The sequence below is a fragment of the Taudactylus pleione genome, unplaced genomic scaffold, assembly GCF_031769625.1.
Source record: "Taudactylus pleione unplaced genomic scaffold, aTauple2 ptg000447l, whole genome shotgun sequence".
Taxonomy (NCBI): Eukaryota; Metazoa; Chordata; class Amphibia; order Anura; family Myobatrachidae; genus Taudactylus; species Taudactylus pleione.
Genome location: NW_028284849.1, coordinates 7,865,491 through 8,142,111, shown reverse-complemented (window position 1 = coordinate 8,142,111; position 276,621 = coordinate 7,865,491). Strand labels below are relative to the sequence as shown.

Genomic DNA, 276,621 nt, shown 5'->3' with positions numbered 1-276,621 from the left:
GCCAGGGAAGAGTGGTCAGAAAATGGGGAGGGGGGGTAGGAAATGGTACTTTTCTGTTCTTATGCATGTTATCATTAACATGTTCCCTAGGCTAGCGGCATCTTGCCCCCTCTGTGCTCCCTGTAATCCCCTTCTGCACAGACCTACATCTAGTATATATAATACACCTCACGCCATGACACAATTGCTTAACTTTTAAAGCCCCCTAGTATTTGAAAATGATCTTTGTTTTCTTCTTCAGGGTCCATAGGCTCCACAGGGAGACCTTGGGGTGTAGGTGGTGGATCAGGAATCCAGGCACAACGCAGTCAAAGCTTTTCAGCTCCCAGGATGCACTGGTTCACTCTCCCTATAACCCGCCCCCGAGCTAAAGGCGCCTCAGTTTCGGTCACCATTACATGGGGTGCTGCTTAGGCAGCCCTAAAGCTTTTTATTTTGATTTCTTTGGTGTACATTTTATCTACTTAGAGTGCGCAGCAGCAGACTGTCCATAGGACGTCTGCGCTGCCGCTTCGGCGCCGCAACGCCAGTTCAGGCTGGGGATCTCGGCGGGCATCTCGTCCCTGCTAGCCGGCCCCGTGGAAGGACCCAGACTGCAGCTGGACGTTTAGGGGACAGGTAAGGCCGGTCATCGCTTGCCGTGACCCGAACTTTGGCAGTCATACCTCCAGTCTCAGGGGACAGACCAGAGGTGCTGAGTGTGGACGCAGGCTCCAGCCACCACGATCCACTAGACCACCAGGGACCAATGGTGCGGGAACCAGCGTCCTGGGGATTAAACAATCGGCAATGGGAGGTTAGCTTCCCCATTAAAGCAGCTCCTACCCTCAGCTCAGGGCGCCTTCCTCTGAGGTCTCATGTCTCTGAGCTGTTCTCCGACCACGCCCCCTCTTGAGGTCTTCGGGAGCCATTTTCTTTCAGTGGCACCGTCTGGGCTCTTTCAGGGTAACGCAAGGTCCGGTCCCCCTACATACCTCTCCCCGGAGTTAGTGTCTGGTAGGCTATAGCGCTACATATGCTGAGTCTGTGTAGTTGATTGTAGTGCCAATTTGCAGTTTTATTTCTGCATTGTATGTGACATGCTAGCTGTGTTTGTGTCTTTTTTTTCTACTGTTGGTATATATCTCTACCTTTTCTCTGATTCTGCCCTAATACAAGTGTAGTTAGGGTAGTTCCTATACCTCATCTCTAACCCATTCAGGTTATGCCACACAGTAGTACCCCTTATACAGATTATGCCACGCAATAGTAGTGCCCCTTATACATTATGCCACACAGTAATGCCCCTTACACTACACAGTAATGGCCCTTACACATTATACCATACAGTAATACCCTTTACAGATTATGCCACATATAACACATTATTGCACACAATTGTAGTGCCTCTTACACATTATGCACTGACCAGCAACTCACCTTTCCATCCCACCAGAAGCCTCTCCTCGCGACTGGCGTTGCTGTCTCTCCATGACTGCCTGCCATTCTGCCAGCTGTAATGTTTGTTAGTGATGCAGGGAGTAGTGGAGGGGGGGTAGTGGTACAGGGAGGAGGGGTGGGATTTGTTAATGGTGCTGGGAGTAGTGGAGGAGGAGGGGGGGTTGTAAGTGGTGCTGGGAGTAGTGGAGGCGGGGGTTGTGAGCGGGGCCGGCCCTAGCCCAAATTTTTTGGTAAGCAAGTATTTTTTTGGCGCCCCCCATATGCAGTGCCCCCGGTAGTGGTCCCCCCAGTGCAGTGCCCCTTGTGCCCCCAGTAGTAAGCCCCTTATATAGTGCCCCAGTAGTACTCCCCCCCCCCCCCATATGCAGCGCCCCCTTGTAGTGATACCCCCCTATGCAGTGCCCATTATATAGTGCCCATAGTAATAGTCCCCGCTCTTGTAGTGCCCCCGTTGTATTCCCCCCCTTGTAGTGCCCCCAGTAGTATTTTCCCCCCCTTGTAGTGCCCCCAGTAGTATTTTCCCCCCCTTGTAGTGCCCCCAGTAGTATTCCCCCCCTTGTAGTGCCCCCAGTAGTATTTTCCCCCCCTTGTTGTGCCCCCAGTAGTATTCCCACCCCTTGTAGTGCCCCCAGTAGTATTCCCACCCCTTGTAGTGCCCCCAGTAGTATTCCCCCCTTGTAGTGCCCCCAGTAGTATTCCCCCTCTTGTAGTGCCCCCAGTAGTATTCCCCCTCTTGTAGTGCCCCCAGTAGTATTCCCCCCTTGTAGTGCTCCCAGTAGTATTCCCCCCTTGTAGTGCCCCCAGTAGTAATCCGCCCCCCCCCGCAGTAGAGACATAATTAAAATAAAAAAAACCTTTACCTTACGCCCGCTCAGGGTCCCACCGCCGAGATCAGCTCCTCCGTCCGCCACTTTGCATTATGGGAGTGACGCGTCATGGGACTCCCATTACCCACTGCGGGAGCTGGAAGATGTCCGGCTCTGGCAGTGGGAGCAGCAGCCGATGAGTCTGTCAGACTCTCATCAGCTGCTAAAGCAAACACACAGCTGCCGGCTCCGGCGGCTGTGTTTTTGTGCTGTTTAGCGCTGACCGAACTCCGTCCGCTCAGCGCTACACACGCGGTGCAGCTGTGTCATAGAGACACAGTCTGCCCACGGCCCGCATGGTACGCAGCTGAGGCGCACTTCATTATGTGGCGCCTTATGCAGCTGCGTACCATGCGTAACGGGAGAACCGGCCCTGGTTGTAAGTTGTGCTGGGAGTAGTGGAGTAGGGGGGGAGGGGGTTAATGGTGCTGGGAGTAGTTGGGGGGGGGAGGGGGTTGTTAATGGTGCTGGGAGTAGTTGGGGGGGTTGTTAATGGTGCTGGGAGTAGTTGGGGGGGGAGGGGGTTGTTAATGGTGCTGGGAGTAGTTGGGGGGGGAGGGGGTTGTTAATGGTGCTGGGAGTAGTTGGGGGGGGGGGAGGGGGTTGTTAATGGTGCTGGGAGTAGTTGGGGGGGGGGAGGGGGTTGTTAATGGTGCTGGGAGTAGTTGGGGGGGAGGGGGTTGTTAATGGTGCTGGGAGTAGTTGGGGGGGGAGGGGGTTGTTAATGTTGCTGGGAGTAGTTGGGGGGGGAGGGGGTTGTTAATGGTGCTGGGAGTAGTTGGGGGGGGGAGGGGGTTGTTAATGGTGCTGGGAGTAGTTGGGGGGGGGGGGAGGGGGTTGTTAATGGTGCTGGGAGTAGTTGGGGGGGAGGTGGTTAATGGTGCTGGGAGTAGTTGGGGGAGGAGGGGGTTGTTAATGGTGCTGGGAGTAGTGGAGGAGGAGGGGGGGTTGTAAGTGGTGCTGGGAGTAGTGGAGGCGGGGGGTTGTGAGCAGGGCCGGCCCTAGCCCAAATTTTTTGGTAAGCGAGTATTTTTTTGGCGCCCCCCATATGCAGTGCCCCCGGTAGTGCCCCCCCAGTGCAGTGCCCCTTGTGCCCCCAGTAGTACTCCCCCCCCCCCCCCTCCATATGCAGTGCCCCCAGTAGTGATACCCCCCTATGCAGTGCCCATTATATAGTGCCCATAGTAATAGTCCCCCCAGTAGTATTTCCCCCCTTGTAGTGCCCCCAGTAGTATTTTCCCCCCCTTGTAGTGCCCCCAGTAGTATTCCCCCCCTTGTAGTGCCCCAGTAGTATATTCCCCCCCTTGTAGTGCCCCAGTAGTATTTTCCCCCCCTTGTAGTGCCCCCAGTAGTATTCCCCCCCTTGTAGTGCCCCCAGTAGTATTCCCACCCCTTGTAGTGCCCCCAGTAGTATTTTCCCCCCCTTGTAGTGCCCCCAGTAGTATTCCCCCCCTTGTAGTGCCCCCAGTAGTATTCCCCCCTTGTAGTGCACCAGTAGTATTTTCCCCCCCTTGTAGTGCCCCCAGTAGTATTCCCCCCCTTGTAGTGCCCCAGTAGTATTCCCCCCTTGTAGTCCCCCCCCTTGTAGTGCCCCCCCCCTGTAGTGCCCCCAGTAGTATTCCCCCCTTGTAGTGCTCCCAGTAGTCCCCCCCTTGTAGTGCCCCCCCTCCTTGTAGTGCCCCCAGTAGTAATCCGCCCCCCCCCCCCCCCCCTGCAGTAGAGACATAATTAAAAGAAAAAAACACCTTACACCCGCTCAGGGTCCCACCGCCGAGATCAGCTCCTCCGTCCGCCACTTTGCATTATGGGAGTGACGCGTCATGGGACTCCCATTACCCTCTGCGGGAGCTGGAAGATGTCCGGCTCTGGCAGTGGGAGCAGCAGCCGATGAGTCTGTCAGACTCTCATCAGCTGCTAAAGCAAACACACAGCTGCCGGCTCCGGCGGCTGTGTGTTTGTGCTGTTTAGCGCTGACAGAACTCCGTCCGCTCAGCGCTACACACGCGGTGCAGCTGTGTCATATAGACACAGTCTGCCCACGGCCCGCATGGTACGCAGCTGAGGCGCACTTAATTATGTGGCGCCTTATGCAGCTGCGTACCATGCGTAACGGGAGAACCGGCCCTGGTTGTAAGTTGTGCTGGGAGTAGTGGAGGAGGAGGGGGGGTTGTAAGTGGTGCTGGGAGTAGTGGAGGCGGGGGTTGTGAGCAGGGCCGGCCCTAGCCCAAATTTTTTGGTAAGCGAGTATTTTTTTGGCGCCCCCCATATGCAGTGCCCCCGGTAGTGCCCCCCCAGTACAGTGCCCCTTGTGCCCCCAGTAGTAAGCCCCTTATTTAGTGCCCCAGTAGTACTCCCCCCCCCCCCCCCTCCATATGCAGTGCCCCCAGTAGAGATACCCCCCTATGCAGTGCCCATTATATAGTGCCCATAGTAATAGTCCCCCCAGTAGTATTTCCCCCCTTGTAGTGCCCCCAGTAGTATTTCCCCCCCCTTGTAGTGCCCCCAGTAGTATTCCCCCCCTTGTAGTGCCCCAGTAGTATTTTCCCCCCCTTGTAGAGCCCCCAGTAGTATTCCCCCCCTTGTAGTGCCCCAGTAGTATTCCCACCCCTTGTAGTGCCCCCAGTAGTATTTTCCCCCCCTTGTAGTGCCCCCATTAGTATTCCCCCCCTTGTAGTGCCCCCATTAGTATTCCCCCCCTTGTAGTGCCCCCAGTAGTATTCCCCCCCTTGTAGTGCACCAGTAGTATTTTCCCCCCTTGTAGTGCCCCCAGTAGTATTCCCCCCTTGTAGTGCCCCAGTAGTATTCCCCCCTTGTAGTCCCCCCCTTGTAGTGCCCCCCCCTGTAGTGCTCCCAGTAGTCCCCCCCTTGTAGTGCCCCCCCCCCCTGCAGTAGAGACATAATTAAAAAAAAAAAACACCTTACACCCGCTCAGGGTCCCACCGCCGAGATCAGCTCCTCCGTCCGCCACTTTGCATTATGGGAGTGACGCGTCATGGGACTCCCATTACCCTCTGCGGGAGCTGGAAGATGTCCGGCTCTGGCAGTGGGAGCAGCAGCCGATGAGTCTGTCAGACTCTCATCAGCTGCTAAAGCAAACACACAGCTGCCGGCTCCGGCGGCTGTGTTTTTGTGCTGTTTAGCGCTGACCGAACTCCGTCCGCTCAGCGCTACACACGCGGTGCAGCTGTGTCATATAGACACAGTCTGCCCACGGCCCGCATGGTACGCAGCTGAGGCGCACTTCATTATGTGGCGCCTTATGCAGCTGCGTACCATGCGTAACGGGAGAACCGGCCCTGGTTGTAAGTTGTGCTGGGAGTAGGGGGGGGGGTTGTTAATGGTGCTGGGAGTAGTTGGGGGGGGGGGAGGGGGAGGGGGGTTGTTAATGGTGCTGGGAGTAGTTGGGGGGGGGGGGTTGTTAATGGTGCTGGGAGTAGTTGGGGGGGGGGGGTTGTTAATGGTGCTGGGAGTAGTTGGGGGGGAGGGGGAGGGGGTTGTTAATGGTGCTGGGAGTAGTTGGGGGGGGAGGGGGGTTGTTAATGGTGCTGGGAGTAGTTGGGGGGGGAGGGGGGTTGTTAATGGTGCTGGGAGTAGTTGGGGGGAGGGGGGTTGTTAATGGTGCTGGGAGTAGTTGGGGGGTGGGGGGGAGGGGGGTTGTGAATGGTGCTGGGAGTAGTTGGGGAGGGGGGTTGTTAATGGTGTTAGGAGTATTTGGGGGGGAGAGGGGGATTGTTAATGGTGCTGGGAGTAGTTTGGGGGGGAGGAGGACTTTGTTAATGGTGCTGGGAGTAGTTGGGGGGGGGGGGACGGGGGTTGTTAATGGTGCTGGGAGTAGTTGGGGGGGGGGGACGGGGGTTGTTAATGGTGCTGGGAGTAGTTGGGGGGGGGGGGGACGGGGGTTGTTAATGGTGCTAGGAGCAGTTGGGGGGGGGGAGGGGGTTGTTAATGGTGCTGGGAGTAGTTGGGGGGAGAGGGGGGTTGTTAATGGTGCTAGGAGTAATTGGGGGGGAGAGGGGGATTGTTAATGGTGCTGGGAGTAGTTGGGGGGGGGAGGGGGTTGTTAATGGTGCTGGGAGTAGTTGGGGGGGGGGAGGGGGTTGTTAATGGTGCTGGGAGTAGTTGGGGGGGAGGACTTTGTTAATGGTGCTGGGAGTAGTTGGGGGGGGGAGGGGGTTGTTAATGGTGCTGGGAGTAGTTGGGGGGGGGAGGGGGTTGTTAATGGTGCTGGGAGTAGTTGGGGGGGAGGGGGTTGTTAATGGTGCTGGGAGTAGTTGGGGGGGGGGGGAGGGGGTTGTTAATGGTGCTGGGAGTAGTTGGGGGGGGGGAGGGGGTTGTTAATGGTGCTGGGAGTAGTTGGGGGGGGGGAGGGGGTTGTTAATGGTGCTGGGAGTAGTTGGGGGGGGGAGGGGGTTGTTAATGGTGCTGGGAGTAGTTGGGGGGGGGGAGGGGGTTGTTAATGGTGCTGGGAGTAGTTGGGGGGGGTAGGGGGTTGTTAATGGTGCTGGGAGTAGTTGAAGGGGGGGAGGGGGTTGTTAATGGTGCTGGGAGTAGTTGAAGGGGGGGAGGGGGTTGTTAATGGTGCTGGGAGTAGTTGAAGGGGGGGAGGGGGTTGTTAATGGTGCTGGGAGTAGTTGGGGACGAGGGGGTTGTTAATGGTGCTGGGAGTAGTTTTGGGGGGTTGTTAATGGTGCTGGGAGTAGTGGAGGGGGTGTTAATGGTGCTGGGAGTAGTGGAGGGGGTGTTAATGGTGCAGCGGCTCGTGATTGGCTTGCGGACAGCGTCAGATCTGAAATGGACGCGTGGTGCCGCTGTCTCTGCATAGATGTCTGCCAGGCAGGGAACCAAGTACACATTGAGATGAGTCTCCTCTCATCATGAGACTGAGGCTACTGAAGGGATACAAGGGGGAGGTAAGAGCTGCATGGGGGGAGTATCTTTACTGTGGGGTATAATGTTATAATAGGCATTATGATGTGGCATAATGTGTAAGGGGCATTAATACTGGGTGGCATAATATGTACTACAAATTTGTAGAGTGCATTGTAAAGGGCATTACTGTGTGTGGCATGTGTATAAATGGCATTACTGTGTAGCATAAAGGGTGCTACTACTGTATGGCATAATGTGTATAAGGGGTACTGATATGACACTTGTGAGTAGCCACGCCCCATTATGGGCGCGGTTGCATAAGTAGGGGGGGATTGTTAATGGTGCTGGGAGTAGTTGGGGGTGGGACCTTAGTGTTCCATACCGCCACCTCAAAATTACCACGTCAACCACTGCCTGGAAGTGATGTGGCGTGAGGGCGGAAGTGCGATTCCTTGCTCATAAAGGCCACTAAAAGAAGAAATTTGTACCCTCGCGGGCTCGCGTGCCAATATGTCAAGTGGCGTTTGATGAGGGGACAATGACGTACAATGAAACGTAATCTCTTTTGGGCAGGGTTTTCTTAGAGTTGTGGGGGAACACGCGGTACGTGAGGCAGCGGCCTAACCATTGCTGGTGGCGGCAGAAAGTGTGCGCAGTAGATTGAGCGTTCGGTTACTGTAAGGCAGCGGAATTATCCGCCTCCTATAATAAAGTGGCGACTGGCTTTGTGAGGCTACCGGTGGAATGAGGAGTGACCGAGGAAGGCAGAGACCAGAAACCTGAACCAGCCACTGTAGCTGTGACCGTGACGCCTTCCTGCCGCGGTGCAGCCGATACTCTGGTGCCAAATGTGCATTTCTCTGGTCATCAGTAAGCTTGGAGCAGCTCTGCGCCTGGAATCCATCTTTCCTCTCTGCTGGAAATGGCAGGACACCACTTTCCTATAGTTACAGTAGTGGAGGCGTCAGCTGCTGCTTATCTGGTAATTGCCGAAGGAGGAGCAGTGATGGATTCTGGGTCCAGCAGCAGAACTGGGATGATAATCCAGCGGGTGCTTGAGCCCTGATGCCCCCCTGTGTGCTGCGCTGCTCTCCTTTTATCTTGTGTAGACCTAGGGTAGAATGTTGTGTGTTTGTGGTGGTCTCCTGTGATGGGCACATACCATAATACCACCCTGTTACATGTACAGAGGAGCAGCAGCTTCATGGGTAACAAGCAGCCAGGTGCTGCCCCTTCATGGCACCGGCACTCAGTGTTTTAGGTGCCCCCTATACTCTAGTACCTTAGGCAGATGCCCATTGGTAGTGCCAGCCCTGACGTTCACAGAAAATGTCCAGTTTTATACTGAGTAACTTGTGAATAAACATAACAGGAGAGTTCTGCCTTTACAGCACATAAAACGCATGTTTCTGGCGTATTACCTGATCTGGCGCTGTCCCGCTCCTGGATTCCTCAGTGCTGGATTGCCGGAGACCAGACTGACTTGACAATAAAACGCTCAGTGGGTTTCCTTGGCACCAGGGCTGGAATGGAGTGACAGCTGGTAACCTCTGGGAAGGGACAGGGAGACGGTACAGCAGCTTATGTGGGGTGGGACAGGAAATATAGCTGTGACCGGATGACCTCGCCTCCGCCAAGTGATCAGATTGTTTTAGATCCCACTCAATCTTGGTGTATCAGAGGATTCCCTCTTACTGTCAGTAATTGCCTGTTACTGACTCCACCCACTGTGTGGGCATACAACTGCCGCCACCACCAGGCTCCTTCACTGGCACTTACAACCGATTCTTCCCACCCAGGCTCTTACGTCGGCACCTGGAAGCACCTCTGCTGGGTAGGCGTAGACCAGCTGCAGCCACACCTCCTGATTAGTGTTGGCTGATACCCACTGATCCCTCACACTGGACCAGGCCCTGCACGGTAGCTGGCAGAGGGTGTGAGCTTGGAGACACTGGGCTCAATCCAGAACAGCCAGAGAATGGAATAGCGTTTGGCACAATTCTGTTGTCGCAGGACTCCGATGCAGTCGTCTTAAAGGCGAGATGTTTATTGCTCAAAAAGTCTTCAAAAAGACTTTTCCCCTTGGGGGTATCACAGCATACAGATGTTACAGCCGTTCATTCCTCCATGGTGTACACAAAGATTACTCACATTTCAGGCTCACATGCTGTGTTTTTATCCCTTTCCAACACACAATACCACAGGGGGTAAAAACCCGCCCTGGGTCCCTTTTAACCAATCAAGCTATCACAAAATATACTTACATATATCTTACAATTCAAAGGAGTTAAACAATTCCTTCCTCCCACCCAAACCAGTTGGCTTTTAGTAAAACACAAACGGTAACTGTAATATTTCACAGGAACTGGTGAATTACATTCATCTTTTCATATACTAGTATCTATGCATCAAATCAGTTTGGCTTTCCCAGTCTTAGCACCTTCATTTCTTAGGAAGTTCCATAACAAGAAAATTCTTGAAAACAAACTGGTTTTCCCCAAAGCTGCTGGGACAGTTTACACAGAGAGGCCCAGGAGGCTCCCCAACGTGCATGTCACAGAAAGGGCCTGTTCAGTCACCACCAGCCTCCCACTACCAGAGCAGAAAGTTCCCTGGGACTTACGAGTGCCCAGACCCAACCTTAGGGTCTGGTTGTAGGTCACGATGGTGATCACCATCGCGACCATCAACCTGGTCGGTCGTTAAGCTGTGGGTGGTAACCCACAGTTTAACAATCGACAAGGAGGCAGCCGTTCAGGATGCAAGCGGCCGCCCTGATTCAGTGTGACCGCTTGCATCTAACGACCGCCTCTGAATGAGAGCCTGAGTGCTGGGAGCCTGTCTCACCCCCTACTCACTGTAGTTCTCCCCTCACTACACTAAGCTTCAGTGTCCATTGATTCTCCTACCTGCATCACTGTGTCTACTCTTGCTTCTGCTAACTGAGCTCTGATCTCTAACCACTGCAGTGCACTTCCTGGTCACATGACCATTCTACCTGCATCACTGTGTCTTCTCTTGCTGCTGAGCTCCTATCTCTAAACACTGCAGTGCACTTTCTGTTCACATGACAAATCCAAGGTGTCCATCAAGGCACGCCCCCCCCCATACTCAGAGGCATGCCTCTGTTAGCTCTTTCTTTGCGGCTTACTATCTGGTGTGGCCCTGCCCCCAGCTCTGCAAGCAGTGTCTGACTCTACAGAAGCGAGGTTGGGTGGTTGCTGCCTCATCGCTCATCTCCCTGCAGTCCCAGGGAGCTCCACAAAGCTGGTGAGTGTTTACTATGAAAATGATTACAATAAAATAAACAAAGAAGGTGTTTATAAGTTATAAATATGATCTTTGTATGATTCTAAGCCTTTTTATATCAAATCTTAGGAGTATGACAAGGGAGGCTCTGCCTCTCCTGACTGCACGTCCCTGGTTGTTCTTCATGAGGTTCCTCAAACAAAACCTCAAGTGTCTCAATCCCATGTAATCCAGGATATGGTCATCCCAAAGTGTCCTCCAACAAAAATGTCTCTTGTTATGCAGGAATATTCTGCTCTTGGTGCAGTCAGAGCACTGAAGATAGGGGTGAGCATAACAGCTGATCTATATCCCGGTGTGTACTGGTTATATACAATGTACAAAAGAGCGATTGGCCGGTGTCAGAAGTGCGTTTTGAATGATCACTTGTATGCGTCAGGGATATCAATGGGAACAGGGAAGACCCGTCCCTTGTCACACAGGAGGGAGCGCCCTCTGAAGATGCGGCTTGCAGCGTTCTCTGAGTAATCGCTTATGCGTAGCATTAAATGTCAGCATGAAGAAATTCCAGCGCATTTCTAGGGCTCACAGTGCCCGTCTGACACCACGTGGAAGCGTCTGTCGTGCGAACGGAGATTGGAGACCCCATGTTAGTGACGTTGCCCTGTTTCTGCACTTCAGGGACATCCTCCTTTGTGAACTGCTACCGAAATCTGCCTGTGAGTGTCAATCGCTCCTGATAAGCTGAATGCTCCACCCAATGCTGTCCTCAGCCCAGCACCCTCCTCGCGTGGTCATAACATGGAAGTGGTGTATGCAGTCAGGAAGCCGACGGTCGAAATGCCGACTGCCAGCTTTCCAACTGTGCAATCCCGACGGGGCTACTGATAGGTGTCGAAATCCCGATGCCTATCATTATCTCGTCGCCAGGAGCCCGGCATACCGAATGAAGGTAAGGCGGGCGCGGACAGCTGCGACGTTAGGTTAGGGGCTCCCGCATGCGGGGGTGGGGACTTAGGGGTAGGCACCCCCCCAGTAGACTTAGGTTTAGGCTGCGGGGAAGGCGGGGTTAGGGTTAGTAATAGTAAAAGAAAACCGTACCTGTCGGGATCTTCTCTTGCCGGTCTCCCGGCGTGGGGATTTTCATACCAATCCTGTAAGTGGGGGCTGTACATGAATGCCAGCTGCTGCCCAGATCTTCTATAACACGTCCTTGAATGTGGTCACCTAACTACTACTGATACTACAACCAGCTGCTCCTAGATCTCCAGCTGGAGAGGGTAAGATAAGTGGCTCATAGTACAGTTATTAAATACAGGAGCCACATTTTACACTGCACCATGCCAGTCCCATAGAGTCTATAACAATAACTGCACGTAGAACCTAATTCAGAGTGGTGCGCTATTACTGCCTCCGCCGCTGAGAAAGCTTATTTTCCAGCTGAGGTTGTTTGAAAACATGCGAATAAAACAGCCGCCGGGACTGAGATCCGGCAAACATCGGCTCCTTCAGTGAGTCATGTTCACTTGGAATGGCCGACGTAATTGAGACGCAGGAGCCGTGTTTCGTGCGTACGGGTTAGCAGATGCAGGATTTGATACGCCCCTGAAACGGTGAAGATGTGCCTGCGTTTTGTCCCACACTCCCCGTTGCCTCCCCAAACGCTCCCTGCCTGTCCCTCACACTCGAAATACAGACTCTCAGCCTGCGAGTCCGGTAATGTGACATGACACGTGCGCTGTGACAAAACAATTGCTCGATTTGAGAAAACATCGGCATTCCGTACAACTCTGATTTAAGCCCTAAGTTCTCCAGGGACCAGTGGATGTAACGCCTGCTACAGACTGCGCGATCAGTGCAGGCGACCTGGCGGACGGTCGAGTGAGGGGAATGTCAGGGTCGATAATTGGAACGCTTCCATGCGCTACAAGATGTATGGCGGCGATCTCCCTTAACAGCACGGAGACTGCTGAATGAAGGACGGGAGGATTGGACTTGTTGGACGATGAAACAAAATGGTATTCAGGCTGTGAACGATTATCGTTCAGTATGTGGCCCCCCTAAGTCATCTGCTGCAGGTGCCTTAATCTCATTTGTTTTAATCATTTTTGGACCAAGTCTCCTCTCAGCCGTCGCGGTGCATTTGGTACACTGTCGAAGTTGGATTGATGACGTCACCGAGAAACTTGCCAAACTCACCAGCATTTCTTTATTAAATCATAAATCACTATTGCATAGGTTCTCTCTGTAATGGTATGCAGTCGGGAAGCTGACGGACGTAACCCGACGGCCGGCTTCCCGACTGCTTTATCCCGGGCGAGGGTTAAATAACTGGCGTCTAGATCTAATTCATAATAGATTCTGTATTTAAGATTCCAATATCCAACAGATGCCTTTCCTGGCTGTGGCCTGTGGTACGGGACCCATAAAACAGTCCTGAAGATACATGCCCGTTAGCAGTGCCCGCAGTCCCAATGCAGCAATCCCCTGTCAGTGACTGGAGCTGAGTGTTGTCCACAGCAATCATGGAAGGAGCGCGGATAAACGGGTCAGCGTGCAAAATACCTAAAATCGTAGTTTTAGCACAATATCTGTTGCTAGTGCAGATACTTTGCAGTGAGGGTGTACGTGGTGGAGGTACGCATTTATCCCCTCTGCTGCAGCTCAGTGTAGCCCCATTTAGGAAGTCAACTAAAAGCCCAGAGGGAAGATTTAGGGGGTTACCTCTGCGCCTGCGTCCTGATGGTTACTGCTACAAGACGCAGATCTAAATTGCATGTAGAATAGATCCGGGCGATTGCTGCTGTGACAAGTCGTGGCCACTACTGCACCCCCTAATCACCCCCTAAGAGGACAAGTGGAGAAACTGCCCATGGCAACCTTTCAAGTGCATTATGTAGAATGAAGGTTGCTACGGGTAACAGCACTTGTCCACTTTAGGGGAGATTTAATACCGCCCCTGTGTACAGCTCCTGGGATGTAACGGGTGTATTTATTGGGCAGAATTCAATTATCGCACCCCTGTACGTGCCCAACAGGAGCTATTCAATTGTTCCTCCTGTCGGGCGCGATCAGCTGCCGGCGTACCATTTCAGCTCGCAGCCCCAGCGGGGTGCGAGCTGAAATGGATGAAAAGTGACATGTTTGGGCGCCCAAACGTCACTTTTTGTGGTTGCGCCCAGCACTTTGGTCGGGGGTAGCTGCTTTATGCGGCTAAACCCAACCACTTTGGGCGTGATCAGCGTGAAGAACTGCAACAATTGAATAGCGCCCCGCGATCTCCCATTGCTTTAGATGTGAGATCGGGCTCGCTATAACTATTCAATACCGCCCATTATGTTTAAAAAGGAATCTAATTTTGTGATGTGTGTGTAACTGATTCCCAGAGTTATTAAGGTTGGTATAAATGTCTGTAATACGGCTTCTTGCTCCAGACAGACGCCTGCACTAATTATTTAGCTTCCGTCTAATCGCCATTTTGTCAGTGGAGCCAATGTTCATGGGAATACAACGTATGGAATCACGAGGAGATGATGAATTCCCCCACAACGTTACTTCAGGCCACGAGACTGGGGCACGTTACCTAATTAGTACATGGCGTGTGCACCCAATTATAACAACCATGGCTGACTGGGCGGCCTGTCCACGTCTGTTATAATATCAGTCTTCAGTTACTGAGGCCCTTCAACTTTTCTTTTATTTTTGCTACAAGATGAGAACTTGTCTATATTGTAAGTTGCTGTTGTCTGTTATGTGGAGCTGATCTTCCCTCTTATCAGAAATGTCGCAATATTGTAAATTTCAGGATAAAATCCAACAGTTATTTCATCTAATCAGGACCATAACCACACAAGGCGTCCGGGGCTGGTGCCCTGGCCTGACGGGCGTTGCGCAGTTTGGACGCGGTCTCCCATCTCTGTTCTGGACACTCTGTGTGTTTTGTAGCCTCTTGGACGCTGCAACAGAATCTGCAACTGATTATAGAGATGACTGAGACTGAATAGGTTTCAGATGGGGAGATGCTGACAAAATGAGATGTATTAAATGGAAGTCTGGCCCTGATTCAGAGCCGGACGCTTTGACAGAGTGCTCGCTCTGAATCAGGGCCGTCCTTAGTTTTAGAGCTATCTCCTGGCCGCTCGCATAGCTGTGGGTGACCACCCACAGCTATAGCGAGCGGCCAGGAAGATGGTGGCGATGGTCAAGACCATCGTGACCATCGGACTTGCGACGAGATCCTTGTGGTAGGGTCTCGTTGCCGCAAATCCCAGTGGACTTCTTGCTCTTACAGAGCAAGAAGTCCACCCACTGACATCACTTGTGATGTCAGTGGGGCCGGCCCTAGACGGTAGGCATTCCCATGGGAACGCCTCCGTCTGGGCAGCCACACCCCCGGCACGCCCACCAAAGGGGGCGTGCTGTCACTCAACCTCGACAGCACGCCCCTTTTGGTGCGAGACCCAGAGCGACGGCTTGCCCGTCGCTATCCGGGTCTCACGCTTGCGCACGACGGAGCCGCCTCCGTTGTGCGCATGCGCACTGGGCCAACATCGACCCGCTTGCGATCGTTCAGTGCTTGCGAGCGGGACTGAATCAGGCCCTCTGTCCTCTGGGGCATTCGGGCAACAATTGCCTAGAAATAGTATATCAGCTTGTTCGTGTTGTCGTGGTGCATTAAGGGAGAGAGGTCTCTTCTTGCTCTAACCTGGAATATATTATGGGGTGGGGGGGAGCGCTGGTCTGTACACATACACGGTGATTCCCTGTGATCCTGGATGGTGGGATTGCTCCGTCGCTGACATTTCCCGATGGTGATGTGCTGGCTTTCAGGATTTAGCCCCCTTTCTGTAGATGTAGCAGTGTTCTTACCCCTCTCTTTAAGGGGTCTATGTACTAAGCAGTGTTAGGAGACAGAGTGAAAAGTGATAAGAAAGTGATAAAGTACCAGCCAATCAGCTCCCAACTGTCATTTTTCAAACACAGCCTGTGAGATGACAGTTGGGAGCTGATTGGCTGGCACCGTATCCTGACTTATCACTTTTCACTCTGGGCCTGATTCAGAGCCGGACGCTATTTGCGGACGGTTGTTCCAAAAAAGGGGCCGGCTATTTAAATTGAGCGCTCACGCTTTGCGGTTTGTTGACGCCTCTATGTCTGAGCGAGCAAACGAAAAAATGTGCTCGCTATTTTGTAAAGACGCCCCTTTGCCGTTCGCAACACACGTCATCTCCGTTATTTATTAGATTAATCGGGTACATTGAAAGGCATCTGAACTGCTCGCAGTGCTTGTGGTAGGTTTTTCTTACCGCTATCACTGCGAGCAGTTCAGGCTAAAAGACAACCAAGTGACGTGGTCTATGACGCTCCTTTACTAATTATGCACTCCCATTAAACGCCCTTTTGACCGTTAGGCACGCCTGCGTTCGGATCTCCACTCCCCCGTTTTCAAGCACCTTCCCCTGTTACCACCCACAAACGCCTCATTCTGTCAATCAAATTAGCAGCCCCTCGCTGTTTTGCGAGCGCACGATTTTCGACCGCAATGACTGGTTTGCGCATGTGCATTACGACCCATACGCATGCGCAGTTGTGCGAACATCGCTCAGAGCGAACGGGCGGCCGCTTACGAGCGGCTCTGAATCAGGCCCTCTGTCTCTTATCACTGCTTAGTACATAGACCCCTAAATGTTTATTGAATGTCAAATACTAGTTGTCTGATATGAATGAGTTACAGATATGTGTGACAATTATGTATATTTAGGAGCTTATCAAGGCTTTAAATATTGGAGATAGTACTGTGCTCATTGGGGGAAGATATTGTCCTACGCACAGCTGACTTCCTATCAGTAAGCCAGTCTGCCTCTTCTCATATAATAGATCAGGGGTATACAACATGCTCGCCAGCTACTGTGGAACTACACATCCCAGCATGCCCTGATAGCAAAACTGAAGTGCATGCTGGGATGTGCAGTTCCACAGCAGCAGGAGGGCCGTATGTTGAATCCCCCTGTGATAGATGAATATGAATTGAATGTTACATGTGACAAGACATGGGGAGAACTCAGCCCTACATGTACCTGGGAGTTCACTTTACGTATACAGCAATATGTGTCGTAGGTTGTGCCCCTATTCCCCATGTATAATTCTGCCCCCGCATCCGGGCGCAGGTACAGTAATGTGCAGGGGCTGGTTCTGCGCTGTATGGAAATAGGTGGTTGCCACACTGGCGATAGGAATACAGTCACCTGCGCTGCCGCACTGCGACCCTAGAGACACTAATAGCTATGGCTGCTGCGGCGAGTGTAGTTATCTGCTCCCTATTCCGACCGTCCCACTTTCTCACCTAATGTCATTTTCCTGGTGTTTTGGTGGAAGCTGTCGTCTTCCCTGTATACATTGTGCGGAGGTTTGTACATCTCCCCCTCTATATATCCCTGGGCCTAGGCTCCTCACAGTGATAACAATGACTGATCCGGCACCATAAAGTGATTGGGATACGCTGCCTGAAGTCTGCGCTCGGTGTGTACGTGGTGGCCAACCGGATACCTCTGTCAGAGAAGGGGGACTGAGCGCTCTGTCAGAGAAGGGGGACTGAGCGCTCTGTCAGAGAAGGGAGACTGAGCGCTCTGTCAGAGAAGGGGGACTGAGCGCTCTGTCAGAGAAGGGAGACTGAGCGCTCTGTCAGAGAAGGGGGACTGAGCGCTCTGTTAGTCTGAAAGGGTTATTGGTTTAGCCCTATTTTGCAAAATGTGTCTGATAGTAAAGCACAATAGCTTACACAATGTCAGACATTTCACATGGCAACATGCAGCCTATCCATTCACTAGGAGCTGATTACATCACTACGAATGTAGCCTATCCATTCACTAAGAACTAGTGACATCACTTAGAATGCAGCCTATCCAGTCATTAGGAACCAGTGACATCACTGAGAATGCAGCCTATCCATTCACTAGGGAGCAGTGACATCACTGAGAATGCAGCATATCCAGTCACTAGGAACCAGTGACATCACTTAGAATGCAGCCTATTCATTCACTAAGAACCAATGACATCACTGAGACTGCAGCCTATCCAGTCACTAGGAACCAGTGACATCACTGAGAATGCAGCCTGTCCAGTCACTATGAGCCAGTGACATCACTGAGAATGCAGCCTATCCAGTCACTAGGAACCAGTGACATCACTGAGAATGCAGCCTATCCAGTCACTAGGAACCAGTGACATCACTGAGAATGCAGCCTATCCAGTCACTAGGAACCAGTGACATCACTTAGAATGCAGACTAATCATTCTCTAAGAACTAGTGACATCACTGAGACTGCAGCCTATCCATTCACTAGGGAGCAGTGACATCACTGAGAATGCAGCCTATCCAGTCACTAGGAACCAGTAACATCACTTAGAATGCAGCCTATTCATTCACTAAGAACCAGTGACATCACTGAGAATGCAGCCTATCCAGTCACTAGGAACTAGTGACATCACTGAGAATGCAGCCCATCCAGTCACTAGGAACCAGTGACATCACTGAGAATTCAGCCCATCCAGTCACTGGGGAGCAGTGACATTACTGAGAATGCAGCCCATCCAGTCACTGGGAACCAGTGACATCACTGAAAATGCAGCCTATCCAGTCACTAGGAACCAGTGACATCACTTAGAATGCAGCCTATTCATTTACTAAGAACCAGTGACATCACTGAGAATACAGCCCATCCAGTCACTGGGGACCAGTGACATCACTGAGAATGCAGCCTATCCAGTCACTTGGAACCAGTGACATCACTGAATGCAGCCTATCCAGTCACTAGGAACCAGTGACATCACTTAGAATGCAGCCTATCCAGTCACTAGGAACCAGTGACATCACTGAGAATGCAGCCTATCCAGTCACTAGGAACCAGTGACATCACTTAGAATGCAACCTATTCATTCACTAAGAACCAGTGACATCACTTAGAATGCAGCCTATTCATTCACTAAGAACCAGTGACATCACTGAGAATGCAGCCTATCCAGTCACTAGGAACCAGTGACATCACAGAGCATGCAGCCTAACCATTCACTAGGAACCAGTGACATCACTGAATGCAGCCTATCCAGTCACTAGGAACCAGTGACATCACTTAGAATGCAGCCTATCCAGTCACTAGGAACCAGTGACATCACCGAGAATGCAGCCTATCCAGTCACTAGGAACCAGTGACATCACTTAGAATGCAACCTATTCATTCACTAAGAACCAGTGACATCACTTAGAATGCAGCCTATTCATTCACTAAGAACCAGTGACATCACTGAGAATACAGCCAATCCTGTTACAAGGAACCAGTGACATTACTGAGAATACAGCCAATCCTGTTACAAGGAACCAGTGACATCACTGAGAATGCAGCCCATCCAGTCACTAGGAACCAGTGACATCACTTAGAATGCAGCCTATCCAGTCACTAGTGACCAGTGACATCACTTAGAATGCAGCCTGTTCATCCACTAGGGACCAGTGACATCACTGAGAATACAGCCTATCCAGTCACTGGAAACATAGAATGTGATGGCAGATAAGAACCAGTTGGCCCATCTAGTCTGCCCATTTTTTAACCCTATGTGATCTATAGTTCTTTGTAAGGATATTCTTGTACCTATCCCAGGCATGTTTAATTTGCTCTACTGCAGCGGACCAGGATCTCCACTTATCCACTACCCTTTCCGTACACTGAGAGTGCAGCCTATCCAGTCACTAGGAGCCAGTGACATCACTGAGAATCACTGTAATGGTTACGGTAATAGACCAGAATGATATTGGCCCGGGGGTAGTGATTTAGTATAGTGAGCATGTAAGGGTTGTTGTCTCCTGGTAATTACTGTTATTAGGCTTAGCAACAGCTATTGCTCAGCATCATTGGATTATCAATGACAGATTTATTTGAGGGGAGCTGGATGTATCTCAGACTGTATAATGTGGTTCAAACATACCTGAAATAGCTGCTCTAACTATTTGTGTTTTATCTTAACCACACACATTACTGTTCCTGATAAGTGCTCCCATTGTTCCCAGACAGTAACAAGCAATGTAGCAGAGCCACTAGCTCCCAGCAGATGTCTAAGAATCCATCCTCTCCCAGATCCTCAAATGGACCCCAAGGTTTGCATCACTGTGTATTACTGTGACTTAGTAACCGTATAGGCTGCATTCTCAGTGATGTCACTGGCTCCTAGTAACATGATAGGCTGCATTCTCAGTGATGTCACTGGCTCCTAGTAACATGATAGGCAGCATTCCCAGTGATATGACAGGATCCTAGTAACATGACTGCAAAATTCTCAGTGATGTCACTGGTTCCTATTAACATTATAGGCTGCATTCTCAGTGATGTCACTGGTTCATAGTGATTGGTTAGGTTGCATTCTCAGTGATGTTACTGGTCCCTAGATCCTGGGACGGTGCAGCTGGTCAGCGCTGAGTATATGAGCGGATCCTGAGACGGTGCAGCTGGTCAGCGCTGAGTATATGAGCGGATCCTGAGATGGTACAGCTGGTCAGTGCTGAGTATATGAGCAGATCCTGGGACGGTGCAGCTGGACAGCGCTGAGTATATGAGCGGATCCTGGGACGGTGCAGCTGGACAGCGCTGAGTATATGAGCGGATCCTGGGACGGTGCAGCTGGTCAGCGCTGAATATATGAGCGGATCCTGGGACGGTGCAGCTGGTCAGCGCTGAGTATATGAGCGGATCCTGGGACGGTGCAGCTGGTCAGCGCTGAGTATATGAGCGGATCCTGGAACGGTGCAGCTGGTCAGCGCTGAGTATATGAGCGGATCCTGGGACGGTGCAGCTGGTCAGCGCTGAGTATATGAGCGGATCCTGGGACGGTGCAGCTGGTCAGCGCTGAGTATATGAGCGGATCCTGGGACTGTGCAGCTGGTCAGCGCTGAGTATATGAGCGGATCCTGGGACGGTGCAGCTGGTCAGCGCTGAGTATATGAGCGGATCCTGGGACGGTGCAGCTGGTCAGAGCTGAGTATATGAGCGGATCCTGGGACGGTGCAGCTGGTCAGCGCTGAGTATATGAGCGGATCCTGGGACGGTGCAGCTGGTCAGCGCTGAGTATATGAGCGGATCCTGGGACGGTGCAGCTGGTCAGCGCTGAGTATATGAGCGGATCCTGGGACGGTGCAGCTGGTCAGCGCTGAGTATATGAGCGGATCCTGGGACGGTGCAGCTGGTCAGCGCTGAGTATATGAGCGGATCCTGGGACGGTGCAGCTGGTCAGCGCAGAGTATATGAGCGGATCCTGGGACGGTGCAGCTGGTCAGCGCTGAGTATATGAGCTGATCCTGGGACGGTGCAGCTGGTCAGCGCTGAGTATATGAGCGGATCCTGGGACGGTGCAGCTGGTCAGCGCTGAGTATATGAGCGGATCCTGGGACGGTGCAGCTGGTCAGCGCTGAGTATATGAGCGGATCCTGGGACGGTGCAGCTGGTCAGCGCTGAGTATATGAGCGGATCCTGGGACGGTGCAGCTGGTCAGCGCTGAGTATATGAGCGGATCCTGGGACGGTGCAGCTGGTCAGCGCTGAGTATATGAGCGGATCCTGGGACGGTGCAGCTGGTCAGCGCTGAGTATATGAGCGGATCCTGGGACGGTGCAGCTGGTCAGCGCTGAGTATATGAGCGGATCCTGGGACGGTGCAGCTGGTCAGCGCTGAGTATATGAGCGGATCCTGGGACGGTACAGCTGGTCAGCGCCGAGTATATGAGCGGATCCTGGGACGGTGAAGCTGGTCAGCGCCGAGTATATGAGCGGATCCTGGGACGGCGCAGCTGGTCAGCGCCGAGTATATGAGCGGATCCTGGGACGGCGCAGCTGGTCAGAGCTGAGTATATGAACGGATCCTGGGTCGGCGCAGCTGGTCAGCGCAGAGTATATGAACGGATCCTGGGACGGCGCAGCTGGTCAGCGCAGAGTATATGAGCGGATCCTGGGACGGCGCAGCTGGTCAGAGCTGAGTATAAGAGCGGATCCTGGGACGGCGCAGCTGGTCAGAGCTGAGTATACGAGCGGATCCTGGGACGGCGCAGCTGGTCAGCGCTGAGTATACGAGCGGATCCTGGGACGGCGCAGCTGGTCAGCGCTGAGTATACGAGCGGATCCTGGGACGGCGCAGCTGGTCAGCGCTGAGTATACGAGCGGATCCTGGGACGGTGCAGCTGGTCAGCGCTGAGTATACGAGCGGATCCTGGGACGGTGCAGCTGGTCAGCGCTGAGTATACGAGCGGATCCTGGGACGGTGCAGCTGGTCAGCGCTGAGTATATGAGCGGATCCTGGGACGGTGCTGCTGGTCAGCGCTGAGTATATGAGCGGATCCTGGGACGGTGCAGCTGGTCAGCGTTGAGTATATGAGCGGATCCTGGGACGGTACAGCTGGTCAGCGTTGAGTATATGAGCGGATCCTGGGACGGTACAGCTGGTCAGCGCAGAGTATATGAGCGGATCCTGGGACGGTGCAGCTGGTCAGCGCCGAGTATATGAGCGGATCCTGGGACGGTGCAGCTGGTCAGCGCCGAGTATATGAGCGGATCCTGGGACGGTGCAGCTGGTCAGCGCCGAGTATATGAGCGGATCCTGGGACGGTGCAGCTGGTCAGCGCTGAGTATATGAGCGGATCCTGGGACGATGCAGAGGAGAAGGCGCCATCATGTACATATGGTAGGAAGCAGGATTCACCGGCCATGGGAGGATTCTTTACTGTCTGAGCGGTAAGGACATGACAGCAAATTTACTGACCGAGGGGTCTATGTACTAAGCCTTGGATGAAGATAAAGTGAACGGAGATAAAGTACCAGCCAATCAGCTCCTAACTGCCAGGTCACAGGCTGTGTTTGAAAAATGACAGTTAGGATCTGATTGGCTGATACTTTATATCCGTTGACTTTATCTCCATCCAAAGTTTAGTACATAGACCCCAGAGTATCGTACAATACACATGGAACCTGTGTCATAACAAATGACATAACAAATGTGCCGGGGCCTTCCCTTCCCTTGTGCCGGGGCCTTCCCTTCCCTTGTGCCGGGGCCTTCCCTTCCCTTGTGCCGGGGCCTTCCCTTCCCGTGTGCCGGGGCCTTCCCTTCCCGTGTGCCGGGGCCTTCCCTTCCCGTGTGCCGGGGCCTTACCTTCCCTTGTGCCGGGGCCTTCCCGTGTGCTGGGGCCTTCCCTTCCCGTGTGCTGGGGCCTTCCCTTCCCGTGTGCCGATGCTTTCCCTTCCCGTGTGCCGGGCTTTCCCTTCCCGTGTGCCGGGGCCTTCCCTTCCCGTGTGTCGGGGCCTTCCCTTCCCGTGTGCCGGGGCCTTCCCTTCCCTTGTGCCGGGGCCTTCCCGTGTACCGGGGTCTTCCCGTGTGCTGGGGCCTTCCCTTGTGCCCCTTCCCGTGTGCCGGGGCCTTCTCATGTGCCCCTTCCCGTGTGCTGGGGCCTTCCCGTGTGCCAGGGCCTTCCCGTGTGCTGCGGCTTTCCTGTGTGCCGGGGCCTTCCCTTCCCTTGTGCCAGGGCCTTCCCTTGTGCCCCTTCCCGTGTGCCGGGGCCTTCCCTTGTGCCCCTTCCCGTGTGCTGGGGCCTTCCCGTGTGCCGCGGCTTTCCTGTGTGCCGGGGCCTTCCCTTGTGCCACTTCTCGTGTGCCGGGGCCTTCCCTTGTGCCCCTTCCCATGTGCTGGGGCCTTGCCATGTGCCGCGGCTTTCCTGTGTTCCGGGGCCTACCCTTCCCTTGTGCCAGGGCCTTCCCTTGTGCCCCTTCCCGTGTGCTGGGGCCTTCCCGTGTGCCGCGGCTTTCCTGTGTGCCGGGGCCTTCCCTTCCCTTGTGCCAAGGCCTTCCCTTGTGCCCCTTCCCGTGTGCCGGGGCCTTCCCTTGTGCCCCTTCCCGTCTGCCGGGGCCTTCCCTTGTGCCCCTTCCCGTGTGCCGGGGCCTTCCCTTGTGCCCCTTCCCGTGTGCCGGGGCCTTCCCTTGTGCCCCTCCCCGTGTGCTGGGGCCTTCCCTTCCCTTGTGCCAGGGCCTTTCCTTGTGCCCCTTCCCTTGTGCCGGAGCCTTCCCTTCCCGTGTGCCGAGGCCTTCCCATGTGCCAGGGCCTTCCCGTGTGCCGCGGCTTTCCTGTGTGCCGGGGCCTTCCCTTGTGCCCCTTCCCGTGTGGCGGGCCTTCCTTGTGTAATAGATGCTGGGACAGACTCCAGGAGAAGGTGAGTGAGCGCTGGAGAACGAGTGTCCTCTCTCTGGCGTCTGCATTCTGGGTGTAGATATTGGGGACACATCACGCGTCAGGATAGGTCAGAGAGACGCTGATATCTGGGAGCGGCTGAGATTCCTGGATTCACGGCCCAAGGACCATTCGTCCCCAGAGCGAAATAAGGTTCCTCAGCCGATGACCACATCATTAGACAGACGGACAGACAGCGTCACGGTGCAGCCACTGAACCATACTGGGGGCTCCCATCATTTGCAGATGACGTTTGTTCCATACTTGCCTAGTCTGTCAGGGAGAGTGAGAAAGCATCACCTACGAGCGCGGCGGTAAAGTGGACGGTACTGCTACATCTGAGAGGTGTGTCATACATGTGATGGGCGTGTACTGCTACATCTGAGAGGCGTTTCATACATGTGATGGGCATGTACTGCTACATCTGAGAGGTGTGTCATACATGTGATGGGCGTGTACTGCTACATCTGAGAGGCGTTTCATACATGTGATGGGCATGTACTGCTACATCTGAGAGGTGTGTCATACATGTGATGGGTGTGTACTGCTACATCTGAGGGGCGTTTCATACATGTGATGGGCATGTACTGCTACATCTGAGAGGTGTGTCATACATGTGATGGGTGTGTACTGCTACATCTGAGGGGCGTGTCATACATGTGATAGGTATGTACTGCTACATCTGAGGGGCGTGTCATACATGTGATGGGCGTGTACTGCTACATCTGAGGGGCGTGTCATACATGTGATGGGCATGTAAATCAATAAGTGTTAATTAAATGTGAAACATTAAAATGACATAAATAATATACAACTTATAGTGCCATGTGGAGGTTTTTGGGGTACCTCCAAGGTAAGTTAGCTCTCAGTTCACACATGTGCTGTTTTCATGCAGTACACTAATTTGTAATTATATGACCCAGAGTGGGTGCTACTATTATGTAGCAATAATTATTTTGGGGTGAGCGTTTGGGAGTGGGGCCCCCGGGGTTGTCCTGGCTGGACCTTTCTCATGGCATCACCACTTAATTCACATAGAATATTTTTATCACTTCTCTAATTGTTTGTATATTATTTATGTCATTTTAATTCACATTTCATTAACACTTATTGATTTATCCTTACACATCTATCCTTTACACTTCACTATCACCTTTTTCCCTTTTCGCGTGATGCCCTGGAGATGGTCCTTGGCTGGAATTTTTTGGGGTACCTTGCATCTCGGACGTAAACCCCTTAATGTTAGGAACGCTGGTATAGAGGAGCCTTGACGATGGCCTGGCGCTTATTCATATATTTGTAAATGTATGTAACTAATACCTCTGAATCTCTATTATCATGTAGGATTTAAGTATTTTTGATTTTGCTGCAGTGTCCTGGGGGGCAAATCCCTTTTTTTCTGTGCTCAGTGTAAACCCCGCCCTTTACAAGCACCTGTGTTATGTCATTATAGCTGATCTGAGCAACTACCATATTTTCTGTTCACATTTGTAGCAGCAAATCATTGTCAGTGTATTGGGGGAGAATGGCAGATCACACACTGGCAGACGGACAGAAAGTCACTATTTCACATCACCTGTAAGACCGTCTGAGTATTGCTGAGCAGAATAATGTACAGGAGGTAACTGGGGTCTGCGTACTTCTATGTATACAATGTTAGGGGGGAGGGGGATTCTGTCACTGAGCAGACAGGGAGTGACTGACCGTCTGGCAGACTTGCATTGGAGGATTGCTGTGTGTGAATTGTTAGTCATACATGATACACAGGGTCGGAGGCCATTGATGTCAGTGTGGAGGGTTATTCATCCTTTCCCAACATTGAGTCAAGTAGTAAGAAAAATGATCCAGTTCTGTTTCCTGGTAAATCTCTGCAGTTTATCACATAATAAGGTACCGGAAAAACTTCAGCTCATTTAAACATCAAGTTGGCCAATACTTTCCCTCTAGCACCACAGAACCCTCTCTAAACGCTGCAATCCCCGCTCCTTGTAGGCCTCTGCATTGCTATACCGTGTGTGTATACCGTGTGTGTATACCGTGTGTGTATACCGTGGGGTTTGGTGATGTACATGCCGGTGCCTGTTACATTATTGGTGAAAACACTCAGGTAGAAAATGTGTGGAGCTATAGCCAGCTGGGTGCGTCTATCACATGGACTGAGTGTTGGTATACAGAGGGGAACAGCTCATCCCCAAATATAAGGACCAGAGAGAAGGCCTAACACCCTGCTCAAATTAGCCCTGTGAAGGAAACACCAGTGGGTGTACTTTGATTCTGGCTGCAGCGTCTGGGTGGGGTAGTAGGCAGATGTTTCAGCCACATGGGGCAAAAGAGGCAATAAGTATAGTATTCAGGGAAAGGTACCCCGGGGGAGAGAGCTTGGTCAGCACCTGTCACTTATTACACAAATCGGTGCAAATCATACTGTGTCACGTTGTATATTTTAGCATAGTGAGGAAGTATCACACCAGCTTCCCAACAAGGGGATCTCTGGTTACCAAATCTTTTATCAACTGAGGCTGGTACCGGCCTCGTCATCAGATCAATACCCTCCCTCTTATTATACACAGGGTATATACTCCAGCAATAGCCAGTTTACCCAGTAATGCAGATACATAATATAGAGAAAGGTGATATAAACCCTGACCGCCAGGCGCAAGCCTACAGCAGCTGAACATCGCCCCCTACCTATGGGGAAATAGCAGGGCAGATGCAGGCACACACGCGTAATGACGCTGTAGGGCGGGTGCAGACACACACGTGTAATGACACTGTAGGGCAGGTGCAGACACACGTGTAATGACACTGTAGGGCAGGTGCAGGCACACGTGTAATGACACTGTAGGGCAGATGCAGGCACACACGTAATGACACTGTAGGGCAGATGCAGGCACACACGTAATGACACTGTAGGGCGGGTGCAGACACACACGTGTAATGACACTGTAGGGCAGGTGCAGACACACGTGTAATGACACTGTAGGGCAGGTGCAGGCACACGTGTAATGACACTGTAGGGCAGATGCAGGCACACACGTAATGACACTGTAGGGCAGATGCAGGCACACATGTAATGACACTGTAGGGCAGGTGCAGACACACACGTGTAATGACACTGTAGGGCAGAAGCAGTACACACATGTAATGACACTAGGGCAGAAGCAGCATACACGTGTAATGACACTGTAGGGCAGAGGCAGGCACACGTGTAATGATGACACTAGTGCAGATGCAGGCACACGTGTAATGACACTGTAGGGCAGGTGCAGGCACACACGTGTAATGACACTGTAGGGCAGGTGCAGGCACACACGTGTAATGACACTGTAGGGCAGAAGCAGCACACACGTGTAATGACACTGTAGGGCAGAAGCAGCACACACATGTAATGACACTAGGGCAGAAGCAGGCACATACGTGTAATGACACTGTAGGGCAGAAGCAGCACACATGTGTAATGACACTGTAGGGCAGGTGCAGACACACACGTGTAATGACACTGTAGGGCAGGTGCAGACACACGTGTAATGATGACACTGTAGGGCAGGTGCAGGCACACACGTGTAATGACACTGTAGGGCAGGTGCAGACACACGTGTAATGACACTGTAGGGCAGGTGCAGGCACACACGTGTAATGACACTGTAGGGCAGGTGCAGGCACACACGTGTAATGACACTGTAGGGCAGGTGCAGGCACACACGTGTAATGACACTGTAGGGCAGGTGCAGGCACACACATGTAATGACACTGTAGGGCAGAAGCAGCACACACGTGTAATGACACTGTAGGGCAGAAGCAGCACACACGTGTAATGACACTGTAGGGCAGGTGCAGGCACACACGTGTAATGACACTAGCGCGGGTGCAGGCACACATGCGTAATGACGCTGTAGGGCAGAAGCAGCACACACATGTAATGACACTGAAGGGCAGAAGCAGCACACACGTGTAATGACACTGTAGGGCAGGTGCAGGCACACACGTGTAATGACACTGTAGGGCAGAAGCAGCACACACGTGTAATGACACTGTAGGGCAGAAGCAGCACACACGTGTAATGACACTGTAGGGCAGGTGCAGACACACAGGTGTAATGACACTGTATTGCAGGTGCAGACACACGTGTAATGATGACACTGTAGGGCAGGTGCAGGCACACACGTGTAATGATGACACTGTAGGGCAGGTGCAGGCGCACACGTGTAATGATAACATTGTTATAGTAGTATATTCTGCTTTCCTGTAGATGTGATCATTGGAGCCGTGTAAGGATTATAGTAGGACACGTATGTAGCGTATGGTAACCGGCTCCCCTATATCACTGTTACCATTACCGCAGTCCGTGTCCTGATGTTGTACACGGATGATGCACCTTATTATCCTGACCTTCTCCCTAGAGGGAATTTGGGTGCGCCCGTGATACAGAGCAGGATACGTGGGAGCTCCCTGAGTCTGGACACATTGACCTACGTAACACAGATGCTCTGGCAGCAATGTCTCTCCCCCCCCCGCCTCATTGCCTGGCTACATCAGTAACTGGGACCTGATCGGGCCGATACTGGCACAGGGACTGGTTTGGCACAATAGGGTCTGTGGGCCTGAATCAGAGGTGGACGCAGAGTTGATGCCGGACGCCAGCCACTGTTTTTCAGTCTGCGCATGCATCTGAGTCGCACTGCGCATAGGCCCTGATGGTTACCGCCGGGGGACGCAGAACAAATTTGGGTGCAGAGAGAGTTAATTTCAGTGGGTGACCCTGGGTGGTAACGGGTGTGGCTAGCCGGACGCAGGCGTGTTGCGGTCACCAACTGAGTTTTTCCGCAATTGCACTGATGTCAGCGGCCATTCTCAGACAGACATTCTGCGCCTCCATGGGGCGACTGATGGTGCGTCTTTATATGGTGGATCAGCCGGTGGTGTCTCTGTACGAATCTCATCGGCTGCAGCATTAGCGTAAAGTCGCCGTCGTGGCTGCATTAGCGCCCACCTCTGAATAAGGCCCCGTATATCTCTCTATACTGCTGCCCGCTTATCAGTAACATTTCCCAGGTGAGTGCGCTGGGAGACCTGTCATAGGAGCCGGCACCTCTCTCAGCCCTGACCGCACGCTCTAAACGCACTTGTGTCCTGCCGCTTGCTCATAGCCAAATGGATGGCGCAAGAAGTCATTTCCTTACTGCGCCCTGAGCTGAGTGCCCATAGGTTTTAGCCTATGGAATATATCAGTGTTTTCAAACCTGGTCCTCAAGGAACCCTAACAGGATATGTTTTCCAGATCATCTAGCTGGAGCACAGATGTATCAGGCATCGGTATTTAATGCCGGCAGATCAAATACTGACAGCGGAACTCCGATGCACCTAATTCCCGACTGGAGCTGGTAAGTAACCCAACTCTCCCCTCTCCCCCCTCTAACCCTCCCTTAGTGGTGCCTAACCTCCCCCCCTAGTGCCTAACCCTAACCTCCCCTCCCCTTAGTGACTAACCCTAACCTCCCCCCATTAGTGCCTAAACCTAACCCCCCTCCACGCACCCTAACCCTCCAGGGGGGTGCCCAGCCCTAACTCCCCTCCTAGTGGTGCCTAACCCCAACTCCTCTTTCCCTACCCTAACCCTCCTGGGGGGTGCCTAGCCCTAAGTCCCCCCGGGGGTCCCTAAACATAACACTACCCCCTTCCCCCCCCCGGGAGGCTAGATGCTAAGACACCCGGGTTACCTTTGTTCGGTATGCCGGGTGTCGGCATTTTGTCGTTGGGCTAATGGTAGGCGTTGGGATTTTCGACGCCTATCTTTAGTGCCGTGTCGGGATATTGGCGGGTGGGATAGCGTCCGCCGGTATCCTGACTGCATCGCGACTATCACAATAGAGCTACAGGTGGTACTAATTATTCCTGAGGATACCATGAAAGCACAGTTAGGGCTCCTGGAGGGCCGGGCTTGGGAAACGCTGGGTTGGATGTTTGGGCCTGTGTGACGACGTGGGCCAGTGTGACGATGTGGCCAGTGTGACGACGTGGGCCAGTGTGACGACGTGGGCCAGTGTGACGACGTGGGCTTGTGTGACGACGTGGTCTTGTGTGACGTATGCCAGTGTGACGACATGGGCTTGTGTGACGTGGGCCTGTGTGATGACGTGGGCCTGTGTGACGACGTGGGCCTGTGTGACGACGTGGGCCAGTGTGACGACGTGGGCCAGTGTGACGACGTGGGCCTGTGTGACGACGTGGGCCTGGCTGGATTCATAGTTGAGTCACATGTAAAATAAAATAACATTTGTTGAATGAAATGATAAATGAGCAGAAATGGCTGCACCTAGTGATACAGGGAGAGGGACTCTGCAGGGACTGTGCTAAGTGTGTGACTGACAGTAAGAAAGAACGATCTACGCTCACACATTGGACCTGAGTCAGACCCGCTCGCTAGATTCGGCCGCTCGCTCCCAGCGTATGGAAATTCAGCTAAGTGACGTCAAGGCAGGTGCTCGCACGGTAAGGCATAAGCGCGCCTACTATGTCTTGGTGAGCGATCACTTTGTGTTTATAGACGCCAACCAGCCTGTCTTTAGCCGCCCATTAGCGCACGTCATCTCCAGGAAGTATATACAACCATCGGCACATCGGGAACCATCGGATCAGCACTTGTGGCTGACTGTACCTTACCGCGAGCACTTCAGTGTATAATTCAAGCAGGTGACGTGTACTGTGACGCTGCCTGTTAATTATGCACGCCCCGGAAACTCCCCTGTTACTACTGGTCTGCCCCTGTTACCACCCACAACCGGCCTCTCCTGTCACTCATTACACTGGGCTGTCTTCGCAGGGCCAGTGAGCACATTCCGATCGCTCGTACTAGTTTGCGCACTCGCACTGCGAACTACACGCATGCGCACATTAGCGAACATCGTCTGCAACGAGCGGCCGCTTGCTAGCGAGCGGGTCTGAATCCAGCCATTGTCAGACCTTGTTCACATTTAGTTCTAATTGTTTGGTTTGTGTAAAGTTAGAGAATGTATTTAGGTTTAGAGCTGACAAACCCCAGATCTCGGCATCTGTAACCAATAAACGCTGTCCCTGCGCGCACCTGAGGCTGACGCAGCACAACGGCAGATGTACAGGCGCCCGTCTATAGGTACCATAACTCGCTGCATATAGGGATATCTGCTGATGCCATCAATTCCTCTCCTGGTAAACACAAGCTGGGGAGGCAGGTGACACAGGGCTAACACATGATCCCTGTATCTGCCGAGTCTCCCAGGATTGCTCATGTTTTATTGGAGACACATTGAAACATTTCCACAGACGATAATGCTCACAAATCATTAGCATCTGTTACTATATAGACTGACAAATACTAATACACAGTATCTGAGTCTCTGCTCCAGCCATTCTCCCATTGGGTGCTGCGCCCTCTGCTGGCCATGCTCCATTACTGAGGCTCTATTCATTGGTTTAATGCCACTGTAACAATGTACATTGGACTGCTAATGACATCTAGTCACCTGTAAGTGGGACAAGCAGAATATGTACAACTAGTCTATGTGATGAAGGGAGAAAAAAAGGAAATAGTTTTTGAATAATAACAGGTTATTGAAATTTATTTATAGACCTGTCTGTGGATTGCAGGTACGGTACGTTGTAGAGAGCAATGTACAGGACCCCTTTATCTGTTAGACCCAGGGGCATTACAGGAGATGTGCCCAGGAAGCCAAGCAGTCTAACGTCACACTACACTCTGTACCACTGTAATGACTGCAGCGTTCTGGGAATAACACTCTGTAACAGAATTCTGAGTTTTTCACCAAGGACTGAATATAATGCAGGCAGAGTTGGTTCCGTTGTCATTGGATACAGCACAGTTGCCATCTATTCCTTTGGATATTTAAGGAGCATTTTTGTAATGTTGCCTACATAATATAAAGGCCTTATGTACGCAGGTGGCTCAGTAAAGTCAGGTAACAAGTCCTCTCACGTGTGTAACTTTCTCTATCTCAGTCTAATGTCCGGCCAGGCCAGAGCAGGTACATAGACCACTGCGCCTCATCTCAGTCATACTGTCCCCACATCAGGTGTAAGATGGCGGGGCTTGTTACAGGCGATGAAACATGGGTGCGTCATGTGACACCGGAGATAGAACAAGCATCCATGACAACTTTCAAAGATATTTGAAACAGCTCCATAAGCAGAGAAGGTCATGGCGGCCATGTTTTGGGACCATAAGGGCGTGCTGCTTGTCTCACCAAGAGGGATACTGTGAATGATGGCTGCCATTGTGACACACTGAGCCAGTTGCGAAGGGCAATTTGTCGAAAAAGTCCTGGGTTGCTGGGAACAGGCGTCTTATTGCTGCAGGATAATGCCAGGTCACACTCAGCCAAACGCCCTCCTGAGTTGTTACGGCGCTACCATTGGGAGGTATGGACCATACTCCCTACAGCCCTAAGCTGGCACCGAGTGATTACCATCTCTTTGGACCATTGAAGAAGCACCTGGGTGGAAGGCAACTGTCTAATTATTCCTTCACCAGCCATATACAATAATCACCAGACATATACAATGATCATCATCCATATACAATGATCACCGGCCATATACAATGATCACCGGCCATATACAATGATCACCGGCCATATACAATAATCACCAGCCATATACAATAATCACCGGCCATATACAATAATCACCAGCCATATACAATAATCACCAGCCATATACAATAATTACCAGCCATATACAATAATCACTGGCCATATACAATGATCACCAGCCATATACAATAATTACCAGCCATATACAATAATTACCAGCCATATACAATAATCACTGGCCATATACAATGATCACAAGCCATATACAATAATCACCAGCCATATACAATGATCATCAGCCATATACAATGATCACCGGCCATATACAATGATCATCGGCCATATACAATGATCACCGGCCATATACAATAATCACCGGCCATACACACTAATCACCGGCCATATACAATGATCACCAGCCATATACAATAATTACCAGCCATATACAATAATCACTGGCCATATACAATGATCACAAGCCATATACAATAATCATCAGCAATATACAATAATCACCGGCCATATACAATAATCACCAGCCCTACACAATAATCACCGGCCATATACAATGATCACCAGCCATATACAATAATCACCGGCCATATACAATGATCACCAGCCATATACAATAATCATCAGCCATATACAATAATTAAACACAGAAAAAAGAAAATTGCCCTCCAGCCCACTGCAGATAAATCAAAAATACTTGAATCCTACATGATAATAGAAATTCAGAGGTATTGGTTTACATACATTTGCAAATATATGAATAAGCGCTGGGCCGTCGGCAAGGCTCCTCTATACCAGCGTCCCTAAAATTAAGGGGTTCACGTCCGAGAAGCAAGGCACCCCAAAAAATTCCAGCCAAGGACCACCCCCAGGGCATCACACGAAAAGGGGAAAAAAGGGGATAGTGAAGTGTTAAAGGATAGGTGTGTAAAGAGTAAACCCCGCCCTTTACAAGCACCTGTAGTATATTAAGCTGATTGAGCAACTACCATATTTTTTGCATATACAATAATTACCAGCCATATACAATGATCATCAGCCATATACAATGATCACCAGCCATATACAATGATCATCAGCCATATACAATGATCACCGGCCATATACAATAATTACCGGCCATATACAATGATCATCGGCCATATACAATGATAACCAGCCATATACAATAATCACCGGCCATATACAATGAGGCCATATACAATAATCAGCAGCCATATACAATAATTACCAGCCATATACAATGATCATCAGCCAACTACAATAATCACTGTCTATATACAATAATCACCGGCTATATACAATAATCATCGGCCATATACAATGATCACCAGCCATATACAATAATCACTGTCTATATACAATAATCACCGGCCATATACAATGATCACCAGCCATATACAATAATCACTGTCTAATACAATAATCACCGGCCATATACACTAATCACCGGCCATATACACTAATCACCGGCCATATACAATAATCACCGGCCATATACAGTAATCACCGGCCATATACAATGATCACTAGCCATATACAATAATCATCAGCCATATACAATGATCACCGGCCATATACAATAATCATCAGCCATATCCAATGATCACCAGCCATATACAATAATCACTGTCTATATACAATAATCACCGGCCATATACAATGATCACCAGCCATATACAATAATCATCAGCCATATACAATAATCACCGGCCATATACACTAATCACCGGCCATATACACTAATCACCGGCCATATACAATAATCACTGTCTATATACAGTAATCACCGGCCATATACAATGATCACCGGCCATATACAATAATCACCGGCCATATACAATAATCATCGGCCATATACAATGATCACCGGCCATATAAAATAATCACCGGCCATATACAATAATTACCAGCCATATACAATGATCACCGGACATATACAATAATCACCGATCATATACAATAATCACTCTTGAGTTCTCCCCATCCAGAGGTGCATGTACATACAGGCTGACCTGCGTATAGCAGTGCTTACGTACAGGCTGACCTACGTATAGCAGTGCTTATATACAGGCTGACCTGCGTTTAGCAGTGCTTACATACAGCCTGATCTGCATATAGCAGGGCTTACATACAGGCTGACCTGCGTATAGCAGTGCTTACATACAGGCTAAACTGCGTATAGCAGTGCTTGCATAAATACAGGCTGACCTGCGTATAGCAGTGCTTACATACAGGCTGACCTGCGTATAGCAATGTGCTTACATACAGGCTGACCTGCGTATAGTAGTGCTTACATACAGGATGACCTGCGTATAGCAGTGCTTACATACAGGCTGACCTGCATATAGCAGTGCTTACATACAGCCTGACCTGCGTATAGCAGTGCTTACATACAGGCTAACCTGCGTATAGCATTGCTTGCATAAATACAGGCTGACCTGCGTATAGCAGTACTTACATACAGGCTGACCTGCGTATAGCAATGTGCTTACATACAGGCTGACCTGCGTATAGTAGTGCTTACATACAGGCTGACCTGCGTATAGCAATGTGCTTACATACAGGCTGACCTGCGTATAGTAGTGCTTACATACAGGATGACCTGCGTATAGCAGTGCTTACATACAGGCTGACCTGCGTATAGCTGTGCTTACATACAGCCTGACCTGCATATAGCAGGGCTTACATACAGGCTGACCTGCGTATAGCAGTGCTTACATACAGGCTAACCTGCGTATAGCATTGCTTGCATAAATACAGGCTGACCTGCGTATAGCAGTACTTACATACAGGCTGACCTGCGTATAGCAATGTGCTTACATACAGGCTGACCTGCGTATAGTAGTGCTTACATACAGGATGACCTGCGTATAGCAGTGCTTACATAAAGGCTAACCTGCATATAGCAATGTGCTTACATACAGGCTGACCTGCGTATAGCAGTGCCTACATACAGGCTGACCTGCGTACAGCAGTGCTTACATACAGGATGACCTGCGTATAGCAGTGCTTACATACAGGATGACCTGCGTATAGCAGTGCTTACATACATACAGGCTGACCTGCGTATAGTAGTGCTTACATACATACAGGCTGGCCTGCGTATAGCAGTGCTTACATACAGGTTGACCTGCGTATAGCAATGTGCTTACATACAGGCTGACCTGCGTATAGTAGTGCTTGCATACAGGCTGACCTGCGTATAGCAATGTGCTTACATACAGGATGACCTGCGTATAGCAGTGCTTACATACAGGCTGACCTGCGTATAGCAATGTGCTTACATACAGGATGACCTGCGTATAGCAGTGCTTACATACAGGCTGACCTGCGTATAGCTATGTGCTTACATACAGGCTGACCTGCGTATAGCAGTGCTTACATACAGGCTGACCTGCGTATAGCAGTGCTTACATACAGGCTGACCTGCGTATAGCAGTGCTTACATACAGACTGACCTGCGTATAGCAGTGCTTACGTGAAGGCTGACCTGCGTATAGCAGTGCTTACATACATACAGGCTGACCTGCGTATAACAGTGCTTACATACAGGCTGACCTACGTATAGCAGTGCTTACATACAGGCTGACCTGCGTATAGCAGTGCTTACATACAGGCTGACCTGCGTATAGCAGTGCTTACATACAGGCTGACCTGCGTATAGCAATGTGCTTACATACAGGCTGACATACGTATAGCAGTACTTACATACAGGCTGACCTGCGTATAGCAGTGCTTACATACAGGCTGACCTGCGTATAGCAGTGCTTACATACATACAGGCTGACCTGCGAATAGCAGTGCTTACATACAGGCTGACCTGCGTATGGTAGTGCTTACATACAGGCTGACCTGCGTATAGCAATGTGCTTACATACAGGCTGACCTGCCTATAGCAGTGCTTACATACAGGCTGACCTGCATATAGCAATGTGCTTACATACAGGCTGACCTGCATATAGTATTGCTTACATACAGGCTGACCTGCGTATAGCAGTGCTTACATACATACAGGCTGGCCTGCGTATAGCAGTGCTTACATAGAGGATGACCTGCGTATAGCAGTGCTTACATACATAGAGGCTGGCCTGCGTATAGCAGTGCTTACATAGAGGATGACCTGCGTATAGCAGTGCATACATACATAGAGGCTGGCCTGCGTATAGCAGTGCTTACATACAGGATGACCTGCGTATAGCAGTGCTTACATACAGGATGACCTGCGTATAGCAGTGCTTACATACATACAGGCTGGCCTGCATATAGCAGTAGTTACATAGAGGATGACCTGCGTATAGCAGTGCTTACATACATAGAGGCTGGCCTGCGTATAGCAGTGCTTACATAGAGGATGACCTGCGTATAGCAGTGCTTACATACATAGAGGCTGGCCTGCGTATAGCAGTGCTTACATACAGGATGACCTGCGTATAGCAGTGCTTACATACATAGAGGCTGGCCTGCGTATAGCAGTGCTTACATACAGGATGACCTGCGTATAGCAGTGCTTACGCCCGGCCATCGTCTGTTTGGGCCTTTGATAAGTCTGCACATTGCTGTCACTGGACACATGCTTGGCGTGGGCCTATAAGGAGTGGACCCCTCAGGCCTGAGCTGCTAGCAGATGTTGGGGTTCCCTTCACTATGTGTTAGTAAGAGGTCAGAGAACCCTAATGATGACTATATGATGCCCAGCACCAGCAGCGCATACAGGAGCCTCTCCTGCCCCACACTGACCCATAGCAGCCCAGGCTGGCATGACCCTCAGGCCTAATTACCCCTAGGTAACCCTGCATTGGAGCTGCTGCTATCTGGCTGCCTATAATGACAGTCAGTGAGAGGAAGATTGCCAGGAGCAGGGAATTGCAGGAGAGCCGTCCCCTCTGCTCAGGCACCTCAGGACTATATATAGGAGGGAGAGTGAGGGAGCCAGCTCATAGCCAGCACCGAGTCCTCCCAGCAACTACTGTCCCGACCCTCCAACCACTCCGCACACTGCAAGGTAGGACCCTCTCCCTCTATCACCCCACACTCCCAGCATGGGGATTACACTGTAGCACCTCCATACAGGATGGATATATATGTGTGTGTTATATATATATATATATATATATATATATATCTCAGGAGAGAGCAGAAATAAGGGATGAGCTCTAGAGTTACAGGTTTGATGAGTTCTTACATTGCTGTAGTTTATGAGGACAAATCATTATATGCTGCTACACCACAACTCCCAGCTGGCAGCTGGGCATGCTGAGAGCTGTAGTCCACCATCAGCTGATGAAGGAAAGCTCGGCTCCCCAGATGTCTCTGTGTTATCGGTCAGATCTCTCTGGCTGTTTCCTGTATAGTGATGTCACTGGTAATGTATAGTGATGTAACAGTAAATGGTAATGTATAGTGATGTCACTGGTAATATATAGTGATGTAACAGTAAATGGTAATGTGTAGTGATGTCACTGGTAATGTATAGTGATGTAACAGTAAATGGTAATGTATAGTGATGTCACTGGTAATATATAGTGATGTAACAGTAAATGGTAATGTATAGTGATGTCACTGGTAATATATAGCGATGTAACAGTAAATGGTAATGTATAGTGATGTCACTGGTAATATATAGTGATGTAACAGTAAATGGTAATGTATAGTGATGTCACTGGTAATGTATAGTGATGTAACAGTAAATGGCAATGTTTAGTGATGTAACAGTAAATGGTAATGTATAGTGATGTCACTGGTAATGTATAGTGATGTAACAGTAAATGGTAATGTATAGTGATGTCACTGGTAATGTATAGTGATGTAACAGTAAATGGTAATGTATAGTGATGTCACTGGTAATGTATAGTGATGTAACAGTAAATGGTAATATATAGTGATGTAACAGTAAATGGCAATGTATAGTGATGTCACTGGTAATGTATAGTGATGTAACAGTAAATGGTAATGTATAGTGATATCACTGGTAAAGTATAGTGATGTAACAGTAAATGGCACTGTATAGTGATGTCACTGGTAATGTATAGTGATGTAACAGTAAATGGTAATGTATAGTGATATCACTGGTAATGTATAGTGATGTAACAGTAAATGGTAATGTATAGTGATGTAACAGTAAATGGTAATGTATAAATGATGTCACTGGTAATGTATAGTGATGTAACAGTAAATGGTAATGTATAGTGATGTCACTGGTAATGTATAGTGATGTAACAGTAAATGGCAAAGTATAGTGATTTAACAGTAAATGGCAATGTATAGTGATGTAACAGTAAATGGTAATGTATAGTGATGTAACAGTAAATGGTAATGTATAGTGATGTCACTGGTATTGTATAGTGATGTAACAGTAAATGGTAATGTATAGTGATGTAACAATAAATGGTAATGTATAGTGATGTAACAGTAAATGGTAATGTATAGTGATGTCACTGGTATTGTATAGTGATGTAACAGTAAATGGTAATATATAGTGATGTAACAGTAATTGGTAATGTATAGTGATGTAACAGTAAATGGTAATATATAGTGATATAACAGTAAATGGTAATGTGTAGTGATGTCACTGGTAATGTATAGTGATGTAGCAGTAAATGGTAATGTATAGTGATATCACTGGTAATGTAAAGTGATGTAACAGTAAATGGTATTGTATAGTGATGTCACTGGTAATATATAGTGATGTAACAGTAAATGGTAATGTATAGTGATGTCACTGATAATGTATACTGATGTAGCAGTAAATGGTAATGTATAGTGATATCACTGGTAATGTATAGTGATGTAACAGTAAATGGCAATGTATAGTGATGTCACTGGTAATGTATAGTGATGTAACAGTAAATGGTAATGTATAGTGATGTCACTGATAATGTATACTGATGTAGCAGTAAATGGTAATGTATAGTGATATCACTGGAAATGTATAGTGATGTAACAGTAAATGGCAATGTATAGTGATGTCACTGGTAATGTATAGTGATGTAACAGTAAATGGTAATGTATAGTGATGTCACTGGTAATGTATACTGATGTAACAGTAAATGGTAATGTATAGTGATATCACTGGTAATGTATAGTGATGTAACAGTAAATGGTAATGTATAGTGATGTAACAGTAAATGGCAATGTATAGTGATGTCACTGGTAATGTATAGTGATGTAACAGTAAATGGTAATATATAGTGATGTAACAGTAAATGGCAATGTATAGTGATATCACTGATAATGTATAGTGATGTAACAGTAAATGGCACTGTATAGTGATGTCACTGGTAATGTATAGTGATGTAACTGTAAATGGTAATGTGTAGTGATGTCACTGGTAATGTATAGTGATGTAACAGTAAATGGTAATGTATAGTGATATCACTGGTAATGTATAGTGATGTAACAGTAAATGGTAATGTATAGTGATGTCACTGGTAATGTATAGTGATGTAACAGTAAATGGTAATGTATAGTGATGTCACTGGTAATGTATAGTGATGTAACAGTAAATGGCAAAGTATAGTGATTTAACAGTAAATGGCAATGTATAGTGATGTAACAGTAAATGGTAATGTATAGTGATGTAACAGTAAATGGTAATGTATAGTGATGTCACTGGTATTGTATAGTGATGTAACAGTAAATGGTAATATATAGTGATGTAACAGTAAATGCTAATGTATAGTGATGTAACAGTAAATGGTAATATATAGTGATATAACAGTAAATGGTAATGTGTAGTGATGTCACTGGTAATGTATAGTGATGTAACAGTAAATGGTAATGTATAGTGATATCACTGGTAATGTAAAGTGATGTAACAGTAAATGGCAATGTATAGTGATGTCACTGGTAATGTATAGTGATGTAACAGTAAATGGTAATGTATAGTGATGTCATTGGTAATGTATACTGATGTAACAGTAAATGGTAATGTATAGTGATGTCACTGGTAATGTATAGTGATGTAACAGTAAATGGCAATGTATAGTGATATCACTGGTAATTTATAGTGATGTAACAGTAAATGGCAATGTATAGTGATGTCACTGGTAATGTATAGTGATGTAACAGAAAATAGTAATGTACAGTGATATCACTGGTAATGTATAGTGATGTCACTGGTAATGTATAGTGATGTAACAGTAAATGGTAATGTATACTGATGTAACAGTAAATGTTAATGTATAGTGATATCACTGGTAATGTATAGTGATGTAACAGTAAATGGTAATGTATAGTGATGTCACTGGTAATGTATAGTGATGTAACAGTAAATGGTAATGTATAGTGATGTCACTGGTAATGTATAGTGATGTAACAGTAAATGGCAATGTATAGTGATATCACTGGTAATGTATAGTGATGTAACAGTAAATGGCACTGTGTAGTGATGTCACTGGTAATGTATAGTGATGTAACAGTAAATGGTAATGTATAGTGATGTCACTGGTAATGTATAGTGATGTAACAGTAAATGGTAATGTATAGTGATATCACTGGTAATGTGTAGTGATGTAACAGTAAATGGTAATATATAGTGATGTAACAGTAAATGGCAATGTATAGTGATGTAACAGTAAATGGTAATATATAGTGATATAACAGTAAATGGTAATGTGTAGTGATGTCACTGGTAATGTATAGTGATGTAACAGTAAATGGTAATGTATAGTGATGTCACTGGTAATGTATAGTGATGTAACAGTAAATGGTAATGTATAGTGATGTCACTGGTAATGTATAGTGATGTAACAGTAAATGGTAATGTATAGTGATGTAACAGTAAATGGTAATATATAGTGATATAACAGTAAATGGTAATGTGTTGTGATGTCACTGGTAATGTATAGTGATGTAACAGTAAATGGTAATGTATAGTGATTTCACTGGTAATGTATAGTGATGTAACAGTAAATGGTTTTGTATAGTGATGTCACTGGTAATATATAGTGATGTAACAGTAAATGGTAATGTATAGTGATGTCACTGATAATGTATACTGATGTAACAGTAAATGGTAATGTATAGTGATATCACTGGTAATGTATAGTGATGTAACAGTAAATGGTACTGTATAGTGATGTCACTGGTAATGTATAGTGATGTAACAGTAAATGGTAATGTATAGTGATGTCACTGGTAATGTATAGTGATGTAACAGTAAATGGCAATGTATAGTGATGTCACTGGTAATGTATAGTGATGTAACAGTAAATGGCAATGTATAGTGATGTCACTGGTAATGTATAGTGATGTAACAGTAAATGGTAATGTATAGTGATATCACTGGTAATGTATAGTGATGTAACAGTAAATGGTAATGTATAGTGATATCACTGGTAATGTATAGTGATGTAACAGTAAATGGTACTGTATAGTGATGTCACTGGTAATGTATAGTGATGTAACAGTAAATGGTAATGTATAGCGATATCACTGGTAATGTATAGTGATGTAACAGTAAATGGTAATGTATAGTGATGTCACTGGTAATGTATAGTGATGTAACAGTAAATGGCAATGTATAGTGATGTCACTGGTAATGTATAGTGATGTAACAGTAAATGGCAATGTATAGTGATGTCACTGGTAATGTATAGTGATGTAACAGTAAATGGTAATGTATAGTGATATCACTGGTAATGTATAGTGATGTAACAGTAAATGGTACTGTATAGTGATGTCACTGGTAATGTATAGTGATGTAACATTAAATGGTAATGTATAGTGATATCACTGGTAATGTATAGTGATGTAACAGTAAATGGTGATGTGTAGTGATGTCACTGGTAATGTATAGTGATGTAACAGTAAATGGTAATGTATAGTGATATCACTGGTAATGTATAGTGATGTAACAGTAAATGGTGATGTGTAGTGATGTCACTGGTAATGTATAGTGATGTAACAGTAAATGGTAATGTATAGTGATGTAACAGTAAATGGCAATGTATAGTGATGTCACTGGTAATGTATAGTGATGTCACTGGTGATGTATAGTGATGTAACAGTAAATGGTAATATATAGTGATGTAACAGTAAATGGTGATGTGTAGTGATGTCACTGGTAATGTATAGTGATATAAAAGTAAATGGTAATGTATAGTGATATCACTGGTAATGTATAGTGATGTAACAGTAAATGGTAATGTATAGTGATGTCACTGGTGATGTGTAGTGATGTCACTGGTAATGTATAGTGATGTAACAGTAAATGGTAATGTATAGTGATGTAACAGTAAATGGCAATGTATAGTGATGTCACTGGTAATGTATAGTGATGTCACTGGTAATGTATAGTGATGTAACAGTATATGGTAATGTATAGTGATGTCACTGGTAATGTATAGTGATGTAACAGTAAATGGTAATGTATAGTGATATCACTGGTAATGTATAGTGATGTCACTGGTAATGTATAGTGATGTAACAGTAAATGGTAATGTATAGTGATGTCACTGGTAATGTATAGTGATGTAACAGTAAATGGTAATGTATAGTGATATCACTGGTAATGTATAGTGATGTCACTGGTAATGTATAGTGATGTAACAGTAAATGGTAATGTATAGTGATATCTCTGGTAATGTATAGTGATGTAACAGTAAATGGTAATGTATAGTGATGTAACAGTAAATGGTAATGTATAGTGATATCACTGGTAATGTATAGTGATGTCACTGGTAATGTATAGTGATATAACAGTAAATGGTAATGTATAGTGATATCACTGGTAATGTATAGTGATGTAACAGTAAATGGCAATGTATAGTGATATCACTGGTAATGTATAGTGATGTCACTGGTAATGTATAGTGATGTAACAGTAAATGGTAATGTATAGTGATGTCACTGGTAATGTATAGTGATGTCACTTGTAATGTATAGTGATGTAACAGTAAATGGTAAGGTATAGTGATGTAACAGTAAATGGTAATGTATAGTGATGTCACTGGTAATGTATCGTGATGTAACAGTAAATGGCAAAGTATAGTGATTTAACAGTAAATGGCAATGTATAGTGATGTCACTGGTAATGTATAGTGATGTAACAGTAAATGGTAATGTATAGTGATGTCACTGGTAATGTATAGTGATGTAACAGTAAATGGTAATGTATAGTGATGTCACTGGTAATATATAGCGATGTAACAGTAAATGGTAATGTATAGTGATGTCACTGGTAATATATAGTGATGTAACAGTAAATGGTAATGTATAGTGATGTCACTGGTAATGTATAGTGATGTAACAGTAAATGGCAATGTTTAGTGATGTAACAGTAAATGGTAATGTATAGTGATGTCACTGGTAATGTATAGTGATGTAACAGTAAATGGTAATGTATAGTGATGTCACTGGTAATGTATAGTGATGTAACAGTAAATGGTAATGTATAGTGATGTCACTGGTAATGTATAGTGATGTAACAGTAAATGGTAATATATAGTGATGTAACAGTAAATGGCAATGTATAGTGATGTCACTGGTAATGTATAGTGATGTAACAGTAAATGGTAATGTATAGTGATATCACTGGTAAAGTATAGTGATGTAACAGTAAATGGCACTGTATAGTGATGTCACTGGTAATGTATAGTGATGTAACAGTAAATGGTAATGTATAGTGATATCACTGGTAATGTATAGTGATGTAACAGTAAATGGTAATGTATAGTGATGTAACAGTAAATGGTAATGTATAAATGATGTCACTGGTAATGTATAGTGATGTAACAGTAAATGGTAATGTATAGTGATGTCACTGGTAATGTATAGTGATGTAACAGTAAATGGCAAAGTATAGTGATTTAACAGTAAATGGCAATGTATAGTGATGTAACAGTAAATGGTAATGTATAGTGATGTCACTGGTATTGTATAGTGATGTAACAGTAAATGGTAATGTATAGTGATGTAACAGTAAATGGTAATATATAGTGATGTAACAGTAAATGGTAATGTATAGTGATGTCACTGGTAATGTATAGTGATATAACAGTAAATGGCAATGTATAGTGATATCACTGGTAATGTATAGTGATGTAACAGTAAATGGTAATGTATAGTGATGTCACTGGTAATGTATAGTGATGTAACAGTAAATGGTAATGTATAGTGATGTCACTGGTAATGTATAGTGATGTAACAGTAAATGGCAATGTATAGTGATGTCACTGGTAATGTATAGTGATGTAACAGTAAATGGCAATGTATAGTGATGTCACTGGTAATGTATAGTGATGTAACAGTAAATGGTAATGTATAGTGATGTCACTGGTAATGTATAGTGATGTAACAGTAAATGGCAATGTATAGTGATATCACTGGTAATGTATAGTGATGTAACAGTAAATGGCACTGTATAGTGATGTCACTGGTAATGTATAGTGATGTAACAGTAAATGGTAAAGTGTAGTGATGTCACTGGTAATGTATAGTGATGTAACAGTAAATGGTAATGTATAGTGATATCACTGGTAATGTATAGTGATGTAACAGTAAATGGTAATGTATAGTGATGTAACAGTAAATGGTAATGTATAGTGATGTCACTGGTAATGTATAGTGATGTAACAGTAAATGGTAATGTATAGTGATGTAACAGTAAATGGCAAAGTATAGTGATTTAATAGTAAATGGCAATGTATAGTGATGTAACAATAAATGGTATTGTATAGTGATGTAACAGTAAATGGTAATATATAGTGATGTAACAGTAATTGGTAATGTATAGTGATGTAACAGTAAATGGTAATATATAGTGATATAACAGTAAATGGTAATGTGTAGTGATGTCACTGGTAATGTATAGTGATGTAGCAGTAAATGGTAATGTATAGTGATATCACTGGTAATGTAAAGTGATGTAACAGTAAATGGTATTGTATAGTGATGTCACTGGTAATATATAGTGATGTAACAGTAAATGGTAATGTATAGTGATGTCACTGATAATGTATACTGATGTAGCAGTAAATGGTAATGTATAGTGATATCACTGGTAATGTATAGTGATGTAACAGTAAATGGCAATGTATAGTGATGTCACTGGTAATGTATAGTGATGTAACAGTAAATGGTAATGTATAGTGATGTCACTGATAATGTATACTGATGTAGCAGTAAATGGTAATGTATAGTGATATCACTGGAAATGTATAGTGATGTAACAGTAAATGGCAATGTATAGTGATGTCACTGGTAATGTATAGTGATGTAACAGTAAATGGTAATGTATAGTGATGTCACTGGTAATGTATACTGATGTAACAGTAAATGGTAATGTATAGTGATATCACTGGTAATGTATAGTGATGTAACAGTAAATGGTAATGTATAGTGATGTAACAGTAAATGGCAATGTATAGTGATGTCACTGGTAATGTATAGTGATGTAACAGTAAATGGTAATATATAGTGATGTAACAGTAAATGGCAATGTATAGTGATATCACTGATAATGTATAGTGATGTAACAGTAAATGGCACTGTATAGTGATGTCACTGGTAATGTATAGTGATGTAACTGTAAATGGTAATGTGTAGTGATGTCACTGGTAATGTATAGTGATGTAACAGTAAATGGTAATGTATAGTGATATCACTGGTAATGTATAGTGATGTAACAGTAAATGGTAATGTATAGTGATGTCACTGGTAATGTATAGTGATGTAACAGTAAATGGTAATGTATAGTGATGTCACTGGTAATGTATAGTGATGTAACAGTAAATGGCAAAGTATAGTGATTTAACAGTAAATGGCAATGTATAGTGATGTAACAGTAAATGGTAATGTATAGTGATGTAACAGTAAATGGTAATGTATAGTGATGTCACTGGTATTGTATAGTGATGTAACAGTAAATGGTAATATATAGTGATGTAACAGTAAATGCTAATGTATAGTGATGTAACAGTAAATGGTAATATATAGTGATATAACAGTAAATGGTAATGTGTAGTGATGTCACTGGTAATGTATAGTGATGTAACAGTAAATGGTAATGTATAGTGATATCACTGGTAATGTAAAGTGATGTAACAGTAAATGGCAATGTATAGTGATGTCACTGGTAATGTATAGTGATGTAACAGTAAATGGTAATGTATAGTGATGTCATTGGTAATGTATACTGATGTAACAGTAAATGGTAATGTATAGTGATGTCACTGGTAATGTATAGTGATGTAACAGTAAATGGCAATGTATAGTGATATCACTGGTAATTTATAGTGATGTAACAGTAAATGGCAATGTATAGTGATGTCACTGGTAATGTATAGTGATGTAACAGAAAATAGTAATGTACAGTGATATCACTGGTAATGTATAGTGATGTCACTGGTAATGTATAGTGATGTAACAGTAAATGGTAATGTATACTGATGTAACAGTAAATGTTAATGTATAGTGATATCACTGGTAATGTATAGTGATGTAACAGTAAATGGTAATGTATAGTGATGTCACTGGTAATGTATAGTGATGTAACAGTAAATGGTAATGTATAGTGATGTCACTGGTAATGTATAGTGATGTAACAGTAAATGGCAATGTATAGTGATATCACTGGTAATGTATAGTGATGTAACAGTAAATGGCACTGTGTAGTGATGTCACTGGTAATGTATAGTGATGTAACAGTAAATGGTAATGTATAGTGATGTCACTGGTAATGTATAGTGATGTAACAGTAAATGGTAATGTATAGTGATATCACTGGTAATGTGTAGTGATGTAACAGTAAATGGTAATATATAGTGATGTAACAGTAAATGGCAATGTATAGTGATGTAACAGTAAATGGTAATATATAGTGATATAACAGTAAATGGTAATGTGTAGTGATGTCACTGGTAATGTATAGTGATGTAACAGTAAATGGTAATGTATAGTGATGTCACTGGTAATGTATAGTGATGTAACAGTAAATGGTAATGTATAGTGATGTCACTGGTAATGTATAGTGATGTAACAGTAAATGGTAATGTATAGTGATGTAACAGTAAATGGTAATATATAGTGATATAACAGTAAATGGTAATGTGTTGTGATGTCACTGGTAATGTATAGTGATGTAACAGTAAATGGTAATGTATAGTGATTTCACTGGTAATGTATAGTGATGTAACAGTAAATGGTTTTGTATAGTGATGTCACTGGTAATATATAGTGATGTAACAGTAAATGGTAATGTATAGTGATGTCACTGATAATGTATACTGATGTAACAGTAAATGGTAATGTATAGTGATATCACTGGTAATGTATAGTGATGTAACAGTAAATGGTACTGTATAGTGATGTCACTGGTAATGTATAGTGATGTAACAGTAAATGGTAATGTATAGTGATGTCACTGGTAATGTATAGTGATGTAACAGTAAATGGCAATGTATAGTGATGTCACTGGTAATGTATAGTGTTATAACAGTAAATGGCAATGTATAGTGATGTCACTGGTAATGTATAGTGATGTAACAGTAAATGGTAATGTATAGTGATATCACTGGTAATGTATAGTGATGTAACAGTAAATGGTAATGTATAGTGATATCACTGGTAATGTATAGTGATGTAACAGTAAATGGTACTGTATAGTGATGTCACTGGTAATGTATAGTGATGTAACAGTAAATGGTAATGTATAGCGATATCACTGGTAATGTATAGTGATATAACAGTAAATGGTAATGTATAGTGATGTCACTGGTAATGTATAGTGATGTAACAGTAAATGGCAATGTATAGTGATGTCACTGGTAATGTATAGTGATGTAACAGTAAATGGCAATGTATAGTGATGTCACTGGTAATGTATAGTGATGTAACAGTAAATGGTAATGTATAGTGATATCACTGGTAATGTATAGTGATGTAACAGTAAATGGTACTGTATAGTGATGTCACTGGTAATGTATAGTGATGTAACATTAAATGGTAATGTATAGTGATATCACTGGTAATGTATAGTGATGTAACAGTAAATGGTGATGTGTAGTGATGTCACTGGTAATGTATAGTGATGTAACAGTAAATGGTAATGTATAGTGATATCACTGGTAATGTATAGTGATGTAACAGTAAATGGTGATGTGTAGTGATGTCACTGGTAATGTATAGTGATGTAACAGTAAATGGTAATGTATAGTGATGTAACAGTAAATGGCAATGTATAGTGATGTCACTGGTAATGTATAGTGATGTCACTGGTGATGTATAGTGATGTAACAGTAAATGGTAATATATAGTGATGTAACAGTAAATGGTGATGTGTAGTGATGTCACTGGTAATGTATAGTGATATAAAAGTAAATGGTAATGTATAGTGATATCACTGGTAATGTATAGTGATGTAACAGTAAATGGTAATGTATAGTGATGTCACTGGTGATGTGTAGTGATGTCACTGGTAATGTATAGTGATGTAACAGTAAATGGTAATGTATAGTGATGTAACAGTAAATGGCAATGTATAGTGATGTCACTGGTAATGTATAGTGATGTCACTGGTAATGTATAGTGATGTAACAGTATATGGTAATGTATAGTGATGTCACTGGTAATGTATAGTGATGTAACAGTAAATGGTAATGTATAGTGATATCACTGGTAATGTATAGTGATGTCACTGGTAATGTATAGTGATGTAACAGTAAATGGTAATGTATAGTGATGTCACTGGTAATGTATAGTGATGTAACAGTAAATGGTAATGTATAGTGATATCACTGGTAATGTATAGTGATGTCACTGGTAATGTATAGTGATGTAACAGTAAATGGTAATGTATAGTGATATCTCTGGTAATGTATAGTGATGTAACAGTAAATGGTAATGTATAGTGATGTAACAGTAAATGGTAATGTATAGTGATATCACTGGTAATGTATAGTGATGTCACTGGTAATGTATAGTGATATAACAGTAAATGGTAATGTATAGTGATATCACTGGTAATGTATAGTGATGTAACAGTAAATGGCAATGTATAGTGATATCACTGGTAATGTATAGTGATGTCACTGGTAATGTATAGTGATGTAACAGTAAATGGTAATGTATAGTGATGTCACTGGTAATGTATAGTGATGTCACTTGTAATGTATAGTGATGTAACAGTAAATGGTAAGGTATAGTGATGTAACAGTAAATGGTAATGTATAGTGATGTCACTGGTAATGTATCGTGATGTAACAGTAAATGGCAAAGTATAGTGATTTAACAGTAAATGGCAATGTATAGTGATGTCACTGGTAATGTATAGTGATGTAACAGTAAATGGTAATGTATAGTGATGTCACTGGTAATGTATAGTGATGTAACAGTAAATGGCAAAGTATAGTGATTTAACAGTAAATGGCAATGTATAGTGATGTAACAGTAAATGGTAATGTATAGTAATGTAACAGTAAATGGTAATGTATAGTGATGTCACTGGTATTGTATAGTGATGTAACAGTAAATGGTAATATATAGTGATGTAACAGTAAATGGTAATGTATAGTGATGTAACAGTAAATGGTAATATATAGTGATATAACAGTAAATGGTAATGTGTAGTGATATCACTGGTAATGTAAAGTGATGTAACAGTAAATGGCAATGTATAGTGATGTCACTGGTAATGTATAGTGATGTAACAGTAAATGGTAATGTATAGTGATGTCATTGGTAATGTATACTGATGTAACAGTAAATGGTAATGTATAGTGATGTCACTGGTAATGTATAGTGATGTAACAGTAAATGGCAATGTATAGTGATATCACTGGTAATTTATAGTGATGTAACAGTAAATGGCAATGTACAGTGATATCACTGGTAATGTATAGTGATATCACTGGTAATGTATAGTGATGTAACAGTAAATGGTAATGTATACTGATGTAACAGTAAATGTTAATGTATAGTGATATCACTGGTAATGTATAGTGATGTAACAGTAAATGGTAATGTATAGTGATGTCACTGGTAATGTATAGTGATGTAACAGTAAATGGTAATGTATAGTGATGTCACTGGTAATGTATAGTGATGTAACAGTAAATGGCAATGTATAGTGATATCACTGGTAATGTATAGTGATGTAACAGTAAATGGCACTGTGTAGTGATGTCACTGGTAATGTATAGTGATGTAACAGTAAATGGTAATGTATAGTGATGTCACTGGTAATATATAGTGATATAACAGTAAATGGTAATGTGTAGTGATGTCACTGGTAATGTATAGTGATGTAACAGTAAATGGTAATGTATAGTGATGTCACTGGTAATGTATAGTGATGTAACAGTAAATGGTAATGTATAGTGATGTCACTGGTAATGTATAGTGATGTAACAGTAAATGGTAATGTATAGTGATGTAACAGTAAATGGTAATATATAGTGATATAACAGTAAATGGTAATGTGTTGTGATGTCACTGGTAATGTATAGTGATGTAACAGTAAATGGTAATGTATAGTGATTTCACTGGTAATGTATAGTGATGTAACAGTAAATGGTTTTGTATAGTGATGTCACTGGTAATATATAGTGATGTAACAGTAAATGGTAATGTATAGTGATGTCACTGATAATGTATACTGATGTAACAGTAAATGGTAATGTATAGTGATATCACTGGTAATGTATAGTGATGTAACAGTAAATGGTACTGTATAGTGATGTCACTGGTAATGTATAGTGATGTAACAGTAAATGGTAATGTATAGCGATATCACTGGTAATGTATAGTGATGTAACAGTAAATGGTAATGTATAGTGATGTCACTGGTAATGTATAGTGATGTAACAGTAAATGGCAATGTATAGTGATGTCACTGGTAATGTATAGTGATGTAACAGTAAATGGCAATGTATAGTGATGTCACTGGTAATGTATAGTGATTTAACAGTAAATGGCAATGTATAGTGATGTCACTGGTAATGTATAGTGATGTAACAGTAAATGGTAATGTATAGTGATATCACTGGTAATGTATAGTGATGTAACAGTAAATGGTAATGTATAGTGATGTCACTGGTAATGTATAGTGATGTAACAGTAAATGGCAATGTATAGTGATGTCACTGGTAATGTATAGTGATGTAACAGTAAATGGCAATGTATAGTGATGTCACTGGTAATGTATAGTGATGTAACAGTAAATGGTAATGTATAGTGATATCACTGGTAATGTATAGTGATGTAACAGTAAATGGTACTGTATAGTGATGTCACTGGTAATGTATAGTGATGTAACATTAAATGGTAATGTATAGTGATATCACTGGTAATGTATAGTGATGTAACAGTAAATGGTGATGTGTAGTGATGTCACTGGTAATGTATAGTGATGTAACAGGAAATGGTAATGTATAGTGATATCACTGGTAATGTATAGTGATGTAACAGTAAATGGTGATGTGTAGTGATGTCACTGGTAATGTATAGTGATGTAACAGTAAATGGTACTATATAGTGATGTAACAGTAAATGGTAATATATAGTGATGTAACAGTAAATGGTGATGTGTAGTGATATCACTGGTAATGTATAGTGATGTAACAGTAAATGGTTTTGTATAGTGATGTCACTGGTAATGTATAGTGATGTCACTGGTAATGTATAGTGATGTAACAGTAAATGGTAATGTATAGTGATGTCACTGGTAATGTATAGTGATGTAACAGTAAATGGTAATGTATAGTGATATCACTGGTAATGTATAGTGATATCACTGGTAATGTATAGTGATGTAACAGTAAATGGTAATGTATAGTGATGTCACTGGTAATGTATAGTGATGTAACAGTAAATGGTAATGTATAGTGATGTAACAGTAAATGGCAATGTATAGTGATGTCACTGGTAATGTATAGTGATGTAACAGTAAATGGTAATGTATAGTGATGTCACTGGTAATATATAGTGATGTAACAGTAAATGGTAGTGTATAGTGATATCACTGGTAATGTATAGTGATGTAACAGTAAATGGTAATGTATAGTGATGTCACTGGTAATGTATAGTGATGTAACAGTAAATGGCAAAGTATAGTGATGTCACTGGTAATGTATAGTGATGTAACAGTAAATGGCAAAGTATTGTGATTTAACAGTAAATGGCAATGTATTGTGATATCACTGGTAATGTATAGTGATGTAATAGTAAATGGTAATATATAGTGATGTAACAGTAAATGGTAATGTATAGTGATGTAACAGTAAATGGTAATGTATAGTGATGTCACTGGTAATGTATAGTGATGTAACAGTAAATGGTAATGTATAGTGATATCACTGGTAATGTATAGTGATGTAACAGTAAATGGTAATGTATAGTGATGTCACTGGTAATGTATAGTGATGTAACAGTAAATGGTAATATATAGTGATGTAACAGTAAATGGTAATGTATAGTGATGTAACAGTAAATGGTAATATATAGTGATGTAACAGTAAATGGTAATGTATAGTGATATCACTGGTAATGTATAGTGATGTAACAGTAAATTTTAATGTATAGTGATATCACTGGTAATATATAGTGATGTAACAGTAAATGGTAATGTATAGTGATGTCACTTGTAATATATAGTGATGTAACAGTAGATAATGTATAGTGATGTCACTGGTAATGTATAGTGATGTAACAGTAAATGGTAATGTATAGTGATATCACTGGTAATTTATAGTGATGTAACAGTAAATGGTAATGTACAGTGATATCACTGGTGATGTATAGTGATGTAACAGTAAACAGTAATGTATAGTGATGTCACTGGTAATGTATAGTGATGTAACAGTAAAAGGCAATGTATAGTGATGTAACAGTAAATGGCACTGTATACTGATGTAAATGGCAATGTATAGTGATGTAACAGTAAATGGCAATGTATAGTGATGTCACTGGTAATGTATAGTGATGTAAATAGAAATGCATAGTGTTGTAACAGTAAATGGCACTGTATAGTGATGTCACTGCTAATGTCTAGTGATGTAACAGTAAATGGCACTGTATAGTGATGTCACTGGTAATGTATAGTGATGTAACAGTAAATGGTAATGTATAGTGATGTAACAGTAAATGACAATGTGTAGTGATGTAAATGGTAATGTATAGTGATGTTACAGTAAATGGCACTGTATAGTGATGTCACTGGTAATGTATAGTGATGTAACAGTAAATGGTATTTTATAGTGATGTAACAGTAAACAGTAATGTATAGTGATGTCACTGGTAATGTATAGTGATGTAACAGTAAAAGGCAATGTATAGTGACGTAACAGTAAATGGCACTGTATACTGATGTAAATGGCAATGTATAGTGATGTAACAGTAAATGGCAATGTATAGTGATGTCACTGGTAATGTATAGTGATGTAAATAGAAATGCATAGTGTTGTAACAGTAAATGGCACTGTATAGTGATGTCACTGGTAATGTCTAGTGATGTAACAGTAAATGGCACTGTATAGTGATGTCACTGGTAATGTATAGTGATGTAACAGTAAATGGTAATGTATAGTGATGTAACAGTAAATGACAATGTGTAGTGATGTAAATGGTAATGTATAGTGATGTAACAGTAAATGGCACTGTATAGTGATGTCACTGGTAATGTATAGTGATGTAACAGTAAATGGCACTGTATAGTGATGTCACTGGTAATGTATAGTTATGTAACAGTAAATGGCACTGTATAATGTCACTGGTAATGTATAGTGATATAACAGTAAATGGCAATGTATAGTGATGTCACTGGTAGTGTATAGTGATGTCACTGGTAATGTATAGTGATGTACCAGTAAATGGCAATGTATAGTGATGTAAATGGTAATGTATAGTGATGTAACAGTAAATGGCACTGTATAGTGATGTCACTGGTAATGTATAGTGATGTCACTGGTAATGTATAATGATGTAACAGTAAATGGTAATGTATAGTGATGTCACTGGTAATGTATAGTGATGTAACAGTAAATGGTAATCTATAGTGATGTCACTGGTAATGTATAGTGATGTAACAGTAAATGGTAATGTATAGTGATGTAAATGACAATGTATAGTGATGTCACTGGTAATATATAGTGATGTAATAGTAAATGGTAATCTATAGTGATGTAAATGACAATGTATAGTGATGTCACTGGTAATATATAGTGATGTAATAGTAAATGGTAATATATAGTGATGTAAATGGCAATGTATAGTGATGTCACTGGTAATATATAGTATGTAATAGTAAATGGTAATGTATAGTGATGATGTAAGGTTTGCTCTGCATTCTGCTGTTTCCTCATTAATGTGAGTCATTAGTATATTACTTACTTGCCAACACTTTTCAGGGAGTCTCCCTGAAATAGCATCAATCTCCCTGTCTCCCTGAAATAGCAGCAAACTCCCTGTCAACCTGAAATAGCAGCAATCTCCCTGACTCCCTGAAATAGCAGCAATCTCCCTGTCTCCCTGAAATAGCAGCAATCTCCCTGTCTCCCTGAAATAGCAGCAAACTCCCTGTCAACCTGAAATAGCCGCAATCTCCCTGACTCCCTGACATAGCAGCAATCTCCCTGACTCCCTGACATAGCAGCAATCTCCCTGACTCCCTGAAATAGCAGCAATCTCCCTGACTCCCTGACAGCAGCAATCTCCCTGACTCCCTGACATAGCAGCAATCTCCCTGACTCCCTGAAATAGCAACAATCTCCCTGACTAACTGAAATAGCAGCAATCTCCCTGACTCCCTGAAATAGCAGCAAACTCCCTGACTCCCTGAAATAGCAACAATCTCCCTGACTACCTGAAATAGCAGCAATCTCCCTGACTCCCTGACATAGCAGCAATCTCCCTGACTCCCTGAAATAGCAGCAATCTCCCCGTCTCCCTGAAATAGCAGCAATCTCCCTGACTCCCTGAAATAGCAGCAATCTCGCTGTCTCCCTGAAATAGCAGCAATCTCCCTGACTCCCTGAAACAGTAGCAATCTCCTTGTCTCCCTGAAACAGTAGCAATCTCCCTGACTCCCTGAAATAGCAACAATCTCCCTGACTACCTGAAATAGCAGCAATCTCCCTGACTACCTGACATAGCAGCAATCTCCCTGTCTCCCTGAAATAGCAGCAATCTCCCTGTCTCCCTGAAATAGCAGCAATCTCCCTGACTCCCTGAAATAGCAGCAATCTCCCTCACTCCCTGAAATAGCAACAATCTCCCTGACTACCTGAAATAGCAGCAATCTCCCTGACTACCTGACATAGCAGCAATCTCCCTGTCTCCCTGAAATAGCAGCAATCTCCCTGTCTCCCTGAAATAGCAGCAATCTCCCTGACTCCCTGAAATAGCAGCAATCTCCCTCACTCCCTGAAATAGCAACAATCTCCCTGACTACCTGAAATAGCAGCAATCTCCCTGTCTCCCTGAAATAGCAGCAATCTCCCTGACTCCCTGAAATAGCAGCAATTTCCCTGACTCCCTGAAATAGCAGCAATCTCCCTGTCTTCCTGAAATAGCAGCAATCTCCCTGTCTCCCTGAAATAGCAGCAATCTCCCTGACTCCCTGACATTGACCCGGTTGCGAGCGCAGCGCTTGCAACCGGGTCTGAATGACCCCCATTGTGCCTGAGAAGGGCCTCATTCCTTATCTATCTATTCTAGCTCTTAGGAATGTATTCATAGAGAATAACTTATATTAGCCAATTAAGACTATAGTAGAGTGTATTCATCTTTTGTATTCAATTCTGATTTATATGACAGAAAAGATAAGAGATTCTATAGGTCTATTTAGAACAGTGGTGTAAGTTGTCAGGGACTGCCTTATACCAATGATTTATTGTCTCTAAGACTAGACATAGCTAATAAATCCCTGAGGTATCATATAGATTTATAGCTATAGATAGTGGTACTAATATTAATTTATTGATAACGTAGGCAATACTGCCATCTGATGATGTATGTAATGCTTGTAATATGCTAAATATATTCATATATATTTTAATTAGGTAGATAAGAAAATTTGTTGCACATGTGCAGATTAGATTTCTTTGTCGCTATGTTAATTTGAGTGCTATAACATAATCTGTCTGTCCAAAATAAAGTCAGAGTGGTTTTAGAAACATACAGGTCTTGTAGTTTCCCATCATTCTCCGGCCGTAAAATGCATTGTGTTAACTGGTGGCTGACCGCTGTATGTGAGCTGTGGAGGATAAAGGGTCTATTATGATCAGCGTTATCAATGGCTATGGGAGCAGTGTGTAATAAGCTGAGTATTATGGTGTATACACATGGTCAGATTTTCCTTCAGATCTGTACAATAACGATTTTAAAAATCGTTCAGTCGTTCATATCTGAAGGAAAATCTGCCATATCTGTCAGATGAACGATGAATGATGCGCGTTCCCGATGGTCAGATAATGATATCTGACATCTGATGTGTTTGCAGTCAGATTTGGACGATTCCATTCATTTTAATACAGGCAAAAATTGTTGAATTGTTCAAATCGTTGGTAAATCATTCATTTCACATATTAGACCGTGTGTATGCACCATCACATGTGTATGGAACATATGTATTTTACTTCACAGTTTTATAAAAGAAAATTAATAATAAACCCAAATTATAATTGGAGAGTGTGTTCCTATAATTCCTGGGGGGAATATTTACTAAAAGTTGGTTTTAATCGATGTTTATCGATGTTTAAAAAAAAATCTATTTTATATCAATGTTGTGTTTCTGGGTGTAAAAGACACATGTAACAGGCAATGCTGTGTTTGTGGGTATAAAAGACACATGTAACAGGCAATGCTGTGTATCTAGGTGTAAAAGACACATGTAACAGGCAATGCTGTGTTTCTGGGTGTAAAAGACACATGTAACAGGCAGTGCTGTGTTTCTGGGTGTAATAGACACATGTAACAGGCAATGCTGTGTTTCTGGGTGTAATAGACACATGTAACAGGCAATGCTGTGTTTGTGGGTATAAAAGACACATGTAACAGGCAATGCTGTGTATCTAGGTGTAAAAGACACATGTAACAGGCAATGCTGTGTTTGTGGGTATAAAAGACACATGTAACAGGCAATGCTGTGTATCTAGGTGTAAAAGACACATGTAACAGGCAATGCTGTGTTTGTGGGTATAAAAGACACATGTAACAGGCAATGCTGTGTTTGTGGGTGTAAAAGACACATGTAACAGGCAATGCTGTGTATCTAGGTGTAAAAGACACATGTAACAGGCAATGCTGTGTATCTAGGTGTAAAAGACACATGTAACAGGCAATGCTGTGTTTCTGGGTGTAAAAGACACATTTAACAGGCAATGCTGCGTTTCTGGGTGTAAAAGAGACATGTAACAGGCAATGCCGTGTTTCTGGGTGTAATAGACACATGTAACAGGCAATGCTGTGTTTCTGGGTGTAAAAGAGACATGTAACAGGCAATGCTGTGTTTCTGGGTGTAATAGACACATGTAACAGGCAATGCTATGTTTCTGGGTATAAGAGACACATGTAACAGGCAATGCTGTGTTTCTGGGTGTAATAGACACATGTAACAGGCAATGCTGTGTTTCTGGGTGTAATAGACACATGTAACAGGCAATGCTGTGTTTCTGGATGTATATGACCCATGTAACAGGCAATGCTGCGTTTCTGGGTGTAAAAGACACATGTAACAGGCAATGCTGTGTTTCTGGGTGTAAAAGACACATGTAACAGGCAATGCTGTGTTTCTGGATGTATATGACCCATGTAACAGGCAGTGCTACGTTTCTGGGTGTAAAAGACACATGTAACAGGCAATGCTGTGTTTCTGGGTGTAATAGACACATGTAACAGGCAATGCTGTGTTTCTGGGTGTATATGACCCATGTAACAGGCAATGCTGTGTTTCTGGGTGTATATGACACATGTAACAGGCAATGCTGTGTTTCTGGGTGTAAAAGACACATGTAACAGGCAATGCTGTGTTTTTGGGTATAAAAGACACATGTAACAGGCAATGCTGTGTTTCTGGGTGTAAGAGACACATGTAACAGGCAATGCTGTGTTTCTGGGTGTAAGAGACACATGTAACAGGCAATGTTGTGTTTCTGGGTGTAAAAGACACATGTAACAGGCAATGCTGTGTTTCTGGGTGTATATGACCCATGTAACAGGCAATGCTGTGTTTCTGGGTGTAAGAGACACATGTAACAGGCAATGCTGTGTTCCTGGGTGTAAGAGACACATGTAACAGGCAATGCTATGTTTCTTGGTGTAAGAGACACATGTAACAGGCAATGCTGTGTTTCTGGGTGTAAGAGACACATGTAACAGGCAATGCTGTGTTTCTGGGTGTAAAAGACACATGTAACAGGCAATGCTGTGTTCCTGGGTGTAAGAGACACATGTAACAGGCAATGCTGTGTATCTGGGTGTAAAAGACACATGTAACAGGCAATGCTGTGTTTCTGGATGTATATGACCCATGTAACAGGCAGTGCTACGTTTCTGGGTGTAAAAGACACATGTAACAGGCAATGCTGTGTATCTGGGTGTAAAAGACACATGTAACAGGCAATGCTGTGTTTCTGGGTGTAATAGACACATGTAACAGGCAATGCTGCGTTTCTGGGTATAAAAGACACATGTAACAGGCAATGCTGTGTTTCTGGGTGTAAAAGACACATGTAACAGGCAATGCTGTGTTTCTGGGTGTAATAGACACATGTAACAGGCAGTGCTACGTTTCTGGGTGTAAAAGACACATGTAACAGGCAATGCTGCGTTTCTGGGTGTAATAGACACATGTAACAGGCAATGCTGTGTTTCTGGGTGTAAAAGACACATGTAACAGGCAATGCTGTGTTTCTGGGTGTAAAACACATGTAACAGGCAATGCTGCGTTTCTGGGTGTAATAGACACATGTAACAGGCAATGCTGTGTTTCTGGGTGTAATAGACACATGTAACAGGCAATGCTGTGTTTCTGGGTATAAAAGACACATGTAACAGGCAATGCTGTGTATCTGGGTGTAATAGACACATGTAACAGGCAATGCTGTTTCTGGGTGTAATAGACACATGTAACAGGCAATGCTGCGTTTCTGGGTGTAAAAGACACATGTAACAGGCAATGCTGTGTTTCTGGGTGTAAAAGACACATGTAACAGGCAATGCTGTGTTTCTGGGTGTAAAAGACACATGTAACAGGCAATGCTGTGTATCTGGGTGTAAAACACATGTAACAGGCAATGCTGTGTATCTGGGTGTATATGACCCATGTAACAGGCAATGCTGCGTTTCTGGGTGTAAAAGACACATGTAACAGGCAATGCTGTGTTTCTGGGTGTAAAAGACACATGTAACAGGCAATGTTGTGTTTCTGGGTGTAAGAGACACATGTAACAGGCAATGCTGTGTTTCTGGGTGTAAGAGACACATGTAACAGGCAATGCTGTGTTTCTGGGTGTAAAAGACACATGTAACAGGCAATGCTGTGTTTCTGGGTGTAATAGACACGTAACAGGCAATGCTGTGTTTCTGGGTGTAAAAGACACATGTAACAGGCAATGCTGCGTTTCTGGGTGTAAAAGACACATGTAACAGGCAATGCTGTGTTTCTGGGTGTAATAGACACATGTAACAGGCAATGCTGTGTTTCTGGGTGTAAGAGACACATGTAACAGGCAATGCTGTGTTTCTGGGTGTAAAAGACACATGTAACAGGCAGTGCTGTGTTTCTGGGTGTAATAGACACATGTAACAGGCAATGCTGTGTTTCTGGGTGTAAGAGACACATGTAACAGGCAATGCTGCGTTTCTGGGTGTAAAAGACACATGTAACAGGCAGTGCTGTGTTTCTGGGTGTAATAGACACATGTAACAGGCAATGCTGTGTTTCTGGGTGTAAAAGACACATGTAACAGGCAATGCTGTGTTTCTGGGTGTAAAAGACACATGTAACAGGCAATGCTGTGTTTCTGGGTGTAAAAGACACATGTAACAGGCAATGCTGTGTTTCTGGGTGTAATAGACACATGTAACAGGCAATGCTGTGTTTCTGGGTGTAATAGACACATGTAACAGGCAATGCTGTGTTTCTGGGTGTAATAGACACATGTAACAGGCAATGCTGTGTTTCTGGGTGTAAAAGACACATGTAACTGGCAATGCTGTGTTTCTGGGTGTAATAGACACATGTAACAGGCAATGCTGTGTTTCTGGGTGTAATAGACACATGTAACAGGCAATGCTGTGTTTCTGGGTGTAATAGACACATGTAACAGGCAATGTTGTGTTTCTGGGTGTAAAAGACACATGTAACAGGCAATGCTGCGTTTCTGGGTGTAAAAGACACATGTAACAGGCAATGCTGTGTTTCAAAACATTGCTGGGTGTAATAGACACATGTAACAGGCAATGCTGTTTTTCTGGGTGTAAAAGACACATGTAACAGGCAATGCTGTGTTTCAAAACATTGCTGGGTGTAATAGACACATGTAACAGGCAATGCTGTTTTTCTGGGTGTAAAAGACACATGTAACAGGCAATGCTGTTTTTCTGGGTGTAAAAGACACATGTAACAGGCAATGCTGTGTTTCTGGGTGTAATAGACACATGTAACAGGCAATGCTGTGTTTCTGGGTGTAATAGACACATGTAACAGGTAATGTTTGATATTTTCAATCTATTTTAAATTGATTAAAACCGACCGTTAGTAAATTTTGCCGGAAGGCTGGTGACAGCTCTGCAGGATTAGGGATCATCTCTACATCATCTCTTATCACTGCCCCATAGAGTATATGGAGATAATACACCCCGTACAGGGAGCGCCCCACTTCTGTCTAGTGACACAGGGGCCTATTCATCAACACTAAAATAACAATTACGGCAGCCGTCGGCAGTGCTGCACATGCGCTGGTTTTACGGATGTAACGGTGTATGCGCAGTACTGATTACAGCTGCGGTAAGTTAGTGTAGGCAGGGAAAAGTATCTATTTCCCGAAAAGCTGTCATCACAAAAATGACACATTTTCGGAATAGATAGTTCTGGAGAGTAGGACTGATGGATTACATCGGTAATTAGGTAGAACTAAACCTAATTACCTCCATCGAATTTTCAGTAATGATGAATAGTTCCCTGTGTGTGAGCTGCCATGCCGATAGCTCTGCCAGGATATAAAGGCGCGTATCCAGTAAACGACATGCTCCGTGAGCGATATTGTCTAGTATTTGCCCTGCAGTGCCAGGCTCAGTGTCGTTGACAATATCGTTCAGTGCTGGCACCCTCCCTCATCCCCTCATATCGTCAGGTTGCCCTGCAAGTAGGGGCGATGAAAGATATCGTCAGCCAGCAGGAGCGTGCATCGATGGTCGTTGACTGTATACACACTGAACGATATTGCGGATGATGAACGATAACAGTATCGTTCAAATCGTTTAGTGGGTATGCCCTTAAGACTCCCAGGTGTCAGCGCCCCCGGGAGACAATTCAATATAACTGGATATACCTAGCAATAACTTCAGAAGACGGTATGTCTCTGATATGGGGTAGAAGTATATATATCCATGCATACTGTGTTATTCTCTCTCTGTCTATTTATTATATTATTTCCTTGTGGTTAGACATTTTCTCATGGCTCTAAGGATGGAAGATTTGGAGCCCACCCTGTATTATGGTCACTGTGATTCATTGTATGACTGATAATATTCCATGTAACATCTGGTCAGCTACAGCTCTGGAAAACGGCTCTAAACTGAATCCTCTCTGGGGAGACTATTTCCTCCACCCCCATGGGGACCAGGGGTGGTGCTGGGAGCATTGGCCAAACAGGATCATCTCTCTGAGCTCCTGTTATACAGAAGGCTCAGGGTCTCCTGCTCCTGTTATACAGAGGGCTCAGGCAGCGTCAGGCTCTCCTGCTCCTGTTACTCAGGCAGCCTCAGGGTCTCCTGCTCCTGTTATACAGAAGGTTCAGGCAGCCTCAGGCTCTCCTGCTCCTGTTATACAGAAGGCTCAGGCAGCGTCAGGCTCTCCGGCTCCTGTTATACAGAAGGCTCAGGCAGCCTCAGGCTCTCCTGCTCCTGTTATACAGAAGGCTCAGGGTCTCCTGCTCCTGCTATACAGAAGGCTCAGGCAGCCTCACACTCTCCTGCTCCTGCTATACAGAAGGCTCAGGCAGCCTCAGGGTCTCCTGCTCCTGTTATACACAGGGCTCAGGCAGCGTCAGGCTCTCCTGCTCCTGTTACACAGAAGGCTCAGCCAGCCTCAGGGTCTCCAGCTCCTGTTATACAGAAGGCTCAGGCAGCCTCACACTCTCCTGCTCCGGTTATACAGAAGGCTCAGGCAGCCTCAGGGTCTCCTGCTCCTGTTATACAGAAGGCTCAGGCAGCGTCAGGCTCTCCTGCTCCTGTTATACAGAAGGCTCAGTCAGCGTCAGGCTCTCCTGCTCCTGTTATACAGAAGGCTCAGGGTCTCCTGCTCCTGTTATACAGAAGGCTCAGGCAGCGTCAGGCTCTCCTGCTCCTGTTATACAGAAGGCTCAGGGTCTCCTGCTCCTGTTATACAGAAGGCTCAGGCAGCGTCAGGCTCTCCTGCTCCTGTAATACAGAAGGCTCAGGGTCTCCTGCTCCTGTTATACAGAAGGCTCAGGCAGCGTCAGACTCTCCTGGTCCTGTTATACATAAGGCTCAGGGTCTCCGGCTCCTGTTATACAGAAGGCTCAGGGTCTCCTGGTCCTGTTATACAGAAGGCTCAGGCAGCATCAGGCTCTCCTGCTCCTGTTATACAGAAGGCTCCAGGTCTCCTGCTCCTGTTATACAGAAGGCTCAGGCAGCCTCAGGGTCTCCTGCTCCTGTTATACAGAAGGTTCAGGCAGCCTCAGGCTCTCCTGCTCCTGTTATACAGAAGGCTCAGGCAGCGTCAGGCTCTCCGGCTCCTGTTATACAGAAGGCTCAGGCAGCCTCAGGCTCTCCTGCTCCTGTTATACAGAAGGCTCAGGGTCTCCTGCTCCTGCTATACAGAAGGCTCAGGCAGCCTCAGGATCTCCTGCTCCTATTATACAGAAGGCTCAGGCAGCATCAGGGTCTCCTGCGCCTGTTATACAGAAGGCTCAGGGTCTCCTGCTCCTGTTATACAAAAGGCTCAGGCAGCCTCAGGGTCTCCTGCTCCTGTTATACAGAGGGCTCAAGCAGCATCAGGCTCTCCTGCTCCTGTTATACAGAAGGGTCAAGCAGCCTCAGGGTCTCCTTCTCCTGTTATACAGAAGGCTCAGGCAGCTTCATGGTCTCCTGCTCCTTTTATACACAGGGCTCAGGCAGCCTCAGGGTCTCCTGCTCCTGTTATACAGAGGGCTCAGGCAGCATAAGGCTCTCCTGCTCCTGTTATACAGAAGGCTCTGGCAGCCTCAGGGTCTCCTGCTCCTGTTATACAGAGGGCTCAGGCAGCATCAGGCTCTCCTGCTCCTGTTACACAGAAGGCTCAGCCAGCCTCAGGGTCTCCAGCTCCTGTTATACAGAAGGCTCAGGCTCTCCTGCTCCTGTTATACAGAAGGCTCAGGCAGCGTCAGGCTCTCCTGCTCCTGTTATACAGAAGGCTCAGGGTCTCCTGCTCCTGTTATAAAGAAGGCTCAGGCTCTCCTGCTCCTGTTATACAGAAGGCTCAGGCAGCGTCAGGCTCTCCTGCTCCTGTTACACAGAAGGCTCAGGCAGCGTCAGGCTCTCCTGGTCCTGTTATACATAAGGCTCAGGGTCTCCGGCTCCTGTTATACAGAAGGCTCAGGGTCTCCTGGTCCTGTTATACAGAAGGCTCAGGCAGCGTCAGGCTCTCCTGCTCCTGTTATACAGAAGGCTCAGGGTCTCCTGCTCCTGTTATACAGAAGGCTCAGGCTCTCCTGCTCCTGTTATACAGAAGGCTCAGGCAGCGTCAGGCTCTCCTGCTCCTATTATACAGGAGGCTCAGGCAGCATCAGGGTCTCCTGCTCCTGTTATACAGAAGGCTCATGGTCTCCTGCTCCTGTTATACAGAAGGCTCAGGCAGCCTCAGGGTCTCCTGCTCCTGTTATACAGAAGGCTCAGGCAGCCTCAGGCTCTCCTGCTCCTGTTATACAGAAGGCTCAGGCAACGTCAGGGTCTCCTGCTCCTGTTATACAGAAGGCTCAGGGTCTCCTTCTCCTGTTATACACAAGGCTCAGGCAGCCTCAGCGTCTCCTGCTCCTGTTACACAGAAGGCTCAGGCAGCATCAGGCTCTCCTGCTCCTGTTATACAGAGGGCTCAGGCAGCATCAGGCTTTCCTGCTCCTGTTACACAGAAGGCTCAGGCAGCATCAGGCTCTCCTGCTCCTGTTATACAGAGGGCTCAGGCAGCCTCAGGGTCTCCTGCTCCTGTTATACAGAATGCTCAGGCAGCGTCAGGCTCTCCTGCTCCTGTTATACAGAAGGCTCAGGGTCTCCTGCTCCTGTTATACAGAAGGCTCAGGGTCTCCTGCTCCTGTATACAGAAGGCTCAGGCAGCGTCAGACTCTCCTGGTCCTGTTATACAGAAGGCTCAGGGTCTCCGGCTCCTGTTATACAGAAGGCTCAGGGTCTCCTGCTCCTGTTATACAGAAGGCTCAGGCAGCGTCAGGCTCTCCTGCTCCTGTTATACAGAAGGCTCAGGGTCTCCTGCTCCTGTTATACAGAAGGCTCAGGCAGCGTCAGGCTCTCCTGCTCCTGTTATACAGAAGGCTCATGGTCTCCTGCTCCTGTTATACAGAAGGCTCAGGCAGCCTCAGGGTCTCCTGCTCCTGTTATACAGAAGGCTCAGGCAGCCTCAGGGTCTCCTGCTCCTGTTATACAGAAGGCTCAGGCAGCGTCAGGCTCTCCTGCTCCTGTTATACAGAAGGCTCAGGCAGCGTCAGGGTCTCCTGCTCCTGTTATACAGAAGGCTCAGGGTCTCTTGCTCCTGTTATACAAAAGGCTCAGGCAGCCTCAGGGTCTCCTGCTCCTGTTATACAGAAGGCTCAGGCTCTCCTGTTCCTGTTATACAGAAGGCTCAGGCAGCGTCAGGGTCTCCTGCTCCTGTTATACAGAAGGCTCAGAGTCACTTGCTCCTGTTGTACAAAAGGCTCTAGCAGCGTCAGGCTCTCCTGCTCCTGTTATACAGAAGGCTCAGGCAGCCTCAGGGTCTCCTGCTCCTGTTATACATAAGGTTCAGGGTCTCCTGCTCCTGTTATACAGAAGGCTCAGGCAGCCTCTGGCTCTCCTGCTCCTGTTATACAGAAGGCTCAGACAGCCTCAGGCTCTCCTGCTCCTGTTATACAGAAGGCTCTGGCAGTGTCAGGCTCTCATGCTCCTGTTATACAGAAGGCTCAGGCAGCCTCAGGGTCTCCTGCTCCTGTTATACAGAAGGCTCAGGCAGCCTCTGGCTCTCCTGCTCCTGTTATACAGAAGGCTCAGCATCCCCTGCTCCTGTTATACAGAAGGCTCAGACAGCCTCAGGCTCTCCTGCTCCTGTTATACAGAAGGCTCTGGCAGTGTCAGGCTCTCATGCTCCTGTTATACAGAAGGCTCAGGCAGCCTCATGGTCTTCTGCTCCTGTTATACAGAAGGCTCAGGGTCTCCTGCTCCTATTATACAGAAGGCTCAAGCAGCTACAGGCTCTCCGGCTCCTGTTATACAGAAGGCTCAGCCAGCCTCAGGGTCTCCAGCTCCTGTTATACAGAAGGCTCAGGCAGCGTCAGGCTCTCCTGCTCCTGTTATACAGAGGGCTCAGCATCTCCGGCTCCTGTTATACAGAGGGCTCAGGCAGCCTCAGACTCTTCTGCTCCTGTTATACTGAGGGCTCAGGCTCTCCTGCTCCTGTTATACAGAAGGCTCAGGGAGCCTCAGGCTCTCCTGCTCCTGTTATACAGAAGGCTCAGGCAGCATCAGGCTCTCCTGCTCCTGTTATACAGAAGGCTCAGGCAGCGTCAGGCTCTCCTGCTCCTGTTATACAGAAGGCTCAGGCAGCCTCAGGGTCTCCTGCTCCTGTTATACAGAAGGCTCAGGCAGCTATAGGCTCTCCGGCTCCTGTTATACAGAAGGCTCAGGCAGCCTCACGCTCTCCTGCTCCTGTTATACAGAAGGCTCAGGCAGCCTCAGGGTCTCCTACTCCTGTTATACAGAGGGCTCAGGCAGCCTCAGGGTCTCCTGCTCCTGTTATACACAGGGCTCAGGCAGCGTCAGGCTCTCCTGCTCCTGTTACACAGAAGGCTCAGTCAGCCTCAGGGTCTCCAGCTCCTGTTATACAGAAGGCTCAGGCAGCCTCACACTCTCCTGCTCCGGTTATACAGAAGGCTCAGGCAGCCTCAGGGTCTCCTGCTCCTGTTATACAGAAGGCTCAGGCAGCGTCAGGCTCTCCTGCTCCTGTTATACAGAAGGCTCAGTCAGCGTCAGGCTCTCCTGCTCCTGTTATACAGAAGGCTCAGGGTCTCCTGCTCCTGTTATACAGAAGGCTCAGGCAGCGTCAGGCTCTCCTGCTCCTGTTATACAGAAGGCTCAGGGTCTCCTGCTCCTGTTATACAGAAGGCTCAGGCAGCGTCAGGCTCTCCTGCTCCTGTAATACAGAAGGCTCAGGGTCTCCTGCTCCTGTTATACAGAAGGCTCAGGCAGCGTCAGACTCTCCTGGTCCTGTTATACATAAGGCTCAGGGTCTCCGGCTCCTGTTATACAGAAGGCTCAGGGTCTCCTGGTCCTGTTATACAGAAGGCTCAGGCAGCATCAGGCTCTCCTGCTCCTGTTATACAGAAGGCTCCAGGTCTCCTGCTCCTGTTATACAGAAGGCTCAGGCAGCCTCAGGGTCTCCTGCTCCTGTTATACAGAAGGTTCAGGCAGCCTCAGGCTCTCCTGCTCCTGTTATACAGAAGGCTCAGGCAGCGTCAGGCTCTCCGGCTCCTGTTATACAGAAGGCTCAGGCAGCCTCAGGCTCTCCTGCTCCTGTTATACAGAAGGCACAGGGTCTCCTGCTCCTGCTATACAGAAGGCTCAGGCAGCCTCAGGATCTCCTGCTCCTATTATACAGAAGGCTCAGGCAGCATCAGGGTCTCCTGCGCCTGTTATACAGAAGGCTCAGGGTCTCCTGCTCCTGTTATACAAAAGGCTCAGGCAGCCTCAGGGTCTCCTGCTCCTGTTATACAGAGGGCTCAAGCAGCATCAGGCTCTCCTGCTCCTGTTATACAGAAGGGTCAAGCAGCCTCAGGGTCTCCTTCTCCTGTTATACAGAAGGCTCAGGCAGCTTCATGGTCTCCTGCTCCTTTTATACACAGGGCTCAGGCAGCCTCAGGGTCTCCTGCTCCTGTTATACAGAGGGCTCAGGCAGCATCAGGCTCTCCTGCTCCTGTTATACAGAAGGCTCTGGCAGCCTCAGGGTCTCCTGCTCCTGTTATACAGAGGGTTCAGGCAGCATCAGGCTCTCCTGCTCCTGTTACACAGAAGGCTCAGCCAGCCTCAGGGTCTCCAGCTCCTGTTATACAGAAGGCTCAGGCAGCCTCACACTCTTATGCTCCGGTTATACAGAAGGCTCAGGCAGCCTCAGGGTCTCCTGCTCCTGTTATACAGAAGGCTCAGGCAGCGTCAGGCTCTCCTGCTCCTGTTATACAGAAGGCTCAGGGTCTCCTGCTCCTGTTATAAAGAAGGCTCAGGCTCTCCTGCTCCTGTTATACAGAAGGCTCAGGCAGCGTCAGGCTCTCCTGCTCCTGTTATACAGAAGGCTCAGGCAGCGTCAGGCTCTCCTGGTCCTGTTATACATAAGGCTCAGGGTCTCCGGCTCCTGTTATACAGAAGGCTCAGGGTCTCCTGGTCCTGTTATACAGAAGGCTCAGGCAGCGTCAGGCTCTCCTGCTCCTGTTATACAGAAGGCTCAGGGTCTCATGCTCCTGTTATACAGAAGGCTCAGGCAGCCTCGGGTCTCCTGCTCCTGTTATACAGAAGGCTCAGGCAGCCTCAGGCTCTCCTGCTCCTGTTATACAGAAGGCTCAGGCAGCGTCAGGCTCTCCTGCTCCTATTATACAGAAGGCTCAGGCAGCGTCAGGGTCTCCTGCTCCTGTTATACAGAAGGCTCATGGTCTCCTGCTCCTGTTATACAGAAGGCTCAGGCAGCCTCAGGGTCTACTGCTCCTGTTATACAGAAGGCTCAGGCAGCCTCAGGCTCTCCTGCTCCTGTTATACAGAAGGCTCAGGCAACGTCAGGGTCTCCTGCTCCTGTTACACAGAAGGCTCAGGGTCTCCTGCTCCTGTTATACAAAAGGCTCAGGCAGCCTCAGCGTCTCCTGCTCCTGTTACAGAGAAGGCTCAGGCAGCATCAGGCTCTCCTGCTCCTGTTATACAGAGGGCTCAGGCAGCATCAGGCTTTCCTGCTCCTGTTACACGGAAGGCTCAGGCAGCATCAGGCTCTCCTGCTCCTGTTATACAGAGGGCTCAGGCAGCCTCAGGGTCTCCTGCTCCTGTTATACAGAATGCTCAGGCAGCGTCAGGCTCTCCTGCTCCTGTTATACAGAAGGCTCAGGGTCTCCTGCTCCTGTTATACAGAAGGCTCAGGGTCTCCTGCTCCTGTATACAGAAGGCTCAGGCAGCGTCAGACTCTCCTGGTCCTGTTATACAGAAGGCTCAGGGTCTCCGGCTCCTGTTATACAGAAGGCTCAGGGTCTCCTGCTCCTGTTATACAGAAGGCTCAGGCAGCGTCAGGCTCTCCTGCTCCTGTTATACAGAAGGCTCAGGGTATCCTGCTCCTGTTATACAGAAGGCTCAGGCAGCGTCAGGCTCTCCTGCTCCTGTTATACAGAAGGCTCATGGTCTCCTGCTCCTGTTATACAGAAGGCTCAGGCAGCCTCAGGGTCTCCTGCTCCTGTTATACAGAAGGCTCAGGCAGCTTCATGGTCTCGTGCTCCTTTTATACACAGGGCTCAGGCAGCCTCAGGGTCTCCTGCTCCTGTTATACAGAGGGCTCAGGCAGCATCAGGCTCTCCTGCTCCTGTTATACAGAAGGCTCTGGCAGCCTCAGGGTCTCCTGCTCCTGTTATACAGAGGGCTCAGGCAGCATCAGGCTCTCCTGCTCCTGTTACACAGAAGGCTCAGCCAGCCTCAGGGTCTCCAGCTCCTGTTATACAGAAGGCTCAGGCAGCCTCACACTCTTATGCTCCGGTTATACAGAAGGCTCAGGCAGCCTCAGGGTCTCCTGCTCCTGTTATACAGAAAGCTCCGGCAGCGTCATGCTCTCCTGCTCCTGTTATACAGAAGGCTCAGGGTCTCCTGCTCCTGTTATAAAGAAGGCTCAGGCTCTCCTGCTCCTGTTATACAGAAGGCTCAGGCAGCGTCAGGCTCTCCTGCTCCTGTTACACAGAAGGCTCAGGCAGCGTCAGGCTCTCCTGGTCCTGTTATACATAAGGCTCAGGGTCTCCGGCTCCTGTTATACAGAAGGCTCAGGGTCTCCTGGTCCTGTTATACAGAAGGCTCAGGCAGCGTCAGGCTCTCCTGCTCCTGTTATACAGAAGGCTCAGGGTCTCCTGCTCCTGTTATACAGAAGGCTCAGGCAGCCTCGGGTCTCCTGCTCCTGTTATACAGAAGGCTCAGGCTCTCCTGCTCCTGTTATACAGAAGGCTCAGGCAGCGTCAGGCTCTCCTGCTCCTATTATACAGGAGGCTCAGGCAGCGTCAGGGTCTCCTGCTCCTGTTATACAGAAGGCTCATGGTCTCCTGCTCCTGTTATACAGAAGGCTCAGGCAGCCTCAGGGTCTCCTGCTCCTGTTATACAGAAGGCTCAGGCAGCCTCAGGCTCTCCTGCTCCTGTTATACAGAAGGCTCAGGCAACGTCAGGGTCTCCTGCTCCTGTTATACAGAAGGCTCATGGTCTCCTTCTCCTGTTATACAAAAGGCTCAGGCAGCCTCAGCGTCTCCTGCTCCTGTTACACAGAAGGCTCAGGCAGCATCAGGCTCTCCTGCTCCTGTTATACAGAGGGCTCAGGCAGCATCAGGCTTTCCTGCTCCTGTTACACAGAAGGCTCAGGCAGCATCAGGCTCTCCTGCTCCTGTTATACAGAGGGCTCAGGCAGCCTCAGGGTCTCCTGCTCCTGTTATACAGAATGCTCAGGCAGCGTCAGGCTCTCCTGCTCCTGTTATACAGAAGGCTCAGGGTCTCCTGCTCCTGTTATACAGAAGGCTCAGGGTCTCCTGCTCCTGTATACTGAAGGCTCAGGCAGCGTCAGACTCTCCTGGTCCTGTTATACAGAAGGCTCAGGGTCTCCGGCTCCTGTTATACAGAAGGCTCAGGGTCTCCTGCTCCTGTTATACAGAAGGCTCAGGCAGCGTCAGGCTCTCCTGCTCCTGTTATACAGAAGGCTCAGGGTCTCCTGCTCCTGTTATACAGAAGGCTCAGGCAGCGTCAGGCTCTCCTGCTCCTGTTATACAGAAGGCTCATGGTCTCCTGCTCCTGTTATACAGAAGGCTCAGGCAGCCTCAGGGTCTCCTGCTCCTGTTATACAGAAGGCTCAGGCAGCCTCAGGGTCTCCTGCTCCTGTTATACAGAAGGCTCAGGCAGCGTCAGGCTCTCCTGCTCCTGTTATACAGAAGGCTCAGGCAGCGTCAGGGTCTCCTGCTCCTGTTATACAGAAGGCTCAGGGTCTCTTGCTCCTGTTATACAAAAGGCTCAGGCAGCCTCAGGGTCTCCTGCTCCTGTTATACAGAAGGCTCAGGCTCTCCTGCTCCTGTTATACAGAAGGCTCAGGCAGCGTCAGGGTCTCCTGCTCCTGTTATACAGAAGGCTCAGAGTCACTTGCTCCTGTTATACAAAAGGCTCTAGCAGCGTCAGGCTCTCCTGCTCCTGTTATACAGAAGGCTCAGGCAGCCTCAGGGTCTCCTGCTCCTGTTATACATAAGGCTCAGGGTCTCCTGCTCCTGTTATACAGAAGGCTCAGGCAGCCTCTGGCTCTCCTGCTCCTGTTATACAGAAGGCTCAGCATCCCCTGCTCCTGTTATACAGAAGGCTCAGACAGCCTCAGGCTCTCCTGCTCCTGTTATACAGAAGGCTCTGGCAGTGTCAGGCTCTCATGCTCCTGTTATACAGAAGGCTCAGGCAGCCTCAGGGTCTCCTGCTCCTGTTATACAGAAGGCTCAGGCAGTGTCAGACTCTCCTGCTCCTTTTTTTATACAGAAGGCTCAGGCAGCCTCATGGTCTTCTGCTCCTGTTATACAGAAGGCTCAGGGTCTCCTGCTCCTGTTATACAGAAGGCTCAAGCAGCTACAGGCTCTCCGGCTCCTGTTATACAGAAGGCTCAGCCAGCCTCAGGGTCTCCAGCTCCTGTTATACAGAAGGCTCAGGCAGCGTCAGGCTCTCCTGCTCCTGTTATACAGAGGGCTCAGCATCTCCGGCTCCTGTTATACAGAGGGCTCAGGCAGCCTCAGACTCTTCTGCTCCTGTTATACTGAGGGCTCAGGCTCTCCTGCTCCTGTTATACAGAAGGCTCAGGGAGCCTCAGGCTCTCCTGCTCCTGTTATACAGAAGGCTCAGGCAGCATCAGGCTCTCCTGCTCCTGTTATACAGAAGGCTCAGGCAGCGTCAGGCTCTCCTGCTCCTGTTATACAGAAGGCTCAGGCAGCCTCAGGGTCTCCTGCTCCTGTTATACAGAAGGCTCAGGCAGCTATAGGCTCTCCGGCTCCTGTTATACAGAAGGCTCAGGCAGCCTCACGCTCTCTTGCTCCTGTTATACAGAAGGCTCAGGCAGCCTCAGGGTCTCCTACTCCTGTTATACAGAAGGTTCAGGCAGCGTCAGGCTCTCCTGCTCCTGTTATACAGAAGACTCAGGCAGCCTCCAGGTCTACTGGTCCTGTTATACAGAAGGCTCAGGCAGCGGCAGGCTTTCCTGCTCCTGTTATACAGAAGGCTCAGCATCTCCTGCTCCAGTTATACAGAAGGCTCAGGCAGCCTCAGGCTCTCCTGCTCCTGGTTTACAGAGGGCTCAGGCAGCCTCAGACTCTTCTGCTCCTGTTATACAGAGGGCTCATGCTCTCCTGCTCCTGTTATACAGAAGGCTCAGGCAGCTACAGGCTCTCCGGCTCCTGTTATACAGAAGGCTCAGGCAGCCTCAGACTCTCCTGCTCCTGTTATGCAGAAGGCTCAGGCTGCCTCAGCCTCTCCTGCTCCTGCTATACAGAAGGCTCAGGCAGCGGCAGGCTCTCCTGCTACTGTTATACAGAAGGCTCAGGCAGCATCAGGGTCTGCTGCTCCTGTTATACAGAAGGCTCAGGCAGCATCAGGCTCTCCTCCTATTATACAGAAGACTCAGGCAACCTCAGTCTCTCCTGGTCCTGTTATACAGAAGGCTCAGGCAGCCTCAGCCTCTCCAGCTCATGTTATACAGAAGGCTCAGGCAGCGGCAGGCTCTCCTGCTACTGTTATACAGAAGGCTCAGGCAGCATCAGGCTCTCCTGCTCCTGTTATACAGAAGGCTCAGGCAGTGTCTTGCTCTCCTGCTCCTGTTATACAGAAGGCTCAGCATCTCCTGATCCTGTTATACAGAGGGCTCAGGCAGCCTCAGGCTCTCCTGCTCCTGTTATACAGAAGGCTCAGGCAGCCTCAGGCTCTCCTGCTCCTGTTATACAGAAGGCTCAGGCAGCATCAGGCTCTCCTGCTCCTGTTATACAGAGGGCTCAGGCAGCCTCAGACTCTCCTGCTCCTGTTATACAGAAGGCTCAGGCAGCTACAAGCTCTCCGGCTCCTGTTATACAGAAGGCTCTGGCAGCCTCAGGCTCTCCTGCTCCTGTTATACACAAGGCTGAGGCAGCCTCCCTCTCTCCTGCTCCTGTTATACTGAAGGCTTAGGCAGCCTCAGGGTCTCCTGCTCCTGTTATACAGAAGGCTCAGGCAGCCTCAGGGTCTCCTGCTCCTGTTATACAGAAGGCTCAGGCAGCCTCATGGTCTCCGGCTCCTGTTATACAGAAGGCTCAGGCAGCCTCTGGCTCTCCTGCTCCTGTTATACAGAACGCTCAGGCAGCATCAGGCTCTCCTGCTCCTGTTATACATGGGGCTCAGGCAGCCTCAGACTCTCCTGCTCCTGTTATACAGAGGGTTCAGGCTCTCCTGCTCCTGTTATACAGAAGGCTCTGGCAGCTACAAGCTCTCCGGCTCCTGTTATACAGAAGGCTCTGGCAGACTCCTGCTCTCCTGCTCCTGTTATACTGAAGGCTTAGGCAGCCTCAGGGTCTCCTGCTCCTGTTATACAGAAGGCTCAGGAAGCCTCAGGGTCTCCTGCTCCTGTTATACAGAAGGCTCAGGCAGCTTCATGGTCTCCTGCTCCTGTTATACAGAGGGCTCAGGCAGCCTCGGGCTCTCCAGCTCCTGTTATACAGAAGGCTCAGGCAGCATCAGGGTCTCCAGCTCCTGTTAAACAGAAGGCTCAGCCAGCCTCAGGATCTCCTGCTTCTGTTATACAGAAGGCTCAGGGTCTCCTGCTCCTGTTATACAGAAGGCTCAGGCAGCCTCAGGATCTCCTGCTTCTGTTATACAGAAGGCTCACGGTCTCCTGTTCCTGTTATACAGAAGGATCAGGCAGCCTCAGACTCTCCTGCTCCTGTTATACAACAGGCTCAAGCAGCCTCTCCTGCTCCTGTTATACAGAAGGCTCAGGCATCCTCAGGGTCTCCTGCTCCTGTTATATAGAAGGCTCAGGCAGCCTCAGGGTCTCCTGCTCCTGTTATACAGAAGGCTCAGGCAGCCTCAGACTCTCCTGCTCCTGTTATGCAGAAGGCTCCGGCAGCCTCAGACTCTCCTGCTCCTGTTATACTGAAGGCTCAGGCAGCCTCAGGCTCTCCTGCTCCTGTTATACAGAAGGCTCAGGCAGCCTCAGGCTCTCCAGCTCCTGTTATACAGAAGGCTCTGGCAGCCTCAGGCTCTCCTGCTCCTGTTACACAGAAGGCTCTGGCAGCCTCAGGCTCTCCTGCTCCTGTTATTCAGAAGGCTCAGGCAGCCTCAGGGTCTCCTGCTCCTATTATACAGAAGGCTCAGGCAGCCTCAGGGTCTCCTGCTCCTGTTATACAGAAAACCCTGGCAGCTTCATGGTCTCCAGCTCCTGTTATACAGAAGGCTCAGGCAGCCTCAGGGTCTCCGGCTCCTGTTATACAGAAGGCTTAGATAAGCGCTCCTGCTCCTGTTATACAGAGGGCTCAGGCAGCCTCAGGCTCTCCTGCTCCTGTTATACAGAAGGCTCAGGCAGCTTCATGGTCTCCTGCTCCTGTTATACAGAGGGCTCAGGTAGCCTCAGGTTCTCCTGCTCATACAGAAGGCTCTGGCAGCCTCATGGTCTCCGGCTCCTGTTATACAGAAGGCTCAGGCAGCCTCAGGATCTCCTGCTTCTGTTATACAGAAGGCTCAGGTTCTCCTGTTCCTGTTATACAGAAGGATCAGGCAGCCTCAGACTCTCCTGCTCCTTTTATATAGAAGGCTCAGGCAGCCTCAGGGTCTCCTGCTCCTGTTATACAGAAGGCTCAGGCAGCCTCAGACTCTCCTGCTCCTGTTATGCAGAAGGCTCCGGCAGCCTCAGACTCTCCTGCTCCTGTTATACTGAAGGCTCAGGCAGCCTCAGGCTCTCCTGCTCCTGTTATACAGAAGGCTAAGGCAGCCTCAGGCTCTCCAGCTCCTGTTATACAGAAGGCTAAGGCAGCCTCAGGCTCTCCTGCTCCTGTTTCACAGAAGGCTCTGGCAGCCTCAGGCTCTCCTGCTCCTGTTATTCAGAAGGCTCAGGCAGCCTCAGGCTCTCCTGCTCCTATTATACAGAAGGCTCAGGCAGCCTCAGGGTCTCCTGCTCCTGTTATACAGAAGACCCAGGCAGCCTCATGGTCTCCGTCTCCTGTTATACAGAAGGCTCAGGCAGCCTCAGGGTCTCTGGCTCCTGTTATACAGAAGGCTTAGATAAGCTCTCCTGCTCCTGTTATACAGAGGGCTCAGGCAGCCTCAGACTCTCCTGCTCCTGTTATACAGAAGGCTCAGGCAGCTTCATGGTCTCCTGCTCCTGTTATACAGAGGGCTCAGGTAGCCTCAGGTTCTCCTGCTCATACAGAAGGCTCTGGCAGCCTCATGGTCTCCGGCTCCTGTTATACAGAAGACTCAGGCAGCTTCATTCTCTCCTGCTGCTATTATACAGAAGGCTCAGGCAGCTTCATGGTCTCCTGCTCCTGTTATACAGAGGACTCAGGCAGCCTCTGGCTCTCCAGATCCTGTTATACAGAAGGCTCAGGCAGCCTCATGGTCTCCAGCTCCTGTTAAACAGAAGGCTCAGCCAGCCTCAGGATCTCCTGCTTCTGTTATACAGAAGGCTCAGGGTCTCCTGCTCCTGTTATACAGAAGGCTCAGGCAGCCTCAGGATCTCCTGCTTCTGTTATACAGAAGGCTCAGGGTCTCCTGTTCCTGTTATACAGAAGGATCAGGCAGCCTCAGACTCTCCTGCTCCTGTTATACAACAGGCTCAAGCAGCCTCTCCTGCTCCTGTTATACAGAAGGCTCAGGCATCCTCAGGGTCTCCTGCTCCTGTTATATAGAAGGCTCAGTCAGTCTCAGGGTCTCCTGCTCCTGTTATACAGAAGGCTCAGGCAGCCTCAGACTCTCCTGCTCCTGTTATACAGAAGGCTGCGGCAGCCTCAGACTCTCCTGCTCCTGTTATACAGAAGGCTCAGGCAGCCTCAGACTCTCCTGCTCCTGTTATACTGAAGTCTCAGGCAGCCTCAGGCTCTCCTGCTCCTGTTATACAGAAGGCTCAGGCTCTCCTGCTCCTGTTATACAGAAGGCTCAGCATCCCCTGCTCCTGTTATACAGAAGGCTCAGACAGCCTCAGGCTCTCCTGCTCCTGTTATACAGAAGGCTCTGGCAGTGTCAGGCTCTCATGCTCCTGTTATACAGAAGGCTCAGGCAGCCTCATGGTCTTCTGCTCCTGTTATACAGAAGGCTCAGGGTCTCCTGCTCCTGTTATACAGAAGGCTCAAGCAGCTACAGGCTCTCCGGCTCCTGTTATACAGAAGGCTCAGCCAGCCTCAGGGTCTCCAGCTCCTGTTATACAGAAGGCTCAGGCAGCGTCAGGCTCTCCTGCTCCTGTTATACAGAGGGCTCAGCATCTCCGGCTCCTGTTATACAGAGGGCTCAGGCAGCCTCAGACTCTTCTGCTCCTGTTATACTGAGGGCTCAGGCTCTCCTGCTCCTGTTATACAGAAGGCTCAGGGAGCCTCAGGCTCTCCTGCTCCTGTTATACAGAAGGCTCAGGCAGCATCAGGCTCTCCTGCTCCTGTTATACAGAAGGCTCAGGCAGCGTCAGGCTCTCCTGCTCCTGTTATACAGAAGGCTCAGGCAGCCTCAGGGTCTCCTGCTCCTGTTATACAGAAGGCTCAGGCAGCTATAGGCTCTCCGGCTCCTGTTATACAGAAGGCTCAGGCAGCCTCACGCTCTCCTGCTCCTGTTATACAGAAGGCTCAGGCAGCCTCAGGGTCTCCTACTCCTGTTATACAGAGGGCTCAGGCAGCCTCAGGGTCTCCTGCTCCTGTTATACACAGGGCTCAGGCAGCGTCAGGCTCTCCTGCTCCTGTTACACAGAAGGCTCAGTCAGCCTCAGGGTCTCCAGCTCCTGTTATACAGAAGGCTCAGGCAGCCTCACACTCTCCTGCTCCGGTTATACAGAAGGCTCAGGCAGCCTCAGGGTCTCCTGCTCCTGTTATACAGAAGGCTCAGGCAGCGTCAGGCTCTCCTGCTCCTGTTATACAGAAGGCTCAGTCAGCGTCAGGCTCTCCTGCTCCTGTTATACAGAAGGCTCAGGGTCTCCTGTTCCTGTTATACAGAAGGCTCAGGCAGCGTCAGGCTCTCCTGCTCCTGTTATACAGAAGGCTCAGGGTCTCCTGCTCCTGTTATACAGAAGGCTCAGGCAGCGTCAGGCTCTCCTGCTCCTGTAATACAGAAGGCTCAGGGTCTCCTGCTCCTGTTATACAGAAGGCTCAGGCAGCGTCAGACTCTCCTGGTCCTGTTATACATAAGGCTCAGGGTCTCCGGCTCCTGTTATACAGAAGGCTCAGGGTCTCCTGGTCCTGTTATACAGAAGGCTCAGGCAGCATCAGGCTCTCCTGCTCCTGTTATACAGAAGGCTCCAGGTCTCCTGCTCCTGTTATACAGAAGGCTCAGGCAGCCTCAGGGTCTCCTGCTCCTGTTATACAGAAGGTTCAGGCAGCCTCAGGCTCTCCTGCTCCTGTTATACAGAAGGCTCAGGCAGCGTCAGGCTCTCCGGCTCCTGTTATACAGAAGGCTCAGGCAGCCTCAGGCTCTCCTGCTCCTGTTATACAGAAGGCTCAGGGTCTCCTGCTCCTGCTATACAGAAGGCTCAGGCAGCCTCAGGATCTCCTGCTCCTATTATACAGAAGGCTCAGGCAGCATCAGGGTCTCCTGCGCCTGTTATACAGAAGGCTCAGGGTCTCCTGCTCCTGTTATACAAAAGGCTCAGGCAGCCTCAGGGTCTCCTGCTCCTGTTATACAGAGGGCTCAAGCAGCATCAGGCTCTCCTGCTCCTGTTATACAGAAGGGTCAAGCAGCCTCAGGGTCTCCTTCTCCTGTTATACAGAAGGCTCAGGCAGCTTCATGGTCTCCTGCTCCTTTTATACACAGGGCTCAGGCAGCCTCAGGGTCTCCTGCTCCTGTTATACAGAGGGCTCAGGCAGCATCAGGCTCTCCTGCTCCTGTTATACAGAAGGCTCTGGCAGCCTCAGGGTCTCCTGCTCCTGTTATACAGAGGGTTCAGGCAGCATCAGGCTCTCCTGCTCCTGTTACACAGAAGGCTCAGCCAGCCTCAGGGTCTCCAGCTCCTGTTATACAGAAGGCTCAGGCAGCCTCACACTCTTATGCTCCGGTTATACAGAAGGCTCAGGCAGCCTCAGGGTCTCCTGCTCCTGTTATACAGAAGGCTCAGGCAGCGTCAGGCTCTCCTGCTCCTGTTATACAGAAGGCTCAGGGTCTCCTGCTCCTGTTATAAAGAAGGCTCAGGCTCTCCTGCTCCTGTTATACAGAAGGCTCAGGCAGCGTCAGGCTCTCCTGCTCCTGTTATACAGAAGGCTCAGGCAGCGTCAGGCTCTCCTGGTCCTGTTATACATAAGGCTCAGGGTCTCCGGCTCCTGTTATACAGAAGGCTCAGGGTCTCCTGGTCCTGTTATACAGAAGGCTCAGGCAGCGTCAGGCTCTCCTGCTCCTATTATACAGAAGGCTCAGGGTCTCATGCTCCTGTTATACAGAAGGCTCAGGCAGCCTCGGGTCTCCTGCTCCTGTTATACAGAAGGCTCAGGCAGCCTCAGGCTCTCCTGCTCCTGTTATACAGAAGGCTCAGGCAGCGTCAGGCTCTCCTGCTCCTATTATACAGAAGGCTCAGGCAGCGTCAGGGTCTCCTGCTCCTGTTATACAGAAGGCTCATGGTCTCCTGCTCCTGTTATACAGAAGGCTCAGGCAGCCTCAGGGTCTACTGCTCCTGTTATACAGAAGGCTCAGGCAGCCTCAGGCTCTCCTGCTCCTGTTATACAGAAGGCTCAGGCAACGTCAGGGTCTCCTGCTCCTGTTACACAGAAGGCTCAGGGTCTCCTGCTCCTGTTATACAAAAGGCTCAGGCAGCCTCAGCGTCTCCTGCTCCTGTTACAGAGAAGGCTCAGGCAGCATCAGGCTCTCCTGCTCCTGTTATACAGAGGGCTCAGGCAGCATCAGGCTTTCCTGCTCCTGTTACACGGAAGGCTCAGGCAGCATCAGGCTCTCCTGCTCCTGTTATACAGAGGGCTCAGGCAGCCTCAGGGTCTCCTGCTCCTGTTATACAGAATGCTCAGGCAGCGTCAGGCTCTCCTGCTCCTGTTATACAGAAGGCTCAGGGTCTCCTGCTCCTGTTATACAGAAGGCTCAGGGTCTCCTGCTCCTGTATACAGAAGGCTCAGGCAGCGTCAGACTCTCCTGGTCCTGTTATACAGAAGGCTCAGGGTCTCCGGCTCCTGTTATACAGAAGGCTCAGGGTCTCCTGCTCCTGTTATACAGAAGGCTCAGGCAGCGTCAGGCTCTCCTGCTCCTGTTATACAGAAGGCTCAGGGTCTCCTGCTCCTGTTATACAGAAGGCTCAGGCAGCGTCAGGCTCTCCTGCTCCTGTTATACAGAAGGCTCATGGTCTCCTGCTCCTGTTATACAGAAGGCTCAGGCAGCCTCAGGGTCTCCTGCTCCTGTTATACAGAAGGCTCAGGCAGCTTCATGGTCTCGTGCTCCTTTTATACACAGGGCTCAGGCAGCCTCAGGGTCTCCTGCTCCTGTTATACAGAGGGCTCAGGCAGCATCAGGCTCTCCTGCTCCTGTTATACAGAAGGCTCTGGCAGCCTCAGGGTCTCCTGCTCCTGTTATACAGAGGGCTCAGGCAGCATCAGGCTCTCCTGCTCCTGTTACACAGAAGGCTCAGCCAGCCTCAGGGTCTCCAGCTCCTGTTATACAGAAGGCTCAGGCAGCCTCACACTCTTATGCTCCGGTTATACAGAAGGCTCAGGCAGCCTCAGGGTCTCCTGCTCCTGTTATACAGAAAGCTCCGGCAGCGTCATGCTCTCCTGCTCCTGTTATACAGAAGGCTCAGGGTCTCCTGCTCCTGTTATAAAGAAGGCTCAGGCTCTCCTGCTCCTGTTATACAGAAGGCTCAGGCAGCGTCAGGCTCTCCTGCTCCTGTTACACAGAAGGCTCAGGCAGCGTCAGGCTCTCCTGGTCCTGTTATACATAAGGCTCAGGGTCTCCGGCTCCTGTTATACAGAAGGCTCAGGGTCTCCTGGTCCTGTTATACAGAAGGCTCAGGCAGCGTCAGGCTCTCCTGCTCCTGTTATACAGAAGGCTCAGGGTCTCCTGCTCCTGTTATACAGAAGGCTCAGGCAGCCTCGGGTCTCCTGCTCCTGTTATACAGAAGGCTCAGGCTCTCCTGCTCCTGTTATACAGAAGGCTCAGGCAGCGTCAGGCTCTCCTGCTCCTATTATACAGGAGGCTCAGGCAGCGTCAGGGTCTCCTGCTCCTGTTATACAGAAGGCTCATGGTCTCCTGCTCCTGTTATACAGAAGGCTCAGGCAGCCTCAGGGTCTCCTGCTCCTGTTATACAGAAGGCTCAGGCAGCCTCAGGCTCTCCTGCTCCTGTTATACAGAAGGCTCAGGCAACGTCAGGGTCTCCTGCTCCTGTTATACAGAAGGCTCATGGTCTCCTTCTCCTGTTATACAAAAGGCTCAGGCAGCCTCAGCGTCTCCTGCTCCTGTTACACAGAAGGCTCAGGCAGCATCAGGCTCTCCTGCTCCTGTTATACAGAGGGCTCAGGCAGCATCAGGCTTTCCTGCTCCTGTTACACAGAAGGCTCAGGCAGCATCAGGCTCTCCTGCTCCTGTTATACAGAGGGCTCAGGCAGCCTCAGGGTCTCCTGCTCCTGTTATACAGAATGCTCAGGCAGCGTCAGGCTCTCCTGCTCCTGTTATACAGAAGGCTCAGGGTCTCCTGCTCCTGTTATACAGAAGGCTCAGGGTCTCCTGCTCCTGTATACTGAAGGCTCAGGCAGCGTCAGACTCTCCTGGTCCTGTTATACAGAAGGCTCAGGGTCTCCGGCTCCTGTTATACAGAAGGCTCAGGGTCTCCTGCTCCTGTTATACAGAAGGCTCAGGCAGCGTCAGGCTCTCCTGCTCCTGTTATACAGAAGGCTCAGGGTCTCCTGCTCCTGTTATACAGAAGGCTCAGGCAGCGTCAGGCTCTCCTGCTCCTGTTATACAGAAGGCTCATGGTCTCCTGCTCCTGTTATACAGAAGGCTCAGGCAGCCTCAGGGTCTCCTGCTCCTGTTTACAGAAGGCTCAGGCAGCCTCAGGGTCTCCTGCTCCTGTTATACAGAAGGCTCAGGCAGCGTCAGGCTCTCCTGCTCCTGTTATACAGAAGGCTCAGGCAGCGTCAGGGTCTCCTGCTCCTGTTATACAGAAGGCTCAGGGTCTCTTGCTCCTGTTATACAAAAGGCTCAGGCAGCCTCAGGGTCTCCTGCTCCTGTTATACAGAAGGCTCAGGCTCTCCTGCTCCTGTTATACAGAAGGCTCAGGCAGCGTCAGGGTCTCCTGCTCCTGTTATACAGAAGGCTCAGAGTCACTTGCTCCTGTTATACAAAAGGCTCTAGCAGCGTCAGGCTCTCCTGCTCCTGTTATACAGAAGGCTCAGGCAGCCTCAGGGTCTCCTGCTCCTGTTATACATAAGGCTCAGGGTCTCCTGCTCCTGTTATACAGAAGGCTCAGGCAGCCTCTGGCTCTCCTGCTCCTGTTATACAGAAGGCTCAGCATCCCCTGCTCCTGTTATACAGAAGGCTCAGACAGCCTCAGGCTCTCCTGCTCCTGTTATACAGAAGGCTCTGGCAGTGTCAGGCTCTCATGCTCCTGTTATACAGAAGGCTCAGGCAGCCTCAGGGTCTCCTGCTCCTGTTATACAGAAGGCTCAGGCAGTGTCAGACTCTCCTGCTCCTTTTTTTATACAGAAGGCTCAGGCAGCCTCATGGTCTTCTGCTCCTGTTATACAGAAGGCTCAGGGTCTCCTGCTCCTGTTATACAGAAGGCTCAAGCAGCTACAGGCTCTCCGGCTCCTGTTATACAGAAGGCTCAGCCAGCCTCAGGGTCTCCAGCTCCTGTTATACATAAGGCTCAGGCAGCGTCAGGCTCTCCTGCTCCTGTTATACAGAGGGCTCAGCATCTCCGGCTCCTGTTATACAGAGGGCTCAGGCAGCCTCAGACTCTTCTGCTCCTGTTATACTGAGGGCTCAGGCTCTCCTGCTCCTGTTATACAGAAGGCTCAGGGAGCCTCAGGCTCTCCTGCTCCTGTTATACAGAAGGCTCAGGCAGCATCAGGCTCTCCTGCTCCTGTTATACAGAAGGCTCAGGCAGCGTCAGGCTCTCCTGCTCCTGTTATACAGAAGGCTCAGGCAGCCTCAGGGTCTCCTGCTCCTGTTATACAGAAGGCTCAGGCAGCTATAGGCTCTCTGGCTCCTGTTATACAGAAGGCTCAGGCAGCCTCACACTCTCTTGCTCCTGTTATACAGAAGGCTCAGGCAGCCTCAGGGTCTCCTACTCCTGTTATACAGAAGGTTCAGGCAGCGTCAGGCTCTCCTGCTCCTGTTATACAGAAGACTCAGGCAGCCTCCAGGTCTACTGGTCCTGTTATACAGAAGGCTCAGGCAGCGGCAGGCTTTCCTGCTCCTGTTATACAGAAGGCTCAGCATCTCCTGCTCCAGTTATACAGAAGGCTCAGGCAGCCTCAGGCTCTCCTGCTCCTGGTTTACAGAGGGCTCAGGCAGCCTCAGACTCTTCTGCTCCTGTTATACAGAGGGCTCATGCTCTCCTGCTCCTGTTATACAGAAGGCTCAGGCAGCTTCAGGCTCTCCGGCTCCTGTTATACAGAAGGCTCAGGCAGCCTCAGACTCTCCTGCTCCTGTTATGCAGAAGGCTCAGGCTGCCTCAGCCTCTCCTGCTCCTGCTATACAGAAAACTCAGGCAGCGGCAGGCTCTCCTGCTACTGTTATACAGAAGGCTCAGGCAGCATCAGGGTCTGCTGCTCCTGTTATACAGAAGGCTCAGGCAGCATCAGGCTCTCCTCCTATTATACAGAAGACTCAGGCAACCTCAGTCTCTCCTGGTCCTGTTATACAGAAGGCTCAGGCAGCCTCAGCCTCTCCAGCTCATGTTATACAGAAGGCTCAGGCAGCGGCAGGCTCTCCTGCTACTGTTATACAGAAGGCTCAGGCAGCATCAGGCTCTCCTGCTCCTGTTATACAGAAGGCTCAGGCAGTGTCTTGCTCTCCTGCTCCTGTTATACAGAAGGCTCAGCATCTCCTGATCCTGTTATACAGAGGGCTCAGGCAGCCTCAGGCTCTCCTGCTCCTGTTATACAGAAGGCTCAGGCAGCCTCAGGCTCTCCTGCTCCTGTTATACAGAAGGCTCAGGCAGCATCAGGCTCTCCTGCTCCTGTTATACAGAGGGCTCAGGCAGCCTCAGACTCTCCTGCTCCTGTTATACAGAAGGCTCAGGCAGCTACAAGCTCTCCGGCTCCTGTTATACAGAAGGCTCTGGCAGCCTCAGGCTCTCCTGCTCCTGTTATACACAAGGCTCAGGCAGCCTCCCTCTCTCCTGCTCCTGTTATACTGAAGGCTTAGGCAGCCTCAGGGTCTCCTGCTCCTGTTATACAGAAGGCTCAGGCAGCCTCAGGGTCTCCTGCTCCTGTTATACAGAAGGCTCAGGCAGCCTCATGGTCTCCGGCTCCTGTTATACAGAAGGCTCAGGCAGCCTCTGGCTCTCCTGCTCCTGTTATACAGAACGCTCAGGCAGCATCAGGCTCTCCTGCTCCTGTTATACATGGGGCTCAGGCAGCCTCAGACTCTCCTGCTCCTGTTATACAGAGGGTTCAGGCTCTCCTGCTCCTGTTATACAGAAGGCTCTGGCAGCTACAAGCTCTCCGGCTCCTGTTATACAGAAGGCTCTGGCAGACTCCCGCTCTCCTGCTCCTGTTATACTGAAGGCTTAGGCAGCCTCAGGGTCTCCTGCTCCTGTTATACAGAAGGCTCAGGAAGCCTCAGGGTCTCCTGCTCCTGTTATACAGAAGGCTCAGGCAGCTTCATGGTCTCCTGCTCCTGTTATACAGAGGGCTCAGGCAGCCTCGGGCTCTCCAGCTCCTGTTATACAGAAGGCTCAGGCAGCATCAGGGTCTCCAGCTCCTGTTAAACAGAAGGCTCAGCCAGCCTCAGGATCTCCTGCTTCTGTTATACAGAAGGCTCAGGGTCTCCTGCTCCTGTTATACAGAAGGCTCAGGCAGCCTCAGGATCTCCTGCTTCTGTTATACAGAAGGCTCACGGTCTCCTGTTCCTGTTATACAGAAGGATCAGGCAGCCTCAGACTCTCCTGCTCCTGTTATACAACAGGCTCAAGCAGCCTCTCCTGCTCCTGTTATACAGAAGGCTCAGGCATCCTCAGGGTCTCCTGCTCCTGTTATATAGAAGGCTCAGGCAGCCTCAGGGTCTCCTGCTCCTGTTATACAGAAGGCTCAGGCAGCCTCAGACTCTCCTGCTCCTGTTATGCAGAAGGCTCCGGCAGCCTCAGACTCTCCTGCTCCTGTTATACTGAAGGCTCAGGCAGCCTCAGGCTCTCCTGCTCCTGTTATACAGAAGGCTCAGGCAGCCTCAGGCTCTCCAGCTCCTGTTATACAGAAGGCTCTGGCAGCCTCAGGCTCTCCTGCTCCTGTTACACAGAAGGCTCTGGCAGCCTCAGGCTCTCCTGCTCCTGTTATTCAGAAGGCTCAGGCAGCCTCAGGGTCTCCTGCTCCTATTATACAGAAGGCTCAGGCAGCCTCAGGGTCTCCTGCTCCTGTTATACAGAAAACCCTGGCAGCCTCATGGTCTCCGGCTCCTGTTATACAGAAGGCTCAGGCAGCCTCAGGGTCTCCGGCTCCTGTTATACAGAAGGCTTAGATAAGCGCTCCTGCTCCTGTTATACAGAGGGCTCAGGCAGCCTCAGGCTCTCCTGCTCCTGTTATACAGAAGGCTCAGGCAGCTTCATGGTCTCCTGCTCCTGTTATACAGAGGGCTCAGGTAGCCTCAGGTTCTCCTGCTCATACAGAAGGCTCTGGCAGCCTCATGGTCTCCGGCTCCTGTTATACAGAAGGCTCAGGCAGCCTCAGGATCTCCTGCTTCTGTTATACAGAAGGCTCAGGTTCTCCTGTTCCTGTTATACAGAAGGATCAGGCAGCCTCAGACTCTCCTGCTCCTTTTATATAGAAGGCTCAGGCAGCCTCAGGGTCTCCTGCTCCTGTTATACAGAAGGCTCAGGCAGCCTCAGACTCTCCTGCTCCTGTTATGCAGAAGGCTCCGGCAGCCTCAGACTCTCCTGCTCCTGTTATACTGAAGGCTCAGGCAGCCTCAGGCTCTCCTGCTCCTGTTATACAGAAGGCTAAGGCAGCCTCAGGCTCTCCAGCTCCTGTTATACAGAAGGCTAAGGCAGCCTCAGGCTCTCCTGCTCCTGTTTCACAGAAGGCTCTGGCAGCCTCAGGCTCTCCTGCTCCTGTTATTCAGAAGGCTCAGGCAGCCTCAGGCTCTCCTGCTCCTATTATACAGAAGGCTCAGGCAGCCTCAGGGTCTCCTGCTCCTGTTATACAGAAGACCCAGGCAGCCTCATGGTCTCCGTCTCCTGTTATACAGAAGGCTCAGGCAGCCTCAGGGTCTCCGGCTCCTGTTATACAGAAGGCTTAGATAAGCTCTCCTGCTCCTGTTATACAGAGGGCTCAGGCAGCGTCAGGCTCTCCTGGTCCTGTTATACATAAGGCTCAGGGTCTCCGGCTCCTGTTATACAGAAGGCTCAGGGTCTCCTGGTCCTGTTATACAGAAGGCTCAGGCAGCGTCAGGCTCTCCTGCTCCTGTTATACAGAAGGCTCAGGGTCTCCTGCTCCTGTTATACAGAAGGCTCAGGCAGCCTCGGGTCTCCTGCTCCTGTTATACAGAAGGCTCAGGCTCTCCTGCTCCTGTTATACAGAAGGCTCAGGCAGCGTCAGGCTCTCCTGCTCCTATTATACAGGAGGCTCAGGCAGCGTCAGGGTCTCCTGCTCCTGTTATACAGAAGGCTCATGGTCTCCTGCTCCTGTTATACAGAAGGCTCAGGCAGCCTCAGGGTCTCCTGCTCCTGTTATACAGAAGGCTCAGGCAGCCTCAGGCTCTCCTGCTCCTGTTATACAGAAGGCTCAGGCAACGTCAGGGTCTCCTGCTCCTGTTATACAGAAGGCTCATGGTCTCCTTCTCCTGTTATACAAAAGGCTCAGGCAGCCTCAGCGTCTCCTGCTCCTGTTACACAGAAGGCTCAGGCAGCATCAGGCTCTCCTGCTCCTGTTATACAGAGGGCTCAGGCAGCATCAGGCTTTCCTGCTCCTGTTACACAGAAGGCTCAGGCAGCATCAGGCTCTCCTGCTCCTGTTATACAGAGGGCTCAGGCAGCCTCAGGGTCTCCTGCTCCTGTTATACAGAATGCTCAGGCAGCGTCAGGCTCTCCTGCTCCTGTTATACAGAAGGCTCAGGGTCTCCTGCTCCTGTTATACAGAAGGCTCAGGGTCTCCTGCTCCTGTATACTGAAGGCTCAGGCAGCGTCAGACTCTCCTGGTCCTGTTATACAGAAGGCTCAGGGTCTCCGGCTCCTGTTATACAGAAGGCTCAGGGTCTCCTGCTCCTGTTATACAGAAGGCTCAGGCAGCGTCAGGCTCTCCTGCTCCTGTTATACAGAAGGCTCAGGGTCTCCTGCTCCTGTTATACAGAAGGCTCAGGCAGCGTCAGGCTCTCCTGCTCCTGTTATACAGAAGGCTCATGGTCTCCTGCTCCTGTTATACAGAAGGCTCAGGCAGCCTCAGGGTCTCCTGCTCCTGTTATACAGAAGGCTCAGGCAGCCTCAGGGTCTCCTGCTCCTGTTATACAGAAGGCTCAGGCAGCGTCAGGCTCTCCTGCTCCTGTTATACAGAAGGCTCAGGCAGCGTCAGGGTCTCCTGCTCCTGTTATACAGAAGGCTCAGGGTCTCTTGCTCCTGTTATACAAAAGGCTCAGGCAGCCTCAGGGTCTCCTGCTCCTGTTATACAGAAGGCTCAGGCTCTCCTGCTCCTGTTATACAGAAGGCTCAGGCAGCGTCAGGGTCTCCTGCTCCTGTTATACAGAAGGCTCAGAGTCACTTGCTCCTGTTATACAAAAGGCTCTAGCAGCGTCAGGCTCTCCTGCTCCTGTTATACAGAAGGCTCAGGCAGCCTCAGGGTCTCCTGCTCCTGTTATACATAAGGCTCAGGGTCTCCTGCTCCTGTTATACAGAAGGCTCAGGCAGCCTCTGGCTCTCCTGCTCCTGTTATACAGAAGGCTCAGCATCCCCTGCTCCTGTTATACAGAAGGCTCAGACAGCCTCAGGCTCTCCTGCTCCTGTTATACAGAAGGCTCTGGCAGTGTCAGGCTCTCATGCTCCTGTTATACAGAAGGCTCAGGCAGCCTCAGGGTCTCCTGCTCCTGTTATACAGAAGGCTCAGGCAGTGTCAGACTCTCCTGCTCCTTTTTTTATACAGAAGGCTCAGGCAGCCTCATGGTCTTCTGCTCCTGTTATACAGAAGGCTCAGGGTCTCCTGCTCCTGTTATACAGAAGGCTCAAGCAGCTACAGGCTCTCCGGCTCCTGTTATACAGAAGGCTCAGCCAGCCTCAGGGTCTCCAGCTCCTGTTATACAGAAGGCTCAGGCAGCGTCAGGCTCTCCTGCTCCTGTTATACAGAGGGCTCAGCATCTCCGGCTCCTGTTATACAGAGGGCTCAGGCAGCCTCAGACTCTTCTGCTCCTGTTATACTGAGGGCTCAGGCTCTCCTGCTCCTGTTATACAGAAGGCTCAGGGAGCCTCAGGCTCTCCTGCTCCTGTTATACAGAAGGCTCAGGCAGCATCAGGCTCTCCTGCTCCTGTTATACAGAAGGCTCAGGCAGCGTCAGGCTCTCCTGCTCCTGTTATACAGAAGGCTCAGGCAGCCTCAGGGTCTCCTGCTCCTGTTATACAGAAGGCTCAGGCAGCTATAGGCTCTCCGGCTCCTGTTATACAGAAGGCTCAGGCAGCCTCACGCTCTCTTGCTCCTGTTATACAGAAGGCTCAGGCAGCCTCAGGGTCTCCTACTCCTGTTATACAGAAGGTTCAGGCAGTGTCAGGCTCTCCTGCTCCTGTTATACAGAAGACTCAGGCAGCCTCCAGGTCTACTGGTCCTGTTATACAGAAGGCTCAGGCAGCGGCAGGCTTTCCTGCTCCTGTTATACAGAAGGCTCAGCATCTCCTGCTCCAGTTATACAGAAGGCTCAGGCAGCCTCAGGCTCTCCTGCTCCTGGTTTACAGAGGGCTCAGGCAGCCTCAGACTCTTCTGCTCCTGTTATACAGAGGGCTCATGCTCTCCTGCTCCTGTTATACAGAAGGCTCAGGCAGCTTCAGGCTCTCCGGCTCCTGTTATACAGAAGGCTCAGGCAGCCTCAGACTCTCCTGCTCCTGTTATGCAGAAGGCTCAGGCTGCCTCAGCCTCTCCTGCTCCTGCTATACAGAAGGCTCAGGCAGCGGCAGGCTCTCCTGCTACTGTTATACAGAAGGCTCAGGCAGCATCAGGGTCTGCTGCTCCTGTTATACAGAAGGCTCAGGCAGCATCAGGCTCTCCTCCTATTATACAGAAGACTCAGGCAACCTCAGTCTCTCCTGGTCCTGTTATACAGAAGGCTCAGGCAGCCTCAGCCTCTCCAGCTCATGTTATACAGAAGGCTCAGGCAGCGGCAGGCTCTCCTGCTACTGTTATACAGAAGGCTCAGGCAGCATCAGGCTCTCCTGCTCCTGTTATACAGAAGGCTCAGGCAGTGTCTTGCTCTCCTGCTCCTGTTATACAGAAGGCTCAGCATCTCCTGATCCTGTTATACAGAGGGCTCAGGCAGCCTCAGGCTCTCCTGCTCCTGTTATACAGAAGGCTCAGGCAGCCTCAGGCTCTCCTGCTCCTGTTATACAGAAGGCTCAGGCAGCATCAGGCTCTCCTGCTCCTGTTATACAGAGGGCTCAGGCAGCCTCAGACTCTCCTGCTCCTGTTATACAGAAGGCTCAGGCAGCTACAAGCTCTCCGGCTCCTGTTATACAGAAGGCTCTGGCAGCCTCAGGCTCTCCTGCTCCTGTTATACACAAGGCTCAGGCAGCCTCCCTCTCTCCTGCTCCTGTTATACTGAAGGCTTAGGCAGCCTCAGGGTCTCCTGCTCCTGTTATACAGAAGGCTCAGGCAGCCTCAGGGTCTCCTGCTCCTGTTATACAGAAGGCTCAGGCAGCCTCATGGTCTCCGGCTCCTGTTATACAGAAGGCTCAGGCAGCCTCTGGCTCTCCTGCTCCTGTTATACAGAACGCTCAGGCAGCATCAGGCTCTCCTGCTCCTGTTATACATGGGGCTCAGGCAGCCTCAGACTCTCCTGCTCCTGTTATACAGAGGGTTCAGGCTCTCCTGCTCCTGTTATACAGAAGGCTCTGGCAGCTACAAGCTCTCCGGCTCCTGTTATACAGAAGGCTCTGGCAGACTCCCGCTCTCCTGCTCCTGTTATACTGAAGGCTTAGGCAGCCTCAGGGTCTCCTGCTCCTGTTATACAGAAGGCTCAGGAAGCCTCAGGGTCTCCTGCTCCTGTTATACAGAAGGCTCAGGCAGCTTCATGGTCTCCTGCTCCTGTTATACAGAGGGCTCAGGCAGCCTCGGGCTCTCCAGCTCCTGTTATACAGAAGGCTCAGGCAGCATCAGGGTCTCCAGCTCCTGTTAAACAGAAGGCTCAGCCAGCCTCAGGATCTCCTGCTTCTGTTATACAGAAGGCTCAGGGTCTCCTGCTCCTGTTATACAGAAGGCTCAGGCAGCCTCAGGATCTCCTGCTTCTGTTATACAGAAGGCTCACGGTCTCCTGTTCCTGTTATACAGAAGGATCAGGCAGCCTCAGACTCTCCTGCTCCTGTTATACAACAGGCTCAAGCAGCCTCTCCTGCTCCTGTTATACAGAAGGCTCAGGCATCCTCAGGGTCTCCTGCTCCTGTTATATAGAAGGCTCAGGCAGCCTCAGGGTCTCCTGCTCCTGTTATACAGAAGGCTCAGGCAGCCTCAGACTCTCCTGCTCCTGTTATGCAGAAGGCTCCGGCAGCCTCAGACTCTCCTGCTCCTGTTATACTGAAGGCTCAGGCAGCCTCAGGCTCTCCTGCTCCTGTTATACAGAAGGCTCAGGCAGCCTCAGGCTCTCCAGCTCCTGTTATACAGAAGGCTCTGGCAGCCTCAGGCTCTCCTGCTCCTGTTACACAGAAGGCTCTGGCAGCCTCAGGCTCTCCTGCTCCTGTTATTCAGAAGGCTCAGGCAGCCTCAGGGTCTCCTGCTCCTATTATACAGAAGGCTCAGGCAGCCTCAGGGTCTCCTGCTCCTGTTATACAGAAAACCCTGGCAGCCTCATGGTCTCCGGCTCCTGTTATACAGAAGGCTCAGGCAGCCTCAGGGTCTCCGGCTCCTGTTATACAGAAGGCTTAGATAAGCGCTCCTGCTCCTGTTATACAGAGGGCTCAGGCAGCCTCAGGCTCTCCTGCTCCTGTTATACAGAAGGCTCAGGCAGCTTCATGGTCTCCTGCTCCTGTTATACAGAGGGCTCAGGTAGCCTCAGGTTCTCCTGCTCATACAGAAGGCTCTGGCAGCCTCATGGTCTCCGGCTCCTGTTATACAGAAGGCTCAGGCAGCCTCAGGATCTCCTGCTTCTGTTATACAGAAGGCTCAGGTTCTCCTGTTCCTGTTATACAGAAGGATCAGGCAGCCTCAGACTCTCCTGCTCCTTTTATATAGAAGGCTCAGGCAGCCTCAGGGTCTCCTGCTCCTGTTATACAGAAGGCTCAGGCAGCCTCAGACTCTCCTGCTCCTGTTATGCAGAAGGCTCCGGCAGCCTCAGACTCTCCTGCTCCTGTTATACTGAAGGCTCAGGCAGCCTCAGGCTCTCCTGCTCCTGTTATACAGAAGGCTAAGGCAGCCTCAGGCTCTCCAGCTCCTGTTATACAGAAGGCTAAGGCAGCCTCAGGCTCTCCTGCTCCTGTTTCACAGAAGGCTCTGGCAGCCTCAGGCTCTCCTGCTCCTGTTATTCAGAAGGCTCAGGCAGCCTCAGGCTCTCCTGCTCCTATTATACAGAAGGCTCAGGCAGCCTCAGGGTCTCCTGCTCCTGTTATACAGAAGACCCAGGCAGCCTCATGGTCTCCGTCTCCTGTTATACAGAAGGCTCAGGCAGCCTCAGGGTCTCCGGCTCCTGTTATACAGAAGGCTTAGATAAGCTCTCCTGCTCCTGTTATACAGAGGGCTCAGGCAGCCTCAGACTCTCCTGCTCCTGTTATACAGAAGGCTCAGGCAGCTTCATGGTCTCCTGCTCCTGTTATACAGAGGGCTCAGGTAGCCTCAGGTTCTCCTGCTCATACAGAAGGCTCTGGCAGCCTCATGGTCTCCGGCTCCTGTTATACAGAAGACTCAGGCAGCTTCATTCTCTCCTGCTGCTATTATACAGAAGGCTCAGGCAGCTTCATGGTCTCCTGCTCCTGTTATACAGAGGACTCAGGCAGCCTCTGGCTCTCCAGATCCTGTTATACAGAAGGCTCAGGCAGCCTCATGGTCTCCAGCTCCTGTTAAACAGAAGGCTCAGCCAGCCTCAGGATCTCCTGCTTCTGTTATACAGAAGGCTCAGGGTCTCCTGCTCCTGTTATACAGAAGGCTCAGGCAGCCTCAGGATCTCCTGCTTCTGTTATACAGAAGGCTCAGGGTCTCCTGTTCCTGTTATACAGAAGGATCAGGCAGCCTCAGACTCTCCTGCTCCTGTTATACAACAGGCTCAAGCAGCCTCTCCTGCTCCTGTTATACAGAAGGCTCAGGCATCCTCAGGGTCTCCTGCTCCTGTTATATAGAAGGCTCAGGCAGTCTCAGGGTCTCCTGCTCCTGTTATACAGAAGGCTCAGGCAGCCTCAGACTCTCCTGCTCCTGTTATACAGAAGGCTGCGGCAGCCTCAGACTCTCCTGCTCCTGTTATACAGAAGGCTCAGGCAGCCTCAGACTCTCCTGCTCCTGTTATTCTGAAGTCTCAGGCAGCCTCAGGCTCTCCTGCTCCTGTTATACAGAAGGCTCAGGCTCTCCAGCTCCTGTTATACAGAAGGCTCAGGCAGCCTCAGGCTCTCCTGCTCCTGTTACACAGAAGGCTCTGGCAGCCTCAGGCTCTCCTGCTCCTGTTATTCAGAAGGCTCAGGCAGCCTCAGGGTCTCCTGCTCCTATTATACAGAAGGCTCAGGCAGCCTCAGGGTCTCCTGCTCCTGTTATACAGAAGGCTCAGGCTCTCCAGCTCCTGTTATACAGAAGGCTCAGGCAGCCTCAGGCTCTCCTGCTCCTGTTACACAGAAGGCTCTGGCAGCCTCAGGCTCTCCTGCTCCTGTTATTCAGAAGGCTCAGGCAGCCTCAGGGTCTCCTGCTCCTATTATACAGAAGGCTCAGACAGCCTCAGGGTCTCCTGCTCCTGTTATACAGACGGTTCAGGCTCTCCAGCTCCTGTTATACAGAAGGCTCAGGCAGCCTCAGGCTCTCCTGCTCCTGTTACACAGAAGGCTCTGGCAGCCTCAGGCTCTCCTGCTCCTGTTATTCAGAAGGCTCAGGCAGCCTCAGGGTCTCCTGCTCCTATTATACAGAAGGCTCAGGCAGCCTCAGGGTCTCCTGCTCCTGTTATACAGAAGGCTCAGGGTCTCCTGCTCCTGTTATACAGAAGGCTCGGGCTTTCCAGCTCTTTTGGATTTGGGAGTTGTAGTATCACAACAGCTGGGGGGCCACAGGGTAACCTGAGTGTGAAATGCATGATGGGATGTAGAGTATTGGGGTGGAGTTATGAGGAAAGACTCCTTTATAAACTTCCCTGGCTTCTGATTGGTCATACGTTTGGCCTGTCATAGCTGGTTATAGAAAGTGGCTCTGTTCGGTGTTCTCGCTGGGACTGCAGCTATCATTAGTCTGATTAAACGATCTGAATACAGGTTACCGCACCTCATTGCCTGCTGATGTATCTGACCTGGATTATATAACGCAGACAAAGGAATACACCACATTTATAATAGGGGCTTACCGTATCAGTGAGACATAAAGTCATTATTTTGCTGTATATTTTACTGATAATAGTGAGATGAAATATCAGCCATAAACCCCAGTGGAATTGCGGGGGATGCAATCGGGAAGCCGGCGCATGTAGGCCCAACAGCCGGCTTCCCGACTGCTTTATCCCGGCGAGGGTTAAATGACAGGCGTCTAATTCTAGACGCCTGTCATTTTACGATGCCGGGAGACCGTCGCCCGGCATCCCGATCGAAGTGATGCCGGGCGCCGCTGTGGACAGCCGCTGGGGGGATGGGGAGGGTTAGGTTTAGGGCTCCCGGGGGGATTTAGGATTAGGCACCCCCCTGGGAGGTTAGGGTTAGGTTAGGGGGAGGGAGGGCTAGGCACACCCGGGGGGGGATCTATGGTTAGGCACCCCCCCGAGGGACTTAGGTTTAGGTGGCGGGGAAGGGGGGGTAAGGTTAAGGCACCTAGAGGGGGGTATAATAACTGGTAATACCTGCGCTTAATAGTGTAGGAAATAAATGATATTCCAAAGCCCCAATGTTTATATGAGATTAATTTATTACTAATAGGTAGTACAGTACTGCTTGTTGAGTAGAAATTGTGGGATCTGCAGGTAGTCACAATGCTACCGAACTCCCAGTTACACTACAAGCACCAAGCAAAAAGGGGGTGTCAGTGGCAATCGGGGGTGGAGGCAAAGTGTCCCTATAATGATGACAATGGTCCACCTTCCTGATTGGAAGATAATTAGTCCAGGGGTTAGGGAAGGTGTAGGGGCAAGAGAAGTATAGCAAATAGTATAACAAGAGAAGTATAACAAATAGTATAACAGAAGTATAACAAATAGTATAACAAATAGTATAACAAGAGAAGTATAACAAATAGTATAACAAGAGAAGTGTAACAAATAGTATAACAAATAGCATAACAAGAGAAGTATAACAAATAGTATAACAAATAGTATAACAAATAGTATAACAGAAGTATAACACATAGTATAACAAGAGAAGTATAACAAGAGAAGTATAACAAATAGTATAACAGAAGTATAACAAGAGAAGTATAACAAATAGTATAACAAATAGCATAACAAGAGAAGTATAACAAATAGTATAACAGAAGTATAACACATAGTATAACAAGAGAAGTATAACAAGAGAAGTATAACAAATAGTATAACAGAAGTATAACAAGAGAAGTATAACAAATAGTATAACAAATAGCATAACAAGAGAAGTATAACAAATAGTATAACAGAAGTATAACAAGAGAAGTATAACAAATAGTATAACAGAAGTATAACACATAGTATAACAAATAGTATAACAAATAGTATGACAAATAGCATAACAAGAGAAGTATAACAAATAGTATAACAAGACAAGTATAACAAATAGTATAACAAATAGCATAACAAGAGAAGTATAACAAATAGTATAACAAGACAAGTATAACAAATAGTATAACAAGACAAGTATAACAAATAGTATAACAAGAGAAGTATAACAAATAGTATAACTAGAGAAGTATAACAAATAGTATAACAAGAGAAGTATAACAAATAGCATAACAAGAGAAGTATAACAAATAGTATAACAAGACAAGTATAACAAATAGTATAACAAGACAAGTATAACAAATAGTATAACAAGAGAAGTATAACAAATAGTATAACTAGAGAAGTATAACAAATAGTATAACAAGACAAGTATAACAAATAGTATAACAAGAGAAGTATAACAAATAGTATAACTAGAGAAGTATAACAAATAGTATAACAAGAGAAGTATAACAAATAGTATAACAAGAGAAGTATAACAAATAGTATAACAAGAGAAGTATAACAAATAGTATAACAGAAGTATAACAAATAGTATAACAAGAGAAGTATAACAAATAGTATAACAAGAGAAGTATAACAAATAGTATAACAAGAGAAGTATAACAAATAGTATAACAGAAGTATAGCACATAGTATAACAAGACAAGTATAACACATAGTATAACAAGAGAAGTATAACAAATAGTATAACAAGAGAAGTATAACAAATAGTATAACAAGAGAAGTATAACAAATAGTATAACAGGAGAAGTATAACAAATAGTATAACAAGAGAAGTGTAACAGTATAACAAATAGTATGACAAGAGAAGTATAACAAATAGTATAACAAATAGCATAACAAGAGAAGTATAACAAATAGTATAACAGAAGTATAACAAATAGTATAACAAGAGAAGTATAACAAATAGTATAACAAGAGAAGTATAACAAATAGTATAACAGAAGTATAACAAATAGTATAACAAGAGAAGTATAACAAATAGTATAACAGAAGTATAACAAATAGTATAACAGAAGTATAACAAATAGTATAACAGAAGTATAACAAATAGTATAACAAGAGAAGTATAACAAATAGTATAACAAGACAAGTATAACAAATAGTATAACAAGAGAAGTATAACAAATAGTATAACAGAAGTATAACAAATAGTATAACAAGAGAAGTATAACAAATAGTATAACAGAAGTATAACAAATAGTATAACAAGAGAAGTATAACAAATAGTATAACAAGAGAAGTATAACAAATAGTATAACAAGAGAAGTATAACAAATAGTATAACAAGAGAAGTATAACAAATAGTATAACAAGAGAAGTGTAACAGTATAACAAATAGTATAACAAATAGTATGACAAGAGAAGTATAACAAATAGCATAACAAATAGTATAACAAATAGTATAACAAGAGAAGTATAACAAATAGTATAACAAGAGAAGTGTAACAGTATAACAAATAGTATGACAAGAGAAGTATAACAAATAGCATAACAAATAGTATAACAAATAGTATAACAAGAGAAGTATAACAAATAGTCTTCAAAAAATCAACGAATGTAGAAAAAATACAATATATATATTATATATATATATATATATATATATATATATAAATAGAAAAAATAGAGGGGGGATTAGGGTTAGGCACCCCCCCTGGGGACTTAGGTTTAGGCGGCGGGGAGGGGGGAGTTAGGTTTAGGCACTTAGAGGGGGGATTAGGGTTAGGGACTGGGGGAAAGGTTAGGGTTAGGCACCCCTAGGGCATGCTTGCCTACCCTCCCAATTTCTGCGGGAGCCTCCCGAATTAAGATGGGAGCTCCCGCTACCCCGCAATGTATATGCAATCCCCCGCTTTCCCCACTGCCCTGCTGGAAATCCTACCTGCGCATGCGCGATGGGGCCCAGGCTTGTATACAGGAAGACGCAGGGGCAGCGAGTCTGTCTGCTATGGAGCCCGGAGATGCCTCCCAGGTCCGCCCCCTGCACAGCTGACAGTCACATGGGCCACACACTGACTGCTGGGAGAGACTGATGCTCCCAGCATTCCCTGGCCAGCCCAGACTTCCCAGCCATAATGGAGGACAGACAGCTGGGGGAGGAGCCTACGCTGCACTGACTGAGGAGCTGTGTGACTGAGGGGCCGTGTGACTGAGGGGCCGTGTGACTGAGGAGCCGCGTGACTGAGGGGCCGTGTGACTGAGGGGCCGTGTGACTGAGGCTGTGTGACTGAGGAGCTGTGTGACTGAGGGGCTGTGTGACTGAGGAGCTGCGTGACTGAGGGGCTGTGTGACTGAGGGGCTGTGTGACTGAGGAGCTGTGTGACTGATCAGAGCTCACTGTAGCTCCAGCAAGAACTATGAATGTCAGTGCTGCAGGAGAGGACAGGTGAGGGGATGAGAGAGAGAGTGTGTGTGTGGGTGTGGGGGTCTATTAATGTGAGTCTGTGTGGGGGGGGGTCCTATTACTGTGTGTGTGTGGGGGGTCCTATTACTGTGTGTGTGTGTGTGGGGGGGGGTCCTATTACTGAGTGTGTGTGGGGGGGTCCTATTACTGTGTGTGTGTGTATGTATGTGTGTGTGTGTGTGTGGGGGGGGTTCTATGTGTGTGTGTGTGGGGGGGGTCCTATTACTGTGTGTGTGTGTGTGTGTGTGGGGGGGTCCTATTACTGTGTGTGTGTGGGGGGGGTCCTATCACTGTGTGTGTGTGTGTGTGGGGGGTCCTATTACTGTGTGTGTGTGTGTGGGGGGGGTCCTATTACTGTGTGTGTGTCTGTGTGGGCGCGTGGTAATAGATACACCAATAGATGGATCTAGACATGCCTTTTGGGCGGTGCTGGCCACGCCCTCCAACACCGCGCATGTCGTTTGCTACTTCCGCAAATGATCTCCCTCAAACTACTTTTCAAAAGTAGGCAAGTATGCCCTAGGGAGGGTTAGGGTTAGGGGTGGGAGGTTAGGTTAGTTGATACTTACCTGGGGATGATCTTGATTTTCAGCCGTGTCGGCCTGCCGCTGTCGGAATTTCAACCGCTGGACTTGTGTCCGGTGGTAATTCGTATGTATTCCAAATTGTGGGTATGTACAGGAGGGAGAATAATCGCTGATTGCTTTGGGGAAAGGGGTTTTTGAAATCATAAACTTTTCCGTGTTGTGTATCTATAAATTACAATAATACAGGTAACTCATTTATAAGCACAAGTAAGGTAATGCAGGGCTGTGTGCTGGTATGGTGCAGGTAGGGTGACGGGTTATGGTGTATTGGTAGGGTGACGCAGCATGGTCTCTGCGGGTAGGGCGATATTACATAGTCTGTATGTATGGTGTTACAGCACGGTCTGTGGGTAGGGTGATGCGGCACAGTTTGCAGGTATGGCTATGCTGCAGTCTATGTCTCGGCATTGTCTGCAGGTAGGATGGCGCAGCCCAGTCTGCAGGTAGGGCAATGCAGCGAGGCCTGCGGATAGGGCAATGCAGCGAGGCCTGCAGATATGGTAATGCAGCGCGGTCTGCTGGTAGGGCAGTGCAGTGCGGCCAGCGGGTAGGGCAATGCAGCGCGGCCTGCGGGTAGGGCAATGCAACCCAGTCTGCTGGTAGGGCAATGCAGCGTGGCCTGCTGGTAGGGCAATGCAGCGCGGCCGGTGGGTAGGGCAATGCAGTGCGGCCTGCGGGTATGGCAATGCAGCGCGGTCTGCGGGTATGGCAATGCAGCGCGGTCTGCGGGTAGGGCATCGCGGTCTGTGGTTAGGGCACTGCAAAGCGGTCTGCGGGTAGGGGAAAGCAGCGCGGTCTGCGGGTAGGTCAATGCAGCGCGGTCTGCGGGTAGGGCAGTGCGGCGCGGACAGCTCAGGGAATGTGCTGCACAGGGATTGTCCCATGTCGTGAAGGGATAAGGACCCTCTGCTGCCTGGGAAGTCTGGCCAGCTCAGGGAATGTGCAGCACAGGGAATGTCCCATGTCGTGTAGGGATAAGGACCCTCTGCCGGCTGGGAAGTTCGGCCAGCTCAGGGATTGTGCTGCACAGGGACTGTCCCATGTCGTGTAGGGATAAGGACCCTCTGCTGGCTGGGAAGTTCGGCCAGCTCAGGGAATGTGCTGCACAGGGACTGTCCCATGTCGTGTAGGGATAAGGACCCTCTGCCGGCTGGGAAGTTCGGCCACTCCAGGGAATGTGCTGCACAGGGATTGTCCCATGTCGTGTAGGGATAAGGACCCTCTGCCGGCTGGGAAGTTCGGCCAGCTCAGGGAATGTGCTGCACAGGGACTGTCCCATGTCATGTAGGGATAAGGACCCTCTGCTGGCTGGGAAGTTCGGCCAGCTCTGGGAATGTGCTGCACAGGGACTGTCCCATGTCATGTTGGGATAAGGACCCTCTGCTGGCTGGGAAGTTCGGCCAGCTCAGGGAATGTGCTGCACAGGGATTGTCCCATGTCATGTAGGGATAAGGACCCTCTGCTGGCTGGGAAGTTCGGCCAGCTCAGGGAATGTGCTGCACAGGGATTGTCCCATGTCGTGTAGGGATAAGGACCCTCTGCTGGCTGGGAAGTCCGGCCAGCTCAGGGAATGTGCTGCACAGGGATTGTCCCATGTCGTGTAGGGATAAGGACCCTCTGCTGGCTGGGAAGTCCGGCCAGCTCAGGGAATGTGCTGCACAGGGATTGTCCCATGTCGTGTAGGGATAAGGACCCTCTGCCGGCTGGGAAGTTCGGCCAGCTCAGGGAATGTGCTGCACAGGGATTGTCCCATGTCATGTAGGGATAAGGACCCTCTGCTGGCTGGGAAGTTCGGCCAGCTCAGGGAATGTGCTGCACAGGGATTGTCCCATGTCATGTAGGGATAAGGACCTTCTGCCGGCTGGGAAGTTCGGCCAGCTCAGGGAATGTGCTGTACAGGGATTGTCCCATGTCATGTAGGGATAAGGACCTTCTGCTGGCTGGGAAGTTCGGCCAGCACAGGGAATGTGCTGCACAGGGATTGTCCCATGTCATGTAGGGATAAGGACCCTCTGCTGGCTGGGAAGTTCGGCCAGCTCAGGGAATGTGCTGCACAGGGACTGTCCCATGTCATGTAGGGATAAGGACCCTCAGCTGGCTGGGAAGTTCGGCCAGCTCAGGGAATGTGCTGCACAGGGATTGTCCCATGTCATGTAGGGATAAGGACCCTCTGCCGGCTGGGAAGTTCGGCCAGCTCAGGGAATGTGCTGCACAGGGACTGTCCCATGTCATGTAGGGATAAGGACCCTCTGCTGGCTGGGAAGTTCGGCCAGCTCAGGGAATGTGCTGCACAGGGACTGTCCCATGTCGTGTAGGGATAAGGACCCTCTGCCGGCTGGGAAGTTCGGCCAGCTCAGGGAATGTGCAGCACAGGGACTGTCCCATGTCGTGTAGGGATAAGGACCCTCTGCCGGCTGGGAAGTCCGGCCAGCTCAGGGAATGTGCTGCACAGGGATTATCCCATGTCATGTAGGGATAAGGACCCTCTGCTGGCTGGGAAGTTCGGCCAGCTCAGGGAATGTGCTGCACAGGGATTATCCCATGTCATGTAGGGATAAGGACCCTCTGCTGGCTGGGAAGTTCGGCCAGCTCAGGGAATGTGCTGCACAGGGATTGTCCCATGTCATGTAGGGATAAGGACCCTCTGCTGGCTGGGAAGTCCGGCCAGCTCACGGAATGTGCTGCACAGGGATTGTCCCATGTCATGTAGGGATAAGGACCCTCTGCTGGCTGGGAAGTTCGGCCAGCTCAGGGAATGTGCTGCACAGGGATTGTCCCATGTCATGTAGGGATAAGGACCCTCTGCTGGCTGGGAAGTTCGGCCAGCTCAGGGAATGTGCTGCACACGGATTGTCCCATGTCATGTAGGGATAAGGACCCTCTGCTGGCTGGGAAGTCCGGCCAGCTTAGGGAATGTGCTGCACAGGGACTGTCCCATGTCATGTAGGGATAAGGTCCCTCTGCTGGCTGGGAAGTTCGGCCAGCTCAGGGAATGTGCTGCACAGGGATTGTCCCATGTCGTGTAGGGATAAGGACCCTCTGCTGGCTGGGAATTTCGGCCAGCTCAGGGAATGTGCTGCACAGGGACTGTCCCATGTCGTGTAGGGATAAGGACCCTCTGCTGGCTGCGAATTTCGGCCAGCTCAGGGAATGTGCTGCACAGGGATTGTCCCATGTCGTGTAGGGATAAGGACCCTCTGCTGGCTGCGAAGTTCGGCCAGCTCAGGGAATGTGCTGCACAGGGACTGTCCCATGTCGTGTAGGGATAAGGACCCTCTGATGGCTGCGAAGTTCGGCCAGCTCAGGGAATGTGCTGCACAGGGATTGTCCCATGTCGTGTAGGGATAAGGACCCTCTGCTGGCTGGGAAGTTCGGCCAGCCCAGGGAATGTGCTGCACAGGGACTGTCCCATGTCGTGTTGGGATAAGGACCCTCTGCTGGCTGGGAAGTTCGGCCAGCTCGGAATGTGCTGCACAAAGGGTTAAGGCAGCTGATGGTTTTGGAATGTTCCAATTTTCCCTTTGACCATATCCAGTCTTAGCTGTGTTTACAGATGTGTAACCCAGAAAGGTCCTGAGGCTGAGAATAGGGAACAGCAGCTGCCTGTACTGGTGTCCAAACTCCTCAATGGTCCCAAGGGAAGAGCAGCTATGTGCTGCCGGAAGACCACCTACGTTCCCCTCTCCCTGTATGTGGGGATAACTGTCACATGCCCGTGCCGCTGTACATGAATGTTTTGTTATTATGTAGGGAAACACTTTCTAGTTATTGGAAAGTTACTGCAGCATTGTATGTAAATGAGCAGAGATGGTCTCCGGTGTCCCCAGCATTGTATATAAATGAGCAGAGATGGTCTCCGGTGTCCCCAGCATTGTATGTAAATGAGCAGAGATGGTCTCCGGTGTCCCCAGCATTGTATGTAAATGAGCATAGATGGTCTCCGGTGTCCCCAGCATTGTATGTAAATGAGCAGAGATGGTCTCCAGTGTCCCCAGCATTGTATGTAAATGAGCAGAGATGGACTCCGGTGTCCCCAGCATTGTATGTAAATGAGCAGAGATGGACTCCGGTGTCCCCAGCATTGTATGTAAATGAGCAGAGATGGTCTCCGGTGTCCCCAGCATTGTATGTAAATGAGCAGAGATGGTCTCCGGTGTCCCCAGCATTGTATGTAAATGAGCAGAGATGGTCTATGGTGTCCTCAGCATTGTATGTAAATGAGCAGAGATGGTCTCCGGTGTCCCCAGCATTGTATGTAAATGAGCAGAGATGGTCTATGGTGTCCCCAGCATTGTATGTAAATGAGCATAGATGGTCTCCGGTGTCCCCAGCATTGTATGTAAATGAGCAGAGATGGTCTCCAGTGTCCCCAGCATTGTATGTAAATGAGCAGAGATGGACTCCGGTGTCCCCAGCATTGTATGTAAATGAGCAGAGATGGACTCTGGTGTTCCCAGCATTGTATGTAAATGAGCAGAGATGGTCTCCGGTGTTCCCAGCATTGTATGTAAATGAGCAGAGATGGTCTCCGGTGTCCCCAGCATTGTATGTAAATGAGCAGAGATGGTCTCCGGTGTCCCCAGCATTGTATGTAAATGAGCAGAGATGGTCTATGGTGTCCCCAGCATTGTATGTAAATGAGCAGAGATGGTCTCCGGTGTCCCCAGCATTGTATGTAAATGAGCAGAGATGGTCTCCGGTGTCCCCAGCATTGTATGTAAATGAGCAGAGATGGTCTATGGTATCCCCAGCATTGTATGTAAATGAGCAGAGATGGTCTCCGGTGTCCCCAGCATTGTATGTAAATGAGCAGAGATGGTCTCCGGTGTCCCCAGCATTGTATGTAAATGAGCAGAGATGGTCTACTGTGTCCTCAGCATTGTATGTAAATGAGCAGAGATGGTCTCCGGTGTCCCCAGCATTGTATGTAAATGAGCAGAGATGGTCTCCGGTGTCCCCAGCATTGTATGTAAATGAGCAGAGATGGTCTATGGTGTCCCCAGCATTGTATGTAAATGAGCAGAAATGGTCTATGGTGTCCCCAGCATTGTATGTAAATGAGCAGAGATGGTCTCCGGTGTCCCCAGCATTGTATGTAAATGAGCAGAGATGGTCTCCGGTGTCCCCAGCATTGTATGTAAATGAGCAGAGATGGTCTCCGGTGTCCCCAGCATTGTATGTAAATGAGCAGATATGGTCTCCGGTGTCCCCAGCATTGTATGTAAATGAGCAGAGATGGTCTCCGGTATCCCCAGCATTGTATGTAAATGAGCAGAGATGGTCTCCGGTGTCCCCAGCATTGTATGTAAATGAGCATAGATGGTCTATGGTGTCCCCAGCATTGTATGTAAATGAGCAGAGATGGTCTCCGGTATCCCCAGCATTGTATGTAAATGAGCAGAGATGGTCTCCGGTGTCCCCAGCATTGTATGTAAATGAGCATAGATGGTCTATGGTGTCCCCAGCATTGTATGTAAATGAGCAGAGATGGTCTCCGGTGTCCCCAGCATTGTATGTAAATGAGCAGAGATGGTCTATGGTGTCCCCAGCATTGTATGTAAATGAGCTGAGATGGTCTCCGGTGTCCCCAGCATTGTATGTAAATGAGCATAGATGGTCTATGGTGTCCCCAGCATTGTATGTAAATGAGCAGAGATGGTCTCCGGTGTCCCCAGCATTGTATGTAAATGAGCAGAGATGGTCTATGGTATCCCCAGCATTGTATGTAAATGAGCAGAGATGGTCTCCGGTGTCCTCAGCATTGTTTGCAAATAAGGGGAGACGGGCACCGCAGCACTGTATGCAAATAAGGGGAGACGGGCTACGCAGCACTGTATGCAAATAAGGGGAGACGGGCTCCGCAGCACTGTATGCAAATAAGGGGAGACGGGCTCCGCAGCACTGTATGCAAATAAGGGGAGACGGGCTCCGCAGCACTGTATGCAAATAAGGGGAGACGGGCTCCGCAGCACTGTATGCAAATAAGGGGAGACGGGCTCCGCAGCACTGTATGCAAATAAGGGGAGACGGGCTCCGCAGCACTGTATGCAAATAAGGGGAGACGGGCTCCGCAGCACTGTATGCCAATAATGGGAGACGGGCTCCGCAGCACTGTATGCCAATAAGGGGAGACGGGCTCCGCAGCACTGTATGCCAATAAGGGGAGACGGGCTCCGCAGCACTGTATGCCAATAATGGGAGACGGGCTCCGCAGCACTGTATGCCAATAAGGGGAGACGGGCTCCGCAGCACTGTATGCCAATAAGGGGAGACGGGCTCCGCAGCACTGTATGCCAATAAGGGGAGACGGGCTCCGCAGCACTGTATGCCAATAAGGGGAGACGGGCTCCGCAGCACTGTATGCCAATAAGGGGAGACGGCTCCGCAGCACTGTATGCCAATAAGGGGAGACGGGCTCCGCAGCACTGTATGCCAATAAAGGGAGACGGGCTCCGCAGCACTGTATGCCAATAAAGGGAGACGGGCTCCGCAGCACTGTATGCAAATAAAGGGAGACGGGCTCCGCAGCACTGTATGCAAATAAAGGGAGACGGGCTCCGCAGCACTGTATGCAAATAAGGGGAGACGGGCTCCGCAGCACTGTATGCAAATAAGGGGAGACGGCTCCGCGGCACTGTATGCAAATAAGGGGAGACGGGCTCCGCAGCACTGTATGCAAATAAGGGGAGACGGGCTCCGCAGCACTGTATGCAAATAAGGGGAGACGGGCTCCGCAGCACTGTATGCAAATAAGGGGAGACAGGCTCCGCAGCACTGTATGCAAATAAGGGGAGACGGGCTCCGCAGCACTGTATGCCAATAAGGGGAGACGGGCTCCGCAGCACTGTATGCCAATAAGGGGAGACGGGCTCCGCAGCACTGTATGCCAATAAGGGGAGACGGGCTCCGCAGCACTGTATGCCAATAAGGGGAGACGGGCTCCGCAGCACTGTATGCCAATAAGGGGAGACGGGCTCCGCAGCACTGTATGCAAATAAGGGGAGACGGGCTCCGCAGCACTGTATGCAAATAAGGGGAGACGGGCTCCGCAGCACTGTATGCAAATAAGGGGAGACGGGCTCGCAGCATTGTATGCAAATAAGGGGAGACGAGACGGGCTCCGCAGCATTGTATGCAAATAAGGGGAGACGGGCTCCGCAGCATTGTATGCAAATAAGGGGAGACGAGACGGGCTCCGCAGCATTGTATGCAAATAAGGGGAGACGGGCTCCGCAGCACTATATGCAAATAAGGGGAGACGGGCTCCGCAGCACTGTATGCAAATGAGGGGAGATGGGTTCAACAGCACTATATGCAAATAAGGGGAGACGGGCTCCGCAGCACTGTATGCAAATAAGGGGAGACGGGCTCCGCAGCACTGTATGCAAATAAGGGGAGACGGGCTCCGCAGCACTGTATGCAAATAAGGGGAGACGGGCTCCGCAGCACTGTATGCAAATAAGGGGAGACGGGCTCCGCAGCACTGTATGCAAATAAGGGGAGACGGGCTCCGCAGCACTGTATGCAAATAAGGGGAGACGGGCTCCGCAGCACTGTATGCAAATAAGGGGAGACGGGCTCCGCAGCACTGTATGCAAATAAGGGGAGACGGGCTCCGCAGCACTGTATGCAAATAAGGGGAGACGGGCTCCGCAGCACTGTATGCAAATAAGGGGAGACGGGCTCTGCAGCTTTGTATGCAAATGAGGGGAGATGGGTTCAACAGCGGGATACGTTCAGTATTCCGTCAAAGGGGATACCGGCGGTGAGAATGACACTTGGCAGATCCCGGCATGGCATCCCTAAGGTAAGCAGTGGGGTCAGGCACTAGGGGGAGGGTTCGGCACTAGGGGGAGGGTCAGGCACTAGGGAGAGGGTTAGGCACTAGGGGGAGGGTTAGGCACTAGGGGGAGGGTCAGACACTAGGGGGAGGGTCAGGCACTAGGGGGAGGGTCAGGCACTAGGGAGAGGGTCAGGCACTAGGGAGAGGGTCAGGCACTAGGGAGAGGGTTAGGCACTAGGGAGAGGGTCAGGCACTAGGGAGAGGGTCAGGCACTAGGGGGAGGGTCAGGCACTAGGGAGAGGGTTAGGCACTAGGGGGAGGGTTAGGCACTAGGGAGAGGGTCAGGCACTAGGGAGAGGGTCAGGCACTAGGGAGAGGGTTAGGCACTACAGGAGGGTTAGGCACTAGGGGGAGGGTCAGGCACTTGGGGTAGGGTCAGGCACTAGGGAGAGGGTTAGGCACTAGGGGGAGGGTTAGGCACTAGGGAGAGGGTTAGGATTTAGGGGGAGGGTCAGGCACTAGGGAGAGGGTTAGGCACTAGGGGGAGGGTTAGGCACTAGGGGGAGGGTTTGGCACTAGGGAGAGGGTTAGGCACTAGGGGGAGGGTTAGGATTTAGGGGGAGGGTCAGGCACTAGAGGAGGGTCAGGCACTAGGGAGAGGGTTAGGCACTAGGGGGAGGGTTAGGCACTAGGGAGAGGGTTAGGCACTAGGGGGAGGGTTAGGATTTAGGGGGAGGGTCAGGCACTAGAGGAGGGTCAGGCACTAGGGGGAGGGTTAGGCACTAGGGGGAGGGTTAGGCACTAGGGAGAGGGTTAGGCACTAGGGGGAGGGTTAGGATTTAGGGGGAGGGTCAGTCACTAGAGGAGGGTCAGGCACTAGGGAGAGGGCTAGGCCCTAGGGGGAGGGTTAGGCACTAGGGGAGGGCTAGGCACTAGGGGGAGGGTCAGGCATTGGGAGAGGGTCAGGCACTGGGAGAGGGTTAGGCACTAGGGGGATGGTTAAGCACTAGGAAGAGGGTTAGGCACTAGGATGGTTGTGCACTAGGGGGAGGGTTAGGCACTAGGGGGAGGGTTAGGCACTGGAAGAGGGTTAGGCACTAGGGGGAGGGTTAGGCACTAGGAAGAGGGTTAGGCACTAGGGGGAGGGTTAGGCACTAGGGGGAGGGTTAGGACCTAGGGGGGGGGGATAGGCACTAGGCTGAGGGTTAGGCACTAGGAAGAGGGTTAGGCACTGGGAGAGGGTTAGGCACTGGGAGAGGGTTAGGCACTAGGGGGAGGGTTAGGCACTGGGAGAGGGTTAGGCCCTAGGAAGAGGGTAAGGCACTGGGAGAGGGTTAGGCACTGGGAGAGGGTTAGGCACTAGGAAGAGGGTTAGGCACTGGGAGAGGGTTAGGCACTAGGGAGAGGGTTAGGCACTAGGCGGAGCGTTAGGCACTGGGAGAGGGTTAGGCACTAGGGGGAGCGTTAGACACTGAGAGAGGGCTAGGCACTAAGGGGAGGGTCAGGCACTAGGGCGAGGGTTAGGCACTAGGAAGAGGGTTAGGCACTAGGGGAGGGTTAGGCACTAGGAGAGGGTTAAGCACTAGGGGAGGGTTAGGCAGTAGGAAGAGGGTTAGGCACTAGTAGAGGGTTAGGCACTGGGAGAGGGTTAGGCACTAGGGAGAGGGTTAGGCCACGTTGGGATTTGACTGCCAGGATCCCGAGCGCTGGTATCCTGTACCCATCCCTCCGCAGCATTGGAGTATAATAATAAAAAAGGCCACTGACACTCCGACTTTGGGTGGGAATAGAAAAGATAACTGGTATGGGGAAATCTCCGTGTCTCAGGTGTTAGACCCCTGTGTGGCTGTAAGAAGGAATAAATAATTCATGTTTTAAATGAAAGTAACATAAAGAAACAGCTTGTTCTCTATGATTTCATATTTTCAGGTCCCCTCTGGCTTCCCAGCTGTTGAACGACTACACATCCCAGCATGCCCTCTAGTTCCACAACAGCTTTCTGCTGTGTGTTGCTGTACAGGTGACAGTAAGGAGCATGTTATTCCCTTAGAGTAAATGCTCCTGTCTCAGGGGTTCTGTAATATCTGGCCAGAGGCTCATCGTATGTCAGCTAATACGTCCCTGTGCGTCATCTGCGGTTTGTGGTTTATTAGTTGTCTCTGTGATAAATAACATAAACGTCTGGGATAGCTGACATCTCTTTCCTAGTGATCCTTATCCTTGTAATACATTATCCATTCCCAGCGTTCTTTATCCCTATAATATCATACATGCCTACTCTTCCGGAAGTCGTGTGAGGCACCTGGTTTTTTGCGTAACCCTACGCACCCCCGGTAGTGTAGACACTTCTCCCACATTTCTGCCCACTTCCTAGTGAAGTGGGCAGAATGGGGAGAATTTTGACGCCGATCGGGGGTCTCCGAGTAGGACACAATACCCCAAAAATCACTCCATTTGGCCCCGCCCTCTATTTAAATATGCGCTAATCGCTGTAATTTATTGTGAGGGTGCTGGATTTAATGACGCTATACATCAGGCTCTGTCCCCCATCGGCACCCACCTGCTTCTCCCGGGGAGGAAAAATATAAAGGTAGGCAAGTATGTATAAAACAGTACATGTATCCCAGCATTCCTTATCTCTGTAATACATACATGTAATCCTAGCATGCTGAGAGTTATACAGTGGAAGGAGCAGGGTCCCCAGCAGCACAGAGTAGTGATGTCAGGCTGCTGTCACACTGATACAGGAAGTCACATACTGAGAGTTATATAGTGGGAGGAGCAGGGTCCCCAGCAGCACAGAGTAGTGATGTCATCCTCCTGTCACACTGATACAGGAAGCCACAGACTGAGAGTTATATAGCGTTAGGAGCAGGGTCCCCAGCAGCACAGAGTAGTGATGTCATCCCCCTGTCACACTGATACAGGAAGCCACAGACTGAGAGTTATATAGTGGGAGGAGCAGGGTCCCCAGCAGCACAGAGTAGTGATGTCATCCTCCTGTCACACTGATACAGGAAGTCACAGACTGAGAGTTATATAGCGGGAGGAGCAGGGTCCCCAGCAGCACAGAGTAGTGATGTCATCCTCCTGTCACACTGATACAGGAAGTCACAGACTGAGAGTTATATAGTGGGAGGAGCAGGGTCCCCAGCAGCACAGAGTAATGATGTCAGTCTCCTGTCACACTGATACAGGAAGTCACAGACTGATAGTTATACAGTGGAAGGAGCAGGGTCCCCAGCAGCACAGAGTAGTGATGTCAGGCTGCTGTCACACTGATACAGGAAGTCACATACTGAGAGTTATATAGTGGGAGGAGCAGGGTCCCCAGCAGCACAGAGTAGTGATGTCATCCTCCTGTCACACTGATACAGGAAGCCACAGACTGAGAGTTATATAGCGTTAGGAGCAGGGTCCCCAGCAGCACAGAGTAGTGATGTCATCCCCCTGTCACACTGATACAGGAAGCCACAGACTGAGAGTTATATAGTGGGAGGAGCAGGGTCCCCAGCAGCACAGAGTAGTGATGTCATCCTCCTGTCACACTGATACAGGAAGTCACAGACTGAGAGTTATATAGCGGGAGGAGCAGGGTCCCCAGCAGCACAGAGTAGTGATGTCATCCTCCTGTCACACTGATACAGGAAGTCACAGACTGAGAGTTATATAGTGGGAGGAGCAGGGTCCCCAGCAGCACAGAGTAATGATGTCAGTCTCCTGTCACACTGATACAGGAAGTCACAGACTGATAGTTATATAGTGGAAGGAGCAGGGTCCCCAGCAGCACAGAGTAGTGATGTCAGGCTCCTGTCACACTGATACAGGAAGTCACAGACTGAGAGTTATATAGTGGGAGGAGCAGGGTCCCCAGCAGTACAGAGTAGTGATGTCATCCTCCTGTCACACTGATACAGGAAGTCACAGACTGAGAGTTATATAGCGGGAGGAGCAGGGTCCCCAGCAGTACAGAGTAGTGATGTCATCCTCCTGTCACACTGATACAGGAAGTCACAGACTGAGAGTTATATAGTGGAAGGAGCAGGGTCCCCAGCAGCACAGAGTAGTGATGTCAGGCTGCTGTCACACTGATACAGGAAGCCACAGACTGAGAGTTATATAGTGGGAGAAGCAGGGTCCCCAGCAGCACAGAGTAGTGATGTCAGGCTCCTGTCACACTGATACAGGAAGCCACAGACTGAGAGTTATATAGTGGGAGAAGCAGGGTCCCCAGCAGCACAGAGTAGTGATGTCAGGCTCCTGTCAAACTGATACAGGAAGTCACATACTGAGAGTTATATAGTGGAAGGAGCAGGGTCCCCAGCAGCACAGAGTAGTGATGTCAGGCTCCTGTCACACTGATACAGGAAGTCACATACTGAGAGTTATATAGTGGAAGGAGCAGGGTCCCCAGCAGCACAGAGTAGTGATGTCAGGCTGCTGTCACACTGATACAGGAAGCCACAGACTGAGAGTTATATAGTGGGAGGAGCAGGGTCCCCAGCAGCACAGAGTAGTGATGTCAGGCTGCTGTCACACTGATACAGGAAGTCACATACTGAGAGTTATATAGTGGGAGGAGCAGGGTCCCCAGCAGCACAGAGTAGTGATGTCAGGCTCCTGTCACACTGATACAGGAAGTCACAGACTGAGAGTTATATAGTGGTAGGATCAGGGTCCCCAGCAGCACAGAGTAGTGATGTCATCCTCCTGTCACACTGATACAGGAAGTCACAGACAGAGTTATATAGTGGAAGGAGCAGGGTCCCCAGCAGCACAGAGTAGTGATGTCAGTCTCCTGTCACACTGATACAGGAAGTCACAGACTGATAGTTATATAGTGGAAGGAGCAGGGTCCCCAGCAGCACAGAGTAGTGATGTCAGGCTCCTGTCACACTGATACAGGAAGTCACAGACTGAGAGTTATATAGTGGGAGGAGCAGGGTCCCCAGCAGTACAGAGTAGTGATGTCATCCTCCTGTCACACTGATACAGGAAGTCACAGACTGAGAGTTATATAGTGGGAGGAGCAGGGTCCCCAGCAGTACAGAGTAGTGATGTCAGGCTCCTGTCACACTGATACAGGAAGTCACAGACTGAGAGTTATATAGTGGTAGGATCAGGGTCCCCAGCAGCACAGAGTAGTGATGTCATCCTCCTGTCACACTGATACAGGAAGTCACAGACTGAGAGTTATATAGTGTAAGGAGCAGGGTCCCCAGCAGCACAGAGTAGTGATGTCAGTCTCCTGTCACACTGATACAGGAAGTCACAGACTGATAGTTATATAGTGGAAGGAGCAGGGTCCCCAGCAGCACAGAGTAGTGATGTCAGGCTCCTGTCACACTGATACAGGAAGTCACAGACTGAGAGTTATATAGTGGGAGGAGCAGGGTCCCCAGCAGTACAGAGTAGTGATGTCATCCTCCTGTCACACTGATACAGGAAGTCACATACTGAGAGTTATATAGTGGAAGGAGCAGGGTCCCCAGCAGCACAGAGTAGTGATGTCAGGCTGCTGTCACACTGATACAGGAAGCCACAGACTGAGAGTTATATAGTGGGAAGAGCAGGGTCCCCAGCAGCACAGAGTAGTGATGTCAGGCTGCTGTCACACTGATACAGGAAGTCACATACTGAGAGTTATATAGTGGGAGGAGCAGGGTCCCCAGCAGCACAGAGTAGTGATGTCATCCTCCTGTCACACTGATACAGGAAGTCACAGACTGAGAGTTATATAGCGGGAGGAGCAGGGTCCCCAGCAGCACAGAGTAGTGATGTCATCCTCCTGTCACACTGATACAGGAAGTCACAGACTGAGAGTTATATAGTGGGAGGAGCAGGGTCCCCAGCAGCACAGAGTAATGATGTCAGTCTCCTGTCACACTGATACAGGAAGTCACAGACTGATAGTTATATAGTGGAAGGAGCAGGGTCCCCAGCAGCACAGAGTAGTGATGTCAGGCTCCTGTCACACTGATACAGGAAGTCACAGACTGAGAGTTATATAGTGGGAGGAGCAGGGTCCCCAGCAGTACAGAGTAGTGATGTCATCCTCCTGTCACACTGATACAGGAAGTCACAGACTGAGAGTTATATAGTGGAAGGAGCAGGGTCCCCAGCAGTACAGAGTAGTGATGTCATCCTCCTGTCACACTGATACAGGAAGTCACAGACTGAGAGTTATATAGTGGAAGGAGCAGGGTCCCCAGCAGCACAGAGTAGTGATGTCAGGCTGCTGTCACACTGATACAGGAAGCCACAGACTGAGAGTTATATAGTGGGAGAAGCAGGGTCCCCAGCAGCACAGAGTAGTGATGTCAGGCTCCTGTCACACTGATACAGGAAGCCACAGACTGAGAGTTATATAGTGGGAGAAGCAGGGTCCCCAGCAGCACAGAGTAGTGATGTCAGGCTCCTGTCAAACTGATACAGGAAGTCACATACTGAGAGTTATATAGTGGAAGGAGCAGGGTCCCCAGCAGCACAGAGTAGTGATGTCAGGCTCCTGTCACACTGATACAGGAAGTCACATACTGAGAGTTATATAGTGGAAGGAGCAGGGTCCCCAGCAGCACAGAGTAGTGATGTCAGGCTGCTGTCACACTGATACAGGAAGCCACAGACTGAGAGTTATATAGTGGGAGGAGCAGGGTCCCCAGCAGCACAGAGTAGTGATGTCAGGCTGCTGTCACACTGATACAGGAAGTCACATACTGAGAGTTATATAGTGGGAGGAGCAGGGTCCCCAGCAGCACAGAGTAGTGATGTCAGGCTCCTGTCACACTGATACAGGAAGTCACAGACTGAGAGTTATATAGTGGTAGGATCAGGGTCCCCAGCAGCACAGAGTAGTGATGTCAGGCTCCTGTCACACTGATACAGGAAGTCAAAGACTGAGAGTTATATAGTGGAAGGAGCAGGGTCCCCAGCAGCACAGAGTAGTGATGTCAGGCTGCTGTCACACTGATACAGGAAACCACAGACTGAGAGTTATATAGTGGGAGGAGCAGGGTCCCCAGCAGCACAGAGTAGTGATGTCAGGCTCCTGTCACACTGATACAGGAAGTCACATACAGAGTTATATAGTGGTAGGAGCAGGGTCCCCAGCAGCACAGAGTAGTGATGTCAGGCTCCTGTCACACTGATACAGGAAGTCACAGACTGAGAGTTATATAGTGGGAGGAGCAGAGTCTCCAGCAGCTCAGAGTAGTGATGTCAGGCTCCTGTCACACTGATACAGGAAGTCACAGACTGAGAGTTATATAGTGGGAGGAGCAGGGTCCCCAGCAGCACAGAGTAGTGATGTCAGGCTCCTGTCACACTGATACAGGAAGCCACAGACTGAGAGTTATATAGTGGGAGAAGCAGGGTCCCCAGCAGCACAGAGTAGTGATGTCAGGCTCCTGTCACACTGATACAGGAAGCCACAGACTGAGAGTTATATAGTGGGAGAAGCAGGGTCCCCAGCAGCACAGAGTAGTGATGTCAGGCTCCTGTCAAACTGATACAGGAAGTCACATACTGAGAGTTATATAGTGGAAGGAGCAGGGTCCCCAGCAGCACAGAGTAGTGATGTCAGGCTCCTGTCACACTGATACAGGAAGTCACATACTGAGAGTTATATAGTGGAAGGAGCAGGGTCCCCAGCAGCACAGAGTAGTGATGTCAGGCTGCTGTCACACTGATACAGGAAGCCACAGACTGAGAGTTATACAGTGGGAGGAGCAGGGTCCCCAGCAGCACAGAGTAGTGATGTCAGGCTGCTGTCACACTGATACAGGAAGTCACATACTGAGAGTTATATAGTGGGAGGAGCAGGGTCCCCAGCAGCACAGAGTAGTGATGTCAGGCTCCTGTCACACTGATACAGGAAGTCACAGACTGAGAGTTATATAGTGGTAGGATCAGGGTCCCCAGCAGCACAGAGTAGTGATGTCAGGCTCCTGTGTCACACTGATACAGGAAGTCACAGACTGAGAGTTATATAGTGGTAGGATCAGGGTCCCCAGCAGCACAGAGTAGTGATGTCAGGCTCCTGTCACACTGATACAGGAAGTCAAAGACTGAGAGTTATATAGTGGAAGGAGCAGGGTCCCCAGCAGCACAGAGTAGTGATGTCAGGCTGCTGTCACACTGATACAGGAAACCACAGACTGAGAGTTATATAGTGGGAGGAGCAGGGTCCCCAGCAGCACAGAGTAGTGATGTCAGGCTCCTGTCACACTGATACAGGAAGTCACATACAGAGTTATATAGTGGTAGGAGCAGGGTCCCCAGCAGCACAGAGTAGTGATGTCAGGCTCCTGTCACACTGATACAGGAAGTCACAGACTGAGAGTTATATAGTGGGAGGAGCAGAGTCTCCAGCAGCTCAGAGTAGTGATGTCAGGCTCCTGTCACACTGATACAGGAAGTCACAGACTGAGAGTTATATAGTGGGAGGAGCAGGGTCCCCAGCAGCACAGAGTAGTGATGTCTGGCTCATGTCACACTGATACAGGAAGTCACAGACTGAGGGTTATATAGTGGAAGGAGCAGGGTCCCCAGCAGCACAGAGTAGTGATGTCAGGCTCCTGTCACACTGATACAGGAAGCCACAGACTGAGAGTTATATAGTGGGAGGAGCCGGGTCCCCAGCAGCACAGAGTAGTGATGTCAGGCTCCTGTCACACTGATACAGGAAGTCACAGACTGAGAGTTATATAGTGGAAGGAGCAGGGTCCCCAGCAGCACAGAGTAGTGATGTCAGGCTCCTGTCACACTGATACAGGAAGTCACAGATTGAGAGTTATATAGTGGGAGGAGCAGGGTCCCCAGCAGCACAGAGTAGTGATGTCAGGTTCCTGTCACACTGATACAGGAAGTCACAGACTGAGAGTTATATAGTGGAAGGAGCAGAGGGCCTGATTCAGTCCTGGTCGCAAGCGCTGTGCGCTCGCAACCGGGTCGATGGTAAGCCAGTGCGCATGCACACAACGGAGCCGGCTCCGTCGTGCGCATGCGCGAGACCCGGAAAGCGACAGGCACTCCGGGTCTCGTACCAAAGGGGGCGTGCTGTCGATGTTGAGTGACAGCATGCCCCCTTTGGTGGGCGGGTCGGGGGCGTGGCTGCCCAGACGGAGGCGTTCTCTGTTAGAGGGACAGTCATTTTGCAGATAACTAATATGAATGCGGATCATAATACTCAAATCAGACTCGCCAGTAGTCTGGTGATATGCATTCTGTGTAGGGTTAGACAATGGTTTGATCTCCGCTATATAAATGACTTGTGCCTGTGCCACCATGGAATGAGTGCTACACGCGCCTGGGCTTTCCGCCTGCCAATATACACACAATGAAAGCTCTGCCCTCTTGTATCACATGACCTATGTTTAATGTGTTCTCTCGTAGTTACCAATGAGCAAAGTCAAACACGCTAAGATCTCAGGATCACCCAAGAAGCACATGTAACATGCAGACAGAATGAATGTATTGTGTTAATTATTTAGTTTTCAGTGCTGATAGTTTTGCCATAGTTTCAACTGATCGCCGCCATATTGTATTCTAGGACACAATGTCCGTTCCAGACACTTCCGCATTGGAACGTTACCATGCAATGTGAATTTAATTCCTCTGCGTCTTCTTCTCACCATCTCAAATCTTCTCCTGGTTGTTTTTATAGCAGAGCGGAACTCGCGGCCCAGAAACGCGCCCTGCACGACAGCGTCTCATCATGAGTTTGTCTTTCGCGTGGACTTTGTGGCTGGGTGTCCTCCTCCTCGTGGATCAGTGCCACTGCCAGTTCCCGCACAATTCCACCTTTCTGGAGAACCTACTGAGCAAATACAGGGACAGCGCTCCTCATTCTAGAGGCCGAAGAGCCATTTCCAGGTCCGATAAGGAGGAAATATTGCAGCTTCACAACAAGCTTCGCGGCCAAGTCCATCCTTCAGCTTCCAATATGGAGTATATGGTGAGTCCAGCGCTATGAGAACGTCCAGTGCGCAGGTCAGTGTAGTAGTGAGAGAATGACGTCTTATGTGACCCCATTTCCGGTATCCATATTCCTCGGTGTCGGGGTTCTTGTAGGTCGATGCCAGGGGCACGGTGACCGGAGATTTCTGCCACTCACGGCAGAGACATGCACTGTATACAACTTTATGTTGTTTTGAGCAGAGAGAGACCAGAGATTAAGGAGGACAGGTATTAGGGGTGCACAGAGCAGAGGTAGTCACAGCAGTGCTCCCATAAAGGCAGACAGAGGACGGGTGTTTGTGTATAAAGTCAGGACTGTTCCTCCCAGGAGGGCAGGTGAGGAGCTCATCTCAGATGGCGCCATCCTGGTTCGCACCGCGCCTCCTCGTTTATAACTCCCTCCAGTCACTGGCCAGGTATTGCCATACTCGCTGGATGAAGAGCAGGGTAACACCAGTCACCTGCGCCCTTCCTGTAGTCTGTGTCCCAGCAGCTCGGTGACTGGCAGTCTGAGTGGGGGTTGTTAGGGGGCCCCTACGTCACTCGCATGGTCAGTGACTGTGCTGGAGACTGGTGTCACCCCTGCGCTTTATCCTGTATTCATTTGTTGGACGTGAAGGTGTGGAAGCAGTATAAGTACCACCGGGTAATGCCCCTGAAGAAGTAGGCATGGCGTATGTGTGTTATAGGAATGGGTATGAAACACCGCCGGCCGCATGGTTCGCTTCCCGGCAGCGGAAGCCCGACAGCGCTGGAAATCCCGATCGTGGATAGGTAAGTATCCACTAACCTAACCCCCCTAACCCTCCTTAGGGGTGCCTAACCCTAACTTCCCCCCCAAGTGCCTAACCCTAATCCCCCCTCTAAGTGCCTAACCCTAAGTACCCCAGGGGGGTGGTTCTTAACCCTAACCCTCCCTCCCCCTAGCCTAACCCTAACCCTCCCGGGAGGGGGCCCTTACCCTAAGTCCCCCCCGGGATCCCTAAACCTAACCCTCCCCCCCCCGCGGCTGTCCGCTCGCGGCACCCGGCATCGCTACGATCGTGATGCCGGGCGCCGGTCTCCCGGCGTCGGGGAAATGCGGGCGTCTACATCTAGACGCCCGGCATTTCACCCTTGCCGGGATAAGACAGTCGGGAAGCCGGCTGCCGGTATTTAGGCAGCCGGCTTCCCGATTGCCTCCCGTGTTATATTAGCCGATAGTGTGTGTTGGGGTCCAGGGACCCCTCTAACATGTTCAGAGATATCAGATTGTACTTTTACCTGCTGATCGTGTCCGAGTATTTCACTAAAGGCGAGATCACATTTCCACGCTGCAGTACCCTGAGCTGTATCCGTCACCTTCACCAGCAGAACTGGGCGGATTCATTCCACCGAGGCGTAGAATAAACCCCCATCCTCCCGCGGCCGGGCACATTTTATGGGTTTTTTCCTCCGCTTTGGTCTCGGAGGATGTTTGCGGAACAATATTTTAAGTTACGGCCTCATTCAGCAAGCATCGCTATTGCTAAAGCGTACGCAGACGGCCGATTGCATACTGCGCCAGCGTATGCATCGTAGTGCGAGAAGGCACCACTGCGATCACGGAGAGGGCGTAGAGCCGTCATAGAATGATTGACAGGCAGTGAGCATTTGGGTATGGTCACTGTTGGGGTATGATAAACGCAGGCGTGCCTGTCCATTTGAACGCTGTTGCGTGGGCGTGCATAGATTAGCCTCTGCGAATGCCTACGCAGCCTGAGTACTCACTGCGTGCAACGAGGTTAGCAATGTAGAGGTAAGCTCAGGGCTGCCGATGGTACTCGATGTTTGAGGAGGTTTGCAAGGTATTACGGATGTGAGAGAGGGGAAGTGGCGTCTGCATGTTGTCCGTGCGAGCGCTTTGTGATTGCGTGCATTCGCATACTTTCGCAGCAGACCTGCGTGCGTGATTGCAAGCGTGATGGCATCAGCGACCCCTGTTGAATGAGACCCTTTAGTAGCAGATCCTAATGGTGTCCCCATCGATGTCTGCGCTTATTGCGGCAGGTAACATGCGCAGTCAGAGTGGGAAACGCTTTGTACAGTAGATGTGGGGGGTTTAGGTCTCCGATAACTGATATTAAAAAGGAAAATAGACTAAACTAAATTAATGACTTGTAATTCAGACTCAGCTTCATTCCTATTAACCGTACACTCTATACTGGAACGGATACATTGGTGTTACTGGTTTTCCGGTATGAGAGAGAGGGCTGATGGGCGATTCACCGTAATGTGATTTCCTGCAATGTCCGTTTTCCTTATGAGAAGGGAGAGTGTATGAGGGACCCTCGGCCAGATGCCTGCGCAGACCCCCAATTCCGGCTCCCCTCTCTCCCAGCTGCTCAGCATCCTGTCCTTGTCTCTGTAATGCTAAACAGGATCTATTCTGGTAACAGAGGCTTTCACTCTCCCCGGCTTCCCCAGACCTCAGGACGGGGCCAAACCCTGCGCCAGAGCTGGCAGGCGGAGCAGGACAGTGCAGCGTATTTGGGTTGGCGCAGTATAAGTGCAGAAATGAGCCGCGTCTGTTGACTTGGCGCCGTTTATATGTGACTCTGCTGAAAGTGCTTTTCTCCCGGTCTGTAAGGGACGTTGCTGTAATAAAGGGGTTTTATATTCTGTTGAAGAAAAATTATTTTCTAAAAAGGTGCAGCTTAAAAATAGACCTAACTTATTTATCAACAATGTAATGCGATTATTTACTGGCGTACACTGTATATACACTGGGTACGGGGTCCCCTGTTATAGACGTGCGGTAGATCTACGTTAGTACTGTGTGAAATACCCAATGCTGTCCCATTTGGTAAATTGCACCTGCGTCTGAATGCTAGGGAAATGAATCTTTCTCTAGCATGGTAGAGTCCTACCAGATTACGGTGTCGTTATAACGTGTATGGCCGACGGAAAAAATGGTGTCTAAGTACAACTGTAGCCAATCAGATGGACAAGATGGAAAATGGGCCGAAATGATGATGAACATGGCCGCCTTTAGGTGACCAGAAGATGCGCCTGGCCAAATCCGCGGTGTACCTACCAGCTGCCTGCCCGGGCTGGAGGACTGCGTCTGAGTGTGTACCGGAAGCCATACACAAGTTACCTGTACGCTATTTATTACGTCTCGGAAACGGGATTACCTTTAGCATCTGTACACACACTGCCCATTGTGGTGGATCAAATCGGGGCACAGAAGTGACGAGACTAGGGGGTCCATCCTATTGGGTACGAATTTAGAGTTTCTATTTTCACTTCGAATTCGCACAGCGAATTCATTTTGCAATCCAAATAGTAGCTCGCACTGACCAGTTAGACTGAGGCCCTGATTCAGAGCCGGACGCTGTGACAGAGTGCTCGCTCTGAATCAGGGCCGTCCCTCTGAATTTTTAGAGCGGCCTCCTGGCCGCTCATATAGCTGTGTGTGACCACCCACAGCTATGGCGAGCGGCCAGGAAGATGATCGCGATGGTCAAGACCATCGCGACCATCGGGGTTGCAACGAGACCCTTGTGGTAGGGTCTCATCTGCCGCAAGCCCTGGAGTGCTTTTGGTTCTATCAGAACCGAGAGCACTAACACTGACATCACTTGCGATGTCAGTGGGGCCGGCCCCAGACGGTAGGCGTTCCCATGGGAACGCCTCCGTCTGGCCAGCCACGCCCCCGGCACGCCCACCAGAGGGGGCGTGCTGTCACTCACCATCGACAGCACGCCCCCTTTGTAGCAAGACCCTTAACGACGGCTTGCCCGTCGCTATCCGGGTCTCGTGCGTGCGCATGACGGAGCCGCCTCTGTCGTGCGCATGCGCACTGGGCTAACATCGACCCGCTTGCGAACGGGTCTGAATTAGGCCCTGAATTCACAACTTTCCACTCGCACCTCCCCGAGGGTGAGAGATGGGAAGGAAAATCTTTATTTTAAGGTTAAAATGTGGGGACACCGTGCTGATCCCCTTGGACACCCCCATAATGACTAATTAGGCATTTGGAAGTTTCCAATTAGCTTAATTAGTCCAATAATTACATGTCATTTTTTGGGGTAAAAAAAAATAAAAAATCCTCAAATTACCCCAAAATCGTTAATTTAGGCACCTCCAAGTCAATTTTTTTATTTTTTTTAATCAATTTTTCAAGGTGCCCTCAAAGTACCCCCAAAATCACCCTTTTTCCGACTTTTTTTTGCATTTTTCATTTAATTTGTTTGAGATTAAACGAAAAAAGTTTTTTTTATATATTTTATTATAATTTTCTTGCATTTAAAAAAACCCACAAATCAGCCATTTGACACCATTTAAAAACCTACGTTACCTTCCTAGTGGCCACAAACAGCCGTCTATACGGTCCTGCTAACAAAATTATCCATTTTGGGGGTTCCAGGATGGTCTCCCCACATTTTCATGCATTTCTCGCAAATCTCATTTGCCAGTCAGTTCGCACCCCTCCGCCGCGAGTAGTACGAATAGGCATTTTTAATTGGATTGGAGAATTTGCGGGAGCGCAATTCTATGCGAAGTCTGCGAGTTTCAAGAAACAAACTCACTACTCGCCATTCGCACCTAATTGGATTGAGCCCTATGTCCTGATGGGGGCATGGCCATGGTAAGCGTCCCCTAAACTCCCTTCTAACGAAAGGTGTGCGTGGCGACCATATGTTCAGCAGCAGTGAGCGGAGACATACTGTACCCCCCAATTGTCCCCGTCTAATTGGAGCACTCAAAATGGGACTGTCCCTAAACCAGGATAATTGGATGTATGATCTTTAAGTGTCCAGACGGGGTTTGGCGCACGTGAAAAGATAGCGCACGATAAGCTGCTGTGATGTCACTGCCCTGCTCATGTGTACGATCCACCAATCTACGCTGCTCATTCCTGTAACGCAAGGCGGCCTATGCGCCAGCCATTCGCATCCCTCCCTCTCATCATGGCAGCCTGCTGCAGGGGGGCTCATTCCATGTGCAACGCCAAATTCTGGCCTCACTTACTCTCTAAAGATTCGCTCTGCAAAATGAAAATGACAGCGCTGAAAACAAATGACCGATAGTAAAATGGGAAACACTATATTCATTCCCAGTGTTTGGCCATATTACGCTGGGTTTTTGCCTCCCTGGTTTAAGATGCTGTACCGTGGGTGGTGCCAGGAGGCTGCACGTGGTCATTGTGTATGTTATTGGCACGCACTTCCGCGTACTCCACTTTCCCTCTGCAAACAGGCGCTAGTCCTCTCCGTAATACATGTAACATTTACTCCAGTTATCAGCGATTATGGCATCACACAGAAATCCATGCAATCTCTCCCCTCGTTTACTGGGTTATAATCGGGGTTCTGCTGTACTGATAAAATCATCCATTATCGGCAATAGAGCGTTCCTCCCAATAATGCTTATTACGTTCCGCTGTGTGGAGCTGATTCAGAGCCGCTCGCTAGATGCGACCGCTCGCACGATGTGTATGCACATTGCGTAGGCAGGGCATCGCACAGCAATGCATTAGCACACCCAGTATTTTTTAGAGCGCGATCACATGGTGTATGCAGACGCCCACCAGCCTGTTGTAAGACGCCCACTTGTGCACGTCATGTCCAGGAAGTGTATGCAACCATCGGTACATCGGACGCTATCGCAGCGCTTGAGGTTGACCATACCCTGCCACAAGCACTGTGAGGACTTCAGTGCATACTTGCCTACCCTCCCGATTCGGCCGGGAGCCTCCCGAAAATCGGGTGCCGCTCCCGGCCCCCCGGAAAGGTAGGCAAGTCTCCCGGCCCCAGCGACCCACCTGCATAAACCCCAGCAGCGGGGGGGGGGGCCGATGACGCGATTTGCGCTGAATCGCGTCATCGTAGTCCCACCCCCTGCATCACAATGCCATTAATATCGGCATTGTGAAGAGGGGGCAGGGCTACGATGACGCGATCGCGCTGTCACGCCCCATGTCCCGCCCCCAATGACGTGTCATCCTTCTAACCACGCCCCCTTTTCTCCCGCGACACGCCCCTTTTTGCCGTGAGACTTTCCACTGTGATTGCCCGACAGCTCCCTCCCGGAAGGAGGGAGTTAAATGTCGGCAACCCTGCTTCAGTGTATAAACAAGCCAGGTGACGTGTACTATGACGCGGTCTTATAATTATGCACGCCTCTAACACACCGCTAAGATGCTCAGGCACGCCTGCGTTTGAACCTCCACTCCCCCGTTTGTAATGGCCAGACCCTGTTATCACCTACAGACGGCTTCTCCTGTCACTCACTCTGCTGGGCTGTCTCCTGTCACTCACTCTGCTGGGCTGTCTCCTGTCACTCACTCTGCTGGGCTGTCTCCTGTCACACACTCTGCTGGGCTGTCTCCTGTCACACACACTGCTGGGCTGTCTCCTGTCACACACTCTGCTGGGCAGTCTCCTGTCACTCACTCTGCTGGGCTGTCTCCTGTCACACACTCTGCTGTGCTGTCTCCTGTCACACACTCTGCTGTGCTGTCTCCTGTCACTCACTCTGCTGGGCTGTCTCCTGTCACTCACTCTGCTGGGCTGTCTCCTGTCACTCACTCTGCTGGGCTGTCTCCTGTCACTCACTCTGCTGGGCTGTCTCCTGTCACTCACTCTGCTGGGCTGTCTCCTGTCAGTCACTCTGCTGGGCAGTCTCCTGTCACTCACTCTGCTGGGCTGTCTCCTGTCACACACTCTGCTGGGCTGTCTCCTGTCACACACTCTGCTGGGCTGTCTCCTGTCACTCACTCTGCTGGGCTGTCTCCTGTCACACACTCTGCTGGGCTGTGTCCTGTCACTCACTCTGCTGGGCTGTCTCCTGTCACTCACTCTGCTGGGCTGTCTCCTGTCACTCACTCTGCTGGGCTGTCTCCTGTCACTCACTCTGCTGGGCTGTCTCCTGTCACACACTCTGCTGGGCTGTCTCCTGTTAGTCACTCTGCTGGGCTGTCTCCTGTCAGTCACTCTGCTGGGCTGTCTCCTGTCACTCACTCTGCTGGGCTGTCTCCTGTCACTCACTCTGCTGGGCTGTCTCCTGTCACTCACTCTGCTGGGCAGTCTCCTGTCACTCACTCTGCTGGGCTGTCTCCTGTCACACACTCTGCTGGGCTGTCTCCTGTCAGTCACTCTGCTGGGCTGTCTCCTGTCAGTCACTCTGCTGGGCTGTCTATGCGCAGCGAGCGAATGCATTGTGAAGTTTCGCTACGGTATGCACACGTGCACTGCGATGAATACTCATACGTACAATGTATACCATCAGCAGCAGCGAGCGTTCGCATCTTAGCGAGAGGGTCTGAATGAGCTCCTCTATTCCATCTTCTATAGTGCTTATCCTATATATGTACAGGAGGAGGCAGATTAAAAAGCATCCCAGTAGCACTTGTTCCCCCTCAGACCTTATTGCATGGTAAAGTGGAAAACAATTCTACCAATTCCATGATAATGTGACCACTAGGGGGCACTGTTCTATTGTCATCTAAGTTAGACATGATGGACGAACACTGGAGCTCATTCAGACGCGTTCGCTCGCACCCAGCATATGCAAATCCGGCACACACCCAGCAAGGCAGGTGAACGCACGGCAAGGCATAAGCACGCCCACTATGTCTTGGTGTGCGATCACTTTGTGTATGCAGATGCCCACCAGCCTGTTATAAGACGCCCACTTGTGCACGTCATCTCCAGGAAGTGTATTAAAACACTGGTACATCAAGGAAAATCGGAAGCGATCGCAGCGCTTGTGGTTGCCTTACCCTACCGCAAGCACTGCGAGGACTTCAGTGTAATAACCAGCCAGGTGACGTGTACTATGATGTTGCCTGTTAATTATGCACGCCTCTGAAATGGCGTTAAGATGCTCAGGTACGCCTGTGTTCGCACCTCCACTCCCCCGTTATTAATGGTCAGCCCCTGTCACCACCCACAAACGACCTCTCCTGTCACTCACTGTGCTGGGCTGTCTATGCGCAGCGAGCGAACGCTTCCCGATCTCTCGCAGTGGTACACGCTCGCAGAAAGCAACATTCGGCCAGCTACGAGCGAACGCATCCTAGCGAGTGGGTCTGAATCAGCTCCACTGACCAACCAAATAGATTCCTTTCTTACATATAAACGTGCACATACATGAGCTTTCCATCCAGAATGTGGGATCACCATGACGGGAGAGAAAACACTGAGCGGGTCAGCAGAAATGTGTGTGTGTATTATATGGTGTCCATCCAGCTGCTGTGCACTGCCGTCCTCTCCAGGAGTGAATGGGTTACGGCTACAAGAATAGATTAGGTGATAAATAACTGGAGCCAGGAGTTTATTGCAGGTAACTTCGCTGCCCGCGGAGGTACCAGACGGGTAAGAAAGGACCTCATTCTAGGACTGTGGAAAAGTACAGGGAGAGGGAAGAGCTGGCAGACGGAGCCGGAATGTTTGCCATGAAAATTACAGCCTGAGGACCTGATTCCATGGTCCGATGTGACCTGAAGTGACTTCAGAGAGTGCGGAGTGGCCGTAGGTCGGCCGTGTCCTATATAGTGCATCATTTCAGCGTGCAATAAATTAGGAGCACTCTGCGTCTCTCACATCCCCGGCCAACAACAACATTCAGCGCCTGAAATATTTGTCCTTCTAAAATAACATTAAAATCTCATCACACTTCCAGATTTAGGAGAGGTTGTGTCAGGGCCTGGCTGACCTAATGCATGCTTGCCCACGCTCCCAGGACTGTGTCAGGGCCTGGCTGACCTAATGCATGCAGGCCCACTCTCCCAGGACTGTGTCAGGGCCTGGCTGACCTAATGCATGCAGGCCCACTCTCCCAGGACTGTGTCAGGGCCTGGCTGACCTGTCTAATGCATGCTTGCCCACTCTCCCAGGACTGTGTCAGGGCCTGGCTGACCTAATGCATGCTTGCCCACTCTCCCGGGACTGTGTCAGGGCCTGGCTGACCTAATGCATGCTTGCCCACTCTCCCGGGACTGTGTCAGGGCCTGGCTGACCTAATGCATGCAGGCCCACTCTCCCGGGACTGTCAGGGCCTGGCTGACCTAATGCATGCAGGCCCACTCTCCCGGGACTGTGTCAGGGCCTGGCTGACCTAATGCATGCAGGCCCACTCTCCCGGGACTGTGTCAGGGCCTGGCTGACCTAATGCATGCTTGCCCACTCTCCCAGGACTGTGTCAGGGCCTGGCTGACCTAATGCATGCTTGCCCACTCTCCCAGGACTGTGTCAGGGCCTGGCTGACCTAATGCATGCTTGCCCACTCTCCCAGGACTGTGTCAGGGCCTGGCTGACCTAATGCATGCTTGCCCACTGTCCCAGGACTGTGTCAGGGCCTGGCTTACCTAATGCATGCTTGCCCACTCTCCCAGGACTGTGTCAGGGCCTGGCTGACCTAATGCATGCTTGCCCACTCTCCCAGGACTGTGTCAGGGCCTGGCTGACCTAATGCATGCTTGCCCACTCTCCCAGGACTGTGTCAGGGCCTGGCTGACCTAATGCATGCTTTCCCACTCTCCCAGGACTGTGTCAGGGCCTGGCTGACCTAATGCATGCTTGCCCACTCTCCCAGGACTGTGTCAGGGCCTGGCTGACCTAATGCATGCAGGCCCACTCTCCCAGGACTGTGTCAGGGCCTGGCTGACCTAATGCATGCAGGCCCACTCTCCCAGGACTGTGTCAGGGCCTGGCTGACCTGTCTAATGCATGCAGGCCCACTCTCCCGGGACTGTGTCAGGGCCTGGCTGACCTAATGCATGCTTGCCCACGCTCCCGGTACCCCGCAAGAGTAGACAATCCCCCCACGAAAGTAAGCAGTCCGGGAGTGCAATGAATTTCATCATCGTAGCTCCGCACCCTTGTTTATAATGCCAGTAATATCGGCATTATAAAGCGGGGGGTGGGGCCTCGATCGTGTTGGCACGCCCCCGCTCCACCTACTTAAACCATCCACACCCTCCCTGCTGCACCGACCTGGCAGCCCGCTCCTGGAGGGGACTGCCAAAATGTCGGTAAGTATGGTCTAATGCCTTATCACACTCCTACGTCTGTGATTTATTTTAATTCTGATTGGTGACAGGTTGGTCTGGTCCTGTGAGTATTCTAATGCTCTGATTGGCTACAGGTTGGTCTGGTCCTGTGAGTATTCTAATGCTCTGATTGGCTACAGGTTGGTCTGGTCCTGTGAGTGTTCTAATGCTCTGATTGGCTGCTGGTTGGTCTGGTCCTGTGAGTATTCTAATACTCTGATTGGCTGCTGGTTGGTCTGGTCCTGTGAGTGTTCTAATACTCTGATTGGCTACAGGTTGGTCTGGTCCTGTGAGTATTCTAATGCTGATTGGCTACAGGTTGGTGTGGTCCTGTGAGTGTTCTAATGCTCTGATTGGCTACAGGTTGGTCTGGTCCTGTGAGTGTTCTAATGCTCTGATTGGCTGCTGGTTGGTCTGGTCCTGTGAGTGTTCTAATGCTCTGATTGGCTGCAGGTTGGTCTGGTCCTGTGAGTGTTCTAATGCTCTGATTGGCTGCTGGTTGGTCTGGTCCTGTGAGTGTTCTAATGCTCTGATTGGCTGCAGGTTGGTCTAGTCCTGTGAGTGTTCCAATGCTCTGATTGGCTGCTGGTTGGTCTGGTCCTGTGAGTGTTCTAATGCTCTGATTGGCTACAGGTTAGTCTGGTCCTGTGAGTGTTGTAATGCTCTGATTGGCTGCAGGTTGGTCTAGTCCTGTGAGTGTTCTAATACTCTGATTGGCTGCAGGTTGGTCTGGTCCTGTGAGTGTTCTAATGTTCTGATTGGCTGCAGGTTGGTCTGGTCCTGTGAGTGTTCTAATGCTCTGATTGGCTGCAGGTTGGTCTGATCCTGTGAGTGTTCTAATGCTCTGATTGGCTGCAGGTTGACCTGGTCCTGTGAGTGTTCTAATGCTCTGATTGGCTGCAGGTTGGTCTGGTCCTGTGAGTGTTCTAATGCTCTGATTGGCTGCAGGTTGACCTGGTCCTGTGAGTGTTCTAAAGATCTGATTGGCTGCAGGTTGGTCTAGTCCTGTGAGTGTTCTAATACTCTGATTGGCTACAGGTTGGTCTGGTCCTGTGAGTGTTCTAATGCTCTGATTGGCTACAGGTTGGTCTGGTCCTGTGAGTGTTCTAATGCTCTGATTGGCTACAGGTTGGTCTGGTCCTGTGAGTGTTCTAATGCTCTGATTGGCTACAGGTTGGTCTAGTCCTGTGTTCTAATACTCTGATTGGCTGCAGGTTGGTCTGGTCCTGTGAGTGTTCTAATGCTCTGATTGGCTGCAGGTTGGTCTGGTCCTGTGAGTGTTCTAATGCTCTGATTGGCTGCAGGTTGGTCTGGTCCTGTGAGTGTTCTAATGCTCTGATTGGCTGCAGGTTGGTCTGGTCCTGTGAGTGTTCTAATGCTCTGATTGGCAACAGGTTGGTCTAGTCCTGTGAGTGTTCTAATGCTCTGATTGGCTGCAGGTTGGTCTAGTCCTGTGAGTGTTCTAATGCTCTGATTGGCTGCAGGTTGGTCTAGTCCTGTGAGTGTTCTAATGCTCTGATTGGCTGCAGGTTGGTCTGGTCCTGTGAGTGTTCTAATGCTCTGAGTGGCTGCAGGTTGGTCTGGTCCTGTCCTATTATTTCGAACCAAATAATAGGATATATCTCACGAAAACGATGTGTTTTTTGGATAAAAAAAAAAGGTAACTTATCGTGGATTAATGATAAGTGCTGTCGTCGGATGGCACTTGGGGCTAATAGGATAGCCTTGCCGCGATCAATTAGCAGCGCTACTTTAGCCTTGCTAATTGGATACCCCCCTAAGGCTTTGATTGGCTGCAGGTTAGTCTATTCCTGTGAATAATACTAGGCTCTGATTGGCTGCAGGTTAGTCTATTCCTGTGCATATTAGAAGGCTCTGATTGGCTGCAGGTTGTTCTAGTCCTGTGCGTATTATAAGGCTCTGATTGGCTGCAGGTTGGTCTAGTCCTGTGCGTATTATAAGGCTCTGATTGGCTGCAGGTTGGTCTAGTCCTGTGCGTATTATAAGGCTCTGATTGGCTGCAGGTTGGTCTAGTCCTGTGCGTATTATAAGGCTCTGATTGGCTGCAGGTTGGTCTAGTCCTGTGCGTATTATAAGGCTCTGATTGGCTGCAGGTTGGTCTATTCCTGTGCATATTATAAGGCTCTGATTGGCTGCAGGTTGGCCTAGTCCTGTGCGTATTATAAGGCTCTGATTGGCTGCAGGTTGGCCTAGTCCTGTGCGTATTATAAGGCTCTGATTGGCTGCAGGTTGGTCTAGTCCTGTGTGTATTATAAGGCTCTGATTGGCTGCAGGTTAGTCTATTCCTATGAATTACCAAGGCTCTGATTGGCTGCAGGTTGGTCTAGTCCTGTGCGTATTATAAGGCTCTGATTGGCTACAGGTTGGCCTAGTCCTGTGCATATTATAAGGCTCTGATTGGCTGCAGGTTAGTCTATTCCTGTGAATTACCAAGGCTCTGATTGGCTGCAGGTTGGTCTAGTCCTGTGCGTATTATAAGGCTCTGATTGGCTACAGGTTGGCCTAGTCCTGTGCTTATTATAAGGCTCTGATTGGCTGCAGGTTGGTCTATTCCTGTGAATTATCCAAAGCTCTGATTGGCTGCAGGTTGGTCTAGTCCTGTGCGTATTATAAGGCTCTGATTGGCTGCAGGTTGGCCTAGTCCTGTGCATATTATAAGGCTCTGATTGGCTGCAGGTTGGTCTAGTCCTGTGCGTATTATAAGGCTCTGATTGGCTGCAGGTTGGCCTAGTCCTGTGCGTATTATAAGGCTCTGATTGGCTGCAGGTTGGCCTAGTCCTGTGCATATTATAAGGCTCTGATTGGCTGCAGGTAAAGGCCTCCTTACATCAGAGATTGATTGCAGTAATTGTGCAATCGATTGGGTATAAAAATCTTTCCCTTTTTCAATCGATTGCAGAGTTGCCACAATCGATTGAAAAAGGGAAAGATTTTTATACACAATCGATTGCAAATTGCACGATTGCTGCAATCAATCTCTGATGTATGGGGGCCTTTAGTCTATTCCTGTGCGTATTATAAGGCTCTGATTGGCTGCAGGTCGGTCTAGTCCTGTGCATATTATAAGGCTCTGATTGGCTGCAGGTTGGCCTAGTCCTGTGCGTATTATAAGGAACTGATTGGCTGCAGGTTGGTCTAGTCCTGTGCATATTATAAGGCTCTGATTGGCTGCAGGTTGGCCTAGTCCTGTGCGTATTATAAGGATCTGATTGGCTGCAGTTTGGCCTAGTCCTGTGTGTATTATAAGGCTCTGATTGGCTGCTGGTTGGCCTAGTCCTGTGCGTATTATAAGGCTCTGATTGGCTGCAGGTTGGCCTAGTCCTGTGCGTATTATAAGGATCTGATTGGCTGCAGGTTGGCCTAGTCCTGTGCGTATTATAAGGATCTGATTGGCTGCAGGTTGGTCTAGTCCTGTGCGTATTATAAGGCTCTGATTGGCTGCAGGTTGGACTAGTCCTGTGTGTATTATAAGGCTCTGATTGGCTGCAGGTTGGCCTAGTCCTGTGCGTATTATAAGGCTCTGATTGGCTGCAGGTTGGTCTATTCCTGTGCGTATTATAAGGCTCTGATTGGCTGCAGGTTGGCCTAGTCCTGTGCGTATTATAAGGCTCTGATTGGCTGCAGGTTGGTCTAGTCCTGTGCGTATTATAAGGCTCTGATTGGCTGCAGGTTGGTCTAGTCCTGTGCGTATTATAAGGCTCTGATTGGCTGCAGGTTGGTCTAGTCCTGTGCGTATTATAAGGCTCTGATTGGCTGCAGGTTGGACTAGTCCTGTGCGTATTATAAGGCTCTGATTGGCTGCAGGTTGGCCTAGTCCTGTGCGTATTATAAGGCTCTGATTGGCTGCAGGTTGGACTAGTGCTGTGCATATTATAAGGCTCTGATTGGCTGCAGGTTGGTCTAGTCCTGTGTGTATTATAAGGCTCTGATTGGCTGCAGGTTGGACTAGTCCTGTGCATATTATAAGGCTCTGATTGGCTGCAGGTTGGCCTAGTCCTGTGCGTATTATAAGGCTCTGATTGGCTGCAGGTTGGACTAGTGCTGTGCATATTAGAAGGCTCTGATTGGCTGCAGGTTGGCCTAGTCCTGTGAATGTTCTAAGCTGTGACTGATATGTTTGCACACATACTGTAGGGGAGAAAGGGAAATACAGCAGACGCTCACACCATGACCAAGAAAATTGTCATTTATTTTGTATTCTTTCTGGAAGTAAAGCCCCCGAGCAGTGTAAATAGCTAATTATAGTGAGTGTGTATATTAATGATGTGTCATTTGTCAGGGTGCCTGGATAGGGGTGTGTAACAGAATGTAGTCAGAAGCTATATAGCTGGATTATCTCTCTCATTGTAGCTGGAATAGTCTTCCATTTGTAGCAAAGCCGCTTGGCAGGAGCTGACGGGAGCCAGATGTGCACAGGATACGCTGGGATGAAATACACCAAAACTTAATGGCTCAGACAGGACTGTGCAGCCTCAGAGCTTCTGCTGTATCCTGTGTATATTCCCAGCTCCAAGTGCATGGACCCCGGCCAGCACTCAGTGTAAGAGAAGCTATATGCTGGGGATGTAGTGTTTACTGTATGGAAAATAAGCCACTTTTATCCAGCCGAGACTTCGCTCCCTCTGACGGGAAGGGGGAGAGCCGGCTGCTCACCCAACCTCTGCCCTACAACCAACAGCAAAATCATGTGTGTATATAAATATAGTGTATATATAAATATATATATGGATATATATATATATGGATATATATATATAGTTTATATGTATGATGTGTGTGTATATAGATTTTGTGTGTGTGTGTATAAATGTTTGTATGTATGTGTGTATATATATATATATATATATAATATAATATATATAGCATTCCCGCTAGGCTGTCTTAGCGGGGTGCAGCGCCCTGCCCTCCTTCTGGAGGGCAAAAAGCACCCTGCCCGCACAGCCTGCAGGTGCCGTTCTCACCCGCGGGACGCAGTGTCCCGCGGGTGGAGAAACATGCGGTGTCGTGGTGACGTCCCGGTCACCTCCGGAGAATAGACGCCGGGCGCATGCGCCCGGCATCTATTCTCCCTTTCTGCAGCGCTTGGGGGCTGCCCGGCATGTCCGTAAGTGCCGGGCACGCCCCCAAGTATGATGAAATGGTGACGCGTCTTATAGACACGCCCCCTTTTCATGACCACACCCCCTTTTCGGGCGCACGCGCGAGGGTTGCCCTCTCTAGCTCCGGCGGCAGAGTGAACACTATATATATATATAAAATATATGCTGTGTGTATATGTATGTATGTGTGTATAAATGTTTGTATGTATGTGTATATATGTATGTATGTATGTGTATATATGTATGTATGTATGTGTATATAATATATGTATGTATGTATGTATGTGTGTTTATGTATGTATGTATGTATGTGTATATATATAAAATATATGCTGTGTGTATATGTATGTATGTGTGTATAAATGTATATATGTATGTATGTATGTGTGTATATGTATGTATGTGTATATATGTATGTATGTATGTATGTGTGTATATGTATGTATGTATGTATGTGTGTATATGTATGTATGTGTGTTTATGTATGTATGTGTATATATATAAAATATATGCTGTGTGTATATGTATGTATGTGTGTATAAATGTTTGTATGTATGTGTATATATATATATATATATATAAAGCAAATGAATAGGGAATTTGGAGAGTAGTGATGTCACTCCTGTAATATATAGCCTTATATAGGTAGACTAGTGATGTCATTTGTCACCTGGCCAGCACCTTGCTCTGTTGTACAAGGAATCCTGTCACCCGCACAGTACTGTAACATGCACACAGCACAAATCACCCAGCGGTTCCCAGACCTGTGATGACCTGCGTGCCAGTCTGTCTGACGTGTGTCTTTCCGCCACTCACCGGCCTGCGGCAGTGGACGATGAAAGTGGCCACATGTTTGCGCCGGCCGCGTCTATTTATTTATAACTTCTCTTATAATAAGGCACCTGCATCTCATACACAGCCACATAAAGATGTGTTTCATTATTATTTATTTGTTTATAGCACCACTAAGGGGCATATTTACTAACGTGCAGATGTTGCCCATAGCACCCAATCAGATTCTACTTATCATTTATCTATCACCTTCTAGAAGATAATAGCTAGAATCTGATTGGTCGCTACGTAGCACCACCCATAGTCCGTAGCGCCGTACAGGAATAGCATGATATACAGGATGAGGCTTAGGATGATAACATGAGCTGCAGCAATGAGAATAGAGGAGAATGGGAGACCAGAGAGTAGGAGGTTGCAATAATCTAAGCGGGAGATGACCAGGGCATGAATAAGAGATACGTTATCCTCATGGGGGATAAGTACGTTTTATTTAAATTGAAATCTTTTTTTTTTTAATGGTTTCTTTAACCCTCTCCTGGCTGTGTAACGTGTTAGCATTGGTATACATCACTGGTGACCATTATATTCATAGACTAATAAGAGTCAAATGAGGACCCCGGGGGAGGGCTCGCAGAAAGGTTCAAAGGTAACATGAATTAAACTAAAAAGACGAAGTTCTGTGGGTGACATTAATCCACCGTGACCTCAAACAGGCCGGCCCGATCGCGCAGGGCATCTGCGTACTCTCCCTCCCATGAGATTTGGGAGAGTCTGGATTTAGTTTAGAGCAGTTAAATGCAGGTATGAAATGTAAGCACCAGAATTGCCTGTTTTATATGCTAATATACTGAGAGCCGTATACATATGGGGGCTTATTTACAGCTGGCCCAAACATATGGAGGCAGGGATACGGGAAATACGTATTTCCATGTATCTGCAATCTAATGCACGCATATGGCGCACTTACGGTAGCCTGGAGATTGCGTAATTTTAGTATGCACCCCTATGGCGGGCGATTTGGTGTGCCATCGCTGGTGATCTAGCACCACTGCAACAACATATCGCCCGCAACTGAATGGGCCCCATTAGCATTTGCACCAGGGATGCATTTGGCGTACAAATCTATGTACTTAGCCCCTTGTTAGCGCATACAGGGCCTGATTCAGCAGAGGACAATAATGCGAACGCAGATGCGAAACTGTGCTATTAGATGAAAAGCTTACCCGGGCATAGGGGCGATAATGCTTACCCGGGCATAAGGACGATAATGCTTACCTGGGCAATAATGCTTACCCGGGCATAGGGGCGATAATGCTTACCCGGACATAGGGGCGATAATGCTTACCCGGGCATAGGGGCGATAATGCTTACTCGGACATAGGGGCGATAATGCTTACCCGGGCATAGGGGCGATAATGCTTACCCGGGCATAGGGACAATAATGCTTACCCGGGCATAGGGGCGATAATGCTTACCCGGGCATAGGGACGATAATGCTTACCCGGGCATAGGGACGATAATGCTTACCCGGGCATGGGGACGATAATGCTTACCCAGGCATAGGGGCGATAATGCTTACCCGGGCATAGGGACGATAATGCTTACCCGGGCATAGGGGCGATAATGCTTACCCGGGCATGGGGACGATAATGCTTACCCGGGCATAGGGGCGATAATGCTTACCCGGGCATAGGGATGATAATGCTTACCCGGGCATAGGGGCGATAATGCTTACCCGGGCATAGGGACGATAATGCTTACCCGGGCATGGGGACGATAATGCTTACCCGGGCATAGGGGCGATAATGCTTACCCAGGCATAGGGGCGATAATGCTTACCCGGGCATAGGGACGATAATGCTTACCCGGGCATGGGGACGATAATGCTTACCCGGGCATAGGGGCGATAATGCTTACCCGGACATAGGGGCGATAATGCTTACCCGGGCATAGGGGCGATAATGCTTACCCGGGCATGGGGACGCTCACTGCTGCCTTCTTATCTGCGTGCGACGTGGAGCACCTGCGTATATATTGGTAATATTGACGCACATCAACCAGCCATGCGGGCACTGTGGCAGGTCTGACCTGTCTCAAACACTGCGGCTCTCCTCGCACGATTGATTTTATGCCGTGAAAGCAGCCGCAGCGGCTAATTTATGCGCGCCCACGGAACGGCATTTAAACGGTCAGACACGCCTGCGTTCTCCTAACCACCCCACCGATACCTCCCCCAAACGCTGACCACATGACACTCACTTTGCAAATGATTCCTTTGTGCGTACGTAATCGCAAAACGATAGTGATGCGTCCACAGTGCGATGTACACGCATGCGCAATGGCATAAAAATCACTAGTTCTGCGTAATGCACAGAATTGCGTTCGCTACTGAATCAGAGCCACGTAGTGTAGTGATAGTAACGTTATATTATCCTATTCCTACATAATCGCTTCATGACCATTATTAATAATTATTATTATTAAATGTCAAATTTTATTTTAAATATAAAATGTAATTAAACACAAACATCCCAAATCTATTATCTCCCTTTTAGAAACTGAACGGGGCTCTTCTGTCCTTCAGTAATCTATATGGAAATGTCAGTAATGTAAATGGCCATGACTTGATATAATGTATCCGCAAAGGTAATTGTCAGTGGAAAGGGTCAGTATCAGCCAATCAGAAGCGGCAACACAGCGCGAGTCACCATCATCATTTCGTGTTGTTACATCAGCAGTACACAACCTGCGAGAGATACTCCCCCTACAGGCGAATCTGCGTTTGTGCGCAAGCCCAAGGCCTTTAATGTACTCAGCCTACGCTTCCCCGGCCTTGCGATGCCTCCCCAGGAGTAAGGAGATGAGCAGCTGTATATAGGGCGTATTCCTGTGTGTTATATAACCCATAACGTCTTCCTTCGTCCATGCAGACTTGGGACGATGAGCTGGAGAGATCCTCTGAAGCCTGGGCTGGGGAGTGTATGTGGGAGCACGGACCTGCCGGCCTCCTCATGTCCATTGGGCAGAACCTGGCCGTGCACTGGGGCAGGTGAGTGTTACATACCCCCAACACAGGGCCCTGAGATATTACTGTAACACATAGGAGGGGGACAGTATAGGGAGAACCGCGCTGCTAGTCATGTGCAGAGCAGTAAACTGCACAGTTATGACGTTATAATGGCCGGGATGGCGCTGTTCTGCCTTCCTAATTGTGGGCAGCAAGTACAGGCTGGCTGTGTGCCAGAGGCATTTACTCTCTATTATATTTACTAAGCAGCCGCTTGTTGGCGGTTGTGGTCATGGGGTTTTAAAAGGGCCGGAACACTCCTGGATTTGCATGTAATATTATTGCCTTTTTAAATCACGTCACTTAGTAAATATACCCTTGGGTAACATCGGTGTTAGCACCTATATACTGATGTTATAAAGGAAGAGCCATCCTGTATATACAGCCTATTAACTCACAGGATACTGTGGCTTGAGGCACGAGGCACCTGGCATGTTGTCAGAGGGGATGGGATTGGCCCTGGAAAGAAGGGATGTCTGAGAACGTTGGAAACCTGGAGGACTGTATATATCACTGTTTGGTTATATGTCATTAAGCTGCCGTTATACTGTTAGATTGCCGACGCCTCTTGTAACCTATGGAAATCCTATTCTCATTGCCTTTTCTTTCTGGTTTAAAGATATCGATCTCCTGCATTCCATGTCCAGTCCTGGTATGACGAAGTGAAGGATTACACGTACCCCTATCCCCATGAGTGTAACCCCTACTGCCCAGAACGATGCTCGGGTCCCATGTGTACCCATTACACCCAGGTAAAAGACATCCCAGAGGTCTCCATACATTAGACATCTCCCTTCCCTGTGCACCAGTGTCCTGCCTCTCAAGGCTCCATACTACAGGCCCAGTACGGGTATCCTGTGTCCACAGGGGCATTAGGCAGCTGAGACTTGTAGTTCCCCTGTGAACGGAGAGACACAGGTTGCCTGATTGCTCACTCCAAGCCCCCGTGTGTATTACTGCAGGACTGTTAGATTCTGTCTGTGGCCAGGAATGGTCCTACCTGGAGAAATACTCTTTGATATTCTACATAAGTGACGCGGCAGCGATCTGAGGTTCTGCAGCAGCCTAGACACCTATAAGTGACCTCTCCTCCCACCAGGTCCATAAGCTGCGCAATGCAGTCAGGGGGGGGGGGAATTAATGAACAGACTGATGTTACTGCTGTTATCAATGTATTTTTCACCCATCTTTTCCATTTTCAGATTGTCTGGGCCACAACCACCAAAGTGGGCTGCGCGGTGAACGTGTGCAAGACGATGAACGTGTGGGGAGAGATCTGGGAGAACGCTGTATACCTGGTCTGCAACTATTCCCCAAAGTAAGACCCAGGACATGTCTCTCCAAACTCGATAAAAAGGGCTTCACTGGGGCCGCACAAACAGACCTTTCATTGCCGGCCATATAGCTGGAAAATACTTCACCTGGCGTCAGCTAATCTTCCCATGCGATAGACTCAACCTTTATTTCAAAACGTCTAAATTTAATTTCACCCCCCCCCACCAAACTGCATGAATGAAACATAACAGGACAATGTAGAACACGGGGCTGATAAATGTGAGACTAAGTGGTTTCTGTGCAGGGGAACAGCGTCCTCTGTGCAGAAAATGCTAATCTGGTTTAATGTGCCGGGGTTCTCTCTCTGTGCTTCAAAGCATCTTACTATTCATTCATGGAGGCAAAGCACAGGTCACTCGCCTCGTGCCCACAATCTGTCATCGCAGCCGCACAGTAGGGACATTCATCGCCTACCTACGCTTGAGCGGCCGGCAGCACAGAGGACATCTATGGCAGATGTGCGATACCCACACTCTTCCCCTCTTGTTTTGTTTCAGGGGAAACTGGATTGGCGAAGCTCCATATAAGAATGGAAGACCCTGCTCCGAGTGCCCACCCAGCTATGGAGGCAACTGCAAGAATAATCTCTGCTACAAAGGTAACTTCCCCTCCCATCCCGTGAGACTAGTACAGGTGCGAGGCCTGGGGCCGGGGGAACGTGCAATCTCTGCCCTGCTGATCTCCCCTTGGTATAAAGGAGGATGTCTCCTATATGTGTCCGAGGGCCTGATTCAGCAAGGAACGCACAGATACAGACGCACGCAATCAGGCGATTATTTCACATTGCGCGTACTAGCTATTGCGTTGGGAACTGCATTTGCAGAGGCTACGCAGACCCAGAGCGCAGTGACTGACAGGAAGTGCCATTTGTGGGTAGTGACGGGGGGGTGGTCGGGCACACGCAGGTGTGTCTGGGCGTTGGATGGCGTTTCAGGGGAGTGCATAATTAAGCCATTGCGGTGGCGGACGCAGCCTGAGCTCTAGTTGCACACAGGAAGTCTCGCTATGTCTGCGGGAGGGTCAGGTCAACCACTATTGTGCATATGGGTCCGATGGTTCTCGATGTTACCGATGTCTTGCCAGGTATAGAGGACGCAAGTATAGGGAAGTTATGTAGTGCTGGGCGTCTGCTTATTCTGCTGCGATTGGCGTGCGTATGCATTCATTAGCATGTTCTCGCAGCGGCCGGGTGCATGCGTCTGCATCTGCGCGTTCCTGAGTCAGCCCCAGAGTCCGGTGGGAGGCCGTCCCCTGGGACCCTGCCTGTATTACTATTGTACCTCACATGGAGGTAAGATGGGGGGGGTGATGTAAGTGACAGCTAACCGGACATGTACCATGGCTGGCCATTAAGATGCTGCTTCTTCTTGTGACCCTGTGACCATAGTCTACCAACGCCATCATATATATCGCCACCGCGTGGGCTCTACCCTCTGCGTGTGACTAACATGCACCACTATAATTCTGCTGTGTGGGCTTTACCCTCCACATGTGACTAATATGTACTGCCATACTTCTGTGTGTGGGCCCTTCCCTCCATCTATGACTAACATGTACACCGACATGGTAGTCTGTGTCTCAGTGACATGGTACTATGTGTCTCAGTGACATGGTAGTCTGTATCTCAGTAACACGGTACTATGTGTCTCAGTGACATGGTAGTCTGTGTCTCAGTGACATGGTAGTCTGTGTCTCAGTGACATGGTACTATGTGTCTCAGTGACATGGTAGTCTGTATCTCAGTAACACGGTACTATGTGTCTCAGTGACATGGTAGTCTGTGTCTCAGTGACATGGTAGTCTGTGTCTCAGTGACATGGTACTATGTGTCTCAGTGACCTGGTACTATGTGTCTCAGTGACATGGTACTATGTGTCTCAGTGACATGGTACTATGTGTCTCAGTGACATGGTACTATGTGTCTCAGTGACATGGAACTATGTGTCTCAGTGACATGGTACTATGTGTCTCAGTGACATGGTACTATGTGTCTCAGTGACATGGTACTATGTGTCTCAGTGACATGGTAGTAAGTGTCTCAGTGACATGGTACTATGTGTCTCAGTGACATGGTACTATGTGTCTCAGTGACATGGTAGTCTGTGTCTCAGTGACATGGTAGTCTGTGTCTCAGTGACATGGTACTATGTGTCTCAGTGACATGGTACTATGTGTCTCAGTGACATGGTAGTCTGTGTCTCAGTGACAGGGTAGTCTGTGTCTCAGTGACATGGTACTATGTGTCTCAGTGACATGGTACTATGTGTCTCAGTGACATGGTACTATGTGTCTCAGTGACATGGTACTATGTGTCTCAGTGACATGGTAGTAAGTGTCTCAGTGACATGGTAGTAAGTGTCTCAGTGACATGGTAGCAAGTGTCTCAGGGACATGGTAGTAAGTGTCTCAGTGACATGGTAGTAAGTGTCTCAGTGACATGGTAGCAAGTGTCTCAGGGACATGGTAGCAAGTGTCTCAGGGACATGGTACTATGCGTCTCTGTGACATCATGGTAAGTGTCTCAGTGACATGGTAGTAAGTGTCTCAGTGACATGGTAGTAAGTGTCTCAGTGACATGGTACTATGTGCTATGTGTCTCAGTGACAGGGTAGTAAGTGTCTCAGTGACATTATAGTAAGTGTCTCAGTGACATGGTACTATGTGTCTCAGTGACATGGTAGTAAGTTTATCAGTGACATGGTACTATGCGTCTCTGTGACATGGTAGTAAGTATCTCAATGACCTGGTAGCAAGTGTCTCAGTGACATGGTAGTAAGTGTCTCAGTGACATGGTAGTAAGTGTCTCAGTGACATGGTAATATGTGCTATGTGTCTCAGTGACAGGGTAGTAAGTGTCTCTGTGGCATGGTAGTATGTGTCTCAGTGACATGTTACTATGTGTCTCAGTGACATGGTAGTAAGTGTCTCAGTGACATGGTACTATGTGCAATGTGTCTCAGTGACAGGGTAGTAAGTGTCTCAGTGACATGGTAGTAAGTGTCTCAGTGACATGGTACTATGTGTCTCAGTGACATGGTAGTAAGTGTCTCAGTGACATGGTACTATGTGTCTCTGTGACATCATGGTAAGTGTCTCAGTGACAGGGTAGTAAGTGTCTCAGTGACATGGTAGTAAGTGTCTCAGTGACATGGTACTATGCGTCTCTGTCAATGGTAGTAAGTGTCTCAGTGACCTGGTACTATGTGTCTCAGTGACATGGTAGTAAGTGTCTCAGTGACATGGTAGTAAGTGTCTCAGTGACATGGTAGTAAGTGTCTCAGTGACCTGGTAGTAAGTGTCTCAATTACCTGGTAGTAAGTGTCTCAATGACCTGGTACTATGTGTCTCAGTGAAAGGGTAGTAAGTGTCTCAGTGACATGGTAATATGTGCTATGTGTCTCAGTGACAGGGTAGTAAGTGTCTCTGTGGCATGGTAGTATGTGTCTCAGTGACATGTTACTATGTGTCTCAGTGACATGGTAGTAAGTGTCTCAGTGACATGGTACTATGTGCAATGTGTCTCAGTGACAGGGTAGTAAGTGTCTCAGTGACATGGTAGTAAGTGTCTCAGTGACATGGTACTATGTGTCTCAGTGACATGGTAGTAAGTGTCTCAGTGACATGGTACTATGTGTCTCTGTGACATCATGGTAAGTGTCTCAGTGACAGGGTAGTAAGTGTCTCAGTGACATGGTAGTAAGTGTCTCAGTGACATGGTACTATGCGTCTCTGTCAATGGTAGTAAGTGTCTCAGTGACCTGGTACTATGTGTCTCAGTGACATGGTAGTAAGTGTCTCAGTGACATGGTAGTAAGTGTCTCAGTGACATGGTAGTAAGTGTCTCAGTGACCTGGTAGTAAGTGTCTCAATTACCTGGTAGTAAGTGTCTCAATGACCTGGTACTATGTGTCTCAGTGACACGGTAGTCTGTGTCTCAGTGACATGGTACTATGTGTCTCAGTGAAAGGGTAGTCTGTATCTCAGTAACACGGTACTATGTGTCTCAGTGACATGGTAGTAAGTGTCTCAGTGACATGGTACTATGTGCAATGTGTCTCAGTGACAGGGTAGTAAGTGTCTCAGTGACATGGTAGTAAGTGTCTCAGTGACATGGTACTATTTGTCTCAGTGACATGGTAGTAAGTGTCTCAGTGACATGGTACTATGTGTCTCTGTGACATCATGGTAAGTGTCTCAGTGACATGGTAGTAAGTGTCTCAGTGACATGGTACTATGCGTCTCTGTGAATGGTAGTAAGTGTCTCAGTGACCTGGTACTATGTGTCTCAGTGACATGGTAGTAAGTGTCTCAGTGACCTGGTAGTAAGTGTCTCAATGACCTGGTAGTAAGTGTCTCAATGACCTGGTAGTCTGTGTCTCGGTGACACAGTAGTCTGTGTCTCAGTGACATGGTACTATGTGTCTCAGTGAAAGGGTAGTCTGTATCTCAGTAACACGGTACCATGTGTCTCAGTGACATGGTAGTAAGTGTCCTAGTGATTGGTTGCTATGGGCAACATCACTTCTTAAATAGAACTCCCATCTTAGTAAATTTACCCCTAATCTCATTTCCCTGAGATGATGTGATGAAAAGTTTGGGGAAAGTGTTTAATCAGCTGTAAAAGCTGTTATTTGGGAAACCAGTTCCATCTTTCTGGGGCCAAGAGACGAGCTGCGGAGTTCAGCCTGGCATAGACGGCTGCCCGGCAACCAAATATTGAAATGTTATTGAAGTACCATGATGTAACGCAAAATCGCTCTATTATTGTAAAGAATAAAAAGTGAGATCTTGGTCCAGACACAATTTTTCATCATTGGCGGATTACGTGTACGTTTCACGTTCTGTTCCCTCATGCAATTTCCATTAAGCAGACCAGACCTGCCAATATATGCCTCGCGGTTTATGAAGTAACTGTAAGGATTATAAGACAATTGTCTGAGCACTGGCACTGCGGCACCACTTAGTCACATGTGGGAGATTGGCATTCACGTCCTGATATTACAATATTTGGGAATTATGAAGTTTTTCATTTCAAGTTACATTTTTCTATTAGTTTTTTTTCTATCTTCCCTTAAATTCTATACATATACCAGAATTCCCTATGGACGTGTTAGGAAATCATTGCTATTTATCTGGTCTTTGGACTTTTTTTTCAGATGTTTGTCGCTTACAGTGGATATATTGTGTCTTTGGTTGCGGTTTCTTAGGGATAGCAAAGCCTTTATCAATTATTTCTTATATCCATCTGCGATGGATTGCCCCAATTCCCCGTTCTGCTGACACCGGGGAAAATCAACATGTTGAACAATCTCGATTCCCCAATCTCGACCAGAATATGGTCGGAATCGACATGTTGCATTTCCTTCATCCGCCAATCTGATGGTCAGAATGGGGAATCGAGGCCGTAGATGTATGGTCTGCATTACTCAGTGGTCCCGTGTATCACAGACAGATGCCGCTACCCAATGGGGAGAGGTACCAAACCTTCGAAAGAGGACAGGTGGAGAAGGTGTCCAATAGCAACTCGACCACTTCTAGCTGTCGTTTTATAGAATGTACTCGATAATACATCATAGTTAGCGGCTGATTGGTTGCTATGGACAACTGCTAAACGTGTCCTCCTCAGAAGCATTGATGCATCTCCCCCTAAGCCCCTTACTGCTGAGGTTCTTCTAGTAGAAGAAAACAAACTGGAAACAGAAATCTCATATTTCAGAAAAAAAAAATTCAGGAAGTAACTTTTTGACTTTTTGGCAAAGCTGATAAAGTTACTGCTTAGTAAAGACACCGTATTGTGCTGCTTTTTTGGAATTTTTACAAAATGAATATTCCTCAAACAGCATGTTCTGTCCTGTGTGCAATAATGCTGGATGTCCCGGACGCTGAGCGCGATGACCTCATAACTATTGTTACACAGTCTGGGTGTCGTGGTCTAGGATGCAGAGTCTCTTCTACACAGTGTCCTGTTCTCTCCATGCAGGTGACAAGCAGACCGGAACGGTGGAGACAGACGAAACTAATGAAATTGAATCTCCTCGTGTCCCTGAAGAAACTCTTATTTGGGTACATGAAAAGATCAACAAGCCGAAAGTAGCGCCCAAAACAATGAAACCGACAACTGAAACCCTAATGAGTAAGAAAACACATTGTAATATTCAGTCTGCAATATACTGACCCGGCCACAAACCTATCATGCTCCCAAACACGTTATTAGATCCCTTGGGTAGATGTTGCAATTGACCTCAGGTTAGCATCTGTATAACGAGCCTAGTATCACCCCAGCAGTAGTTCAATCTGCTTAATGTACTTTTCTGGTTGGTGGGTAAAAGTAACCAGTGATATAATGCTGCATATCTGTCTGCTGGTTCCTAATGACTGGATAGGCTGCCTTCTCAGTGATGTCACCAGCTCCTAATGACTGGAGCTGCTGCCTTCTCAGTGATGTCACCAGCTCCTAATGACTGGATCGGCTGCCTTCTCAGTGATGTCACCAGCTCCTAATGACTGGATCGGCTGCCTTCTCAGTGATGTCACCAGCTCCTAATGACTGGATTGGCTGCCTTCTCAGTGATGTCACCAGCTCCTAATGACTGGATCGGCTGCCTTCTCAGTGATGTCACCAGCTCCTAATGACTGGATCGGCTGCCTTCTCAGTGATGTCACTAGTAACTAGTGAATGGATATGTTGCACTCAGTGATGTCACAGTCTCATAGTGACTGGATAGGCTGCACTCTCAGTGATGTCAACGACTCCTAGTGATTGGATTGGCTACATTATCAGTGATGTCACCAGCTCCTAATGACTAGATCGGCTGCCTTCTCTGTGATGTCACCAGCTCCTAGTGATTGGTTTAGCTGTTTTCTCAGTGATGTCACCAGCTCCTAATGACTGGATCGGCTGCCTTCTCAGTGATGTCACCAGCTCCTAATGACTGGATCGGCTGCCTTCTCAATGATGTCACCAGCTCCTAATGACTGGATAGGCTGCCTTCTCAGTGATGTCACTAGTAACTAGTGAATGGATATGTTGCACTCAGTGATGTCACAGTCTCATAGTGACTGGATAGGCTGCACTCTCAGTGATGTCAACGACTCCTAGTGATTGGATTGGCTACATTATCAGTGATGTCACTAGTAACTAGAGAATGGATATGTTACATTCTGTGATGTCACTGGCTCATAATGAATGCTACTCATTCACTAAGAGCCGTAGCCACATTTTTATGAATGCTAGTTGTATATTGCTGCCTACACTGTATGTAGGTGATATCAGCACTTTAAACATTTTGTTTACAATAAATAGAGCTTTAAGTTCCCCAGAGATTCCTAATTTATACATTGGGTACTTAGGGCCTGATTCAGACCCGCTCGCGAGCGCACAGCACTCGCAAGAGGGTCGATGGTCCCTCACTGCGCATGCCCGAGACCCGGCCAGCGACGGGTGCTCAGTCGCTATGGGTCTCGCACCAAAAGGGGTTGGCAGCCGATTTTGATTGACAGCTCGCCCTGTTTTGGAGGTGGGCGGGGGGGGAAAGGAACACCTGCCATTTGGGGGCGGCCTCAGTAGTGAGCTCACTGGGGCTTGCGATGGACGAGACCCTACCACAAGGGTCTCGTCGCAAGCCCGATGGACACGACCATCACCTGGCCGCTCACAAATGCTGTGGCCAGCTCACATAAAAAAAAAAGATGCCGCCCTGATTCCGAGCGCTCAGAATCAGGGCCTTAGTTTTAGGCTAAACCACTCGATGTGACAGATCCAGTGTAGGTGAGCTAAGCAAGATGTCCATCTCCACAATAATCCCCAGGACTGCGAGGTCTGCGCCGTCCACGGAGGTCTCACTTTATTCACTCACCTCATGTCTCCTTTTCCTTTCCCAGCTCAAGTGATGAAATGTGAGACAAAGATGAGAGACAAATGTAAAGGATCCACCTGCAACAGGTACCTTCCCCTATAGCTATATAAGTACCCAGCCTGCGCTCATCTTACCCAGAGAAACACGTCCATGGGGTATAATGTAGATAGAGCCGTGTGCAGTATACGTGTGTTAGTACATGGAGCTCCTCTGTGCTGCCTCTGCCCAGGATATCACCAGTGCTCCTATACGGGTGCGATATGTCCTGTGCGTTCTCCTCCTCGGCACTTATGTGTCAGGAAAGGCTCAGCTATAGGAGAAGGCCGGCAAGGAGCGAGCAACTCTCTGACCCAGAGGCCTGGGGGGGGGGGGTTGTATGATTTATTTCACAGAATTGGAGCAATAATAGTTCTCCTTTTGTATCCAATAATTTAATTGTGTTGGAAAGTTTTCAAAATGTCTTTTTGTTAAACACAGAATAGTTGAGTAGTTCCCAGTGTTCCAGAGATTGACTCAGTTCTTCTATAAATGCAATTATTGTGTCGATCAGGCTTGACGCGTTTCACCCGTCCTCTGCTCACTTCATCAGAATAGGATACTTTGTATGTACAGCTTCCAGGGGGTGTCAATACTTTGTCCAGTAACTTCCTGTATTGAATCATTTTGTGATCACTAATGGGTTCCTGACGTAGTGGCGGCTTCTGAGTATGTATTAGTGGCGTTAGGTGTTATTTCACACTAGCAGGTTCCCTTTAATAGCATTGGCTGCTTTGTTTGGACTCTAAGGGGGGAATTCAATTGAACGGGCTATTGAACAGCGACGGGAGGGACGCCCCCGAAGCTATTCAATACACTGCGCTGTTTGGTCGCGCTAAGGATGCGAGGAGGAATCCGACCAAAGTGCCGGGTGCGCAGCAGTTTTTCTACATAGCGCTGCACTAACAGCCGTGCGACCGGCACTTTGGTCAGAGAATGCCGGTTAATGCGCCTTAACACCCTTGTTAAGGCGCGTTAACCGGCAATTCTCCGACCACACAGCGCAGTGTATTGAATAGCTTCGGGAGTCCCTCTCGTCGCTATTCAATAGCGCGTTCAATTGAATTCCCCCCTAATGGGTTTTATTTGCTAGGTACATCCAGATTTGCAGTATATTTATATATTATTGCTGGTGTCAATAGCAAAAGTAGTCCTGGTATTTTCAGCTTGCACCAGGATATCTGAGTGACCTCCCTATTCCTATGATACGGGGGTTCCTCAGCGATCTGTGTTTATATAGTCATATGTTGGAGCCCTTTATCCTGGCATGCCATGGGCAAATGCCTGTGTGTACTGTACCATGATGGCATTCCAAGCAGAACTGTTGGAATTACAGTCTAAACATTCTCTGCTCGCCGCTAATCCACAGGGGACGCACGTTGGGCCATGAGCAGAATGTGCGGAGAGTAAACAGCGCGGGTTTATATACAGCCAGTCACCGGTTATCTCAGAAACGTGCCCATGTATTACCCACGGGAAGCCGCTCTCTTTCGTATTGGAGGGCGGGCAGATAAACTGGCTCTGCTGAGGACGTAGTATCGGGGGTTACCATAGTCACACAACATAGCAGAGTCATGCCAAGCTGACCGCGCTTACTCATCAGCCAGCAACACTGAGTCACGGGCAACGTATGGCGCTGCCGCCACAATGCATGGATTGTCTTATGAGTCATTTTATAGATTCAGCAGGTTTCAACGCTCGGATGGTAAAATAAACAGAATACTTGTAACGCTCGGCTCCATAACATAACACCAGGCTTCTGAAACACTGGTCCTACATGTGGAAAGTGCTCTCCTCAGGAATCGGGGGCAGGTTGCCCGTTACATAAGAAGAATTCACTAATAAGAGCACTCGGCAGTAGTTGACCTGTTTCTATGCCAGGCGTGGGCAGCCATCTTTTATCAGGGCCTTCCTTCTTCTCTCACCCCAATCCCTAAGTCTCTATGGGGTCTATTTACTAAGCAGTGTTAGGAGACAGAGTGAAAAGTGATAAGAAAGTGATAAGGTACCAGCCAATCAGCTCCCAACTGTCATTTTTCAAACACAGCCTGTGAGATGACAGTTGGGAGCTGATTGGCTGGCACCTTATAACTTTCTTATCACTTTTTACTCTGTCTCCTAACACTGTTTAGTAAATAGACCCCTATATTTGCTATATCAGTGACTAGTGCAAGGTAGGCGCCTCTGTGCGACAAAGGGGATTAATGTATGGCGGCCGGCTCCTTTCTTAATTAATACAATGTGCTAACGATCAGTAAATGATTCGATCTATGGGTATAAACATTGTCTTTTCCTGTCAGGTATCACTGTCCTCCCGGATGTGCAAATAAAAAGGGCAAAGTTTTTGGAACCCTCTTTTACGACAGTGTAAGTATCTTGTGCAAAATACGTTCTTCTAACACACGTTGCTGCTGTGTAACATACGTAATCAGTGGTCACCTCGGTATTCGCCACTTCACAGGCAGGGCCAGTGTGCGGCCATTTTAAAAGCTCATTTTCATTCACGTTGTTGACCATCGCACTTTGTAATAGTCCATGCAAGTCTCCATCATCTGTGTACAGGCACAGGGCCTGATTCAGACCCGGACGCTATTTGCAGACGGTCGTTCCAAAAAAGGGGCAGGCTATTTAAATAGAGCGCTCGCTCTTTGCGGTTTGTTGACGCCTCTGTGTCTGAGCGAGCAAACGAAAAATGCGCTCGCTATTTTGTAAAGACGCCCCTCTGCCGTTCGCATCATACATCATCTCCGGTATTTATTAGATTAATCGGGTACATTGAAAGGCGTCTGAACTGCTCGCAGTGCTTGTGGTAGGTTTTTCTTACCGCAATCACTGCGAGCAGTTCAGGCTAAAAGACAACCAAGTGACGTGGTCGATGACGCTCCTTTACTAATTATGCACTCCCATTAAACGCCCTTTTGACCGTTAGGCACGCCTGCGTTCGGATCTCCACTCCCCGTTTTCAGGCACCTTCCCCTGTTACCACCCACAAACGGTACATTCTGTCAATCAAATTAGCAGCCCCTCGCTGTTTTGCGAGCGCACGATTTCCGACCGCAATGACTGTTTTGCGCATGCGCATTACGACCCATACGCATGCGCAGTTGTGCGAACATCGCTCAGAGCGAACGAGCGGCCGCTTACGAGCGGCTCTGAATCAGGCCCACAGTGCATAGCTGGGGGGTCCCGGTTTTTGCTGCAGGAACATCAGTGCATCTTATTTCTGATTTACCCACAATCCACAATTCGGGTTCCTATAATGTTTTCTTCTAGCTGGCAGCTATAGATAATTTATAAGGCGGCGCTAAAGGGCCGATCTCTTTCCGTGGAAACCAGAAGTAACGTAGGTTTTTTTCCGATGGCTGAAGTTTATTTTTGGGTTGTCCTAGATGTCCAGTTTATGCCGAGCAGCCATTCACTATGGCGTCATTGATAACAGCGGCGGTCTGGTGGACATAAAACGCAACGGGAGGCTGAAATTCTTTATCAAATCCACCAGGAATGGAGTAGAGTCATTAAGGTAAACTATTACACACTTCCGGCTTCCGGGACGACGACAATCCGCATTTTCGCCATAACGACGTCATTTTCTTTTGTCTTTGCAGTAAATTTAAACCGGCAAATTCATTCATGGTCTCCAAAGTTTCAGGTAAGTGCCCGTAATTGGCGATCGGTTACTGCTATTCTCCAATATACACAGCCAGGCATAGATCAAACACCTGATAAATCTGTATACTGGTTACATGTATATTTATACTGCGTACAGTTATATTTGACTCGAAGCATCAGTTAGCTATGAGTATGTATTATATACCTTATATCCTTGTCCTCTCTATCAGTGCAGACAATTGACTGTTACTCAACGGTGGCCGAAATCTGCCCATTTGAAAAGCCAGTTAAGCACTGCCCCAGGTAAGTGCGAGAGGGCGCTAGGTATACCTTCCACTAACCACCTGCATTCGCATCCTGTACACATTTACCTCATTCACTGGCTGAGTCTTCCACCTTCTGCTAGAAAAAGCAGATATTAAAAAAAAATAATAATAATAATTGTTGTCTAACCTATCTACTTGTGAGCTGAAGATTTTATCTGACATCCATCAAGGCTAAGTAGGCTTATTTTTTTGCTTTGTTGCTATGAATAGAGGACTTTATTAGGGGGACTGATCCAGGGAGGTCACTCAGGCGACATTTTGGGGTTGGGAAATCATTTTTTTTTACCTTCCAATTAGAAAAGATGACATTTATATACTGTGTATTTACAGCAGTGGAAGGAAAGACAATGGCCCTGATTCAGACCCACTCGCAAGCGGCTGTCCGCTCGCAAGTGGGTCGATGTTGTGCACTGCGCATGCGCCAGACGCGACGAGCGAAGGAAAGTCCTTCGCTCGTTGTGTCTGATCAAAGGGGGCGTGCTGTCGATGTTGATTGACAGCACGCCCCCTTTGGTGGGCGTGCCAGGGGCGTGCCTCCCTGACGGGGGCGTTCCCAAGGGAACGCCTCCCGTCAGAAGCCGGCCCACTGACATCACTAGTGATGTCAGTGGGAGTGATTTTGGCTCTGATAGAGCCAAAATCACTCCGGGCCTTGCGGTTGAAAACCTCAACCGCAGGCTCCGGCTCGCAGTTTCGATGGTCGCGATGGTCACAACCATCGCGGCCATCAAACTGCACGCTCGTATAGGCTGTGGGTGGTGACCCACAGCTATACGAGCGTCCAGGGGGACGCTCCATATTTATGGAGGACGGCCCTCATTCAGAGCGTGCGCTCTACTCAGAGCGTACGGCTCTGAATGAGGGCCCATGATTGTACATGATCTGATCGTCTCTGGCGCTATAATAATATTTCTACATATATAGCGCATTTCCCCAGAAGGACTGAAGGCGCTTTGCAGAAATCATGAACATAACACAGAGGTTTAGATTTGCAGGAAATGCAGAACCCAATGGACATAATGTCTCCTCTGGGAAATAAGGAGATAATATAATTAGTGCTGATCACACCTCGGCTCTTACCTCAGTCACACGCCATTATAGGAGGAGTCCTCGCCATTAATCTGCCTCCGCCATCTCCCTATGGGCAGACATTGCTATAAGGACACCTCAGTAACTGGCGTCTCTGTACCCCTTACATAATGGCACAGACTCCACGTGCCCAGCGTATGTACATTGGCAGAACAATCACTAATTCATATTCCCTTCCAGGTTTTACTGCCCGAGTCACTGCAAGAACGAGCCGCCACACTGGGCACCGGTGATTGGCTCAAACATCTACGCAGACGTGAGTAGCTTTCATGTAATGAGATACCAGCGTATGTGATCAGGTGATTGTAGCGCAGGTAACTTACAGTACATCCAGTATAGCGTACAAGAATTCCATTTATAGTGGATCATAACTCACCCTCTATGAACGTCATTATGTAGTGTCTCTCTGAATAGCGGACTGCTCTATTTAATTAGAAAAAACACTTATAGGTTGCTCAGAGTGCACTGCCATATGCCAGTCAGTCCACCCCCCCACTCCAGGTCCAAGACGAATATGACATAGAAAATATTTAGCATTACAACAAATAGCCAATAGGGGCAAAGCATTCAGTATGGACAGCACAGCTCCCGCCCACACTAAGAAGAATCAATATGGCAGCTCCCGCCCACACTAAGAGGAATCAATATGACAGCTCCCGCTCACACTAAGAGGAATCAATATGGCAGCTCCCGCCCACACTAAGAGGAATCAATATGACAGCTCCCGCCCACACTAAGAGGAATCGATATGGCAGCTCCCAGCAGCACTGAGCATTGTGGTGTAGAAGTGGTGTAAATTAATTCCTTACAGCTGGCTCCTTCCTGGCGGCTCTGCGTTGTGAGGCTGCTTGTGTTACTGAGATTATTGCAGCAGCTGCAGGTTAGTGACAGGTGCAGAACTGAAGCGCTGCGTTAACTATTCCCGGCCCCGCCCCCGATCCCGCCCACTGCCAGCAGCACAGAGGAAGTTTTCTCTGCATTTGCTTATCATATATAGTATTTCCCATGGAATTCCTTTGATGCGGTGGTTAGTTACCATTGCAACTAAAGGTTTGATGGCGGAAACCCAGCCATCATTCCGATGTCCATCCCTATGGCTACGAATTGAGGACCCTGATGACGGCCTTCAGCAGTACAGTCCTGCCCCTCCCCCAAAATCGGGAAGACATCCGGCTGCTGCTCAGACCTAATGTGATGTGTTACAGGACTTGCCTGTGAGTCTGAGCGCTGCAGAATCCTCTTTGGCGCTGAGCGCTCTTGGCCGCCCCTCCTGTGTGATTACAAAGTGTTCTAGATGGAAAACAGAGGAATTTGCAAACTGCTGCAGCCCCGGACCTGACTAATAGCTCAGTAATTCTATATTACTATTCCGAATATATATATATTACTATTCCCTGCTTACAGTGACCTTTACTGCTCATTTATATCACAGAATATATATATATTACTATTCCTGCTTACAGTGACCTTTACTATTCATTTATATCACAGAATATATATATATTACTATTCCCTGCTTACAGTGACCTTTACTGCTCATTTATATCACAGAATATATATATATTACTATTCCCTGCTTCCAGTGACCTTTACTGCTCATTTATATCACAGAATATATATATATTACTATTCCTGCTTACAGTGACCTTTACTGCTCCTTTATATCACAGAATATATATATATTACTATTCCTGCTTACAGTGACCTTTACTGCTCCTTTATATCACAGAATATATATATATATTACTATTCCTGCTTACAGTGACCTTTACTGCTCATTTATATCACAGAATATATATATATTACTATTCCCTGCTTACAGTGACCTTTACTGCTCATTTATATCACAGAATATATATATATTACTATTCCTGCTTACAGTGACCTTTACTGCTCATTTATATCACAGAATATATATATATTACTATTCCTGCTTACAGTGACCTTTACTGCTCATTTATATCACAGAATATATATATATTACTATTCCTGCTTACAGTGACCTTTACTGCTCATTTATATCACAGAATATATATATATATTACTGTTCCTGCTTACAGTGACCTTTACTGCTCATTTATATCACAGAATATATATATATTACTATTCCTGCTTACAGTGACCTTTACTGCTCATTTATATCACAGAATATATATATATTACTATTCCCTGCTTACAGTGACCTTTACTGCTCATTTATATCACAGAATATATATATATTACTATTCCTGCCTACAGTGACCTTTACTGCTCATTTATATCACAGAATATATATATATATTACTATTCCCTGCTTACAGTGACCTTTACTGCTCATTTATATCACAGAATATATATATATATTACTATTCCCTGCTTACAGTGACCTTTACTACTCATTTATATCACAGAATATATATATATTACTATTCCCTGCTTACAGTGACCTTTACTACTCATTTATATCACAGAATATATATATATTACTATTCCTGCTTACATTGACCATTACTGCTCATTTATATCACAGAATATATATATATTACTATTCCTGCTTACAGTGACCTTTACTACTCATTTATATCACAGAATATATATATATTACTATTCCCTGCTTACAGTGACCATTACTGCTCATTTATATCACAGAATATATATATATTACTATTCCTGCTTACAGTGACCTTTACTGCTCATTTATATCACAGAATATATATATATATTACTATTCCCTGCTTACAGTGACCTTTACTGCTCATTTATATCACAGAATATATATATATTACTATTCCTGCTTACAGTGACCTTTACTGCTCATTTATATCACAGAATATATATATATTACTATTCCTGCCTACAGTGACCTTTACTGCTCATTTATATCACAGAATATATATATATATTACTATTCCTGCTTACAGTGACCTTTAATGCTCATTTATAATCACAGAATATATATATATTACTATTCCCTGCTTACAGTGACCTTTACTGCTCATTTATATCACAGAATATATATATATATTACTATTCCTGCTTACAGTGACCTTTACTGCTCATTTATATCACAGAATATATATATATATATTACTATTCCTGCTTACAGTGACCTTTACTGCTCATTTATATCACAGAATATATATATATTACTATTCCTGCTTACAGTGACCTTTACTGCTCATTTATATCACAGAATATATATATATTACTATTCCCTGCTTACAGTGACCTTTACTGCTCATTTATATCACAGAATATATATATATTACTATTCCTGCTTACAGTGACCTTTACTGCTCATTTATATCACAGAATATATATATATTACTATTCCTGCTTACAGTGACCTTTACTGCTCATTTATATCACAGAATATATATATATTACTATTCCTGCTTACAGTGACCTTTACTGCTCATTTATGTCCCAGAATATATATATATTACTATTCCTGCCTACAGTGACCTTTACTGCTCATTTATATCACAGAATATATATATATATTACTATTCCTGCTTACAGTGACCTTTACTGCTCATTTATAATCACAGAATATATATATATTACTATTCCCTGCTTACAGTGACCTTTACTGCTCATTTATATCACAGAATATATATATATATATTACTATTCCTGCTTACAGTGACCTTTACTGCTCATTTATATCACAGAATATATATTATATTACTGTTCCTGCTTACAGTGACCTTTACTGCTCATTTATATCACAGAATATATATATATTACTATTCCCTGCTTACAGTGACCTTTACTGCTCCTTTATATCACAGAATATATATATATATTATTATTCCTGCTTACAGTGACCTTTACTGCTCATTTATATCACAGAATATATATATATTACTATTCCTGCTTACAGTGACCTTTACTGCTCATTTATGTCCCAGAATATATATATATATTACTATTCCTGCCTACAGTGACCTTTACTGCTCATTTATATCATAGAATATATATATATATTACTATTCCTGCTTACAGTGACCTTTACTGCTCATTTATAATCACAGAATATATATATATTACTATTCCCTGCTTACAGTGACCTTTACTGCTCATTTATATCACAGAATATATATATATATTACTATTCCTGCTTACAGTGACCTTTACTGCTCATTTATATCACAGAATGTATATATATTACTATTCCTGCTTACAGTGACCTTTACTGCTCATTTATATCACAGAATATATATATATTACTATTCCTGCTTACAGTGACCTTTACTGCTCATTTATATCACAGAATATATATATATTACTATTCCCTGCTTACAGTGACCTTTACTACTCCTTTATATCACAGAATATATATATATATTATTATTCCTGCTTACAGTGACCTTTACTGCTCATTTATATCACAGAATATATATATATTACTATTCCTGCTTACAGTGACCTTTACTATTCATTTATATCACAGAATATATATATATTACTGTTCCTGCTTACAGTGACCTTTACTGCTCATTTATATCACAGAATATATATATATATTACTATTCCCTGCTTACAGTGACCTTTACTGCTCATTTATATCACAGAATATGTATATATATTACTGTTCCTGCTTACAGTGACCTTTACTGCTCATTTATAATCACAGAATATATATATATTACTATTCCCTGCTTACAGTGACCTTTACTGCTCATTTATATCACAGAATATATATATATTACTATTCCTGCTTACAGTGACCTTTACTGCTCATTTATATCACAGAATATATATATATTACTATTCCTGCTTACAGTGACCTTTACTATTCATTTATATCACAGAATATATATATATTACTGTTCCTGCTTACAGTGACCTTTACTGCTCATTTATATCACAGAATATATATATATTACTATGCCTGCTTACAGTGACCTTTACTGCTCATTTATATCACAGAATATATATATATTACTATTCCTGCTTACAGTGACCTTTACTGCTCATTTATATCACAGAATATATATATATTACTATTCCTGCTTACAGTGACCTTTACTGCTCATTTATATCACAGAATATATATATATATATATATATTACTGTTCCTGCTTACTGTGACCTTTACTGCTCATTTATATCACAGAATATATATATATTACTATTCCCTGCTTACAGTGACCTTTACTGCTCATTTATATCACAGAATATATATATATTACTATTCCTGCTTACAGTGACCTTTACTGCTCATTTATATCACAGAATATATATATATTACTATTCCTGCTTACAGTGACCTTTACTGCTCATTTATAATCACAGAATATATATATATTACTATTCCTGCTTACAGTGACCTTTACTATTCATTTATATCACAGAATATATATATATTACTGTTCCTGCTTACAGTGACCTTTACTGCTCATTTATATCACAGAATATATATATATATATATTACTATTCCTGCTTACAGTGACCTTTACTGCTCATTTATATCACAGAATATATATATATTACTATTCCCTGCTTACAGTGACCTTTACTGCTCATTTATATCACAGAATATATATATATATTACTATTCCCTGCTTACAGTGACCTTTACTGCTCATTTATATCACAGAATATATATATATATTACTGTTCCTGCTTACAGTGACCTTTACTGCTCATTTATATCACAGAATATATATATATATATTACTATTCCTGCTTACAGTGACCATTACTGCTCATTTATATCACAGAATATATATATATTACTATTCCCTGCTTACAGTGACCTTTACTACTCATTTATATCACAGAATATATATATATTACTATTCCTGCTTACAGTGACCTTTACTGCTCATTTATATCACAGAATATATATATATTACTATTCCTGCTTACAGTGACCTTTACTGCTCATTTATATCACAGAATATATATATATTACTATTCCCTGCTTACAGTGACCTTTACTGCTCATTTATATCACAGAATATATATATATATATTACTATTCCTGCTTACAGTGACCTTTACTGCTCATTTATATCACAGAATATATATATATTACTATTCCTGCTTACAGTGACCTTTACTGCTCATTTATATCACAGAATATATATATATATTACTATTCCTGCTTACAGTGACCTTTACTGCTCATTTATATCACAGAATATATATATATTACTATTCCTGCTTACAGTGACCTTTACTGCTCATTTATATCACAGAATATATATATATATTACTATTCCTGCTTACAGTGACCTTTACTGCTCATTTATATCACAGAATATATATATATATTACTATTCCTGCTTACAGTGACCTTTACTGCTCATTTATATCACAGAATATATATATATATTACTATTCCCTGCTTACAGTGACCATTACTGCTCATTTATATCACAGAATGTATATATATTACTATTCCTGCTTACAGTGACCATTACTGCTCATTTATATCACAGAATGTATATATATTACTATTCCCTGCTTACAGTGACCTTTACTGCTCATTTATATCACAGAATATATATATATTACTATTCCCTGCTTACAGTGACCTTTACTGCTCATTTATATCACAGAATATATATATATATATTACTATTCCTGCTTACAGTGACCTTTACTGCTCATTTATATCACAGAATATATATATATTACTATTCCTGCCTACAGTGACCTTTACTGCTCATTTATATCACAGAATATATATATATATTACTATTCCTGCTTACAGTGACCATTACTGCTCATTTATATCACAGAATATATATATATTACTATTCCTGCTTACAGTGACCTTTACTGCTCATTTATATCACAGAATATATATATATATATTACTATTCCTGCTTACAGTGACCTTTACTATTCATTTATATCACAGAATATATATATATTACTATTCCTGCTTACAGTGACCTTTACTGCTCATTTATATCACAGAATATATATATATTACTATTCCTGCTTACAGTGACCTTTACTGCTCATTTATATCACAGAATATATATATATTACTGTTCCTGCTTACAGTGACCTTTACTGCTCATTTATATCACAGAATATATATATATTACTATTCCTGCTTACAGTGACCTTTACTGCTCATTTATATCACAGAATATATATATATTACTATTCCCTGCTTACAGTGACCTTTACTGCTCATTTATATCACAGAATATATATATATTACTATTCCCTGCTTACAGTGACCTTTACTGCTCATTTATATCACAGAATATATATATATATTACTATTCCTGCTTACAGTGACCTTTATTGCTCATTTATATCACAGAATATATATATATTACTATTCCTGCTTACAGTGACCTTTACTGCTCATTTATATCACAGAATATATATATATTACTATTCCCTGCTTACAGTGACCTTTACTGCTCATTTATATCACAGAATGTATATATATTACTCTTCCTGCTTACAGTGACCTTTACTGCTCATTTATATCACAGAATATATATATATTACTATTCCTGCTTACAGTGACCTTTACTGCTCATTTATATCACAGAATATATATATATTACTATTCCTGCTTACAGTGACCTTTACTGCTCATTTATAATCACAGAATATATATATATTACTCTTCCTGCTTACAGTGACCTTTACTGCTCATTTATATCACAGAATGTATATATATATTACTATTCCCTGCTTACAGTGACCTTTACTGCTCATTTATATCACAGAATATATATATATTACTATTCCTGCTTACAGTGACCTTTACTGCTCATTTATATCACAGAATATATATATATTACTATTCCCTGCTTACAGTGACCTTTACTGCTCATTTATATCACAGAATATATATATATTACTATTCCCTGCTTACAGTGACCTTTACTACTCATTTATATCACAGAATGTATATATATTACTATTCCTGCTTACAGTGACCTTTACTGCTCATTTATATCACAGAATGTATATATATTACTATTCCTGCTTACAGTGACCATTACTGCTCATTTATATCACAGAATATATATATATTACTATTCCTGCTTACAGTGACCTTTACTGCTCATTTATATCACAGAATATATATATATTACTATTCCTGCTTACAGTGACCATTACTGCTCATTTATATCACAGAATATATATATATTACTATTCCTGCTTACAGTGACCTTTACTACTCATTTATATCACAGAATATATATATATTACTATTCCTGCTTACAGTGACCTTTACTGCTCATTTATATCACAGAATATATATATATTACTGTTCCTGCTTACAGTGACCTTTACTGCTCATTTATATCACAGAATATATATATATATATTACTATTCCCTGCTTACAGTGACCTTTACTGCTCATTTATATCACAGAATATATATATATTACTATTCCTGCTTACAGTGACCTTTACTGCTCATTTATATCACAGAATGTATATATATTACTATTCCCTGCTTACAGTGACCTTTACTACTCATTTATATCACAGAATGTATATATATTACTATTCCCTGCTTACAGTGACCTTTACTACTCATTTATATCACAGAATGTATATATATTACTATTCCTGCTTACAGTGACCTTTACTGCTCATTTATATCACAGAATATATATATATATTACTATTCCTGCTTACAGTGACCTTTACTGCTCATTTATATCACAGAATATATATATATTACTATTCCTGCTTACAGTGACCTTTACTGCTCATTTATATCACAGAATATATATATATTACTATTCCTGCTTACAGTGACCTTTACTACTCATTTATATCACAGAATGTATATATATTACTATTCCTGCTTACAGTGACCTTTACTGCTCATTTATATCACAGAATATATATATATTACTATTCCTGCTTACAGTGACCTTTACTGCTCATTTATATCACAGAATGTATATACAGTATATTACCCTCCTTCCCCCCAACGTTATTACGCTAAAGTGCTCAGGACGGATTACTCCTGTCTTGTGATGGGATTAGGCTGCAGGTTTAGCCAACCAGTTTACAGTCTGCTACCTGGCAGGGCATGCAGGGACTTGTAGTCCTACAGCAGCTGGAGAGCCACAGAGTGCCCAACTTGTACTCTAGTTGGACGTCCTAAATGTCGCAGTCGCACCAAACAGCCTTCCTCGGTGCGCCAGGTCCCGTGAGGCTCTGCTTGTTCCAACCCTTCTCACGGCTTTTTCGCTTGAATGTGCTCAGTCGCACCCAGATATACAAGTGTCGCACACAGATATACAAGAGTCGCACACAGATATACAAGAGTCGCACACAGATATACAAGAGTCGCACACAGATATACAAGTGTCGGATATACAAGAGTCGCACACAGATATACAAGTGTCACACACAGATATACAAGAGTCGCACACAGATATACAAGTGTCGGATATACAAGAGCCGCACACAGATATACAAGAGTCGCACACAGATATACAAGAGCCGCACACAGATATACAAGAGTCGCACACAGATATACAAGTGTCACACACAGATATACAAGAGTCGCACACAGATATACAAGTGTCGGATATACAAGAGCCGCACACAGATATACAAGAGCCGCACACAGATATACAAGAGTCGCACACAGATATACAAGTGTAGCACACAGATATACAACAGTCGCACACAGATATACAAGAGTCGCACACAGATATACAAGTGTCACACACAGATATACAGGTGTCGCACACAGATATACAAAAGACGCACACAGATATACAAGTGTCACACACAGATATACAAGTGTCGCACACAGATATACAAGAGTCACACACAGATATACAGGTGTCACACACAGATATACAAGTGTCGCACACAGATATGCAAGTGTCGCACACAGATATACAAGTGTCGCACACAGATATACAGGTGTCGCACACAGATATACAAGTGTCGCACACAGATATACAAGTGTCGCACACAGATATACAAGAGTCGCACACAGATATACAAGTGTCGGATATACAAGAGCCGCACACAGATATACAAGAGCCGCACACAGATATACAAGAGCCGCACACAGGTATACAAGAGTCGCACACAGATATACAAGTGTCACACACAGATATACAAGAGTCACACACAGATATACAAGTGTCGGATATACAAGTGCCGCACACAGATATACAAGAGCCGCACACAGATATATAAGAGTCACACACAGATATACAAGTGTCGCACACAGATATACAAGAGTCGCACACAGATATACAAGTGTCACACACAGATATACAGGTGTCGCACACAGATATACAAGAGTCGCACACAGATATACAAGTGTCACACACAGATATACAAGAGTCACACACAGATATACAAGTGTCGTACACAGATATACAAGAGTCGCACACAGATATACAAGTGTCGCACACAGATATACAAGAGTCGCACACAGATATACAGGTGCCGCACACAGATATACAAGAGTCGCACACAGATATACAAGAGTCGCACACAGATATACAGGTGTCGCACACAGATATACAGGTGTCGCACACAGATATACAGGTGTCGCACACAGATATACAAGTGCCGCACACAGATATACAAGTGCCGCACACAGATATACAAGAGTCGCACACAGATATACAAGTGTCGCACACAGATATACAAGTGCCGCACACAGATATACAAGTGTCGCACACAGATATACAAGTGTCGCACACAGATATACAAGTGTCGCACACAGATATACAAGAGTCGCACACAGATATACAGGTGTCGCACACAGATATACAAGAGTCGCACACAGATATACAAGAGTCGCACACAGATATACAAGTGTCGCACACAGATATACAAGTGTCGCTCACAGATATACAAGTGTCGGATATACAAGAGTCGCACACAGATATACAAGTGTCGCACACAGATATACAAGTGCCGCACACAGATATACAAGAGCCGTACACAGATATACAAGTGTCGGATATACAAGAGTCGCACACAGATATACAAGAGTCGCACACAGATATACAAGTGTCACACACAGATATACAAGTGTCGCACACAGATATACAAGTGTCGCACACAGATATACAAGTGTCGCACACAGATATACAAGTGTCGCACACAGATATACAAGTGTCGGATATACAAGTGTCGCACACAGATATACAAGTGTCGCACACAGATATATAAGAGTCGCACACAGATATACAAGTGTCGCACACAGATATACAAGTGTCGGATATACAAGAGTCGCACACAGATATACATGAGTCGCACACAGATATACAGGTGTCGCACACAGATATACAAGTGTCACATATCACACTAATCAGTGTAGTCACGTTGCGACTAAGACGCACATTAGAGTGAAAGATGCCACACCACTCGCCGCAGCTCTATCTCGCCGGATGACGCATGAACGCTGGGTGTAGGAGGAGAGGACACATCTGTACAGGACACATCTTTAGGACACTTTCTTGAGTGGGTATAAAATACGACAAACAGGTCAAATTGCAAAGCACAGCATTTCTTCAGGCTCGCTGTGACACCAATGCCCTCCACCATGGTTATGAATCCAGCAAACTTCCGCCTATGCCTATGCCGAACATTACCATTACCGTGCACACTTTCCGGCCAGTCTTGCTTATCTCTGCTAGATGGAACAGACAACGTACCGCGCAGAGTTATGTAAGAAGTCTATCACATGGGGGTCAGGTAATTGCAGTGATATGCCGCCATTACTGTAGCGCCAAAGTCACAGTTTTTCGTTTGCAGCCCCATAAGGCTGTATACAAAATAATGCGAGTCCGGGTCGAGATTGGAGCGCGAATACAGCTGGCGTTTCTACGCCGTTACAATGGCTACTCGCCCCCCTTGCAGCAAATTGAATTGACCCCATGCTTTATTTCAGGTACATTACTTACCTCTGTATACAGAGTGGTGTCTGATGTTACTATAACAAGGTGGCGGAGAGGTCAGGGGTATGAGCTACTTCCAGGAACCCGTCTGTACACATTGTGTGTGTTCTGCAGAGCCCTGTGGTGCTCGCTCTGCAGAGGTAACAGATGTTCTGCATCTCAGTCATGTGCTTGGCTACAGCTCAGATGATTTTCCTCATTAAATTATTAGGCAACTGTTAGGAAATCGTCCTTATTGCATTGATCCCGTTCTCGTTACTGGCTGTCCGGGGACGCCGAGGCGCTTGTTTACCAGTCGGAGGAAACATTGTTACACAAGTCCAGATATTTGTTACAGGACGGAAGAGAAACACAGTTGTTGTTTGTCACTGAAGGATACAATTGGTCTCCTACTGCACTAATACATACAGGTGATTGGCCACTAGAGGCGCTGTTCCTGTGACGTTGATGGATATTAAGTAACATTGGCTAAGCAGTCAGAATGGCAGCTTCCACTTAAAACAGGTGCATTCGGTCCAATCTCTTGATGTTTAGGACAGTCCCTTCTCACAAACGGCCTGGTTCTGAGTCCTACGCAAGCCCAAAAGCGAACGCATCTAACGCACCTTGACGCAGGCTCTGTGCGCAGCCGGTTCTCTCTCCTCGTGTAAAGGGTGTCGACTGGGCGGCTACCTTGTGGAGGCACGTGGGATCCATTTTGTAGCCAGAGTTCTGAGTGTATGCCATCGGGATGCTGGTTTCTGTGGGCGGTGCAGATATATACGGTACTGGCATTAGCATACGGTACTGCGGGTGTCCGCACTTGCAGCCAGATACCACCAGGACCCAGGCCCAAAATGAGAATATTTCCCTGTTACCCTCTGCTGGATGTCATTAAAGTGGCGATAGAGGGGGCGGGCGGCGGGGAGATGAGGCAGTCTCTACTGTATTCTGTAACAGTGTTATGGCTTGGCCTCTACTCCCATGCGCAAAGGAGAACGTAAATTTAATATGAAATTAATATCACTTACCTACATGTCAGTTATATGCATGGACATCACCACGCGATTTTCTGAGTTAGATCTCCCGCTATTTGTCTCCAGCCAGTGAGAACATCATTAGACCAGCTAGGCAGTGGGATAAGGGCTCTGCGGGTCACATTACAGCTCTGCCTGGTTATTATACACAGTGCTGCACATTAAGGGGGACGCGGTTAATATACCAACACCGGCAGGCATCCTAAGTGTCGGGATATCATACCCAACGCCATTAAGGAGCCCATTTATCAATAATCACGTTTGCAATGTGATCTGGACGCGATATCAGCACCCATGAGCGCATTGCAGGATGCGATTATACCGCTGAGATGAAGGGTCAGGGGCTCTGATCGGAGCCCGTCCCTGCGATGTACTCAGAGTGAAGAGACCACATCACTCCTGTGCCGGGGATCCTGCGCAGGCACAGACCACGCATGTGCGGCGGACATTACAGGGGAGCCCTCTCCTGGTCAATTTTATGAAGTGTAGCTCATAGGCTACAGCGGCACAACGCCACCATCAGACGGCGTAAGCTGCGGGGACCAAACTCTGGGATGCGATGGCAAATCTGATAGCATTGCATCCCCATAGAGACCTACAGTATGGGGATTGTGGCTGCTGCGGGAAAAGGAGGGACCATGGCAGATATCGGAGACATCACACAGGATGGTTAGCGCAAATACGATGGCTGTCATTGTACAGTGCAGGGGGTGAGAACCGGGGCCATGTGATAACAGATATGTATGAGCAGCTGTCATTGTACAGTGCAGGGGGTGAGAACCGGGGCCATGTGATAACAGATATGTATGAGCGGCTGTCATTGTACAGTGCAGGGGGTGAGAACCGGGGCCATGTGATAACAGATATGTATGAGCGGCTGTCATTGTACAGTGCAGGGGGTGAGAACCGGGGCCATGTGATAACAGATATGTATGAGCGGTCGTCATTGTACAGTGCAGGGGGTGAGAACCGGGGCCATGTGATAACAGATATGTATGAGCGGCTGTCATTGTACAGTGCAGGGGGTGAGAATCTGGGCCATGTGATAACAGATATGTATGAGCGGCTGTCATTGTACAGTGCAGGGGGTGAGAACCGGGGCCATGTGATAACAGATATGTATGAGCGGCAGTCATTGTACAGTGCAGGGGGTGAGAACCGGGGCCATGTGATAACAGATATGTATGAGCGGCAGTCATGGTACAGTGCAGGGGGTGAGAACCGGGGCCATGTGATAACAGATATGTATGAGCGGCAGTCATTGTACAGTGCAGGGGGTGAGAACCGGGGCCATGTGATAACAGATATGTATGAGCGGCAGTCATTGTACAGTGCAGGGGGTGAGAACCGGGGCCATGTGATAACAGATAGGTATGAGCGGCTGTCATTGTACAGTGCAGGGGGTGAGAACCGGGGCCATGTGATAACAGATATGTATGAGCGGCAGTCATTGTACAGTGCAGGGGGTGAGAACCGGGGCCATGTGATAACAGATATATATGAGCGGCGGTCATTGTACAGTGCAGGGGGTAAGAACCGGGGCCATGTGATAACAGATATATATGAGCGGCAGTCATTGTACAGTTCAGGGGGTGAGAACCGGGGCCATGTGATAACAGATATGTATGAGCGGCAGTCATTGTACAGTTCAGGGGGTGAGAACCGGGGCCATGTGATAACAGATATGTATGAGCGGCAGTCATTGTACAGTTCAGGGGGTGAGAACCGGGGCCATGTGATAAGAGATATGTATGAGCGGCAGTCATCGTACAGTGCAGGGGGTGAGAACCGGGGCCATGTGATAACAGATATGTATGAGCGGCAGTCATCGTACAGTGCAGGGGGTGAGAACCGGGGCCATGTGATAACAGATATGTATGAGCTGAAGTCATTGTACAGTGCAGGGGGTGAGAACCGGGGCCATGTGATAACAGATATGTATGAGCGGCAGTCATGGTACAGTGCAGGGGGTGAGAACCGGGGCCATGTGATAACAGATATGTATGAGCGGCAGTAATGGTACAGTGCAGGGGGTGAGAAACGGGGCCATGTGATAACAGATATGTATGAGCTGAAGTCATTGTACAGTGCAGGGGGTGAGAACCGGGGCCATGTGATAACAAATATGTATGAGCTGCAGTCATTGTACAGTGCAGGGGGTGAGAACCGGGGCCATGTGATAACAGATATGTATGAGCGGCAGTCATTGTACAGTGCAGGGGGTGAGAACCGGGGCCATGTGATAACAAATATGTAGGAGCGGCAGTCATTGTACAGTGCAGGGGGTGAGAACCGGGGCCATGTGATAACAGATATGTATGAGTGGCAGTCATTGTACAGTGCAGGGGGTGAGAACCGGGGCCATGTGATAACAGATATGTATGAGCGGCTGTCATTGTACAGTGCAGGGGGTGAGAACCGGGGCCATGTGATAACAGATAGGTATGAGCGGCAGTCATTGTACAGTGCAGGGGGTGAGAACCGGGGCCATGTGATAACAGATATGTATGAGTGGCAGTCATTGTACAGTGCAGGGGATGAGAACCGGGGCCATGTGATAACAGATATGTATGAGTGGCAGTCATTGTACAGTGCAGGGGGTGAGAACCGGGTCCATGTGATAACAGATATGTATGAGCGGCAGTCATGGTACAGTGCAGAGGGTGAGAACCGGGGCCATGTGATAACAGATATGTATGAGCGGCCGTCATTGTACAGTGCAGGGGGTGAGAACCGGGGCCATGTGATAACAGATATGTATGAGTGGCAGTCATTGTACAGTGCAGGGGGTGAGAACCGGGGCCATGTGATAACAGATATGTATGAGTGGCAGTCATTGTACAGTGCAGGGGGTGAGAACCGGGGCCGTGTGATAACAGATATGTATGAGCGGCAGTTATTGTACAGTGCAGGGGGTGAGAACCGGGGCCATGTGATAACAGATATGTATGAGCGGCCGTCATTGTACAGTGCAGGGGGTGAGAACCGGGGCCATGTGATAACAGATATGTATGAGTGGCAGTCATTGTACAGTGCAGGGGGTGAGAACCGGGGCCATGTGATAACAGATATGTATGAGTGGCAGTCATTGTACAGTGCAGGGGGTGAGAACCGGGGCCATGTGATAACAGATATGTATGAGTGGCAGTCATTGTACAGTGCAGGGGGTGAGAACCGGGGCCATGTGATAACAGATATGTATGAGTGGCAGTCATTGTACAGTGCAGGGGGTGAGAACCGGGGCCATGTGATAACAGATATGTATGAGTGGCAGTCATTGTTCAGTGCAGAGGGTGAGAACCGGGACCATGTGATAAATGCACTGCAAGCCGCCGTAGGGTGTGTAGGACCCTGAGACCTATGCCTAAAGCCAATAAGGGCCATTCCGAATGTGGGTACAAACCGCTATTCCCTCCACCCTAACACCAATCACCCTAATGTGCGAGGACATCGGGGTGTCTGTACTACATGTGGCGATTGTGTGTGTTTAGGGCTTTTTATTGAATTGTTCGCATTGCGCCTAGAAATTCGCTTATCTGCTAAAGTGCAAACAAAGCACAAAGTAAATCTCTGTACAAGGAGCGGAAGCCCACATGCAGCTCTGTACATCGGGGAACGCCTGCCTAAACGCACCTTTTCCAAATCCTGCCGGCGCCTTTAAATAACTGCGTCCCATTGGAAGATCCGTTTCCTAATTAGGTGACCGAGCCCTATAATATATCTAGCAAATAATCCATTCAGCTCTGACAGGACCGCGCAGATTCCTACGCCGCCATCTTGGCCTGCAAATCGCTGCACTTCCCCCAGATAGGAAGGCGCGTTCTGTACGGTGATAAATTGCCCTTAGTTCTGGTTTGGGAGCAATAGACAAATGTGTACTTAGCAGAGGGGCATCTAGTAATAGCCTGACATCATTGTAATTCTCATGCAGACAGGCTATAGATAGACGAAGGCAGCAGCTGATGGTCTGACATGGAGCTCTCCACTAGTGTATGGTGGCTTCTCAGGTGCCAGGAAGAGGTGCCATGTATTGGGCGGCCATGATGGTACACTCCAGGTACATAGTTACAGCCCTAAGTGGGGTGAATATGTTGTGGACAATGGAGGAGGTGCCCCTTCAGAGCTGGAGCCCGGCAGCAGGCGCCTCCATTGTCTCTCATAGTTCTGCCCCTGCCTGACATTGTGGTACCCTGGGGACGTATCCCACCAGAACTGTCCTTAGGTCACTCTGTTCCATGACACGGGCGCAGTAATGTTGTCTCTCTGGTTGGCTCTGCAGGAGGGAGACGGTGGATTTATTCCCAGCATTGAGCAGGAATACAGTTCTGTTATCTAGTCTGCCAGCTCTCACTCTGCCCATGTATGGAGACAGGAAACTTTGCCAATTTAGAGTACAAAGTCCGCCAACAGATATGCAACAGCAAAATAAAAGGCACCCAGACTGCGAGACCTGTCTTCTAGTGCATACAAATAGCGGCATTGTTTGTAACTTTGAGAGCTTGCACACTAGCATAACAGCATTACTAATGTATCACAAAATGAGAGCCAAAGTCACAGCAGACCGCAAACTGTGTCTGTCACGTATCGGGCAATCCCTGAGCTTTCCACGTTCTCAGAGATCACTTGTTCATGAGGCTATATGGACAGCCAGGACACCGGCAGCTGGACCTATCTCAGACTCCTCCTGTAAGCTAGGTACACGCTATGCAATAAATGGGGCCGCCCAGCCGGAGCCTGATAATCCCGCAGTTTGTACGCAGTACCCAGGGCTGATTATGGGTGCTGCGTCCAAAACGATGAGCAGATATTGTGCACATTTTGTAGCTTGTATGCATTTCCGGTTATCTGTCCAACATTTCTGCTGATCCGTCATTTAAAAAGGTCACCTTTGTGGCGATTTTAGGAGAGATAATCGTTCAGATTGGAACATTAAATCACTGCTGTGTGCACTGATAATCTCAGGGTTGTGTCATCTCTCAGTTGGATCAGGGGTGGAATGGGTCAGGTGTGTACCGAGCATTAGTCATGTGAGGCGATGATTTCAGGGTTGTGTCATCTGGATCAGGGGTGGAATGGGTCAGGTGTGTACCGAGCATTAGTCATGTGAGGCGATGATTTCAGGGTTGTGTCATCTGAATCAGGGGTGGAATGGGTCAGGTGTGTACCGAGCATTAGTCATGTGAGGCGATGATCTCAGGGTTGTGTCATCTGGATCAGGAGTGGAATGGGTCAGGTGTGTACCGAGTTAGTCATGTGAGGCGATGATCTCAGGGTTGTTTCATCTGGATCAGGAGTGGAGTGGTTCAGATGTGAGCATTAGTCATGTGAGGCAATGATCTCAGGGTGGTGTCATCTGGATCAGGAGTGGAATGGGTTAGGTGTGTACCGAGCATTAGTCATGTGAGGTGATGATCTCAGGGTTGTGTCATCTGGATCAGGAGTGGAGTGGTTCAGGTGTGAGCATTGGTTATGTGAGGCGATGATCTCAGGGTTGTGTCATATCTCAGTTGGATCAGGAGTGGTGTGGTTCAGGTGTGTACCGAGCATTAGTCACGTGAGGTGATGATTTCCTGAGGACCTGACTGCATGGTCCTCAGGAAACCTCACTTTAGCGCTGACACTACTTCTTCTCTTTCAGAGCTCCAGTATCTGTAAGACGGCTGTACATGCCGGGGTCCTGAAGGACGCAGCCGGGGGATACGTGGACGTGATGCCTGTGGACAGGAAAAACCATTATTTTGGCTCCAATAAAAATGGGATCCATTCGGAAAGGTGAAGTCACGTAGACCCTTGTAATAATGTTCTGGATGCAGATTAACTCCACAAAAACACAAAGTTCAGTAATATTGAGTCTGCTAAACCGCTGTATATTAATTATATTCAGTTCAACACTGTTACGGGGCGCGGGGAGAACACAATCTCTGATCAAATACATGAGCTTCCTACATACTTATTATCAGTATATCTACAGATGCTGTACTCTAGAGGGCAACACGGTGGCACAATGGTTAGCTTGCTGCCTCGCAGCACTGAGGTCCTGGGTTTGATTCCCACCAAAACCATATATGTGTGCAGTTTGTACGTTCTCCCTGTGCTTGTGTGGTTTTCCTCTGTGTGCCCCGGTTTCCTCCCACACTCCAATAATATACTGGTAGGTTAATTAGCTTCTGCCAAATAGATTACATTAACCCTGGTGGTGGAGAATATAGATTGTAAGCTTCCTACCTCTGGAGCTCTCTCCCTCTCCCCATCAGACTCTCCACAGAACTTGTAACGGGCTCTAAAGACCCACTACTTCATCATAGCCTTCCAGCTCTCATCCTAACCCACTACTTCATCATAGCCTTCCAGCTCTCATCCTATCGCACTACTTCATCATAGCCTTCCAGCTCTCATCCTAACCCACTACTTCATCAAAGCCTTCCAGCTGTCATCCTAACCCACTACTTCATCATAGCCTTCCAGCTCTCATCCTAACCCACTACTTCATCCTAACCCACTACTTCATCATAGCCTTCCAGCTCTCATCCTAACCCACTACTTCATCATAGCCTCCCAGCTCTCATCCTAACCCACAACTTCATCATAGCCTTCCAGCTCTCATCCTAACCCTCTACTACATCATAGCCTTCCAGCTCTCATCCTAACCCTCTACTACATCATAGCCTTCCAGCTCTCATCCTAACCCCCTACTATATCATAACCTTCCAGCTCTCATCCTAACCCTCTACTACATTATAGCCTTCCAGCTCTCATCCTAACCCTCCACTTCATCATAGCCTTCCAGCTCTCATCCTAACCCACTACTTCATCATAGCATTCCAGCTCTCATCCTATCCCACTACTTCATCATAGCCTTCCAGCTCTCATCCTAACCCGCTACTTCATCATAGCCTTCCAGCTCTCATCCTAACCCACTACTTCATCATAGCCTTCCAACTCTCATCCTAACCCACTACTTCATCATAGCCTCCCAGCTCTCATCCTAATCCACTGCTTCATCATAGCCTTCCAGCTCTCATCTTATCCCACTACTTCATCATAGCCTCCCAGCTCTCATCCTAACCCTCCACTTCATCATAGCCTTCCAGCTCTCATCCTAACCCACTACTTCATCATAGCCTTCCAGCTCTCATCCTATCCCACTACTTCATCATAGCCTTCCAGCTCTCATCCTAAACCGCTACTTCATCATAGCCTTCCAGCTCTCATCCTAACCCGCTACTTCATCATAGCCTTCCAGCTCTCATCCTATCCCACTAATTCATCATAGCCTTCCAGCTCTCATCCTAACCCACTACTACATCATAGCCTTCCAGCTCTCATCCTATCCCACTAATTCATCATAGCCTTCCAGCTCTCATCCTAACCCACTACTACATCATAGCCTTCCAGCTCTCATCCTAACCCACTGCTTCATCATAGCCTTCCAGCTCTCATCCTAACTCACTGCTTCATCATAGCCTTCCAGCTCTCATCCTAACTCACTGCTTCATCATAGCCTTCCAGCTCTCATCCTATCCCACTACTACATCATAGCCTTCCAGCTGTCATCCTAACCCACTACTTCATCATAGCCTTCCAGCTCTCATCCTAACTCACTGCTTCATCATAGCCTTCCAGCTCTCATCCTAACTCACTGCTTCATCATAGCCTTCCAGCTCTCATCCTATCCCACTGCTTCATCATAGCCTTCCAGCTCTCATCCTAACTCACTGCTTCATCATAGCCTTCCAGCTCTCATCCTAACTCACTGCTTCATCATAGCCTTCCAGCTCTCATCCTATCCCACTACTACATCATAGCCTTCCAGCTGTCATCCTAACCCACTACTTCATCATAGCCTTCCAGCTCTCATCCTATCCCACTACTTCATCATAGCCTTCCAGCTCTCATCCTAACCCGCTACTTCATCATAGCCTTCCAGCTCTCATCCTAACCCACTGTTTCATCATAGCCTTCCAGCTCTCATCCTAACTCACTGCTTCATCATAGCTTTCCAGCTCTCATCCTAACTCACTGCTTCATCATAGCCTTCCAGCTCTCATCCTATCCCACTACTACATCATAGCCTTCCAGCTGTCATCCTAACCCACTACTACATCATAGCCTCCCAGCTCTCATCCTAACCCACTACTTCATCATAGCCTTTCAGCTCTCATCCTAACCCACTACTTCATCATATCCTTCCAGCTCTCATCCTAACCTGCTGCTACATGCTCCTTCCTCCCTGTCTGCCCGATCTGTGTCACCCCTATCTGTCTGCCCCTCCCATATAGATTGTAAGCTCTCACGAGCAGGGCCCTCTTCCCTCATGTGCTTCTTTCCCTTACTTACACTATCTTATACTCCCTACACTGGCACCTAACCCTTGTTTGCTGCCACCCTGCTGCTTATATGGATGCAGCAATGTATATAGACCATGTCCTTGTCCTATTATTTTGTACTGTAAGTCACTGTTCTGTTGTTCGGTTATTTGTAAGGCGCTGCTGAACCCCTGTGGCGCCATAAAAATAAAGTATAATAATAATAATCTGCACTGAGCATGGACTGATGTAAATGACTAAATACTCTCTGTAAAGCGCTGCAGAATATATGTGTGTGCTATAGGAATAAGATATCTTATATGTCAGACGGCTTCCCTCGAGCGTAAGTGTGATTACCATTATACCATGACGTCAGGAAATACCTCCCCTCCCTAATAGTCACATGGCGCCCCCTCACCTGGGCGCTTGTTTACCTTCTCTTAGACCACCCCAGAGTACTCGGCAGATATTTCCTGATCCCACTGAGTAGGGATTGTATAGCTAGTGGAGGTGCCCAGCTCGCTATCCTGTGTGACGCCATCTTCCCCCAGCATCTAACCAATGATTATACTAGTAACGCGCAATAACCGTCCAGTTAGGCAAAGGGTTAAAGATTTCTTAAAACTGAAAGAGTCCGCCAGCTGCCATAACAGATCACCCAGCCTCCGCCCTCCCAGATACTTTCTTACTATGCTGAGGACTAAAATCCAAAAATAAATCCCTGCTTTTCAAGATAAGATTAACTTTGTCTGTGTCTGACTTTAGGCATTTACCAAGGAAATCTACATCCACAATACATGAAGCAATGTATGAAATACAGAATATAACCCTGTGTTATAGCCTAGCACCCTGATGTGTGACACAACCCGGCTTCTCCTACTGTTACCAAACCCTTTGTTCTATTTACTGGCGCTCGCTTGTGGTGACTGTTCTCCGAATATTACATTATTGTGTTTACTTCATTTAAAAGTCTACAGTCCTCTCAAAAACGCAGGGACAGCGACAGCGGGCAGGGCTACAAGGCAGGACGCGGCTATCCCTCCATTCATCTATATAGCGGCAGCATATTCCGTAGCGCAGTTCAGTTACTGGTCTGTGGAATCTTCCGTGTCTGGAGATTATTGCTCAGATTGTGCAGAGACCCCGACACTTGGACAGAGCCAGCGGCAGGGTCAGACTCTGGAGCTCATTCAGACCCGCTCGCAAGATGCGGTCGCTCGCTCCCAGCGTATGGAAATTCAGCTAAGTGACGTCAAGGCAGCCGCTCGCACAGCAAGGCATAAGCACGCCCACTATGTCTTGGCGTGCGATCACTTTGTTTATAGACGCCCACCAGCCTGTCTTTAGCCGCCCACTTGCGTACGTCATCTCCAGGAAGTATATACAACCATCGGTACATCGGGTTCCATCGGATCTGACCGCAGCGCTTGCGGTTGACTGTACCCTACCGCACTTCAGTGTTAAGATCAACCAGGTGACGTGTACTATGAAGCTGCCTGTTAATTATGCACGCCCCAGAAACGGTGTGAAAGCACTCTGGCACGCCTGCGTTCACACCTCCACTCCCCCGCTACTACTGTCCTGCCCCTGTTACCACCCACAAACTCTGTCACTCAGTCCACTGGGCTGTCTTTGCCGAGCGAGCGAGCACATTCTGATCACTCGTACATTAGCAAGCATTCTCTGCAACGAACGGTCGCTTGCTAGCGAGCGGGTCTGAATGAGCTCCACTGTGCGGTATACTTACTAAGGTGCAGGTTTTTAGAAGTGGAGCAGCCTAACTCTAACCCTCCCCATCCCGCAGCCTAACCCTAACCCCTCCCACAGCCTAACCCTAACCTCCCCTCCCACAGCCTAACCCTAACCCTCCCCTCCCGCAGACTAACCCTAACCCTCCCCTCCCACAGCCTAACCCTAACCTCCCCTCCCACAGCCTAACCCTAACCTCCCCTCCCACAGCCTAACCCTAACCTCCCCTCCCACAGCCTCCCCTCCCTCCCCTCCCACAGCCTAACCCTAACCCTCCCCTCCCACAGCCTAACCCTAACCCTCCCCTCCCACAGCCTAACCCTGACCTCCCCTCCCACAGCCTAACATTAAACTCCCCTCCCACAGCCTAACCCTAACCTCCCCTCCCATAGCCTAACCCTAATCCTCCCCTCCCACAGCCTAACCCTAACCTCCCCTCCCACAGCCTAACCCTAACCCTCCCCTCCCACAGCCTAACCCTCCCCTCCTCCAGCCTAACCCTCCCCTCCCACAGCCTAACCCTAACCTCCCCTCCCACAGCCTAACCCTAACCCTCCCCTCCCACAGCCTAACCCTGACCTCTCCTCCCGCAGCCTAACCCTAATCCTCTCCTCCCACAGCCTAACCCTGACCACCCCTCCCACAGCCTAACCCTAACCCTCCCCTCCCACAGCCTAACCCTAATCCTCCCCTCTCACAGCCTAACCCTAACCTCCCCTCCCGCAGCCTAACCCTAACCTCCCCTCCCACAGCCTAACCCTAATCCTCCCCTCCCACAGCCTAACCCTAACCTCCCCTCCCACAGCCTCCCCTCCCTCCCCTCCCACAGCCTAACCCTAACCTCCCCTCCCACAGCCTAACCCTGACCTCTTCTCCCGTAGTCTAACCCTCCCTTCCCACAGCCTATCCCTAATCCTCCGCTGCCGGCATATGGAAAATGTCGGCATTTATTTGACAGTCAGCACACAGCAACATGTACAATGTCAACATTTTGACAACATCCACAGTTCCGCCCATGTAATCATTACACTGTATGAGTATCTGTGATAATAATCCTATCATTCTGTTCCAGCGTGAAGAACCGGAAGGAGGGGAAATCTTTCCGTATCTTTGCTGTGACGCAGTAACGTGAAGACTGATGTGATGTCACATGGGCACTGACAAGCCCCAAATATCCCTCATCTTGTCCGCTTTATGGAACTGGGTCAAACCACCATATATATATATATCTATACTGGGAAACGTATGCAGCGCACCGTCGGCTCGGGTTCTAACTGGACCAGGATCAACATTCTGTTTTCCAGGACAATTGAAATGCCGACACACCACCCGGCGAAAGCCGCCCCGGCTGACGGAGAGCGATCGCACCACTTACAGCAATGGGGCCACTATTTATGCCCTAATTCAGATGGGGAGTTTAATAAAACATATTCCAGACAGACAGAGAGAAACCCCCATTTACTAGCGGGCGGTCTGATTACACGGATCCTGCAGTGGTACCTCTCAGTATTGTATATAATTGCCTCTAAGTTTTGGACTTTATATTTTATTATTATTATTAACTATGTTTTATATACAGCAGTGCTGTTTTTTTAAGTCTATATTATTAAATATTTTAGGGGTTAATAATTGCCCTATTTCTGTGTACATAGCCATGTATGTGTATATGATGTGGATAACGTCAGCATACGAGCGCCCGTGTATTAGGTATACATTTGGTAAATACAGCCAGATACATGTTGGGGGCAGTGCGGGTTTAGCAGCATCTTATGCCTCAATTAGCCCCCCCCCCTTAATTACTGGCAATTATACAATGCCAATATTATTCAGGGTCTGACTTTATCCACGACATGTATTTATAAAGTGTTAGTACATAGGAATAACTTTGACGCTTTACATAAAGCCCTCTTCTTCTTCCAGAAGGCTGTAAATAATTATGCTGATCACAGAAAGGTCCTTCTCCCTACCTAAGGCAAATATTTAAGCAGCGAGTCTGCACACCTACTGGGGAGCGTCTCTTACCCCCAAGCCTGCTGGAGCGAGCCTAATGTACGAGATTCTCAGTCTGCGCTCATAAAACTAATCAGCATAGCGCTGGGTAATTGTCATTTGCAAAAAGTTAAGTAAAAGTACCATGAGTATATTTTAGATAAATTATGTTGTATTTTAATATCATTTTTCATAGTTTGGATGAATTGTTTCCTTATAATGGCTATGCCCCTGGTAAGATGACAAGGGTCCTGTTCTTAAACCTACAATTGTCTCTGATGCTATTGCTGCCTATGATTTGGTTTAGTCACACAATAGTCCACACCTAGGGGTAAATTTACTAAGATGGGAGTTCTATTAAGAAGTGATGTTGCCCATAGCGACCAATCAGATTCCAGGTATTATCTTCTAGGAGGTGCTAGATAAATGAGAAGTAGAATCTGATTGGTTGCTATGGGCAATATCACTTCTTAAATAGAACTCCCATCTTAGCAAATTTACCCCTAGACAGGAGCAAATGTGATCCCTACTGTTCCAATACAAGTAAGACATGACCAAATGTGATCCCTACTGTTCCTATACAAGTAAGACGGTTTCAGTTCTGTGCATAATTCTGCAATGAATAATCATCACGCCAGCCCCACCTCATGTTATAAGCAGTTTATAGGTTCCTTTTCCACTTATTTACAAAACAGTCAACATAGGGCATCTTTCAATATACCTTATGGAACAGCAAAAATATTCTGTTTCTGACAATTTTTGTAAAAGATAGAAAAATACATTTATAGATCCAGTTCAGTAACTCTGGGTACAGATGTTCACAGGAATATGGCAGCGTGTTGCAAGTACCTGCTGAATGATTTACAACCACTGTGACACAGTGCAGTTTCTGTGCAGGGTTATCTCGTGATGAAATACCCAATCCCCAGCTACAGGTAACTAAAGCCAGGTCACTATCTGCCCCAACCTCACCTGTGGTCATTAGCGAAGATAGAAACACAATGAGACAGATGTACTAAGCTCTAGAAAGTGATACATTGGAGAGTGGTAAACAACCAACTAATCAGCTCCTAACTGTCATTTTTCAAACACAGCCTGTAACATGACAGTTAGGAGCAGATTGGTTGGTAGTTTTCACTTTCTAATTGATCACTTTCCGGGGATTAGTACATCTCCCCCAATGAGAGAGAAAGATGAACTGCGTATAGTCATGTGATGTACAGTATATAGAGCATGGTGCTGCTGTGAGTGTATATATAGCCAAACACAGACATTCTCAATGTAATTATATGTAAACCATATAATACCTATAAATCACTATTGGGGAAAAGATGGTGCACCGGAATAAGGTCCTGTAACCCACAGCATCCAACACAATGTTACCGACAGCACCTACTACTCAGCTGCTGTATAATCCTGGACGGCTGTATCTTACACCTCCATGTATACATGTCAAATAATGTTCCAATGGTTTCCATGTGATTTCCCTTTACACACCTCTCACATGTGCGGAGGCCCAGGGACAACCAATACCCCTCACCAACGTAACATCGGCTGCCTCCAGTGCTCTCCGCCATAGTGACCAGAACCTGTGCAGCCACTTCCTGACAGAGTAATGGGGGGAGCGATCGGTAACACAAAATGCTGTCACTGATATCATTAGATATAACTGAACATTGCAACATAAAACGGACACACCTGCCCCATATTTACTATTAGAGATTTCAGTCATCAGATACATTTCATTGTAGTAAACAACAGCGCCCCCCGCAGGATTGTATCCATTTCATTGTAGTAAACAACAGCACCTCCCGCAGGATTGTATACATTTCATTGTAGTAAACAACAGCGCCCCTCGCAGGATTGTATCCATTTCATTGAAGTAAACAACAGCGCCCCTCGCAGGATTGTATACATTTCATTGTAGTAAACAACAGCGCCCCCCGCAGGATTGTATACATTTCATTGTAGTAAACAACAGCGCCCCCCGCAGGATTGTATACATTTCATTGTAGTAAACAGCATCCCCCGCAGGATTGTATACATTTCATTGTAGTAAACAACAGCACCTCCCGCAGGATTGTATACATTTCATTGTAGTAAACAACAGCGCCCCTCGCAGGATTGTATCCATTTCATTGTAGTAAACAGCATCCCCCGCAGGATTGTATCCATTTCATTGTAGTAAACAACAGCGCCCCTCGCAGGATTGTATACATTTCTTTGTAGTAAACAACAGCACCCCCCGCAGGATTGTATCCATTTCATTGTAGTAAACAACAGCGCCCCTCGCAGGATTGTATCCATTTCATTGTAGTAAACAGCATCCCCCACAGGATTGTATCCATTTCATTGTAGTAAACAACAGCGCCCCCCGCAGGATTGTATACATTTCATTGTAGTAAACAACAGCGCCCCCCGCAGGATTGTATACATTTCATTGTAGTAAACAACAGCGCCCCCCGCAGGATTGTATACATTTCATTGTAGTAAACAACAGCACCCCCCACAGGATTGTATACATTTTATTATAGTAAAAACCAGTGCCCCCTGCAGGATTGTATACATTTCATTGTAGTAAACAACAGCGCCCCCCGCAGGTTTGTAAAATAACATAAAAAAGAAATATAAAATTATTCTTACTTGTAAAACTAAATCAAGGTATTTTCCATACACATGATCTTTAATTATTCTACAATGGGAACACACAGCCCCCTCCCTCAATGACCTGCAGGACTCATTTGAGAAGCTGGTGGAGCACTGACTTGCTAGGGGTCCATGTTGGCTACCTCAGCCGCAGAATTGTTCGATTTTGTTTTTTGGCTTTTTTTTTCTATGAAAAAAAATGTATTTTTTATTGATCTCTGTATAAATGTTTAATGCAAATGTAAAGTATATATTTTCTTTGCATGGTGCTGTGTCCTATCCATTATGTGTCCTCCTTTGTATAAATGCATAGACTTGTTCTAGTGTCTACAGTATATGTAATAAAGATGTTTGTGATGAGAAACATGCGTAGAAATGGCGTGTATAATCGCGTGTATTACAGTGTCCCTGTGTCTGGCATAGCAGGATAAGTATATACAACACATGTATAGTGACTGGCCGTATCCTGAAAGTCTCTAAACCCAAAATACCATCAGAAGGATTCAGGTTCCGGCCCTTGGGACGGGCGGCAGCGCTCATAGATGAAGAACGGTAGTGATGAGTGTTAAATCGTCCCCAGCTTGTCCAATCCGCTTCTGTTTAATCATAATGTGTGATGTCATCAGGAGCAGAACTATGGGAGACAATGGAGGCGCCTGCCGCCGGGCGCCAGCACTGAAGGGGCACCTCCTCCATTGCCCTCTATATATTTACACCACTTAGGGCTGTAACTACGGGGTCTATTTACTAAGCAGTGTTAGGAGACAGAGTGAAAAGTGATAAGAAAGTGATAAGATACCAGCCAATCAGCTCCCAACTGTCATTTTTCAAACACAGCCTGTGAGATGGCAGTTGGGAGCTGATTGGCTGGTACCTTATCACTTTCTTATCACTTTTCACTCTGTCTCCTAACACTGCTTAGTAAATGGACCCGTAAGTCTCCGGAGTGTACCGTCACGGTCACCCAATACATGGCACCTCTACCCGACACCTGAGAAACCACCATACACTAGTGGAGAGCTCCGTGTCAGACCATCTGCTGCCGCCTCTGTATATCTATACTGTCCCTACTCATTGGTGTTGCTGCTCCTCTGAGGCTTCTTATGTCAGTGTGAAATATCCGACGCCCCCCTCACCCACAGCTCTCGGTCTCACTCCTCCCTGGCATGCCTATATTCTGTGTGCAACTGCGGGTGTATCTGCTTGCAAAATGCTATATTACAGTGTCAGCGACTGTGACGGGGGGCCACCAAATTATAACTTGCCTCCGGGCATCTGGGATGAACTTACACCACTAGATTTCCTGGTTCCTTCCCCTCCACGAAACATGGAATACAAAACAGCTATTGAAGTATGCCAAATACTGCCACCCACATGTCACTGGTACTGTCCTTGTGATTCAATACACATACCTGTATATCTGTTAACTAGGAGACTGCAAGCAAGCTAATCAGAACGAACAAGGTTTAATCACTATCCTAGAGTAATAAAGGCGGATGGGTTTTCCAACAGTTTCTTTTCCAAGAAATGAATATAGAATATAGAACACAATATGGCCTTTACTTAGCTACGTATTAATGTCAGGCAGGGAGTCTTTGTTATTAGCTTTAAATTAAATATTTATCTGTCTGTCTACCTAAGGTCTTATTATATGAACACACACATCATCATCTTGGTTATTTCCACATCCCAACTGATCTTGCCTGATCATCTGCACACTCTCTTCCCTGGTACACTCATTACATCTCTCTCACCTTCCCCTGATCATCTGCACACTCTCTTCCCTGGTACACTCATTACATCTCTCTCACCTTCCCCTGATCATCTGCACGCTCTCTTCCCTGGTACACTCATTCCATCTCTCTCACCTTCCCCTGATCATCTGCACACTCTCTTCCCTGGTACACTCATTACATCTCTCTCACCTTCCCCTGAACATCTGCACGCTCTCTTCCCTGGTACACTCATTACATCTCTCTCACCTTCCCCTGATCATCTGCACGCTCTCTTCCCTGGTACACTCATTACATCTCTCTCACCTTCCCCTGATCATCTGCACGCTCTCTTCCCTGGTACACTCATTCCATCTCTCTCAACTTCCCCTGATCATCTGCACGCTCTCTTCCCTGGTACACTCATTCCATCTCTCTCACCTTCCCCTGATCATCTGCATGCTCTCTTCCCTGGTACACTCATTACATCTCTCTCACCTTCCCCTGATCATCTGCACGCTCTCCTCCCTGGTACACTCGTTCCATCTCTGTAACCTTCCCCTGATCATCTCTCACCTTCCCCTAATCATCTGCGCGCTCTCCTCCCTGGTACACTCATTCCATCTCTGTAACCTTCCCCTGATCATCAGCACGCTCTCCTCCCTGGTACACTCATTCCATCTCTCTCACCTTCCCCTGATCATCTGCACGCTCTCTTCCCTGCTACACTCATTCCATCTCTCTCACCTTCCCCATATCATCTGCACGCTCTCCTCTCTGGTACACTCATTCCATCTCTCTCACCTTCCCCTGATCATCTGCAAGCTCTCTTCCCTGGTACACTCATTCCATCTCTGTAACCTTCCCCTGATCATCTGCATGCTCTCTTCCCTGGTACACTCATTCCATCTCTCTCACCTTCCCCTGACCATCTGCACGCTCTCCTCCCTGGTACACTCATTCCATCTCTCTCACCTTCCCCTGATCATCTGCCCGCTCTCCTCCCTGGTACACTCATTCCATCTCTGTAACCTTCCCCTGATCATCTGCAAGCTCTCCTCCCTGGTACACTCATTCCATCTCTCTCACCTTCCCCTGATCATCTGCATGCTCTCCTCCCTGGTACACTCATTCCATCTCTGTAACCTTCCCCTGATCATCTGCATGCTCTCCTCCCTGGTACACTCATTCCATCTCTCTCACCTTCCCCTGATCATCTGCACGCTCTCCTCCCTGGTACACTCATTCCATCTCTGTAACCTTCCCCTGATCATTTGCACGCTCTCCTCCCTGGTACACTCATTCCATCTCTGTAACCATCCCCTGATCATCTGCATGCTTTCTTCCCTGGTACACTCATTCCATCTCTCTCACCTTCCCCTGATCATCTGCATGCTCTCTTCCCTGGTACACTCATTCCATCTCTGTAACCTTCCCCTGATCATCTGCACGCTCTCCTCCCTGGTACACTCATTCCATCTCTGTAACCTTCCCCTGATCATCTCTCACCTTCCCCAGATCATCTGCGCGCTCTCCTCCCTGGTACTCTCATTCCATCTCTGTAACCTTCCCCTGATCATCAGCACGCTCTCCTCCCTGGTACACTCATTCCATCTCTCTCACCTTCCCCTGATCATCTGCACGCTCTCTTCCCTGCTACACTCATTCCATCTCTCTCACCTTCCCCTGATCATCTGCACGCTCTCTTCCCTGCTACACTCATTCCATCTCTCTCACCTTCCCCTGATCATCTGCACGCTCTCCTCTCTGGTACACTCATTCCATCTCTCTCACCTTCCCCTGATCATCTGCACGCTCTCTTCCCTGGTACACTCATTCCATCTCTGTAACCTTCCCCTGATCATCTGCCCGCTCTCTTCCCTGGTAAACTCATTCCATCTCTCTCACCTTCCCCTGATCATCTGCCCGCTCTCCTCCCTGGTACACTCATTCCATCTCTCTCACCTTCCCCTGATCATCTGCACGCTCTCCTCCCTGGTACACTCATTCCATCTCTGTAACCTTCCGCTGATCATCTCTCACCTTCCCCTGATCATCTGCACACTCTCCTCCCTGGTACACTCATTCCATCTCTGTAACCTTCCCCTGATCATCTGCACGCTCTCTTCCCTGGTACACTCATTCCATCTCTCTCACCTTCCCCTGATCATCTGCACGCTCTCCTCCCTGGTACACTCATTCCATCTCTGTAACCTTCCCCTGATCATCTGCACGCTCTCCTCCCTAGTACACTCATTCCATCTCTGTAACCTTCCCCTGATCATCTGCATGCTGTCTTCCCTGGTACACTCATTCCATCTCTCTCACCTTCACCTGATCATCTGCACGCTCTCCTCCATGGTACACTCATTCCATCTCTGTAACCTTCCCTTGATCATCTGCAAGCTCTCCTCCCTAGTACACTCATTCCATCTCTGTAACCTTCCCCTGATCATCTGCATGCTCTCTTCCCTGGTATACTCATTCCATCTCTCTCACCTTCACCTGATCATCTGAACGCTCTCTTCCCTGCTACACTCATTCCATCTCTGTAACCTTCCCCTGATCATCTGCATGTTCTCCTCCCTGGTACTCTCATTCCATCTCTCTCACCTTCCCCTGATCATCTGCATGCTCTCCTCCCTGGTACACTCATTCCATCTCTCTCACCTTCCCCTAATCATCTGCACGCTCTCCTCCCTGGTACACTCATTCCATCTCTCTCACCTTCCCCTGATCATCTGCCCACTCTCCTCCCTGGTACACTCATTCCGTCTCTCTCACCTTCCCCTGATCATCTGCACGCTCTCCTCCCTGGTACACTCATTCCATCTCTCTCACCTTCCCCTGATCATTTGCATGCTCTCCTCCCTGGTAAACTTATTCCATCTCTCTCACCTTCCCCTGATCATCTGCACGCTCTCCTCCCTGGTGCACTCATTCCATCTCTGTAACCTTCCCCTGATCATCTGCACGCTCTCCTCCCTGGTACACTCATTCCATCTCTCTCACCTTCCCCTGATCATCTGCACACTTTCCTCCCTGGTACACTCATTCCATCTCTGTAACCTTCCCCTGATCATCATCATGCTCTCCTACCTTTTACACTCATTCCATCTCTCTTTTTCCTCTGATCATCTGCACGCTCTCCTCCCTGGTACACTCATTCCGTCTCTCTCACCTTCCCCTGATCATCAGCACACTCTCCTCCCTGGTACACTCATTCCATCTCTGTAACCATCCCCTGATCATCATCATGCTCTGCTACCTTGTACACTCATTCAATCTCTCTTTTTCCTCTGATCATCTGCACGCTCTCCTCCCTGGTACACTCATTCCGTCTCTCTCACCTTTCACTGATCATCTGCACGCTCTCCTCCCTGGTAAACTTATTCCATCTCTCTCACCTTCCCCTGATCATCTGCCCGCTCTCCTTGCTGGTACACTCATTCCATCTCTCTCACCTTCCCCTGATCATCTGCACACTCTCCTCCCTGGTACACTCATTCCGTCTCTCTCACCTTTCCCTGATCATCTGCACGCTCTCCTCCCTGGTACACTCATTCCATCTCTCTCACCTTCCCCTGATCATCTGCACGCTCTCCTCCCTAGTACACTCATTCCATCTATGTAACCTTCCCCTGATCATCTGCATGCTGTCTTCCCTGGTACACTCATTCCATCTCTCTCACCTTCACCTGATCATCTGCACGCTCTCCTCCATGGTACACTCATTCCATCTCTGTAACCTTCCCCTGATCATCTGCAAGCTCTCCTCCCTAGTACACTCATTCCATCTCTGTAACCTTCCCCTGATCATCTGCATGCTCTCTTCCCTGGTACACTCATTCCATCTCTCTCACCTTCACCTGATCATCTGAACGCTCTCTTCCCTGCTACACTCATTCCATCTCTGTAACCTTCCCCTGATCATCTGCATGTTCTCCTCCCTGGTACTCTCATTCCATCTCTCTCACCTTCCCCTGATCATCTGCATGCTCTCCTCCCTGGTACACTCATTCCATCTCTCTCACCTTCCCCTAATCATCTGCACGCTCTCCTCCCTGGTACACTCATTCCATCTCTCTCACCTTCCCCTGATCATCTGCCCACTCTCCTCCCTGGTACACTCATTCCGTCTCTCTCACCTTCCCCTGATCATCTGCACGCTCTCCTCCCTGGTACACTCATTCCATCTCTCTCACCTTCCCCTGATCATTTGCATGCTCTCCTCCCTGGTAAACTTATTCCATCTCTCTCACCTTCCCCTGATCATCTGCACGCTCTCCTCCCTGGTGCACTCATTCCATCTCTGTAACCTTCCCCTGATCATCTGCACGCTCTCCTCCCTGGTACACTCATTCCATCTCTCTCACCTTCCCCTGATCATCTGCACACTTTCCTCCCTGGTACACTCATTCCATCTCTGTAACCTTCCCCTGATCATCATCATGCTCTCCTACCTTTTACACTCATTCCATCTCTCTTTTTCCTCTGATCATCTGCACGCTCTCCTCCCTGGTACACTCATTCCGTCTCTCTCACCTTCCCCTGATCATCAGCACACTCTCCTCCCTGGTACACTCATTCCATCTCTGTAACCATCCCCTGATCATCATCATGCTCTGCTACCTTGTACACTCATTCAATCTCTCTTTTTCCTCTGATCATCTGCACGCTCTCCTCCCTGGTACACTCATTCCGTCTCTCTCACCTTTCACTGATCATCTGCACGCTCTCCTCCCTGGTAAACTTATTCCATCTCTCTCACCTTCCCCTGATCATCTGCCCGCTCTCCTTGCTGGTACACTCATTCCATCTCTCTCACCTTCCCCTGATCATCTGCACACTCTCCTCCCTGGTACACTCATTCCGTCTCTCTCACCTTTCCCTGATCATCTGCACGCTCTCCTCCCTGGTACACTCATTCCATCTCTCTCACCTTCCCCTGATCATCTGCACGCTCTCCTCCCTAGTACACTCATTCCATCTATGTAACCTTCCCCTGATCATCTGCATGCTGTCTTCCCTGGTACATTCATTCCATCTCTCTCACCTTCACCTGATCATCTGCACGCTCTCCTCCATGGTACACTCATTCCATCTCTGTAACCTTCCCCTGATCATCTGCAAGCTCTCCTCCCTAGTACACTCATTCCATCTCTGTAACCTTCCCCTGATCATCTGCATGCTCTCTTCCCTGGTACACTCATTCCATCTCTCTCACCTTCACCTGATCATCTGAACGCTCTCTTCCCTGCTACACTCATTCCATCTCTGTAACCTTCCCCTGATCATCTGCATGTTCTCCTCCCTGGTACTCTCATTCCATCTCTCTCACCTTCCCCTGATCATCTGCATGCTCTCCTCCCTGGTACACTCATTCCATCTCTCTCACCTTCCCCTAATCATCTGCACGCTCTCCTCCCTGGTACACTCATTCCATCTCTCTCACCTTCCCCTGATCATCTGCACGCTCTCCTCCCTGGGACACTCATTCCATCTCTCTCACCTTCCCCTGATCATCTGCCCACTCTCCTCCCTGGTACACTCATTCCGTCTCTCTCACCTTCCCCTGATCATCTGCACGCTCTCCTCCCTGGTACACTCATTCCATCTCTCTCACCTTCCCCTGATCATTTGCATGCTCTCCTCCCTGGTAAACTTATTCCATCTCTCTCACCTTCCCCTGATCATCTGCACGCTCTCCTCCCTGGTACACTCATTCCGTCTCTCTCACCTTCCCCTGATCATCTGCACACTTTCCTCCCTGGTACACTCATTCCATCTCTGTAACCTTCCCCTGATCATCATCATGCTCTCCTACCTTTTACACTCATTCCATCTCTCTTTTTCCTCTGATCATCTGCACGCTCTCCTCCCTGGTATACTCATTCCATCTCTCTCACCTTTCCCTGATCATCTGCACGCTCTCCTCCCTGGTACACTCATTCCATCTCTCTCACCTTCCCCTGATCATCTGCACGCTCTCCTCCCTGGTACACTCATTCCATCTCTCTCACCTTCCCCTGATCATCTGCACGCTCTCCTCTCTGGTACACTCATTCCATCTCTCTCACCTTCCCCTGATCATCTGCACGCTCTCCTCCCTGGTACACTCATTCCATCTCTCTCACCTTCCCCTGATCATCTGCCCGCTCTCCTCCCTGGTACACTCATTCCATCTCTCTTTTTCCTCTGACCATCTGCACGCTCTCCTCCCTGGTACACTCATTCCATCTCTCTCACCTTCCCCTGATCATCTGCACGCTCTCCTACCTTGTACACTCATTCCATCTCTGTAACCTTCCCCTGATCATCTGCACGCTTTCCTCCCTGGTACACTCATTCCATCTCTCTTTTTCCTCTAATCATCTGCACGCTCTCCTCCCTGGTACACTCATTCCATCTCTCTTTTTCCTCTGACCATCTGCACGCTCTCCGCTCTCCTCCCTATGCTCTATCTTATCTCCGTTGCGTTTCCTGAGAGGTTTGCTCCATATTCCTAACTTCCTCTCAGAACCGATTGGACTCACCAGTCTAAAGTCGCACCAAGGGATAGTTCTATGTCTATTGATGCTGAGAGTGGGCGTCCCAGTCCTTGCAGAGATGCATGGACGTACACAACGGGAGGGCTTTGTACCGACATTAGCCTAAAAACAGAGATATGACTGCGGTGAAAAACAAGCTGCGCCTGTGTCCAAATCTGAATCAGGCCCTATGAGAGAACCTTCATAGACCTTGTACTACAGCTTATTGCTATTCTCTGTATCCGTAACATACAGATCCTAGTTACATTCTGTCTTTTCAGAGAGGTGAAAGGACCGAGCAGGATCAAGGATCAGAACCATCTCCAGCTGCCGTCTTAGTACATAGATGGTGTTATCAGCAGTGATTGTTATTCAAAGTGTATCCAGGGCCGCAACTAGGGGGGGGCTAGAGGTGCACGTGCACCGGGTGCTAGAACTCAGGGGCTGATTCGCAGTAGCTTGGAGGCTGCAGATTCAGAAAACTGCCATCTAAAAAAAGGCCGCTGCCAAGGAAGAGACAGATGCTAGAGGTCCTTATTGGACCTCTAGTGTCTGTCTCCTCCTTGGCGGCGGCTATTTTTGGATGGCTGCTTTCAGCAGATTTCATGCGGACTAGCCCTCCGCATGGACTCTGATGAAAACGGCCATCCAAAAATGGGCACTGCCAAGGAGGAGACAGATGCTAGAGGTCCTATTGGACCTCATAGCAATGAGCATGAAACCCCCTGGCAACGAGTATGAAACCCCCTGGCAACAAGCATGTAACCCCTAGCAACGAGCATGGAACCTCTGGTAATGAGCATAAAATCCCTGACAACGAGCAGGTAATTTTAAAGTAATTAGAAGCCTTACTGTGCAACATAAAATGGTGTTGGGCAAATACAGTATGTAAGTGGCACTTTGGTAATAGGCATTACAGTGTGTGGCATAATGTGTAATGGGCATTATGGTGTGTGGAATAATGTAAGTCACTATACCAGGGACGTCTGACTAGTGCACTGCCTTATGGAGGAGCAAGGACAAAATCCAGGTACGGGAAGGGAGGGGGCGCAAAATTGCTGCTTTGCACCGGTTGACAGATATCCTAGTTTCTGCCCTGGTGTATCATCCAGAGATATCAGTGTGGTACGGCTGTGGGTACCTCTAGAGCAGTACCACATACCTGTAGTAACTGATAAATGGACGGGTATGACAGATCTGCCCGGGTAAGTCATGCATGGCACCATGGTACGCAGGAGCATGAGATGTCTGACAAAGTCACTGGTACATGGAGTGGACGAGTCCTGGGTCAGACCATGGGGGAGGGATGACACTGTCTTATTTTGCTGCTATGTTAATCCCATTAATAAAAGCCTTGTGGGGTACGTTAGGGCTACATCAATAAATGATCATAATAAGAGAGAGAAATCCTCTGATGTCTCAGCAGGAAGCAGCCAGTGAGTATGGGAAGGCCATGGGCATGTATCCGCTATTCCTGCAGATCTAACAGCGCCGCTAAGCTGTGTTCTTTATAGGAGGCAAAGCAGAGGAAATTCATGACTGTCTCTCACCCAGTACTAAGTGCCTTAGTGTCACCTCGCCGGCTTTACACAATCCAGGGCTCTCCGCCGACACATGAAAGGCTGAAAAGTGATGGATCACAGGGGGAGAGGGGCGGCCAGCGGCCAGGACATGAAAGAACCAATAAATTATAATAACACATTTATAGAAGTGAATATGATAAATAAACCTGTTCTGTAATATTTGTAACATAAATAGAAGTCCGTAGCAGACATATAGGCGCTATACCTGCTCAAGTACATTAGCCTGGGCGACTCTACATTATTGCAGTGTTTTCGTGCACATAGGGCCGCACAAACTAACCGGTAAGAAGCTGCCGGCCGCTGCTCCTTCATACCGAGCACCATTATGTAAATAAGTGCTCTGAATGCGTGGCAAGGATATGGCGGTGCAGCCTCGCAGCGAGGCCCAGAGTGGTGGAGGCTGCCGGTATAGCACTGACAAATCCAATACAGCAGCAATTTAAATGAAACTTTATTTTGACTTTTACTTTTTTACCAGTGAACGGGTCACAATGCTAAGTACTTTCCATGCATTCTCCCCGCGTGGACATTAATAACACGGCATTCTCCCCGCGTGGACATTAATAACACGGCATTCTCCTCGCGTGGACATTAATAACACGGCATTCTCCTCGCGTGGACATTGATAACACAGCATTCTCCCCGCGTGGACATTAATAACACGGCATTCTCCTCGCGTGGACATTAATAACACGGCATTCTCCTCGCGTGGACATTGATAACACAGCATTCTCCCCGCGTGGACATTAATAACACGGCATTCTCCTCGCGTGGACATTAATAACACGGCATTCTCCTCGCGTGGACATTAATAACACGGCATTCTCCTCGCGTGGACATTGATAACACAGCATTCTCCCCGCGTGGACATTGATAACACGACATTCTCCCCGCGTGGACATTGATAACACGGCATTCTCCCCGCGTGGACATTGATTACACGGCATTCTCCCCACGTGGACATTGATAACACGGCATTCTCCTCGCGTGGACATTAATAACACGGCATTCTCCTCGCGTGGACATTGATAACACAGCATTCTCCCCGCGTGGACATTGATAACACGACATTCTCCCCGCGTGGACATTGATAACACGGCATTCTCCCCGCGTGGACATTGATTACACGGCATTCTCCCCACGTGGACATTAATAACACGGCATTCTCCTCGCGTGGACATTAATAACACGGCATTCTCCTCGTGTGGACATTAATAACACGGCATTCTCCTCGCGTGGACATTGATAACACAGCATTCTCCCCGCGTGGACATTAATAACACGGCATTCTCCTCGCGTGGACATTGATAACACAGCATTCTCCCCGCGTGGACATTGATAACACGACATTCTCCCCGCGTGGACATTAATAACACGGCATTCTCCTCGCGTGGACATTAATAACACGGCATTCTCCTCGCGTGGACATTGATAACACAGCATTCTCCTCGCGTGGACATTGATAACACGACATTCTCCCCGCGTGGACATTGATAACACGGCATTCTCCCCGCGTGGACATTGATTACACGGCATTCTCCCCACGTGGACATTGATAACACGGCATTCTCCTCGCGTGGACATTAATAACACGGCATTCTCCTCGCGTGGACATTGATAACACAGCATTCTCCCCGCGTGGACATTGATAACACGACATTCTCCCCGCGTGGACATTAATAACATGGCATTCTCCTCGCGTGGACATTAATAACACGGCATTCTCCTCGCGTGGACATTAATAACACGGCATTCTCCTCGCGTGGACATTGATAACACAGCATTCTCCCCGCGTGGACATTAATAACACGGCATTCTCCTCGCGTGGACATTGATAACACAGCATTCTCCCCGCGTGGACATTGATAACACGACATTCTCCCCGCGTGGACATTAATAACACGGCATTCTCCTCGCGTGGACATTAATAACACGGCATTCTCCTCGCGTGGACATTGATAACACAGCATTCTCCCCGCGTGGACATTGATAACACGACATTCTCCCCGCGTGGACATTGATAACACGGCATTCTCCCCGCGTGGACATTGATTACACGGCATTCTCCCCACGTGGACATTGATAACACGGCATTCTCCTCGCGTGGACATTAATAACACGGCATTCTCCTCGCGTGGACATTGATAACACAGCATTCTCCCCGCGTGGACATTGATAACACGACATTCTCCCCGCGTGGACATTAATAACACGGCATTCTCCTCGCGTGGACATTAATAACACGGCATTCTCCTCGCGTGGACATTGATAACACAGCATTCTCCCCGCGTGGACATTGATAACACGACATTCTCCCCGCGTGGACATTGATAACACGGCATTCTCCCCGCATGGACATTGATAACACGGCATTCTCCTCGCGTGGACATTAATAACACGGCATTCTCCTCGCGTGGACATTAATAACACGGCATGCTCCCCACGTGGACATTGATAACACAGCATTCTCCCCGCGTGGACATTGATAACACGACATTCTCCCCGCGTGGACATTAATAACACGGCATTCTCCCCGCATGGACATTGATAACACGACATTCTCCCCGCGTGGACATTAATAACACGGCATTCTCCTCGCGTGGACATTAATAACACGGCATTCTCCTCGCGTGGACATTGATAACACAGCATTCTCCCCGCGTGGACATTGATAACACGACATTCTCCCCGCGTGGACATTAATAACACGGCATTCTCCTCGCGTGGACATTAATAACACGGCATTCTCCTCGCGTGGACATTGATAACACAGCATTCTCCCCGCGTGGACATTGATAACACGGCATTCTCCCCGCGTGGACATTGATAACACGGCATTCTCCCCGCGTGGACATTGATTACACGGCATTCTCCCCACGTGGACATTGATAACACGGCATTCTCCTCGCGTGGACATTAATAACACGGCATTCTCCTCGCGTGGACATTGATAACACAGCATTCTCCCCGCGTGGACATTGATAACAAGGCATTCTCCCCGCGTGGACTTTAATAACACGGCATTCTCCCCGCGTGGACTTTGATAACATGGCATTGGAAGGAAACAAATGCCACTTTTTCACAAATATAACACGTAATCCTAATAAAACACAGGGGCCTGAATATAGCTGACCAGATCACCTTCACGCACATGGAATTTGCTACGGGATGGTCATCAAATAACAGACTCTCGCATAGTAAATTATTAAGTCATTAGTAAAATTATAATTATAAATATGCTCTGAACCACATCAACCAATCAGGTTTTGTGTAAAGCAAATTAGACATTGAAAGCAAGTGTATAATTGGTAGCTGTGAATTGGTGCACATTGGAAATCTTTAGACTTTGAGATGAATGGCAGAAAATGCGGCACAAGGCTGTGTTATTTGACAGGTGCAGAGGGAGAGACACACCGGGTGACAGACGGCAGAGGGAGACACACAGGAGACTCAGTGACAGGCAGCAGAGGGAGAGACACAGGAGTCTCAGTGACAGGCAGCAGAGGGAGACATACACAGGAGACTCAGTGACAGGCGGCAGAGGGAGAGACACAGGAGTCTCAGTGACAGGTGGCAGAGGGAGAGACACACAGGAGACTCAGTGACAGTCGGCAGAGGGAGACACACAGGAGACTCAGTGACAGGCGGCAGAGGGAGAGACACACAGGAGACTCAGTGACAGACGGCAGAGGGAGACATACACAGGAGACTCAGTGACAGGCGGCAGAGGGAGAGACACAGGAGACTCAGTGACAGGTGCAGAGGGAGAGACACACTGGGTGAGAGACGGCAGAGGGAGAGACACACAGGAGACTCAGTGACAGTCGGCAGAGGGAGACACACAGGAGACTCAGTGACAGGCGGCAGAGGGAGAGACACACAGGAGACTCAGTGACAGACGGCAGAGGGAGAGACACAGGAGACTCAGTGACAGGTGCAGAGGGAGAGACACACTGGGTGACAGACGGCAGAGGGAGAGACACAGGAGACTCAGTGACAGGCGGCAGAGGGAGAGACACACAGGGTGACAGGCGGCAGAGGGAGAGGCACACAGGAGATTCAGTGACAGGTGCAGAGGGAGAGACACACTGGGTGACAGGCGGCTGAGGGAGAGACACAGGAGACTCAGTGACAGGCAGCAGAGGGAGAGACAAAGGAGACTCAGTGACAGGCAGCAGAGGGAGACGCACACAGGAGACTCAGTGACAGGCGGCAGAGGGAGACATACACAGGAGACTCAGTGACAGGCAGCAGAGGGAGACATACACAGGAGACTCAGTGACAGGCAGCAGAGGGAGAGACACACAGGAGATTCAGTGACAGGGGGCAGAGGGAGACACACAGGAGACTCAGTGACAGACGACAGAGGGAGAGACACACAGGAGACTCAGTGAAAGGTGCAGAGGGAGAGACACAGGAGACTCAGTGACAGGCGGCAGAGGGAGAGACACACAGGAGACTCAGTGACAGGCGGCAGAGGGAGAGACACACAGGAGACTCAGTGACAGGCGACAGAGGGAGAGACACACAGGAGACTCAGTGACAGGCGACAGAGGGAGAGACACACAGGGTGACAGGCGGCAGAGGGAGAGACACACAGGAGACTCAGTGACAGGCGGCAGAGGGAGACATACACAGGAGACTCAGTGACAGGCGGCAGAGGGAGACACACAGGAGACTCAGTGACAGGCAGCAGAGGGAGAGACACACAGGAGACTCAGTGACAGGCGGCAGAGGGAGAGACACACCAGGTGACAGACGGCAGAGGGAGAGATACACAGGAGACTCAGTGACAGGCGGCAGAGGGAGAGACACACCAGGTGACAGACGGCAGAGGGAGTGATACACAGGAGACTCAGTGACAGGCGGCAGAGGGAGAGACACAGGACATTCAGTAACAGGCGGCAGAGGGAGACATACACAGGAGACTCAGTGACAGGTGGCAGAGGGAGAGACACACCGGGTGACAGACGGCAGAGGGAGAGATACACAGGAGACTCAGTGACAGGTGATGGAGGGAGAGACACACAGGAGACTCAGTGACAGGTGCAGAGGGAGAGACACACCGGGTGACAGATGGCAGAGGGAGAGATACACAGGAGACTCAGTGACAGGTGACGGAGGGAGAGGCACACAGGAGACTCAGTGACAGGCAGCAGAGGGAGACATACACAGGAGACTCAGTGACAGGCGGCAGAGGGAGAGACACAGGAGTCTCAGTGACAGGTGGCAGAGGGAGAGACACACAGGAGACTCAGTGACAGTCGGCAGAGGGAGACACACAGGAGACTCAGTGACAGGCGGCAGAGGGAGAGACACACAGGAGACTCAGTGACAGACGGCAGAGGGAGACATACACAGGAGACTCAGTGACAGGCGGCAGAGGGAGAGACACAGGAGACTCAGTGACAGGTGCAGAGGGAGAGACACACTGGGTGAGAGACGGCAGAGGGAGAGACACACAGGAGACTCAGTGACAGTCGGCAGAGGGAGACACACAGGAGACTCAGTGACAGGCGGCAGAGGGAGAGACACACAGGAGACTCAGTGACAGACGGCAGAGGGAGAGACACAGGAGACTCAGTGACAGGCGGCAGAGGGAGAGACACAGGAGACTCAGTGACAGGTGCAGAGGGAGAGACACACTGGGTGACAGACGGCAGAGGGAGAGACACAGGAGACTCAGTGACAGGCGGCAGAGGGAGAGACACACAGGGTGACAGGCGGCAGAGGGAGAGGCACACAGGAGATTCAGTGACAGGTGCAGAGGGAGAGACACACTGGATGACAGGCGGCTGAGGGAGAGACACAGGAGACTCAGTGACAGGCAGCAGAGGGAGAGACAAAGGAGACTCAGTGACAGGCAGCAGAGGGAGACGCACACAGGAGACTCAGTGACAGGTGGCAGAGGGAGACATACACAGGAGACTCAGTGACAGGCAGCAGAGGGAGACATACACAGGAGACTCAGTGACAGGCAGCAGAGGGAGAGACACACAGGAGATTCAGTGACAGGGGGCAGAGGGAGACACACAGGAGACTCAGTGACAGACGACAGAGGGAGAGACACACAGGAGACTCAGTGAAAGGTGCAGAGGGAGAGACACAGGAGACTCAGTGACAGGCGGCAGAGGGAGAGACACACAGGAGACTCAGTGACAGGCGGCAGAGGGAGAGACACACAGGAGACTCAGTGACAGGCGACAGAGGGAGAGACACACAGGAGACTCAGTGACAGGCGACAGAGGGAGAGACACACAGGGTGACAGGCGGCAGAGGGAGAGACACACAGGAGACTCAGTGACAGGCGGCAGAGGGAGACATACACAGGAGACTCAGTGACAGGCGGCAGAGGGAGACACACAGGAGACTCAGTGACAGGCAGCAGAGGGAGAGACACACAGGAGACTCAGTGACAGGCGGCAGAGGGAGAGACACACCAGGTGACAGACGGCAGAGGGAGAGATACACAGGAGACTCAGTGACAGGCGGCAGAGGGAGAGACACACCAGGTGACAGACGGCAGAGGGAGTGATACACAGGAGACTCAGTGACAGGCGGCAGAGGGAGAGACACAGGACATTCAGTAACAGGCGGCAGAGGGAGACATACACAGGAGACTCAGTGACAGGTGGCAGAGGGAGAGACACACCGGGTGACAGACGGCAGAGGGAGAGATACACAGGAGACTCAGTGACAGGTGATGGAGGGAGAGACACACAGGAGACTCAGTGACAGGTGCAGAGGGAGAGACACACCGGGTGACAGATGGCAGAGGGAGAGATACACAGGAGACTCAGTGACAGGTGACGGAGGGAGAGGCACACAGGAGACTCAGTGACAGGTGCAGAGGGAGAGACACAGGAGACTCAGTGACAGACGGCAGAGGGAGAGATACACAGGAGACTCAGTGACAGATGACAGAGGGAGAGACACACAGGAGACTCAGTGACAGGTGCAGAGGGAGAGACACACCGGGTGACAGGCGGCTGAGGGAGAGACACAGGAGACTCAGTGACAGGCAGCAGAGGGAGAGACAAAGGAGACTCAGTGATAGGCAGCAGAGGGAGACGCACACAGGAGACTTAGTGACAGGCGGCAGAGGGAGACATACACAGGAGACTCAGTGACAGGCAGCAGAGGGAGACATACACAGGAGACTCAGTGACAGGCAGCAGAGGGAGAGACACACAGGAGATTCAGTGACAGGCGGCAGAGGGAGACACACAGGAGGCTCAGTGACAGGCGACAGAGGGAGAGACACACAGGAGACTCAGTGACAGGTGCAGAGGGAGAGACACAGGAGACTCAGTGACAGGCGGCAGAGGGAGAGACACACAGGAGACTCAGTGACAGGCGGCAGAGGGAGAGACACACAGGAGACTCAGTGACAGGCGACAGAGGGAGAGACACACAGGAGACTCAGTGACAGGCGACAGAGGGAGAGACACACAGGGTGACAGGCGGCAGAGGGAGAGACACACAGGAGACTCAGTGACAGGCGGCAGAGGGAGACATACACAGGAGACTCAGTGACAGGCGGCAGAGGGAGACACACAGGAGACTCAGTGACAGGCAGCAGAGGGAGAGACACACAGGAGACTCTGTGACAGGCGGCAGAGGGAGAGACACACCAGGTGACAGACGGCAGAGGGAGAGATACACAGGAGACTCAGTGACAGGCGGCAGAGGGAGAGACACACCAGGTGACAGACGGCAGAGGGAGTGATACACAGGAGACTCAGTGACAGGCGGCAGAGGGAGAGACACAGGACATTCAGTAACAGGCGGCAGAGGGAGACATACACAGGAGACTCAGTGACAGGTGGCAGAGGGAGAGACACACCGGGTGACAGACGGCAGAGGGAGAGATACACAGGAGACTCAGTGACAGGTGATGGAGGGAGAGACACACAGGAGACTCAGTGACAGGTGCAGAGGGAGAGACACACCGGGTGACAGATGGCAGAGGGAGAGATACACAGGAGACTCAGTGACAGGTGATGGAGGGAGAGGCACACAGGAGACTCAGTGACAGGCAGCAGAGGGAGACATACACAGGAGACTCAGTGACAGGCGGCAGAGGGAGAGACACAGGAGTCTCAGTGACAGGTGGCAGAGGGAGAGACACACAGGAGACTCAGTGACAGTCGGCAGAGGGAGACACACAGGAGACTCAGTGACAGGCGGCAGAGGGAGAGACACACAGGAGACTCAGTGACAGACGGCAGAGGGAGACATACACAGGAGACTCAGTGACAGGCGGCAGAGGGAGAGACACAGGAGACTCAGTGACAGGTGCAGAGGGAGAGACACACTGGGTGAGAGACGGCAGAGGGAGAGACACACAGGAGACTCAGTGACAGTCGGCAGAGGGAGACACACAGGAGACTCAGTGACAGGCGGCAGAGGGAGAGACACACAGGAGACTCAGTGACAGACGGCAGAGGGAGAGACACAGGAGACTCAGTGACAGGCGGCAGAGGGAGAGACACAGGAGACTCAGTGACAGGTGCAGAGGGAGAGACACACTGGGTGACAGACGGCAGAGGGAGAGACACAGGAGACTCAGTGACAGGCGGCAGAGGGAGAGACACACAGGGTGACAGGCGGCAGAGGGAGAGGCACACAGGAGATTCAGTGACAGGTGCAGAGGGAGAGACACACTGGATGCCAGGCGGCTGAGGGAGAGACACAGGAGACTCAGTGACAGGCAGCAGAGGGAGAGACAAAGGAGACTCAGTGACAGGCAGCAGAGGGAGACGCACACAGGAGACTCAGTGACAGGTGGCAGAGGGAGACATACACAGGAGACTCAGTGACAGGCAGCAGAGGGAGACATACACAGGAGACTCAGTGACAGGCAGCAGAGGGAGAGACACACAGGAGATTCAGTGACAGGGGGCAGAGGGAGACACACAGGAGACTCAGTGACAGACGACAGAGGGAGAGACACACAGGAGACTCAGTGAAAGGTGCAGAGGGAGAGACACAGGAGACTCAGTGACAGGCGGCAGAGGGAGAGACACACAGGAGACTCAGTGACAGGCGGCAGAGGGAGAGACACACAGGAGACTCAGTGACAGGCGACAGAGGGAGAGACACACAGGAGACTCAGTGACAGGCGACAGAGGGAGAGACACACAGGGTGACAGGCGGCAGAGGGAGAGACACACAGGAGACTCAGTGACAGGCGGCAGAGGGAGACATACACAGGAGACTCAGTGACAGGCGGCAGAGGGAGACACACAGGAGACTCAGTGACAGGCAGCAGAGGGAGAGACACACAGGAGACTCAGTGACAGGCGGCAGAGGGAGAGACACACCAGGTGACAGACGGCAGAGGGAGAGATACACAGAAGACTCAGTGACAGGCGGCAGAGGGAGAGACACACCAGGTGACAGACGGCAGAGGGAGTGATACACAGGAGACTCAGTGACAGGCGGCAGAGGGAGAGACACAGGACATTCAGTAACAGGCGGCAGAGGGAGACATACACAGGAGACTCAGTGACAGGTGGCAGAGGGAGAGACACACCGGGTGACAGACGGCAGAGGGAGAGATACACAGGAGACTCAGTGACAGGTGATGGAGGGAGAGACACACAGGAGACTCAGTGACAGGTGCAGAGGGAGAGACACACCGGGTGACAGATGGCAGAGGGAGAGATACACAGGAGACTCAGTGACAGGTGACGGAGGGAGAGGCACACAGGAGACTCAGTGACAGGTGCAGAGGGAGAGACACAGGAGACTCAGTGACAGACGGCAGAGGGAGAGATACACAGGAGACTCAGTGACAGATGACAGAGGGAGAGACACACAGGAGACTCAGTGACAGGTGCAGAGGGAGAGACACACCGGGTGACAGGCGGCTGAGGGAGAGACACAGGAGACTCAGTGACAGGCAGCAGAGGGAGAGACAAAGGAGACTCAGTGATAGGCAGCAGAGGGAGACGCACACAGGAGACTTAGTGACAGGCGGCAGAGGGAGACATACACAGGAGACTCAGTGACAGGCAGCAGAGGGAGACATACACAGGAGACTCAGTGACAGGCAGCAGAGGGAGAGACACACAGGAGATTCAGTGACAGGCGGCAGAGGGAGACACACAGGAGACTCAGTGACAGGTGACAGAGGGAGAGACACACAGGAGACTCAGTGACAGGTGCAGAGGGAGAGACACAGGAGACTCAGTGACAGGCGGCAGAGGGAGAGACACACAGGAGACTCAGTGACAGGCGGCAGAGGGAGAGACACACAGGAGACTCAGTGACAGGCGACAGAGGGAGAGACACACAGGGTGACAGGCGGCAGAGGGAGAGACACACAGGAGACTCAGTGACAGGCGGCAGAGGGAGAGACACACAGGGCGACAGGCGGCAGAGGGAGACATACACAGGAGACTCAGTGACAGGCGGCAGAGGGAGACACACAGGAGACTCAGTGACAGGCGGCAGAGGGAGAGACACACAGGAGACTCAGTGACAGGCGGCAGAGGGAGAGACACACCAGGTGACAGACGGCAGAGGGAGAGATACACAGGAGACTCAGTGACAGGCGGCAGAGGGAGAGACACACCAGGTGACAGACGGCAGAGGGAGAGATACACAGGAGACTCAGTGACAGGCGGCAGAGGGAGAGACACAGGAGATTCAGTGACAGGCGGCAGAGGGAGACATACACAGGAGACTCAGTGACAGGTGGCAGAGGGAGAGACACACAGGAGACTCAGTGACAGGTGCAGAGGGAGAGACACACCGGGTGACAGATGGCAGAGGGAGAGATACACAGGAGACTCAGTGACAGGTGACGGAGGGAGAGGCACACAGGAGACTCAGTGACAGGTGCAGAGGGAGAGACACAGGAGACTCAGTGACAGACGGCAGAGGGAGAGATACACAGGAGACTCAGTGACAGACGACAGAGGGAGAGACACACAGGAGACTCAGTGACAGGTGCAGAGGGAGAGACACACCGGGGGACAGGCGTCAGAGGGAGAGACACAGGAGACTCAGTGACAGGCGGCAGAGGGAGACACACACAGGAGTCTCAGTGACAGATGGCGGAGGGAGAGACACACCAGGTGACAGACGGCAGAGTGAGAGACACAGGAGACTCAGTGACAGGCGACAGAGGGAGAGACACACAGGAGACTCAGTGACAGGTGCAGAGGGAGAGACACACCGGGTGACAGATGGCAGAGGGAGAGATACACAGGAGACTCAGTGACAGTTGACGGAGGGAGAGGCACACAGGAGACTCAGTGACAGGTGCAGAGGGAGAGACACAGGAGACTCAGTGACAGGTGGCAGAGGGAGAGACACACAGGAGACTCAGTGACAGGCGACAGAGGGAGAGACACACAGGAGACTCAGTGACAGGCGACAGAGGGTGAGACACACAGGGTGACAGGCGACAGAGGGAGAAACACACAGGTGTCTCAGTGACAGGCGGCAGAGGGAGACACACACAGGAGTCTCAGTGACAGGTGGCAGAGGGAGAAACACACCAGGTGACAGACGGCAGAGTGAGAGACACAGGAGACTCAGTGACAGGCGACAGAGGCAGAGACACACAGGAGAATCAGTGACAGGCGACAGAGGGAGAGACACACAGGAGACTCAGTGACAGGCGGCAGAGGGAGACACACACAGGAGTCTCAGTGACAGGTGGCAGAGGGAGAGACACACCAGGTGACAGACGGCAGAGGGAGAAATACACAGGAGACTCAGTGACAGACGACAGAGGGAGAGACACACAGGAGACTCAGTGACAGGCGACAGAGGGAGAGACACACAGGAGACTCAGTGACAGGCGACAGAGGGAGACACACACAGGGTGACAGACGGCAGAGGGAGAGACACACAGGAGACTCAGTGACAGGCGGCAGAGGGAGAGACACAGGAGACTCAGTGACAGGTGGCAGAGGGAGAGACACACAGGAGACTCAGTGACAGGCGGCAGAGGGAGAGACACATGAGACTCAGGGCCTGAGTCAGCAAGGAACGCAAGTGTGGCACGCATGCACTCGGCCACTGCGTGTATACGCATGGCAACCACAGCATAAGAATGTCGCCCACTTCCCTTTACTCAAAGCTCGAGTAGTCCGCAAGACAGCGAAAACATCTGTAACATCGAGAACCATCAGAACCACACACACAATAGAGGTTGACTTGATGTCGTACAGGATTGTGGCCACTTCCTGCATGCATCGAGTCATGTGGCTGCGTATCTGAAGATGGCCTTATCCGCTGTAGCCTACTGGCTACACCACGCATAATTAGCCGGAGGGTTATTCCGGAAACCTCCCCGGCAATGGTAGCTGTGCATTCAGAGAATGACTGTGAATGCGCAGCAGCCCTGACAGCTCACCGGGCACATTGCAGGGATGGGATCCTTTTGGAGCCTGTGTTCCTGCATGTGCCGGATGGTACATCCGGGCGCTATGATCGCATATTGCAATGCGATCATGGGCGGTAATGTCATGTCCACATTGCATTGCAATAGCGCTTGTGACCGGACGCCTTTCGTCTAGGCCAGCCCTGGTCACGGGTTAGCGCTTTTGGACTCCCACTCACTGTCAGTGAACGCCTGTCACCGACTCCGCCCACTGCGCCATGGGTGTGTAACAATGCTGCCACCACCAAACGCTACCATCGGCGCTTGGAACCGCTTTTTACATTACCCTCAGGCTCCTACCTCGGCACCTGGAACTGCTTCTGCTGCGTATGCGTTTAATTAACTGCGCACACACCTCCTGTTTGGTGTCGGCTGTTCCCACCTTATCCCTGGCAATGGACCAGGTCTGCACGGTAGCTGGCAAAGGGCTTGAACTTGGAGACACGGAGCTCTTACCCAGAACAGCAGGAGAACGAAATAGCATTTTGCGCAATTCTGTTGGTCGCAGGGTACAGATGTAGTAGAATTTAAAGGCAAAAGGTGTTTATTGCTCTCAATCTTAAAAAAGACTCAACCTTCAGAATGAAGGGGTACATTACATTGCATACAGGAATCTTATCAGCAGGTCTCCTCCACAAAGGATTGTCAAAGATGTACAAAAAAAAAAAATTTTTTCCCCAGAAGTGCAGACACACAGGAGACAGTCACAGGGACATATCACAGGAAGCGCAGACCCACAAGAGACAGTCACAGGGACATATCACAGGAAGCGCAGACCCACAAGAGACAGTCACAGGGACATATCACAGGAAGCGCAGACCCACAAGAGACAGTCTCAGGGACATATCACAGGAAGTGCAGACACAGGAGACAGTTTCAGGGACATATCACAGGAAGCGCAGACACACAAGAGACAGTCTCAGGGACAGATCACAGGAAGCGCAGACACACAAGAGACAGTCTCAGGGACCTATCACAGGAAGGGCAGACACACAGGAGACAGTCTCAGGGACATATCACAGGAAGTGCACACACACAGGATACAGTCTCAGGGACATATCACAGGAAGCGCAGACACACAAGAGACAGTCTCAGGGACCTATCACAGGAAGTGCAGACACACAGGAGACAGTCACAGGGACATATCACAGGAAGCGCAGACCCACAAGAGACAGTCTCAGGGACATATCACAGGAAGTGCAGACACAGGAGACAGTTTCAGGGACATATCACAGGAAGCGCAGACACACAAGAGACAGTCTCAGGGACAGATCACAGGAAGCGCAGACACACAAGAGACAGTCTCAGGGACCTATCACAGGAAGGGCAGACACACAGGAGACAGTCTCAGGGACATATCACAGGAAGTGCAGACACACACAGGATACAGTCTCAGGGACATATCACAGGAAGCGCAGACACACAGGAGACAGTCTCAGGGACCTATCACAGGAAGTGCAGACACACAGGAGACAGTCTCAGGGACAGATCACAGGAAGCGCAGACACACAAGAGACAGTCTCAGGGACCTATCACAGGAAGGGCAGACACACAGGAGACAGTCTCAGGGACCTATCACAGGAAGTGCAGACACACAAGAGACAGTCTCAGGGACCTATCACAGGAAGTGCAGACACACAGGAGACAGTCTCAGGGACATATCACAGGAAGTGCAGACACAGGAGACAGTTTCAGGGACATATCACAGGAAGCGCAGACACACAAGAGACAGTCTCAGGGACAGATCACAGGAAGCGCAGACACACAAGAGACAGTCTCAGGGACCTATCACAGGAAGGGCAGACACACAGGAGACAGTCTCAGGGAATCACAGGAAGTGCAGACACAGGAGACAGTCTCAGGGACATATCACAGGAAGCGCAGACACACAAGAGACAGTCTCAGGGACCTATCACAGGAAGCGCAGACACACAAGAGACAATCTCAGGGACCTATCACAGGAAGTGCAGACACACAGGAGACAGTCTCAGGGACATATCACAGGAAGCGCAGACACACAAGAGACAGTCTCAGGGACCTATCACAGGAAGCGCAGACACACAAGAGACAATCTCAGGGACCTATCACAGGAAGGGCAGACACACAGGAGACAGTCTCAGGGACATATCACAGGAAGCGCAGACACACAAGAGACAGTCTCAGGGACCTATCACAGGAAGCGCAGACACACAGGAGACAGTCTCAGGGACATATCACAGGAAGTGCAGACACACACAGGATACAGTCTCAGGGACCTATCACAGGAAGCGCAGACACACAAGAGACAGTCTCAGGGACCTATCACAGGAAGTGCAGACACACAGGAGACAGTCTCAGGGACATATCACAGGAAGTGCAGACACAGGAGACAGTCTCAGGGACATATCACAGGAAGTGCAGACACACGAGAGACAGTCTCAGGGACCTATCACAGGAAGCGCAGACACACAAGAGACAATCTCAGGGACCTATCACAGGAAGCGCAGACACACAAGAGACAGTCTCAGGGACCTATCACAGGAAGTGCAGACACACAGGAGACAGTCTCAGGGACCTATCACAGGAAGTGCAGATACACAAGAGACAGTCTCAGGGACATATCACAGGAAGTGTAGACACAGGAGACAGTCTCAGGGACATATCACAGGAAGCGCAGACACACAAGAGACAGTCTCAGGGACATGTCACAGGAAGCGCAGACACACAAGAGACAGTCTCAGGGATATATCACAGGAAGCGCAGACACACAAGAGACAGTCTCAGGGACATATCACAGGAAGCGCAGACACACAAGAGACAGTCTCAGGGACATATCACAGGAAGCGCAGACACAGGAGACAGTCTCAGGGACATATCACAGGAAGCGCAGACACACAGGAGACAGTCTCAGGGACATATCACAGGAAGCGCAGACACACAGGAGACAGTCTCAGGGACATATCACAGGAAGTGCAGACACACAAGAGACAGTCTCGGGGACATATCACAGGAAGTGCAGACACACAAGAGATAGTCTCAGGGACATGTCACAGGAAGCGCAGACACACAGGAGACAGTCTCAGGGACCTATCACAGGAAGCGCAGACACACAAGAGACAGTCTCAGGGACATATCACAGGAAGCGCAGACACACAGGAGACAGTCTCAGGGACCTATCACAGGAAGTGCAGACACACAAGAGACAGTGTCAGGGACAGATCACAGGAAGCGCAGACACACAAGAGACAGTCTCAGGGACATATCACAGGAAGTGCAGACACACAGGAGATAGTCTCAGGGACATATCACAGGAAGCGCAGACACACAAGAGACAGTCTCAGGGACATATCACAGGAAGCGCAGACACACAAGAGACAGTCTCAGGGACATGTCACAGGAAGTGCAGACACACAAGAGACAGTCTCAGGGACATGTCACAGGAAGCGCAGACACACAAGAGACAGTCTCAGGGATATATCACAGGAAGCGCAGACACACAAGAGACAGTCTCAGGGACATATCACAGGAAGCGCAGACACACAAGAGACAGTCTCAGGGATATATCACAGGAAGCGCAGACACACAAGAGACAGTCTCAGGGACATATCACAGGAAGCGCAGACATACAAGAGACAGTCTCAGGGACATATCACAGGAAGTGCAGACACACAAGAGACAGTCTCAGGGACCTATCACAGGAAGCGCAGACACACAAGAGACAGTCTCAGGGACACATCACAGGAAGTGCAGACACACAAGAGACAGTCTCAGGGACACATCACAGGAAGTGCAGACACATAAGAGACAGTCTCAGGTACACATCACAGGAAGTGCAGACACACGAGACAGTCTCAGAGACATATCACAGGAAGTGCAGACACACAAGAGACAGTCTCAGAGACATATCACAGGATGTGCAGACACACACAGGATACAGTCTCAGGGACATATCACAGGAAGCGCAGACACACAAGAGACAGTCTCAGGGACCTATCACAGGAAGTGCAGACACACAGGAGACAGTCTCAGGGACATATCACAGGAAGTGCAGACACAGGAGACAGTCTCAGGGACATATCACAGGAAGTGCAGACACACGAGAGACAGTCTCAGGGACCTATCACAGGAAGCGCAGACACACAAGAGACAATCTCAGGGACCTATCACAGGAAGCGCAGACACACAAGAGACAGTCTCAGGGACCTATCACAGGAAGTGCAGACACACAGGAGACAGTCTCAGGGACATATCACAGGAAGTGCAGATACACAAGAGACAGTCTCAGGGACATATCACAGGAAGTGTAGACACAGGAGACAGTCTCAGGGACATATCACAGGAAGCGCAGACACACAAGAGACAGTCTCAGGGACATGTCACAGGAAGCGCAGACACACAAGAGACAGTCTCAGGGATATATCACAGGAAGCGCAGACACACAAGAGACAGTCTCAGGGACATATCACAGGAAGCGCAGACACACAAGAGACAGTCTCAGGGACATATCACAGGAAGCGCAGACACAGGAGACAGTCTCAGGGACATATCACAGGAAGCGCAGACACACAGGAGACAGTCTCAGGGACATATCACAGGAAGCGCAGACACACAGGAGACAGTCTCAGGGACATATCACAGGAAGTGCAGACACACAAGAGACAGTCTCAGGGACATATCACAGGAAGTGCAGACACACAAGAGATAGTCTCAGGGACATATCACAGGAAGTGCAGACACACAGGAGACAGTCTCAGGGACATATCACAGGAAGCGCAGACACACAAGAGACAGTCTCAGGGACATATCACAGGAAGCGCAGACACACAAGAGACAGTCTCAGGGACATGTCACAGGAAGTGCAGACACACAAGAGACAGTCTCAGGGACATGTCACAGGAAGCGCAGACACACAAGAGACAGTCTCAGGGATATATCACAGGAAGCGCAGACACACAAGAGACAGTCTCAGGGACATATCACAGGAAGCGCAGACACACAAGAGACAGTCTCAGGGATATATCACAGGAAGCGCAGACACACAAGAGACAGTCTCAGGGACATATCACAGGAAGCGCAGACATACAAGAGACAGTCTCAGGGACATATCACAGGAAGTGCAGACACACAAGAGACAGTCTCAGGGACCTATCACAGGAAGCGCAGACACACAAGAGACAGTCTCAGGGACACATCACAGGAAGTGCAGACACACAAGAGACAGTCTCAGGGACACATCACAGGAAGTGCAGACACATAAGAGACAGTCTCAGAGACATATCACAGGAAGTGCAGACACACGAGAGACAGTCTCAGAGACATATCACAGGAAGTGCAGACACACACAGGATACAGTCTCAGGGACATATCACAGGAAGCGCAGACACACAAGAGACAGTCTCAGGGACCTATCACAGGAAGTGCAGACACACAGGAGACAGTCTCAGGGACATATCACAGGAAGTGCAGACACAGGAGACAGTCTCAGGGACATATCACAGGAAGGGCAGACACACAGGAGACAGTCTCAGGGACATATCACAGGAAGTGCAGACACACGAGAGACAGTCTCAGGGACCTATCACAGGAAGCGCAGACACACAAGAGACAATCTCAGGGACCTATCACAGGAAGCGCAGACACACAAGAGACAGTCTCAGGGACCTATCACAGGAAGTGCAGACACACAGGAGACAGTCTCAGGGACATATCACAGGAAGTGCAGATACACAAGAGACAGTCTCAGGGACATATCACAGGAAGTGTAGACACAGGAGACAGTCTCAGGGACATATCACAGGAAGCGCAGACACACAAGAGACAGTCTCAGGGACATGTCACAGGAAGTGCAGACACACAAGAGACAGTCTCAGGGACCTATCACAGGAAGCGCAGACACACAAGAGACAGTCTCAGGGATATATCACAGGAAGCGCAGACACACAAGAGACAGTCTCAGGGACATATCACAGGAAGCGCAGACACACAAGAGACAGTCTCAGGGATATATCACAGGAAGCGCAGACACACAAGAGACAGTCTCAGGGACATATCACAGGAAGCGCAGACATACAAGAGACAGTCTCAGGGACATATCACAGGAAGTGCAGACACACAAGAGACAGTCTCAGGGACCTATCACAGGAAGCGCAGACACACAAGAGACAGTCTCAGGGACACATCACAGGAAGTGCAGACACACAAGAGACAGTCTCAGGGACACATCACAGGAAGTGCAGACACATAAGAGACAGTCTCAGGTACACATCACAGGAAGTGCAGACACACGAGACAGTCTCAGAGACATATCACAGGAAGTGCAGACACACAAGAGACAGTCTCAGAGACATATCACAGGAAGTGCAGACACACACAGGATACAGTCTCAGGGACATATCACAGGAAGCGCAGACACACAAGAGACAGTCTCAGGGACCTATCACAGGAAGTGCAGACACACAGGAGACAGTCTCAGGGACATATCACAGGAAGTGCAGACACAGGAGACAGTCTCAGGGACATATCACAGGAAGTGCAGACACACGAGAGACAGTCTCAGGGACCTATCACAGGAAGCGCAGACACACAAGAGACAATCTCAGGGACCTATCACAGGAAGCGCAGACACACAAGAGACAGTCTCAAGGACCTATCACAGGAAGTGCAGACACACAGGAGACAGTCTCAGGGACATATCACAGGAAGTGCAGATACACAAGAGACAGTCTCAGGGACATATCACAGGAAGTGTAGACACAGGAGACAGTCTCAGGGACATATCACAGGAAGCGCAGACACACAAGAGACAGTCTCAGGGACATGTCACAGGAAGCGCAGACACACAAGAGACAGTCTCAGGGATATATCACAGGAAGCGCAGACACACAAGAGACAGTCTCAGGGACATATCACAGGAAGCGCAGACACACAAGAGACAGTCTCAGGGACATATCACAGGAAGCGCAGACACAGGAGACAGTCTCAGGGACATATCACAGGAAGCGCAGACACACAGGAGACAGTCTCAGGGACATATCACAGGAAACGCAGACACACAGGAGACAGTCTCAGGGACATATCACAGGAAGTGCAGACACACAAGAGACAGTCTCAGGGACATATCACAGGAAGTGCAGACACACAAGAGATAGTCTCAGGGACATATCACAGGAAGTGCAGACACACAGGAGATAGTCTCAGGGACATATCACAGGAAGCGCAGATACACAAGAGACAGTCTCAGGGACATGTCACAGGAAGCGCAGACACACAAGAGACAGTCTCAGGGACATGTCACAGGAAGCGCAGACACACAAGAGACAGTCTCAGGGACATGTCACAGGAAGCGCAGACACACAAGAGACGATCTCAGGGATATATCACAGGAAGCGCAGACACACAAGAGACAGTCTCAGGGACATATCACAGGAAGCGCAGACACACAAGAGACAGTCTCAGGGATATATCACAGGAAGCGCAGACACACAAGAGACAGTCTCAGGGACATATCACAGGAAGCGCAGACATACAAGAGACAGTCTCAGGGACATATCACAGGAAGTGCAGACACACAAGAGACAGTCTCAGGGACCTATCACAGGAAGCGCAGACACACAAGAGACAGTCTCAGGGACACATCACAGGAAGTGCAGACACACAAGAGACAGTCTCAGGGACACATCACAGGAAGTGCAGACACATAAGAGACAGTCTCAGGTACACATCACAGGAAGTGCAGACACACGAGACAGTCTCAGAGACATATCACAGGAAGTGCAGACACACAAGAGACAGTCTCAGGGACACATCACAGGAAGTGCAGACACATAAGAGACAGTCTCAGGTACACATCACAGGAAGTGCAGACACACGAGACAGTCTCAGAGACATATCACAGAAAGATTCGGCCATTGACTCTCTTCACACCTTCCCAGCTTCCATTCTGGTCTCACTGGAATGCACTATAAAGAAAACTTTGTTACACAAAGGGTCTGACCACTATCATAGATCAGGACAATTAACATATCACTTCCTATGTCAGGAGGGTAATCCCCATTACAATAATATACTCAAACCATATTCCTATAAGTGCATAGTCTATTAAATATACTCTGCATCATGCACTAATGCATTACATCAATATAAATATATAGACTTTAATACAGTTTATTATGAACCATGTGCAGTGTGCTTTTAAACTGTGTCCTCACTGGGACCGTAACTGTGTCAGCGCTGGTCGCAGTGGCTCCCAGTACGCTGTCACACTCTACCCACACTCCCCCAGTGCAGTGGGTCCTGGCCGCGATATGTAAAACATTAAAAAACACACTTATTAATACTCAGCGCGTAGCGCAGAGTATACATTTACAATGGACGCCTGGGGCCTTTTTGTCCTTTTAAAAATGGTGGCACAGCACGGGGGTTAACCCCTTCAGTGCTGTGGCAGCCATTAACCCCGTGTGGCCTGCCTTCGGCCACAGCGCTCATTAATAATTGGGGGCCCTTGTGACAGGCGGCGGAGGGAGAGACACACAGGAGGAACAGTGACAGACGAGCAGGGCCCTCTTCCCTCACGTGTGTCTCATTGCCTTACTTTTACTTTCACTTGCAATGGCACCTAACACTCGGTTGCTGACACCCTGCTGCTTATTTAGGTGATATGCAGCAATGTGTATAAATCATGTACTTGTCCTGCATTGTCTGTACTGTTAATAACTGATTTCTTGTGTGCTCATTTGTTTCTGCACTGTGTAAGGCGCTGCGGAACCCTTGTGGCGCCATATAAATAAAAGATGATTATAGGTCAGAGGGAGAGACACACGGGAGACGAGGTAACAGTGAGTTAGGTCCAAAGTGCTTTTGTGAGAACAGCTGCTTGAGAGAGAGGGAGGGAGAGAGAGAGAGGGAGAGGGAGAGAGGGAGGGGGGAGAGAGAGGGGGGAGAGGGAGGGAGAGAGAGAGGGGGAGGGAGAGAGGTGGGGGGAAAGATGGGAAGAGGAGGGAGAGGTGAGAGAGAGAGGAGAGAAAGGAGAGGGAGGGAGAGAGAGGTAGAGGGGAGAGAGAGGGGGAGAAGATGGGAAGAAGACAGAGAGGTGAGAAAAAGGAGAGGGGAGAGAGAGGGGGGAGAGAGAGGTGGGGGGGTAAGATGGGAAGAGGAGAGAGAGAGAAAGAGAGAGAGGTGAGAGAAAGGAGAAGGAGGGAGAGAGAGGTAGAGGGGGAGGGGGGAGAGAGAGGGTGGGAAGATGGGAAGAGAGAGAGAGAGGTGAAGGGGATGAGAGAAAGGGAGGTGGAGAAAGATGAGAGTGCAAGAGAGAGAGAGCGAGGAATAAAAGGGGAGAGTAGGTGAGAGAAAGGGAGAGGTTAAGAGAGGGTGAGAGAAAAGGGGTGTGGAGAGAGAGAGAGCCCACCACTAGCAGAAGCTCAGGCTGCCAATACTCCCATCATCCTGTCATCCGCCTCCACTGTCTCCTTACCAGCCCCAAGTAACAACATGGATCCATACAGAGGGGCTCAGTCATAGCAGGGGGGGGGTCATCACTTACCAAGAGGGAGCAGGGGCCATACACACACAGCGTGGAGCGAATGGAGGTCGCTGCCTTTGTAGTGTCTGTCCAGAGAAAGTTCGGCTCCAGATACTCGTTAGTTCTTGCACGTGGACAGTGTACATTGTGAGCAAGGCACTCGGTAAGCATAATAATGACAATAGTAAAAACTGAAAAGTCAGCCAACAGTTTCCATCTACATGAGAATATCTTGTCTGGCTATAAAAGATGCACAGACACATCAGGAAATAGTGACAGCACTCTAATGTCCTACAGCTAGTAAGGGGGAGTATCAGGGGTCCCGGGTATGGCACAGCAATCAGGAGTGCGTATGGTGGTAGCTATGGGGTGGTGTTATAGTGTAGCAGTCAGCTGCGTGGTGACACGTCCTCAGCGGGTTCAATGAGAACGATTCTCACAGAGCACGAAACGCAGTTGTAGAGAGCAGTATACAGCTCACCATGGTGTAAGCCAGTGTTTCCCAACGTCAGTCCTCAAGGTACACTAACAGGTCAGGTTTTAAGGATATCCATGCCTGGGGTTAGATGAGTAATACCGCAGTTATTTTGATTTAACCCAGGGCCTCATTCAGAGATGTACGCACACCCGATGGTGGGGCCCCACGTTTTCTAGGAGCTGTGAGGGTTACTCAGATGGTCAATGATCTCGCAAATGATCTGATGCTGCATTTTCCGATGCAGCACTCGGATCTGCGAAGCTCTCAGGAGGCATTTTATTCCCCTCAGACGCCTCCTGCCTCATAGGCATATGTTGGCATCGCTGCTGCGCAATGCTAACTGCATCCATCTTGGAATCAGTCCCTAAATCACCTGTGCTCAAGTATGGCTACTCTTAAAACCTGGACGCTAATGCGGGGTACACACTTGGCCGACGGCGTCACTGACCTACGGACCCAGCAATCAATTTTGGTAAGCATACACACTTACCGATCGGCGGCGCAATATGTCTGGCCTGACATCACAACTGGGCGGGCACATTTAAATATACCTGCCCAGTTGTGATGTCATAGTCGCTGGTTCCTTGGGCCAGCATATGAGTCGGTCAGCGCCAGTACACATAAGCAGATGGGAATGACATAGATATATGAGATATACTGCAGAAATATATCTGTGAAACCGTGTATTGTGTGTACCATGCGCTGAACGATATATACCATTCGGAGGCTGTTTGAACGGTGTATAATCCAGTGTGTACCCAGCATTAGTGTGCCTTGCGCCCTGAGGTTGGGAAACACTTGTGTAAGGTGTGATTGTAACCTTGTATGTACGACGTGTTGCTGAACAAGTGCCGGCATCTAAATTCAGGACTGTAAATGTAACGTTGATGGATTCACTGAGAAATGGAAGTCCCCATTGATAATAATGGGGACTGCGATCTGCAGCGCTAATTAGCACTTTCACTGACATTTCTCTGAAAAAACAGCTTGATACATAGGCCCCTAAGAGAAGTGGACAGGCAGACTTTAGTGGTATTGTTATCACATATATAGCAACAAATATCTAATTGAAGATATATTTCTGTATAGTCAGACATATCAGTGACCGGATTTCCTGTCAGCCCCGAATAATTACACATATTTATATATATATACATAAAATCATATCTGTCACCGTGGTGATCCCCTAATTGGTTACACAGAACCTGTCTGATCACTACAATGCTTCTGAGAAACAAAGGGTAATGTGGCGGCATTAGACCCTCTGCCCGTTAATCTGCGCCTTGGAAGCCCAGCACACTGAGAACTCCTCGCTCTCGTCTGCTTTGGTTTAGGAGCTCTTTGGTTTCTTTAGGCTGAACGCAATCCTAAGGTAAACACAGGCGAGGCGTGACTCAGTCCTATAAATATTAGCCATCCATAACTCAGCTGTTCCGTCATCTAAATATTAGGAATACCTTTCAGCCTGGACATGCGGAGAGGGAACAGTGTGCGTCTTCATACCGAGGTCCTTCTGGCAGTGTACACATCGGCTTTACAGCCCCGGCCGGGACACTCAGCATTGTGTAAGAGAATTCCTGGGGCTTATTAGCCTGTAATCAGGGATAAGAGGGAACTTTGCGCTTTATTTAATACTGGACTCACAGCTGCAACCAGATCACTGTCTGATCTCCCAACAATATTCACGTACTACAAGCTGTGGTAACATATAGGCCCCAAATCAGAATGAGATGTTGTATAGAGTAAGTCGCTATGACAAGGCTCCGGTGTTAGGCATACCCTACGCTATACACTGCATTTGTAGACAACAGTAGCTCAAAACTACATATTGGGTCACAAATAAAGGGCCTGATTCAGAGCCGCTATTTGCGGACGCTCGTTCAGGAAAAGGGGGTGGCTATTCAAATGAACCGTTCGCTCTTTGCGGTCTGTTCACGCCTCTAGGTCTGAACGAGCGAACAAAACTTGCGGTCGTTTTTTGGATAACTACGCCCCCTGGCCACTCGCATCCTACGTCATGTCCGCTATTTATTAGATTAATCGAGTACATCGACCAGCGTATGAACTGCTCGATATTCTTGTGGTTGGTTTTTCCTACCACAAATTTGCGAGCAGTTCTGACTATAAAATAACCCAGTGACGTGGTCAATGACGCTGCTGTATTAATTATGCACACCCATAAAATGCCCGTTTTGACCTTTAAGCATGCCTGCGTTCGGATCTCCACTCCCCGTTTTCAAGCACCTTCCCCTGTTACCACCCACAAACGCCTCATTCTGTCACTCAAAGTAGCAGGCATTCGCTATATAGCGAACAAACGATTTTCGGCCGCACTGACTGGTTCGCGCATGCATATTATAAACCGTACGCATGCGCAGAAGTGCGAACATCGCGCGGAACGAGAGGCTCTGAATCAGGGCCAAACTCCCTACAGCTGGATGTAAGGCCACGTGCCGCAGATAACAATGGCGCTTTGACGCACTGGGCATGCGCAGGAAAATATGGCCGACTCTTAGGTTTGAATTTGAAGTAACGAGCGCGTGTAGGCCCTCACGTCCGGAGCGGCAGATTAGGGGCACGATACACACAGTAGGAGCGTACATACATAGAAAGACCTAGTTACACTTAGAACCCATTTCCAGATACGCTGTATATGTGTCCGCTGCCTAAGGGCCAGTATACAGATATGTACATAGGATGACGGCAGCCTCAATCTTTACGGTTTTAAAGGAAGATAAAAATAAAAAGGCAAATGGCATGCACCCCTTACATTAGTAACCAGGACCAACGGTGTAGCCTACTGTACCATCTAGGCAAAGAGCATGGCGTCCCACTGCAAAACGGTGGCCAGCTCGGGGCTCGCTGGTCATACACTAACAGGAAGATGCGCAGCGCATGGGATGAACGTCATAGGAAATTGAGCAGTCATGTAAGATGGCCACAATAAATAAATAATAAATACATGATACTTATATTACTCACATATGGTCTATATAAAGTGAATTGTTGTTACAGATGGCGTCCGGTGAATGGCGCACTGAAGATGTACTTACCCCATCCTGTGACATTGAGCAGCTAGAATACATTTTCCAGCTTCCCAATACAACGTAGAGGGCCCGATTCTAAGGCGGACGCAGCCGATTTCACCGTCACGTCCCATAACACGCCCACTGAACGGACCATTTGTGACTGTGCTACTAGCCAATCACTGCCCAGCAACGCCCTGAACATTTCCGTAACACTTCTGATACCGTCTGTCCCGGTGGAAACAAAGTCTTAGTGCGCACACTGTGTAACGCATGCGCCTTACAAGTTTTTAGAGATTCTAGCGCATGCTCAGTTGCGATAAAAATAAACGCTGAACTACATGACCATAGCAATGTGTGTGACTCTCATTCAGGCCCAGGATGTGTACAGCGCAAAGCTCATTAGAAACACACATGCAGGAAAATGTTATTGCATTATTTATGCATCGATCCCTGAATAAGGACGTTGCTACATAACGTGGAAAGGAACGGCTACAGACCGGGAATTCTGTACTACTAGGATTATTCCTTGACTGCAGAGCGTGCAGTCTAAGGGCCTGATTCAGACGCGCTCGCGAGCGCATAGCGCTCATAAGCGGGTCGATGGTCGGGCAAACGGAGGCGACCCTACTGACATCACACGTGATGTAAGTAGTGAACTTCCTGCTCTATTAGAGCAGGAAGTTCACTGGGGCTTGCAGTGGATGAGATCCTACCACAAGGGTCTCGTCGCAAGCCCGATGGTCGTGATAATCACGACCGCCCGCACAAGCTGTGGCTGGTCACCCACATTTTTTTTTTTTTTAAATCCGCCCTGATTCAGAGCGAGCGCTCACAAATAGCGAGTGCCTCTGATTCAGGCCCTAAATTCTGTACTGCACTGAACAGACGCAGACCAAGCTTAAGGGTTAATTTACAAAGCATCGGGTTATTTAAATGGGCAATGCTTTTACTAGAAAGACACATCTGGTATAAACATTGCCCTTTTAAATATCGGACGCAAACATGAACAGAAACCCCCGGGTTGCTTCGTAAATAAACCCCTCGGTCCACCATTATGTTGTTGGTCTGTGGGAAATCCACACAAACACAAGGATGACCGTACTAACTTCACACAGACAGTGCCGAGGATGGAACTGCAGCCGTGGGCTCAGTTTCAGTGAGGCTGCAATGCTGACCATTGTGCCAACCATGCAGAATGGCGACATCCACTATGCGACCTGGGATAAACGCAGCTGTTTGCTGTAAGATCAGACATCTCTCATCTCTATTTTGCTTGGTAATAATCGGGCAGGTGGTGGGCCTCCTTCCGAGAAGTAGAAGCTGCTCCTCACCTCCACAAATAAATTCCTGTTTGACGCTGGACATCTTCCAAGTATCAGGAGAGAAGAGACACACTGTGCGCGGTAGTGTAAACACGGCCCGGCCGCGCCGCTGCTGGAACATTGGGAAGGCACTGTATTCCCGGAGCACTCTACTCATAGTCTACCATTGACCTTCTCTTACCTCAACCCACCGGGGGCCCGAAAAGTACACAAGCTCCTCTGACGAGTGCGCTGTGAGGATCCCTCTGAAGTTGGTTTCACTGAAGCTAATGACACTATATGGATGATGGAAAAACTGAGGCAGCGCCTCACGTACACGCACTGGGGAAAATAAAAATAAAAAAGATTTCTAGTTGTTTTTAATGAACACGTGTAAAGACGGTTATTCCTTCATTTAACCCCAGTGCTGCCGCTGCTGCCCCGTAACGCTGAGAGAGGATTTAACAAGTCATTCCCCAAAGAGCGGAACACTAGGGCGCAGCTAGAGACCATACTGAAGGCTCCAGGCAACGCGGTCTGGAGGACGCGGGTATGGAAGTCGTCGCGGCTGGGAAGGCGTCTGCAATTGGCCGTGGGTGTAAATATACCAACAAATGATGGTTCTCCTCTCAGCATTCCCTGCGCACGCAATCGGATGATTGTTGCGATCTGAGCATTCATCGCAGTGCGCGTGTACGAACCAGCCGCTGCGAGCGGGACAGCGATCGCAGTGACTGCGCAGACACATCGCAGAGTGATTGGCAGGAAGCGCCGTTTGTGGGAGGTGACGGTGGGGTGGTCGGCGAAACGCAGGCGTGCCAGTGCGTTTGAACGCGTTGCAGGGGCGTGCATAAATTAGCCACTGCGATGCCGTACGCAGCCTGACCACTCACTGCGTACCGGGAAAGTTAGCAATTCCTGAGTAAGGTCAGACTCGATGTTACCGATGGCTTCACAGGTTTGCTACGGATTACAGATGTGTGTAAGGTAAAGGGGGCGTCCTTATGTTATGCTGCGGCGGCATAGCGATCGCAATGGATTAGCATATGATCGCAACCAGACTGCGTGCGTAATCGCTATTGCAATCGCAGTTGCGATCCGCAATGAATCAGGGCCATAATTTGCGTAGTGCCTTGTACGTGTGGAAATGACCAATGAAATGATAAATGAAAAAAAGAAATAAATATATATATATTGGGGTAAATTTAATTGTTTTTTTTGGGGAGCATGTAAGTAAAGCGTGCCCAACTAGAGCTATTCAATTGTATCTGCCTCTGGGTGCGAGTACTGAGGGCTCCCATCCTCCTGAGGTGGCGAGCAGAAATCTGCGATAAGTCGGGCTTTTGGGTGCCCAAATGCAGCACGCCCATTACTTTAGATGGGTTTAGCCACTTTGCATGTCTAGTGCATTTGGGCGTTACTTGTGCAATAAGTAGTGGGTGCCCAGTTACTTGCCACCGACGGCACAAACAATAAAATATCGCCTAGTCACTTTAGACGGGATATTGGGCCTGATTCAGAGACGGACGCTCTGAATCAGGGCGTTTTTTTTTTTTTTTTTGGAGCGATCTCCTGGCCACTCGCATAGCTATAGCGAGCGGCCAGGTTGATGGTCAAGACCATCGCGACCATCTTGGCTTGCGACGAGACTCTTGTGGTAGGGTCTCGTGGCCGCAAGCCCCAGAGAGCTTCTGGCTCTAATAGAGCCAGAAGCTCTCCCACTGACATCACTTGTGATGTCAGTGGGGCCGCCCCCAAACGGCAGGAGTTCGTTTGGGAATGCCTCCGTTTGTGAAGCCACCCCCCAGCCACGCCTACCAAACGGGGCGAGCTGTCAATCACCATCGACAGCTCGCTCCCTTTGGTGCGAGACCCGGAGCAACGGAGCACCCGTCGCTAGCCGGGTCTCACGCATGCGCACGATGGAGCCGGCTCCGTCGTGTGCATGTCCAGTGGGCAAACATCGACCCGGTTGCGAGCGCTCAGCACTTGCGACTGGGTCTGGATCAGGCCCATTGGGCGTGAGAGAGAGCGCAAAAAACCCCAATTGAATTGCCCCCATAGACACATTATACAACTTACACAAACAAAGCACAGAAGCACAAAGTATTATAAAGGAAGTCACACAAAGTAGGGATGCCCATCATTGGTGCATCAGTGTTTAACATTGATGTCATCAGTGGTTTCTGCCATCGATGGCCAACCCAGCTGTGGGTCAAGAGCCAATCAGCTTTAGGGGGCGTGGCTTATCAGCGCAATGTGGGGGTGAGGCTTAGCCCAGTGCCCACTGCATTGGGGGAAAAAAAAACAAATCATTGCTGACCAGTTGCCAGTCAATCGCCACCATTGATGGCAAAAAAATTGACCATCGGTGGCTAACAATGGTCGTTAGCCATATGTCATGCAAACATTAATACAAGGACAGCTGGGCCGGATGGCAGGAAGGAATGCACCCTAACGAGACGGTGGCAGGGAGGACTGCGCCCTGATGGGACGGTGGCAGGGAGGACTGCGCCCTGAGGGAACGGGTGGCAGGGAGGACTGTGCCCTGATGGGATGGGTGGCAGGGAGCGAGGACTGCACCCTGATGGGACGGGTGGCAGGGAGGACCGCACCCTGATGGGACAGGTGGCAGGCAGGGCGCACTGCGCCCTGATCGGACGGGTGGCAGGCAGGGAGGACTGCGCCCTGATGGGATGGGTGGCAGGTAGGGAGCACTGTGCCCTGATGGGACGGGTGGCAGGGTGGACTGCGTCCTGATGGGACGGGTGGCAGGCAGGGAGCACTGCGCCCTGATGGGACGGGTGGCAGGCAGGGAGGACTGCGCCCTGATGGGACAGGTGGCAGGAAGGGAGCACCGCGCCCTGATGGGACGGGTGGCAGGGTGGACTGCGTCCTGATGGGACGGGTGGCAGACAAGGAGCACTGCGCCTTGATGGGATGGGTGGCAGGGAGGACTGCGTCCTGATGGGACGGGTGGCAGGCAGGGAGCACTGCGCCCTGATGGGACGGGTGGCAGGGAGGGAGCACTGCGTCCTGATGGGATGGGTGGCAGGCAGGGAGCACTGCGCCCTGATGGGTCGGGTGGCAGGGAGGGAGCACTGCGTCCTGATGGGATGGGTGGCAGGCAGGGAGCACTGCGCCCTGATGGAACGGGTGGCAGGGAGGGAGCACTGCGTCCTGATGGGACGGGTGGCAGGGAGGACTGCGTCCTGATGGGACGGGTGGCAGGGAGCACTGCGTCCTGATGGGACGGGTGGCAGGGAGGGAGCACTGCGCCCTGATGGGACGGGTGGCAGGGTGGACTGCGTCCTGATGGGACGGGTGGCAGGCAGGGAGCACTGCGCCCTGATGGGATGGGTAGCAGGCAGGGAGGATTGTGCCCTGATGGGATGGGTGGCAGATAGGGAGGTTGCAGCTACTTACCCACCAACACAACCCATTCCATTAGGTACACAATGCTCTGCTCCTGGGCTTCCTTCTTAATGTATAATTGCAGCCACCTGTGTTGAACTAGGAACTGATGAGACAGGTGTTTATCACAGGTGTCTGCAGTCATACATTAAGGAAGCCCAGGAGCAGAGTATACAGTAACAGATGACATCAGGGTCCTCTCTGTGAAGGGGATTCATACATTACTCTAATGGAACGGGTCATGTTGGAGGGTAAGTAGCTATAATTTACCTAGTACATTCTATAAAGTGATAGCTAGAAGCTGATTCATAGGCAAACTCGGGGGGGGGGGGTGGATTCCGGTTGCCTGGAAACCCCCCTCCCCAGCCCATAACCACAATAGAAATTGTAATATATTAGAATTTTACTAGTGCTATATGTTCTTCTCAGTATCACAAATTAAATAAATAGCAGCTCCTGTTGATCTTTTAGCATGTCTTAGCCAGCATTAAATAAACCTGTGCACCAACTAGGAGATCTGGAAAACATGCACTGTTAGGGGTGCAATGCTATAGACCATCAATAGGGTTAATTATCAATAATGTATAATAAACTATTCAGTGCATAAGATGACCAATATGTACATGTATGCCCAGGGCAGTTCTAGGTTCTTCTGCTGCTCTCCCAGCCTTGCTCCAATGCTCTGTAATGGTGCCCACATCTGACATAAATACATTCGGCTCAGGCAGGCGGCCCTACTGCCACATATAATGGGTTACTGTGATCACTGGTCCTGTATATGCTGGAATTATGACACACAATACACTATGTATGACACATATAATGGGTTACTGTGATCTCTGGTCCTGTATATGCTGGAATTATGACACACAATACACTATGTATGACACATATAATGGGTTACTGTGATCACTGGTCCTGTATATGCTGGAATTATGACACACAATACACTATGTATGACACATATAATGGGTTACTGTGATCACTGGTCCTGTATATGCTGGAATTATGACACACAATACACTATGTATGACACATATAATGGGTTACTGTGATCACTGGTCCTGTATATGCTGGAATTATGACACACAATACACTATGTATGACACATATAATGGGTTACTGTGATCACTGGTCCTGTATATGCTGGAATTATGACACACAATACACTATGTATGACACATATAATGGGTTACTGTGATCACTGGTCCTGTATATGCTGGAATTATGACACACAATACACTATGTATGACACATATAATGGGTTACTGTAATCGCTGGTCCTCTATATGCTGGAATTATGACACACAATACACTATGTATGACACATATAATGGGTTACTGTAATCGCTGGTCCTGTATATGCTGGAATTATGACACACAATACACTATGTATGACACATATAATGGGTTACTGTGATCGCTGGTCCTGTATATGCTGGGATTATGACACACAATACACTATGTATGACACATATAATGGGTTACTGTGATCGCTGGTCCTGTATATGCTGGGATTATGACACACAATACACTATGTATGACACATATAATGGTTACTGTGATCGCTGGTCCTGTATGTGCTGGAATTATGACACACAATACACTATGTATGACACATATAATGGTTACTGTGATCACTGGTCCTGTATATGCTGGAATTATGACACACAATACACTATGTATGACACATATAATGGGTTACTGTGATCGCTGGTCCTGTATATGCTGGAATTATGACACACAATACACTATGTATGACACATATAATGGGTTACTGTGATCTCTGGTCCTGTATATGCTGGAATTATGACACACAATACACTATGTATGACACATATAATGGGTTACTGTGATCACTGGTCCTGTATATGCTGGAATTATGACACACAATACACTATGTATGACACATATAATGGGTTACTGTGATCACTGGTCCTGTATATGCTGGAATTATGACACACAATACACTATGTATGACACATATAATGGGTTACTGTGATCACTGGTCCTGTATATGCTGGAATTATGACACACAATACACTATGTATGACACATATAATGGGTTACTGTGATCGCTGGTCCTCTATATGCTGGAATTATGACACACAGTACACTATGTATGACACATATAATGGGTTACTGTGATCGCTGGTCCTGTATATGCTGGAATTATGACACACAGTACACTATGTATGACACATATAATGGGTTACTGTGATCGCTGGTCCTGTATATGCTGGAATTATGACACACAATACACTATGTATGACACATATAATGGGTTACTGTGATCACTGGTCCTGTATATGCTGGGATTATGACACACAATACACTATGTATGACACATATAATGGGTTACTGTGATCACTGGTCCTGTATATGCTGGAATTATGACACACAATACACTATGTATGACACATATAATGGGTTACTGTGATCACTGGTCCTGTATATGCTGGAATTATGACACACAATACACTATGTATGACACATATAATGGGTTACTGTGATCACTGGTCCTGTATATGCTGGAATTATGACACACAATACACTATGTATGACACATATAATGGGTTACTGTGATCACTGGTACTGTATATGCTGGGATTATGACACACAATACACTATGTATGACACATATAATGGGTTACTGTGATCGCTGGTCCTCTATATGCTGGGATTATGACACATAATACACTATGTATGACACCTATAATGGGTTACTGTGATCGCTGGTCCTCTATATGCTGGGATTATGACACACAATACACTATGTATGACACATATAATGGGTTACTGTGATCGCTGGTCCTCTATATGCTGGGATTATGACACATAATACACTATGTATGACACCTATAATGGGTTACTGTGATCGCTGGTCCTGTATATGCTGGAATTATGACACACAATACACTATGTATGACACATCTAATGGCTTACTGTGATCGCTGGTCCTGTATATGCTGGAATTATGACACACAATACACTATGTATGACACATCTAATGGCTTACTGTGATCGCTGGTCCTGTATATGCTGGAATTATGACACACAATACACTATGTATGACACATCTAATGGCTTACTGTGATCGCTGGCCCTGTATATGCTGGAATTATGACACACAATACACTATGTATGACACATATAATGGGTTACTGTGATAGCTGGCCCTGTATATGCTGGAATTATGACACACAATACACTGTGTATGACACATATAATGGGTTACTGTGATCGCTGGTCCTGTATATGCTGGAATTATGACACACAATACACTATGTATGACACATATAATGGGTTACTGTGATCGCTGGTCCTCTATATGCTGGAATTATGACACACAGTACACTATGTATGACACATATAATGGGTTACTGTGATCGCTGGTCCTCTATATGCTGGAATTATGACACACAATACACTATGTATGACACATATAATGGGTTACTGTGATCGCTGGTCCTCTATATGCTGGAATTATGACACACAGTACACTATGTATGACACATATAATGGGTTACTGTGATCGCTGGTCCTCTATATGCTGGAATTATGACACACAGTACACTATGTATGACACATATAATGGGTTACTGTGATCGCTGGTCCTGTATATGCTGGAATTATGACACACAATACACTATGTATGACACATATAATGGGTTACTGTGATCACTGGTCCTGTATATGCTGGGATTATGACACACAATACACTATGTATGACACATATAATGGGTTACTGTGATCACTGGTCCTGTATATGCTGGAATTATGACACACAATACACTATGTATGACACATATAATGGGTTACTGTGATCACTGGTCCTGTATATGCTGGAATTATGACACACAATACACTATGTATGACACATATAATGGGTTACTGTGATCACTGGTCCTGTATATGCTGGAATTATGACACACAATACACTATGTATGACACATATAATGGGTTACTGTGATCACTGGTCCTGTATATGCTGGAATTATGACACACAATACACTATGTATGACACATATAATGGGTTACTGTGATCACTGGTACTGTATATGCTGGGATTATGACACACAATACACTATGTATGACACATATAATGGGTTACTGTGATCGCTGGTCCTCTATATGCTGGGATTATGACACATAATACACTATGTATGACACCTATAATGGGTTACTGTGATCACTGGTCCTGTATATGCTGGAATTATGACACACAATACACTATGTATGACACATATACTGGGTTACTGTGATCGCTGGTCCTCTATATGCTGGGATTATGACACATAATACACTATGTATGACACCTATAATGGGTTACTGTGATCGCTGGTCCTGTATATGCTGGAATTATGACACACAATACACTATGTATGACACATCTAATGGCTTACTGTGATCGCTGGTCCTGTATATGCTGGAATTATGACACACAATACACTATGTATGACACATCTAATGGCTTACTGTGATCGCTGGTCCTGTATATGCTGGAATTATGACACACAATACACTATGTATGACACATATAATGGGTTACTGTGATAGCTGGCCCTGTATATGCTGGAATTATGACACACAATACACTGTGTATGACACATATAATGGGTTACTGTGATCGCTGGTCCTGTATATGCTGGAATTATGACACACAATACACTATGTATGACACATATAATGGTTACTGTGATCACTGGTCCTGTATATGCTGGGATTATGACACACAATACACTATGTATGACACATATAATGGGTTACTGTGATCACTGGTCCTGTATATGCTGGAATTATGACACACAATACACTATGTATGACACATATAATGGGTTACTGTGATCGCTGGTCCTGTATATGCTGGAATTATGACACACAATACACTATGTATGACACATATAATGGTTACTGTGATCACTGGTCCTGTATATGCTGGGATTATGACACACAATACACTATGTATGACACATATAATGGGTTACTGTGATCACTGGTCCTGTATATGCTGGAATTATGACACACAATACACTATGTATGACACATATAATGGGTTACTGTGATCACTGGTCCTGTATATGCTGGAATTATGACACACAATACACTATGTATGACACATATAAAAGCTGGATAAGTGCTAATTCTACCCTCTCCATGGTCACACTCACTCTAAAATCAAGCATTTGGAAACCCCCCTCTAAATATCGTGTTTGCCACCGTGATTGGTTACTATGGGTAACTACACCTGTCCTCTTTAGAAGGTATGATATCCCAAGTTTCACCCGCCATACCTCTCTATGTTATGCTGCTATTACAGTGGGGGCAGCTCCTCCTGGGTGCGCTGCACGTTATTACCCTCCCGGGCCCCTGCTTCCCTCTTTGTCTTACTGTCTGCGAGCGGCATCTAGTGGCTGAACTTCAGTCCCATGAAGCTCTGCGCCAGGGGTCAGAGGAGCGTGAGATGAGCCCTGATTGGTGGATCAGGCCACATGCCCCTATGACCTCCCCGGCGCTCAGATTCATGGGAGTGACTAGATGCAAAAATGCGGTTATGATTAGAATAGAGGGCTGCAGGGGACTTGTGACATCACACCCACGTGACCCGGCATGAAAGGGGGAGGGGCGGGGATGCTAACTGGGGATTAAAAGTTTCCCCTTGCACGCTCGCCACAAATATTTATTCCCCCTCTAAGCCGTTGTGGATGGTAACACAGGAGTGGTCCAGCCCTCCTGCAGCAGTCACGTGGTGGATATGTCACAGAGGTCCTTTCTGCATATAGGATCTAGCATCAACGAGAGGGAGGGGCCAGTGACGGGGCAGTAATAAATAACATGTATAGGTATTGTACAAACTTTTTCAGTAAAGAGGCAAAGCAGGAAGAATTATAGCTGCACGATGCATGCTGCTAAAATACATCTGCCCCTGTTACTCCCAATATGTAGGTTAAAACCCTCCATAACATGAGCGACGCGTTCAAACTGGCCTGGACGCTAATGGCGAACACCTCCGACACTTGCTATAACTGTCTCGTGTGTCTCATAGACCGAGGTATGTCTGTGTCACATTACACTAAATTATGGTAAGTACTTTGAAAGTTAGAAGAAAAACTTTGGGGCCAGTAGCGAGTGAAACCCCCTGTAGTTTATATAACTTCGTTAGTGATATGTTTGTAGCTATTTGCTAGGTTTGAGGGTCTGTAAGAGGGGTGTGAGGGTGACTGAGCAAGGACCGGCCAATGAAGGCGACAGGCAGGAGGAAACGGTGTATAAAGGTAATTGTACATGCCATACATGTCTCCATGATTACTATGAGCCGGGCATAGCACCTTCATTGTTTTTTTTTGTTTTTTTGTTTTTCTTTGCAGCTTATAACTTACTATAATGTCATATATCAGGGTATCCGGTCTTTAGATCTACAGTAAAAAGATAGACAATGTTTAGGTCGACACCACAAGTTAGGTCGACAGGGTCTATAGGTCGGCAGGTGCAATGGTCGACATGGTCAAAATGTCGACACAAAAAAATGGTTGACAAATTTTTTGGATTTTTTTTTTTTTTGTTAGGGTTAGGCACCAGGATGGTGGGTTGGGGTTAGGCACCGGGAAGGTTAGGGTTAGGCACCAGGATGGAGGGTTAGGGTTAGGCACCAGGATGGAGGGTTAGGGTTAGGAACCAGGAGGGAGGATTAGGGTTAGGCACTTACTCCAATGGTTAAGGTTAGGCACCAGGAGGGAGGGTTAGGGTTAGGCACCAGGATAGAGGGTTAGGGTTAGGCACTTACCCTTCGGTTAGGGTTAGGCACTAGGATGGAGGGTTAGAGTTAGGCACCAGGAGGGAGGGTTAGGCACCAGGATGGAGGTTTAGGGTTAGGCACTTACCCTTTGGTTAGGGTTAGGCACCGGGAGGGTTAGGGTTAGGCACCAGGACAGAGGCTTAGGGTTAGGCACTTACCCTTTGGTTAGGGTTAGGCACTTACCGGAGGGTTAAGTTTGCCCTTGACGCGTTTCTATGTTATCACATTTTCTAGGTCCTCTGAACGAGATATAAGAATTTCCAAGTCCCAGGGTCTGATACACGAGTAATCCAGCAGCCAGACAGAGGTGACCCAGAAGCTATTCCAGGAGCCTATTCCAGGGTCAAATTCGCAGGCAGATAGGGGTGTAGGAAGAAACCAGTCCAGGAACAGGAGCCAGGTCAGTACATGTGCGTTCTCCAAGTTGTTCAAGAAAGCCAGGGATCAGGGGTGAAAGCCAAAGGTCAAGCTGGTAATCAGATGTAAGAGTGAGGTGCACCACAAATCTCAGACCAGCCGCTCCCAGGGTCTGGGGGACACTGTGATGGTCTGTGAGTCAACTGCAGACCCCTCCGTCCACCAGGCATCCTCGCGCTGCGTACTTTGTTCCGTGTCGCTGCCAGGCTCATCCACTGCTTAGCGAGATGCTGGGACACCCTCCTTGCACCTTTGTGTATGTCAGGCCTAGGATGTGTCAGCACCTGTTCCAGCTGTTTGGACACATAGTTTAGGTCTTGTGGTGACATTAGATGATATGAAATAAGTTCCGTTATTACCCCAATGAGCCTCACAAGGTCCCTTGTTCCCATACATATGGGTAGTTCTCTCAATGTGTTCAATTATAATTTATTCAGCATGTGTTTCTGTACTATACTGTTATATAGGGTGTCTCTAAATTGGGTTCCCCCCAGCCGCTGCCCTCCAGCTCGCTGGTGTTACACCCCAGGTGGGGTAAGCAGGCGCGGAGACAGGCAGCTGCAGCCGATGACAGATGTGTGTAGGTGCTCGGCATCTTGGCCTTGGTATGAGCTGCTCCTTTAATATGGCGCTGATATCACCCCTGAGTAGCGCTTGTACCGCGTTATCCGCTCCATGAGCAGGTGTACAGCCCTCAGCTGGACGTCTTCTTCGCTGGCATAGTTGATGACATATATACGGGCCAGTATTTCAGCATTTCCATGGCAGCATTTCCTGGTGTCTGTCTGCCGGCAGAACCGCCATGGTCTCTTTTCTCATTGCATTGATGATGGTGTTGGAGTGTTTCTTAAGGGTAGATTCACTAAAGCTTCTAAAACAGACAAGGGGAGGTGTTGTCCTTAGCAACCAATCAGAATATGTTTAGCATTTTCTAGGATACAATAGAGAAGTAATAGAGTCTGTTTGTTTTAGAAGCTTTAGTAAATTTACCCCTGAGCTTCCTTTGTTGATGACCTTGTGCCGTTTATAATGCACTGTATGGCTGTTAGGCGTACACCATTATCACAGTCATTCAGCGCAGTCAGTAATAACAATGGTCTAGAGGCCCTGATTCAGAGCCGGACGCTCGCTCTGAATCAGGGCCGTCCTTCATTTTTAGAGCGATCTCCTGCCCGCTCGCATAGCTGTGGCTTACCACCCACAGCTATAGCGAGCGGCCAGGAAGATGGTCGCGATGGTCAAGACCATCGCGACCATCGGGCTTGCGACGAGACCCTTGTGGTAGGGTCTCGTTGCCGCAAGCCCTGGAGTGCTTTCGGCTCTATCGGAGCCAAAAGCACTCCCACTGACATCACTTGTGATATCAGTAGAGATGAGCGGTTCGGATTCTGTGGAATCCGAACCGCTCCGAACATTGGGGATCCGAGTCTACCCGAACCCTGTTCGGGTGTTCCCCGCCTGACTCGGATCCCCGTTCGGGGCCGAACGGTGGCCGCCTGATGTCGGATTCTCACTAGAGAATCCGACATCAGGTCTCCTCGCGTGTAGGGCAGAGCGCAGTGATAGCGCTCTGCCCTACACAGACACAGACACACAGCCGCCAGCGGCAGCTGTGTGTTTGTTACAGCAGCCAATGAGAGTCACACAGACTCTCATTGGCTGCTGCACGGAGGGAGCCGGCTGGAGCTCACACATGAGCTCCGTCTTCCGGCTCCCTCCTCAGCGAGTGACAGAGCGGACGGCGCGGGAGCGGGGATACAGGTAAGTTTTTATTTTTTATTTGTGCAAGGGCCGGGGGCGCTACTGGGGGGGGGGTGCCTGCTACTGGGGGTGCGGGGGGGCTATACTACTGGGGGGGCTATACTACTGGGGGGGCCATACTACAGAGGGGCCTGCTACTGGGGGGGGCTATACTACTGGGGGGGCCATACCACTGAGGGGCCTGCTACTGGGGGGGGGGCATACTACTGGGGGGGCTAACTACTACTGGTGGGGGGGCTGCTACTGGGGCACCCTACTACAGGGGGGGGGCCCATACTACAGGGGGGGGGCCCATACTACAGGGGGGGCCCATACTACAGGGGGGGCCCATGCTACTGGGGGGGCCATGCTACTGGGGGGGCCATGCTACTGGGGGCACTGCATAGTGGACCCTACTACTAAGGGGACTGCATAGGGGGCACCACTGCTGGGGGACATTGTGTAAGGGACACCGCTACTGTGGGCATTGTGTAAAAGGGGCACTACTGTGGGCATTGTGTAAAAGGGGCACTACTGTGGGCATTGTGTAAAAGGGGCACTACTGTGTGTCGTAACATAAATAAGAGACACTACTTTATGGTGTAATGTGAATCAGGCCCTATGTGCGGTGTAATGCGAATAAGATTGTGCACTGTGACTCCTAGGGCCGTAGCCCACTTTGTAAACAAGTACTATGATTCTGCTGGCCGTACCCCACTGGGTGGGTGCACTACTTTTCATTTCTGCCACTGCTGTGTGGCAATGTGTCATAGATGTGCTTTATACTGTGGTGTCGTTGTGCCGCTGCTTTGTCGCTTAGTAACCAGTCAGCTCACTGCAACCTTTGGCCAATAATGTTGAAAACAATATTATAAGCTGTGATTAAACTAAATTGACTGGAAATTAATGTTATTGAGGTTAATAATACTCTAGGAAGAAAAAAAAGACCAATTTATGTGATTTTAGCTTTTTTTGTCAATTTTTGTAAAAAAATCCAAATCCAAATCCAAAGCCAGTCACCGCAGTTTGGCAAATCCAAATCCAAAGCCGGACGACGAATTAGAACCAAATCCAAATCCAGCAAAAATGGTCCGGCGCACATCCCTAGATATCAGTGGGGCCGGCCCCAGACGGTAGGCGTTCACATGGGAACGCCTCCGTCTGGGCAGCCACACCCACCAAAGCCCAGAGTCTTTGTGAAATACGATTCTGGCTGCCTTCGTTATTATTATTTATATGGCTGCAGATGGGGTTCCGGGCGCCTTACACAGTACATAAACGGTATAAACAAAACAAGAAATGATTGACTTACAGTACAGAACATTGCAGGAACATGGTTAATAAACTTTGCTGCATCAGCAGAACCCAAGGGTTAGGGGCCATTGTAGGCAGTGGTTAGGAGATGATGGTATAAGTGAGGGAAGGAGAAGCACGTGAGGGACGAAGGCCCTGCTCGTGAGAGCTTACATTCTAAAGGGGAGGGGCAGACAGACAGGGGTGACACAGATGGAGTGGTGGGTTAGGATGAGAGTTTTCAGGCTCTAATGAAGTAGTGGGGTCTTGTGATCCCATTTTAAGATTTGTGGAGAGTCTGATGGGGAGAGGGAGAGAGTTCCAGAGGTAGGGAGCAGCACGGGCAATTTCCTGGAGGCGGGAGTGGGAGGAAGCAATCAGTTGGCAGGAGAGGCGGCGTGCATTCAAGGGTGTATCTGGAGGTCCGAGCCCCCCTGGCAAGTGCCGTCCTGGCCAATAGGAAGATATATGCCCTTGCATGTATTTGTTGAGCGCAGAGGCCGGGCAGGGGTGTAAAGGGAGATGAGGTCAGAGATGTGAATAGGAGACGATTGGATGTAAATGAGTGTAAGAACCATGAATTGGGTTGTGAAGGGGAAGGGGAGCCAGTGGAGGTCTTGTAGGAGAGGGGAGGCAGATGTAGAGCGTTTGGAGAGGACGATGAGCCGAGCAGCAGCACTGAGGACAGATTAAAGAGAGGTGGGAGTCAGGGAGGCCAGATAGGAGGAGGTTACAGTAGTCCAATTTGGAGATGACCAGTGAGTGGATGAGGGTCTAAGGGTCTGATTCAGAGCTGGACGGTATTGCGCAGTCGCAGGGATCCGGCTGCGCGATAACATCCAACTAAAACGCGAATGCAGCAGGTGGTGACTGTAGGAGATAGACGCCTCCTTGCTGCATCTGTACACGCTGCCTCGGATCACCATTGGCCTCTCAGCTACCCCTTGCCGCTGGTTAGTGCCCTCAGACTGCCACCAATGGCTGACGGCTCCTCAGACCCACCACAATGTCACAGACACAATAGAGCGGGCAGAGAGGCTGGGAACAACCCCTAAGCTCCACCCTCACTGTGACATCCTCCCCTCCCACTGCCCCCCTCTGACTCTGGGTGGGACGTAGCTGCAATCGTGGCCTGCACCTCTATCCAAATGCCGCTACATTGCCCCTCCCCTGTATACAGCATATATATATAGTTCTTGTAATACCGCTTTGCACGTTTTTGGACGCCACCATCGGTCGCAATATTGATGTTTGCAGCAGTTCTATGGTGGGAGCAGTGTCTCTGTCTGACCACGGCCTCCCATGTCTGCGGTTGTGCGTCTGTGTCTTTCGGACGATTTTACCGTCATTCCCGCGACACTTCCATAACACGCCCATGAGACAGACCATTTTTTACGCGGATCAATCGCAACTGCTCCTCTGTGTGTGTGTATAGCCTGCGTAATGCGTGCGCCGTAGAAGTTTTTAGGGAAAAACGCACAAATTCCCCCAAAGTCACCATAATGGACCAGCGATAGAGGCACACCCTACATACTGATAGCAATGCAGAGATCGCACCTACACTTGCAAACCTATGGTGTCTCCGCTCTGGTGACTGTGACCTAAATTAAAGTTATTTTTGCACCTCGGAGAGCGGTCTCCGCAGACGGCACGCACGGTACTGTCCTCTTTGTGGACTCCCGCACACACACACCGCCATCGGCTCCGGCACTGTATTGGTGAGTGAACTAGAAGATAACGTAAATAGCGTTAATATTACTTCTCGGAACAATCTGCAGAACAGAGATTCCACAGAACCTCTCCAAATAGATGTCAGCGTCTTAAGGATCAAAAGAAAACTATGGAGCATGGGGAAATGTGCGATGTGGAGTGCTAGGGTGTGATAATCGCCTGAGTGTTGCCAAATAGCAGAGAGCTCGTGTGTCCGAGTTTACTCACAGATGTCATTGTTACCAGAAGCAGATGTACGATGGGCTCGTCGTAGCCAGCAGCAAATAGGAGGATGCATCAGGAGAGAATAGTGCGTGATGCCTTTACTGCAATAGGACAGGTCCTCCGCTAGCGTTGTAGGTGTGGTGCGTACAGATGGAGCAGAATAATGTGTATTCACTGTGCACATACAGATGGGGAGATTCGGTAGGAGATGCACCCAGTGACTGCTGACTTAGGGAAAACCTACAGAAGGGCAAGATCTGGGTGACACATGTAGGGACGATAACTTGGTGTCTTACATAGTCTTCAGGATGGGCTGGGTACAGGCTGGCGCCGCACGCTATGCGTACATTTGAGTATGCCGACCTCACAACGCACAACGTCGGCACTGGGATCCCTCTTAACAACATTTTATCCTTGCGGGCGGTTTAACATTAAAGATGTCGGTTAGTGGCATGTACACATAGCGAGTGTCGGCCGCATGACCACGTACCCTCAGACTGGTCTGTCTGGCGCTAGTTCCTACACAGCCTGCGGTGCCCCCTGTCATGCAGGACCATATAAAATGCTCAATTCCTGGTACTGCATCAGAACGCCTGTCCTGATCTCACCAGGTAGAGCCTGTCCTGTCCCAGAGGCAACAGGTAAGACCCTGACCGTTGCCTGGATTGGAGTGCAGAAGGCCTGGACTGGCCTAATGGAATGGAGTCCCCCCTACGCCACCTCCCGCCCTCACACAGTGACTGACCTCCAGCTGTTGCCATGCATTCCGGGGGTCTAGCTCCCACCATCCTACAGCCAGATTTGGCTTGGAGGTGGCACCTGGAAGGAAGTATGGGTGGGTGGGTGATTTCAAGCTTAGGGGTCTATATATGAGAGAGTTGGAAGCTGTAACTCCTGCCAAAATGGCCACTATTGCAGGATTATGGCAAAATTAAGTATCGGGTGTATTTATTACCTCGGCGATATCACAGATTCTCTGGCATTTATTAAAGTTTCAATCATAACAGCCACCCCATAGTTCTCGGCAAATAGGACTTCCTGAGGACGGCATTACCAGCCTTTCCCTGCTGGAATGGGACTTCTGATCCCTCCCCGGACAATGGTTGTTTTCTGCGCAGACATCACAGCGAATGGGCTGGGATTTAGTTTGAAAGTAAAGTTTGCTACAGATACTGTATACCCTTTTCTGCCGCAATAACCCGGGTTATTGCCGTGTCAACCCGGGTCGCGGCTCAGTGGAGACGGATCCCCCAAACAAAACAAAAAATAGGTTGAATGACCCGGCATTCCTTCCCGGATAGCTACCTGGATTAAACACGGGAACGACCCAGTGACGCTCCGGTGGAAATAGGTCCAGCCCTGGTTATCTGACCCGCTTAACCTCAAATTCGCAATAGCTGCTGATTGGAGCTTTCTGGGAGCTGGCAGGTGATGTCATCAGCCAGAGCCCCGCAGACAGGCGCAGTAACAGCAGCAGAATGGCTGCCTGCTCAGAGGAGGAGATCCGAGAGCTGCTACACATCAGGGGAGAGGAGGAAGCGATCAGGCGGCAAATGACTGGAACAGTACAAGATGCCATTTTTTTAATGACATCCATAGGTTTTGCAGGGCCGATCAGGGTTCAGTGTAGATGGGGCCAACCCAGGAAAAACCCTGGTAAAACATGCAGTGGAAACTGGGTCAGAGCCGAGTCAGACCTGGGATTTTGGTGAAAAGGGGGTAATAGGTATCACTTTACTAAAGACTCTTTTTGGGGCCAATTCATCAAAACTAAAATAACGGTTTTAAGGACATTTTCCTTAATTACCGTTTTTTTTTTAGTATTCATGAAGACGCTTAACACAGGAGATATCACTAATATCTCCTGGTTACGTCTGCCTGCGTTAATTTCCACACTCCCCATACATTAGTACATTAGAACATTAGTATGGGGATATTTGTACATTAGTATGGGGATACAGTGGCAAACGCAGGATTTCTAGAGGGGTGTTTCCAAATGCTTGATTTTAGAGTGAGTGTGGCAAGTCCATGAAGAGGGCATACTTAGCACCTAACCAGCTTTAATATGCGTCATACATAGTGTATTGTGTGTCATAATTCCATCATATACAGGACCAGTGATCACAGTAACCCATTATATGTGTCATACATAGTGTATTGTGTGTCATAATTCCAGCATATACAGGACCAGTGATCACAGTAACCCATTATATGTGTCATACATAGTGTATTGTGTGTCATAATTCCAGCATATACAGGACCAGAGATCACAGTAACCCATTATATGTGTCATACATAGTGTATTGTGTGTCATAATTCCAGCATATACAGGACCAGAGATCACAGTAAACCATTATATGTGTCATACATAGTGTATTGTGTGTCATAATTCCAGCATATACAGGACCAGAGATCACAGTAAACCATTATATGTGTCATACATAGTGTATTGTGTGTCATAATTCCAGCATATACAGGACCAGTGATCACTGTAACCCATTATATGTGTCATACATAGTGTACTGTGTGTCATAATTCCAGCATATACAGGACCAGCGATCACAGTAACCCATTATATGTCATACATAGTGTATTGTGTGTCATAATTCCAGCATATACAGGACCAGTGATCACAGTAACCCATTATATGTGTCATACATAGTGTATTGTGTGTCATAATTCCAGCATATACAGGACAAGTGATCACAGTAACCCATTATATGCCTCATACATAGTGTATTGTGTCATAATTCCAGCATATACAGGACCAGTGATCACAGTAACCCAGTATATGTGTCATACATAGTGTATTGTGTGTCATACATAGTGTATTGTGTGTCATAATTCCAGCATATACACGACCAGTGATCACTGTAACCCATTATATGTGTCATACATAGTGTACTGTGTGTCATAATTCCAGCATATACAGGACCAGCGATCACAGTAACCCATTATATGTGTCATACATAGTGTATTGTGTGTCATAATTCCAGCATATACAGGACCAGCGATCACAGTAACCCATTATATGCGGCAGTAGGTCCATCCTGCCTGAGCCGAATGTATGTATATTAGATGTGGGCACCATTACAGAGCATTGGAGCAAGTCTGGGAGCCTGGAGGAGCAGCAGAAGAATCTAGCACTGCCCTGGACATATATGTACATGTTGGGCTCTATAGCAGCACATCCCTAACGGTGCATGTTTTCCAGATCTCCTAGTTGGTGCACAGGTTATTTATTACTGGCTGATACATGTTAAAAGATCCACAGGTGGTGCTAATTATTTCATTTGTGATACTGAGAATAACATGTAGCACTTGTAAAATTCTATTACTATTTCTATTGTGGTCATGGTGTGGGCTGGGGAGGGGTGTTTCCAGGCAGATGGAAACCCCCCCTGCGTTTGCCTATGGGATATGGAAATTATGCTATTCATCAAATTCCGAAAATGATGTATTTTCGGAAATTAATGGTGATAGTGGGTTACACTTGGGTTACACTTGCTGTCAGCTGGGCAGGTCCCCCACCGGCTCCCTCCATCACTCTGGTCGCTTCTCAGGTTCCGTCTGCTACGCTAACACTGTGTTCTCCCGGCAGACCACAGTAAAGTTTAGAAAGAGAAAAAAAAAACGTGTTTTTTTTTTTTTCTTTTTCTAAACTTTACTGTGTTCTGCCGGGAGAACACAGTGTTAGCGCAGCAGACGGAGTCTGAGGCGGGGGACGGCGGTGGCTCAATTACCGCAGCTGTAGGCAGTGCCGCGCATGCGCTGCTTTTACGGATGTAACGGCGCATGCACAGCACTGATTACGGCTGCAGTAAGTTAGCTTTTCGGAAAATAGATACTTTTCCCTGTCTACACTGTCTTCGCAAAAATGGCAGCTTTTCGGGATAGATACTGATAGAGAGGAGGAATGATGGATTCCCCCGGTATTTAGGTAGAACTCTATGCCAGTTCTAAACCTAATTACCTCCATCGAGTTTTTAGTAATGATGAATAGGCCCCTTTGTCCGAATAGTCTCTTATAGGAGGCGCTGTCCTAGCATACTGTACCTTTAATGTTAAGGGGCCCATTTATCAAAGTTAATTTGAGGTAAATTCCCCGAAAACACCTGTTTTCGGGGGGTTTACCTCAAATATTAAGTATCCCTTCGGAGCCCGTCTCCCTGCATGTGCCGGTACATAAATTCAGCCGGTATGATCGTATTTTGTAATGCGATCATGGGCAGTACTGGATGCCCTGATCGCATTGCAAAATAAATGGGCCCCTAAATCTCTTCTCTGCAAATAGAGGCGATAGGATATTACATTTTATGGCCCGAAACTACGGTAATGAAACACAGGCCATTGCATCCTTTATTATATATACTTAGTACTGTAATATATGATTGTAACCTGGATGAGAATAAATAATAATATTTTCATATGACTTTCCCTGTGTACGGTCAGATTATAGCCTCCCAGCAAATACTGGTTAGTAAAGAAATTTGGCTACTCGAAGATGGTAAAACCAGTGCAGTAATCGGAGTCGTTACGTTTAGTCCTCTGACGGCTGCATGAGACCCTTGCTTGTTGCATTTGGTGTTATTCCCGTCACCGACAGAATTTACCAATCGCCACAGGTAGAGCCGTAACTAGACTTTTTGGTGCCTTGTGCCAGAAAGAGCATTGGCGCCCCCCTTATATTTCAAAGGGACATAATGCACCCAAAAAAGGGCCATGGCTTCATGGGGAAGGGCCAGGGAAGAGATAGGGGAGGCCAGGAGATGCTGGGGATAAATAGGGACATAATATAGCGCACCTGAGAGAGGGCCATGGCCTCATGGGGAAGGGCCAGGGAAGAGATAGGGGAGGCCAGCAGATGCCGGGGATAAATAGGGACATAATATAGCGCACCTGAGAGAGGGTCATGGCCTCATGGGGAAGGGCCAGGGAAGAGATAGCGGAGGCCAGGAGATGCTGGGGATAAATAGGGACATAATATAGTGCACCTGAGAGAGGGTCATGGCCTCATGGGGAAGGGCCAGGGAAGAGATAGGGGAGGCCAGGAGACGCTGGGGATAAATAGGGACATAATATAGTGCACCTGAGAGAGGGCCATGGCCTCATGGGGAAGGGCCAGGGAAGAGATAGGGGAGACCAGGAGACGCTGGGGATAAATAGGGACATAATATAGTGCACCTGAGAGAGGGCCATGGCCTCATGGGGAAGGGCCAGGGAAGAGATAGGGGAGGCCAGGAGATGCTGGGGATAAATAGGGACATAATATAGTGCACCTGAGAGAGGGCCATGGCCTCATGGGGAAGAGATAGGGGAGGCCAGGAGATGCTGGGGATAAATAGGGACATAATATAGTGCACCTGAGAGAGGGCCATGGCCTCATGGGGAAGGGCCAGGGAAGAGACAGGAGAGGCCAGGAGATGCTGGGGATAAATAGGGACATAATATAGTGCACCTGAGAGAGGGCCATGGCCTCATGGGGAAGGGCCAGGGAAGAGATAGGGGAGGCCAGGAGATACCGGGGATAAATAGGGACATAATATAGTGCACCTGAGAGAGGGCCATGGCCTCATGGGGAAGGGCCAGAGAAGAGATAGAGGAGGCCAGGAGATGCTGGGGATGAAATAAGAGGAAGCTACAAGTAAGAATGATAATGAACAAAAATTTGGCCCAATCAGCGCCCCCTAATCTGTGGTGCCCTGTGCGATGGCACTGGCCGCACTACCCTAGCTACGGCCCTGGCCACAGGTGCCGGAGCTCACCCAAAGGAGGTGTCAATGGGGCAGGGTGGCAGGATGCGCAGCAGGAGTGAGGTAAGAGATCTGCTGCAATGGATTCTCCTACAGCAGAGGCAGCGCCCTTCTACAAACTTTGTATGTTTGTGCGGCCTTATTATACGGTCCGTAAAGTTTGTGCACCCCTGGTGTACACCACCCAGAGACAGACTGTACTGCACGTTAGCCCCCAGGCCAGCGCTGCTAATCCTGATATGCGGAGATTAATATCATATTATTTTCAGTTTTGACGTTTAGCAGAGATTCTAGTGTCGTCGTATGAAAAACATTTTAATAGCTGCTCAAGTTTCCAGCTTCATGATAGTAATAAAATGTGCTATTCCTGTCTCTGCCAACCTTCCCCACAGAACAGGCGCTCGTGCGGATTGTGTTTACTGCGCCTGATTGTGTTGGTTGTCCGCCATCATTAATGGATGGATTTTTTTGAAAGTGATCCGCTAACTTTACTCTAGGGCCTGTCTGTAATTTATTGACTGCTGATGGGCGAGCGATAAATAAACACATCTGTGTATCGGAGGATTGCGTTGGGAGGTCTCTGGGGGTGGTGAATCTCGGAATGCTGGCGTAGAGCGAGGATTGCGCAGGAGAGGCTGGTGCCAGTTGTACAACTCATCCCGGGATATAAGGTGACTGGCGTGACGCCCTTCCCGGCCTGTGACCGCGAAACGTCCGCGCTCTCTTATTAGGAAATGTGTCAGGGTGCCATACTGTAGTTGCCTTTTAAAAATGTCTTTTTGCGCGTTATCTGTTGCAATAGGGAAAATGTAATAGTTTCATAGTGCAATGTGCCGTGAAACACCTGATAGGAGACACGCTTAAGGTGAAGCGTGTGTCTTGTATGTCCTGGAGACCCCGCTGCTTTGACAAGGGGGTGATCACTGGTCGCTGATGCTGCAGCAAAATGCACCCCAACAAATGAAACTCATCATAATAATACTCCAGACTGGTAGACGTTACGCAGTGGCGCATACAGGCCTTATTATCCGACCATGGTGGCCCAAATGTTTATTTACTTCCTTCCGGTGCTTCCTTTTTATTTAGCCCCCTATTTTATGCACCCTCCTAGTGGGTGAGAGCCAGCGAGGCTTCCTCTTCTGCATAACGGTCAGTGCTACAACTAAGGGGCAGTACGATTGTTCTTCCCCAGATGGTGCTTCTCTATATTCAAATGTCTGAGTGAGAGAGGGAGGGGATTTATATCCAGGGCTGTGTGGGGCGATGGGGGGTGTTTATATCCAGGGCTGTGTGGGGCGATGGGGGGGATTTATATCCAGGGCTGTGTGGGGCGATGGGGGGGATTTATATCCAGGGCTGTGTGGGGCGATGGGGGGTGTTTATATCCAGGGCTGTGTGGGGCGATGGGGGGTATTTATATTCAGGGCTGTGTGGGGCGATGGAGGGTGTTTATATTCAGGGCTGTGTGGGGCGATGGGGGGTGTTTATATCCAGGGCTGTGTGGGGCGATGGGGGGTGTTTATATCCAGGGCTGTGTGGGGCGATGGAGGGTGTTTATATTCAGGGCTGTGTGGGGTGATGGGGGGGTATTTATATCCAGGGCTGTGTGGGGCGATGGGGGGTGTTTATATTCAGGGCTGTGTGGGGTGATGGAGGGTGTTTATATTCAGGGCTGTGTGGGGCGATGGAGGGTGTTTATATTCAGGGCTGTGTGGGGCGATGGGGGGGTATTTATATCCAGGGCTGTGTGGGGCGATGGAGGGTGTTTATATTCAGGGCTGTGTGGGGCGATGGGGGGGTATTTATATTCAGGGCTGTGTGGGGTGATGGGAGGTATTTATATCCTGGGCTGTGTGGGGCGATGGGGGGTATTTTATATTCAGGACTGTGGAGTCTGAGTTGGTAGAATTATGTGTCTCTGAGCTTATGGCCCTGATCATTGTCTTGCAGAAAACAAATGCTAAATGGCAGGAGGAGAGAGACAAAAGATTAGAGGTTCCCAAACTCAGCCATTACAGTCCCGGTTTTAAGGATAGTGGTGAGGGCCATGGCCTGGACAGGCGTGGAGTAAGGCGCAAGTTCTAGCGCTCTCCAGCCTGTATATCCCATGATCCTAGGGTACACTGATATAGTTGCCCTTTTTGCCATATACCTCACTTGCCACTTAATCACTGATTAGGTTTGATCCCCACTGGATCTTGAAGTATCAGGGATTCCCGCTTAGTCGTATCAGGGATTCCCGCTTAGTCAGTGACCGCCTGTCACTGACTCCACCCACTGCGCAGTGGGAGGCTATGTAGCTGCCACCACCAAACTCCTACCATCAGTGTTTGGAACTGCTTACTTACTGCGACGAGCTGCGGCCGCTCCTCCTGCTTGGTGTTGGCTGATTTCCCCCTGATCCCCCACGACGGACCAGGCTCTGCACGGTAGCTGGCAGAGAGCTTGAGCTGGGTGACCCTGGGCTCAATCCAGAACAGCAGGAGAACGGAATAGCGTTTGGTTCTGTTATCGCAGGATTCAGATGTAGTCATTGTAATGGCAAAGATGCTAATTTCTCAATAGTCTTAAAGACTTTTCCCCTCGGCTTTAATGGGGTACAGCATACAGTTGTCAAACAGTGGTATAATCCTTGAAGTTCAAGAAGATACACACAAACCAGGCTCGCAGGCCTTTTTTTTTTTTTTTTTTTTTTATCCTACTCCAATATAAATTACCATGGGGTAAGTCCGCACTGGTTTTCAACCAATCAACCTAAGTCATACTTACCTACCTTTCAGAATCTCTTCCCGGGAGAAGCCCGGGTAAGAGAAGCAGCAGGGGGCCGATGGGGGCGGGGCCTAACAAAGTGTGACATTAAGCCCCGCCCCCTCGTGGCAAAACTGCCGCGATTGGGTAAAATTTACATAGGGGCGGGACCAAATGCTGTGATTCATGCAGAATCACATCTTAAGCCCCGCCCCCTTCACGGAGACCCACGATCGCCGTGGGTATTCTCCTCATTCTGCCCACTTCACTAGGAAGTGGGCAGAATGCGGGAGAAATGCCTACCCGTGCGGGGGGGTTACCCGAAAAATCGTGAGCCTCCCGCGAAAGCTGGGAGGGTAGGCATGTATGACCTAAGTACATGTGCTGTCCACATGCACGTATAAGAGACTACAGGTATGAGACTACCTGGTGTTTTGGTCGCACACCCAGGAGTCGGCTCCTCTAGGGCCGGGGGAGGTTTCCCTCCAAAACCCTGCTTCCAGGAATCTGCTAAGGGACCAAGCCTGCCATCTCTGCCTGAATCTGAGCTCCAGAGGTGGGCAAGCAAGGTCCCCGGGCAGGGTTCCCTGGCCACGGAGGGGAAGCTCTTTAGAGCTCCCTGAAAACAATTAGCTGGCTGCCTTGGCCTGCTCCCTATGCACCCCCTCGTACCACTTCCAGGCATGAGGCTGCATAGGAGAGCAGTTTATTTCGCTGGAAGGGGCTGGAGGATCCAGCAGCCCACTGAAGACTCTGGATCCCCTGGCGTGCACTGCACCCTCCGCTATTCTGGTTCACAGAATAGCCGAGTGGGAAAAAGTAATGCGTGGGGATGAGAGATGCAGATCTTGTGCTGAGCGGAGAGGTCGGGTTGGGAGATATTTTGAGATGTATGTTTGGTGTGGTTTGGTTAATAGCCTTATGTGTAAGTGAATGTATTTTGTATTGAATATGGTAGAAAACCGGCTACCAATGGAGGGACTGACAGAGCGGAGCAGCAGACGATAAACGTTTGGCGAGAAAGATCAGCCTCACAGCTGCATTCATAATGGATTGTAGTGGCGATAGACCAGTAAGGAGACTATTGCAATAGTCAATGCGGGAAATAATGAGTGCATGGATTAGAGTTTTTGCAGTGTTTTGTTTAAGATGAGGTGGAGTTTTGGATATGTTTTTTAGATGTATGTAACAGGATTTTGAGACAGATTGAATGTGGGGAACAAAGGACAGTTCAGAGTCAAGTATGACACCCAGGCAGCGAGCTTGTGGGGTGGGGTGGATTGTCGAGTCATCAACAGTGATAGAGAGATCAGGTTGGTAACTGTTATTGGCTGGTGGAAATATAATTAATTCTGTCTTGGATATATGAAGTTTGAGGTGGCGAGATTACATCCAAGATGAAAAAATGGCATAGAGACAGTCAGTGACACAGACCAGCACAGACTGTGACATATCTGGGGAGGATGGGTAGAGCTGAGTATCGTCCGTGTACAGACTGTGACATATCTGGGGAGGATGGGTAGATCTGAGTATCGTCCGCATACAGACTGTGACATATTTGGGGAGGATGGGTACAGACTGTGACATATTTGGGGAGGATGGGTACAGACTGTGACATATCTGGGGAGCATGGGTGGATCTGAGTATCGGCCGTGTACAGACTGTGACATATCTGGGGAGGATGGGTACAGACTGTGACATATCTGGGGAGGATGGGTAGATCTGAGTATCGGCCGCGTACAGACTGTGACACATCTGGGGAGGATGGGTACAGACTGTGACACATCTGGGGAGGATGGGTACAGACTGTGACACATCTGGGGAGGATGGGTACAGACTGTGACATATCTGGGGAGGATGGGTAGATCTGAGTATCGTCCGCGTACAGACTGTGACATATCTGGGGAGGATGGGTAGATCTGAGTATCGTCCGCATACAGACTGTGACATATTTGGGGAGGATGGGTACAGACTGTGACATATTTGGGGAGGATGGGTACAGACTGTGACATATCTGGGGAGGATGGGTACAGACTGTGACATATCTGTGGAGGATGGGTAGATCTGAGTATCGGCCGCGTACAGACTGTGACATATCTGGGGAGGATGGGTACAGACTGTGACATATCTGGGGAGCATGGGTGGATCTGAGTATCGTCCGCGTCCAGACTGTGACACATCTGGGGAGGATGGGTACAGACTGTGACACATCTGGGGAGGATGGGTACAGACTGTGACACATCTGGGGAGGATGGGTACAGACTGTGACATATCTGGGGAGGATGGGTAGATCTGAGTATCGTCCGTGTACAGACTGTGACATATCTGGGGAGGATGGGTAGATCTGAGTATCGTCCGCATACAGACTGTGACATATTTGGGGAGGATGGGTACAGACTGTGACATATTTGGGGAGGATGGGTACAGACTGTGACATATCTGGGGAGGATGGGTACAGACTGTGACATATCTGGGGAGGATGGGTAGATCTGAGTATCGTCCGTGTACAGACTGTGACATATCTGGGGAGGATGGGTACAGACTGTGACATATCTGGGGAGCATGGGTGGATCTGAGTATCGTCCGCGTCCAGACTGTGACATATCTGGGGAGGATGGGTACAGACTGTGACATATCTGGGGAGGATGGGTAGATCTGAGTATCGTCCGTGTACAGACTGTGACATATCTGGGGAGGATGGGTAGAGCTGAGTATCGTTCACGTACAGACTGTGACATATCTGGAGAGGATGGGTAGATCTGAGTATCGTCCGTGTACAGACTGTGACATATCTGGGGAGGATGGGTACAGACTGTGACATATCTGGGGAGGATGGGTACAGACTGTGACATATCTGGGGAGCATGGGTGGATCTGAGTATCGTCCGCGTACAGACTGTAACATATCTGGGGAGGATGGGTAGATCTGAGTATCGTCCGCGTCCAGACTGTGACATATCTGGGGAGGATGGGTACAGACTGTGACATATCTGGGGAGGATGGGTACAGACTGTGACATATCTGGGGAGGATGGGTAGATCTGAGTATCGTCCGCGTACAGACTGTAACATATCTGGGGAGGATGGGTAGATCTGAGTATCGTCCGCGTACAGACGGTGACATATCTGGGGAGGATGGGTAGATCTGAGTATCGTCCGCGTCCAGACTGTGACATATCTGGGGAGGATGGGTAGATCTGAGTATCGTCCGCGTCCAGACGGTGACATATCTGGGGAGGATGGGTACAGACTGTGACATATCTGGGGAGGATGGGTACAGACTGTGACATATCTGGGGAGGATGGGTACAGACTGTGACATATCTGGGGAGGATGGGTAGATCTGAGTATCGTCCGCGTACAGACTGTGACATATCTGGGGAGGATGGGTACAGACTGTGACATATCTGGGGAGGATGGGTACAGACTGTGACATATCTGGGGAGCATGGGTGGATCTGAGTATCGTCCGTGTACAGACTGTGACATATCTGGGGAGGATGGGTAGAGCTGAGTATCGTCCGCGTACAGACTGTGACATATCTGGAGAGGATGGGTAGATCTGAGTATCGTCCGCGTACAGACTGTGACATATCTGGGGAGCATGGGTGGATCTGAGTATCGTCCGCGTCCAGACTGTGACATATCTGGGGAGGATGGGTACAGACTGTGACATATCTGGGGAGGATGGGTACAGACTGTGACATATCTGGGGAGGATGGGTAGAGCTGAGTATCGTCCGCGTACAGACTGTGACATATCTGGGGAGGATGGATACAGACTGTGACATATCTGGGGAGGATGGGTACAGACTGTGACATATCTGGGGAGGATGGGTAGATCTGAGTATCGTCCGCGTCCAGACTGTGACATATCTGGGGAGGATGGGTAGATCTGAGTATCGTCCGCGTCCAGACTGTGACATATCTGGGGAGGATGGGTAGATCTGAGTATCGTCCGCGTCCAGACTGTGACATATCTGGGGAGGATGGGTACAGACTGTGACATATCTGGGGAGGATGGGTACAGACTGAGACATATCTGGGGAGGATGGGTACAGACTGTGACATATCTGGGGAGGATGGGTAGATCTGAGTATCGTCCGCGTACAGATGGTACTGAAATCCAAATCGGTATGTTATTACTTTTATACAGCGTGTATAACTGCATCCCGGGGAAGTGAGAGCGCTCAGGCTTAGACGGCTGTTCCTGAATAATTTATAGCACATTCCGCTTGCAATGCTACCAATATCCTGTTTGTTTCCTCAGCTGCAGCTGCAGAGTGAAGCGAGTGCTGTTGGGATTTCTGGACAATAATGGTAATCCCTGTGCTGGCGTGGTATCCTACAGTCCCTCTCCGCCTCTCATTCCTCACATTGATCTCACTTTATCTGTGCAAAGCGCTGGAACGTAGTGTAGCAGCTCCATCCCGCAGTGACATTGTGCTGGGGTGGCACGCCGCCAGCGTTTCCTGTAAGAGACTCGTCAAACCTTGTTTTCTGCCCCACTGCATCAGCAAGCTGTGCCCGGCTCCGTAATCCTGGCTGGTCCTTCTTACGGCCAACACAAATAGTGCCGAATGCTGGTGTTTTCCAGCGACTGCTCACCAGTCAGTACTCTCCTATTGTCTACTTACGGGAAAAGCTGCTCCATGGCTAAGCAGGGTTTGTGCCTATCTGGTAAAATACACAACAAGTAACTCCTGGAGGTTGGGTTTTGTTGTCCCGCGTGGACCCCCCACCCCATTGTCTTTGTATTGGCTCTTTATATATAGATAACAAATTGGCTAATACCAAATCTAATGTTTCCCTATGCTGACTTATTGTGTTAGTGTTCAGTATGTGTATTCAGAGCCATGTTATTGTAATACTTCTATTGCATAATGAATTATTTTTACACTTTTTATTGTGTAAAGCACCAAAGTATCTGAAGAAAAAAAAAATACACAAGAAACCATTACACACCCAGAGCTTTTATTGTTACATACTGTACTCATGCTAATTCATTGCTTACCTTCATGTAGTAAAGGGAGACAATATTCATAGAACTAGTGACTGGATAGGCTGCGTTCTCAGTGATGTCACTGGTTCCTAGTGAATGGATAGGCTGCGTTCTCAGTGATGTCACTGGCTCCTAGTGAATGGTTAGGCTACATTCTCAGTGATGTCACTGGCTCCTAGTGAATGGATAGGCTGCATTCTCAGTGATGTCACTGGTTCCTAGTGAATGGTTAGGCTGCATTCTCAGTGATGTCACTGGTTCCTAGTGAATGGATAGGCTGCATTCTCAGTGATGTCACTAGTTTGCATTAGTCATATGAAGACTGGTTCTAAGAACTAATTGTATTATTTATTGCAAAGTTTGTCCTTGGACTATTCATGCATGATATATAGTAAGATATAAATCCATAATAATGTTACTGTCACTGAAGCCCCTACATCAGTTATATTTGGGGTAATAATAACAGCAAAATTACAGAACAGTTATTGGGCAAATATTGTCCTCAGCACAGACGGTATGTGGAGCTGGAATGACCCCGTCAGCCATCACAGTTGTGTTGTAGTGAGTCACGGCTCAGGGAGTGGGTGGTATAAAGCGTTTCCACATTGCCTGGACCGTCTGTGCCCAGCCAGCACTTTCTACAGCTATTACAGAGCCGAAAATGTGGAATTTGTCTGTGTTAATAGATTTTTGCCATCTGTCCGTAATAGGACGGATGAGGTTCCCGGGGGGTATATTTGTGTGTAGTGTGCTGCTGTTCTCCATGTGTTGTGTTCCGAGTCACTGCTGACATGTGAGCCGCTGTGAGTCTGCGAGCGATAGGTCTGCTCCCAAGCGCAGGTGTCATGTGGGGTTATAGTCTGGAAAACAGATCTTCCCGGTGGCTGACGAGCAGGAGGACTTCTCCGTAATTAATGAGTGGAAAATGCAAATTGCAAAGTTGTGATATGGCAGAGTTTCCGAGGAACGTGGCCGCGAGCCCCAAAGTCTTCCAGAATATTCATATAAAAGATGATGAATGTCGGCTACTTACATTTCCCTCCAATGTATTTTGCCAGCAGCTTTATAGCGCATTAATCATCCATGTCTTCATTGCGTTGGTACTGCGATTAGCTGCGTTTGTCATCCAATATTAGTTCCTCTGTAACCTCACCCCGTCGCCCTGAAAGTTACATCATTCACCCATTGCCTGAGATCGCTTCCAGACACCGGATGTGGCGGGTGGCACCTTTCACATGTGGCTCTCTTATTCCAGCGCTGGGCATTTCTGGGGCATAGATAACTTCTTACAGACCACTTGTATGGCACAGTAAGGGGCACACTGGAAAATGAGCGTCTCTCTTATCTCATGACAATATGAGGGCAATTTACTAAGACGGGAGTTCTATTAAGAAGTGATGTTGTCCATAGCAACCAATCAGATTCCAGGTATTGTCTTCTAGAAGGTGCTAGATAAATGAGAAGTAGAATCTGATTGGTTGCTATTGGCAACATCACTTCTTAAATAGAACTCCCATCTTAGCAAATTTACCCCTTAGCCTCACTCTGCCAGGGACATGCAGGCAGGGGAGGCAGAGCCTCACCTGTCATAATGATTAAAATAATACAAAGAAGATATTTATAACACAGATTTATAATACATGTTGTAATCTCTAAAGTAAAAATCAGGCGGGAGGCAGTGAGAGCGCTGCGTCCCGCTGACCATAGAAAACCGCTGAAGCGGGGGGGGCGTGGCCATTCCATCAGCTGTAAAAGCCCTTTGGAAAAATAGGGCAAAGCAGCACCTATATAGGTGCCTCACTGACAGGGACATGCCTTCAGCCCACATGAAAACACGCCCCTGTTAGTCATCAAGCTGTGATTGGACAGCGGATCCATCACTGGTTGGGTAGCAGGCATATGTGGCGGGGATACGGCGGAGGTGCGGGCATTAGCGGCGGCTGGACCCAGCGAAGATAGCTGGCACATGGTAGCAGGCCTGGATCCGAGAGCCCTGCCAGCCATTCTGCAGGGTTCGGCGGCGGTTCCAATCTAAAAAATGGCGCCTCAGCATAAGTTTTTAAATTCCTCTCTTTCTCCGCAACCTATATTCCTCGACCTCCTGGGCAAACCTGTGAGCGCTGCGGCTGTTTTGCTCTTTTTAGATTATGTCACTGGAAATATATATATATAAAAATAAATAAAAATAAATTGATGTCTTCAAAATGAGGCCAAGTGTATCTGGGGGCTCCTGTAAGGGTCTCAGCAGGGCTTTCTATGTATGCCCATGTTGTACATGACTTCGTACCTGTTGTTTCATTTCATGGCTGTTCGGTTGTCCTAAGTCTTGCGCATGATATTGTCTTGGCCATTCATAATAAAGAATGCTAAAAATCATATATATATATAAAATTGATCTGTTTGCCACCTATTCACTAAGGGGTGATGTGGGGTAATAATGCAGGCTTGTGTGATCCTGGTGCTTACACCTGCCTCCTGCTTCTGATACGGGTGGTAGGTGGGGACGACTGGGTACAGTAAGGGCATGTGACATGTCTGGCGTAAACCGGGGCGCAAATGCTGCCGCTGCAGGAATCTTGTGATAGTTGCAGCTGCGATTTGTTGTGCAATCCCTCCCTACTCGGGGGCCGGAGGGAACATACACAGACTGTTATTGAATGGACCATGCGCATTTATCACGCACTTCTCGGAACTGGTTTCATATGATAACATGGTCTACAAACAGGTTACTAAAAAGTTTTTAGCCATTGAAACCGATTTCCTGCATTTTCCTGTGTTATAATGTGAGCGGCTTGGTGTGTACATACTGTACGGGCAGTGTGCGCTTGCTGTGTTATAATGTAAGCAGCTTGGTGTGTACATACCTTCCGGGCAGTGTGCGCTTGCTGTGTTATTATAATGTGAGCGGCTTGGTGTGTACATACCGTACGGGCAGTGTGCGCTTGCTGTAATATAATGTGAGCGGCTTGTTGTGTACATACCATACGGGCAGTGTGCGCTTGCTGTGTTATAATGTGAGCGGCTTGGTGTGTACATACCGTACGGGCAGTGTGCGCTTGCTGTGTTATAATGTGAACGGCTTGGTGTGTACATACCATCCGGGCAGTGTGCGCTTGCTGTGTTATAATGTGAGCGGCTTGGTGTGTACATACCGTACGGGGCAGTGTGCGCTTGCTGTGTTATAATGTGAGCGGCTTGGTGTGTACATACCGTACTGGCAGTGTGCGCTTGCTGTGTTATAATGTGAGCGGCTTGGTGTGTACATACCGTACTGGCAGTGTGCGCTTGCTGTGTTATAATGTGAGCGGCTTGGTGTGTACATACCGTACGGGCAGTGTGCGCTTGCTGTGTTATAATGTGAACGGCTTGGTGTGTACATACCGTACGGGCAGTGTGCGCTTGCTGTGTTATAATGTGAGCGGCTTGGTGTGTACATACCGTACGGGCAGTGTGCGCTTGCTGTGTTATAATGTGAGCGGCTTGGTGTGTACATACCGTACGGGCAGTGTGCGCTTGCTGTGTTATAATGTGAACGGCTTGGTGTGTACATACCGTATGGGCAGTGTGCGCTTGCTGTGTTATAATGTGAGCGGCTTGGTGTGTACATACCATCCGGGCAGTGTACGCTTGCTGTGTAATAATGTGAGCGGCTTGGTGTGTACATACCGTACGGCCAGTGTGCGCTTGCTGTGTTATTATAATGTGAGCGGCTTGGTGTGTACATACCGTACGGGCAGTGTGCGCTTGCTGTGTTATAATGTGAGCGGCTTGGTGTGTACATACCGTACGGGCAGTGTGCGCTTGCTGTCAGCGGCAGATACCACACTAACATCCAGCTACACTGAGCCAGGAGCTGGCACTTGGTTGTGGTGACCCGTCGTACCCTACGCGTTTCTGTACTGTAGGATATAAACTGCAGAATCAGCAGTTTATATTATAAACGTGTTTCCAGTTATCCCCACGTGACAGGAGCCAGGACACAGCTTCCCGATATGCATATTACCTATCATCTGCTTGTCCCACTTACTTATTTTCTTACTTAAGCTGAACAACATACAGTGAATCAATATCACTGAACTAAAACAAATGTTGGAAACCAAGTGGAAAGTCTCTCGCCCCCCTCCCTGATATTTGCGGTCAGTCATCTGTGTGCTGCATCTGTTTTCTATATTAATAAGCGCTGGCTATACCAGTCAGCAGCACTCTGCCCTGGATCTGAGTTGGGGCTCTGTACTGAATATAACAGGCTGTACAGTACCTCCAGCCATAGATGTGCACACTGGGCCTGATTCAGACCAGCTTGCAAGCGGGTCGATGTTGCCCAAGTGCGCATGCGGGCGACGGAGGCGGCTCCGTCGTGCGCGAGACCCGAATAACGATGGCCAAGCCGTCGTTATGGGTCTCGCACCAAAGGGGGCGTGCTGCCGTTGGTGATTGACAGCACGCCCCCATTGGTGGGCGTGGCTGCCCAGACGGAGGCGATCCCATGGGAACGCCTACCGTCTGGGGCCGGCCCCACTGACATCACTAGTGATGTCAGTGGGAGTGCTTTTGGCTCTGATAGAGCCAAAAACACTCCAGGGCTTGCAGCAGCGAGACCCTACCGCAAGGGTCTCGTCACAAGCCCGATGGTCGCGATGGTCTTAATCATCACGGCCATCATTTTGGCCACTCGCTATAGCTGTGGGTGGCAACCCACAGCTATGCGAGCGGCCAGGAGGCCGCTCCAAAAAGGAGGAGGGACGGCCCTGATTCAGAGCGAGCGCTCTGTCAGAGCATCCGGCTCTGAATCAGGGCCGCTGCTCGCTGAAGTAGGGTTGGTCGTAAGCGCATTTAGTTGGCGGAAACGGCTTTTGTTCTTATATTAAACTTGCGCAGCTTAGAAAGGCGTAACGTACAGTGGAAAGGAGTGTCAGTGTTACGCTTCTGATTGGCTGAGTGCATCTTGACCCCTCCCACTGACATTATTATTAGTGTGGCTGCTGCAATTTATTTTCATTTTTTACTTGATTATTTGCAATCAGTCTGCACATAGTTTCATTTTAAAGGGGAAGATAATGGTTGTTTGTCCTTAATTTAGCTTATTTTGTTTTGTGTGTTTATCTGTTCTTAAATTTGTTTGACATTATAAATGTGACTTTAGTATTTATTAATAAGTCTGTCTAGACATAGACTATATCTATATGATAAGTGAAAAAGTGCGTACATCTGTCTGTTTGTCCTTTATGCGCTGCCAGAGTTTTGGACCTAGCTCCACCAAATTTGGCATTATGGTGTAGTTTGACCACGATTGGGTTTTGCCTAGGTTTGAACTTTGTCAGGGCCACAGACTGTCATACAATCCCATAAAATCGGGACCCTCTTAAATTACACAGGTTCTGGGGCTGGCGTCATACACACACTGGCACATAAGCAGCTCAACAATTGGTATATTCAGACTGTGGCAGACAGCATAATCAGCCCACAATCTTTGATCCTGGCAAAGCTTAGCATACGGAGATTACAAACAGCAGGGGAGATTGATCGCAGCCACACAATGCCACTGCGGTTGAGCCCCCTTCTGTCTGGGAATCTGACTCCAGTCTCGGCATTCCCCCCTGATGGCAGCCCTGCTAGACATGGTCTTTAAAGTTGGTCTGCAGAGTTATTTCCACACATGGTTAATGGCCGCTGCGGCACCATTTTTAAATGGAACAAAAGGCACTGGGCGCCCAGTTTAAATGTATGTCAGGCGCTAGGCGCCATATTTGAAAATGTGTTTGGCGCTAGGCGCCATGGGTACCTTAAATGTATAAGCTGCCGTGGCCCCGTTCACGCTCCGGCGACCACGGCAATGCTGTATGTTAACCCCTCGGTGCACTGCACCGGGGAATGGGTGGTAATGTGTATTGGAGTGGCATAAAAGCCCTGTATGTGTGTATCTTCTTGAACATCAAGGATTGAGCTGCTGTAAACATCTGTATGCTGACCCCCTTAAAGCTGAGGGAAGAGTCTTTTGTAAGACTATTGAGCAATAAACATCTTTGCCTTTACAACGACTGCATCCGAGTCCTGCGACAACAGAATTGCGCAAAACGCTATTGCGTTCTCCAGCTGTTCTGGATTAAGCCAAGGTGCCTCCAAGCTCAAGCCCTCTGCCAGCTACCGCGCAGAGCCTGGTCCATACTTGGCAGAAGAGGTTCCAGGTGCCGGCGGTAGTAGCCTGGTTGTACGTAAGAAGCGGTTCCAAACGCCGATGGTAGAGTTTGGTGGTGGAAGCATCGCTTACCGTCAGTAACGAGAAGCATCGTCTCATTACTGACGGTAAGCGAGAATCCTTTGTTACCCCAAGATCCAGTGGGGATCAATCTCAATCTGTGATCGGGTGTCGAGTTGAGGTCATCCAGTCATAGGAGGTGATTCAGCTGCGGACGCAATGATGGATCACACAGATTCCCAATTACTGGGACTCTGTGCATGTGCCTGACCCGTAATGCGCAAGTGAAATACCGGTCTGCAATCCCGCACGCAGTCCGGCAGCAGACTGTCTTATTTAATGGTTACTTGGATGTCAGTGATTAGCACTGTGTAAGCAGGGAAAGACATGTATAATATCAATACAGTACAGTGATCTCATTACCCTGTGTAGCAGTGCTCCTCACAGTAATCATAGGAGGAGGTGATCAGTGACCATGTCTGTGTGTATGACCATTCTCTCATTGCCTCGTGTAGCAGTGCTCCTTACAGTGACTATAGGAGGATGTGATCAGTGACCATGTCTGTGTGTATGACACTTCTCTCATTACCTCGTGTAGCAGTGCTCTTTACAGTGACGATAGGAGGATGTGATCAGTGACCATGTCTGTGTGTATGACCATTCTCTCATTACCTGGTGTAGCTGTGCTCCTTACAGTGACTATAGGAGGAGGTGATCAGTGACCATGTCTGTGTGTATGACCATTCTCTCATTACCTCATGTAGCAGTGCTCCTTACAGTGACTATAGGAGATGATCAGTGACCATGTCTGTGTGTATGACCATTCTCTCATTACCTGGTGTAGCAGTGCTCCTTACAGTGACTATAGGAGGAGATGATCAGTGACCATGTGTGTGTGTATGACCATTCTCTTATTACCTCGTGTAGCAGTGCTCCTTACAGTGACTATAGGAGGAGGTGATCAGTGACCATGTCTGTGTGTATGACCATTCTCTCATTACCTTGTGTAGCAGTGCTCCTTACAGTGACTATAGGGAGGTGATCATGTCTGTGTGTATGATCATTCTCTCATTACCTCGTGTAGCAGTGCTCCATACAGTGACTATAGGAGGATGTGATCAGTGACCATGTCTGTGTGTATGACCATTCTCTCATTACCCGTGTAGCAGTGCTCCTTACAGTGACTATAGGAGGATGTGATCAGTGACCATGTCTGTGTGTATGACACTTCTCTCATTACCTCGTGTAGCAGTGCTCTTTACAGTGACGATAGGAGGATGTGATCAGTGACCATGTCTGTGTGTATGACCATTCTCTCATTACCTGGTGTAGCTGTGCTCCTTACAGTGACTATAGGGGGATGTGATCAGTGACCATGTCTGTGTGTATGACCATTCTCTCATTACCCGTGTAGCAGTGCTCCTTACAGTGACTATAGGGAGGTGATCATGTCTGTGTGTGTATGACACCTCTCATTACCTGGTGTAGCAGTGCTCCTTACAGTGACTATAGGAGGATGTGATCAGTGACCATGTCTGTGTGTATGACCATTCTCTCATTACCTCGTGTAGCAGTGCTCCTTACAGTGACTATAGGAGGAGGTGATCAGTGACCATGTCTGTGTGTATGACCATTCTCTCATTACCTCATGTAGCAGTGCTCCTTACAGTGACTATAGGAGATGATCAGTGACCATGTCTGTGTGTATGACCATTCTCTCATTACCTGGTGTAGCAGTGCTCCTTACAGTGACTATAGGAGGAGATGATCAGTGACCATGTGTGTGTGTATGACCATTCTCTTATTACCTCGTGTAGCAGTGCTCCTTACAGTGACTATAGGAGGAGGTGATCAGTGACCATGTCTGTGTGTATGACCATTCTCTCATTACCTTGTGTAGCAGTGCTCCTTACAGTGACTATAGGGAGGTGATCATGTCTGTGTGTATGATCATTCTCTCATTACCTCGTGTAGCAGTGCTCCATACAGTGACTATAGGAGGATGTGATCAGTGACCATGTCTGTGTGTATGACCATTCTCTCATTACCCGTGTAGCAGTGCTCCTTACAGTGACTATAGGAGGATGTGATCAGTGACCATGTCTGTGTGTATGACACCTCTCATTACCTCATGTAGCAGTGCTCATTGCAGTGACTATAGGAGGAGGTGATCAATGACCATGTCTGTGTGTATGACCATTCTCTCATTACCTGGTGTAGCAGTGCTCCTCACAGACATGATCACCTCCTCCTATAGTCACTGTGAGGAGCACTGCTACACGAGGTAATGAGAGAATGGTCATACACACAGACATGGTCACTGATCACATCCTCCTATAGTCACTGTAAGGAGCACTGCTACACCAGGTAATGAGAGGTGTCATACACACAGACATGGTCACTGATAATCTCCTCCTATAATCACTGTAAGGAGCACTGCTACGCCAGGTAACGAGAGAATGGTCATACACATAGTGACTATAGGAGGAGGTGATCATGTCTATGTGTATGACCATTCTCTCGTTACCTGGCGTAGCAGTGCTCCTTACAGTGATTATAGGAGGAGATTATCAGTGACCATGTCTGTGTGTATGACACCTCTCATTACCTCGTGTAGCAGTGCTCCTTACAGTGACTATAGGAGGAGATGATCAGTGACCATGTCTGTGTGTATGACTATTCTCTCATTACCTGGTGTAGCAGTGCTCCTTACAGTAACTATAGGGAGGTGATCATGTCTGTGTGTATGACCATTCTCTCATTACCTCGTGTAGCAGTGCTCCTTACAGTGACTATAGGGAGGTGATCATGTCTGTGTGTATGACCATTCTCTCATTACCTCGTGTAGCAGTGCTCCTTACAGTGACTATAGGGAGGTGATCATGTCTGTGCGTATGACCATTCTCTCATTACCTCGTGTAGCAGTGCTCCTTACAGTGATTATAGGAGGAGGTGATCATTGACCATGTCTGTGTGTATGACCATTCTCAAATTGCCTCGTGTAGCAGTGCTCCTTACAGTGACTATAGGAGGATGTGATCAGTGACCATGTCTGTGTGTATGACCATTCTCTCATTACCTCGTGTAGCAGTGCGCCTTACAGTGACTATAGGAGGAGGTGATCAGTGACCATTTCTGTGTATGATCATTCTCTCATTACCTCATGTAGCAGTGCTCCTTACAGTGACTATAGGAGGATGTGATCAGTGACCATGTCTGTGTGTATGACCATTCTCTCATTGCCTCGTGTAGCAGTGCTCTTTACAGTGACTATAGGAGGAGGTGATCAGGTCTGTGTGTATGACCATTCTCTCATTACCTCGTGTAGCAGTGCTCCTTACAGTGACTATAGGAGGAGGTGATCAGTGACCATGTCTGTGTGTATGACCATTCTCTCATTACCTCGTGTAGCAGTGCTCTTTACAGTGACTATAGGAGGAGGTGATCAGTGACCATGTCTATGTGTATTACCATTCTCTCATTACCTGGTGTAGCAGTGCTCCTTACAGTGGCTATAGGAGGAGGTGATCAGTGACCATGTCTGTGTGTATGACCATTCTCTCATTACCTGGTGTAGCAGTGCTCCTTACAGTGACTATAGGGAGGTGATCATGTCTGTGTGTATGATCATTCTCTCATTACCTCGTGTAGCAGTGCTCCTTACAGTGACTATAGGAGGAGGCGATCAGTGACCATGTCTGTGTGTTTGACCATTCTCTCATTACCTCGTGTAGCAGTGCTCCTTACAGTGACTATAGGAGGAGGTGATCAGTGACCACGTCTGTGTGTATGACCATTCTCTCATTACCTCGTGTAACAGTGCTCCTTACAGTGACTATAGGAGGATGTGATCAGTGACCATGTCTGTGTGTATGACCATTCTCTCATTACCCGTGTAGCAGTGCTCCTTACAGTGACTATAGGAGGATGTGATCAGTGACCATGTCTGTGTGTATGACCATTCTCTCATTACCTGGTGTAGCAGTGCTCCTTACAGTGACTATAGGGAGGTGATCATGTCTGTGTGTATGACCATTCTCTCATTACCTCGTGTAGCAGTGCTCCTTACAGTGACTATAGGAGGAAGTGATCAGTGACCATGTCTGTGTGTATGATCATTCTCTCATTACCCGTGTAGCAGTGCTCCTTACAGTGACTATAGGAGGAGATGATCAGTGACCATGTCTGTGTGTATTAACATTCTCTCATTACCTCGTGTAGCAGTGCTCATTGCAGTAACTATAGGAGGAGGTGATCAATGACCATTTCTGTGTGTATGATCATTCTCTCATTACCTGGTGTAGCAGTGCTCCTTACAGTGACTATAGGGAGGTGATCATGTCTGTGTGTATGACCATTCTCTCATTACCTCGTGTAGCAGTGCTACTTACAGTGACCACAGGAGGAGGCGATCATGTCTGTGTGTATGACACTTCTCTCATTACCTCGTGTAGCAGTGCTCCTTACAGTGATTATAGGAGGAGGTGATCATTGACCATGTCTGTGTGTATGACCATTCTCTCATTGCCTCGTGTAGCAGTGCTCCTTACAGTGACTCTAGGAGGAGGTGATCAGTGACCATGTCTGTGTGTATGACCATTCTCTCATTACCTGGTGTAGCAGTGCTCCTTACAGTGACTATAGGGAGGTGATCATGTCTGTGTGTATGACCATTCTCTCATTACCTCGTGTAGCAGTGCTCCTTACAGTGACTATAGGAGGATGTGATCAGTGACCATGTCTGTGTGTATGACTAGTCTCTCATTACCTCGTGTAGCTGTGCTCCTTACAGTGACTATAGGAGGAGGTGATCATGTCTGTGTGTATGACCATTCTCTCATTACCCGTGTAGCAGTGCTCCTTACAGTGACTATAGGAGGATGTGATCAGTGACCATGTCTGTGTGTATGACCATTCTCTCATTACCTCGTGTAGCAGTGCTCCTCACAGACATGATCACCTCCTCCTATAGTCACTGTGAGGAGCACTGCTACACGAGGTAATGAGAGAATGGTCATACACACAGACATGGTCACTGATCACATCCTCCTATAGTCACTGTAAGGAGCACTGCTACACCAGGTAATGAGAGGTGTCATACACACAGACATGGTCACTGATAATCTCCTCCTATAATCACTGTAAGGAGCACTGCTACGCCAGGTAACAAGAGAATGGTCATACACATAGTGACTATAGGAGGAGGTGATCATGTCTATGTGTATGACCATTCTCTCGTTACCTGGCGTAGCAGTGCTCCTTACAGTGATTATAGGAGGAGATTATCAGTGACCATGTCTGTGTGTATGACACCTCTCATTACCTTGTGTAGCAGTGCTCCTTACAGTTACTATAGGGAGGTGATCATGTCTGTGTGTATGACCATTCTCTCATTACCTCGTGTAGCAGTGCTCCTTACAGTGACTATAGGAGGATGTGATCAGTGACCATGTCTGTGTGTATGACACTTCTCTCATTACCTCGTGTAGCAGTGCTCCTTACAGTGACTATAGGAGGAGGTGATCAATGACCATTTCTGTGTGTATGATCATTCTCTCATTACCTCATGTAGCAGTGCTCCTTACAGTGACTATAGGAGGATGTGATCAGTGACCATTTCTGTGTGTATGACCATTCTCTCATTACCTGGTGTAGCAGTGCTCCTTACAGTGACTATAGGGAGGTGATCATGTCTGTGTGTATGACCATTCTCTCATTACCTCGTGTAGCAGTGCTCCTTACAGTGATTATAGGAGGAGGTGATCATTGACCCTGTCTGTGTGTATGACCATTCTCTCATTACCTCGTGTAGCAGTGCTCTTTACAGTGACTATAGGAGGAGGTGATCAGTGACCATGTCTATGTGTATTACCATTCTCTCATTACCTGGTGTAGCAGTGCTCCTTACAGTGGCTATAGGAGGAGGTGATCAGTGACCATGTCTGTGTGTATGACCATTCTCTCATTACCTGGTGTAGCAGTGCTCCTTACAGTGACTATAGGGAGGTGACCATGTCTGTGTGTATGACCATTCTCTCATTACCTTGTGTAGCAGTGCTCCTTACAGTGACTATAGGAGGAGGTGACCATATCTGTGTGTATGACCATTCTCTCATTACCTCGTGTAGCCGTGCTCCTTACAGTGACTATAGGAGGAGGTGATCAGTGACCATGTCTGTGTGTATGACCATTCTCTCATTACCCGTGTAGCAGTGCTCCTTACAGTGACCACAGGAGGAGGCGATCATGTCTGTGTGTATGACCATTCTCTCATTGCCTCGTGTAGCAGTGCTCCTTACAGTGACTATAGGAGGAGGTGATCATTGACCATGTATGTGTGTATGACACTTCTCTCATTGCCTCGTGTAGCAGTGCTCCTTACAGTGACTATAGGAGGAGGTGATCAGTGACCATGTCTGTGTGTATGACCATTCTCTCATTACCTGGTGTAGCAGTGCTCCTTACAGTGACTATAGGAGGAGGTGACCATGTCTGTGTGTATGACCATTCTCTCATTACCTCGTGTAGCCGTGCTCCTTACAGTGACTATAGGAGGAGGTGATCAGTGACCGTCTATGTGTATGACCATTCTCTCATTACCTCGTGTAGCAGTGCTCCTTACAGTGACTATAGGGAGGTGATCATGTCTGTGTGTATGACACTTCTCTCATTACCTCGTGTAGCAGTGCTCCTTACAGTGATTATAGGAGGAGATGATCAGTGACCATGTCTCTGTGTATGACACTTCTCTCATTACCTCGTGTAGCAGTGCTCCTTACAGTGATTATAGGAGGAGATGATCAGTGACCATGTCTCTGTGTATGACACCTCTCATTACCTCGTGTAGCAGTGCTCTTTACAGTGATTATAGGAGGAGATGATCAGTGACCATGTCTGTGTGTATTACCATTCTCTCATTACCCGTGTAGCAGTGCTCCTTACAGTGACTATAGGAGGAGATGATCAGTGACCATGTCTGTGTGTATTAACATTCTCTCATTACCTCGTGTAGCAGTGCTCATTGCAGTAACTATAGGAGGAGGTGATCAATGACCATTTCTGTGTGTATGATCATTCTCTCATTACCTGGTGTAGCAGTGCTCCTTACAGTGACTATAGGGAGGTGATCATGTCTGTGTGTATGACCATTCTCTCATTACCTCGTGTAGCAGTGCTACTTACAGTGACCACAGGAGGAGGCGATCATGTCTGTGTGTATGACACTTCTCTCATTACCTCGTGTAGCAGTGCTCCTTACAGTGATTATAGGAGGAGGTGATCATTGACCATGTCTGTGTGTATGGCACTTCTCTCATTGCCTCGTGTAGCAGTGCTCCTTACAGTGACTCTAGGAGGAGGTGATCAGTGACCATGTCTGTGTGTATGACCATTCTCTCATTACCTGGTGTAGCAGTGCTCCTTACAGTGACTATAGGGAGGTGATCATGTCTGTGTGTATGACCATTCTCTCATTACCTCGTGTAGCAGTGCTCCTTACAGTGACTATAGGAGGATGTGATCAGTGACCCTGTCTGTGTGTATGACTAGTCTCTCATTACCTCGTGTAGCTGTGCTCCTTACAGTGACTATAGGAGGAGGTGATCATGTCTGTGTGTATGACCATTCTCTCATTACCCGTGTAGCAGTGCTCCTTACAGTGACTATAGGAGGATGTGATCAGTGACCATGTCTGTGTGTATGACCATTCTCTCATTACCTCGTGTAGCAGTGCTCCTCACAGACATGATCACCTCCTCCTATAGTCACTGTGAGGAGCACTGCTACACGAGGTAATGAGAGAATGGTCATACACACAGACATGGTCACTGATCACATCCTCCTATAGTCACTGTAAGGAGCACTGCTACACCAGGTAATGAGAGGTGTCATACACACAGACATGGTCACTGATAATCTCCTCCTATAATCACTGTAAGGAGCACTGCTACGCCAGGTAACAAGAGAATGGTCATACACATAGTGACTATAGGAGGAGGTGATCATGTCTATGTGTATGACCATTCTCTCGTTACCTGGCGTAGCAGTGCTCCTTACAGTGATTATAGGAGGAGATTATCAGTGACCATGTCTGTGTGTATTAACATTCTCTCATTACCTCGTGTAGCAGTGCTCATTGCAGTAACTATAGGAGGAGGTGATCAATGACCATTTCTGTGTGTATGATCATTCTCTCATTACCTGGTGTAGCAGTGCTCCTTACAGTGACTATAGGGAGGTGATCATGTCTGTGTGTATGACCATTCTCTCATTACCTCGTGTAGCAGTGCTCCTTACAGTGACTATAGGGAGGTGATCATGTCTGTGTGTATGACCATTCTCTCATTACCTCATGTAGCAGTGCTCCTTACAGTGACTATAGGAGGATGTGATCAGTGCCCATGTCTGTGTGTATGACACTTCTCTCATTACCTCGTGTAGCAGTGCTCCTTACAGTGACTATAGGAGGAGGTGATCAATGACCATTTCTGTGTGTATGATCATTCTCTCATTACCTCATGTAGCAGTGCTCCTTACAGTGACTATAGGAGGATGTGATCAGTGACCATTTCTGTGTGTATGACCATTCTCTCATTACCTGGTGTAGCAGTGCTCCTTACAGTGACTATAGGGAGGTGATCATGTCTGTGTGTATGACCATTCTCTCATTACCTCGTGTAGCAGTGCTCCTTACAGTGATTATAGGAGGAGGTGATCATTGACCCTGTCTGTGTGTATGACCATTCTCTCATTACCTCGTGTAGCCGTGCTCCTTACAGTGACTATAGGAGGAGGTGATCAGTGACCATGTCTGTGTGTATGACCATTCTCTCATTACCCGTGTAGCAGTGCCCCTTACAGTGACTATAGGAGGAGGTGATCAGTGACCATCTATGTTTATGACCATTCTCTCATTACCTCGTGTTGCAGTGCTCCTTACAGTGACTATAGGGAGGTGATCATGTCTGTGTGTATGACACTTCTCTCATTACCTCGTGTAGCAGTGCTCCTTACAGTGATTATAGGAGGAGATGATCAGTGACCATGTCTCTGTGTATGACACCTCTCATTACCTCGTGTAGCAGTGCTCTTTACAGTGATTATAGGAGGAGATGATCAGTGGCCATGTCTGTGTGTATGACCATTCTCTTATTACCCGTGTAGCAGTGCTCCTTACAGTGACTATAGGAGGATGTGGTCAGTGACCATGTCTGTGTGTATGACCATTCTCTCATTACCTCGTGTAGCCGTGCTCCTTACAGTGACTATAGGAGGAGGTGATCAGTGACCATGTCTGTGTGTATGACCATTCTCTCATTACCCGTGTAGCAGTGCCCCTTACAGTGACTATAGGAGGAGGTGATCAGTGACCATCTATGTTTATGACCATTCTCTCATTACCTCGTGTAGCAGTGCTCCTTACAGTGATTATAGGAGGAGGATGTGATCAGTGACCATGTCTGTGTGTATGACACCTCTAGAGAAGATCATCATTGTGGTTTTGGTCAGAATTTCTGGACTAGTTAGTATCTGGTGTCTGAGGGTCTCACACCTTGTACCAGTATACTAATCCTATATCTCGCCCATATAAAGTTCTATAGTACAGATAGCATTTACCTACCCACATTTATTGGACACTGGACCTTTATTATCTGTCCTGATTCAAAGATGCACGCTGTCCTGATTTTCATGCAGCTGAGCGATTATTGGTGAACTGCGCATGCATCCAAATGCGTATACGCCAAGTCCCCTCTGCCATCCCACGTGCACACCTTCAGAGTGGATGTCAGGAAGGCTCCGTTTGGGGGGGAGGAAACAGGGCAGTTGTTGCAAAACGCAGGCTGGTAGGTACCGTTTTGGGGGCGGGTCGCAGCAGGCGTCTGCGATCCCCTACGCACAAAAGATGGCTACAGCGTCCTCCGTCCAGGCACCCAGGCAGTGTAACCATGTGGTCACTCACTTGGGCGATTATCGGAGAAGCTGCGTATGGACTGGGAATGCATCCGTAGTTGTAGTGCTGTTTGCGATGGCTCTGGTGGGCGTCTCAGTACTGTTAGAGGAGGGGTCTAGTTTACAAACAATCACACTTCTGCAGTTTCTTAATTGCAGCAGCGATTGCAACACCGTACATCTCTGAATCATGCCATATGTGCGGTGTTTCTGCTGCAGCGCCTGCACCTGATGATTCCTGGAAACAGGACACGTCTGACCGGGCCAAAATAAGCTTTTTGGGAAGTATTTGCTTAGAAATAGTAGCACTTTCTGTTTTATTTATTCACTGACATTCCCTAAAAGGGTAATATTGTTATCATGTGGCAAACGTTGTCCTCCAAAACAGAATCAGGGTTCAGTAACCCTTGAGATGATGGATGTTCCGACCCTCGCCCAGCTCCCAGATGCCCCTATCACATCACATAATACAGCACAAATCTGACATAGACCATAAATCCAGCAGCTACATTCTAAACATCAAACACTAAAACAGGCGCTTTTTACATACAGTGTTACACGCCAATGACATGTCATGCCTGGTCACATAAACTCAACTATTGCCCCGTTCCGTGTGGGTAATTAATCCATGTGGGGTATGATATAAAATCTGTTTGTTTTATTTATTCTGTCTGGGAGTGGGCAGATTATATTGCTGGACGTCATATATATGAAGACAGGTCAAAATAATCTTATTATTGCAGCAATATAGTATTTTAGTTTGATATGAGAAATTGGGAAATGATACGTTATATTTTTCTGTAGGCCACTACGCTGAGCACTGTACAGCTGCTGGGGTAACATGACGTCTTATACCATCTGCTGGGGTAACATGACATCTTATACCATCTGCTGGGGTAACATGACATCTTATACCAGATGCTGGGGGAACATGACGTCTTATACCAGATGCTGGGGGAACATGACGTCTTATACCATCTGCTGGGGGAACATGACGTCTTATACCATCTGCTGGGGGAACATGACGTCTTATACCATCTGCTGGGGGAACATGACGTCTTACACCAGATGCTGGGGGAACATGACTTCTTACACCAGATGCTGGGGGAACATGACGTCTTACACCAGATGCTGGGGGAACATGACGTCTTACACCAGCTGCTGGGGGAACATGACGTCTTACACCAGCTGCTGGGGGAACATGACGTCTTATACCAGATGCTGGGGGAACATGACGTCTTACACCAGATGCTGGGGGAACATGACTTCTTACACCAGCTGCTGGGGGAACATGACTTCTTACACCAGCTGCTGGGGGAACATGACTTCTTACACCAGCTGCTGGGGGAACATGACGTCTTACACCAGCTGCTGGGGGAACATGACGTCTTACACCAGATGCTGGGGGAACATGACGTCTTATACCAGATGCTGGGGGAACATGACTTCTTACACCAGATGCTGGGGGAACATGACTTCTTACACCAGATGCTGGGGGAACATGACGTCTTACACCAGATGCTGGGGGAACATGACGTCTTACACCAGATGCTGGGGGAACATGACGTCTTACACCAGATGCTGGGGGAACATGACGTCTTACACCAGATGCTGGGGGAACATGACGTCTTATACCAGATGCTGGGGGAACATGACGTCTTATACCAGATGCTGGGGGAACATGACGTCTTATACCATCTGCTGGGGGAACATGACGTCTTATACCATCTGCTGGGGGAACATGACGTCTTATACCATCTGCTGGGGGAACATGACGTCTTATACCATCTGCTGGGGGAACATGACGTCTTATACCATCTGCTGGGGGAACATGACGTCTTATACCATCTGCTGGGGGAACATGACGTCTTACACCAGATGCTGGGGGAACATGACTTCTTACACCAGATGCTGGGGGAACATGACGTCTTACACCAGATGCTGGGGGAACATGACGTCTTACACCAGCTGCTGGGGGAACATGACGTCTTACACCAGCTGCTGGGGGAACATGACGTCTTATACCAGATGCTGGGGGAACATGACGTCTTACACCAGATGCTGGGGGAACATGACTTCTTACACCAGCTGCTGGGGGAACATGACTTCTTACACCAGCTGCTGGGGGAACATGACTTCTTACACCAGCTGCTGGGGGAACATGACGTCTTACACCAGCTGCTGGGGGAACATGACGTCTTACACCAGCTGCTGGGGGAACATGACGTCTTACACCAGATGCTGGGGGAACATGACGTCTTACACCAGATGCTGGGGGAACATGACTTCTTACACCAGATGCTGGGGGAACATGACGTCTTATACCATCTGCTGGGGGAACATGACTTCTTACACCAGATGCTGGGGGAACATGACGTCTTATACCAGATGCTGGGGGAACATGACGTCTTACACCAGATGCTGGGGGAACATGACGTCTTACACCAGCTGCTGGGGGAACATGACGTCTTACACCAGATGCTGGGGGAACATGACTTCTTACACCAGATGCTGGGGGAACATGACGTCTTATACCATCTGCTGGGGGAACATGACTTCTTACACCAGATGCTGGGGGAACATGACTTCTTACACCAGATGCTGGGGGAACATGATGTCTTATACTATACTGTTGTTTCACATTTTTATGCTGCTAAAAGATTGTAGTATACATTATATGCTAAACTAATTGCGAATCGTCTTTCTCCTCTCCTGGCTGTATATGCTGGCGGTTCTCTCCTGGCTGTATATGCAAGCAGTTCTCTCCAGGCTGTATATGCAGGCAGTTCTCTCCAGGCTGTATATGCAGGCGGTTCTCTCCAGGCTGTATATGCAGGCGGTTCTCTCCAGGCTGTATATGCAGGCGGTTCTCTCCAGGCTGTATATGCAGGCGGTTCTCTCCAGGCTGTATATGCAGGCGGTTCTCTCCAGGCTGTATATGCAGGCGGTTCTCGCCTGGCTATACAGTATATGCAGGCGGCCCTCCCCGGGCTGTGTATGCAGGCGGCCCTCCCCGGGCTGTGTATGCAGGCGGCCCTCCCCGGGCTGTGTATGCAGGCGGCCCTCCCCGGGCTGTGTATGCAGGCGGCCCTCCCCGGGCTGTGTATGCAGGCGGCCCTCTCCAGGCTGTATCATAAATCATCAGGAAACCGTCCCTACGGTTGTGTCCTGCGTTGTGCTCTCACACACTGACGGGACAGAGGGGGTGCCTCGGTGACTCTCAGTGTATGGTACACTCCGGGGCTGGACATGATGCACAGGGAGTAAAAATGTTTCACTCACTGGCTGGGAATCAGTCTCCACATGCAATGGAGGGTCTGGTCTCCCCCCTACGGGGCGTCTCTGGCAGCTAGTGGCGGCGGGCATACGGGTACGATTGCCGATGGTTACCTCGCCTCCTGCAGGTGATCCTCCAGAGTCACTTTACGTAGGTGTTCCGAGCGTATTAGTGCACTTTATCCCACGCCTGATAGATTACATGCTTATTAGCATTCATGTTCTAAATTCTGTTGGCGTAATTGCGGTGAGGTGGGTCATGTATATCGCGGTTTTTGGTCCTGCCCTCTGTTACTTACTTATTGGTTACATGTATTTTCTTTAATCCATAAGGTTCTTGTCCATATCTGTCCCCTATCCCATCATTGGCCCTATTCCATATATACCCTGCTGCAGGACCGGCGCACCAGCGATATATATACGCGGACACATTTGTATCGCAGCTCTGTTGTGCGCTAGCTCAATGCTGGACGCAGCCTCTCACTCCTCCAATTATTAAAGTCTTTCGGAAAGTTAATTTTCATTTTTGGATGGTGACACAATCTGTACCGTGCTCCACCTCAGCTTCCTCTCCGATAGTGACTGGATGGCTTAGCATGAGTATGTAACCTATGGTGACACAATCTGTACCGTGCTCCACCTCAACTTCCTCTCCGATAGTGACTGGATGGCTTAGCATGAGTATGTAACCGATGGTGACACAATCTGTACCGTGCTCCACCTCAACTTCCTCTCCGATAGTGACTGGATGGCTTAGCATGAGTATGTAACCGATGGTGACACAATCTGTGCCGTGCTCCACCTCAGCTTCCTCTCCTATAGTGACTGGATGGCTTAGCATGAGTATGTAACCGATGGTGACACAATCTGTGCTGTGCTCCACCTCAGCTTCCTCTCCGATAGTGACTGGATGGCTTAGCATGAGTATGTAACCGATGGTGACACAATCTGTACCGTGCTCCACCTCAGCGTCCTCTCCTATAGTGACTGGATGGCTTAGCATGAGTATGTAACAGATGGTGACACAATCTGTGCCGTGCTCCACCTCAGCTTCCTCTCCTATAGTGACTGGATGGCTTAGCATGAGTATGTAACCGATGGTGACACAATCTGTGCCGTGCTCCACCTCAGCTTCCTCTCCGATAGTGACTGGATGGCTTAGCATGAGTATGTAACCGATGGTGACACAATCTGTACCGTGCTCCACCTCAGCTTCCTCTCCGATAGTGACTGGATGGCTTAGCATGAGTATGTAACCGATGGTGACACAATCTGTGCCGTGCTCCACCTCAGCTTCCTCTCCGATAGTGACTGGATGGCTTAGCATGAGTATGTAACCGATGGTGACACAATCTGTACCGTGCTCCACCTCAGCATCCTCTCCTATAGTGACTGGATGGCTTAGCATGAGTATGTAACCGATGGTGACACAATCTGTACCGTGCTCCACCTCAGCTTCCTCTCCTATAGTGACTGGATGGCTTAGCATGAGTATATAACAGATGGTGACACAATCTGTGCCGTGCTCCACCTCAGCTTCCTCTCCTATAGTGACTGGATGGCTTAGCATGAGTATGTAACCGATGGTGACACAATCTGTACCGTGCTCCACCTCAACTTCCTCTCCGATAGTGACTGGATGGCTTAGCATGAGTATGTAACCGATGGTGACACAATCTGTGCCGTGCTCCACCTCAGCGTCCTCTCCGATAATGACTGGATGGCTTAGCATGAGTATGTAACCGATGGTGACACAATCTGTGCCGTGCTCCACCTCAGCTTCCTCTCCTATAGTGACTGGATGGCTTAGCATGAGTATGTAACCGATGGTGACACAATCTGTGCCGTGCTCCACCTCAGCTTCCTCTCCGATAGTGACTGGATGGCTTAGCATGAGTATGTAACAGATGGCGACACAATCTGTGCCGTGCTCCACCTCAGCGTCCTCTCCGATAGTGACTGGATGGCTTAGCATGAGTATGTAACCGATGGTGACACAATCTGTGCCGTGCTCCACCTCAGCTTCCTCTCCGATAGTGACTGGATGGCTTAGCATGAGTATGTAACCGATGGTGAAAGTCTGAATAAATATCTACCGCTTCTGGTTAAATGTAGTTTACAGTAGTCAGGAGTCAATGTGTTTTTCTACTGGTTTGCCTGGATTATTATATTGTATATTGCTCATTAGTCTTACATTGTATACATTGATAACTATGGCCCTCATTCAGAGCCACTCGCTAGCGGCAGTACGCTCGTTCCGAGCGATGTTCGCACATCTGCGCATGCGTACGGTTTTAGTACGCATGCGCGACCCAGTCAGTGCGGCCGAAAATCGTTGGTACGCAATATAGCGAGGGCCTGCTATTTTGAGTGACAGAATGAGGCGTATGTGGGTGGTAACAGGGGAAGGTGCTTGAAAACGGGGAGTGGAGATCTGAACGCAGGCGTGCTTAAAGGTCAAAACGGGCGTTTTAAGGGAGTGCATAATTAATACAGCAGCGTCATTGACCACGTCACTTGGTTTTTTTTAACTCAGAACTGCTCGCAAAATAGCGGTTGAAAACACCAACCACAAGAATAGCGAGCAGTTCATACGCTGTACGATGTACTCGATTAATCTAATAAATAGCGGACATGACGTATGGTGCGTGCGGCCAGGGGGCGTTTTTATCAAATAAACGAGCGTATGTTTTGCTCGCTCGTTCAGACTTAGAGGTGTGAACAGACTGCAATTTGCGAACGGATCATTTGAATAGCCACCCCTTGTTTTTGAACGAAAGACTGCAAATAGCGAACGGCTCTGAATCAGGCCCTATGTGCTGTATAACCCCTCCTATTTTTGTTCCCTCCCTTCCCTTTTTTCGTTGTTGCACCCCTACAAAAATCTTAATAAAAAACGACTGATGTTTAAAAAAAAAAAAAAAAAAAAAAAAAAGATTGTAGTATATTGAGTGATAATTGAAAATCGTGTATGTATATGTGTGTGTGTGTATATATATATAATATATATATAATTGACTTTCCATGTGTGCAAACTTTTGAACATTATATAGAAGTTGTTGGAGCAAGCTGGCAGTAGCTAGGAATGGCCGTCATCAGGTGGAATATTTTATATACACATACTCACAGTTAATCAAGAAGATAAACAGGTCTACACTGATTAATTCACGTGGATTCTACATGCTTCAGTAATTTTTGTCAGAGCCCTTTGATTGGGGACATAAATGTAACGTGAGTCACATTCGTATGTAACATGAGTCACATGTCAAAATTGATTTTGAGTAAAGTTTGGGTGACATTCAGTTTTTTGTTTGCGTGTCAAGCATAAGTTTAGGGTCTTTATAAGTGTATAGTATAACAATCATATTGTAAAAATAACTAGGAGAGCAGGTTTAAATAAATATATAAGTCCCCTCAGTTCCTATATTTCTGTTGTAACATGAGTCACGCATAGAAACAATAAAATGTAACTTTTTTTCCCCTGCTTTTAAGCATTAATTCTGACTACATACCCCATATATTATTGTCATATTTTAAACTCGCATCGAATGAGTCACTTATATGTATTTTTTCCAAACTGTTTAATACAGTTGCAGCCCAGCATTATTGCTATGATCTACCATTTATGATCTACCATTTATCCCCTGATTTCTTTTTCACATTACATGTCACATTAAGTGGATTTTCCAGTTCAGCGCAGCCAGTGACTGATCTGACTAAACACATCCACATTTTCCCGGTGGTTCATAGACTGTTCCAGCAATAATAGTTTCCATTCTGTTATGTGTTAGAGAGGAGCTTTATACATCAATAGTGAGTGTGGTCTGACCTACATCCAGGTAATACTTCTGTGAGATATTGTGTAGGACAATAGCTGGGATTGGCTGAGCTCTCCCGTGCGCCTCCAGTGAGGAATAGACCTGAGCCTGTGTAGGACAATAGCTGGGATTGGCTGAGCTCTCCCGTGCGCCTCCAGTGAGGAATAGACCTGAGCCTGTGTAGGACAATAGCTGGGATTGGCTGAGCTCTCCCGTGCGCCTCCAGTGAGGAATAGACCTGAGCCTGTGTAGAACAGTAGCTGGGATTGGCTGAGCTCCCCCGTGCGCCTCCAGCGAGGAACGGGCCTGAGCCTGTGTAGAACAATAGCTGGGATTGGCTGAGCTCTCCCGTGCGCCTCCAGTGAGGATCTGACCTGACGCTGTGTAGAACAATAGCTGGGATTGGCTGAGCTCCCCCGTGCGCCTCCAGCGAGGAACGGACCTGAGCCTGTGTAGAACAATAGCTGGTATTGGCTGAGCCCCCCCGTGCGCCTCCAGCGAGGAACGGACCTGAGCCTGTGTAGGACAATAGCTGGGATTGGCTGAGCTCCCCCGTGCGCCTCCAGCTAGGAATGGACCTGAGCCTGTGTAGAACAATAGCTGGGATTGGCTGAGCTCTCCCGTGCGCCTCTAGCAAGTAGTGTGTTCTGCAATTATACATACAGAGCCTGATTCTGAGCCACAGACATCTTATTTGTGGTAGTGCCAGATTGCCAAGGCAAGGGTCCCTGCGTCTGCAAGCGGGAGCCGCGCTGCCTACAGATTATATGCCAACTGCTGCATCCGCCATCACTAGTATGGGCACATGCACCAAGCCCTATGCCGTGTGCAGGAGATCAGTCAGACACCCTCTGCCCTCCTCTTATGTATGAGTGACCCAGAATAGCGCGGGGCTTTAGGTACATACCCACGACACTCCCACTAGTCAGCGCGGTTCCATGTGATCGCATTGTTGCTGCCCAGTTCCCACCCCAAAATCCTCTTTTTTATGGAAAGACAGATCTGGCCAAATTCTGTCCCACTCAGAATAGGACACAGACCAAAAATGTGTAATTTTCGCATCTGCGCTGTATGCTAAATCTCGCAATTGGCGTCCGTGCACATTGACCCGCCCACATTGACCCCCCCAATGTACATGTTTTGTGTTGGTTCCTTTGAAGCCATTTCATATTTCCAGGCTCCCTTGCCCTTGCCCAGATATCAGATGGAGGTTGTTCAGTGTGCATGGGAGGGTTAGGGTTAGGCTGCATGGGAGGGTTAGGGTTAGGCTGCATGGGAGGGTTAGGGTTAGGCTGCAGCAGGGTTACGGTTAGGCTGCAGGAGGTTAGGATTACGCTGCAGGAGGTTAGGGTTAGGTTGCGTGGGAAGAGGAGGTTATAGATATATCTGCAGATCAGTCGATCTGCAGATATATATTTTAGGTGTGTATCCACCTTAACCCTAATCTCCCCCTCCCCGCAACCTAGCCCTAATCCTCCCATGCACTTTACCTAACCTCCCGCAGCCTAACCCTAACCCTCCAATGCATCAACATTTCACCTGTCAACATTTTGAGAATGCCGAGGTGGCATGACAAAGAGAGTGTTTATGGGACAGTAAATGTAATAAACCCAACGTAGTTACGTCCAGCAATATATCATTCACCCCCCGTGTCTATGACGTGTGCAGACGGTGATGGATGTAGGGCGCTGTCCGTTCAGCACCAGCATGTCTCAGGCCTCATGGAATGATGGGTGTAACTCGCTGGCAATACACAGACTGCCATGGGGATGGCGCTACATTATCCTGGTGCCAGTCATGACTATATTATAGAGAGATGAATATATATTGCTGATAGTTATAGTGTGGACAGTACACAGCATGACAACACAATAACAATATGATACAAGCATTGTCCCCGCGTCAGCTTAAGAACAATAAATATGGTAAAACATTATGTCTAGAGTTCTAAAGCCGACAGAGTTGCCGTGCTTTAAATCGCATTACTTCCATGTCGGCATACTGTGATCAACATGCCGCTGTCCACATTGTGACTAGAAGCACTTTATCTACATTACGTCCCATTATAAGGACAGTGATATACTCTGATGTTGCATATAGTGTATCTCACCGGCCAGCCCAGTTTTCCTCAGGACAATGGTGCTTCCACAATAAAAGTTACCCTGCGTTCTAGCGCTTCCTGATTTTTTTTTTTTTGTATCATTCCCGTGCGTTATGCGATGTCATCAGACGTTCCACAAACTGGGCTAAAAGAAAACCTGTTTCTCTGAATTTATTTTATAATCGTTTAATCGTATTCACTACAGGTCTGAAACGGTATGATTTGTACAAGCCTATGGAGATGGGATCCGCTGTATGATTTACAGAACCTGACGCCGGCCCCGTTGTTATAGGATTTATATTCCGGCCTGAGAGAGTTTTTATTCTGTACAGAAATTCTTCAAACGGCTGCAAAATATCCTTCACTACTGTGAACGAGATAAGGAGATATTTGCAGAACTTGTGTTTGACAGGTCTCACGTGTACCAGATGAATGGCCTCTCCATCCACACGTGCTTGGAACATGCTATATAGACAAGTATTTTATTTGGCTTTTTACTGCTGGCTCAGAGAATCGGTTTCGGCTTAAAATGACCTTGTCTCTGCTAATAGAAGACAGCGGATGCAGGGGGAGATGGCAGATGTTTTGAAGGAAACTTTTAGTAAACAGGTTGAGTGTAGGTTGTCCAAAATTTGCTGCTCTCGTTGAGCATAAACCATATTAGCGAGGGGGTTTTATTATATTCTCTTATAGGCAGGTTATTACTAATACATAAGCTCGTTCCCTATCACTTCCTTACATCAATATATGAAGATTCAGTATATCAGTCACTGACTCTAACTGCGTCAGTCTCAGGCGTTTTACTTACAGGATATGAACATACTGTATCTTACTGTAAACTTATATCATAAAAATCTCCTCGTTCCCCTGCTAGCGTCCCCTTTACTTATGGCCTTTCTAGAGTTCTGCTCTACAGACTCATGTTAGCTAGACGTGATCTGCATTTCATAAGTTGTTCCACAAATATTGTCCTGCTGCTGTGTGTCGGCATGAATGCGCGTTTCGCCGACAGAATATGACCTTGTTTTCAGTCCTGCCACAGCTCACAGAGGGGCCCATTTATCAAAGTATATTTCAGGTATAATCCCTGAAAACACCAGTTTTCGGGGATTTATTTCAAATATTAAGTATCCCCCATATGTGTTAAGGAGGGACTTATCTCCGATACCTGCTGTGATCCCTCCATTACCGCCGGCAGCAGCATCCCCCCAAAGGTGTCTATGGGGGATGCGATGCTGCCAAGTGTACCAATATCCAGAATGCGATACATTCCCCATATTGGCCCCAGCAGCTAACGCCATCTGAAGATGGCATTAGTAGCTGTAGCCTATGGGATTACACCGCACATAATTAGCCGGCGGTGGGATCCTCCGGAACCCTCTTCAGCTATGGCGGCTGTGCATGTGCAGACCACGGGACTACGCACCACCCCCTGCGCTGGCCGGCCGGCAGCTCTCCGGGCACATCGCAGGGATGGGCTCCTTTGCAATGCGACCATGGACGGTAATGTCATACCCTGATCGCGTTGCAAAAGCGATCATTAATAAATGGGGGCCAGCATGAACTGAAAGTCGCCTATATTTTCAGTGTACGGCGAGTTTGCGGTGTGGAGTAGCGCAGCTAACAAAATACTCGAACTGAGTATCGGCAGCCTGCCCTGTGTGACGTGGGCGCATTTTCATGGGTGTCGCTCCTTCGTACAGTAATGCACAAGTCACGCAGAATTCATGTCCCCCTGAATCCAATAAAACTTCTTCATCCTCCCCCAATTTTTGTCCCCATCCCCAGCTGTATTTACCTTTACCAACACCTTAACGATTTGTGCACAGAAGTTTTAACCCCAAAGATTCTCATTTATTTAGTGTTTGTGGCTTAATGAACGAAGAGAGACCAAATAAATATGAATTATCTGACATTGTGATAACTCTCTCTGCGGCTGATGTAGTATATAGCGCAGTGATGGCTGGATGGCCGGCTCTCTCTGCGGCTGATGTAGTATATAGCACAGTGATGGATGGGCGGCCGGCTCTCTCTGCGTCTGATGTAGTATATAGCGCAGTGATGGCTGGGCGGCCGGCTCTCTCTGCAGCTGATGTAGTATATAGCACAGTGATGGCTGGATGGGCGGCTCTCTCTGCGGCTGATGTAGTATATAGCACAGTGATGGCTGGGCGGCCGGCTCTCTCTCTGCGGCTGATGTAGTATATAGCACAGTGATGGCCGGCTCTCTCTGCGGCTGATGTAGTATATAGCACAGTGATGGCTGGATGGCCGGCTCTCTCTGCGGCTGATGTAGTATATAGCACAGTGATGGCTGGATGGCCGGCTCTCTCTGCGGCTGATGTAGTATATAGCACAGTGATGGCTGGATGGCCGGCTCTCTCTGCGGCTGATGTAGTATATAGCACAGTGATGGCTGGGCGGCCGGCTCTCTCTGCGGCTGATGTAGTATATAGCACAGTGATGGCTGGCTCTCTCTGCGGCTGATGTAGTATATAGCACAGTGATGGATGGGCGGCCGGCTCTCTCTGCGGCTGATGTAGTATATAGCGCAGTGATGGCTGGGCGGCCGGCTCTCTCTGTGCCCGTGTACGTGGGCTCTCTCTGTGCCCGTGTACGTGGGCTCTCTCTGCGCCCGTGTACGTGGGCTCATGCTCCTGTCAGGGTATACAGTATAAGCGCTAAGGACTGGCTGGGAAATGGGAGCAGTGAATCATCCTTAATACATATTGTTATGGACTGGAAGACATTTGTGTTCAATCCAAGTTCTGTCTGGAAACCGTTCAAGTTTCCACTTTTCAGGATCCTTTTCCTCACCTCCTTTTTTTATATCCAGCATGTAGAGTTAATTAACCTCTCTGTGCCTGAGCAATTAGGAGCTGCACTATGAGAACGCCACTCGCAGGTTCCGCCCTCCGTGTCTATGATGTGCAGGATATCTGTATTCTCCTCTGGACAGTCGGTCGCGGTGACCAGTTACTAAAGGGAAAACTTTATCTGTAGTGGAATTTGCTAACGTTAGAGCCATTTGCAGTATTGCACCGACACAATCCTCCATAGATCACATCACTGCAGTGCCCGGACCTCCGGCAACCCACGGAGGGCTGGGCCAGGTATAGGACACTCTGGGCCTCATTCAGAGGCAGTCGCAAGAAGCGATCGCTCTCTCTGAATGAGGGCGGGCGCTTCATTTTTTTAAGTGCGGCCTCCTGGTCGCTAGCTAAGCTTAGCGACCGACCAGGTTGATGGTCGCGATGAACACCATCGCGACCATCGGGGCTTGCGACGAGACCCTAAGGTTGGGTCTCAGCAACCGCAAGCCCCATGGAGCTTCCTGCTCTGATCGAGCAGGAAGCTCCCCACTGACATCACTGCTGATGTCAGTGCGGCCACCCACAAAACGGCAGGCGTTCCTTAAGGAACGCCTCCGTTTGTGAAACCGCCCCCCCGCCACGCCTACAAAACGGGGCGAGCTGTCGAACAACATCGACAGCCTCCCCTTTTGTAGTGAGCTCCGGAGCAAGAGAACTTCTCTCTCGCTCCAGGGCTTGCACACGCGCAGTGCAGCCGCTGTGCGTGCACAGGGCTAACCATCGACCCGGTTGCAAGCGCATCGGCGCTTGCAACCGTGTCTGGATGAGACCCTCTGTCTGTATTACCCTGGGAGGTCTTACTGCAAACAAAGGTTCATTACACCATATGCCGTAATGGAAGCCAACTTTACATTAGTAGTATATCTGCGTCCTCACTAACGCCAGACACATCCCACAGGGGAATCTGCGCTATGCTATGGTCCTCGTGGCTCTATGTCAGGTGTAAAATACTATCCTGTCTGTCCCTAATATGGGGGTAGCCAGCCCCCTATAAATTGCACATGTACACATAATAGGTAACATATTGCAGTATATTGATTATAGGAAGAAAAACTACAGATTTGCACACGTACACCTATTCCCAAATTGCGCCATAGGCCCGTTTGGCGCTCCACAGACATTTTCACAAAATATGCGTTTTATTTTCATGACTAATGCGACAAAAGTAGAATGCAGGGTGCCCTGACTACTACCGCTGGCATTTCACGTAGCTTCTGTGTGTGACGCAGTCGCTAATATGGGTAACGGAAACAGATACCAGTGACTCGCGCCAAAGCATCGTTATACTTATTCTGAGATTTTATACTAATTACTTTAAAACAAAAATGCTAATCCTAAGTATCAAGGACACTATAAGCGAATATATATATATATATTATACGGTATATGGCTGTGTAAGATGCATAAGTCAGGTAAACGTACTATATTACGCTGTTCGCTTGTCTGAGTCTCGCAATGCGTCTCATGCCATATAGCGCGATAACATTAGGTGTATGACGACGCATCATTTTCATACTCCCAGCATTGGGAGATTCAGAAAGTTAGGGGAGGGGGGTTAGTGGCCCCCCACACAATGGGCAAAAATACCATATTGATATTTTTTTTTACCACACAATCCTATGCAAATTGGGAGAAATTTGGGCTGTGGGAACGCGGGACAGTCCCCTTAGATTGAGATGATGGAGTATTATGCAGCCTGCCAGTGTTCTAGGAACCAGCACTATATGATATGCTCAGGGGCCCTGACTTCTATGCCTGAGGTACTGCGTCCTAGGAAGGGATATAATAGTGATATATTAGCTGCAATAGCTGCTCCCATGTGTAGGCGACCAGGAAAACATGACAAATCTCTGCAGAAAGCAACTGTGGTTATAAAGTAATTACCCAATGGAAATATAATGTAACAGTAACTTCTAATTCTCTATCTGTGAGTGTTATTACACTGTACCCTGTCTGTGAGTGTTATATTACACTATACTCCTCTGTGAGTGTTATATTACACTATACTCCTCTGTGAGTGTTATTACACTGTACTCCTCTGTGAGTGTTATATTACACTATGCTCCTCTGTGAGTGTTATATTACACTATGCCCCTCTGTGAGTGTTATATTACACTATGCCCCTCTGTGAGTGTTATATTACACTATACTCCTCTGTGAGTGTTATATTACACTATGCTCCTCTGTGAGTGTTATTACACTATGCTCCTCTGTGAGTGTTATATTACACTATGCTCCTCTGTGAGTGTTATATTACACTATGCTCCTCTGTGAGTGTTATTACACTGTACCCTGTCTGTGAGTGTTATATTACACTATACTCCTCTGTGAGTGTTATTACACTATGCTCCTCTGTGAGTGTTATTACACTATGCTCCTCTGTGAGTGTTATATTACACTATGCTCCTCTGTGAGTGTTATATTACACTATGCTCCTCTGTGAGTGTTATATTACACTATGCTCCTCTGTGAGTGTTATATTACACTATGCTCCTCTGTGAGTGTTATATTACACTATGCCCCTCTGTGAGTGTTATTACACTATGCTCCTCTGTGAGTGTTATATTACACTATGCCCCTCTGTGAGTGTTATATTACACTATGCCCCTCTGTGAGTGTTATATTACACTATGCTCCTCTGTGAGTGTTATATTACACTATGCCCCTCTGTGAGTGTTATATTACACTATGCCCCTCTGTGAGTGTTATATTACACTATGCCCCTCTGTGAGTGTTATATTACACTATGCCCCTCTGTGAGTGTTATATTACACTATGCCCCTCTGTGAGTGTTATATTACACTATGCCCCTCTGTGAGTGTTATATTACACTATGCCCCTCTGTGAGTGTTATTACACTATGCTCCTCTGTGAGTGTTATTACACTATGCTCCTCTGTGAGTGTTATTACACTGTACCCTGTTTGTGTGTGTTTAAATGGGAGGGAGGGTGTTGAACACCCTTGCACCGGCTTGTATACAAGGTTAGGGCCAAGCAGAAGGATTTAGCTCTGTGATATTCCTGTGTGTTCCGTAAACACATATATATTTTATATAAAATAAGGTTACTCTTGTATCTATACAGTGTTTGCGTAAGTACCCGCAGGCACTTGCCACAAAAAGGGGCATGGTCTCCCATAAAGGGGCATGGCCACACAATAGCATCCCCAATTCAAATTGCGACAAACAGTAGTACAATCTTATTCACATTACACCATACATAGTGCCCCTGAGTCACATTACACCATACATAGTGTCCCTGATTCACATTACACCACATAGTGCCCCTCATTCACATTACACCACATAGTGCCCCTCAGTCACATTACACCACATATAGTGCCCCTGAGTCACATTACACCATACATAGTGCCCCTGAGTCACATTACACCACACATAGTGCCCCTGAGTCACATTACACCACGCATAGTGCCCCTGAGTCACATTACACCACGCATAGTGCCCCTGATTCACATTACACCACATAGTGCCCCTCAGTCACATTACACCATACATAGTGCCCCTGAGTCACATTACACCATACATAGTGCCCCTGAGTCACATTACACCATACATAGTGCCCCTGAGTCACATTACACCACATAGTAGTGTGCCTTATGCACAATGCCCACAGTAGTGCCCCTTATACACAATCCCCATAGTAGTAGTGCCCCTAATACACATAATGCCAACCGTAGTGCACCTTATAGAGTGCCCACAGCAGAAGTGCCCCTACACATATTGCCCACTGTAGAAGTGCCCCTTATGAAATGTCCACAGTAGTAGTGCCCCTTATGCAATGCCCACCGAGTAATAGTGCCTCTTATACAATGCCCACAGTAGTAGTGCCCCTTATGCAATGCCCATCGAGTAATAGTGCCTCTTATACAATGCCCACAGTAGTAGTGCCCCTTATGCAATGCCCACCGAGTAATAGTGCCTCTTATGCAATGCCCACAGTAGTAGTGTCCCTTATACAATGCCCACAGAGTAATAGTGTCCCTTATACAATGCCCACAGTAGTAGTTCCCCTTATGCAATGCCCACAGTAGTAGTGCCCCTTATGCAATGCCCACAGAGTAGTAGTGCCCCTTATACAATGCCCACAGTAGTAGTGCCCCTTATACAATGCCCACAGTAGTAGTGCCCCTTATACAATGCCCACAGTAGTAGTGCCCCTTATACAATGCCCACAGTAGTAGTGCCCCTTATACAATGCCCACAGTAGTAGTGCCCCTACACAAAATAACACACAGACAACACTATACTTACCTGAAGGCTCGTTCCTGCGCCCGCGGCCGTCCGTCTGCTCCTCCTATGGGAGAGATGTCAGGACATCTCCACCTCCACCCACTGTGGGAGACAAAAGGCAGAGCTGTGGAGTGAGCTTCAGCCTCTGACAGCCGGGTGCCCGCTGGTAACAAAATCTCAGCAGGCGCCCTGCAAATGGAGTGGGCAGAAGTGGTGCTTCTCCAGCCTGGTGCCTCCCTGTGGTGCCTTTTTACCCTGCAATAGGCCTTGCCTCTGTTTCTTTGTATGCTGATCGGGTCTCTCCCAAAGCTCTGTAACACGTGATGATGTCTGTGTTCAAGATCTTAATTTTTCAATCACTTCTTACTAAGTAAATATAATGTGTGTAAGTGATTCGGCTGTTAGAAGTCATAGGTCTGTTTATATGGAGATGTTACTCATTTTTATTTATATAGAGCAGCGTTTCCCAACTCCAGTCTTCGGGGCACCCTAGCAGTGCAGGTTTTCTGGCTCACTTCACATTATCACATGTGAAATAATTAGCACCAGTCTTCTTTTCAAATGTGTAAATCAGTAACGACTACACCTGTGCTTCAGCAAGGAGATCTGGAAAACATGCCCTGTCAGGTTGTCCTGTGGACTGGCTATAAGGGACAATAATATAGACACTAACGCATCGGTCGGGGGGGGGGGGGGGTAGTAAATAAACAGCTTTATATGAATCGTGTTTCCTTTTTTCATGGTTCTTTTGTCTTTATAGATCCCGACAGCCAGAGAGCAAACGTGTAAGGATCTCTGTAAGTTCCACCATGGCTGGCAGGCATGCTGTGACTTGTAGTTCTGCATCAGCTGGAGAGCCACACTTTACCAGCCAACCTGTAAAAATACTGAATGGGGCGGAGGGGGACTGATTAGTGACATACGGTGCCCTTATACTCGTTATGATGCCTCCACAGTGTCCCCTGTAAGTAGGAGCTCTGAGGACCTCATTCAGAGTCGGTCGTAAGCGGCCACTCGGTGGTACACCTAACGATCGAAAATCAGAAAGAAAAACCAATCGCACGGCCGGGCGATTTCAACCAAAGTGACGCCCATACGTGAACAATGCACCTCCTCTAGCTAACGAGTGATGGCAGCTAGCAGTCGCTGTCAGTCGCTGTATGTTAATTTTCTTCTGATGGTTGCGGCCGTTTGTGTTGTGTACAAATTACACCAAAAATTACCAAAAAACGCGTAGAATAAGCCATCGCCCTGAAATATATTTATTCTTATTATTCACTAATGCAAACGCAGCTGAGTCAATTACAAGCCAATTAGCAGTGTTATTAGCTACAACAAACGATTATTAGCTGCTTGCATTGTGTGGCTCAAAATAGAAACATCACTCCGAACATCAGTAACATTCGATAGTATCGATTGTACTCTGGGGCTTGAGAGAGCTCCTACCCAACCTTAAGCTGTACGATCAGCCAGGCCTCGTACCTGCTCGCAGAATGACGTTTTACTACTTCCGGCCTTCTATGTCGGTCGTAGCAGGAAATTTACGTACGCCCTGAAAACGGAGAGGAACGCCTGCATTTTCAGACCACCACCCCCGTCACCACCCATAAACGGCCTTTCATGTCAATCAACTCCCAGAAGCCACTTCCTGCTCGTAAGCCGTACGATCTACAGCATTTTGGATCGCAAAGCCTCGTACGCACATGCGCTCAACTAACCGTTCGCATGTGTGGTTTGGAAACATCGGATGCGTACGACCGAGCGTCCGCTTACGACCGACTCTGAATGAGGTCCTGAGTGAGAGGTCTGTACCCCCCCCCCCATCCTATAAGCAACTAAAGTGCTGGCTGATTCCACTAAATACTTTTATCCAGGTTGAGATTCAAGATAAAAATGTGTTTGTATTGTGTGATGAGAGCCCAGGAGCATTAATCTTCCTTTCCCCAATGTTGGAGTAGTGGATCCCGGCAGACACTCTCCTGGCAGAGCGGGCGGATGGATGGATGGATGGATGGATGGATGGATGGCCGTGTTGTTTTCACTCACTAGGAATAACAATTGGGAGAAATGTTCTGTTTCTTATTTGGGGACAGATTGGCCCCTGAAATCGTTTAACACTATCAGCCATTGAAGAGAAGACGCTGCTGGGGCTGGGGGTCTGCTCTGCTCCAGGACCTGGTGATCGGTGACCCGGCCATGCAGCTTTCTGTGCTTCGTGAGTCAGCAATGAGACCTTCATGTGGTTTCTGCAGAACATCTTTCACGTGTTGGTTTTGGGTGGAATGCGGAGTCTGAGGCTTTGTGTAATAGCTGCTCTGCGTTATAGCGAGTCTGCAGACGAAAATGTGCAATGCTGTGCCAAGTAGGGCATTAAAATACATTTCATCATACACAATGCATGAATCACATATGATATGGTTTTATGATTAGAAACATGCCCATCTCTGCCAGCGCTACAAGTGAAGGTTCCTTGCAGGCTCCACGTCTTTGGGTGATTCTCTATTTCTAGACTCTCTGCAAAATACTGCATACAATTCTGTTTAGAGATTTTAATAGTGCAACGTTCTGCAGAGAGTTTTGTAAAATAGTCTGCAGATTACTAACTCCCCCTAGTGTCACATTTCCCCCTCCCCCCTAGTGTCACATTTCCCCCTCCCCCCTAGTGTCACATTTCTCCCTCCCCCCCTAGTGTCACATTTCTCCCTCCCCCCCTAGTGTCACA

General features: G+C 48.3%; 2 protein-coding genes across 4 annotated transcripts in view; both read left to right on the top strand.

Annotated features, from left to right (window-relative positions):
• Positions 1–37,211: 37,211 nt before the first annotated feature.
• Positions 37,212–176,176, top strand: CRISPLD2 (cysteine rich secretory protein LCCL domain containing 2). 2 transcript variants are annotated; one of them, XM_088448036.1, is made up of 15 exons: positions 37,212–37,275; positions 114,701–114,988; positions 133,851–133,969; positions 134,607–134,739; positions 135,190–135,305; positions 135,820–135,920; positions 141,303–141,455; positions 143,204–143,264; positions 145,515–145,581; positions 146,604–146,734; positions 146,820–146,863; positions 147,054–147,126; positions 148,419–148,494; positions 166,761–166,894; positions 172,250–176,176. In XM_088448036.1, exons 2-15 carry the CDS (start codon positions 114,749–114,751, stop codon positions 172,302–172,304), a joined length of 1,503 nt encoding a protein of 500 aa, XP_088304162.1. In that variant the 5' UTR covers positions 37,212–37,275; positions 114,701–114,748; the 3' UTR covers positions 172,305–176,176. The 2 variants fall into 2 exon arrangements, with proteins under 2 accessions (XP_088304162.1, XP_088304161.1); XM_088448035.1 differs by having other exon boundaries at positions 37,226–37,275; positions 114,698–114,988.
• A 39,736-nt stretch (positions 176,177–215,912) lies between these two features.
• Positions 215,913–276,621, top strand: part of LOC148505622 (hepatocyte nuclear factor 4-beta-like) — a 177,778-nt gene continuing 117,069 nt past the window's right edge. For both annotated transcript variants that reach the window (XM_088448001.1, XM_088447999.1), the window contains exon 1: positions 215,913–216,009. In XM_088448001.1, coding sequence (XP_088304127.1) covers positions 215,988–216,009 — 22 coding nt within the window. In that variant the 5' untranslated portion in view covers positions 215,913–215,987. The remainder of the gene's footprint in view (positions 216,010–276,621) is intronic.

Bases quoted from the DNA above. Each gene is read 5' to 3' on its own strand.
- CRISPLD2 (XM_088448036.1), top strand. From the start codon at position 114,749: ATGAGTTTGTCTTTCGCGTGGACTTTGTGGCTGGGTGTCCTCCTCCTC. The intron at 146,864-147,053 runs GTAAGTGCCCGT...CCTCTCTATCAG, and splicing joins CATGGTCTCCAAAGTTTCAG to TGCAGACAATTGACTGTTAC. The intron at 166,895-172,249 runs GTGAAGTCACGT...ATTCTGTTCCAG, and splicing joins AATGGGATCCATTCGGAAAG to CGTGAAGAACCGGAAGGAGG.